Source organism: Typopeltis vanoorti, chromosome 24 (assembly GCF_054136105.1).
Source record: "Typopeltis vanoorti isolate ZY-2024b chromosome 24, IOZ_Tvanoo_1.0, whole genome shotgun sequence".
In the NCBI taxonomy this organism is placed as follows: Eukaryota; Metazoa; Arthropoda; class Arachnida; order Uropygi; family Thelyphonidae; genus Typopeltis; species Typopeltis vanoorti.
In genome coordinates, this window is record NC_143572.1 from 77,498,920 (window position 1) to 77,787,277 (window position 288,358).

The 288,358-nt window shown below is 38.7% G+C and overlaps 3 protein-coding genes and 1 long non-coding RNA gene across 5 annotated transcripts; 1 reads left to right on the plus strand and 3 right to left on the minus strand.

Annotated features, from left to right (window-relative positions):
* Window positions 1–14,003: 14,003 nt before the first annotated feature.
* LOC150093420 (neuroligin-4, X-linked-like) lies at window positions 14,004–151,670 on the minus strand. 2 transcript variants are annotated; one of them, XM_090413560.1, is made up of 8 exons: window positions 150,905–151,670; window positions 31,822–31,971; window positions 30,208–30,393; window positions 29,323–30,112; window positions 24,914–25,023; window positions 24,305–24,831; window positions 22,374–22,663; window positions 14,004–14,559 (listed from the first exon to the last, which is right to left on the minus strand). In XM_090413560.1, exons 1-8 carry the CDS (start codon window positions 151,338–151,340, stop codon window positions 14,481–14,483), a joined length of 2,568 nt encoding a protein of 855 aa, XP_090269686.1. In that variant the 5' UTR covers window positions 151,341–151,670; the 3' UTR covers window positions 14,004–14,480. The 2 variants fall into 2 exon arrangements, with proteins under 2 accessions (XP_090269686.1, XP_090269687.1); XM_090413561.1 differs by lacking the exon at window positions 31,822–31,971.
* Window positions 151,671–164,452: 12,782 nt separating this feature from the next.
* LOC150093421 (uncharacterized) lies at window positions 164,453–187,360 on the minus strand. The gene is made up of 2 exons (XR_016550432.1): window positions 187,280–187,360; window positions 164,453–172,799 (listed from the first exon to the last, which is right to left on the minus strand). It is a non-coding gene; the product is annotated as an uncharacterized LOC150093421 (long non-coding RNA).
* Window positions 187,361–258,271: 70,911 nt separating this feature from the next.
* Window positions 258,272–269,606, minus strand: LOC150093422 (uncharacterized). The gene is made up of 4 exons (XM_090414056.1): window positions 269,393–269,606; window positions 259,462–259,518; window positions 259,320–259,373; window positions 258,272–258,549 (listed from the first exon to the last, which is right to left on the minus strand). Exons 1-4 carry the CDS (start codon window positions 269,465–269,467, stop codon window positions 258,334–258,336), a joined length of 402 nt encoding a protein of 133 aa, XP_090270182.1. The 5' UTR covers window positions 269,468–269,606; the 3' UTR covers window positions 258,272–258,333.
* Window positions 269,607–277,008: 7,402 nt separating this feature from the next.
* LOC150093423 (uncharacterized) lies at window positions 277,009–279,964 on the plus strand. The gene is made up of 2 exons (XM_090414038.1): window positions 277,009–277,607; window positions 279,908–279,964. Exons 1-2 carry the CDS (start codon window positions 277,073–277,075, stop codon window positions 279,943–279,945), a joined length of 573 nt encoding a protein of 190 aa, XP_090270164.1. The 5' UTR covers window positions 277,009–277,072; the 3' UTR covers window positions 279,946–279,964.
* The last annotated feature ends 8,394 nt before the right edge of the window (window positions 279,965–288,358 follow it).

Genomic DNA, 288,358 nt, shown 5'->3' on the forward strand with positions numbered 1-288,358 from the left:
CGTCTACGTTGAGTTCTCAGCGCGGCAGATGACAGGCGATGTTCCTAATGCTAACTAGTATTGAGCTGTAGGTCGATTTTCTAACTTTTACGATTAAAATTCTCGTCTTTCCACTCGAGTAAAATATCTGTCGATTATGCAGACTAATTACCACAAACATTTCTTTTGTTTAAATTGAATCAAATAAAATTCTGCAATCCCGACAATAATTTCTGAGGAACGCCAATTATTGTTTCGGTTGGTTTGATTTTGAAGAACTATTCGGATTGTCCTTTTCAAAAATTCCAGTGGATTTCTTTACAAGATTGGTGCCGGGTGAGGTGGCGCCATCCCAGCAACGCACTTCTGTCTTTAGCTCTGATTCCATTGGACTTAATAAACTTATTAATAATATCTATTGTTTGGAATTACGGCTATTTGGAAGGAAGGCTTTCGAGTTCGTGTGCTACGGGTGTTAACGGCGTGGATTCTCCTGCGGATGAAAAATCGGAGGGGAAAAACCCTTCTGCTCCCTCCTGAGTCCGCCTAACTCACCTTCACTCGAAAAGCATTTCTGAAAGGTTAATCTCATCGTAGGTGATGAAAACCAGAGAGAGAGAGAGAGAGAGAGAGTGATTGATTCAAAAATAAATAAAAAAACACTAACCACAGTCTGCTTCATTTTGAAAGCAAATCTAAACACAGAACATAAACGCCAATATTTAATGTTCGCAGCTCATTTCCATTTAGTTTTTTAGTCATCTTTTTACCAACAACTTTGCGGTTGGCGTTGGTTTAAAGCCCTCGTGGCGATTTACCAAAAGGATGTCTCCAACACGCAAATAAAGATTTCCCATAAGAGAAAAGACGGAAATTCTTGAGGGAGAGTCGTGCATTGAGACAGCCGAACTGTGATCGCATCACACCCAGGCTTACGCTCGAACCCTTCCTCGCCGTCAAAAAATAAAGACAAACACCGTGATTAGTTTCCGGGCGCGAGCAACTACGAACAGCCTAACTCGGGGTCAGAAACTCTGGGGCTCACTGAAAATAACCACCGGAAAAAATAGCGAAAGAATCGGCGACGGTTTACACACTTTTACAAGAAAGTATTGGGAACACACACGCCGTTGTTTTATCGGCGAGATCAAATAACGCCGAGTGGACGCAGGTGTGCCGTAGGAGCACTCGCTCAGAAAAACTGCATGTCGTTATAATGGACGGCAGTGTCTACCGAGAGAAACGTCCCTGTCACGAGCGCATCTGTCACTCGCGAATCACTCAACCGGTTGCACTGTCGTGACTGACAGCTGAACGTCTTTCGACGGGGAAACTTAACCTTGACGGCACTCCCAACCAAGGGCGAACACCCTCCCAGATATTCGCACGAAGAGAGATGGATTTTTTTTTATTTTCGAGTCACGAGAAGATTGGAAGTTTAAATAAAAAAAAAAAATAAAAAAAAATTAAGGACAGCAAAAGGAGTCTACAGCGTGGATATCTTAAACTCCCCCAGGGGGTGGGGGTCCGACCTGACATTTCCTTCCGCAGAGAGCATTTCCTTTCTTGCTAACCCGAAGTTGGGGGACTTCAACCACGAACTTCATAAATCCGCAGGCAACGACTGCGCCGAAGGGGTTGTCAATGCAAACGCGTCCCCGGAGGCGACGACTTCGCAGTTTTATGTGGCGTAATTAAAGGCTGCTGTGCGTGTGTTAAACGAACCCTCCTGGCGAGAGTTGGCAGCTCGCCAGGAAGTCAATTTCGCGTGCAGAATATCTCACCCACGACGGACTTCGCCGAGGTTCGCCATCTCCACCACTGGGAGATTTTGGGTTTCGGTACACGGCAGTTAACCCATCCTCTCTCTCCTCCCATTCATTCGAATGCACCCTAACCCCCCTCATAATGACCTCGATGACATGGCGACAACCCACGTTCTCTTTCGTCTCATAATTCTCGTAACCTGCAGGTCTCACAGATAAGGGACGTTCCCCGCCAGGGGAGAAGTTACCGAAAAAGTTGGGAAGTCTCCCCCAATTCAAAAGCAGTTCTCGTCCCTCTACGATAACTTTTTGCTCGAAATATTCTCAACTGTTTTGCCAAAGCGCGCAAGTTTTTTTTTTTTTTTTTTTTTTTTTAAAGCGTGCACGCTCAGCCGGCAATTTATGACATCCGTAGAAGACAGAAAACTCTACGGAGGAATCACTTCTGAGCGCGTGCTGTTCGCAAATCACGTTTTATTAGCAATTTTATTTGCAACTCCGCGACTTCAGCTTCAAGCATAAGCAAACAGGAACGAGGGCCATTTGGGGCAAAGTAATGGGGGGAGGGGGTGGCACCCTCTATAAGTCTCGATAAAAAGCAGCTGACAATAAGCGCTGCCCCCATGAAGCAAAAAAAAAAAAAAAAAAAACGAACCATATTACGGCCGTTTGGTGGAAAATAAAATTCATCCGGAGACCGCTTTTACGGCTGGCGGCACAGGCGGAACACTCAATGGAGTCTCCTCGCTATAAATTGTCTCGTCCGGAAGCTACTCTGGCGAACACGACACTGATTTCGTGCGGAGACGGACGATTCCTCCCTTCCTCTTCCCCCTTCCTCCGATTCTTGGCTTTTTTATTACGCACGCCCGTAATATTACCTTTGACATGCAGCATTCCGTCAGTTTTCTTTACCACTTAAAGGTGGCCGGACTCGTAGAAACGAGAATTCTTCTTCCCCCCCGCCGAACTGCCTTATTCGATTTTCATATTCCGACGACGCAGTTACGACCTGCTGGAAAATTGCCCGAAAGGAATCAACGGAGAAACTGCCTTGCTCGGGATTGGCTCGTTGCACACGAACACTGCCCTCTCCCATCCTCTCCCCTCGGAAACCTTTTTTTTGTAAAAATTTCATCGTGAAAAGTGGAAGGGAATTCCGAAAAGAAGAACGAGTGGTGCGACGACGGCGTGCGGAGAGACAACCGCTAGACCTTTTTCGGAATGAAGCCTTCAGCGGGTTGGCAAAGGAATGACCTTCGAACTTCAAAGGCAAGAATGGGGTCAAAAGACAAGAACGTAAGTCCCCGAGAACCACCGTAGGATTGTTAGGAGAGTCCTCACGAGCGCACTGGAACTTTACGAGCGATTTTCGGACGAAGGGGAGTTAGTTGGTGTCATCATACGGGCCACAGGGTTTCTCTTCCCACAAAACGCATCAGCTGGGGGGGGGAGAGAAGGGACATACGCACGCAATTAACAGACAGCACCCACACTGTCTCGTGGCTTCGGTTACCACGGACGTGATTCCAATCAACCAGCGAGGATTTCTCAAGTTAAAATCCTGCAAGAGAGCAATTTTTTAAGGCGTCTGTCACCTCCTTAAGAATTAGCACTAAGCTGTCGGTCGCAACCTCACTTAAGATTAACCTCCGTTCATTTCAAAACATCTTTTGTTATGCGTTTCCTGGAAAGATGCGAAAAACGTCCTCTTCGTCCAACTCCGCCATCCCCTTAACAGACTTCGTATTGAATCTCGACCTTGTCTCTAAGGTGGAAGGACGAGGCGCATCCAAGTCTTTTCTTCCTAAGCGATCACCCCTTCCGGGTATCAATGGGGGAGCTCACCCCCCCCCCCCTAACAATTTCCTCTGTTTGTCAGGCCCAAATATTAATTCACAAAATGAGGCGAACTACTGCTTAGTGCAAGCGAATGTGTTTTGGAACTCGTGCAACTTTTGCACGCCTTTCGGCCTTCGAAATCTTCGCTGCAGTCGAATTTTCCCTCCACCGTTTCAATTTTCTCACCTCCGAGTTCATCCTTGCCCGAATAGTGGGCTTTCTTCGACTCCTGCTGTCCAAATAGATTTATTATTTGCAGCCATTTTTATTACGCGCAGCAGTCAGCTGATTTTCGAGCAGGTTTGCGTCGCTTTTTCCACTCCAAAATATAAAACCAGTTCGAAGTTTGTTGATTTTCCTTTTTCAGTAAGAAATTGGACCACTTCTGCGTCCGTGCGGTAGCTGAACTATTGGGGAAAACCCATGAAATAATAATAATAAGGTCACAAGTTGCGGTTTCTCCGATTAGTCTCCTTTTTTGTCTTTCCTGTGAACGCGAAGAAGGTTCGAAACCAATTTTACGTTAATGCCGTGTAAGAGTAAAGAGAAGATACGCCTTTCTCAAGTCAGCTCAAATCCCCAATAAGCAATTGAATTGCTATTAAATCAGATGCTGTTTGAAGTTACGGCCCAAGCAAACTAAGGCTACGAGGCCGATGTCTATTAATTTCCTGTGTTCTTCGGCTAGTTTGCCTGCTTTGTGGGATGAAACCAGAGGTTTCTTGAACAAAAAAAAAACTCTTCCGTGTGACAACAACAAACTCTTGTTCAGTTGAATAGCCCTTATAAAGGGTCTTCATATCCTAGAAGGGACTCGAACCCACGGTTTTGCAACCCCCCAAAGGCATCGATCGTCGAGTCGATACCGATGCTGTATTGGACGGCTGACCGAAATCTAAATGGACCATCTTAAAAGTATCTCGTGCATCCAGTTGACATATCATTTAAACCCCTTTTGCCGTTCAAACCTCATACGAATTTCTCCAGCGAATCCGATGGGAAACGTGGATGATAAGCGGGGTGCTTATTTTTATTGGCTTTTATCTCGTCCGTCCTCTACAGAAAGAAAAGAAAGGAAAATAAATTTAAAAAAAAAAAATCCGGTCTTCTTGTATCAATCACAAGATTGATACAAGAAGACCGGGAGGGGGGTGGCGAGTTAATTAAAATTCATTGTTGCCGAACAGGGAGGTTCATAATGCGCAGCTCGATGACTCAATCATTATTTACTGCTAACTTTATCTCTCGGCGAGGCGCGTGCTAATGTGGAAGATAAACTTACTCGTTTGGCCGTCCAGAATTTGCCGAGCGACCTTTGACATGAAAAAGACGACTTTTTCCCCCCCCTCCTTTGTCTCCCTCCGAGCAGATAATGGAATAAATGAAGTTCGTTCTAATTACGCTTTATTAAGCAAGATTTGTGTGTGATGGGGGGGGAGGAGTGAAGCTCCCCCTAGCGGTGATGGCGTGATTTGCACGATGTCGGGTGATTAATCGCTCGAGTATCGAATATTTGCTGCAAAGAACGCATTAATTAGTCGCGAGGCCACGGATTCCGAAACACCATTTTTCACTCGGGTTACCATAACAACAAGCTAATTATAAAGACCAGCAGATAACAGCGGGAAAGATACGACGGGGTCAAATTGTCCGGAAATGTTTAATTTCGTTCTGTTGCTCAATATTGAATGCCGCAGAGAATTAGCGCGCGTATCGCACCAGAGCAAATAACGAAGCAAACGCACGTGCCAATCACGTATCGCTCTCTCGGCAACCCTCCGATCATCCGGCGAACAAATGCGAGTGCGATACATCCGACTACTGTTTGAAGTGAAAGATTTGCCATTGTGGTTGCCAGTGCTGCTACCTCGCGGTGGATTTCCTAATCCACGTACACGCACCGAGAGTCCGACGTGAGGGGCTCATCTCGTCCACCAAGGTTAAAAACGAACGAGCATTGTGAGCATGCAGAGAAAGGCTGTCCCGCCAGGACAGAACTTGACAGCCGGAAGTTACTATTCACAGCAGCGGCATCAGACGAACAGACACATCGACGAAGAAGAAGAAATGGCAATCAAAGGACGCTAAACGAACCCCACACAGGGGAAGAGACAGTCCCCACCATTCACACGAAGAGTGCAGGGAAAGTGGACACAAAAGAAGGCAAGGAACACAACAACTGGAGTTATTTTGTTCGTGTTTTAATGCTTAAAAAATATGAATTTTGATGATTTGTTGGATCTTTTTTCTCCACTCAGGTGAAAAAAAAAAACGAATTTCAGGTTTTAAAAAAATGCAAAATAGAAAAATAAATTCGCCTCGCGTACAGCCGCAAGTATGTCTAGAATCAATATTATGAAGACAGTTTCAAGTACTATAGAAATCTGATGCACCATAAATTAAAAGAAAGTAAAAACGAGCACTACAGAAATGAATTCCTAAAATGCCAAGGAAACCCGAGAAAACGATGGAAGTTTGTGAATAAATTAATCGGCAAAGATATACGCAAGCAAACTCTCCCCATACTTAATGATATCGATAGGAATAGCGAAAATGGAGACGGTGGATTATCTGAAGAATTCAATAACCATTTTGCCACAGTCAGTGAAAGCATTCTGAAAAATGCTAAACCCACCCCCCTCAGAATTGCACTCCGAAGAGACTTAATAAGTCCATACATCCTTTCCCCACTTGCGAAAACGAAATCAAAAGTGTTATAGCTAGCCTAGAAACAACCAGAACCTCAGGATACGATGGTACTAACACAAGCATTGCGAAAGAATGCCAAATGTACATCACGGAACCCCTAATGTACACTTTTAACTTACCGCTGATGACAGGCACGTTTACATCAGATTTTAAGAAAGCCGTAGTTGTACCGATTTACAAAAATAACTTGAAAAATTACAGACCGACCTACCTTCTACTGATCTTTTCGAAAATATTAGAGAAATTGGTAAAAATTGAACTCTTCTTTTCAAAGCATCAATTTCGGTTCAGGCAAAAGTTTAGCACAGAACATACTTTACTGAACTTCACAAACACAGCTTACACCTCCCTTGACGAACATAAACTAACATTAGCAGTATTTCTAGATATATACACAAAAGTTTCGACACTGCATCACATGAAATTTTAATAAAAAAAAATAGAAGTCATAGGAATACGAGGTACTTCCCTAAACTGGTTCAAAAATTACTCAAATGGCAGATCACAAATTGTAAAAAAAGACAACAGCTCCAAAACAGTAGACTGCGGTGTACCACAAGGATCTGTCTTGGGACCAATTTTGTTTAATATTTATATCAATGACTTCTGCAAGCTTAAACTAAACAGTAAAATAAATACTGTTGCAGATGATACAGTACTCATTTTCTCTACGGACACAGCCGAACAAATGACAACCATCGTGAATGCGGAACTTTTCAAAAATTGGCTCCACTCAAACAAACTCAGTCTGAAAGTCTCAAAAACTAAATACGTAAAGTTTAACTTGCGAAATACAACTGGAAAAATGAACTTGGCTGCGCAATTAATTTCGCATGATTGGAATTGCAGGACAAATTCAAATTGCAACTGCGAGAAAATAGAAAAAGTCAGCGCAATAACTTACTTGGGATTAATTTCATTAATTAATTGATTAATATAATTAATTTAATTAATTCAATTAATTAATTTACTTCATCGAGGAAATTCAATTAATTAAGAATTATGTTAAACATACTTTACTACCTAAAAAGATTCTTAAATTTGAATATGCTAAAAATATTATATTCTTTCTGGATTCAAAGCACACTACAATATGGTATGTTAAGTTGGGGAGGAATCTATCGCACTGCGCTGAAACCTTTAGTCTCGACTCGGAATAAAGGAATTCAAACCTTAACTTGAAACAAATATAAGGATACTGCAATGTGGAATAAATACACCATACTAAACATACTATCCCTTAGATAGTTATATCAAATAATATCTTCTTTGATAATAAATATCAAACAAGATGCTTTCCTTAGTAGACATAAGGGCCTAAAATATTTAGTTCCGAAAGTAAATAAAGAAGCAACACACAAAGATTACACTTATTTAGCGCCAAAAATATTCAGCACACTTCCTTTTTAACAATACGAAATGAAAGTAACCCAAACAAATGCAAAACTCTGATCAAAGAATATTTATTTTCCCACAGAAATGAGGAAGCTCTGTTCGAAATAATTGTATAAATGATTGGTTTTAGCATATTTGTATTCAAAGTTCCAGTCTCATGTGTAAAACGTAAAATTTAAATGCTATTTAACTGCTTGGTTTTATTTTGTTTCTAGTTAATGTTATGCAACTTTCTCTGTACATATTAGCATGTCTCGTGTGATTTTATTGTTATTATATTATAATAATGCATAATGATGAGCATTACAAAATATTTGGTAGCTTTATGCATATCGTAACCTGGACGAACTGTTGCTCTTAGGTTACACATGTCAAAATTAGGTTATTAAATGTGTGTTACTGCAATACTAGTAAGGACAAAGTACGTAACCATGGTAAGAGGTGGAAGCCGACCAAAGGAGCATATGGACGGACGAAATGTATCCATCAAGCCTTCAGACGGAACCGCATTGCCTCTTACAAATGGATAAACCATTGCAATGGTCCACGTATTGCAACAGACGATGGACGGATCAACGTTTAGTGCCACCTAGCGAGGAATCCTCGCAATTAACCCATCATCCATCCGTTGCTTCAGCCGTCAGTGCACGGTAGGATGCAACGCACCAAAACACATCGCAGCGGAGCCCTAATTGATGTTAGGAGGTTTGCGAAATTAGTGCATCAGAAGAACGTCCCTCACTCACTCGTTATGTGTAATTGCCGTGTTTTGTGAGCGGGACCCTCCAGAGAATGGCATCGATATTAATCAGATTATTATTTCGGGGCCACTTAATAATAATTAGATTATTGGCAAATTATTTTAGTTGCTGACTTGCCTAATTAATAAAGACACAATCTTCGGGCGGTTCCCTTAACTGCAACCTAATTACACGCGAGTTTTAATTAAAATTTCATCAAAGATTGCCATCGTCCCAATTAATTGCTAACTTTTTTTCACTTTCTGTCTCTCCATTCCGAAGCTCTGCAGCCTCTTCAAAACCTGCCAGGTGAGGGAGGAAATACCGAACTTGCTAGCGGGCATAAATGCATCCCATTGTCGGGAACAGGGGTGCACTACGCATGCTTACAAGTCGGTCATATCTCACGATGGCCGTTGCGTTTTTCTTTTAATTCTCTTCATCTTGCCACTGGAGGGCGTAAACACACATTCTGTTGTCAGCAAGAGTTATTGCATTTCCCTCTGCACACGTCATTAAGGTATTTAAGTTGCCTTGTTTTGATTTTCTAGAAAAAAAAAAGGAACTCCTGAAAAAACGCCACCTACAAGTAAAGGAGAGAACCAGCATGACCGAACTTGTAACAGGATATTTTGCGTAGAGAAAAAACTACCGCCATCTACCGGTAAAGTTCAATTAATATTTGATCTTTAATAATCTGTATAATAAAAAAGAAAACTTGGTCAAAAAAAACCAGAGCGCCATCTACCTGCCAGTTACTGAACTATCGTCATGCCTATGAATCCATCGCATTGTCAGAAATTCTTCTGCATCACTGCGCATGCGTGTGACGTCCTTCCGCCTCATAATGGCATTCATGATGTTTTCCTTAGTTCTTCAATTAAACCGTTCGGTTTTGCTTTCATGGGATGCAAGCAAGCAAGATTCGTTATTTTTTTTAAAAAAAAGAATGTGATTTACCCAATTTTCATCTTTTTATTCAGATTGAAATTGAATTTTCTGTCGTATTTATGTTTGTCTGCGAAGCGTTAGCACTAACCATGTTCCCCATTGTTCCATGTTGCGCGCGTAACGCCTCGATGCAAACAAAAGGTTGGACTCGTTTCGAGCCCAAATATGCCACTAATTAAAATAATTACTCAGCCCAAAGTGCTGGGAGTTTTGTGAAAGAACCAAAGAGTGCAATTTAATTTATTAGACCGAGAAAAAAAAAAGGCCTTTTGAGAAACGCTTAATTAAAGCAAGGAGAAAGTCGAATTGAAAAGGTTTTTGTGGGTGACAATTAATAACCGAACTTTTTTGTGCGTGTAGAGGAAAGGGAGAGGGCAGTTGTCTCGAAATTAAGACGAATCTTGTGAATTGATCCTGCAGATGCAGGCAGCTATTACGTAAGGAGAGGCAATCACTCGAACACCTGGGCCGGTTGTCACACGAACTTCAACAATGGCTGATAAATTAATTTTCTCTTTAGCGAAAGAGAAAAAAGGGCCCCGCAAAGATTAAAATGTCGCCAAATGAATTGAAAAAATCAGAATGTGAGAAGCGTCCAACTTCGTTTGCTACTCTTTTAATTACCGACTTATTTGAATGCCCCGAACGAACTATTTGAATGCAGCAATCCGAACGAAAAAAAAAAAAAAAAATCCATTTCTGAAACTGCCATCGGATCGGAAGCACCAAGAGGGTAGGCAGCAAACTATGCGATACTCAGGGCAAAAGATAATTCTAGCGCCTTTAATATATTTTTTTTTCTTTTTTGCTAAACGACACCGACATACTTTGGAGTTGCAATAAGCAATTGAGTCATTGGGGGAAAATCAAAAGGGCAAAGAAGGTGTTGTAGAAAATGTTCTTTGGTTCTTGATGACGTAATCTCCTCGTATTTCACTCGCGCATATATTTTAAAAGGTGGCCCACAGAAACGTTCAATTTTTTTGGCCTTGAACGTGCTCGGCCAGTCACGAACCTCCTTGTCACTGTGTGGAGCAATTGCCTTAATAAAACCAGACTGGGAACACGCGGAACGTTTTGCCACCAAGAGACGAATAAAAACTTGGCCGAACACGAATTTCCTTTTATGAGCAATTAAATGGAAGTCGCTTCCCCAGGCGCGCGTTTTAGGACAACAAAGCGAGATAAAAGCAGATGCTCTCTGTCGATAGACTCGGTGGCAAATTTAAGTCCACAAGGACGTCGCTTTATCAACTTTTCAAAGCCATTTTACGATCTTTTTTTAATGCAAAACTGCATTCCCACTCAAGAGAGAGATAATAATACGTATTAGAACCTCTTTTTTTATCCTGACGACACTCCACGATAACGAAACTACCTTTTTATGTGGCTTCCAGTGATGGGAAGAACGATCTTAATTACACACACAAGCAAGTCGTGTGTGTACCAAGCCAGATGGAAGTTATTTCGTCGTCATTCGAATTACCAGTCACGAAAGGGGTCACACAAAAACAAAAAAAAAAAAAAAAAAAAAAAATTACGTCATAGTTCGTCGACTTAGAACTCTGCTTTGGTCTTCGTAAAACACCCGAACAACTGTCGTCGGAAAAAATAAAGGAAAAAGAAATTAAGGCAAATTATCATTGCTGGTTCAACGTACCTATTACACGCAAGGTGGCGCTGCATGTTGTTCTTCTCGATGACCTTCAACAGTGAGTTTCCAATCCCGCTAACGGATTGCAGAGCTTGCTTAAACACGTGCGTCAGTGCGAATGTTTGTGGCCAATGAACTCCGATAACGGAATTAAATTTTGCTGTGTTGTGCCAAAAACTGTCATCGAAGCATCGCCTAAGCAGAGCCCTTTAATCTCGTTAGATGCTATCGCGGACGAATTCCCAAAATGAATGCAAGCTCTTGTTTGGGTGTAAATACGAGTACAAGAAAAACATCTTGACGTGCTCGGGGGAGAAGAAAAAAAGGCAGCGTCGTACGTGCCATCTAATAAGAAAATTGAATTAACACAGGATCCGCTTAATTGGTGTCGTGTTGGGATGGCGAAGGGCTTTTGATCCGAAATCTGTTTCTTTGTTGCGTTCTGGAAAATATCAAAAGTTCATAACCTGCGTTACGTCGAAGTATATTTTGGTGTCGGACTGCGTCAAAATGCAAATATGAGTGGGGTTCTGAACACTAGTAATAAACACTCGGAAAGGTAATGGTTCTAAAATTGCCGACAGGTGGCAGTGTCAATACCGCAAATGTTAACGCAGTTCAATTCCTACGAAGCACCTTCCTGTGCTTCTGTGGGTGGCGACTTATTTATTCAAAGGGCCTTAAAAATAAGGGGGTGAGGTTGCTTATTAATAAGTTTTATCGCAAAATTCAATTCACTTTGCGAATCGAATAACTTTGTTTACTAATCAAGTGCCGATGGGATAAATTATTGATTTCGTGGTATTAAAAAGGCAAATAATAATAATGGATTTTTCTGTGGATGCAGCTGTCCTATTCCATTAATAGGACACCTGAACATTTTCCGATTTAAAACAGGCGCTGCTAAAGTTTAAGATCTCTGGGGAGAACCACCTTCTTACGGAAGGTGGTTCTCTCCAGAGACGATCTCCAACTGAATCCTAATTTATTACGATAAAGCTGAAATTGGTATGCAGAGGGGAGGGGACTCATAGATTGTTGTGGCGTCTTCGGGTATCCACTTCTTCGGTCGATGGAAAGCGCATAAAATGCCGTAATTCGCTTTCTATGGAGTCGCGATGCTGCATGAAGATTTGCGGGATGTTTCGTCCCTTTCGTTAGGATTAAGATGATCACATTTCTTCCCATAAACGAATATCTTTATTCATCGATTCTTGACAAGAGAATTACTGGCTTACTTTTTATGAGGTATGATCGAAAATTTTTCAGATTGACCACCAGATGGCTCTGCTGCACTACCATCTGGAAGATCATTATTAGTATGTGACACCTCCAAAGACTTTCCGTGCGAGGGCACCGTACACAACTCGCTGTCTCTACTACTATTACCGCGTAACACCAACAGTATTTTTCGTTTGTCAATTGCGTGTGTTCTCTGGTCGATTTGCTTGTATGCGGGATGAAAATCCTGAGTTGCTGGGGAATAGAAAAAATAATCCTTGCTATCTCGACATGCGATTTGCTGTCACCTTCAAATGAAAACTCCCTTACAAAGATTCGATTCCTCTCGTGATGACGAGAATCGAACTCGAGTATTTTTCCAGTCGAAAGGCTTTTCCAGTCTTGTTGTGTATCATTCGCCGTCATTTCAGCGTTGTGCGAATTCTACCGATAACAAATTGCACAATTCAAGAAGAGTCCACATTTGCTGACTTCCGTTTTAAACTGGAAGTAAAAAAACGAACAGACTGGAGATATTTTAGTTTCTCAAGAGATCGAAAACGGCAAAATGTCTGAAGATATTTCTTCGAGATATTCATGGGATTTTGTATTGCACACCTCTGACTTATTCCTTCTGGTCTTTAGATGAGTGGGAATAGTGAGATGTGATTAAGAAACTGTACTTTTATTCCTGCAGAAGATCTATACCTGAAAAAAAAAAAAAATCAAATTATATAGTAGTCTTCGTGGGGCCGGGGGGCGGGAGGAAATAGGATCGAAATCAGTAATTTCGTAGATGCCGTTTTGTGTCATTAATTTCGCTGAAGGTTCACTGAAACCAGTCCGATTTCCTTTTTGGTTTCCCTGTCCTTATATTAAAACCATTTCTTCGTGTGTTATCTTCAAATTGCTGGAAGGCTTTTTCTTCCTTGAAAGGCAAGAATGCGAAGGGAACACAATTTCGACGAAGAAGAATTAAAACGGAGCTGGTGTTGTGGAGAATCTCAGAGCGATCAATAATCCGTGCAGTCAGTTATTTAAATAAGAGTCGCTTATGCCAGCGGGGAACTCTTTCAAATTAATCCGCATATGAAACCGATCAGAAAATTCATCGAACTTTAAGTGAAAGTCGGAAAGGTCATCGTTCGCCAGATCAGCGTGGACGAAACTGAGGATAAGTTCAACACTTGAGTTTTGTGGCTTGTGTGGATAATCCCCCCCCCCCGCAGTGCTCACAATAATGAAAATAGGACTCAAATACGCCAGCGAGAACTTAGTGAGCTTATCCTTAAGGTAAAATCGTAAAAGTTGCGATAAAAGTGTGCTTTTCTTGGTTTCCTCCGTCTTTTCAGTGCGGCCTAATTAACCAAGGTCAACCACAGCACATCTGGGGTTGTCACCAGCCGGTAATATTACGTTACAGAAACAGAGGAAATATTAAGAAAAGCCCACTTTTAAGGGAAATGAGAACCCTCAGAAGAGGATGCTCTTTCGGAGGGTTACTAGTTGTCTAAGAGCAGACGCTCTGAGAAGAATCTCCAAACGTCTTCCTTGTGAGGCAGCATTAGCTCTTAAATGATTGCAGTCCCTAGTGGGTGTGGTGTTTGCGCGAGAAACGAGTCAAAATTTATTGAAGTGATTGAATTTTTATTTACCAACAAAAAATAATCAAAAAATGGATTCGTCGCCCTAATTCGTGTGCAGTCTTGCCTTTTAACGTAGTTCTGGATTCAGTCTCGTCTTACTGTTCCCCTCATCCCCTGGACGGGAACAGGATCCACAGCCGTCTCGAGGGAACTTCAAGTTGCATCCCGTCTCCGAGGATGAGTTTGATTGACTAACTGGACAAAGTTTGGTTGTTCCACCAGTGCGACAGGGGGAGAGGGGATGTGTGTGAGTGCTATAAGGGAAGGTGGAGGTGGGGTTGGAGTTCTAAATTCCGAAAGCTCACAGAAACCTAAAAAAATATCCTTCCAGGAAAGTTGACCCTCAAGAGAGGAAATGCTCAGCCGTCGTCGCCCACACTCTCCCTCCTCCTCCTCATCCGGGATGTCTGGAGGTGCAGTGGGCATGCAATGTTCGGGTGTTTTGCGCGGCGAAGCCCCGGGCCATTTTCTTCATCCCCAGTCCGAGAGGAATGACGTGCAAATGGGGGAGTCCTCCTCGGCCGGAAAAGCTGCTTGACGTAGCTAGAAGAGGTTAGACGTCCAAGTACGGGATGAGTCAGAGCCACACGGCGTCTTTGTCGCCGTCACTGCCTTCAGGGGCCCAACGCACCTTAGTTGGGTGGCATCCGTTATTCCTGCAAAGAGACGGAAACTGGTTAAAAGGGGTGCGGAAAAACACTCAAAAATTGAATTAAAAAGGAAAATCTGTGAATGGAAAAAATTACGATTCGTGGTATTACAAGAGGTTGTTTCAAGAGTGAGGTACAGAGGATCGCAACCAGCGCTAATTACTCGTCAGTAAGGTCAAAGGTCACACGTTAGTGGAGATGATGGGATTCTCAGGGACAAGTAGGAGGATGGACGAGTTTTGAATATACGCACGTGATGATCAAAACAAAATGGCTGAACTACTTTAGAGCTGGGCAAGGTCGATCCAAGTTGTTTATGACAATACACACACTGAATATTTTCTTTCGGCTGAAGGAATACGCGTATGTAGAGCCACCCGCACAATATATACGCATCCCTTCAGTATATTCTGTAAAAATAAGCAGTTTCTGCTGAGAGGGTGTTAGCGAAACCAGCATCCGAAAACAACGTCATAACATAGTTCGACCACCACCAACTGCAGCACAGAATATTTTTTGCATGTACCTGTGCTGCAGTCACACACACACACACACGCGCGCGCGCACATACACACAAAGTGTTATTTTATTTTTATATGAATCGTGAGATGTTACAAGTCCTCTGTTATTCGGCAGTGTTCACAGTACCCCTTCATACCATCGGCTACATCGGTTCAAATTCGCCTTCCTGCATCCTTCTCGTTTACCACTTCTGTAATCCGAGCTTGGAGGAGGATTGAAAGAAGTGAATTGCCATTCACTCCTTAACATCAATTGAAACTTGCTTTTATGAAACTTATCGAACTATCATTCCCGAAAATCTTCCAAAGAGATAGAATGCGCATGCCCAGAGTGACGAATGACACAAAGCTGACTTTTAGTCGTTGTTTTTATGATTTGGATTAATAAAGAATTGTTTTTCTTAGTTATTAAGATTGTTCTGAAACATACTCGGCATAATTCTAATCAGTCGTTAAACTGTGGGATTTTTGATATCTTCGTTCCTTGACTTTCTTTAAATAAAAATACATTCTTCTTTCCTTCCTTTGCGTTACTTCCGCTTCCTGCAATGGTAGAGCTAAACCTGACCGTTATTTACCACGCAACAACTGCATTCACAGTTCGTAAAAAAAACTGCAGGTTAGCAGGTGGCACAACAGTTTTAATTCCATTCTGGAGTGGTTTTGAGACTTTAGAGTGTCTTGGAAACAGAAGAATTCAAGCTGACTTTCTTTATTGGGGTTCGTTAGCAAACAGTGGGTATTGAGAATGGAATGGCTCTCCTCTCGCTATTACAAGACCACTTCACGAGCCACTCGGGGGTGAAGACACGCTCGCACACTTCAACTACCGCAGACGAAGCAAGAAAAATAAGAACCAAATAAAGAAAACGCTGAAAGGAGTGATTTTCCAGCAGAAACCTCCGCTGCCCGTGTGTCTGCATCGATTGTAGGGTAGTGTAGCTGTTTTGCCTGCAATGAAGGGCGTAAACAGCCCTAATTAATCTCCGATTACACATGCTGAGGCTGGACATTAACTACATCTAATGCTAATAGTTCGAGGGGAGTTTATCCACACCATCCGATGCCCGATAGATGGATGCAACAACGGTGCATCTATCAATCTCACAGCGGCCAGAAACACGCCATAAACCCCCAAAGGAGAAACGAATGGAATTAATCACCTGTCAAAGAGACAAGGGGAACGTGTAAAAATGAAGTAGCGAAAAACGATCGCTCAAAACCAGCAAGCCCACGAAGCAAATGCCAATAATTCTAATGCGAGCACGTCCTACACCGAGATGGCAAAAGTTGAGAAATATCACAATGACGACCGCCGTTAGCATGTTTTACTTTGTCAGGAGAAATTCGCATAAAAATTGTCGAGTTCCTCACCTCAGCTTATCCGTAACCATGGGGAAGCGAGTTAGAACGGGCGAGCAACAACGTCTGCAGAATTTCACAGTGCGGACTTGATTAATATGGAAACGAGACCGTCTTCATTTGCGCATACTCGACACGGTTGTTTACGCATTTCCAGCTGCGAGGGGAGGCAGAATGAGATGCCGAATGCACCGTACCAACCTCCGTTCGTTTCTTGAATAAAGTTGGAGAATGAAGAAAAGTAATCACGCATCCCCCTGGGGGGATCCTGCAAAAATAACTCCGGCGATGGAGTTCTTGAAAGCCACAGAAGATGCCTTCGGAGAATGCGGGGGGGGGGGGGGGGGTCATGCAAGAAAACGAAGTTTGGATCCAAAGAGATTTCAGTCGCCTCTCCTGAACACGGGGGAGGGGAGAAGCAACTGAATTCATTTTTATTAACCACGCATGCGAAATAATCTCGAATGGACTTCACATCCAAGACCTTTTAGAACTCTCTCGTCAATTTTTTCTTCTTTCGTTCGTTTTATTATCAAAACGATAGGTCTTTCTGTGTTGTTGTTGTAGTTTTGGAATGGAGAGACAGAAGAAGAGGGTTGAGAAGTTCCTCGAAGCACTTTTTTTTATCTCCATTAAGTTTTTACTGGTTTCCAAGGCGGAAAGAACCATCACGAGGACACCATTTGTAGTTCAGCCAATCCTCGTTGGAAATGAGAACGAAAGTAGAAAGGGAATCTCAGAGAGACTGCTAGAAAGTAGAGAAATAAACTCTTTCTGGAGTGAAATTCGCATTCAAATATGTTTTACACTACAAAATAAAGTACTGTTTGTCTCTGTGTAGAGTTTTGGTTTTCTTATGAAAACCAAATCTCAGTCCATCGTTCAAATGATGATGTTTGCAGTAAGATTTTGCATTGTATAAAATAAATATCCCATTTTTAATTTGTACAACTAATCCTTTTATATTCCACATATCAAATATTCATGCATGCATTGAATGAACAAAAATAACTTAAAATAAATTAGCTATTTTAAAATATTTTTAATAAATTCTAAACATCATTCTAACACCTTTTTGAAATTAGCATAACATAAAATGATATAGCAGTCAAAATCGTAGCAAGTACCAATGGAACAAGCGCAAATCCCTCCCCCCTCTGCAAGCAGAACAGCACCTTGCATACACAGATGCTGACAAAGCCAAAGCTATAGCAAGAAACCTAGAGAAACAATGCAGTCCTTCATATGAGAAACTAAACATCAGCCACTATACAAGATCCATTGTAAAGTCAGGTTCACAGTAAATCGTCCCGATGACAATCCAAGTCCTATAATGCCCACCTCACCTACCGAAATAATCGGCATCAACCATCTCAAGATCAAGAAAGCCCCAGGTCCTGGCGGCATCACTAACCAAGTCATCAAGGCACTACCACGCAAAGCCATAGCACATCTGGCAAACATCATAAACTCCATCCTCAAATGGTAGCACTTCCCCCAGTCATGGAAAATAGCTGACATCATCCCAATTCACAAACCAGGCAAAGACCCACACCTACCTGTAAAATTACCGTCCAATCAGCCTACTATCCAATTTAGGGAAAATAGCTGAGAAAATCATCGTCATCAGACTCCAAGATCATGTAAACCAACTAAATATCATTCCAGAAGAACAATTTGGCTTCCATCAAAATCACAGCACCACCCATCAAATCCATAGACTGGTAGAATACATCACTACAGGATTTAATTGGAATCAACACACTGGAGCTGTCTTCCTAGACATCTCAAAGGCCTTCGATAAGATCTGGCACCAAGGCCTCCTCTACAAACTTATCATCGCTAACCTTCCACTAAACATGATACACCTGATCAAATCATACCTCTCCAACAGGAGGATGCAAGTCAAAATCAATGAAACAGTCTCAACCCAACGGAAAATCCTCGCTGGAATTCCTCAAGGATCACTGCTAGCCCCGATCCTGTTCAACATCTATATGGCAGACATCCCTCAAAATCCTCTCACATCCACCATCGCCCTTTATGCTGATGACACGACTATTCTAGCCAGATCTCGTCAACCACTTCTCGTCACCAAAAAACTACAAGACACCATCCTGAATCTAGAAAAATGGTTTAAAGACTGGCGACTACAATTAAACCCCCAGAAAAGCACAACGATACTCTTCACAAGAAGACGAGCATCCCCGAAAGGAGACATCACCCTGTTCAACTCTAAAATTCCCTGGAAAACTGAAGCAAAATACCTCGGAATACTTCTCGATAAGCGATTATCCTTCAACAGCCACATCAAGAGCACATGCACCAAAGCTTCAAAAGTTATCGCCCAGCTATATCCCGCTACAAAGACTACAGAACAAATGCCTGCGAATGATTCTGGACGCCCCGTGGTTCATCAGGAACGCCCAGATCCACCGAGACATAAATATCCCCTACATCTCTCCACTACTACGCTCCCTAGCAGAAAAATTCTTTATGAAGACATCTACGCATCCAAACCAACTAATACAGCAAGCCGGAAACTATGACGGTAATGACCACTGGAAACATAAAAGACCGAAAGCCATTCTAACACCCAACGACGATTAACCACCTCTGCCCACTCAGGGCGAGCTAAAATAGCTCACGAATCTCTCCCATCACTGCTCCCGAAACAGACAACAGGGAATAAAAGCGTCAAGCGTCACCCTCTGCGCCATATTTGTTCTGCGTCCTGCGTCCTGCGTCCTCCTGCGTCCAGCAAGTACCAAATTTTGAAATAATATAGTCAAGGAGCTTCTGGAATTTCCAATTGAAATACAAAGTATTCTTCCCATGACCAGTTACATTGTACATCAGTCGAACACGCACAAGAAGATAGCTGAACTTCCTGACTGGTTGGGCTTTGTTTGCATTGCAGTCGATACAGCCAAAAGGCTGTGCAGCCAGTGTGCTCTGTGAGCTAACTGAAGATGTTCTCCGCTCTGAGAATACATTTCGACGCCACTTCATAAGACAGACTAACTCACGTTCGATTGAATATTCATTGTAAAGATTCCTCATGTTCTAGACGGGAATCGAACCCACGTCTTTTGAAATATCGCGACACTCTCTCCAACTTTCCCGCATGTTAGGTCCCTCTTACTTGAGCCTGCACGATGCGATGTCTCAATGACATGAACATTCCTTCTTCCCTGGAGCTCGGATGGATTCGGAAAAATAATTGTGCCATTTTAAAATTTATTTTGATATAAATGAGCAACACGTCGGCAGCAAGGAACCGATGCGGGTCTAGGGTGGAATCATGTGATGTTAAAACATTTAAATTTCGCTGTGAAACTCTCCAATTTTTTGGCAAAACGAGAACAAAAAATTTGGTGCTCGCGATTTTGCGATAGGAAGACCCAAAGAGGAGTTTAAGAAGAAAGTGCCAGAGAGGAAATGGAAGAATATTACAGCATTTGTAAGGAGAACCACTTAAAAAGGAGTTGCTTAACAAACGAGGTGAATCGAAGAAAATATTTAAGAGGAATTGGAAAAAGGAAAACCGAAGATGGAAGGTATTATTTCTGGGAAATTCCCATGTTACTCCTCTGAGATAAACTATTATTTTAATGGCTAATATAGCCTACTCTCGTTTAGAGTGCCCCTTTTTTATAATGTCATTGGCGTTTTACTCAAAATCTTAGGGCATTACATGGTGGGTTATAAGATTAATATATGAAGAATAATATAGGAGGAATTTGGACTTACCTTTTTTGGATAAGAAGACAGCCAACAACATCCAAAAAGGTATGTCTGTTTATCCTCCTATATTATTCTTCATATCATCTAATGCCCGAAGACGATAGCTTAATTGGTAGAGGGGGGGAGGGCTAAAGAGGAAATATTCAATTAAAACATTTCCTTGTTCAATTCGTTTAACACTTTCATTGCCAAGCTGAAAATTGGAATTTCGTGTGGTGGCCAAATTTTTTTTATTTTTTTATTTAGTTAACGAGGTCCACGTGAAAACGCGTGATCGGCCGTTTGGTGAGAACTCGCACCGCGCGATATCGCCTGATTGTCAATGAACGTGTTAAACAGGTTGACAACTTCACTTGTCTCAATTTCCTTTTAACCGTCGACTCTTTTAAGAAATTTTCCATTTCTCCTTAAGGAGAGTCACTTTGTTACGATACCCCACTTTCAGCCTTTGATTCACTTAAAACGTGTGCAATACTTAAAGCATTACGAAACCAACAAGTGGAGGAACCCTACATCAGAACCATCAAATCAGCATACACCAATGCCACAGCACCAATTCATTTCAATGGAAACATCTCTGCTGTGGGAATACAGAGAGGTATAAGACAGCGTGACACAATATCTCCAAAATTATTCACAGCGTGCCTAGAAGAAATATTCAAACTTCTTGATTGGGAAGGGAAAGGTCTGAAGATAAATGGAAGATATTTAAGCCATTTACGCTTTGCAGATGACATAGTTATCTTTACTTCAACTGCGCGTGAATTACAGATTCGTATCCATGGACTCCAAGTTGCTAGCAAAACAGCTGGCCTATAAAGAAGACCCAAGTTATGTTCAATAGCTATGTCCAACCAGAAATACTAAAAATCAATAATGAGGAAATTCAGCAAGTAGATCATTACATATACTTAGGACAACAGATATCAATGGAACAAAATAGCATGGATGAAATTAAAAGGCATGCGATGTTTGGGTGGAAAGCATTTGGAAAATTACATTCAATATTCAAAAGCCAACTACCATTATGCCTGAAGAGAAAGGTTTTTAACCAGTGTATTTTTCCTATACTGACATATGGCTGTGAAACATGGCCACTGAATGCAAAGGAAGTTCAAAAATTAAGAACAACACAATTTAGTATGGAAAGAAGTATGCTTGGTATCACAAGAGTGGATCACAAAAGGAATACGTGAATAAGAAACCAAACCAAAGTCTCTGACATCATAGGAAGAGTGAAACATCTGAAGTGGCAATGGGCTGGGCATATTGCCCGAAGACAAGATCAGCGATAGACAAAAGAGGTACTGGATTGGATTCCACGAGAGGATAAACGACCACGACACTGATCTAAATCACGGTGGATGGATGATAAGAATCAGATTTGAAGGAGTGACATGGAAAAGGAGAGCCATGGACAGAGAGTGCAAGAGTAATCTTGGAAAGACCTTCATCCAGCAGTGTTGAAAAGCAGCCTTAAAATGCTTTAAAGAGAGTTGAGTGGAATTTAAAGAGAATTGGTTGTACGATATGTCTTCGAAATATTGTACGACCGGAGGAGTTTCGGGAGAAAGTTCACTGGAATTGAAAGAAGAAGCTGTTCTGATGTCCTCTTTTAAATAATTCAAGATTTACGATTAAAGGAATATCTTGAAATCGAGAATTTGCCCTTAGAGAGTTAAGTGTGTGTGTGTGGGTGGGTGGGTGTGTATCAGAGGATGTGAAATTTGCATGTAAGGAGGGGATGCTTTTAAGGACGAAACTTGAATTTAGGGACTAATTAAGCAGGAACTTGGTATTGGAAGAAGGCAGTGCGCGCTGTGAGGACCACGCACAAGAATTGAATGCCCACAAAATAGTAATCAACTACTTTCGATTTTCTAACTACTTCCCTTCCTCCTCTTATGTGGAAAGTTTCATCTTTCAACGCCGTTTGGACTCCCTTCGCAGTGACGGTTGGAAGATGAAACTGCTAAAGCCGGGAGATCTTGAAGGAGGGAATTCATTTGAACATTTGGGAGGAGGAGGAGGAGGGGAATTTCGCCACTGTAAAGGAGAAATGAATTCTATCTCGCCGAAAATATACCTTCCCTCTTTTTCTCTCTCTCTCTCAGTCTTTCTCTCGAGGGAAAAAATCCCACCCACACACGCACAGACGGACACAAAGTGTCTTAAGGAAGTCCTACTCACAAGGCACCCTCGAGTGCTCCTGGAGTACCTGCAGCTAGTTGCCTGGCCCTTCCGGACATCAGCAGCGGTTGGCTCTCGCGCAGGAAGTTCTCCTGGAGGGGAATCACGCTGGCACCCAGTGCGAGGCCCGGAGGAATGTTGTTGAGCGCGTGCATGGGGAGCGGCGGAGGAGGAATGAACTCTGGCGGTGGCATGCAGTGGCCTACGGGAGAAGGCGGCGGTGCCCTTATCGACGTCCCTTTCTTCTGCAGCAGAGACGGGATCGCTTCTCCTTCCATCGGTTCACGAACCTGAGGTGAAAGTAAACAAAGCAATTAGTTGACCTCTCCCCGTGGGGCGCAGTTTTCGTACACACCTAATTGGACCGGCGGACGTGATCACCTCGATAAACACTCGGATAACATTGCTCGGAAACAATATCAAGAACGGCTTTGTTTTATGCATTAGACCGTCGGTTCCCAACCGGTGGTACGCGTACCCCCGAGGGCACGTGCTGGGCCGTTCAGGGGTACACGGAAAATGATCAGTAATGGCGGAAAAACCTCATTTTCACTATTTTACATTCAGATAGGCACTGAACAAAAGAGTCAGTATTTAAGAACAGCTATTTTAAAAACAAAGGGCACAATTTATAGAAATGGGTTTAAAAGGGGTACACAAGTGGGAAAAGGTTGGGAACCACGGCATCACACGATCAATAAATCGACGTCTGCTGTCGAAAATCCGTGTTTGATTTCAGAAACGAATTTTTCTAGTGGTAAAGTTTTCTGACAGTCAAAGCTGTCTGTTAAACAAAATTAGTATTCAAATTAGCGCCATTTTAGTGTTAGATTGATCACAGTTATTGCATAAATTTTAGGAGAGTTTAGCGTAATTGTGATAACGTTTCAAAGGAACACCAAAACTCGTTACTTAAAACTAATTTTAATATTTTCTCCACCTTTGCAACGAGTTGCCCGAGTTTGTATTACGTTCTAGGACTACTTGCATTAGCTCACGCTAGTATTCGCCGATACTTTTATAGTTTTTTATACTATATTCGGCATGGAACTCTCTGATTCCAATCTTTGAGTTTCTTATTCGGTTTTTAAACAATGTGGGATCTAATATCCCCTTAATTTAATTAATTTTAATTAATAAGAAGTAATTATAAGATATAAAACAGCAGCAATACTATAAAGTACATGTAAACACACTAATATCTCATTTCAAGAAAAAAGAAGAATGAAAGAAGGAAAAAAGAGGGAGGGGGAAAGAGAGGGGAGGGAGGGAGAGAGAGAGAGAGTTAGGGGAAGGAAATCTTATATAAAAAGAAGGATGCTGAACCCTTGTTTAGAAAGGCTGGCGATTGGTCAGATAACAGTTCTCTGAGGGAGTGCTGGAGCAGACTTTGTGCAAGACGGCACATTGGGATGCGACGGGAGGTCCTTAAGCGTCGCTAAACATCGATGGCCCTCTGAAGCATTTGCTGGCCAGCTCGGAGTTCATTGATCTCATCAAACTTAAGATCGATTCCGTACAGAGCTGAAGCAGCTAGAGTTAAACAACGATTGAGCACGTGGCCCTTCTTCGATCCTATCAGTAATACAGTCTTCTGTCTCTTCCACGATGACGTTATCAAGAAAAACCTTCAATCTCTTTCTCAGAAAAGCTTCTTGATGCGAGGAAATCAAGAAAAAATTATCAGCAGGCATTTGCTGACAGTGGATTACGTACATCATTTAAACTGAAGAAATTAATATAATGGAAGGGGAAAAATATTTTATTCTTTGTATATTTGCAAAAGAAAAACAAGACTCCTTCTTGTAACTAATTATACGAATGTTTAATAAGAAGGCCTCTTCTTAGAAGCGAGCGAAATACATCATTCTAATGACGTCCAATTGGACATTCTACTCTAAAAACACTCAACAGATGTCAGCACCACCTACCTTATAGTTCCTCTTCTGAAGCATCGCTTCCATCTTGGTCTTGTCCCTTTGGTAATAGACGCCAGCGAATATGAGGATGTTGAGGATGAGGAGAGAACAGCCGACAGCGATGGTCACGCTCAGGGCGGTCGAATAAGTGCTCCTTTGCATAAACACGGCCATCGAGTCCGTCAGGTTTCTTCCCTCGGCCAATCCTGACTCCGTGTGGTGCTGTACGGAAGAGACGGTGGTGACATCTGGTGTCGTTAGCACCACCGACGGTGACAAGTTCAGTCTCACTATCGACGAGACCGTAGGAATAGGACTGCTGATGACAGCTTTCGTGGGGATCACCGATGACGAGGTAGGCGACGACAACGGCACCTGTCGGACAATACCGTCATAGGTATCGGGATTCTCGTGGTCTTCCAGTAGATGGTGCTGCGGTGCGATGCTGGACGAACCCGCCCTGTGCAGCTTTGGGATGAGCTTCAGCCAGAAAGAGAGCCGGTGGGCGTGGTAGTGATCCCGAACCTTGGGTTTCGTACCTGCAACACACACAGCGGCATTCAGAATCGAGAAATGGACTCAGAGGAGAAAAAAAAAGCTTAAAGGGGTTGGAATACTCACCGATGAGGAGATATTTCTGCTGGATGTCTTCGTACGGAGGCCAAAAGGACTTTTCGAATTTTCCTCTTCCCTTTTCTCCCACTTCGTCAAACGGCGATATATTGGGGTCTCTGGAATAGATGAGAAAAGCCAAGATGAAGATCTTTCTTCAGGGATAATGATCACACAAATAATAATTAGGAGAATTATAAATGCGCTTGACGGATTTCTTGCTCGTGTTCTTGGATAAAGTGGTTCAGGTCCACACGTAGCCACGACAAAGAATTAAAAGACACGTACTGAACCAATAGTTTCCTCGCGCAAGTAAACTATAAAAATAAAATAAAAAAACGTGTCTTTCTCTCTTACTTCGTGATTTATTTATTCATTTCATGGAATTTGCATAATTTCATTCTCCAAAAGAAGTAATGGAACTATTTTAGCCCTAATTTTTTTTTTTTTTTTTTTTTTGTAAATTGGCAGGCAATCGGCTCCTCCCAATTTGCAAATTTACGAGTGACGATAATATGATGCCGACCGTTGTCGCCATCACTTGTTCCTAATCCCAAGTGGTATCATTATCCGTTGTAGTGCGAGTTCTCGGGATATAGCAGTCTATTATTTCTAAGAGGCTGAAAAGCAAAATGTAAGGAAGATAAATCTACTTGTCTGCGCTAAACATCAACTAACCGTTAGATGTGCTGAAAAACCCAAAAGTTCCTTTAGCTGACGATCATGTGATTGTCTCTTTTTTTAGCTATCTAGTTTCTTTGACGTTATCAGGAGTTAAAAATCCTTGCAGTTAAAAATGCATATGTTTAGAATCAATTCAACTTAAAAAGTATGTTTTCATACCGTATTTACTCGAATATAACTCACCCCCGCCTATATCTCGCACCCCTAATTTTACTTTACGAAAAAAAGAAAATTAAAAACTTTAAAACTAAGAAATAGTGAGTGAATGTTGTTATGGCAGTTTCCGATATTTTGGGATTCATTTCAACTCAACAGTCGTCGGCTTGCCTTTGTTGTTGGGTTGCGCGATCTTTTTTTAATCCAATCGTATGCATGGAGACGGAAGCAACCAGTATCAATGTAAATAACGTTGATAATTAAAATTAAAATGCATCAATTTTATAAATAATGTGGGCAATTATAAATTATAATGAATACTAATTATAGTTTTCTCCTGAAAAACTTTAGTTTCCGAAAATCCCTTCATTAACTCGCACTGCGATTTTTTAGCTTCACTTTTGGGGAAAATAGTGCGAGTTATGTTCAGATAAATACGGTATTTAGAAAACAAAAATTAAAAATTGCTTATATTTTTTATTAAAATTGAAATAATTATTTTCTTAGCCATCCTGTGCATGTGTAATGTATATAATCTGCCAACACGTTTTATTCTCCAAAAGGAGTAAGCCAGTTTAACCGTAACTAATTTTTGAAGACTACTGAGCAGCTTTCTCCACTGTAAATGCCAGAATAGCTGGCTCATGACTATCAGTGATTTTAATTGAAATCTGGGGAGGAGAGTATGACAGACAATTGCTGCCATCTCGTGGTCCCTAACATTATATATTACTGTCTGAAATGGTGTGAGTTCAACGGTTTCTTGAGCTTACAGTATGAAAAACCCGAGCTTCTGGGAGAAAAAGACCCCTAACAGAAGAATTGTTTTTTCTTTCTTTCTTTTTTTTTTTTGTTTACTCCCCTTCCGAAACTTATTTAAACAGAAACAAATCTTCACTAAATTTAAAATGTGTTTTAAAAATTTTCTATTAATCTTTAGTTACATCTCGAGCATTTCTTGTGCACTGTACTGATTTCGTGTGCTGCATTTACTGCAATGCATTTTATGTTATAATGGAACACTTCGTACATCCTCCCCCCCTTCCCCCAATACAAAAAAACTTCTGCAACTCATTTTAGGAATTCTCGTCTTCAATGCTGAAGCCGAAACTACGGCTTCATTTGTTGCTGTTTAGCCTGTCCGATCGTATGTTTCACAGAATAGGAGATGGACGAATTTTCATAAAATTTAGTATTTAGGATCTTTATTACAATACATCGATATTTTTGTTTAACGTTCACTCCATAAAAAGAAAATTAGACCAAAGAAAGTCAACTCATAATTATCGAGTACTTCATTGATCTGTACCGCTAACCCCAGAAGTTTAAAACCAGACTAGCTGATTGCGTGCTAAACCGGTGGCTGCGAGACGAACTTTCTATTGCATTTGCTGGCAGTGCGTGTTTCTAGGCGTTTAGGCTTGCAAATGGAAAAGCGAGAAAAAAATGGACCTTTGGTTTTGTAATTCCTTACTTTAATCACGTTTGATTACGTCATCAAATTTAGTATATGAGCAATATTTATTATATAAACAACGCCAGTTACTTACTTCAAAAGAAATTAATCCGGCTATTAGTCGTATGCAAAAAATGTGGCAAATGCGGATAGTTGACGGGAGCGCGTGGGGAAGCCAAGAAATCATTTAAAAATATGAGATGAGTAGTAAAGCCAGGGAAGGCTCCTTTCTAGTCTTAAGTATCACAAGTTGGAATTGCAGACTTCAGAAATCCTCAGTTGCGTTAGGGAGAAAACCTTTCTCAGCGAGTACGTCAATGTCGCATTTCTTTTAGAAAGAAGCACTTTTTTTTTTTTTTAAATCCCAGATGGATGCGATTTTAGATACGGCAAACAGAATCTTTACAGAAGCCATCCAGCAGTTTTCTTTCTTTTTCTTTGTGTAGTTCCAAGTTGTATTGCCGAAATCGATACGGTTGTGGCGATACCTTAATGCGGGGATCAAAAGAAGACAGGGGAGCTGCAGTTCTTTGGCTTTACGGCAAGAGTGTCAACTAAATTAGAATTCCAATCTTTCACAGATATATTAAACAGTTCTCGAAGTGTGTGTGTGTGTGTGTGTGTGTGTGTGTGTGTGTGTGTGTGTGTGTGTGTGTGTGTGTGTGTGTGTGTGTGTGTGTGTGTGTGTGTGTGTGTGTGTGTGTGTGTGTGTGTGTGTGCGTGCGAACAGAAGTCATCATAAGCCAATACTCCAGCGATCTTGGGAATTCATGTTACCATAGTTACGTAGCTATCTGTGTGTCTCCTTTCATGACACTGTCAACATACGCAAGAGGGCGCAGAAATCTTTGTAACGTCTTCCAAATAGTCTCGGTCAGAGGCAAATCCTCTCCAGGAATGTATTTCCGTATTTCCTCTTCTTCTTTGGTTTTTTGATAAAATAATGTTTGCCAAGTAAAAATAACCAAAGGCAAATGACGATCCGCTTCTAACTACACTTAGTGTCGCTCTCTCAAAGTCTTTTTATTTGGCTAATATGCAGTTTCTAAATACAAAAACTTGTTGAGTGGTCGCAGTCGAACAGAAAACAACGTGTTAAAAGGGAATTCGCCTTTCATGTATTCTGTCAGCATAAAGATCGCCAATATTGGCAGATTTGTCAAAGGCACTTTTGCGGTCCCATATAATGTCAGTAGCTATATAATACAGTTTCCGATTCGTGTAAAATTTTAGCCTTCTCGTGGTACATTCTGTTATTAGGTATCCAGTTGGATAAAAAGAAATACGCTAAGAGTTTGGGACTGAGCCCGCCAAATTACATTCAGTATTGGCTTAAGCCAAAAGAGAAAATTATTATGGTACAACAAGACGAAATGTTTTGCCAGCTTGGGTATCAGTCTGGTAAACAAGGTCCCAACAGCTTTTGACAGGATGAACGGGGGAAAGTCGCTACTGGAATGAACTCTAACTCAAGATCGTACAATTCAAGTAGACACGCACACACGCACACACCACTTACGTCAGATGTATCAACGGAAGAGAAGGAAAACTGGCAGAAGTATTACAGAAGTACAAATCGACATAATTAGCGTGACTGAAACACACACAAAAATAAAAATCAGATGAGATTCTTCTGAAAAAATATCAAAATTGGGAAATTGAACAATTTGTATTTGCGGTCCCATAGAAGATTCGGCTAATGAAGAAGGGGGTAATTTTTTGAATTTATAGAAAAGACATCTGGAGAAAAAATTTGGAGAAAAGAGCAAAGCTAATAATAATGGCAAATACCTGTTGGATTTCTGCTCAGGACATGGACTGGTTATTACTAACACCATGTTCCAACATAAAAATGTGCACAAATTCACATGGAGAGAAGAGGCAAGGAATAAGAAAAGTCCCATTGACTATTTTATTGTTGATAGTGATGTCTTCACTCTGTCAGAACTGAAGAGTATCGAGGGGATTTACAAGAGGAAGTGATCGTCATCATTTACTTCTAAATTCCTTACTTGTCATTCTGTTCTCACACTGTGGTAATTCGTGGCTCAACTTGTTAATTTCATTAATTTGAGTGGTTCAGTTCTAATTCATTTTACTGACTTTCCAGAAATCCACTTACCCAACCTTCGCGAAGTTGCTCCAGTAGGTGATCATCGCCTCCGACAAGCCTATCTCCGATCGACTGAAGTTTCGGGTGAAGTGGGCCAAACCTCCAACCAAAGGAGCACCAAAAATATAAGGCAGATCTTCTCCGTGAATACACCCCACGCGTTGGGAATAGTCCCCGACGTCGGTCTGGTAGTTGAACACGTAGAAGTAAGTTTTGTAATGCACTGACGAGTGGAAACTCCCTGTTCGGACAGCGGGCGCCACCACCAGAGCGTCGCTGAGAGCGTCCGTGGTGCTATCCAGGATGTTCACAGGGTGCTGAACGGGACGGGTCCAGTCCGTGTACTCGTTCACCACCGTCAGGAAGATCTCCTGCAGGTGGTAAGTGAACAGGTTACGCACCAGTGTCCGAAGCAGTCGGTCCCGGCGTTCGGCTTCGATGCCGTAGCGTTCCTCGTTGGCACTGTACTGGAAGTAAGATTCTGTCCGCGTGACGCCGAAGAGGAGGTCGTGGTGCCCGTGGAATTCGGAGTACCTTCCTAAGATGACCGCCGGTTCTTCGGGGATCACGATGCCATCGACGGTAGGGCCGAACGAAGTGTGATGCTCCGGAACCATCAGCTGAACTCGCATGATGTCCGTGATGGGACGCTGACGCATGCACTGCACCAGGGCGGCGTTCTCTTGGATCGGACATCCCAGCACCCTCGCTAAATGACGCGTGTAGGTCATGGCCTCTCTGGCGACGGCCCACGGGCTCAGGGCGGATCCACTCTGCATGATGGCTCGCTGGAAAAGTCCTAAAAGAAAGAAAGAAAAGAAAAGAGCGATCAGCGAAGATTCTCAATTGGAGCTTCGGCTTTAAATGAACTAAATTAATTCGAATGAGATTTACCCTTTGCCATCGGAGACATCATCAGCAGATTAACGCAGGCAGCTCCGTGGCCGTACCCGAACAGAGTGATGTTCCTTGGGTCTCCCCAGAACTGGGCGATGTTCTCCTGCACCCAGTGCAGCGAAGCGATCTGATCCAGAAGGCCGTAATTTCCTCGTGCGGACCCCTCGATGGCTGGAAGGAAACCTGAAAAGATCAGTCGGGGGATCATCAAAGAAAGGCAACGAACACAAACACAATCAAAGAGTATTTTTCAGGGATGAAAGAAGAATCGATTTAGATTTCTTATAATCCCATTTATTACCTTTTTCGCTGCTGTCGAGTCGGCGTGAATGAATTCTCGGGAAGAGAATCAAGTTTGTAAATGAACTGCCCTCCAGAAAGTAAATTCTATTAAAGTGGAAGTGAAAACCGCGCTCGCTCATTAGGGATGGATCCCACGCGACCGCCGTGGCAATTGGAGATGTGATTAACCACCTCTAGACACGCTAGCGGAGTGTGTGCTCGCCCAATTTCGACATTCAACCAAGGAAACCCTCCTCATTGGTTCGGTTTTAAAGCGCCAATTAATCAATTGCAGAAAGTGCTCCAAGCGAGAACGATTATCATCCGGAAAATCACTGCAAAGCCGTTAATCTGATGCGTCCATCCCAGATGGGAGGGCAAAGGTAATCCTTTTATAAAAGCAGTTGCTATGGCAACAAGCGTTCCATTGAGCAGATCGAACCTTGCACGGCGCAGGGACATCTGAACTATTTAATGCCCCTTCTTTTATACATCTTATGTTTGTCTCGGTTGATTTTATTGACATCGAGTGAATTCTTCGGATGGCGCAGACGGCATTCGATCGCAATGCATCATGGGAATGTCGTCTTACTTAGCAATGGCAAACAGAGACACTCCTCCCATCCAACAGAGCTCTCGTAATATGATTTCCTGTTTCGTTATGCCCTCCCTGCCCTGCCCCTGTTCTTTCTTTTACATCCGGGAACCGAGGTGAATCCGAAATACCTCTTGAAGGGACGCGTAGGCAGGCTGTAATTTAATTATCGATTCTGTTTCCGATAAAAGCAACAAGCACCAAATTCCAGAGCACCAAAGTGACTCGCCTGGGAAGATACTTCTGTACACACACGAGAAGGGAGGGTTCCAATCGAAGAGGAGACAAAAAAAAAGAGGAAAAACAAAGGTTGATTTGTTGTGCAAGCAGCTCGCGTGTGGGGGGGGGAGGGGGGGGGTATGGTAGATGCTTATCGGATACAAGGGAGGGAACTTATATTTCACTTGGGGGAAAATACAATATCTGAACAGAGCACACCGAAGAACGACGACTGAAATAGCAAAGAAAATCGTTTTGGGGCTTTTAAGGGGACCCTTTCTAGATATTCATTATTTTCTCCGTATTTTTAGCCTTCTAAAATTCAGTTGGAGTATTTAAAATTGTATTTATTGCTTTCTATTGGCGAATCAGAAAACCAAGTTCGACTTTTTGACTTAATATTACTTTGGTTTTTCACTTATTTATTTATTACGTTTTGATCATTAACCGATATCATTTTTTTTCTTTCTTTTCTTTCTGTTTAAAACCGTGGCAAATAAAACGGAAAGACTCACCTAGAACACCCAACCTGTAATTCATCGTGACGACGACCACTTTCCCGTAGCTAGCGAGGACACTCCCGTCATAGGGATTCCCAGAATTCCACTCGTAGGACTCGCCATGGATGAACACCATCACGGGTAGGCCAGCAGAGTCCCTTCCAGCTGAAAGAACGAAGGGGGAAAGCTTCAGAGAAAATTTCAATTCGCCCTTCCTACAAGACCTCTCGCCCAGAGAATAGAAAAAAAAGTTAAAAGGATATTGGGGGGTTGGGAACAAAATTTGAGGGGGAAATTGTAAACATTTAATTGTACACATATTGATAAAGTCAAAATATCCTATTCGTTTAACTGAGGAACCACTCAAAATATTAAGAGGAAAGAACTCCGTGTGGTCTCGCTTTTCCATTGGACGAAAACAACTTCACTGTTAAATTTAGCAACTGCTGTCAAAAGTGTGCTTCCCTTCCAAAAAAAAAAAAAAAATTGTGCACGTAGCTGGCACAGACACATCGATGCCCTATCAGATTGTTCACAGACTGCATACCAAACTTGATGATGTCATTGTGCTCACCAAACCTCGTTAACAGAAGACATTAAGACGCTTGAAACTTGGTCTGTACAACACTCGCGTCTGCAGACATGACAGAAATATGTTGAACAAGTCTCTACTTTAGGGGTGGCGGTGATGGTGTACTAATTGCACTTATCAAGAGTCACAGCAGTGACTCCGAAGACAAGTCCTGCACTAACTATTCTTAACACAGGAAAACGTTCGAGCGGTTAGAACTCCGATTCTAATTTGAACGTAGTTGGTTCGCCGCAGAACACGCTTGCCAAGTCTGAAGGATGAAGTCCAACTGGCAATAATATTTTCGTTGCAAACTATTGAAGTCGAAGGATTAGTTTAATCCTGTAGTTTTATAGCTTTATTTAAGTTACCCATCAACGAAAAGAAACGTGCATATTTCTGTCATGTCTGCAGACGTCACAGAAATATGCACGTTTCTTTTCGTTGATGGGTAACTTAAATATGTTACCTTCTGAAATTCGTTCAGAAGGTAACACATCCTTCCAAGGCTTGTTAATCGTAGACCATCCATTCTTGGAGCCAAATTAACTGCAGGATGACGCAAACAGCCAAATATTATTTTGCAGGTATTATTTAGGGCGTAATTCATCATTAAAGATGTGTCGAAGAAATTTCATTCTTTATGCGTAATTATTATGAGTAACTTACCTGTAAGACGACGATGGTGCCAACATTAAGAGGGTCATGTACGCACAATAACATAAGCCTTTTATTTCACTTCTTTTGGAAGGATGTGGCTATCTTGGCACACTTGTAGTCGCAAACATATTTCCTGCAAATGGAATTATGTGTTGTTGGTTACTGATGGTGCGAGCGAGGGCTCTAATTCTGAACTAGTCTTCGGATGCCTGAAGAACTTAGCTCTGCACCAACACGAGGTACTTATTCACATTCCCTAGGCCGTGTTTCCACTTTTGTTTTTATCCTAGAACAGTTTTCCGATATTTTAGGGTCTAATTCAGATCGTACCTGGGAATCCGTGGTGCACATCTAGGCGTATCCAGAACACCACCCCTATATCGATCCAATATAGCAATATTGACCTGACAAGAACGTTGAGAGAGTTGTTCTCGACAAGCGAATGCATCACGCCTGTGAAATATTTTTCCTGGAGAGTTTGTCTCTTTTGAGGGACGAACAACTCGAGTGTCCGGGAGAGAAACAAAATCTCTCCCACCCCGATGCTCTTGTCTGACTTTATTGTGTTCTAGGGAGAAGTTTCTGGAATGAAAAATCAGACTTATCCGGGAGGAAAGACTCATCCATTCCAGATGACACAAGCTATCTGACCTTTGGTCGAAGGGCCTTCGATGAATTCTACCTACAGTTTCAGTCTTCTACTTAACTAACTGCGAAGCTACTTGTAGAGCTCTTTGAACTGCGTTAAATGAAATACATTTGAGTCTCTCTTCCAGAAGAGTGCGCGTGCGTGCGTGCTTTTCATGTTATATTACATAGTTGCAACTACGATGAAGGGCGTTAACGCATTCCTTTCCGATCATCCTTAGCGAGTCACATTCAGTTTACTGTGAAACATTTCATTGAAATAACCGAGTTAAAATGATCTTCAACTGAATCCTTAATCAGGGGAAAAAAGTGAAAGCAACGTCGGAGATAAATTAGTTGTGTACAAAGCAATAAACAAACGTAGCTGGAACGAAAAAGACAACCTCACAAATCCACTCACAAAATAGAATCGCAGGCTTTGTGGTTATTTTTACAGAGGTTGAATTCCAAGTCTTCTACAACGCCCTCTATACTTATTTTCGCGAACGTCGTATATTTCTGGTGCTAAAGTGATTGCCTTTTGTGTTTCTTTCGAAATTTCAAGTTTCGCTTCGTAGGCGCGTGTGTTTTCTCTTTGCTCGTGTTCAAGGTATGAAGTCAATGATGGAAGGCTCTCTGTGGGCACCGACACGCTTAGGAAGTGGAGTTTACGTTTCTCGACACGAAGATGTGGACAGACAGACATGACAATCTCTAAGCCTTCTTTCCTCGTGGAAAGTAAGAAGAATTAATTTTTCTCTCGCTTGATAAACTCACAATGAAAGCCGCAAAGCTTTCCAATTCACTCCTCCTACAAGCGGTAATTGCAAAAGCCCCGATTGCAGCTCGCATCTGAACGCAGATCGAGAGTAAATCAGCGCAATTAAGGAGATCGGATTGCGCATCGAAGGAAGTTCGTAGTTAAGCAATCGATATTTCTTATTCTTAGATTTCTCTCGTGCATTAAAAAGCAAACATCTTAGAAAACAAGAACGCAGGAAACGAGCACACAATCTGATGAAATAAAGAGCAATAAAATCTTCCGAAGGATCGATCCGCGGAGGGCGCTCATGCATAACAACAACATAACATTGCCTAGCAACCGTTACTCGTATCATTTGCAGCTTCACTAACAGGACGATTGAACTCTTCAGAAACAAAACGCAACAAAGAAGCGAGCAGCCAAATTAACTATCGATCCCCCGCTGCCTCCTTCCGCAAAAAAAAAACGGAGACAAACCTCGATAGTAAATAATTACATCGCAGTGCGCAAACTGAAATCGAATATGCACAGTTCCTTCCGATTGCTATTGATAAAATTCCATTTCCGCGCACAACCCAAGAACTGCCCTTCAGGGAAAGAAAAATAAAGAAAAAAAAACCCTCAACATTGCTTAGTAGGAAGTAGTTTCAACAACATTCGGCTCGTGATATGCACTCGCAGGAATCGGATATAAGTAAGATGTCACGTGGTATTAATCCAGGCCTTACACTTAAATTGAGAGACTGGACCCAAAATCAAAACTATAAAGTGTTCAGTCAGCGAACATCTTCTCCAAGTGTTCAACATTTGGACCACAAAATAGCTCAAAAAGTGGGACTATTTTGAACAGCACATTCGCTCTCTTTTTCTCTGTCTGTCCTTGTCTCTCTATCGCTTGGAACAGACTCCTTACACTCTTCCCATTTCTGGGATCCTAATTATCCGACCTCTTCTAAAAGTGCAAATATCTAACATCTCTCTTTCTATCTTGCAGACGGTGGTTAAATTCTAAACGAATAAACTCCGAAGCCCTCTTCAGAAACTACACACAAACTAGCATCACAAACTCGTTTTGTATTATCAGTCTCATCCGAGCTATTTCGTTTAAAGAAGGTACCAACTACTCATCCATAGTCGAAATAGCTGGCCTACATAAACCTATTAAACGATTTTCTTTGTGCTTCTCACAATCACGAGCTCTGATAAACAACTACTAATCTGCTGTTGGTTACTGACTGTTGCTGACAGTGTTTTCAACCCGAAAAGACGAAATATCGCTACGAGTCTGTCAAAATTCCGCTGCAATAATGTTTTCTTGTCAATCGCTGCAAGATAACGCATTACAGGAAGTTCCAAACCTCCCCGTCCCTTTCATCATGCGTTCATAATCAGGCGACTTTTGATATTGGCTTTATATACAAGTTCAAAACTGTAAGCAGTTGTTGAATAATAACACAATCATGTAGGCATAATTACCGTAAAGGGAGAAAACTCACAAAACAAAAAATGCTCCGGATTCGTGTCCTGGATGAATTTAACCACTGCTTGCAGAGATGTCTGGTTTTCGCATCTATTTATTGAGAGGATGTTCTGAAAGAGAGGAAGCTAATTGCGCACAGGATTACTCTCAAAAGGAGGAGTATTGGAATAATATTAATAAAGAGACACAGCAAGAATAATGAATCAATGAGACACAGCTTTCCATTTTATCGTTCTAAATCTGCATTTTAGGGCATATTGAACGAGAGAATTTCGTAGCAGACACTCCTTACGTAGCTATTATTATCTTGGAGTTAATCACCCAAGACTAACTGGAATAATGCACCAAAATAATGACACCGATCTCCCACAGTTGTCTTCTTTCTAATCGTGATCATCGGGTGCTTAATGAGGACCACGTGATTATGATTTGGGGCATAATTATCTGGCGCTTAACGAGTGTGTCGAAAGAATAGCACGACCTTCAAGCGCTCGTCTCATTTTGAAATTTCAGTCACATCGTTGAGTATATTGACTCTGGTGGCGCGGCCTTTCTCTATTGTTCTTATTTTCGTAGACTTGTTGAGAAACACTAGAAATATCAGTGAGGCTAATCACACAGACTTCCCCTTGTTTTCCAGATCACATAAAGTATGCTAATCAGTTTCTCTTACTAGTATACCAACTGACTTTTTTTTAAAGAAAACTCTAATTGTCGCTATGCGGAACAATTCTTTTCCAGTTTTCATTAAAACTGGTACATTACTATCGTTCTATCGAGGTTAATCAATTGGCACTTGAGATTTCACGATCACAAACACCGCAGACTTGCTGCACAGGAATTACTGCTGCTTTTGTGAAATTGCGAACATCTGGAAGAAGATCAAAGAATTTCCGATCAAAGATTCGTTATGCTTGGAATTAGCTATTCAGGTACAAGACTGCCCACGAGACGTGATGCAACTCTTAAATCAGACGTCGGTACTGGAGATTTGATTAAGGCAACTTGAATTAATAATGGCAGCAAATTGCGACATAAACAAAGCAGACGACGGATGTCTGGAATGCATCTCTAACAGACAAAGGTGTCGAAGCAAAAATCTGAAAGCGAATCCATTCCTTACACGACAACACTTGCAGCCAGATTAAAGACACACACGCTGCTGCTGACTCCGCTTTCGAAAGCCTTCCCCGCCAGCCAGCAACAGAACTGTTATGGAACTGTCTTGTCTGCCTTTCCTTTGTTCTAGTCAGTACTTTGCAGGTTTCGTTGAGTCTTTAGAATGTTTGGAGTCTCGATGTTCGCACTCGTATAACTGGACGAAGTCGTTTTACATTTAATCGATGTTCCGACGACTAAATTATTCTTTTTCCTTTCGCAAAAAAAAAAAAAAAAAACAGCAGACGTTCTTAAAGAATTATGAAGTGAGCATCTCAACAAATGAAGATTTTAGGAAATCGAAGATCCAATATTTGAACCCTAAAACCCCGATCGTTATTTAGGAGTTGATTGATCCCCTCCCCGGCGAATTATCAGAATTCAATCGGGGCGTGTGTAAATAAGCTTCGGTAATGACATCGATTGCAAAGTAGAGCAGTGGCTACAAGCAGCTTTCTATTAGAGTAATTTGCTAATGAGCGTCCGTTAACGATAACACACACACACAATCCTTCCTGATGACAAACGCGTTCCAGTTGCACGAAATAATTTATTATCTTCGGCCCCGTTTCTGGCGTCAAATGATTTATCATCCGCTTCACTTTCGCCATCCATTGAATGATTCACACGCACACACACACACACACACACACCGACTGTAAATAATAAAAACAGACCCTCTTTAAGCCAGCTCGAGACGAAGGAGGTGGCATCTGGAAATTAAGGAACATCGCCGAGGTGAAGTGCTCGATGCTCGTTTGAGGGGTGGAGCACTCGCGAGAAAAACGGGGAAATTTTCGGTACATCGCAGAGGCGAGGGAGCGCGTGTTCGAGACAAGGCGCCGATAAAATATCGTCGGTAGTATGGCCTTTGTTATTTCTTACTGCTGAGAATTGTAAAGGATGACGCAGCGCTAAGTGAAAGTGAGGGATGCCATCGATCGCGCGCCTGTCCGTGTTGATTTCTCCGCACATTCAACTCTTCGTACCTGCGAGGACTTTAAGAAACTTTTTTTTTTTTTTTATCTTAAAGCCCGGCTCGTTTTCGGGATTTTATTGTGTCATTTATCACATGCAACTTGGCTCTTCTCCGTGTTTAGTTTCGTATCAGCGACTCCTAGCGGTTATTTATGAATTAATAGGCAAGGCTGCGCGAGGCAGAGCAGTAATAGGCACGCGACAATAAATACTGGCACTGGTAAGTTGCAACCTGACTTCGAAACCTATAAAAGTGGCAAAGTGACATCATAAAACACGACACCTTCCACTCCGAGGGAGGGACTGAGCTCGCGGGATATTTCGAGATGAAGCAGTTGGGTGGAAAAAAAATAAATAAAAGCCAACCTTCAAACAAGGCGGTTGGCGGATCGACTCATTTTTACGACAACTTTAAGCAGGCAGTTATTTTTCGGATAAACGTTAACTGTGGTTTGATTGTCGGACTGCTGTAATGTCTGCAGACGTATTCGCTCCAGACTCGCGAGAGATGCATTTGAGTTTATTCTTTTTTATCGTATCGGCTAAAACTGTCAAGGCAAGAATTATGTGAGGATGTCGCTTTCTTGGGTCGGATGATCCTGCGATTGATTGTTTAGAGATCTCCCGGTGGGAATGTTGGCTTTGTATAAACTGAAAAAGATGATAAATCATTCGAAAGATGGGCGATTAATGCATCTGGGAAGGCTGGCCATTTATTTGACTATCCTTCTATTGAGAAGTGCATTTTAGGATGTTGGCTGTCCAAATGTAATACGAATGCACTTGTAAGGACCATGAGCCAAATCATCCCTAAAAGGTACAGCCAGACGACTGGTTGAGTAAATCTATGAGAAGTGCTTTATTCTCTGTGTTCTGTTGAGAGCTTAAGGGTAGATGCAGGGTCGGGAACTTAATAGTCTCATCTATTCTTTGCATATATTTTCCCTTTCCGTGTAAAGTAATCTTCATGCATGATGAATTTGAATAATTTGCACATGAGGAGGAGGAAGAGAGAGACTTTAAAGAATTTGCTGCCCATTAGTAGAATCACTTGTTCTCTCACAGTTTCCTCTCCCTTATAAAAAATTATCTTCCTTTTAAACTTCTATTTAAAACCTCATCCTTAACAGTTCAGACATCATGATTAGCTTTGATATCACAACAGATACCACGGATTCGATCAACCCCCCCCCCCCCAACATACATTACTTGAATTTGCCTTTATTTAGGAAATATATGGAGCACTTGGAGAACAAAGAACTCGACAGACCTACATTGAAACCTGTTGTGGATGCACTGTGTAGATGATGTACGCATCACCTGAATATATTAGATTTAGATCAAGTGTATTTAAATAGTCCGCATCATAAAATGCAATTCAGTGTACAAAAAGAATCCAATAACTGTCTTCTCTTCCTAGCCACACTACTGCCAGATCTTTCAGATATTTTTTCCATATAGAAAGAGAGCACAAAGTGGAAGATGCATAAGTAATCACTCCGTCTTCCATCCCAACAATATGGCGCCCGTACAATACTAACTCATAGAATCAGAGTTGTCTGTTTTAATGATGTATCCCTAAAGAACTCAATTACATTCGCAACGGAGGGTACAACCCTCATGAAGTAGATAAAATACTACATGCCCAAAACATAACTATTCTTACCCCATATATTTGGAGTACGTCAGAGACGATAGAAAAACGACAAAATGAATGAAATCCCCAGATCACATTTAAGCCACACAACTAGCTAGCAACCCTCTCGTGCATTTTTGACCAACCTCACCATTAAAGTAGCAACCACCATCCGTTTATCTAAACGGATCACATCCATCCTCTGTTACATCAAGGAACGTTATGAAGTGTCCTGAAGTGCTTGTTTATTTCTCTTTCTGTTGTTTTCATTCCAGCAAAAGCTTTCTGATAAAAAGATTACCAATTTAATCTGGCAAAGCATTGTGTCTCTCACCGCATCTTCTACGATCATCTCTTTCCTGCTCCAAACATGACAGCCAACCGCATGGAAATCCGCGCATAGAGACGGTGTTGTTTTTCTCAGGTGCCTTAATAAATCCAGCTGACCCGAAGCAAACTGAATGGTAACATTCGTTGTCGACACATCATTAGCACGGTAGTCATAAGGGAAAGACAAACTTCAGAGTTTCCTAAAATCGCCCCAAGAGAATCGTCGGTGCCTCGAGGTCATTCTCACTGCGAGAGCGTTGCGAGTACTCGCAGTGCTTCAGCGGAGTGACGTACAAGCAGGAAATAAGCCGAAATTAAAAGGCGCTGATTTGCTTTATTATCACAGCAGGGGGGGGGGGGTTCTCTGCTAGTGAAGCGGTCGCATCTATTGTGATTTTCCGTTCGCTTTTATTCGTGTGCCGACTTCAGATTCATGTGGCAGCATCCAAACTTTACGGAAAGAAAATTCGCCATTTTGATGAGCGATCAGCATGGGCAAGATTCGACAGCACCTTTTATTTAATTATCAGTAACTACGATTGATCACGTAAAAGATTTTTACGCCCAAATTCTTTTTGATGATAGTTTACTAAATAAAGAATGAAATCTGTAGAAGGATTCTTTTAACCCGATCATTAATAGAATAACGTGTTTATTCATTGCAATCCATTCAATTCTTGTTCGTCCTTAGACCAACTGAAACCCCTAATGAGGGGTTTTAGCCCATTTAATGCACCCATTCTTCCTCCTCCTCCTCTACTGCATTCTTCCAGGGGTATTTTGTTTTTCCTGTTTTGAGGGATGAGAAACGTGTTTCTGACAGAAAAACCCTCCACCTCCCTGAACGTTTTTGAAGTGGGAAGCAGCTGGTTTTTAACTTTAACATTAACCGCCACTGACAGTGAGCTCAGGGTTAGCGATGATTTTGAAGAATAGGGGTGAGAGTACTGCTCATTGTCAGCTCATGTTTCTGATCAAAATTAATTGAAATCTTTTGAAATCTTTGTAGAAAGGCTACTAAACAGCCCCTCATTAGGCTACTAGAGATCGAACATTGCGGAACAGGAAACTTTGCTACACAACACCTTAAGGGAAAGAAACCTAACAAAAGACAATTCGTAACAATAGTTATTCAAATTCCCAATTTAAAAAAAAAAACTTCTGATAACCAGGTTAGCACCCCGAAATAAAAATAAACTCCTTCAAATCGTTCACGTTACTCTTGGTGTTAACCTGTTATTCTGTGTAATGCAGTAGGAAGGCTACTTTTATTTCGGAACTGTCTGCTAGGACACGCGGTTTGTTTGCACAGAAGTAACTCGTGCGAAAGTGTGCTTGCTTGTAGCAGTTCTCGTTTTTATTCAGGAGAGACGTTTTCTTGCCGCGTGCACTGTTAGTAGACTGTTAGTATGAAGGATCAAAAAAACGGAAAACAAAACACAAAGGACAAGAAGGTGAGTGGAAAAGTTGAGAAAATGGGAAGAAGGGGAGATGTTAAGGGCGCAATCTTAGGAAAGGTGGATCCTACCTTTTCGTGTATAACAACGTCTTGGGACTGATGTCAATAAAAAAAAAGGAAAAGATTGTTGTAGTCACGTATTTTTTGCACAAAATGACAATAAGGGGAGTACCAAGTGGAGTAAAAATCGGAGAATATCTACATGAAACACTACACACACACACACGCGCGCGCGCGCCCATCATATACGATGAGGACCTCTTGCGGGCTACAGAGATCAGGTAATGGCGCATCCTTGATCCTTGTTATTTACAGTCAGAGATCGAATGTGCCCGGACGCTAAGTGGTCGAAGTTGGAAGTCTGATGTATTTCTTTATATTTCACTAGGGATGAGTTCTTTGTCTTTAAGTTTGTTTTGTTCTTTGTTGCTAGAGACTTCGAAGGAGAGGAGTTGAAGCGATGTGTGTGTGTGTGTGTGTGTGTGTGTGTGTGTGTGTGTGTGTGTGTGTGTGTGTGTGTGTGTGTGTGTGTGTGTGTGTGTGTGTGTGTGTGTGTGTGTGTGTGTGTGTGTGTGTGTGTGTGTGTGTGTGTGTGTGTGTGTGTTTTCGTTTTCCTCCCAATAGTAACCCCACCAGGAGGGTAATTTATTCCTAGTTGCTCCATTGCATAACAATATTTATATTACACGTACGTACCATGTACTGATTAACATTTACTTTTCCAATTTTGTATCAATATTCATATTTACATTTTTACATCTATCTGTACATATTCCGACCTTTACATCCATATTTATATTTACACTATACAATTCATGCAATATCAGTAATTTATGTTACTTTACAACGACTGGATGCTGATCTTATTGGCAAATTTAATTAATTCTGAGTAATACTTTTCCATAAGTCTCTGTTTTGACACTGGCCACTTGTCTCCAGAAGTAATGACGTGTTGCATTAGGGGCATCCAGATGGAGTCCAATAGCTGATAGTCCTAAAGTATGTGGTCAACAGTCTGTTGAAGATGTGGACTACAAATGCGTGATGGTGATTCCAGGATATGGAATCTGTGTAAGCAGTGTCTTAGTTTTCCGTGTCCTGTTAGTAGTGTTGTTAAACCTGGAGAAATGGCGTGTTTTTTCGGCTGGAGAGTCTGCTTCTGATGCTAGGAGAGAATTCTTTTGTTATTGATCCGTTTTTTTATGTTGTTCTTCCGATTTTGTTGTTGATGTTTTGTGTGTGCGTGTGTGTGAGTACGTGTGTGTGATGTGAAACACTATTTTCGAATGTTTCCTCGTATGTTGTTTCTAAGTTGCTTAGTGAACTGAAAGCATGTTATTTGTTGTGGTTGGGTTGCGTGTGGGTTTTTCGGGTTTGGCTCGTATTGATGTTGTCCTCTATAAGTGAGGTGAGGTACCGCGAATTAGAAACCGATCAGTTTACAGCAGGATTTGTTGATGAATTGTTGTTGATGTTGCACTGGGGGATGTGCAAGTGTAGATGCTTAGCTGACTGTTGGAGCATCAAGTTTTTAATGTAGAGGAAAGAATGAATAAGGATCAAAAATTTTTCCATTGGATAAGATGAATGACCTCCATTGAAGTTTGCAAACAGATTATTGCTACGCGCTGCTCTAACGAAGAAAGTATCGTCCACATGCCTTCTGTAGTAGGCGTTATCCTCGGGGATAAGTCTGAGAGGGTTTCGGGTTGGTTGTTTTAGGATTTATAACCAAAGGAAAAGGTCAGTGTATTATGTCTGTTAATTGTGTGTGGGTTCTCTTTCCGAAAACCCGAGTTGCCGGGAAGATGAATCCCCTCCACCTCCGAATGAAACCGGATAACTCACCTTCAGTTGAAAAGTCCTAATAAAGGTTCTTCGCGTCCTACATGGAATTCGTAGCCAGGCCTTTGTTTGGAAAGATCTGAATTCGAATTCCGTCTACAACCTTTATAAGAGCTTTTGAACTCTCTAATGAGCCAAGGAGGCTCCTAGACGGATTTGAACCCGGGTATTTCTATCCAAATGGCATAATCGAAACCGACTGAAGTTCATAATCTCCTAGTGTATGGTATGTAGGTGTTCGCGATGTGAATGACGTTTTGGAATGCAGTCGAATGAATTTCGTGAGGAGGGGGAGGATCACGTGACCTATTGGTGACGATTTTTAAGTAGTTGAATGGTTTCCTTTTCTGGAAGAGGGATTTGCTTTCGTACTGCAGTGCTCTGCTCGGGTGATTCAGGTTTGACCTTTAAAATTAAAATCAACGTTAGGGAGTACGCAAAAGTTCATCAAGAATATGCGAACTGCTTGTATTCTTTGTAATTAGAGAGTTTCATGAACAACACAACCTGGCTATGCCTTGAAAGACGTTCTGGCGTTTACGAATTCTTCGAACACCATTCGGAACGTGGCTTCGATGAGGATTACTGAGGCTGCCGTGAAGGTTTTCTTGTTTCTTCGGGTGGTAACAAAGGTTACCACCAAGGCAGGTGAATTTAAGAATATTTCGTGCGATTTTGTTCGAAATTGTTCCACTGAATTTGATTTAAAGACTGTCGGACGCACCACGATTCGCTCCGACTTTCCTTCTATTCCTTTACGGCATTCCATAAGAAAAACGCAGTTTTACCAAGATATCTTCAGCTTTCCGAGAACTATTTTTACTGTTTTTCCATATTTACTCCCCGCCAAGTGTTTCTTAGAAACGGTTTTAGTGATTCCGCATCACAATGTCGCAAGTGCTTCAGAGTTCTAACGCCATCGCTTCTTCTTTCTCCTTCGATCTTTCGAGGACATCTGAACTGTTCGCTCCCGGATACATCCTGGGAAGGATTAGCGTAACCATGCCAACTGAATAGGATCCTACAACAAGGAAAGTACAAGAGCAAAGATCTCCTTCCGGTTGACCGTCGGAATGATGAGCAGAGGCCTCCTGATTCTTACTCTAATTTCAGAAATTCGATTCTTACCCTAATTTCAGCTACATTTGTTACAAAAAATTTCTGCCACCAAACTCGCTGCTTTCACGTACAAAAATACTTCACAGAAGCAAATAATGAACATAATAAGGCTTGAGTGGGCAATCCCGTTACTAGAAAAGAAAAATTTTACTTTCTCGCCACCAAAGAAAGCACCCCTTAGGAAGTGTATTTCAGTGTCATTGTAAAGTTCGAACCCCCCCCCCCCAAAAAAAAAGAGAAAATCACCATTGCTTCTGCAATCACACGGATAGATTTTAGTTGCATTCGGACACAGCAGGACCGCAAAGGGAGCAGACGTAAGGACCCCCTCACTGAGAAACGGCTCCGAGAGCAGGGGAACTAACAAAAGTAACGCTGTGAAATGTTCCTTCCGATACTTCAATCCTTCGGATGAATATTAGAAAACGAGGATCAGTTGGAAAACTGGAAAAATGCAAAAATGCTGTCAGCAATCACAACCAAGCCCGAGTTTGACACATCAGAAGTTTTCGTAGACAAGCGCATTTCGCTAACAGTGACGCACTCACTTCACATCATAAAGGTGTTGCACAGTGACCAAAGGGGTCGTAGTGGGAAGAAATATCCCTATATTTCTCCGTAGGAAAAGCTGCTGTCAATTTATCTTAAAATACTGCTAAGAAAACAAACCAGAGGAATAGAAAAATAATTACAGCAAGGAACTAAGGAAAATATTATAACTGACCCCTCAACCAACCTCAGAATGGGAAAAGCAAAACAATCACAGAAGGATTTAGCAGTTCTAGTGGAAAACTCCCCCAAACACAACAGAATAGCCAGTTTATTGTTGCAGGATGCAACAATGATGCTGGAGATATTGTAAATATCTCCTGCATCAGGGATGACCACGAGAACATCACGCAGAGGCTTCCCAAACAGGGGCAAATCATTAATCCAGTCTTCTGCAAACTCAGAACTTTAAGAAAGCGCAAAAACTTCCAAATGTGGACAGAAATCTTCCGATTGACACACCAAATAAGAATAAAAAGTGCTCGAAAGAGTGAAGAAGCCAAAGCGAACTTCTTTATAAATAAGGATTCCGTACGAAATTGCGTACTCAATTTATCAACAGCCCTCAAATATCGCACTGCAGACCTACATTGAAAATTGAAGCACCAAAAGAGTAGAGAAGAGGTCATCAGGGCCAAAGGGGGATGCACTAAGGGTTTGTTGATCTATACCAACATCAGTTACTATAAAACCCAACATGCATCATATCCCTAAATGCACGAAGACGTCCCTCTGATAAACGAGATAAGCTGCTTCTTGAGCAAGCGCGACGCCATTTATGCAAACGTAATCTTCCTTCAAGGAACTAACAACGCTTTTACGTCTAAACTTTCGGCAAGATGGGCGAAATATCTCTATGAACGGCACACTCCTCAACTCAAGATCATGGCGCAGGGGGTCAGCCTCAGTTCCGCATACTCGGGTCGATTGCAGAAGCACTACGCTACGCCCTGTAGGTTCATCTAGAAATACAAATTCACAACATTCTTTCTTGAGTGTTTATATCACAGAAAATTCTGTGAATTTATACTGCAGCACCACCTTTCGGCAGGTGACTTTGAGTACGTCATTATAGCTGATGATTTCATAACATAGGGAGAGATCGACTAACTCGAGACGGTAGTAAGCCAGGTATTGATGAGCAACAACGAACTCGTTGATATCTTTGAAAACCAACGTGCAGAGAGGTATCGCCGCCTCACGGCGATGATGCGCATAACAGCTGGAAGACCTCAATACCAGGCTTGACTGGACAGGTGCTTCGTTCCTCAAATACACTGTCTGTTTTGTTAGAGGCATCTCTCTGGGGTGAAGTTCGAGCAGCAGTTGCTTGTTCTGTTTTCTACGGAGTTTCCGAATGTACTCTTTTTTGCCCTCGTACTAATAAATATCTTTTTAATCTACGAAATTGATGGCCCGGGTAATGGAGATTGGTTTAAAGTGGAGGCCTTTAAGTATTCAGATAAAAAGATTCTGTGGAAATCCTTTTTTTTTTTATTTGCCGTTTGATCGGGGTTGTTTTTTACTTTTACGTTTTTACAATCTTTATGTGTTTAGTGTAATTTTGAAATGAACAAGCTGTTTGTGTTTTCAAAAAGAAATTCTGAACATTGACGACTTCGCGTCACAGTGAATGCAGTCCAACTGCATATTTTCTCTGCAACCACAGCGACTGGCAAAAGCCCGATATTCTCGTGGGTTTGATAACCTAGATAGTGCCGCCATAGCGCAGTTAGTATGGACGAGCCTTTTGGTTAAAAAGACCCAGATTCGAAAGCTGTCTGACGGGAGGGACTTTTAGCAAGCGTTTCAAATCAAATGGTGAGTGAACCGGTCTCATACGGGGGTAGAAGGTTTTTTCTTCTGGAAACTCAGAGTTTTTGTCCCTCAGAACAGGCGCGCTGGCTCCGTGAACACACACCGATCTACAGTCACAAAATGCTTACTCCTAGAGGGACGCAGAAGAGGAACGGCAAGCCGACTGCATTAAACTGCCCAAAGCCCTTAATCATGGTACTCAACCCATCTTGAACGGATGAAAATTGGGGAATGGAAAAGCCAGATAAAAACGCAACAGTCTTCTATATGTATATCATGTGCACGAGCATTCGCGGCTTCTACAAATGTTGCCATAGCAACTAGCAAGCCTTATATCATATTCAGTGGAAAGATACTCCCATCACTTAATGTGTATTGGATTCCAGTTACGCGTCAAAGATGCTCACGTCGTTTTTAACCTACGTCGTAAGACTTGCGAGAACCGAACAGGAAACATAAATTTCGTGGAATTCTTTTGAACTAAAAGAAAGAAAAAACTCGAGCACTACGCAACCTGGGCGCTAACAAATGATGCGTTTGAAATTTTTTGCCGAATGCGTTTCTGGAATAGTTACGATGATGTATTATGGGTACGGGATCAGCTCCTGTACGACACGTTTCTCTTCCCTTAAACATACTTTGCGTTTCACAAAATCCTTGGATTTTATCCGACATCCGAGTATACGGCAAAATTTTGTTTCTCTTTCTTGTAACAAACAAAAAATATTAATAAGTCCGTTATTCTGTAAAGTTGGCTCCAGTCGACGACATACGAAGATACCAACACCAAATCGGTAGCGCTTGTTACATCCCACACGCAGACTCCTGTGGTATATCCTGTTTACTCAGAAAGCATCAGAGAACTTAATCTCCTCAATCCCCTCGTGAGCAACTAAAAAGTCCATTTTCACTTCTCTTATGGAGGTTTTTTTTGTTTCGCCGTTGGGAGTTGCACAAACATCTCTTAAATCACCCTCGGATTCCTTCGTCGGCAGTTGGAAGTACAAGAAAAAATAAATCCTTGACGGGGTGATTATGAGGTGGGGTGAACGAGGATGGGGTGGGACTAAGCCTTCCCGTCAACAGAAAGCGGTCGGTGATTTGTCAATATCATCTCTTTGCCCAGATAAGTTTTCCTGAGAGTGAGATCTCGTGCTGGAGAAAGTGGACACGATTTGTTCAAGTCGTCCATTAGAAAGAACATCAGCGGACTCTTTGAAACCTATCGCCAATCCCGAGGGACAATCTCGGTAAGTTTTAGGATCGCTCAGACAACGTGTGCGTGTCTTCCAGCTACGTATAAAGAAAATTGCGTTTTCTTTCATTATCAAATTTCTTCATTCCGATTTTGACATTCTGTTACGCCATCCAAAGCCTTTTAGAGAAAACTCGACCTTCATCAAATGCAATTCTTTGGCAATTCAAACTGGCAATAAAAGGAAGGAAATCTGAGTGTTTGGGTCTTCTAGTTGATTGTACTTTGGGATCGTCGCACGCATCGCCGAAAATTCAAGTCGATGGCTTAAGCAGCTGACCATAAAAAACAAACGAATTAAAAGATTCTGTTTTATTGCAGGAAATAAAACCATGCAGCATAAACATCGTAATGAAGACTGCAGTACACTTTAGGTCACGTGTTTTGTTTTTTTTTTCTATGAAGCTTTTTTTTAATCAAAATGTCCGATGAATTCTACTTAGGAAGAAAATAAACCAAACAACCCACTACGTAGACACGCAAACTGAGACAGATATGACAATGCATAATTTTGCTACGCTATGATCCCAATATCGGCATAATCAAACCCTCACTTGTCGTTGTGTGGCCCCTTTGAAAAAAATGTTCCGTGTAACTAAAGCAATGACGCAAAAAACATCAAATTCTTACCCGGTGTTATATACAAATTGTTCTCTGTTGCTAAATGTAAGAAATCACGACGGCATGTTAATGTGGAAAATATTTCATTCCAAAGAACTACGCACTTAAGCCTAATGTGCGGTCACAAAATAAGAAAAATTCACCATTAGGACTCCGAGTGCAAAGAGTAAGAGATGAAATACGACACACACACTAGAACACATCAAACTCGTACATATCAGAATCCAAACAGCAGTCAAAACAGTGAACAGAAGCCGATTGTTCAGGGCCAAAGTAGACAAAGTCGGTTCCATCAGCAGGAAAGGTCATGGCATCGGTGTTTTGGGATGCTAAAAGCATTTTGTTTATTAATGATCTTGAAAAGGATAAAACAATAACCGAGGAATGTTATCTCGATCTTTTAACCAGATTAGACGAAAACATTCGTGAGAAAAGACCCGGTTTGCAGAAGGAAAAAACCATCTCTCATCAGGACAATGCACCTGCCCACAAAGGTGTTTTGGCAATGAGAAAATTAAGGGATCCGCACTATGAATTGTTGGAATATCCACCCTATTCCCCAGATTTGGCTTCCTCTGACTTCTGTCTCTTCCCAAAACTAAAATTTTTCCTCGCTGGTCAGAGTTTTTAATCGAATTAAGAGGTGATTGCAGCTGTAGAGGGGTATTTTGCAAATCTTACTGAGAGACAATACTGGGACGGGATAATGGCGCTGGAGCATCGCTGGAATAAATGTATTAGTCGTAAGGGAGATTATGTTGAAAAATAAAAAATAATTTTGAAATTATGAATTCGTTTTTGCATTGTTAGGCCGAGAACTTTTCAGACCACCCTCATAATTCTGCTACTTTCTCAGCCAGACCTTCTTTCCTTTTCTGTCATTTTCTCTGACAAGTTAGTTTAGTCCTTTTCCCTTCCTTCCTTGAAGGATCCTTCTCAAAGCTACCCTTGAAATCACGCCTCTGTCCTTGCTCGGAACGTATTCAATCCATTTTCGTCGGAATTTAATTTCCCTGGTGATATTTTTTCTTGCTCTGTCCGTTTATAAATTCATCATTTGCCGTGTGTAGGAGCAGAATATTTTAAATATTTTACGCAACCCTATTTGAAATCTATTCAATTTAACTTCCTGTTGGTTGTTCCTTGAGTCGAGTGTTTCTTGGAGTGTGCGCACCGCGATCGATGGTCGGTGTTAAAAATGTCGCTAAATGCATAAATATATTCCGAAACCAACCGATGCCTTTGTGTATGTTCAAATAAACATTGCGAAGAGTATAAAAATAAAATCGTATGATCTATATTTTAAAATTTAGTTATATACAACGAAATCGATTAATACACTGAAAAAAAAATTGTATTGGACGACTCCTCCTGAATATAAAAGGATTTGTAAAATGCTAAAACAAGGGATGCCTCATTACAATGATGAAGGAAGCCTAATAAACTCTGAGAGGCGGTTAAAGCTGGTTAGTAATGCTCACATGTGGGAACAATGTCACCCTCAGCAGGAAAGAGTGTGTGAGATGGTTGTGACGTATGCGGAGCTGTGCAAGAGCTACCACCTCCGTACGTAGACGGCACTGCTAAAGTTTAATTACAGACTTAATCCACACGGTTTGTCCTCTCTGTTGCGTGGTTTGCCCGTGGGATATTAATTTTTGTCTTATAATCTCTCTGCAAGTGGTGTAGGGGGACAGATGATGCCATCTTAAGGGACAAGCTGACCTAGATACAAAGTTTGCAGCCCCGTTGTCTTTAATCCTGATGTGGTTTGGGATCCAACACAGAAGCCTTCAAATTTCATATGAGAGATGTTGGATACGAGAAAGCATCAGATGTGTGTGTGTGTGTGTGTGTGTGTGTGTGTGTGTGTGTGTGTGTGTGTGTGTGTGTGTGTGTGTGTGTGTGTGTGTGTGTGTGTGTGTGTGTGTGTGTGTGTGTGTGTGTGTGTGTGTGTGTGTGTGTGTGTGTGTGTGTGTGTGTGTGTGTGGCATATCAGACTTCCTGAAGCCTTTCAAGAGTTTAATGAGCGTGTCTAAATGATGCAGGTTCGGTGTGTTTCATCTTCCTCTTATGTGATGGAATCTCTATGGCATGTAGCTTGACAGTGTAATTCCCACATACGCATGCGATCTGAATGGATGCTATTCTGCCTGTAAATCAGATATTATGATGTTGCTTCACAATCGGTGTCTCTAGAGACTCTGATTTTGACTTCTCTGTGTTGATCGGTTCAAACTCGAAGTATTCTGCTCTGAACGCTCATTAATCCTCATCTGAGGAAGGAGTGGAGCGTATCCCTAACAGAGAAGCTATGTGAACGGATGCAATGTTCGGAGACATTTGTGTAATATTGTCTGCAGTGATGTCTGGAGTTTGAGTTTTTCGTGTGCAGTACAAAGGATTTACTGAAATCAAGAGATTTCAGTTGTGTTCAATATCGCAGGCGTTTGTTGTCAACGAAAAGAGAACGATGGGTCGTATAAGTGAGATGTAAAACTCGGAAAGTGCGATATACGTTTAGAATGCTCCAACTGCGTTTCTGATTGTTTAATGGTAGGTAGGATTCGGCTACCATAGCGTACTGTCCCGGACAGAAGCATACGCTTGGACACACAACCCAGTCTTGAACGATAAGCACTCTGAAAAGACAGACAGCGAACATCGGCCAGTTGAGGAGGATGTTCATTTATCTCCGACACTTATTCTGTAACTGACGTTTGTGGATAGAAGTTTTAGAGTGCATTTCAAATCAAACGTAAGTACCAGGAGCAGTGTTTCTGTCGCTATCCGGACCTGGAGTCGCCTCCTGACTGGAGGTCAAGATGGCGACTGCGTTTGACTGAAGAAAGCAAAAATGCGCACAAATGCTTTTCTGTGGAGAAAACTCACAAATCGGAGGTGACAAGATGGTCGATGGCGTGCTGCAATGCTCTTTTTATATACCTCATATTGAAGAAATGAAAAAGATGGAAAAACGTTTTCATCGTCTAGAGGGATTAGATACTGTAGGAGGTTGTTCTTCTGCAGTTTAGTTCAACAGCAAATACGTAACGTTTAAAGTTGAAGTTTGCGGACCTCCCTTTTCTTGTAGAAACGATGATCGGTATGTTTCACCATCTCGTTTCTTCTGGGCTCGGTTTGGGCCTACAAGGATGGCAATTACGCCTTGGAAGGTCCGTCCCCACCTCCCAGCCTGTCTTTGCGCATCAGAAGTATGATGTAATGTAGAATCCTCAGCAAGTTTCAACTACGTCTCGTGCAGACAGAGACACATTAAGTCATGTTCCTGCAAGACCTTGATATCATACATGTTTTTATGGAATCTGCAATGATTACATAGGAATTTGTTAGTTATTTATGTTAGGTGTATTTGAATCCTTTTTGTGAAGATCTGCTTTTATCGGTCTTGTGTTTTTATTTTTTAGAGAATTGTGGAAACCAGAATCCATCTCTTCCTTCTCACGAAAAATATCCAAGACGTCAATTTCCACTCCGAAATTAGGCATTTTTATGCTTTTATTTTCCAGTTGGGGAGGTGTCAAAACATCCATCCACCTGTTAATGGGTTTTGAGGCATGTCGTTTGTTCTTTGAGGTGTACATTCTATTATTTTTGTAACTAGCGGGTTAAGAAGATTTTGATGTAGCGGTTTTCAGTAGCGAGGCCACGTTCATTTTTTCTATGATTCGCTCTGTGAAGATCGCAAACAACTAATACGACTCAGGGATGACATAATTGTAACAGGGTGGGAGAGATGAACGTGCTAATGTTCCCATTGACATTTGCAGTGCTGTGTTCTATTTCTGATATTTGAAAGAGTGCAAAGGGTTCCTAATGTGGAACCTAAAGGGCAGCCAAAATATCCTGCTTTCACTGTTGGAGCTTTTGATGTGTTAAACGCAAGGATGATATTCCTTTCGGTGCCAAGATATCATCCTTTTTATAAGGCTGTCACTTCTTGATCTTTAAATTTGAAGCAAATATCTTTGTCAGAGATGGCGAGAATGAAAATTCTAATTTAAAGAATTTAAAGAAAGTTCAGTAGAATTACCGTGATTGAATGATGTTTCAACTAGGAGGTATTTTGAAGGTTTCTACATGAACGAAGTTTCTTGACAGCTTTCGGGATCATGCCAACCCTTATAAACCCTATCGGATACTGAAGGGTGATGTGTTCCCAAACTGACGTTAAGCTCTCGAGTTTATAATCAGAAAAAAAATTGTGTGCACCTTCCTGGTTGATCCTGTGAATAGTGTATCAAGCTATGGTGAATGCACGTTTGTAATTTTCTTTAGATGAGAGATGAATTTCTTCACCAGCCAAGATATTGGAAGAATGAAATGGTTCGAAAATAGTCCCATGATTGCTATATAGAGCAGAGTTTCTCGACTACATAAACAATAAATTGTAAATAAAATGAAACTTTTTGGACAGAGGGTGCAAAATTAACAAAAGTAGAAAACATTCTGTAGACCCCCCCCCACGGTATGGATGTACTGTAGGTTTACCTCCTTTACTGAGGTGTAGTCACAATGAAAACGAGTCATTTATTCTGCTAAGGATGAAGGACATTCTCAAAAGGAGAGAAAATTAAGCAGCAGTGACTCCCACCTCAACCTGAACGAATTGCTCAGTTGGGAAGCGGAACACCAGGATTAACGTGGATTCCATATTAGTGCCATAGCAAGACCGGACCATGCGGAAGGAGATTTACTACAACCATTGTTGATCCGTGGAGACAAACCCAGTATATGATTCGTCCTTCTCGGAACCTCCTGGACTGCCCGTCTTGCCGAAGCAGACATTAAAGTAATGCAAGACAAACCATGATCTCCCTTTACAGATATTGACGAGGTGAATCCCAGTGATGGTGGTCTGGAAGAGGAGAGTCAAAAAGGCTAAAGAAAAGTAAAGCACAGAATATGGGAATGAAAGAAATTAGCCAGCAATTGCCGAAAAGTCCCCTCTACCACAAGCTGGGATGTCCCACGTAGAGATGAAAGAAATGTTCGAATACAATGGCATTCAGAGAAACGGTGATTAATTCAAGAGAAACGCTGATCGCTTTTTCTGAAACGCGAAGGGGTTGTGCATCAGGAATTTTTTCCGAAGCCAAAATGAAAAAAATTGGTCTTCGGCATCCTGGTCCTTCCAGGAACCTGTGAGTATCTTCTAGCTCAGTGGGATTCCCGACTACTTCTTCCTTTTCTCCAAGTGAAATCATTTCAAGACATCATGGAAGTAATCGGTCACTTTTTGAAGCGAACACGACACGACAGAGCCACAATCCAAGCTGCGATCCTTCCACTGAACAATCGCTGCATGCTATTAGGATGATCGCACTTCAAAGGAGAGAAGTCGAATTAGTTCAAAGAGCTTGCTTTACTTGTGGGTGTGCCTGTATGGGTACATAATTCTAATAATGGCAATGACAACTATTGTAATAATAGATTTGTTCTTTCAAAGTGAACCTTGTTCACCTCGGATAGCAACTGCAGAAGAGTCCGTCGAGTTGTGCTTTAAAATTACTCGATTCTACACTATTTCGGTTCATAATTTCGCACTTTTCTGTCTCCGTTTGTCATCCGTTAGGTGTTGAAAGTTATTCGGTTTATAAAAAAAATTGAAATGGCTCGACACACTTTAGCAAAGAAATGGATTGTCAAATTTCAACAAAATCCATTTAATCACAGCGGTTTCAAAATTACGATTCCTACAGCTGTTCGCATTTCTGCTGGAAGAGAATTTCATTTGGGTTTCGGAAGTTAATTCCTAAAATACAATTTTGAAAAATTCGACAACATTTCAATAATCAGAAGTACGTGGACGCCGATGTGCTTCAGGGTGTAGATTCGAAGTAGGATTGACGATGATTGCTTGAGCATGGTATCGGATTCAAAGAGGAACTCATTCAAGGCCGGATACAAGTCCCATCTTTCTGCGAGGATCACCGAACCGTACTTACAATCCGTATTATCAACAGGGTCGTCAAACTTTTTACCCAGTGCATGTCAGAATTTCCACGTCTTCAACACAAAGCTATTTTGTTGCGACGTAATTGGAGGAGTCGGTGCTGGCTCAAAGCCATCAAAGCATCAGATTAATAAAGCTTTAAATCTCCAACCACATAGCGAGAGAGACGCTATGGGTTCGAATTCCATTCAAAAATTGGAAAACCTGTTTAAAAGAGCTTTTCAATTGGATGAATTAGCCGGACTGATGCTGTAATCTCAGAATTTGTTTATGCTGCAAAAACAGGCAAAACCAGCCTGAGAATGGACATAAATGCCGACTTCAAGTTCGATTTCTTAGTTGCTTCGGATGCAATTCAAATCAGAAACTAAATGTTCGACTGAATGATTGTTCTCGGTTACTACAGAACACTCCTTCGCAAACTCTGGGAATATGTTGCATGCACTCCATTGCAGAGTCGAGTAAAAGAATACAGCTTGACGACTCAACCGCTAAAGCTGTTGGGATGCAGAGTGGAGGGGATCTATGAAGTTCTGAGGCTCTTTAAAGAGTGAAAGAATCAATCCTTTGTTACATTTTATAAAACTAAATCTAGCATCAAAAAGCTCAAAACCTCTTAATGACACCAGATGAACGAAATTAGTCAAACTACAATTAGCTTCTTTAGTTCAGAAAAACGACTACGATTAGGATGATATATGACGAGGTCAACTGATCGGGAAACGAGTGGAGATTGGGTTGCCATTTTTTTAAAGAAATGAAAATAATTTCGGCTGGAGAATACCAAAGAAAGCCTTCAAAACGAAGGCTTTGAAGGCTATATTTGATTAGCAACCTTCGAGTCGAATGCAGTGACATCGAAGATTGACCTTTCTACTCTTCCAGGAAACGGTTTCGACAACCTGTGAACATTTCGTATTCGTTTCATGACAGGAATGTCAGAATCGGACTCATCTCTGAATTAGGTGCTGCTTCTGTCAAGTTGACGGAAGGGGAAAATGATTAGGCAGCCCCTCGGAAAAGATTACGGGGAGTTAATTATATCAAATTGAAATGGCGATCCGAATCGTAATAATAGTAATTTATGGACTTGCCACGGCTAGGTCAATCTCCCGATCCAGAATGTCATACTTGCAAGTATTAACCTCCGTTAATACTTGCAAGGTCAATTAAAACAAGCGTTATGAAGCTAATGTCTGTTATGCCCCTCTTAACTGCTTGTCCTTTAGTGGGTTTTTCTGTTTTGCAAGATGGATAGCTCGCACTTTCGCCTCTCCATGAGACCAACTAACTCAGTTGCAGTTAAAAGTCTTTACAAAGATTCTTGGCGTGTTATACGGGATTCAAAGTCAGGTGTTTCTATCCAACGGGCATCGCCAAGTACAGAAAAGGACAGGAAATAGTTTTAAGTGGTTCCAATGCGTTCATGTAGCTACAGAGAGAGAGAGAGAGAGAGAAAGAGAGAGAGAGATTGGCTAAAATAGTCATCGTATTGGTCCAACAGACGAGTTTGTTATATTATACAAACCAAGATTCTTGATAAGACAAGGAAGTGAAGATAAAGTCTTAAACTACCAAGATATTCCTCTTCGCCATTTGTTCCTCAAATTGCAAACACCATCTCACCTTCAGGAATAAACAAACTTTACTGGAAGTTCGCCTTTGTTTTGCATGAGAACATTCATCGCAGAAGACCTCATCACACTCCGCACTAAAGGAAACAAATCCGTCGTGAGAAAGCGTTCCAGGAGCAAACAGAACCCATTCTGCAACTCCGTTCCTTACAAGCATTCGACGAGTGAGGAACTGATAGCAGAGGGTCGTTAAAATGGGGGATTTCGCAATGCCATTCTCGTATCGTAACGCCATCATCACAAGAAACGACCTTTAAAACGAGAAATTGTAATCGTTATCCTAATTGGAAGTTTCATCCCAATTTCGTGAAGTAAAGGGGGGATTATCATTTGGAATCGATTTACCAATTAAAACAGAATTATTCAAAAGGGCCTCAAATGGTGTTGAACTCAGAAGAGGTTTGATCAGAAAAGGAAACTTAATGCCCAGCAGTGAGGAAACACAACTAAACCATAAGTTTGCTGTTATAATAATCACACTCTGGTCGTTTAAAATTGTAACCAAGAACTATCACGATGTTTGCGACAAATGACAACTGTTCACATCGTTCGAAGGTCTTTATCGACTGAGGAGGCTTTTGCAAAACTGGAAGCATCAAAACTGATAGCTCGATTTTTCTTTTCCTAGTTTTGTTAAAACAAATAGTTCGACTGAAACCAGGATTGAAACGAAAAATTTTTTTATAGATCCAAAATACTAGATTCAATCAACCATCGCAGATTCATTAATATAACTTTGAGTGTCTGCAAAATTTCGCCAATAAAAACGATCCACTTAAAACCAAATTGGATAAACCATTCACACGTTTTCTTGAGTAAACTTGAAATTTTATTAAATATTGCACGCAGCCAAAGCGAATTTATTGTAGTTCACAATTTCGAAACGTTCTGCCCATTGCTGTCCGTGCAATCGATCGAAATGAAAATCGGAACTAGGCAAGTTTCTGAATGGGTTTCAAATATCAAACTGCAGTAAAATCAGTTCGATCAGAATCCCAAAATGTATTGCGTACGATCGTAGCAAAAAAAAAGAAATCTGGTAAGTGTTCAATCAGTTCACAAAATGCACCTAAAAGAAGCTCTGAACAAACAGGATTGCTTCGCTACCACATGTAAGGCGAAGCAATACAGCGATAGCTCATAATTACACCGGAGTGGACTACCTCGCTCTGAAGATCAAAATCACAAACCGGTGTGTTCAAAATTGCTTTATAATCCCATAATTCTGTGGTAGGATTTTCTGGGCACGCCAAATGAAATTAACACGTGAACCACCGTTCCAATCAACAGCGCGATCTCTGGCTACACTCAAGCGATACTTAATTCAGTAAAAGAAAAAAATAAATAAAAGGAATTAACGCTAATAACAAAAAAACGAACACTTGTCAGCTACAATTAAGTCTCTAAGAATCCATACTTAATTCTTGAGATGCGTCAAAAACAAGAGGGTCTGTCTCTCTTGAAATTTATGAAGAAACATTTCACAAGAGTGATCTAAAGAAATATTTCACGTAACATTTGTCGAGAATGTAATTACGCAGTCAGGGTTTTCAAGTTTGCTTCTTCTTGAAGTATTAAACTACAGTTTCACTAAGTGAAATTCATAGTTTTACATTTAGTAAAAATGCTAAGCTTTAATGTAGCATCTCATTAAATTATAGTGGGATTACTATAATCAATTCAATGTACAGTATTATACAATACAGTTCAAGTTTTACTATCATTTTCTGTTGGTACTTACACTTATTTTTGGCTATTATTTTGTTGCAGTTCATAAATATTTCCTTATGTATACAAATAGAGAAAATACATTTCGGATAGTTTCCGTAGTTTATAAGTTACTGGTTTTAGTGATAAAGTAAGTTAGTTTGTGTATTTATGTATAACCAAGGGCCCTAGCCATACTGGTTACTAGAGAAATAATTAGCTCGAAAGAGTCCAGTGACCGCATCTATGAGGGTCACCTTACACGGGTTTGATTTGATGTACATGTTAATATATTAGTCTCCTAAGTGAATGAACTAGTTAGTATATTGGTACCTTAATTGGATATGATATGTGGGTTATATTGATCCCCTTATACGATACGTTTAAAGTAATTGTCAACATTGTTTAGGCCCATGAGGTAGTCTCTCAATCTTTTTCTGAATGCATAAGCTGAGGTTATAGATTTTGATTTCATTTGGGAGTTTATTGTAGCTGCTTGTCGCTAGGTGTTCGAAGGATTTATGAAAAAATTCTTCGTTTGCCTGGGATACTTCCAGCATGTTCCGGCCGCATCGTAATCCATAGTAACCTCTTAGAAAAGCTCTCTCTAGCATGTATCTAATCCATTCACAAAGATGAATTAGGTTTCCAGGTAGTAAATAACACGAAATGCCTAAAAATATCGGTTTGCATATGGAAAAAGTATTTCTGTTGCAATTAAACGCATCTTACTGTTTACAGGACACCAAGTATCTACATCGAAAAATTAACTTTAAAACTACGTACACGAAACATCCATCCCCCGACAGACACGTGCATAATGACTTATGAGGGACCGATGAATACACAGACATCGTAAATAAATGCTGTTGTCAGGACAGATGCAATATTGCTTGCATGGAAACATACGTTGTGATGAATTTTTTATGTGGTTCCAATCCACAGGTTGATTTTCAAACCTAGAATACATTACACCTGTACCGTGGGTGAGCTAAGGATTTTTTATATTTTTATCAATACTATTGATACATATTTTGAGGGAGTTTGTGTAGCTCAGTAGAAGTGGCGTTAACACACCACGGTGCTTGACCGCACGAAGAGAGGATTTGATAGTTCAAATCTAGTCGGCGACCACAGGAAATTTTTCTAAGCCTTTTCTCGATAGATTCCCGAGTTAGTCTATCTCTGGCACGGGAAAGCGGGCTTTTTCTCTCGGAAACTCGGGTTTTTCGTACCGTAAACTCAAGAAAGTCGACCGTAGAACCCATAATATTTTGAGACATTAAATATATTGTGTTAGGATTAGGAACCACGAGATGGCGGCACTTGTTGAGCAGTCTCTTCACTGCGTGCCGCATAATTAGTGATAGCCTTGGGCCAGCTATCTCTGAACGGTACCAGTGGAGATTGAACTGTCTACTCAGTCTCCAAAAGTTAGGACTAAAACGGCCTCGCCTACTCCCTATACGGGAACAAAAACGCGTTAGCTGATATATATATTTTGTACTTTTAACTTACTTTTTACATCGGCCGAAAACCCTGCTCTAGGGACCCAACATGGAACTTTTTCAATCCACTTCAGGCCTCCAATAAGCGCCAAGGCCTCTCACACCAGGCGATGAAATTCATCGCCCTCCGAAAAAGAACCATGACCATCCATGTCCACTGCGGGATTCGAACTCCGACCTGTTTGTTGGGGAGAGGGTACTCCAATCACTCAGCCAACCAGGCCGGCGTTGTAATAGTTGCTACATTCGCTAACCTAATGACCCGAAAGGAAGAGGAACCCCTGGACAACCGGGAACAAACGCAGCACTGAAACGGCAACTCTTGCGGCCACATTGAAGTATGTCCACCAAAATAAACACAAATTTGGCTGATTTGGGGGAAAAAGATGGCAGCAGGTGTTACTCCGAAGTCTTCGCCATCGGAGTAGAATTCAGCGCGTGCCTCGACGAGATTGAGATTTCTTCATCTATCTGAGATTAACACGGATGCTCGAGAGCTCTGGATGGAAAAGTTCCATCCAGAGCCCTTAAGCCGCGCCAGCACTCATCCACAAGTCCCACACTTTTATTTCTTATTTTTACTAATCTCCGCACCACTGAAACCAAGAAATCGGCTCAGACTGGCGGAATACTTAAACGAATCAAACGCTGTTGCATTTGTAGGTGACAGAAGTAAGCAACACGAATGCAGTTGATGAAAAGCGTCGTGTTTCAATTGTAATGTGTTTTAAAGCATCAGAAATTGCTTTGAACTTAATGATGCCAGAGAATCGAAGTTGCTTCTGTTGTACCCATATTTCATCGACTATTTTATTTTGTAGAAGAAACGTTGATAAAATTCTTCTTTCCCGTCATTATCACCTGAAACCGGAAGTGCATAACAAAACAGTCGGTGGTTTGTTCGATGTCATTCGGAGCACGAGCTCCAATATTTAGACAACCGCGGCAGCTAAACATCTACGAGCACAGATGAACCTTCAATCCTTAATAAGGTGCTCATTTTTGCATTTAGTTTCATTGAGAAGTTTTCAGCGATGACAAGAATAACACAGGAAAATATTACCGCACACGAGATTGCAATCTACAGTGAGAGAAGCATATTTCTTGAAATCGCCGGTAGATGGAGTATCTGTTTCAGATTCTTTTCTTTCTTCTATTTTAGGATTCAAGATCAGTTATTGTCTCGAATGAAGAAGTCATATTAGTTATACGAGTTTCCAAAAAGGTGTCTCACCTTATTATTAAATTACTCTGGATTAGAGAGAAAGATCGTGGAAGTTTATTTTTCACTTGGTTAGACTATAATAAATTTAGTTGAATCCTTTATCCAAGTGTAAGCAAACAAAGTCTGCGCCTGAAGTATCTTCAGGACTGAGGCAACTCGTGGTAAAGGTGGAGCAAGCTCTCATCACTCCTTGTCTCAGTATCTCCCATAATGCAAAGCACATCTCCTTGCAGATCTTGATATCGCCACCTACGGGTCTGGCTCCCATTGACGAGACCTCAATAAAGGTCGAACTCGGTTCTGAGTAGTGGCCATGCAAGGAGATGTGCTTTGCATTATAGGAGATACTGAGACTAGGAGTGATGAGAGCTTGGTCCACCATTACAACGAGTTGCCTCAGTCTTGAAGATACTTCAGGCGCAAACTTTGTTTGCTCGCACTTAGATAAAGGATTAAACTAAATTTATTATAGTCTAACCAAGTGGAAAAACTTTCAACATTTTTCTCAAAATGATTGTTTAAAATGAAGTGAACTTATGTGGATTAACCTTTCTTTACATGCAATTATTGTTATACTAACATCGCGTAGTTCTTGGAGGAGATTTCTCTCTCGCAAATTCAAAGGTCCGAATATTTCTTTGAGAGAAAGCAGAGATTTGTGTGTAAATGCATAAAACGCGTGCAAGGGATTAAAAATTCGCAAACAAACCCGCAAACGTATCTTTCGATGAGATGAGATCTTTTTTGAGATAAGTAACCATCTGTTCCCTCCAAAAACTCGGAATGCGCTACCAGATGGGACCGGGCTGATTCATGCATTCTGTCTATTTAAGCCGCTTCGCGTCTGGCGGAGATGAAATATGTAACTCGAAGTGACAGCTCCTCTTCGCTCTCTCTCTCTCTCTCTCTCTCTCTCTCACACACACACACACACAAACACGCGCGTTCTCTTTCTCAGATAGTTAAGGGGATGAGCAATTGCTTAAACGTTACAAAAGTCCGTAAAGCGATTATAAAGTTCGAATAGGGCGCATCTGGACTGCAATTACCCGAGCACACTTCCACTCGTATGCTAATCCAACTAACAATTCTCTCAACACTAACCACATGGGCAGCGACGCCCACTCCGTCTAGACACTATAATAGGCACTGGGTTATATTATGCTACACGAGGCCTGTTAAGTTCGTAATAAGATTAATAATTGCCAAGAAGACACGTTCGTAGCAGCCAAATGTATACAGTAATTCATATGGGACGTGGGAAAGTGCAAATAATGGGCCACTCGATCAAATGGCGAACAGACACCCCATTTAGGCAAACGGGAATATCGACAGAACCCCACATTACAAATAGCTCTCCCGATAACAAGTCCGTCTGCCTCCCTTAGCGAACTCTTGAGAGCTTGTCTTCAATTTCAAATGCCGCTGAGCTCCGCAACAAAATTAAAAACCCACCTCTCCAGACTGCTCATATATCTAAGGAAACAAAATTGCCAGCGCTGATCGAAGCAAATAAATCATTGCCGAAACTGCTACAGTGGAAACAGCGAAGATAAGAATAGAATACGTGTGTTCGTCCAAGTACTCAGAGATATGGCAAAAATGTAACAAGCTGCCATCCTCTTCTGGGCGAGATCTTCAACTGCAGTAAAATGCTAACACTGGAGTTACAATTTGCGAAGACAGAGAGATCTCATCTAATGTCGTAACACAAATATTACATATTTATTCTTTCAAAGTATGTTGGAACGAGTGTCGGCACTGAATCCAATTTGCAGCGGTTAAGAACATAATGTCCGCTTTAAATTTATTAATCTTTTGATTTTTGATTTCGTAAATTTCACAAATTGAAAGAGCCATAAGTAGTGAATTGAGTGAACAACAGAAAGGCTTCAGAAGAGGAATGGGAACCATTAATGCTATCCTGGAACTAAAAATGCTAATAGAAAGATCACTTGAAAGAAACAGAAACATTTACATATGCTTCATAGACTTTCAGAAGGCTTTTGACCGGGTAATAAAATAATAAAATGGTCAATATATTAGATAAATTAGACATAGAAGATCATGTACTTAAGATTATAAAAATGATTTACACCAAACAGAAAATCCAGCTGTTTAACTCTGAGGCTTTTGTAGTGAAAACAAAAAGTGAAGTTAGACGGGGTTGTATCCTTTCACCAAATCTGTTTAATATCTATAGTACAGGGGCGAATGCTGGTCTTGAAATTCACGCTTGCTCTTGTTATCAGGGAGTGAGAGGTGGGATTGAAGTCTGATTAGCGGAATAACGAATTACTGACCATTTAAAACTATATATTTAGAAATTTATGTAATTATACAAATCCAACATTTATTTCACAAATGATTATTCTATCTTTTTCAATTTAGCTACTTGAATACAAATTCTATCCTCCGGTTCTTCTTTATGAACTGGTCAATAACTTGGTCAAAACGTTTTTTTAAGTTACTTTAATAAAAAGTAACTTAATTTTTCAAGCAACACGCACACTTGTAAAGGTTGATTGAAGCTCACTGGCTAGAGCAGTGGGTCTTAACCTTTTTAGTGATCGGCATCCCCCTTGAATCTAAAAATAAGTTCTCGCACCCCCTTGAAAAATGTGTTTCTATTTCTTTATTTAGGAAATTACATCTATTGCAAGATAATTTATTTATTGAAAAATAAACACATACATTTACATATACATACAAAACAATATCTCAAATGTTAATGGCTATGTTGTTGTTAATAATACTTTTGAAGCGAGGCTGCCTTTTTGAAAGAGCCACGCATAAATCATCAATTGAAGCAATTTCTGGCTTTTGTTTTTATGTGCAAAATTGATGAAAATCCCATTTCATAGAGGTAGGTGGTGGCGAAAAGTAAAAGTATCTGCAATGCTGCTTTTGCCAGCTGTGGATAAGGTTCTAGCTGTGTACATCAGAATTGTTCTAAGTCCAGTTTTTCAAATTCCATTTGAATGCGTGCATTGGTTCGTATTTCACAAATGATTAAGATCGTCTTTTATTAAATAGCTGTCGTCCATCGAATTTCGATCAAAATTTAGAAACTTCTCTCGCACCCCCAGGGGTGCACACACCCCAGGTTAAGAACCACTGGGCTAAAGCTACTTTCACTGTGTATGAGCTGTGTTTAAGACAACATGAAGGGAGCGGAAATGGCTATGCGCGCGCATGAAATCACATATGGAAGTGAAACCTAGATATTTAAGAAGAGAGTAAGGCAACAGATAATGGCCTTTGAAAGGTGGCGCTAGGAAAAATTATGGAAAAGGATCAAGAGGTAAAAAACGAAGGACATGGTTTGAAGATATACGATCATGGACGGGATCACATGACTATGCAGAAACCAAAAGGAAAGTCACCAACAGAAAGAACTGGAAGGAATTGGTGCTGCACCCTCTCACTGAGGAAGCTACATGAAGAAGAAGAATATGGCTCATAAAACTATGTTTTTGTGTCCAAAACACTTCCAAATGCAAGGAAAAACTCCGAACAAACACCTGATAAATAATGCACTTCTCTACACTGAAATTTCATCCAAGTACGTGCGTCAATATGTAGATTTACACGTGGATATAAAAGTGCGTGAATGTAAAAGCGTGAATCTCCAATGAATTCCAAAGAAGAATAAACAACCACGTGACCATCGCATCGCGCAAATTGTGTGCATAAGTCACAAAAAGTAACTTTCGCTATCCATTGTAATAAAGTGAATTGCAGTTGGTTAAAAAAGAAAAACACTTCGATGTTTTAAAAGTTTCTGCGCGTCTTATTTTAAACTCAAACATTTCTGCAGAAAACCAAATGGAGACTCTTTATCTTGGATCCCTTATACTTTGTTTGCAAGCCATGCTTTGTCTGCACAGAAAGTTTTACGCCCTTCAAGTCATGAAAAATGTATAAATACCGTCGCTTTTAACGCACACGTCCCCTAAGATTCGGTGCGAAAACGGGGTATATCTGGGGTTGCTGGCAGTCAACAAAAGCTTGACACAAATAAAATCGACTCTGGTGCCCGAAGTCGTGTTTGTTTTGAAAATATAAGGAGCACCACTGGGGGAGGTGCGCGCTCACAGAAAGAGAAGCAAACACGTTAGGGTGTAGATTCATCTCCAAGACGCCTCCTGTCTTAGGTATTCTTCCCACACACCTTAGGTGTCCGTAGCTTATATTTACCTAACTTCTTTTGCTGACAAGAACGCAATGAATCGTTCTACTCACACACACACACACACATACACGGGTCCCTTGGGCGAATGTAAAGCGATCCAAAAGTGAAGAGCGACTGATCGGACAAAGACAGGAAGGATATTTATAAAAAACAGCTCGTCAGATTATGAATGCAGGGACGTGCGGCAGCCATTTGTCTCTTCGCAACAAGAAAACTTGCTGGAAAGTGTTGACAGGAAATATATGAAATAGGGAGAGGCATTTCCGTGGTCGGATGTGTACGGAAAACGATTTGTCTGTGGACAATGGATTGGAATCTGCTGTCGAGGGACGAACAGCCGAAAAATTGATGGCCTCGTTCTGTTTATAAATGCGTCTTCAATTCCCCACAGCCAACCAGGCGGCGCTTTCCGTCTGTGCAGCTCGTCCAGTGCCGGGCAACAAATCCAATTAAACTGCATATTCCCAGTTCTCTCTATTTCTCTCATTCCGCTTAATTGGGGCGATCTTGTAGCTCCGTTTTCTGTGGTGGTAATATGAAGACGCCGTTAAAGTCACTCCTAATAAGGAGTTCATGTTAATGAAAGGCGAGGAGGGAAAAGAAAATACTAAAAATCTTTCTCGGGGAAAAAAAAGTTTTGGAAGGCAAGTGTTGGAAGGTAGGACGATTAATTACGGAGTCTTTCTTAGCACATCCCTTCCGGCAATGATGTCAGACATTACGTATCAACAGCGTCAGTGGGACGAGCCGTGCATGCCCTACAGGTAGCACTCGATGAGCTTCCACCAACTCGGAGAAGAGCAATTAACAAACGCAGATCCTCGCGCTGACATTAACACCCTCTCCGTTCGCTTCACTCTCAAACGATCTCGGGATGGCATCTGTTCGATCCGTCCACGTGCAGGAATGACCTAGTCTGCTGAGCGAACTGTCACGCTCATTTATGAGAGACAGCGGCACACTCCGTCGATGTTCTTTTAACCTTGTTGATCAATGATGTGCTGCAACACTCAATTCATCAAATGTTTATCGAGCAAAGCCACCTTCCCTTCGTATCAGGAGCTCTGACAATCCTTCTCCACCCGTATCATCTCTCTCAATACGGCAAGTTTCTTTTCCGTAAAAAATGTTTGCAATATTACGTTGGCATTCTCTGCATCAGACTACACGCACTCTCATCTTTTCCGCTATCAAAGATTATTTCGGTATGTGGCAGGTCCGATGATAGTCTACAGTTTCGCTTAGAAGAACTCATCAGTCTGCATTCACAAACAATTAAAACTTTCCTTTTATCAAAAAAAAAAAAATCTTTGATTCTTTCTCTATTTAGAGAGAACATCAGAATCCATGGGCAAAAAAATTAAGAACCAATGTTATGTAAACTCTGCCTCAAAAGAGGCAATCAGAGTGCATATCCAAATGCTCAAATGAACTGCTGTCTGTCAGAAAAATAAATCTGTCTTGTTGTACGGACTAATTCCGCTTGTATCAAAAACACATTCTGTTAACACGAGGGACGTCCAGAAAGAAAGTTTCGATAGGCTTCCAGAGAAACAAAAATATACTTACAAAAAGCACTTTATTGGAAATTAAAGTAGACATCTTTCACTACCTAGGAGCCTGTGTAGCTCAGTGGATGTGGCGTTTGCACACCACAGCGCTTGGCCGCACGACGGAAGTCGGCGACTAGAGGAAATTTTTCTAAGCCTTTTTTCGACCGGTTCCCGAATTAGTCGATCTCTGGCACGGGCAAGCGGGTTTTTCCTCCCGGAAACTCGGGGTTTTTCGTCCCGTAAACTCAAGAAAATCGACCGTAGAACCCACATTATTTCAGACATTAAATATATTGTGTTAGGGTTAGGGACCACGAGATGGCGGCACATTTGAGCCGTCTCTCTTCACTGAGTACCGCTTAATTAGTGATAGCCTTGGGCCATCTATCTCTGATTGGTACCAGTGGAGATTGAACTGCCCACTCAGTCTCCAAAAGTTAGATTGGGCTAAATGGCCTCGCTTACTCCCTTATACGGGAATAAAAAGGCGTTAGCTGATTTTTTTTTATCTTTCACTACTTTTCTGCATAATTTCCGCCATTGTTCAGGCACTTATCATAACGGGGCACCAAGAGTTGTATACCTTCGTCGTAGAAGGTTGCCACCTGTGACGCAAACCACGTATTGACTGCTTCTTTGACCTCGTCGTCGTCTGGAAATCGCCTGTCACCAAGGAAAGATTTCAGAAGTTTGAACAGATGCAAGTCGCTTGAGGCTTTTCCATCATCCCTATATGAGGGATGATGGAAATGTTCCCAGCCGAAGGTGGTGAGAAGTTGTTGTGTTAAGCCGGCCGTGTGTGGGCGGGCGTTAGTCCAAATCGTCAATCACTAAAGATGGCCACCCGCTCTGTTCATCATCGTGCACACCTGTCCTTTATTATTATTATTATTATTATTATTATTATTATTATTATTATGTGACACCTCCAGGGAGTCCAAAGACTCATCGAGGGAGAGTGCGCCAACAGCATCGAAAGATTGAACCTCTTCCAACTACTAACCGCGCTCTAACTTGCTTAACTTTTTCGTGAGCTATTAGTAGCAGAGGCCTACCAATCGACTCTTTCATTAAAAAGTCTTACCCATCGATTTTGCATGCGGCGGGAGATTCGATTTTCTTAGACATTATAAACACACAGCAAGAAGCGTACGCACTGCGAGAATGTCTGAAAATGGCACGCCTCGCTGACGAATCGACAAACTCAGCGCGCATGCGCGCCATTCGGACCGCAGCGCTGCAGTGAAAATATTTAAAAACGGAACTTACTTTCTGGACGTCCCTCGTACTTTACTGTGAACAGTTTCGCTGAAACATATGCAGAGAAACCTAATTGCAGTTTCCTCAAAAACTAGATTTGTAATTTTGATGCTGTTATACAAGCATTTTCAAGTCAAACCAGCTGTTAAAATAAATAAGCGGATTTTTTCCCTCTTCTTAACCATACAACTGTGCTATTGCACAGTTGTATGGTTAAGAATCTCTGCAAATATGCGATTACTGTATAAAAAATTAATAAAATAATACGCAAAAAATAATCCACCAAATGATTTTGCAGTTTCGCCAAACAGCTTCAAAATGCACGCAATAAAGTCTAGTGAATTATTTAACGTGAAAAAAAATTTCATTCTGTTCCATTTCCTTTATTTTTAGCTCACTAATTAACAACACTTCACCCTCCCCCCGACAAACTCAAGTACAAATCGATAATTTGTGTTTATTAAACATCCATCAAGAATTCCAGCGGATGTCACCTCCTACTCGCTCGCTGCATGTCGCCAAACAACGATGTCGTAAATCAGACGCCGTGGGCGATCTCACCCAAACACACAAAGCGTTCATTACCCTCCTCCGAAAACCATTCTTTTTCTGAATTATTCCGTGACGACTCCCACTCGAAGCCCATCCCTTCGTTTCCTTTGCAAACGCCACCCTTCGCGCGAGGACACGAGCGCCCCACACAAAGCAACTGCTGATAGCCGCATGACATTTCTAGCGACAAGCGAACACTCTCTCCCCTCGCGCGAATCTCTTTTCGCTTTGAATGGCGTTCCTTGCTCTTTGTCGTGTACAATGGCTTACAGCTGTACACTTTTTAATTAAGACAAACGACCGATATCCACCTTCCACAAAGTGGGGGGGGGGGGGAGAAGCATTCTGACTTCTGAATAAAAAGAAAAGTTGTAAGGAAGTGTTTAAAGCGAGAGTAGCTTCCAAATTAATGACAGTCCCGGCAGACGTGGATTAAAATATCTCCTTTGTAGGAGCACTTCCTAAAAGCACTTCCTCGGTGATATTGAAGATTTCGCTGATAGACGACAGTAAATGATGGTCGCTTGTGGCAGTAGTCAACGCGTACACACCTCTCAAAACGTGTTAGACACTTTTCGCTTTAAATATACTTTCATACTTAAGCCAAGCGACAGTAAAATTACGTCGCTTTTTATAATAAAAAAAGGTATTCATCACAAAAAAATCTATAAACAGCATTTATGAACACAGCTGGATAAATTTTCCCTCGATAGGAAATGAAGGTACGCACTTTAGAAATTAAATGCAACTATAAGCGTGTGTTTTAAAAATATACATATTGAATTAAATTATAAAAACACATCATATGTGTTGTCACTTAAAAAAAACTGGAATATAGCTGCAATGGCGAAATTTTTCTTGCTAATATACCAAAATCACAAATATAAAAGAAACAGTGCGAAAATAACGAATTAAAAATGAGCATGGATTAATATTACGATTAACGGAAGTTGTTTAATCCAATTTGTTATCTATCTACATATTTTAAGATGATAGCAAAATTTATTTCATTATAATTAATTATTAAAATTATTTTGCTATAATTAAATTAAAACTATAAACTAGAATTTTATTTAAAATTCTTTATATATATATATATATATATATATATATATATATATATATATCAATTTCTTGTATATTTTTTGAATCCATATTTAGCATGTACTTTTTTTTTTTTTTTACCAGCTTACTTTTGTAAGCGAATATCGCAGACGATAGTTGCGGACTTATCGAACATTTAGTACCCCTGGTGGATGACTTGAGAACTAGATTACTAGAAAAATAATAATAGCGCTGTGTAAATAAACACAATAATTGGTTTTATCATAAATTATTTATTTACATTCGGACTGTTCTACGCCTATGAATAACGCGCCAAACAGATATATTATCGCGTGCCTCTTCGAACACGTGACGCACATTCGTCATCAAACTTATATGGTAATCAATTAATTTTCATATAATTGAACTGTGTAATGCTATTATTTATTGAAATTATTTCGTAAGTAATCTCTATACCAAAATTAATTTGAAAGAATATAAAAAAGCTCATGAATAGTTTATGCTAATAAAAGAAGAAGTTGCATTTGAAAGAACCATACGTTTATTATTTATGCGTTTATTTACAGAAATGGGTTGGTATGGATTTTTGCAGTTCTGCGGTGAAAGCAATCTGCATTTTTGTTCTGTGAAATTCCAAGTCAGTGGTCTAAAGATGGAGATCTACATGACAGTCGAGGGTCTTAAAAATTTAACAGTAAAATTACGATGTTACTAGAAATATGCAAAGCTATTTGCGAACCAGAAATATTTTAATGTCTGTAGAGTAGAATTTCCTTAATGATAATCCTAAAGCAGATTTTAGTATCGTCGTTGGGCTACGTGTTAGCTATTCCGGAATTCCACAATATCCCGTAGATTTCTGTTACGATTTCTGGTATTGAATTTGGAGTTAATTCGATTATGTGCAAGGATCCGAAGAGTTGTCTGACCTTGAAAAAGATTCTTGTTTCGTTCCGTGTGTTTCATTACAGTATTATTCGTGCTATTGCTGCGAATAACTTTTGTATCCATTAGATTCTCTCTCATCGTACGCATGAAGCGCATTTCGAATTCATGTTCCACCAAATAAAGGGGAATGTTTCCCGTCTGACTGGCAGCATAGCAGACAGCGCAGCACCTCTCCGGCAAAGATGGCATGTCCGAATCCCAAACTGAACGTTGATATTCGTGGTTATCCTCAGGTGGGGGATGAATTTGATCGTTTGGCGTGAGACCCCCCACCCCCTTCAACAGACTGTTTGAAATGGCTTGAAAAAGTTCCGTGTTGGTTTTTAGATGCTCTTCAACTCTGCTGGTACATTCCTTTCCAGATTGTAACAATTGCTTCTTAGGACCTTAGTATAGTAGGGTAGGCACTAATAACCAGATCAAGATAAGATAAGGAATCGTGACGTGATTGGTTGTTCATCTGATGACGTCTTTGCGTGTGTGACGTCATGGGTTTGGAATGTTTGGAATTTCCCTGGGGTATATGTGTCAATGCTTTCAGTTTTTGTGTTTTGGTTCGCATATGGAATTATGGGTGATGGTAGAGATAATGAATCGTGTCGTAATTGGTGGGACACTTCTGACCAGATCAAGATCAAGATAAGATAAGGAATCGTGACATGGATGTGTTGTTATCAGATGAATATAAGTGACATAATTTGTTAGTTGTAAATAAGTGACGTTTTTGTTTTGTATGAAAAGGAAGATATATTAGCGATAAGGAATCGTGTCGTGATTGGTGAGACACATCTAACCAGATCAAGATCAAGATAAGATAAGGAATCATGGATGAGTGTTATTATCAGATGAAGATAAGTGACGTAATTGTTAGTTATAAATAAGTGACGTTATTGTTTTGAATGGAAAAGGGAGATATATTAGTGGATAAGCATTCGTGTCGTGATTGGTGGGACACTATGAACCAAATAGGGGTAGGGTGAAAGGGGAAGCGACGTCAGTGTCCTGGATGTGTGTTGTTATGAATTGCAGATAAGTGAATGGTTTGCATATGGCATTATGGGTGATGGTTAGTGATAAGATAAATTTTGGAATGTTTAGAACTTCGCTGGGTCCCCCTTCTGTCAGGGACATCACGTGGTGTGTTGGGTTCGCGTAATGCAATGCGGGTGCGTTTACAGATAAGCAATCGTGACGTTATGTGTTTGGAAATTTCTGGGGAACATATGTCTCTCTGTGATATCACATGGTGTTTAGATTTGCCTATGGAATTGTGGGCGATGTTTCGAGATAAGATATCTTGGAATTTTCCCAGAGTGACACACATTCATCATTGTCGTCATGTTTTGTCTTTGGTTGACTATAGATGGCTGAACTAATTTTCCAATACAATTGGGGTATTTCTTTCCTGCTAAAGGGTGGGAATTCTTAGAGTAGAGTCGTGATGCCAGCAGTGTTTAGGCTTTTCTGAATAATTTAATTATATGTGGGTGTCCCTCAAACACAGACACACACACACATTAGACATGAAAAGTCGTTAATGTACCCATGTTGATACTCTAATATGTACCCTATGATTATTCTTATGGAAAAAAAACTATTCAGCATTAGAATTACGCTTACCAAAACACATAAGCAGTGATTATTGAAATGATAATTATCAATTGCTATGTTTAAGTTAAAAAAAAAACATTAACTTATTTTTATTTCAAGAATGGGAACATCTTGGTACTATCTAGGTTTTCAGAATATTAAAAATTGTTGATTTGTAACATATATTCACAGCACAGAACACAAACACAAGTCTGAAAATGCAGTTGACTTTTCATTATAACTTACTAGGGGTAACATATATTCACACCATAAAAACACACAAAACATAGGAGTTGAAAGATATTTCTGTAAATAACCAGAAAATCTAGTTGACTACTTAATTTAGATTACTATCCGATTGGTTCTCAGCATTAATTCCTTCCCACAGTTGCTCATGCTATGTTTTCCCAAGTTTAGTGGGAAAGTCTATGTGCCGTTTTGTATAGGGTAGTGTTATTTCCTGTTTCGAATTCAGAGTGCTGTTAGAGTATGGAATTCTGACAAGTGAAATGATTTTTTTTTCAAATTATTGTTATTTTCTCTATTTTATTTTTAAAATTCAGTTTAACTACATATTCTAACAGAATAACTGAGCAAAATTAATAAATAAATAAAATGTATGTGAATTTATTTTCCAACACTGTAGATTTCTCATTAAGTCTTATTTTAAAGATATCTCCCTCATCGGTCGCCAATTTTGTTGTACGTAGGTGAAAAATTGTGTTTAGGTTGGAACTGTTTGTTCCCGTGGGAAATTATTGCTGTAGTAAATTAATGCTTAGATTTATTTTTTTTAAAACCAATATGACTATTAATTTTACCTTTAATTCCTTGTGCTCTTAACCTATTTCTGTAACTGAAATTTATTTTTTTTTTTTTTCTTTACCATTAGTAATTCAAGTAACGGATATGAGATAAACAAGGCTTTAAACTCTCCATAGCGTTTTCTTTTAAAAACTTCTTTTTCCAGCATAACAAATAAATAGTTATTTCTTATTATTTCAAATGTAAATTAGCTCTGTAATATATACTTTGTTGATTTCTATGTTACCTTTTATTTGACTCTAATATTATTAACAAATTGTGTTTATTGAGCCTAACATACAGAAATTAAATAAAGTGAAAAAGACAGTATTTTTTTTCTTATTCTTCTGATTTAACATTCGCACTGATGTTCATAGTGTATAATTTGCCACTGGTGTTGACGTGTAATTCATGTGATTTTTCTCCACGTTACATTTCAAAACAAGTTGAACTATGGTTTTTACATAGTTCAACTATGTAAAACTCATTTCTGTTAGTCCCAATTAACTGTTGTCCTCTCAGTCCGACATTTATTTCACAGTATGGATATTTATATATATATATATATATATATATATATATATATATATATATATATATATATATATATATATATATATATATATATATATATATATATATATATATATTAACACAATTATTATATTAGATATTCTTTCCAATACAAATAAATAATTATTTATTCTTATTTCAAATGAAAATTAGCTCAGAAATAAAAAAAGAAAGAAAGAAAAATGGTAAAGAAAAAAAATGTTTACCCTCAAATAAATATTTATGATCACAGCAAACAAGAAATTCATCAGCTTTTTCAATGCTTTGAGATTCATGTACACATTGTTTTCATCATTTGGTATCATTTAAATGAAGAACGGGTCTGGCTATTAAGTTCGTTAATTAATGTTTTTCGATTTTTCTCTTCCAATGGCAAGTATTTTTTGATATATGCATGATGATTCACTTGTTATCTGCATGCCACGATACCTTTTTATTTTTTGTCACTTTTCAGGTGAAATATTCTCCACTAAAATTCTGCCTATTAATTTAATATCCATTTCCTTTTGCTTCCAAGAGTTGACACAGTTTCAATGAGTGGATTTTCAAAAAAATGCATTTTATTTTTTTTCTCCAAAGTTATCAGTATCAGTTGAAGGTGAGATCACTAAAAGATATCTGCAAATGATGAGTTCGCTCATCTCCACTAACCTGAGCAGACATCTTCTGGAGGAGAGGAGGGGGAAAGGGGGATGAGGGGATGGGATGGGGAACATTGCAGGGAAGCCCTCTGTCACCCTCTTGACTACCTTTTCACTTCCACCATCTAATGCTATTTTTTCCCCATCCCAACAATTTCGGAGATATGAGTGGGAGAACTAGTCACATGGTCTAACATCAAAAACACTTTTTGAGGATAAAATACTTAACATAATAAGGACAAATAATATAGAATACCCTTCGAGCCACAGAGATAAGATTTGTCCTATGATGTCTCAAAGTAAGATAATCTAACATCAATATCATATCCAACAGCATGTAGAAAGATGTCTGTTAATCATCTGCATGAAAGTTTCATTTTGGAAGGAATGGTCAGGGTTAAGGGTCAGGTAAACACTACTTTAAGGAAAAACAAATGAGTTAAGTGTCTTCGCAGTTACAGCAATTCGTTCATCCCGTGCAGCTATCATATTGTGTTGTGTCCAGTAAAGTAAAGTAAGCCACAAAACTCTTTGAAATTTTCTTTCTTCAGGAAAATAGCACGAGATGAAACTCTTCACATAGCTCTAAAAGGATGGAAACCGATTATTATTTTAGAAGACATGTACATTGTGATGTATTCATCCAGGACCACTTGGGAAAAGTTATGCAGGAAGTAGTCTGATATCCTTGGCTACTTGCATAGAAGAGTTGACTACGAAATGGATCTCGGTGACTGTTATAATCTGAAATGCCAAGATGGGGAATTAATGCTCAGTGATACAGGAGCTGGTGGATGTAAAGTTTTCTCCATTAGTTGTGAAGAAGCTGAGAGATTTTCACCAAAAATGTATGATATTGATAATCATTTACTATTTTTGGAAACTGAATTATCAGCAATTCGTATCATGGGGAATATTATCACAAATCATCTAAATTCATCAATGGTAAAATTAGACCTTCAAAATTTTATCAAATTCGATAAAGATTATTTATTTTGGGACATTTACGAACATTTTATGAAAATGGTTTGTGTATATTTGCTGACAAAAGAATACACAGAAAGTTTAGGGAGGCATGGTGTCATTTCCAGACTGACACAATATCAAATGTATGGATCTCTGCTTACCATGGTATCTGTTCTAAAAACTCCTTTGCATATAAACTCTTTTGCTATTTTGATGTAATTCAACCAAGAAACAGTGAGTAATGAAAGTGTTCTTTATTGAACTCTTTGAAAAATGTTAAGAGTGTAAACTAAATATTGTGAAATATTTTTAGGTAATTACATGTTTCGATTTTTTTCTCTGTGAATATACTTGTAAATAGTAATTCAGCAAAACAAAATATGCATTTGTAAACTAAAATGAACAAAGATGTGTGCTTTTGTTGTGTTTTTCCACAGTGAATTTTTTACTCTGTTATTCTGATTAGAATTTGATATTTAAATCCATAACTTTATACCTTAATGCATTCTGTTTAATTATTGTAAAAAATCACTACTGTGAAATTAATGCCAGGAATGGGGGAAAAGTGTTGAAAACTGATATCCATGTAATTGATTATTTTAGAAATTGTCTAATGCTACCTATTGACATTGTTTGAGTTATCTGAAAACAATTTGTTCACACAATCGAAAAAATCCGAACTGTTAGAATTTGGTTGTTTTACAGAGTGAGAGCAGATAATTAACCCAAAAAAAATGACTTAAACACTTAAGAGTTTGGTATAGAAAAAATATTTGTACTCTCCAGATAACACAAATACTAATTTTACCATTTTACCTTTTCCCACACAAAGTAAGATAAAAACACACCAACAGTATATCCAACAGAATGCAAAAACATGTCATTGAGTCATCTGCACAAAAGGTTCATTTTCGAAGGAATGGTCAGGGTAGGGCAGGGTAAGTGTAAACAGTACTATAAGAATAAACCATAGAGACGAGTGACTTTGGATTTAAGGTAATCGTTCATCCACTGCAGCTGCTGTTTTTTGTTGTAGTGTTTTGTGTTCGGTAATGTAAAAATAATGGGTGAGCCACAAAATTCTTTGAAAGTTTCTTTGTGAAAAGTTCTAATTGTTTAGAATTTTGTAACAGAAAGTTAACAAAATATAAGATCAGAACTAATAATCAGTGAAATAATAATAATAAATAACTATTTATTTGTGGTGCCATATGAAGTAATCTAAGAAGAAGAAGAAGAATGAAGGAAAAGGAATATGCAAAATCTTCTGTGGGTGAAAAATACGAATTTTCGGTTATCATTGGTATAATTGAAGTATAATTTCTTTTGAATAAGACTTCAAATTTATTTCCTAAAGAAATTTGTATTTCTGATGGAATTAGTGTAAGATATGCAGTGACAAAATCACCTTGTAGTTGGAAAGAATTACCTGAAAGAGTTAAAAAACAGAATTCTTGGTAAATAAAATATAACCATCAGCTGAAGTGGGAAATTGGGTCACTAGCTTTGGACAAACTAAGAAATTGGATCACACAATCAACATGCAAAAGATCAAATATTACTCGCCAAAGGAAGACAAAAATCAAAAACATTAACGAAGTTAATAGGGAGGCCTGTTCTCGATTTAAATGAAATCGGATGCCCAAAACCTGAAAACATAATGTGTACTTTCAAATGCTTTTGGAAACATAACGAAAGATTCTGTGCTTTTAATAATGCTCAGAAATATATGTATTGGTTTCAAAAAAAATAAATATGCAACCCTTAATTTTACTACAGTAATAAATTCCCAACAATCACGAAATGAAAATTAACTTTCAGATGAGAGTACATTGTCAAAAACCACATGATGGCAATTCCACAAGCATGGGAAGAACCTTTGAACAACAGTGCAAATTTAATAATAAGAAGATTAAGGGGGGAAAATAGATTGTATTTTTCACTTTATTTATTTTCTGTATGTTAGATTCAGTAAATACAATTTATAAATAATATTTCACTCAAATAAAATGTGTAAATTTAAATGAACAAATTGGGTGTCGTTGATGTGTTATACAAATTTAAGTAAGAAAATAACATTTTTTCTCCTTGTGAAATTTCATGCCACAAAATAATCAGAGACTTTTTTTTTTGAAAAATCCACTCAATGGAACTGTGTCAACTCTTGGAAGCAAAATCAAATCGGTATTAAATTAATAGACAGAATTTTAGTGGAGAATATTTCACCTGAAAAGTGACTGAAAAATAAAAAGGTATCTTAGCATGCAGATAACAAGTGAATCAACATGCATATATCAAAAAATACTCGCCGTTGCAAGAGAAAAATCAAAAAACATTAACGAACTTAATAGCCAGACCCATTCTTCATTTAAATTATACCAAATGATGAAAACAATATGTGCATGAATTTCAAAACTTTGAAAAAGCTGATGAATTTCTTGTTTGCTGTGATCTTAAATATTTATTTGAGGGTAAACATTTTTTTTTTTTTACAATTTTTCTTTATTTCTTTCTTCCTTTCTGAGCTAATATTCATTTGAAATAAGAATAAATAATTATTTGTATTGGAAAAAATATCTAATATAACAATTGTGTTAAAATATATATATAAATATCCCTACTATGAAATAAATGTCGTGCTGAGAGAACAACAGTCAATTGGGACTAATGGAAATGAGTTTCACATAGTTGAACTATGTAAAAACCATAGTTCAACTTGTTCTGAAAGGTCACATGGAGAAAAATCACATGAATTACACGTAAACACCAGTGGCAAATTATACACTATGAACATCAGTACAAATGTTAAATCAGAATAATAAGGAAAAAAATACTGTCTTTTTCACTTCATTTAATTTCTGTATGTTAGATTCGATAAATACAATTTGTTAATAATATTAGAGTCAAATAAAACATAACATAGAAATTAACAAAGTATATATTACAGAGCTAATATTCATTTGAAATAATAAGAAATAATTATTTATTTCTTATGCTGGAAAAAGAAGTTTGTAAAAGAAAACTCTACGGCGAGTTCTAAACCTTGTTTGTGTCATATCCGTTACTTGAATTACTAATGGTAAATAAAGAAATAAAAAAATAAAAATAAATTTCAGTTACAGAAATAGGTTAAGAGCACAAGGAATTAAAGGTAAAATTAATAGTCAATATTGATTTTAAAAAAATAAATGGAAGGATTAATTTACTACATCAATAATTTCCCATGGGAAGGAAGAATTCCAACCTAAACACACAATTTCTCACCTAAGTACAACAAAATTGGCAACCGGATAAGAGAGATATCTTTAAGATAAGACTTAGTGAGAAATTTACAGTGTTGGAAAATAAATTCACATACATTTTATTTATTTATTAATTTTGCTCAGTTAGTCTGTTAGAATATGTAGTTAAACTGAATTTTAAAAGTAAAATAGAGAAAATAACAATCAGTTTGGAAAAAAAATCATTCCACTTCTCAGAATTCCATACTCTAACGGCACTCTGAATTCGAAACAGGAAATAAAACTTACTCTAAACAAAACGGCACATAGACTTTCTCACCAAGCTTGGGAAAACATAGCATGAGCAACTGTGGGAAGGAATTAATACAGAGAACTAATCGGATAGTAATCTAAATTAAGCAGTCAACTCGCCTTTCTGGTTATTTACAGAAATATCTTTCAACTCCTATGTTTTGTGTGTTTTTGTGCTGTGAATATATGTTAAATATCAACAATTTGGAATATTCTGAAAAGCTAGATAGTACCAAGATGTTCCCATTCTTGAAAGAAATGTAAGTTAATGCTTTTTTTAACTTAAACATAACAATTGATAATTGTAATTTCAATAACCAATGCTCGTATGTTTTGGTAAACATAATTCTAATACTGAGTAGTTTTTTCCCCATAAGAATAATCATAGGGTACATATTACAGTATCAACATGGATACATTAGCGACTTTTCACGTCTAATGTGTGTGTGAGTGTTTGTATGTTTGAGGAACACCAGCATATAATTAAATTATTCAGAAAAGCCTAAACACTGCCGGCATCACGACTCTACTCCAAGAATTTCCACCCTTTAACAGGAAAGAAATACTCCAAAATGTATTGGAAAATTAGTACAGCCAAATAGACAAAAATAGACAACCAAAGACAAAACATGATGACAATGATGAATGTGTGTCACTCTGGGAAAATTCCAAGATATCTTATCTCGAAACATCGCCCACAATTCCATAGGCAAACCTAAACACCATGTGATATCACAGAGAGACATATGTTCCCCAGAAATTTCCAAACACATAACGTCACGATTGCTTATCTCTAAATATTACCCGCATTTTATTACGCGAGCCCAACACACCACGTGATGTCCCTGACAGAAGGGGGACCCAGCGAAGTTCTAAATATTCCAAAATTTATCTTTTCACTAACCATCAACCATAATGCCATACGCAAACCATTTACTTATCTACAATTCATAACAACACACATCCAGGACACTGACGTCGCTTCCCCTTTCACCCTACCCCTATTTGGTTCATAGTGTCCCACCAATCACGACACGAATGCTTATCCACTAATATATCTCCCTTTTCCATTCAAAACAATAATGTCACTTTTTTACAACTAACAAATGACGTCACTTATTTTCAACTAGCAAATTATGTCACTTATCTACATCTGATAACAACACACACCCACGACACGATTCCTTATCTTATCTTGATCTCGATCTGGTCATTAGTGTCCCACCAAGCATGACACGATTCATTATCTCTACCATCACCCATTATTCCATATGCGAACCAAACCACAAGAAATGAAGCCATTGACACATATACCCCTAGGGAAATTCCAAACATTCCAAACCAATGACGTCACACATAGAATGACGTCATCTGATGAACAACCAATTACGTCACGATTCCTTATCTTGATCTTGATCTGGTTATTAGTGCCTACCCTACTACTGACCTTTTAGTTTTCTGATGAGTGTAAATCGTAGCTGGATATGAGGGGGAGAGGGGTGCATTAACTAGAGATTCTCTGAAACAGCCAAAGATTTCTACAGGGGAAAGCAAGTGGAAAAAACAAATCCCTTTCTTCTACTGTCAATTTCACGTTGCAGTAATTACAAACTGATATTTCGCCATCATATAAGGTGTTGGCATCTGCACGGCACTTCTTATTTAAATAAGACTGACAGTTTAGAGAATTTACTGATTTGTACACTTCATGCTACTCGCCCAAAATGTGCAGGAAATTTGATTATATAGTTTCAATGTTTGTTAGGCAACAATCCGTTTTTTTTTTTTTGCTGCTTTCTAAGATTTAAAGAAGTGAGCCTGTAAAGCTCAGCGGATGTGGCGTTTGCATACCACGGCGCTTGGCCGCACGAAGGAAGACTTGGTTTCGAGTCTAGTCGGCGACTAGAGGAACTTTTTCTAATTCTTTTTTCGACCGGATCCCAAGTTAGTCGATCTCTGGCACGGGCGAGCGGGTTTTTCCTCCCAGAAACTCGGGTTTTTCGTCCTGTAAACTCAAGGAAATCGACCGTAGAACCCACATTATTTCAGACATTAAATATATTGTGTTAGGGTTAGGGACCACGAGATGGCGGCACATTTGAGCCGTCTCTCTTCACTGCGTACTGCTTAATTAGTGATAGCCTTAGGCCATCTATCTCTGATTGGGGACCAGTGGAGATTGAACTGCCCACTCAGTCTCCATAAGTTAGATAGGGATAAATGGCCTCGCCTACTCCCGTATACGGGAATAAAAAAAGGCATTAGCTGATTTTTTTTCATAATGTTTTCGTGAGTGGGTGAAGATAATTGAAGATTTAATATCGTCAAGTACCCATAGCATTCAATTGCAGAACAAAACGTTAAAATGCATAGTTGTGTATCTAATGTATCCAGACTAATTAAAATAAAGTGTCACATTGGGTTTATTTGGGGTTATGGCTGAAGCGACTAACCCTAACGAGACCAGTGTACGATGTCTGTAAATTGCGTGTGGATGATTTTCCTGTTTTATGGGATGAACATCCTGTCACCTCCCAGTCGGGAACTACTTGGGTATCCGTTTGCTCGTTAAAAACGCATTTTTTTCATAACTGCATTGTAGGATAACATTTTTGTTTGTAAATTTCCCAATATAACCCCCTTTAAGCGATCCTTAACCAAATTATTCTCATAATAATTGGGTGCGAAGATTGCTAAAATAAGAAATCAAAAGAGCATCTTTGGTATGCTTATCTAGTAGTTCTCCATTGTAGCAATCAGGATTTCATCATTGTTGCAAGGCATCACAATTGCACTAACATCGTTCTCTGAAGATCTACTACCACAGCTGAAAATTTATAATACCACGCGACATTATTAATGCTTCAATTTATTAAAGCCATTCAAGATTGTCGTGCACTGGAGCAGGGGATCTAAGAAGAAACAAGATGAAAAGAAGAGTAGAAGAGGTGCAGACAGTCCCGGAAAAGAGTGTACAAAGGGATAGTGACAGAGAAATTAAGTTGAATTATTGTACGCGAAAATGGAAAGTGAACTGAATTTATTGCGAGAGGAAGCACCGCCGAATCTTGGTTGCCAACAGATCTGTAGCAACAGTGGTGATTTGATGGTTTTCCAGTAAAAGCACGTGGAATACGCGGTGGAAAATAATACTTATTGAAGTACGGTTTGAGAAATATTTTACAAACAAAAGTATATTTTTAAGATATTTTGGAAGAAGTTTCTTGCATGTTTTCTCTTGATTTCTAGAAAGTTATGGCAATAAAAGAAGTAGGATGGTTGATCTCGTACTCAAGTAATTAAGAAAAGTCATATCAATCAGGGAAGGCGCTGTTTTAATGCGAAACTCTTCACGGGTTATTTTAAGGTTTTGCCGCAAGTAACTTGGGCTGATTTTCGTTGAGGAGCGAGCAAGCGAAGTGGATTCTCTCCACAGCGTGAATGACTGGCGCATAAATTCAAACACGGGTTTAAATTTCGCTGAATAAGCTTGAACGAATACACACTCGAAGAGTAACACTTTTTTCAAGGCAGTGGATTTGTTTTTAAATTATAAAACAAGCTCATCTTCCACCTGTATGGATTTCCCATTACGCGTATCTCGATAGGCATCGCAAGGAAATGAATTTATGTTAACACTCGCTGCAGTGTTTGTGTGTGGAGATGTTTTCGCATCCGAGTTCGTCACTCGCCGACGATGGGGAGGTGTTGTGCTCTGTTCGGTTCAGTAACGGTAGGGAGAGGGTGGGTTGGAGGAGAGGGGAGGAAAATTGCGTGTCATCGCGAGAATGGAGACGTTTTCGATAAGGAGACACTTCGGATAACAAATAAGAACCTGAAACGTGGCATAACAGCCTACGACAACCCCCATTTACACTCCAAGGACGCGGCTCAAGAAAACAATGCACGCTCGCTAAACTCGGGAGCGAGAAGAAGCAAGAGAGAGAGAGAGAGAGAGAGAGAGAGAGAGAGAGTTGCTTGCGAGGGAATAATGAAGAGGGACAATCGGGAAGGAAGGTCCGTATTGATCGCGGCGTTCGTTTTAAGTTATCACCGCAAGGACAGCTACTCATCATCATCATCGCCGCTTTTACTCCTCGCACTACAAACAAGCAGTTATTGACTGGGCTCGTCTGGAGAGGCATTTCTTTAAGACGGTGGACAATCTGAGGAAGGAATTTATCAGCTGCCTTCATTTACAGGATCGTCAGCATTAATTGCTCCTCCTCCTCCTCCTTCGGGAGTGAAAGAAAAAATAAATAAAAAACACACCCTCCGACGGAGATCAGTGTAATGACAAAAAATGCACGATACTTCACAGTTCAAGATTTTAAATACAATCAATAAGTTCCCATGCTTTCTTGAGGCTATGCTGATAGCAATGTTATTTTTTTCTCAGAAGGTGGGGCTAACTAAAACGTGCCTGCCTGTCTTTAAATATGCCATATGAAACTTTCTATGGCATATTCTATCCAGATGCGATGCGGTGGACACAAAATTCAAAATCCCATATTTACGATTGTTCGTGTTAATGTGATTTACAACAGCAGGTATTTTAATCTTTGCAAAAGAAATATGACTCTGTAGATTTACTAGAAAATCAAAAATGCCGAAGTCAGAGGTCGTTTCGTTATTTAAAAAAAAAAAAAAAAACACTGGCAAGCAATGTGATCATAAAATATACGACAAGTATGCACAGTAGTGTAGTCTGTTCTCAAGATACTTTCGGAACGTATGTACCGTAATAGGGGCTGTCCCCAAAAACAAATATCGCTACATTCTAAATTGCAATACTGCTAAAACGACACCGTATGTTATACTCCGTCGTAATGTGCGGGGTCATAAAGGTAAATACGTTTATTTTATGTGACAAAAATGATAATGTTTTATTCACCTGTTTTTAGTAAAACAAATTCCCCAGTTCAGAAATATCCCGCCAAGTTCAAGCCAACAACAGACGAAAAGAATATTGGAAATAACAGAAAAGTTAAATGGACAACAATACTCTATACATGTGATTAATGGGATACTATGATTAATAATTAAAGTTCCTTGAATTCAGTCTAATTTAGAAATTTTATTACAAAAGAAAATTGCAGGATTAATTAAACTGATTAATTTTCAAGGTTTGATCAAGTTCTTTTGCAATAAAATAACTTTGAAAATTCACGATTTTAAAATTATGCGGAAGAAGATCCTTTGATTTCAAATACATAAAAGTTGAGTTTAGGGAATAGGCCTCCCTCTTTTTAATAGAAATTCCACCCACAAAATAGTAAAACTATAGCAATAATGTTCTATAGATGGATGAGGTTGTTGCACACTGGAGTAACGAATTCATCTGCCACCTGAAAATATTCACAGAAATCTAAGCTGGAGGTGGCACAGTCGGCCAACGGAACTCGGAGTAATATGGAGAAATGTTCGCTGGGTTAAAAGGTGAGGTTTGCCTAGGGGATAAATGAGAGCTGTGTTGTTTTTTTTTATCTTTAATGGTTGTGGGAGTTATTTCTCGTCAGGCAAATTCCGTGAATTTGATTTCCTGTTAAGTGGAATCAGGAATAACAGAAAAACAAAGTCGAACAGTTTGTTAAGCAAGGAAGTGATCCATATATACACTATCTCATCAAAAGTATCCGGACACCTACTCGAAACTGTAATCAAAATTTCCAGGTGACACACTTTCCAGTAGTGGACATTAATACGGAGTGGATCCACCCTTTGCTTCTATGACAGCCCGAACTCTGCCGGGGAGACTTTCTATGAGGAGTCGGAACGTGTCTGGAGGAATGGCAGCTGATTCTTCCTGAAGAGCTGTAGCCAAAGCAGTTCGTGATGTGGGAGGTTGGGGTCTGGAGCGAAGTCGCCGTCCTAATTCATCCCAAAAGTGTTCTACGGGATTTAGATCAAGGCGCTGGGCTGGCCGTCCATTTCTGGAACGTTATTGTCCAAAAACGGTTCCCTCACAGACCTTGCTTTATGGCAGATAACACTGTCATGCTGATACAGACAACAGTCATCACCGAATTGATCTTTTACTGTAGACAGTACGCAGCGGGTCAAAATGTCCTTACACTCTTCCGCATTTCGATTTCCCTGTACTGTTACGAGAAGGCCAAGTCCATTCCTTGAAAAACATTCCCACTCTGTAACGCCACCTCCTCCAAATCTCACTGCTAGCAATACACACGCTTGCAGGAATCGTTCTTCAAGCATTCGCCAGACCCTCCCATCGGACTGCCACCTGGTAAAGCGTGATTCATCACTCCAAATCGCACGTTTCCAGTTGTCCACAATCCAGTGGCGTCGCTCATTACACCACTGCAGGCGTCGCTTAGCGTTCACAGGAGAAATATTTAGTTTATGGGCATCTGCTCGACCATGGAACCCCATTCCTCTTAACTCTTGACGCACAGTCATAGTGCTGGCTGGACAGTTCGTAGCACTGCGGAACTCCAGGGTGTTTGCTTCACTCGATATCTGGCGATTTCCAGAACCACCACCTTCAACGCTAGACGGTCATCGTCTGTCATTAAACGCAGCCTACCCGACCGTGGTTTTGTTGTGGTAGTGCATTTACGTTTCCACTTCACGTCACCAGCTGTTGACTTGGGCAACTTGAGGAGGGTTGAAATGTCTCTGATGGATTTCTTACTGCTGCGACAACAAAAACTAGTCCACGTTGGAAGTCACTGAGCCACCTTGCCCTACCCATTCTGTTCGTACTTCTTATCAATCTTTGAAACACACAGCTCCATGCCTCTTTCTATACCAGTAAGTTATGGCGTTGACATCTAGACGTCAGTTTACGAATTACAGAGGGGTGCCCGGATAGTTTTGTTCAGATAGTGTATATGTAAACTAATCGACTGACGTAACTGGTTATGGCAAACATTTTCACAGCACGTTTCTCGTTCTGACCAGAGCAATCTCTGTAATAAACGTTTTTAATATTTACCAAAAATTCTATTGCTTTTCTGGCATTGTAAATTATAGATCCGGTCAAGATCGCCATGAAGTTGAGTCACTTCGAGTGTGGCGAAAACTTTCTGCGAGTGATTCGGAGGATTTTTATCAACAGTTCTCATCGGTAACTTTTCTTTTCCCCACGAAATTCATCTTTGAGAATTCCCAGATGTATCAAGGAGTAAACACTACCCTCGATCGAACGGCATGTCTCCAGAGTTCAGGATATTTATGACGCGATCCATATTTTCTCCTAGCTGCATCGGAGACTTCTCTTAAAACAACGCTAGCGTTAGTTTTCGAGAAATTCCACAATTGCAGGCATCATCTTGATAGCGCACATTTTAAGATGGCGCAAAAAAAAGGCATTCACAAGATCCTTCCTTAGTGAAGTCCCTGTCGTTATTTCAACCAAGTCTGAAAGCTACAAATTTATTGATCTTCGTCGAAGATCGTATTGGAATAACCTCCTGTTTAGTATTTGTTTCCCAATCGATTTCTTTGTCGGTACTTTGCCGCAGAATATAAATCTCATTTCCATAATAACATTAATGCGATATGGCTATTAGCTAACTTCTTTAAAAACTAGAGCCTCGGCGCGCGTATCGCTCTACCAACGAACGATCAAACCATTAATATGTTATGATGACCACAAATAATGCATTTCCATTGTTTGTGGTCATCATTTTAGGATTTCTTTTTTTTCTCATAGAATTTTCAAATGCCTTCAAAAAGTGTACGTACAAAACAGAATGCGGAAAAGAGAGAAAATTGTGGTCGAACTTCTGCAATTTCGTCGGAAGCTAAATAGCAATAGTTTGTTGTCCTCTTTTAACTGAACCGTGTGTGGGAAATGTTTATTTTTATATTGCTTTGATTCGTTTTTAAATGTGTTTGATCGCTCAAGAAAAAAGGCCTCTACTTTTAAATGCCTTATCATAATATTAATAAAATATTTCAGTAATTCAGTAATCGTGCTGAGAGAATTAATTTCATTTAAAGATTAAGGGGGGGGGGGAATCTCAATCTGTAATTAATACTCGGGTGTCAAAAGACTCAAAATGTCAACTTCGGGTTTTTAGAAACTCTGGATCGCAATTGCTTTTTAAGGCTTCAGACGAAAAAAGTGAAAACATTTACCAAATAAGTAGAGGAATTCTTTATTTTATTTTCTTTCCTTTGCAACACAGAAAAGGTTTAAAAATCTGTTTCTTTCCAAAACCAAAGGAAGTGGATCATTTCTTATTCCTACTGGTAGCATTTCTGAAGCGCATCCCCATTACTCAAAGTGGTTTTTTGTGTATTTACACAAGAATCGTAACCGTTTTCTTTTTTATATATAAAGGTTTGTTTTGGGTTTAGCACAAAGTTTACAGTCGTATATTCTGTCCATCTTTGCTTTGCGTTTTCGAAACTTCAGTTGAAATTCAAATTGAAATTTGGGTACACGCACGTAAAAAAAAGATGAGTAACCTGAACATTGTAATCTTTGGAACAAAAACAGGGTGGGGCTTGTAAATTCCGTCAAAATCATATTTCTCCGAGATTCTACAAAATACCGTGAGATAGCAAGTGGAAGGAGAGAAAAAGGAAATATCAAATCAGAGAGGTTTTTCAATCCGAATCGTGCACGAACACTTTGCAGAACAGCGAAAATCTGGCAATAAGACTATAAAACAAAAAACGTCCAAAACTCAGATAAAGTGCGTGCATCTGATTCAAACAACGAACATTCACTGCAATTTTCACAACAGCAGCAGCAGCAGGCTGCTTGTTACGGATCCAATGTTTCCATTTGAATGAAAACAGCAAAGTTTATCTCTGTAGAAAATCCACTCTTCCAGAGTCCAATTTCTGTGAGCTCTGTGCCATTATAGTCACTAAAACATCGCGCTAAACATATGTTTTAATGGTTTCGTTTCGCTTCTCGAGGCCTTTGTCTTTCATTCGTCGAACGTGCTTCCTGTGCATTAAACCCTCCCCCAATTCCCCCCAAGCACAATGTCGCATTATTACACTCGAAACAGCCGAGCGTCACCTTTCACTGCAAATGAATGGCACGCACTGTGAAGTATTTCGCCACTACTAATTTCCTTTTATTACATCATTACTGGAGTGCATGCCGCGTGTACTTATACTGACATGACCCAATATTCCTGGAATGACCTACGAATTAGCCACTCCATCCATATTAATCAGGTTTTATTCTGCAGCTACAGATGCGCCATCTTGACTGCCAAAAAGAAGCCAACATTCAAATGTCGGCAGAAGAGGAAAAAGCTTGAATTCGCATCATAAACTGCGCCAGTATCCAAAATATAAGACGAATTTTCAATCTACTGTCCAATAGAACAGGAAAACTCAACCAAGCACAACATAAAAAACGGCAACTCTTTCACACACCCTCATGGAATCAATCTTACTGTATAAGGTAGACAGGGTATTTGAAAACAGTAAAATGATGAGAGGGCTCATTATTTTAAATGGTAATAATAATTAAAACACAACAGAAGAGCTCACATATATGAATGTGGTCTCAAAAGTTCTCGAAATGAAAAAACGAATTCATAATTTCAAAATAATTTTTCAACATAATCTCCCTTAAGACTAATGCATTTCTTCCAGCGATGCTCCAGCGCCATTGTACCTTCCCAGTATTGGTTCTCGGTAAGATCTGCCAAATACCCCTCTACAGCTGCAATCACCTCTTGTTCGAAGAAAAACTGACCAGGGAGAAAGAATTTTGGTTTTGGGAAGAGATGGAAGTCAGAGGGAGCCAAATCTGAGGAATAGGGTGGATGTTCCAAAAATTCATAGTGCAGATCCCTTAATTTTCCCACTGCCAAAACACCTTTGTGGGCAGGTGCCTTGCCCTGATGAAAGATGATTTTTTTCTTCTGCAAACCGGGTCTTTTTTCACGACTTTTTTCGTCTAGTCTGGTTAAAAGATTGAAATAATATTCCCCGGTTATTGGTTTACCCCCTCTTCAAGATAATTAATATAAAAAATGCCTTTAGCATCCCAAAACACCTGACCTTTCCTGCTGATGGAACCGAGTTTGGCTTCTTTGGCGCTGAACAACCGGCTTCTGTCTACTGTTTTGACTGCTGTTTGGATTCTGGTGTGTAATACTGAATCCAAGTCTCATCCATAGAAATACATTGACGCACAAAATCAGTTTTATTCTTGTTAAAACATTCCAGGCACTGTTCAGAGATTTTCATGCGAGTGCGTTTTTGATCTGCTGTGAGCAAGCGTGGCTGCCATCTTACGCAAAGCTTTTTCATTTGCAATTCTTTATGCAAAATATATCCAACACGTTCTTTTGAAATGCCTAGCTCAACAATTTCACGCACGCACTTTGTGGATCATCTTCAAGGCTGGAACTGCCATGTTTAAACTTGGAAGCCCATTTCGTAATTGTCGAAAACGAAGGAGAAGAGTGCCCATACACTTATATAAACTTCGAATGAATTTCTATTGGCGTTAAACCTTCTTTTACAAAGAATGTTTTAACCGCACGATACTCCATTTTATCCATTTCATGGGATGCAGACAATACTTTTGCTTCAGACAGCTGTATAAAACAAACTACTTCATAGAATTCAAGACCGAGAACTTTCAAACTACCCACGTAGGCATGCCATCATCCCTCAATTGGAAGGAGTGTAAGATGACCATGGAGCAGAGTCTCCACCATATATTCATTTATGGCCTCCCTTGGGTTAGTCTATTATTCTCTCTACATGATGTGTGGCACTACGATAATAATCTTTGTTTTATAATTTGCCTGTAGTTTGTGTCAGGAACAAACAGATGATATCTTGGGAAAGAAGTTCATTTAATTGCAGTGTCTGCAGCTTCGCTTACTCACGTGACTTGGGAATCCAACACAAGCAAATTTCAAAGCGAAGTCCCCAGAGGGAAGAGTTGTTGGATCCGAGAAAAGACGGGCGTCACTGGTATAGTAGACCTTTCAAAGCCTGCAAGGAATTGAATGAATCAGTGGAAATAATACACGTTTGGTAATGTTTTATATTATGTAGCGTAAGCTCAATGCTGAACTGCCTGTCAGTAGGCACGCAGTTCTGTAGTATAACTGATACATTCCAGTGGGAACCTGTCGATATTATGCTGTCTGGGACGAGGGATGTCCAGCACTTGTATCAGTTCTTTTATGAGCAGTACAAAGCGGCAAATGGCAGTCTGCTGTGTGTTGCATTCATTTACCCATTCGTCTGAAATCGTTTTGTTATCGTATTATTATTACGTGCAAACTTCAAGGAGTTCAAGGACTCATCACGAGAGGGCGCTCTATTCCAATCCGCTACGCAGTCATCCTTCATTTCTTTGGCCAAAATCGAAAGAGGTCCCAATTTTTTCTACTTTTGTTCTTTCTTCTCCAACCTGCGCATTACAATCTGAGCTAATCCCATTCTCATTTCGAATAATTCAAGTTGAATAACAACTCATGCCACATTCATTGGTAATTAATCAGTTAGCACTGCATCAAACTGTCTCTTGCAATTATGAGTACAATAATTCAGATCAACAAGTAACAACTAATTCATTGATAGATATGCTAATTAATTCTATTAATCTTTAATTTCGGTCAAATAGATTTATAAGTGTATGAAATACACCCTTATCAACCAAGTTAATTTGTAATTACCCATTAGTCATTCAGAGATTATTTCACGTTGTTTACCACAATCAACCCTTCCCCCCAACCATCCATCCCACTTGTTTAATTATAGCTACTTAAATGTATCGTTCAGGAACCTGTTAGAAGTCATTCCATCTATCTATCCGCTCTTAACTTCTTTCTTCATTAACTGCCTTCTAGTAAGACTCGATCAGCCAAGTTTCATAATATTCCGCCATCTACGTTATGTAATCCATGACCTCAACTTCAATTAAGTCTTGTCTTATTCTTTTATCAGTTATTGCATTATTCTAGAATTTAACTGGTACCCAACTCAGTGTCGCAGTCATGTCATAACAAGGTTTGTCCCCGAAGCAGAATCGAGGCTTCAGAGACGACCCAATCAAAATCCGGATGAGAAATTTGGAAATCGAAATCCAATGCTGGAAAGGCTATTTTTATAAGGATATTACAACGTCTCTTCAGTTGTAGTCAGTTTATGACCTTTACTGGTTGTATTTAACGACCTTCTAAGACGTCTTTTTATTCGTTTGTGTCAGTCTAAATCTGTCTTCTTACAAAATCTCATATTCCTTACCTTTCTCGTCATTAAAAGTTATTTCCTCTCCAGTTTTCTGGTTGTAAGAATTCAAAAATTTTAAGATCATCCTGAAGAGTTCTTAGAAGAGCCTTCGTACCTCAGTTGGTATAGACAAAACCCTTCGGTCGGAAAGACCTGGGCTCGATTCCCGTCCGAGTTGTGAGGAACCTTTATCTGGTCTCTTTCGACTAAAGGTGAGTTAGCCGGTCTCATATCAGATTTTTGCACCCGGAAACGCTGGTTTTTCGTCCCCTAGAACAGGTAAATCTGCCTCGCGAACATCAGCATCTATAGACATGGGATACTCCTAGAATAGGAGTGAGTGACCCATTCCACGGGATTTCCGGTTTCGAATTGATAACAGGCCACTTGGCCTAATACGCAAAAGAAGAAGATAACATATGGTAGAATTGCAAAAAAAAAAGCAGAAAACAAATAACCCAAACACCTGCCGAAAAATTAAAACTACACTGTTAAAATGACGCCTGTGTAGTTCAGGGGAAGTGGTGTGTACACCCCTCAGCGCTAAACCGCCCGAAGAAAGAGCGTCACAAGTTCGATTCTAGTCGCCGACTGGAGGAACGTTTTCTAACCCATTTTTCGACAGGTTCCCGAGTTTCGATGTGTAGCATGGGCGGGGCTTCTTTCTCCCGAAAACTTGGGTTTTTCGTCCCGTAAGCTCAAGAAAATCGACCGTGGAACCCGCACTATTTTTAACTTCCTAATATACGGAAAAGGAGGAAGAGCACTCAGGGGACCGAGGTACCCGACTTTATTGCCCAGTGTCATGTGCTCTTCCTTGATACTTGAACTTGAATCAAGATTGATTTAAGCAAACAACGATGGTATTAAGGAGGATTCTGAAGAACCAAACTCTGAGCTTCTAACCATCCTACTTGTAGAAGTCTCCTCCTCCTCCTCCTATGAATACTGCTTCTCTCGGGAAATGTTTTTCAATCCGTATTAAATTCAGAAAGCCGATGTTCAAAGTTCTCCCTTTTCCAACTCTTTTTGTTCTATCTATCGATTCGTTTCACTGTTCATTTTTATGGCTATTCACGAGAGTCTACTTCAGCGTCATTTACATTTATTCCTCTTGGGTCGGAGTGTGAGGTTTTCCTGAGGCTGGTTGCGCTATCACCCGAAAGCTAACATGTCGTTACCTTTCGCTATCTCTCGAATTTTCAGACCTTCTCTTGAAATTCTAAAACAGTCTTAATAGATAGCACGTCGTGTATAGTTTATTGTCCTCGATAATTATTTTATCATTTCCACTGTTTTTTATACGCATCCATTTATAATTTTAAAAGAAACATTTGTGCTTATTTTTAAACTTCTATTTTCTCCTGACTCTTATTTGTAGCCACCCCATCTAACACGAACATCCTGGCGTTTGAATGTTTTTTATGTTTTGCATGGACAGCTTTTTGTCCATTCTCCATCTCTACATGCTATGTATACATCCCTCATTCATCCCTCATAAGCACAAAAAATTGACAAAGAATCCTTTCAGTCAAAGACTCCAATTTTGTACTACAGATTTCTATAGCATTCATTTCTTAAATATATTTCAGACGAAAACAGAACGTCTTGTATAAATGAAGAAAAAAAGAAAAAGAGTCGATTTTAGTCTTGATGAATCAAGCAGATGCGATGTCTTTTTTTTAATTCGATCTATTCTACTGTTAACGTCTCTAATACAGCATCCCCGTCTCTTTTGCGGTCTTGGAAATTGTCAGTTGAATTATTCATTTTTATAAATAAATAATTGAGATAAATATTTAATCTGAGTTTCGGCTGCAACGTATTCTTCGAGGTTTGATTTAGTTAAAAAAAAGCCAACAGGAGCGTCCACTCCTTGTTCAGTTGATAGCTGGAGAAACCTTCTTGGCACTCCGAGTAAAAAAAAACTGCTTATCGCATTTACAGCACGAACTGCGATACTTTATTAATTCGATGTGGGCAAAGAAATGTTTGCCAAATAATTCTGATGTCTTTCTTCGCGAGATAAGCAAGTGATTTTGCTACTTTCGCCCGTGCAACGCAAGACCCTTCCGGATAAAAACCAACTGGCTGAAGTTAATGTTTTGTCTCGCCAATGCAGGCTCTTCCATGTCTTCATCCCCCACTGCGGAAAACAAGTTCCGGTGCCGTGGAAGCGTCTGGTAACAGTTTTAAAATGACGCGTGAAGAATTGGGAATTAAAGATTTATTCTTCCGCTGTTCTTTCTTTTGGAAAACCCTGTTTTCATTTCTTCCAACTACGACCAAAATACAAAGTGCGAACTCCTTCGCATTTTCTTGTTTTCTGTGAAATGTCAGAGCATCATTTGAATGCTTCAACGTGAATTAAACATTTTACTTCCCCGAGTATGGTGACGAGTTTATTTTTAACCTTTCCTTTTTATTATTTTTTTGGAAACAGTAAGCTAACATTACTGTATCTTAAACCTCCACAGAGGAAAACTTTGCGAGGAGTGAGGGAAAATTTTAGAATAGTTAATATTTTAAAAATTGCCAAAGTAAATAAAGAATGTTCATTTTCAGCATTTTCGACATTGCCACCCACTAATAAATTTTCGTTCAAAATGCCTTCGCCAGACATTCTGACAACAATTATCCGAATGTATGGGGCATACTATAACTGCAAAGATCAAGTGGATATTGAATCCAGCATTATTTCAAAGCCACATGTAGAAACTATAACAGTTTCGTAAAGTAAGTTGACCGAAGAGCTTATGGAATACACTCGCCGGAATTCACGACTTGTCCTAGCGCGGACCACTTAGAAGACATGATCGCTTGTGCAAGCGTTCATATATTCGCCTTTTATTGGTCCATCTTGATAAGGTTTCACTGGCCTGACAGCTGTTTCGAACTGGCTAGTTCTCCTCAGAGACCAGGCAACTATTTAAGTAAAGGCCTCTCTAAAAATTTGGCGTTCCCCCAGACCACTCCCTGCGAGTGACCGAAAGATCTTTCCACTGAGTGACAGGCTCACCCCACCACTGAGCAGACCGCTCATATTCCAGGGAAACGCACCCACCGACACATCCCCAATAGAGGCCCTGCCGGAAAAGGCCAATCCCCAGAGACTCAAATTGCTCTCTCAAGACAAAACTCCTCCGAAATCTTAAGCCCCTCAGCGAGACAAGACCCGGAAGAAACCTTAAAAGAGCCAAAACTCTCGTTCAGTACTAAAGAACTCGAAGTTGGAGAGATATTATTTTCGTAAGCGAACTGTGAGTCTCTGAGGAGAACAAACCAGTTCGAAACAGCTGTCAGAACAGTTAAGCCTTATCAAGATGGGCCAATAAAAGGCGAATATATGGACGCTTGAGCAAGCGATCATGTCTTCCATGAGGTCCGAGCTAGGGCGACTTAAATGCTGGCGAGTGTATTCCCGTAAATTCTCTGGTCAAATTTCGTACGAAACTTTCATAGTTTCTCCATTAGGCTTTGAAATAATGCTGGATTTAATTTTCACTTGATTTATACAATTTGGTATCGCCGACCTGAAGCCCTTTGGCTCTTTATTTTAATAAATAATATAACTGGTTTGCTGCTTTTGGTTTAAAGTACCAAGTCGATAAATCAGAACTTGTCCATATACCCCATGTAATATCTTGCTTCAGAACATGAAGCCCTATTTTGGTTCGCTTCACAAAACTTCCTTACCTTATCCTGGAGAGGTGTATTGGTAGGGAGTTAAGCTCCAGGAAGGGCCATCCTAGCCAGACTGATCCAAGTGTAGTCCCCCACACACACGCACACAAACAAATACGCTCACTCACAAATTAGATTGGGTTCACCGGGGCAGAGAGCAAATCCAATACTCTTTCATTAATATTGGTAATCAAATGTCTCATCGCATCATCATCAGTGGCCCTTGCTTAAAATGTTTTTGCAAAAAATTCAAAAATCTTCGTCGCAATTGTAAATGCGAGAACGCTCATAACAGATGATGGATTGTAAGAGACAAGTCAGGCGCTGGAAACAGTGAAATTGCAAATAACTCGTCTCAAGAGTGGAAACCTGTTTTATCATACTGGAGAAACCCAGGGCCAATGTGAAGCGATAGTCTTAATCAAATAGAGATGGACTAAACATAAAAGAGCTTAACGAAGAGTCAGTACGAGTTGCTTTCGAAAATTAGAACACCGGAAGGTGAAATAAGCTCTCGTGGGGGTACCGAAATCGAGAAGGTCTACAACGCAATACGTTACAATTTTAAATGAGGGGATTCTCGTTCTAATCATGGTTCGGGGAAAGGAATCACCGTCTCAATAGGCAAAATGAAGAGATCCACTGAACAAAATATGGTTTCGGATCTCGAAAGTTGGTTATATTCCGCCCTAGGTAAATCCGCTGTGACATATTCCTTGTTCAAGAGGAATCCCTAAAAGCGCATGCGCATGGTACTCTCCAAACAATCAAACAGTTGACCAAGAGGAGAGACCGGTTCAGAACATACAGAGAGAGTAAAATCACTTTCATGCAGATCACTGACAAGTTAGAAGTAATGTTCCAACGTGGCCCAAAAACAAAATATAGATTTTTTAAAAATATGGTCCAAATGTATTATTCAGGAACATTAATAAAGAACTATCTAAATCACAGGGAATTAAAGAATACATCTTTGGAAACAAATGCCAGCATGCTTCGAAGCCTTATGAAAACAAGTTTAAAGCCGCGAGTAAAGTAATCATTAATTCGAAGAAAAAAAGCAAAAATTATCAGCAAAGATACCAAAAAACAAGCTACCAGTAAAAAGAGAAGTTTCGTTCAAGAGCAGGAAGGACTCACTGACAATCAAATGGAAGAAGATGAACTCAACAAACTCGTCAGAATGAAGAGGAGAAAGGAAATGTGGAATACTTCAAAATGGCAGCATCATAATAGCAAACGTTGGGATGTTTACTGTCAAGAGGCGGATGAACTGATTAAGTTCATCCACCTCTTGACATCAAACAATAAAACAATAAAATCAAACAATAAAAACGGCAAGCAAGTTCTAAAAGAAACTGTATTCTAACTCCAAATTCTTAGCGCAAGTTATCGGAGGTCGTTCCAGATAGCAGGTAGAGAACAGAAACGTAGGAGATGCGAAAGAGCAATGGAAACAATTTTTGGAATTTTGAGGAACCACAAAAATTGTCTTCACTCGCTTTCTACTCCTGCGACGTTTGTAGGAAGAGAATGGAAGATGAAAAAGGAGGAGGGTCCTTCGACAATCCCGAATGGACAGCGGGAATTCTGCAACCTTCCTGGTAGTTATTAATCAGTCACTATGCACCGACGTTGACGGCATAGGTTGATCCATATATGTCCGCTTATGGTTACGGCAGATTAACTATTTTTAATCTAATTGATGGAATCCGCTCTTCGGTGTGAGACAAAGTAAGTGAAAAACTGTCCTTCATGAGCAGATGCATTCCCCACCATAATCCGACTTTTCCTTTTTGATTTGATCCGTTTATGTATTTATTATTCTGACTATCAGTTCGTTGTTTGTGTTTGAAGAACTTTTTATGCCTGCGTTTCTGTTCAGTTGTCGAAAGAATAATAAATTTATTTCGTGTTCTCATGAAGAGAAAGGTTGTCATAGAAAAGCTATAGAGTAACCTTTTCTTTGTATGGAAAAAAATGTGTAAAATACATATTACGAAGATTCATGATTCAAAGTATGGCCACGACCTGCGGACCACACACCTGCGTTTCTCCCCATTTCCAGTTAAAACTGTTTCACGCTTTTTTTTCGTCGAAAACGCCTTCACTAAAACGACACACCGGCCCCGGGAGAGATGGTTCGCTTTAGTGCAGTCACGAGGGTTGTGGTTCGTGCAGGAAGGCAGTCAAGCTATTCCGGTATTTCTCAGTTTCAAGTCTTGCTGCGATTGTCAAAGAACATGAAGATCTCCGTTAAAGTCACAAGGAAGAACCACCTTACTGCGCACTGTGTTCACCCTACGGAACAACATGCTGGAAGGCTCAGCGCTTGTTCGTTGTTTTGGATCTTATTAGCAAATCGAAGGGTACGAAGCCATAATGCGCTTCCGCACCCAAGATTAAAGCGCTGCGGAGGTAATGGAAAGATTTTTTAAAAAGTTAAATAAGATTAAGAAGGGGAGGACTGTATGAATGAAGAAACATCCGTGGCTAGCTGCTGTGTGCAATGCGTCTGCAAATTTTGAGGTTTCTTCTTCTTCTTTGATCAGAATTTGGTCTTCCTGATAAGCAGAAAGTAAAATGCAGCATTAATGGATTCCATCTCTCTCTCTCTCTCTCTCTCTCTCTCTCTCTCCGTTAGCGGTACCCAACGTATTTCCAAATACTCTTCAGATTATCACAAAATGAAGATAAACTTCTGCTTTCTTTTGTTATAAGTAAAAACAACGGACTACGCGGAATGCAAGAAGAATCGTAATGGCAGAAAATGGGAAATTCGGATGGAAGCTTCAAGAATCCGATTACATTTTAAAAGAAAGCATGCAAACAGAAAGCAAATCAACTAATGGAAGCGTAAAAGAAAGTCAGGTGACTGATGGAATCAGTAAGGATGAAACTGGAAAGAAATTGAAGGAAAAAAACTGAAGGGAAATCTTTCGACGTTATAAACGATTTAAAGCGAATAATTCCCACAGAAAATGTCTTAATTAATCCGATTAGCGAGCTCAGGATTCACACAAACCGAGTGCATGCGTATTGTACAGCCACGTAGAATATCGGAAAGAAAAACTGGAAGATCTTCAACAGGAAGAAAGACATGAGCAGCTCACAGTGACATTACGGGTCACTCAATTGTTTAATGTTTTTGAAAAAAAAAAAAATGCCATAACAGCTATCACGATCAATTTCTCTGACTCCGCACATGACCACCGATCTCACTTATGAATTTCGGTTAAAAAAATGAGAAGAGCCTCCGTAACTCAGTCATTATAGACTAGGGGTCGCCAAACTTCTTTGACTCGACTCCTTCAAGAGTTTCTTGACTTTTTATCGACCCCCTCTATTTTACTATTACGTAATTATAATAGGATAAGCAAAAAAGACGCTTGTTGGTAAATACGTCATTTTGGCCTCCGTAACTATTTTCATGACATTCCTCCATCTTACAGGTCCTATTCATGTCGCTCTTCCCACGATTCACTCTTAATTGCGTTGTCATTCAGGATGGAGGTAATCCAAGTTAACCGAATTAAATATTACCCGTACAATGATGTCTTATATATTTCTATCGACCCCTGGAGGTCGATATCGACCAGTTTGGTGACCACTGGTATAGACAAAACCCGTAGGTCAAAAATACCTGGGTTCGATTCCCGTCTATGACGTGAGAAACCTTTATCTGGTCTCTTTCGACTCAGGGTGAGTTAACCAGTCTCATACGGAAGTTGAGGGGGGAGTTTACCCGGAAACTGGGATTTTTCGTCCCCCAGAACAGGCAACCGTGAACACACATGGATTACAGTCATGAATACGTTCCAGTCATATGCTGTCCCCAGCCCGGATAAAACTGGGGGGTTGGAGAAAGCAGTGGTGATCTACGCTGTAAAAAATCTCACCAGCACAACTTTGAGGCAATGCCTACAAAGCCGCCTACGGTCAGAAACGACTGAAAGCGAAAAACCAGGCAAAAAAGGATATTTATTAAAATTCACAGCGGACACACGTTTCGCACACAAATTACATCGGGAATTGTTGTGAGGTGCCATCTCCAGCGCTAGTTGACTTATGCAACTTAAAAGCCGCAATTAACCTGTGACGTCTTCACATCAACTTGGCTTGGACGTTAAGGCGCAGTACAAAATTCTTTTACCGATCAAAAATCTCCCGGTATTCCGAATAATTATCAACACCCAGAGCGATATAGAAAAGTATCAACATAATATTGTAGCATTGTGAAAAAAAAACAAAAAACCTTGGTAAATATTAATGGAAGGAACAGATGGCTTCAATGGATTTATTAAAACAACCGAATACTTGCTTGTTTTCGAGATAACAAACCAAATAGTTTTAATTACAAACATGCAACGCTGAGATATAAAACTTAACAGCATGATCACTGTCTTGTAGAGAGCCTTGGTAGAGTTGGGGGGGGGGGGGGTCATAACCAGTTAAACTACCTCACGATAGAGTTGTTCCGCCCACAGTCCCTTACATCTAGCTGGAAAACGAAACAAAAGAAATGCAAGATGTAAAACGTTATCCGAGACAGACACGCCACGCGCTATCGAAGAAGCAGACACTGCGGATGCGTTTATTAGATCTCTCTCAAGCCGAAGATGATCCATCCACTGTTTCATCTTAACAGATGGGCTGAAAAGACAATCAACTCACGCCTCGGCGAGCACTTCTGCCGGCACGCATTAAATGAAATGAGGGACGAAAAAGGCTTTTCTGTTGGCAAAGCGATCTGCGGAGACTGTTGGTGATGAAGCGTTATTTGCAAATGCTTGCGACAAACGGAACTCGCTCGATTCGATCCTCCGAGCGGTAATCACTACGACTTCGCATTAAAGAAAGGAAACGTTCGTAGACTTAAAGAAGAAATCCGATCTTGCGAATTAGGACATCAACTCGAAGTCACGCAGTGTTTTCGAATCCGGAAAACAAAAAGACGATTCCTTTGATTTCAGAAATAAAATACGCGCGAGGCACTTAACAAGACTACGAAAGGAGTTTCGGGGAACATTTCTCTAACCAAACAACATCGGTGGTGACTCTGCGTCAACGTATTCGCAGCGAAACTTGACACCGCATTTGCCATTACGGGTCCGAAAATGGAGCGGATGAACTACAGCGAGAGAGACTTAACTGACGACGTTATCTTTGGGAAGGCATCGCATTTTATCAAACATGAAACAAGACGTTAAAGTAAAAAAACAAAAAAGTGCCCAACCAAACATAAAAGCCTCTTCGACTGACTGTCTTCAGTGCCATAGAATACTTGAATGGTGTGTGCGATGTGATCTTCATTCATCGTCCACTTAATGTCTGTTATTGTTAACACTGCTTTTTCTTTGCTGGTGAGTATTGAGAAAGTGATGTGCAGCCTTTCTGATTTACGGAAAAATGAACGTGAAGAATCCGGTAGCGTAAGCGTTTAACGCAGTTACAAATATTGAATTAAAACAGAATTTCTCTGACCTCGTTATTTAAAAATTGCAAAACTCTAGAATACAAATAGTTAATGAAATATTCGTCGTATTCATAAAAATGTACACTAGGTTTCCAAAATTATTGGCACCTTAGTATATACACGAAATGCAAATATATATTATCTCAGTTATTTTAGAGATTTTGTCTTCTGTTTATTCCATCAGGTGGCGATTGCTTCGAAAGCACTGTTTTTATTGTCATTATTCATTTGCCGCTGCCATTTCCATGCAAGGGTCGTCAGTCTTCAATGGTTTTTATTGATAGGAAATAATGAAGTGTTGAGCTTTCCTTCATCATTTTCCAAAACTATCAGGATGCATGTTTTTAAAAAATCCGTATTATCAAAACGCGTCAATTCTTTCTTTCAGGCCTCCACTGAAGATTTCCTTTAGGAACATTCGAATAAGAACAGAGTGTGACAGACTGTAGACAACTAGAACGGGATGATGGAAGTACTTGCACACTCAACACGGTCCAGGAAAGATATTAAAACCTACTCGATGCATGCAGCAAAGTCGAATGATGAATTCATTAGGAGAGGTACAGGAAACCGTGGTGAGACATACTGTAGCACATTTTAGAAAAACAGTGTTATTTGTTTTGAAAAATATATGCAACATTTTTTTTAAAAAAAAGGACCAAATGCCTTAAAAGCACAACGCAAATTATAATAAGCAAATGAATTAACAACCCTCATCCGATGGTGTATATAAGTAAAAAACAAAACAGCAAATGTCGATAATATCACGCGACAGGTGGATGATGGATTATAAACAGTTCCTATATTTATTAGTTTATTTATATTTGCTTGTAATATTTAATTTTATCATCAACAATCCTATACAATTCTCTTATTTTGTATAAAAAATAATAAAAATCCATCTTGGTGCACTTAAGAGAACGAACGAAGCTAGCAGCACTGTGTTTACGATAGTGTCATATTGTAACGCGCGCAAGCATATGCATGCGTCGTAGTGAAATACGAGCTATTAGCGTAATGCGGCACTGTCCGTCGCGCAGTTCCACTGTTGTTTATATGCAGTGTGCGCCAGTAGAGTGTTCGTAGTGCTTATCGTGTTTACTCCGTCTCTTTAAATATTTGGACATCACAATTAAAGACATAACATTTGTTATTGTTTTTGTTTTAGAACATTATTGGGGTTATGATAATTGATTTTATTTTTAAATAATTTTTGAATTATACTAAATTGTATAATTTTATCGATAATAAACAATATTTTTTCATGTTTAATTTTTTTTTTTAATTTTTACCATAATTTTGATATTTTATCCAAACACGTCTACACTGTACTTGCAGTGTGTATGTATATTTCGAAAGTTGCAGCACCCCACGATTTCAAGCCACGAGCCGCCAGGCAACAAAATTTGAAGGAACAAATACAACAGAAATAAACTGAGGAAATTTTAGTTAGGGGGGAAAAATCGGAAGGTAAATAATATATGGTAAAGTTGAAAGAAAAATCAGACAGCAAGCATCCCTAATACCAGCCGAAAAAAATAAAACCAAACTGCACTATTAAAATGATGAAGTCTCCGTAGCTCAGTCGATATAGACGAGCCCTTCGGTTGGAAAAGCTGTATGTGGGGGGGGGGGGGGAGATTCGAATCCCGTCGATATGACGTGAGGAATCTTATTAGCAAAACGGTCAGTTTTCCGGTCTCGTGCAGTGGGGTTTTTCATCCCTCAGAACAAACAAACCGACACCGTAAACACACAGTTCTACAGACATAACATATTTACATATGAACGATGCAGAAACATTACCCGAATCATTAGAATACCTGAGAGCCTGCACGTGTTCAAAAAAGACAACGGACATGGTCGTCACAAAAAGAGAGAGCAAACACCGTAGAAAACCTTCAGGAAATTCTCAAACAAACCTCCCAAAAGAACAATTAAATGTCATTCTTCGGTAGGATATCCAGAGAAGCATTGCCGGATGTCCCACCGAATAAGAAACTTCATCTATTGAAACAAATGTTGGCAGTTTTCTAAAATAAATAATATTCACATTCAAATAAATTGTTGAAGCCATTTCAGATTTCTATACAAATGCTAAAATAAAAATAAATAATACTAAGAATAATTCTAAATGTTAATAAAAAATTTGTTAAAGATAATGTTAACAATTTTCATAATAATTGTGACAATCCATAATAATAAGTGAATATATTCAAAGTTGTATAAATTATTCAAATTTGTACAACTTTGAATAATATATAAATTATAACGACAGTTATAATTTATATATTAACTGTGGTTATAATTAACTGTGGTTATAATATAACCACAGTTATATATATAAATAAATAAATTATAACCACAGTAAATTTCTTCATTTCATCGAAATCTGGGCTCACACACAGTTTGAATTTTGATGCGACTCCGCAAGCTCTCCCATCAACATCGCAAAACTGTGATCTCCAGGAATCCATAAAAGAGAAACATGGCCGATGGCCAGTACACTTTGATCTCGTTCATTTCTAAATTTACATTTTTTTCCTTTCGAAGAATGGAGAAACTGTGACGTCATTTCCGAGGGTTTGTCAAACCGACTTGTCAGATAGGAGTAGTTGATTTCCACTATAGTTCTAGTTTCCCAGTGAAAAGTCTTAATCGTCTTAATTGGGGACCCTTGACCTCCTTGCCTATGGTTACCGCATGCGAATAATTAGCCATCACACAAATGGAGTGTTCCTTACTGTAAGCGGGGAAGCCACATTTCTTTCACCCGAGCCACTCCCTGCTTTACGAAGGATGAGCAGCTGTCCAAGGAAAGAGAAGTAGGTCAGTGAGTTTTATGCTCGTATCACAAATAAAAAGATAAAGTATTGTCATCTTTTCTGGAATTTCGTAATACCGCGTCGCCAAATACAAAGAAGACGCCTGAATAACCAAAGTCACTTTTCTGGAAAATAAAGTTCCGCTTGCCCCGTCAGAATTTATCCCCAGCGCCACTCACAAAGAGAAATGACTGTGTGGATGCATTGCCGCCACTGCTCACAAGCACACAAAGTGCTGCGAAATGGTGTTTTGCGTACCGCCCCCGAACAGCCCCAAACGAATCAGCACCAACTAAACGGTAATGGCGTGCGTGACTCTTGATATTCCTTATCATCTTCCAATATGAATATTAAGAAAATTCGGCTTAGTTACAGGGAAAGACTGTTGCGTAGTAAACCAGCTCTTTCTAAGACGAGCACTTAACGCACCTTAACGCACACAACGACGCACCAAACAACCCACCCAGAGAGAAACAGTCTCTGCTTATTCCTTTCTTCACTGTTTCGTGAAGGCATTCACAAACGATTAGGAATCTCTATGCTACCACCCAAGACGTGCCAGAATACCCAGGGAATGAAAGTTGATAAGAAAATCCACATTCCTTAAAGTGCAAAAAAATGACCTATTGATTCTCCCACGAGACTCGAAAATAGAAATCTGCAAATCCTTTCCTTCATGGTTACACTGTGATCAGCATTCATTATACAAATAAAATATTTATATAATGAATGCTTCAATGAATGAATGAAACAATTATTGTGTTAGAGTAAAACTTCAGTTTAATATAAACCATAATACTCACTCGACGGTTTGACCTTCACGTTTAGGTCATCATCTGGAGTACACACATATATAAAAAGAATCAAGCTGCATTACAGTCTACATGGTTTGCTAAAGTCACAGTAATTTGGTCAACCGGCAGAACTACTGACCTGACCTCTGGTGAAAAAACAAAAACTCTTACTACATCAAAGCTAGAGCCTTTTTGGATGGGGGATGGGGATGGCGGCATCCACAACAGTATGAATGTTGACATAACAATCCTAAGAATCTGGATGGTACACATTCAGCGCAGTTAAATTCTTCAGTTTTCCTCAAAACCCTGACTTTGGGACTCTAAGCAATAATTTCAGCGCTTTTTTTGGTCACCATCCACACTAATTTATATGAGTACTTATATCAGTGTGTGTGTGTGTGTGTGTGTGTGTGTGTGTGTGTGTGTGTGTGTGTGTGTGTGTGTGTGTGTGTGTGTGTGTGTGTGTGTGTGTGTGTGTGTGTGTGTGTGTGTGTGTGTGGTATTTGCGAAGCGATAAAAAAAACAGGATAAGATAGCAATAACGTGTAAATCGCAGCTGCCGTCCCCAAGAAAGACATTAGAAACACTTCCAGCTAGTCATAAACCGAAAACTTAGAAAGTTTTGCTCACGCACCAAGCCTGGAAGACCAGTTGAAACTTCCCACTCTGAGACATCCTTAAGAGCCATACAACTTTCGTTTTTCGCATAAGAAAACGAAGCTTTCTCATAAACTCCGAAATTTACTACAATGATCCAGAGCCTCCGTATTGTAGTAGCGAAGTTAATGAGACATTTTCTTTTTCTTTTTTTTTTTATTAGGAACACCGCGTGGTTTACATCCCGTGTCTAGGAACTATTAGAAGGGCTTCACAAGTGAAGGTAATTCGGTAGCAGCTTTATCCTGTGAAGCGAAATTGCCTTTTCACTGTCAGACAGTTATATGTATAAGAACACTGAATAAAGCAGAGCACCGAGCGGATATATTGCCCAGTCATACCTATACGCGCTACACGTACTACAGGGTTACAAACAGAGAACAGAAGAGATTTCATCCTTCTACAAGATGGTGGCATCAGCTCACAATCCAAACCAAGAATATGATGGAAAGAAATACATTAAACTTCACTTTTATGTACGGACGTACAGGGTACTCTGACAAATAATGGATTCATATAAGCCACTCTTGCTGCAGTTGACCTAGAAATGATAATTCCGGAATTTAACTGCACTCATCTCTCTCTCCTTTCCCAAAATGAAGCTTCCAATGAGCCAAATATCGCACTGAAGCCTGTTAGGATCCCACATCAATCAACAACCCTCAAGCATTTGTTAATACCGATGATCAATGAGAGTTCGCCACCAATATTGGGAGAAAACTCCGCACCTGGAGAGCAACTAGTTCAGCCCTCTATCAGAAGGGTAAGGCATCGTTTATTCATATTAAAAGTACGCCCTTTATTGTGCCGACTCATACAAGTTAGGAAATGTTTACTGCCGTTCACAAACACCAATCACCACGCTAAAAATATCACAATGCAGCAGTGAGTAGCCACGTTTGAGCAAAATACGGAATCAGCGTTCTTATTTCACTGAGTCACAATAACGTTGAAGAACCACACAACAATGTCAAAGAGTTCAGCGGATGAAATTCGAAGGAAACTCTTTTGGCCATTACGAAAACTGAATTCCACAAATATTTTCATCAGTGTCCATCCGAAACGATGGACAAAGTTTTCTCCTACACAAAGAAATTTACTCTGTAAGGAGTGAACTAAGAATGTAATTAGACCAGTTCAGATATTCAAATTAAGTGGATATTGAATCCAACATTATTTCAAAGCCGAATAGAGAAACTACAAGAGTTTCGTGCCGAATATATAGAAACTATAAACGTTTCGGCAGATCCAAGCGTAAGCAAACCCTTCATGACAGGGGAAACTCGTAGTAAAGGTGGAGTAGGCTCCGATCGCTATCCTTAGAATTTTCCATAATGTAAAACACATCTCCTAGCGGACATGTATGATGTTATATATTATGGGGGGGGGGTCACTACCCAGACTGGTTTCGACCTTTTTTGAGGTCTCATCAGTGGAAGCTAGACCCAGATGTAATTGTAAATACTCAGGTTGAAGTGATGCAGAACTTATACTTTACCATACGAGTTGCTAAACAAGGTGTCACATCACAAAAGGCGCCAAAAATTACTGAAAAAGAGAGCCCAAAGGCTTCACTTCTCTTTTGTGATGTGACACCTTGTTTAGCAACTCGTATGGTAAAGTATAAGTTCTGCATCACTTCAACCTGAGTATTTACAATTACATCTGGGTCTAGCTCCCACTGATGAGACCTCAAAAAAGGTCGAAACCAGGCTGCGTAGTGCCCCCTCCCCCCATAATGTATAACATCATACATGTCCACTAGGAGATGTGTTTTACATTATGGGAAAATACTAAGGATAGTGATCGGAGACTACTCCACCTTTACTACGAGTTGCCGCTGTCATGAAAGGTTTGCTTACGCTTGGATCTGCCGAAATGTTTATAGTTTCTATATATTCGGCACGAAACTCTTCTAGTTTCTCTATTGGGCTTTGAAATAATGTGCACTTAATTTGAATAATTTTGCATCGCCGAAACGAAGCCTTTTTGGTTCTCTTTTTCAGAAGTTCAGATATTTTTGAAGAGATAAGAGACGTGCCGACGAAAAGGCTTTTAGTCTAAAACATTTTCTATTTAAAGAGCTTTGGATGTGAGATGCTATTAACCCCGGAGAGACGGGAACTAACAGTAAAACTGAACTCTCCATTAAAAATGCGATCCTTTTTATACTGCTTGAAATGCTAATTAATAGACTTGTAATCCAAACTCTGATATGAATATATTAATCAGAAACAGGGCGAGGATGAGATGCAACCGGAGCAGACAGAACAACTCATTACTCGCTTAATAAATGCGTGCATTAATCTTCGTTGTGTTGGTTCCAGATAAACACTCAGATGCTGCAGTATGGTAATATAATAAACATTCATGCGAATTCCTGTCTCTTGCAAAAACTTAAATTTAATACTTACAACAAAAAATGTGATATAATAAACCAGTTTTTTTCAAGAAAGTGACAAAAACTGAAAATGAACTAAACGAGAAAAAAAAAGTAATGCCCCTTCGTAACACGCTTCTCTGCAATACAGTTGACGCATACAGAGAAAGCCGTGTGGGTACAATCTAGATAAGCAAAATCCTTGCTTACTTTGTAATTCAAGAACATTATTTTAATCCCCATTTTTTCAAATGCAATCCGTTAATTTGTTTTGTGTTATGAACATTAAAGAAACTGTAATAATGGAAATGCAATCTTTTTAATCATCCTTTGATGAAAAGTATAAAAAAACACCGTTTTATGGTATGTTCTAATTAGAATGACTTAAAAAAGATAACAAAAAAAGGACTGAACTCGCACATAATGCCAGACACGAATGAAAGGGAAATAATCTTGAAGGGGAAATAATGTTTCATTTTCATAGTAATAAAGTTATTCGTAGTACCGAATGTTGTTTGAAGTTTTGACGAGTTTGTTGTAAAGGCAGAAAATTAAGCCACCATTAGCGAGGAAAAAATACTGCGCGTGAGAAGTGAAGTAATGGTATTCGGTCCTTTAGCATCACTAATCTCTGAACTGCGTCACAGACTGCGTTGCGTGGTAATGCATGAACGCATATGACGGAATCCGTCACGTGACTTCTGATCGGTATTCAATGGAATTCTGCAGCGAGCACACGGCCGAACCGGTATCTAGCTGCCCGAGTTCGCATTTCGTCTCGTTTCAACATCACCAGTTGGGATGAAATGATCATCGTTAGCCATCTATTACCGACCTAAAAAAAACTCGGCGATCACGAACACAGGCTTCAGTGTCGAACTGACAAGCGCGTACTGAACGGCCTGTCCGGAGAGGCCGAAAATAAACAAACGGCTCCATAGAAAGATGTGTTTACACGAGATTCTGTTCGCAAACAACACAAACACCACCCTTTTGACGTTAACCGACAGACCAGCACAAAGTAGAACAAACACCTCCCGGGAAAAAAAAAAAAAAGGTGGAACGAAGAGAAACTCAGCAGCCGAACAAAAACGAGTGCAGGGACAAACAATAAAGTACAATAAAGGAGATGGGACGAGGGAAAGGTCTGAGTTTGCTACAGTCAACAGAAATAATAAGAAGAAGAAGATGAAGATGAAGAAGAAGAGGGATACAAACCTAAACCTCAATCTACATTCTGAATTTTCAGAATGTAGAATCCCCCCCCCACCCCCCCACACACAAGATGTTTTATTTATTCAAAAACATCTTCACTCTCTTCGGAAGAAGGAGGCGAATAAGATCTCAAAAAAGAAAGAATGACTTAAGAAATTAACGAAGAATTGTGAAGAACGTTAAATAAGTCTGATTAGGTGAGAACAAAATCTGCGAATTTATTGTTTCCCTGCGTGTTTTCAACAATATGAGACAAGAAAGGGGTCATCGCAAAGTACGATGAGTCGAAATACTTCACACTTTTTTTTTTTTTTTTTGCTGATATTTTCAAATGAATTTTGAACCGCGAATATCCGCACACTCTTCGCAATGAAATTGCTTACGGGGGTGTGCATCATTGCAGCCGATAAATGGAAACTGGAGCTCATCATGCATTTCGCAAAATGCACCTGTCGGATCCGTTGGTGTGCGTCCGTCTCCTAGCCGGAATGATGAACTAGACGGAGTTTATTGACGCTCGGTATTTCGAATCGTTTACAAAACTATGCTGAGCCGTCACAAATTTTGTTTCTACCCATTTGCAGGAACACAAGCGGGCAATGGGGAGAGCGAACACGTCAATTATAAACTGCAAACTATGCTTTGCCACGAAGGGATTTCGAGAAGACACACGCGCAAGAAGATGTTCATCCGATGCATTTCGACCGCGCATTTTATTGACAAAACGATTTCATTTGATGTTAGTAATTTCTCAATTGATATTTATAATCTCTTCAGATTTGTCAAGCAGTTGCAATTTTGCTTTCATCGGATCATTCTTAGTGGGAAAATCAGGCGCAATCAAATAAAATTATACACTCGCAGCCCAGAACAATCACGACGTCACAAACATCGCAAATGTTCTCTGGGAAACGCAAATTGGATCCCAGTTGAGCGTCTTCTTTGTGTGTGTGTGTGTGTGTGTGTGAGTGTGTGTGTGTATGTGTGTGTGTGTGTGTCGATAAAAAAGGAAATGTTGACAATCGATAATTGAACTCTGAACCACTTCCAAGTGCACTGCACAAGAATAATGTTGAGATGACGTCATTATAAAGTCTACGTAACCGAGTGAATACACCGCACCAGTGGCGCCTGGTGGCTTGAAATCGTGGGGTGCTGCAATTTTCGAAATATACATACACACTGTAAGTACAGTGTATACGTGTTTGGATAAAATATCAAAATTATGGTAAAATTTAAAAAAAAAAAAAAAAAAAATTAAACATGATAAAATATTGTTTATTATCGATAAAATTATACAGTTTAGTATAATTCAAAATTACTTAAAAATAAAATCCATTATCATAACCCCAATAATGTTATAAAATAAAACTAAAACAAATGTCACGTCTTTAATTGTAATGTCCAAATATTTAAAGAGACGGAGTAAACACGATAAGCACTACGAACACTCTATTATTGGCGCGAACTGCATATAAACAACAGTGGAACTGCGCGACGGACAGTGCCACATCAAGCTAATAGCTCGCATCTCACTATGACGTGCATATGCTTGCGCGCGTAGCAATATGACACTCTGCTGCTAGCGCCCTCCTAAGTGCAACGAGATGGATTTTTATTATTTTTTATACAAAATAAGAGAATTGCATGGGATTGTTGATGATAAAAGTAAATATTACAAGCAAATATAAATAAATTCATAAATATATTTATATATCGAGAAAAATTGTGGGGGGGGGAGGGGGCTGCAGTTCCGCAGTGCCTATGCACGACCCGCCCTTGCACCGCTCTGAATTTATGTTGTCAAACCGGTTTCTAGCTGGATGGGAGATTTGTTGTAGACAAAACAATTTGATGCGAGAATTTTCGGCTAATTGGACCGTTTCGCTAACAAAAACAAAACATTTGGATCAGCCAAGAGCGGTTCAGCGGTCCTGATAAAGAATGGCGTCACTACATAAGAATGCGATCAAGAAACGCCCTTTCTTTTAATGATCCTCAGTAATCTTTTCCTTACTTCTTCCCAATGTTTAAGGGTTGTCAACTGGCGGCTAATTTTATTCCTTTGCTCTGCCGCTCCGTTTATTCATAGTGAAAGGCGGCACTTCCACCTCCGTGTGCGAACTTCTGAAATCGGATCTTTCCCACGGTGGGATTCGTTTAACGTTTTCAACAAACACAAACGAAAGAAGAGTCTGCATTAAGGGATGCGTTTCTCGTCGTTCAACGCAAAAGGACCATTCTGAAGACGATACCGAATTTAATCCAACAACGGAAACGCACCAAAACTGTGAGGAGGGAGTTACATCGATCCAGCCTCGTGATGTTAGCGCTTTTCTTCCCCGAAACAGCCAAATTAGACGAAAAAAACAAACATGGTCTGTCGGTTGGCCTCATAACCTTAATTGAGTCAGCCGTAATATCAGTGCAACCAACCCCGACCGTAGATTTTGCAAGTGCAGAAGGAATTAGTGATAGTCAAGTCAAATAAATACGTCATCTTCACAATGGATCAACAGAAATGTCCTTTACATTCTCCTCCGGCCATATCCGAATATTAAGGGCTACAGAGAGAGAGAGAGAGAGAGAGTACGGAAGAAAATAAAAACAATTAAAAGAGTGATTTTGAATTCCTTAACATGTTCCCACTTCAAGGAGACGTTCTTGTAATACACCCTCTGTCCAAAAAGAAACCGAACTTTTCGAAAATAGAAGAAACTAGTGGCGCCACCTGTTTTATATTTTTGTTGTCGAAAGCGGCAACCTCCCTTAGTGTTGTGTCAACCGTTTATGACATTTGTTTCATTAGCAGCCAAGTTAAAGTGCCAAGAGCGACCGTTTGTTTTAACAAACGGTCGGTCATCATGATATTCATGCCGTATGCGACGAATTCTCGCTATCAATCGCTTCAAAGCTTCGAGATAAAACTCCCTATTGACCGTTTCTCCAGGCGTAACGAATTCTTTCTGGATAATGCCCTCGGAATCGTAGAAAAAAATCAGCATTGTCTTTACTTTTGACTTCTCCAAGCGACTTTTTTTTCGGATGCCCCTCTTCTGGTGGTCTCCACTCAGCACTCTGTTTCGGACTCATATTCAAAACACCACGCTTCGTCACCAGTAACGATCATTTCAAGGAAGTTACGAGCGGTTTTAATGAGGCCCTTGCAGTATTCAGTTCGATATATATTTTTGGTCATCGGTCAACTTGTGGGAAACGAATCGCGAATTCAATTTACGAAGGCCCAAACTCTCGGTCAAAATTTTCTGCACAATTGATTTTGGAATCCCCAATTCATCTTCAATCAATCTCACGGACGATTTCGGGTTTTCTGTGATGAAATCACGCATTTTTTTTTTTATGTTAATTTCGCTCAGTCCAGTTTTTGGAGGGCCCGGCTTTTCGTCGTCCTCGAGCATCTCACGACCACTTTGAAATCGCTTAAACCACTTGTAAATTTGAGTACGGGATACGCATTCATCACCGTAGGCATTTTGAAGCATTTGATGCGTTTCGGTAAAACTTTTACCAAGTTTAACACAAACGTCAATCGCAGCTCTCTGTTTGAAACTCATTTTCCGACCGTTCGTGAAAACACACTGTCACTCTCGACATATGTTTCTAATGAAACAAATGTCATAAATAGTTGACACAACAGTAATGAAGGTTGCCGCTTTCGACAACAAAAAAAGATAGAACAGGTGGCGCCACTAGTTTCTTCTCTTTTCGAAAAGTTCGATTTCTTTTTGGACAGAGGGTGTATTTCGTGTATGCCACAAGAGAGAAAAACGGATGATCGGTGATAATCTTCTAGGCGAGCGATTCTGTTTTGATGCGGAACAAAGAACAGGAAGTTACGCACTGTTAATAAAATACGACCAATGAAATCCCTTATAAATTTACCATTTCCCCCCCTCCTTGTAGCCTTCAACTTCTAGAATTCGATAACCACTTAATCGAAGACTTTTCCTCCTAAATGTCATTTATAAATTAATTGAGAGGAGCCTTCGTAGCGCACTTGGTATAGACGAACGCTTTAGTTGGAAAAACTCGAGTTCGAACCCCTTCTATGACGAGAGGAGCGGGTGTGTTCAATGAAATGGTGAGTTAGCCGGGCTCACACGGGGTGGAGGTTTTTATTCCTCAAAACAAGCAAACCATCCCCGTGAACACGTTTTCTAGACATTGGATACTCACTACGAGACGAAAGGGATTAGAGCTTCTCTATCCTATCCTTCTACCCACATGATAGATCTCAGGTAGAGATCAATAATAACCAACCTTCATCATGGAGATGACAGGACAATGCGGTGCAAACAAGCGACAGTTTTGAAGACATTTAGCAGGCGATTGGGCTAACATGGGGCTACTGTCCAACTCTGTTCTGGTAGAAGTCTTGTTAGTATTAAATTCTCATCTCATCTTCTTTATACTCTCTTTTACCTTGCGGTGTCGAGGGTTTATTAATCATCGGACCTCAAACCGTCTGTGCGATGAAAACCCCGGATAAACTGGGTAAAAAATCCTATTGTCCACGGCCAAGACCGGCTAACTTGCCTATGGCTGAGGAAGATTCTTCTGCTCCTCACGTCATCCACGGGAATCGAACCTGGGACACTCGTTCCCCAGGTATGATTGCGAAGCGCATAGCCACCAGGCTAACCGCGAGGATTAGTATTAAAATGAAACAAATCTAAATTGATTTAAAATTTAAAACATTAAAACTAATCAACATATCGCGAACGTTCTTCCGGAATCTGTCGTACGGTAAACGAAGTGATCATCCCCGAGGTCAAAACAGTACTCTTCTGATAACGTATGAATCACCAACACTGACAGAAAAGCTGGCTCAATGGATAGCGCTTCAACTATCCAATCAATACACAGACTGTGGATTAGAAACCCATCTTCTACTTAAAAAGATGCGCAACATATCCAAGTAGAAGATGGGTTTCGTCACCCGGTATGGGACCAGAGATCCTCTTATTAGAGAGTTCGTTTCTGGATCATCCAAATCCTTAGTCCATTCATCTAACCCTTAGCCCATCCACAGTACTAATGTACTCCAGCATGGTTTATCGCTTTTCATGGAAAGGATTCACATAAATGTAAAAGTATTTTAAATATTATTCAAATCCTTTCATGGGTAATCAATGCCCACCGACTTATCGTCTCGTTGGGAAAACGAACATGCAAAGCTAGAACCTCAAAGCTACCGTTGCGTGCAGTCTGCATAGTTTGCAGACTGTTGCATAAGCTGACGATCAATAACCAACGGGGGTCCTTCGCTCTGTTAGTGATCTCCGAAGAAACAATGACAACCGCAGTATTGTACAGTCCTTTCCTCCCATCCCACACCACGAAAAACAAAGGAGGAATTAATTGAACCAAGACAGCAGCAAAGAAATTAAAATTACTTCTAATAACTTATTACACGCGTATCACATTATTAGAATTAATTAAAGCAAAGCATTAAACTACAAAAACGTAACAAAGAAATGGAAGTGTGTGTTGAGAAATGAATAAAACACGGCAGGGCCAACACGATAACAATCTGTTAATTTCTTTCCCAAATCAATCAAAAAAAAAAGTTCCAGTTTAATGAACACAAGTCGGAAACAAAACAGCCTTTGTGTTCACTGTTCGCCATAAAAATTAACCGATGAATACAAAAGAGCGTCATAAAAATAATAAACGACCAAATTAAATGTTTAATTTAATTACTGAAGAAAAGAGTTCCGCTCGAATTGCATCATTTACTGGTGGTGGTGGTAGTGGTGGGGGGGGGGGGGGAAATAAATGTGTTCTTCTTCTTCAGAATAATAGATTTAATTAAGAGGCAAAAATTAAACTCTCGAATCGCCTTAATATCCTTCAAAAAAAGTATAAACAATGCACTCATGCTGTTGAGTTTGCGATTGGATTGGAATTTCCGTTTTGGAATGGAAATTCCAATCTAGCCGTTCCCCCACGTGTGGAAAAGTATTCTTCCAGAACCTTTCTAAAGTCTTCCACAAACCTCACTGCTCTTGAGATAAACCTTCCACGGCAATACATTGACTTCCCAAATTCTCATCCGTCTACTGTTCCTGATAGGCCCATCTATGATTTTTGTACTTTCTCGAAAGCAAGTTTTCGCGGATCCCTTGAAAACGTTGTCCTCCAGGGCCTTTACGGGGTCAACTGAAGCTACCATTCCCAGAATGGCAGAACAGACATCGAGCTTCACTCCATTGATCACACATCAACCTCATTAGGATAAACATTGCTTAAGCCTTCGTCGCATCATCAGGGTATGGTATTAAACCTTTGCCCTCTATCGGTTCGCAAGAGCAATCTGAACTTCACGCTGTCTCAGTCCTAATTAAACAAATTTCAATCCTCAGGAGCAACAACATTTGCGGTTCAGACGGAAGAATGATTTCTGGAATGAGGAAGAGACCGATCTACTGTGGCCGAAGAAATACCAACTACTAACGTATTCGAACGATGATATCAGCAACCAGTAAGGGGAAATGTGAAAAATTGCACCGCTACCCGACATGCTTTCCTGCCCCCTCCAAACTAGTCGTAAAACGAAATTCTCCGAGAACATCGAAATTTTTGGTGTTTGAAATCGTTGATCCACCGATATAAGAAGAGTCTTATCGCAAAATAAATAAAAAGAAATTAAATAAAAAATAAATATTCATAAAAATATAATAAATAAATAAAGCAGTCACTATTCGTGGTCAAGGGAAATTTCAACAACCCCAAAATACGGGAGTTTGCTGTCCGGTCCATAAATGGCAGGCGTTTTCTGCACAGGGATTTCCGTTATTATAGAGGACACAGCATTGAAATGCTGAGGCAGCGAATCAAGTTACGCAATGGCACAAACAACTCAGTAATTACTTTGTTTCCAGACAGCAAACTAAATTTTAAAAATCATCGTTTACGAACTGCTATTTCGGTCACAGGAGAAACATGCACTGATTACTAGCCACTTGCATAACCTTACTGTTACCAAGGCAACATGACGTCACACGTGTAATAAAATGTAACTTATGGTTAAAAAGACAAAAACTGTCGATGAATGGTAGATGGCGTTGTGCAGAGTACGGTGTATGAATCTTGACGGTGTATGACGATGTTGGACAACATCGTCATACACCTTCAAGATTCTTCAAGATAATAATAATAATAATAACAACAGTTATTATTATTATAATAACAGTTGCCAAAAAAAAATTACTTCGCACTTGATGTAGTAAAGAAATATAATTTTTGTATAAAAGACATGAAGGATAAACGGTTGAATGTGCGGCAATTCTCTAAGATACATCCTGAAAACATTTTTACATCTGAGAATATTAAGTCCTTTTGCTCCTTCTTCTCCCCATCCGAGATGAAAGCATTCACAAGATCCGTTCTGTAAGTTGCCTAATTGTGAAATGATGGAAAAACAGCTCAATGACTCCAAGTCCTCTTCGCCATGTGCAGGTAACAATTTTCTCTCCGTTAGTGCACGTAGTTTTCTAAGTGGCGACCCCCCTCCGCGGAGAGAAAACTCAGTTTACTATCTCCAATAACACCCGGAGTCTTGGGATCGCTTTAAAAGCGCCTTCTTTTAATCTGCATCATTAATTACGTTGCTGCAAAAGTGGCTTTTCGTGTATCTTCGCGGATAATTCGTTATCTCCAAAAGTTCAGATTATAAAAGGTCACAAGCGACAGTTTAAAATGCACGTTCCGGATGATTTAAACTTCACTTTCGCCAACAAAAGTTCACGTCAATTAAGTCCCCCCCCCCAGTTGTAAACACGATACTTGATTTTAAAAGAGGCTGTTCTCAAAAGAAAGCCAACTTAAAAGAAAGAAAATCCTCGTCTTCGAATGCGTTTGATGGTCTTCCCTCCGAAGATACTTTCGATGCCGGACGGATTTCTTTTTTTGTTGAGCTGACCGCAAACGAACGTTAAGATGCGCTGCTCAGGTATACTTCCGGTTCCTTCCCTAATGCGGGATCCCTTCGAGGGCTGCGCCATCACTCGCATTTCGTAAGCAGCAGTTGCTTTCATGTCTCGTGTGCCGATACAACCAAACGCGATAAGTGAAGGCTTTGCATTTGTCTTCCTCGCTGTGTCTTTAATTAATATATAAATATTCATAAAAACGGCAAAAAATAAATTAACAGCCCTCGAAAACAGGGATTAGTTTTCAAATACTCTTTGATTACTTTTTTTTTGTCTTTTGTGTGTTTCTTTGTCGCTGCATATCTGCACGCGACAAGAATGGCATGTCACTTTAATACTCGGAGATTTAAGCACAATCCTCAGTCATCGGCAAATCCCTCGAAAGAGTTCTTTTCCCCTTCTTACGGTCTTAAGAAGTCCTGCACCGTGATTAATGGGACTCCCAAATTCGCCAAGGATTTGTGCTGTCGCAAAGGAAATGGCACAGATAACTCTTAATTTCTTCGCAAAATCCTCACGTGCGTTTCTTTCTTTCTTTCGTTTTTTTTTTCTAAACTAACATCACGGCTGAAATATAAAGCAGAATTACAAAGAGCATCTTTTATTTATAATTCACCTCCGAGAAAGAAGGGAAGCCTGTGCAGCTGTTCGTTTTGTAATTGCATTAGGCCAAGATATACAGACCAATAAAGAGCCACATGTTATTAAACATAATGCAGTGCGCAGGCGCGTCTGCTCTTTCTCATTCCCTTGATAACAGCCAGAGATGGGCGATGGTTGAGAAATGCTGGGAACACGAAGAGATGGTATTCCGGGAATAAACTCGCTTTACTTCTTTCGTTTTTTCAAATTTTAGTAATTGGAAAGAGGAAACGAAAGGGCTATTTCCAGAAAGATAAACCAAAGAAAAATATTATTGCCAGTGCATTAATGAAGAAGTCTGTGTATTTGTGGAATCCGGTGAATGGTTTTAGTACGAAATGTGGCTTAGAGAAGATTTAGGAGCGGTCCGGTAATGCACTGAAATTTCCTATCATCGCCCAATGCGATTCAAAATAGCCTGGCGGAGAACCAATCTAAGCAATGGCAGGAAAGAACGGAACGCACTGCATCCTTAACGTGCTTCGTACGATCAACCTTTGACCTTTGCACCCTATGATGAAGAAGAGCATTTTGGAGAAGAGTATAAGAAATACGAGGGCAGCCATTTCTAGCCGGTAAAAGAACTCGCCAGATATCGACTTAAGTCAAAGGCCATTTAAGAATGAGAATTTCTCTAAAATTAAAACAAAATTTGTTTTACAAAGAAAAAAGTACCAAAATAAAAAAATGGAGGGCAGAGGTTAACATATTTCTCCGCACTGACTGGGATCTGTCTAGGAAGTAAAAGATGGGCCTTCGGCTGAAAAACCCTTTAACAAGAAAAGCAAGCGAGTTGGGGAACAGTTAAGGCTTTTCATGCAAATTGACCAGAAGAACGAGTTGCGTGTTACGTCAACGAATGCAGAACAACTAAAAAATGATAAAGCGGTCCTTTGGGAGAAGAGTGAGATGATCGCTGAAATGTGATCATCTCTGATAGTGAAAAGCTTTGTTCCTCTTGCAAATTCCATCGGATAGATAGATCGGGTTCTTCAGCAAAACGTGCTAATTAAATAAGCCACTCAGACCTCGTAGAAAAGCACAAAAATAAAAATAAAATTCCCGGCGAACTACTGAAAACCCCACGAATCGCAAAGCGAATTCAAATCAAATGAGAGAAACTCGGCACTCGCAGCCAGACGGGAAAGCCTTTGTCTCACTTAAGCCATCTCGTAATTATGCACGGCTTTGCTTCTGAATAACGGAGTCGTCCCTGCGGCAAATTTCTTTAGGAGGCTCAAAGACAGCTGCACGGTGGATCTCACTGTTCACAGAAAGGTCACTTATCTACTGACTAAGGTAGTGTGATAAAAACAAAAAAGAAACCAGTCAACTTGTTTCTTAAAAGGCAAGAATGAAGTTCAAATGTGTACTCGCTAAGCATAACGTAAAGAACTGCAGTATGTACCAGAATGAGAAAGCAGGGACAGCAATTTTTGTCTCTCGAGGACACAGTAAATCTCCAAGCTCATATGAGAGACCTTACACAAGAAGTGCAGCCAATGAATTTCAAAATGACCCTGAAGCCGGGAGTAGCGTATGCCTCACTACTGAGTCTCAAAGAGAAATACGAAGCGACTTGATTTCGGTGTCGACTGCATCGTAGATGAAGTTATTTCGTTTTGGCATTGTAGTGTCGCGTTTTGTTTCTTGCACTGCACCATCATTTGAATAAACGATGGATTTATGGTCTCAAGTCAGCTTTATATTGAACTTTCTTTACTGAAAGAAGATATTGATCGCATTATTACTGACTTAACTGAATATTTAAGGCGATGAGATCGAATATGTTAAAAAGCCAGCATGGTTTATTCAAAACACACCATAAAACTCTATAAAAAGGCGATGAGTCACAATACATGATAATTTTCGTCATTTTTCATTACACAAAAAGAACGATTTCATTACATATTGAAGCAAACAGTAATTGCGTGGCAATTTACAGATTGAAAAACTGCCACAAAGCTACACCTACAAACTACACAAGACAGCAGAAGTCTGCCTGAGTATTATTAAGACCTCTATTTTTTACTAAGGTTTTAAATAACAATTAAATATTTATTGGAGTACTTGATAATGACGATGTTAATATTCCAGGGTTTGTAAGAAACTTTAAGTACGTTGGGTGGGCTAAAGAGTAGTAATCCTGAAAAGAGAGGACCATGCGGGAAGTTTCGTCAAGTCACTTCAAGCCTCCAAGAAGCAGAGCGATGTTGCAGTAAAAGTTATTTCCAACACAACTCACGGACTTCAACAAATATGTGTAACCAAAGTGGAATTGGAACCAGCTTGTTGGTTGAAGAGCAGGCAAGCGTCCAACTAGGCAGGAGAATATGCGATTTCTTGTTTTGTGATCTTTTAGCCCTGGAGAGTAATTTGAGTGTTTTATTTCTTTGATTGGAGTACATTTGCCTCCAAAATAATCATTGCACAGGACCATTTTTCATAGATTTTGTTTACTTTGTGATGTGAACAGGTTCCAACGAAAACTTACTGCAGAAAGAATTGAAATACGTCCACAAATACCTGGCAGTGATTAGCCATTCTTTTCAGTGCAGCAGTGAAATTGGTTTCAAGCCAATTCTAGCCACAGAGACGTTACTGCTGCTGTCCATCTAGAAAACGTTGGTTTGGTTTTAAAATAGTGCAGCACTCGCTATGGTTATAATCGACTAGTCCATGATTAAAATATAACTGGAAAATATTTGCGTATTGTAAAAGGATGAAAAGCGTCCGTGGCTGCAGCATCTCAGCCTCGTGATGAGCCTGAGATGTTGTTTTTGATTTAACAAGGTAAATGGCCAGACAGAGGCCTCTTATCTGATGTAGCAGCTATCGCATCCAAGTGAGAGAGAAGTAGATGTTGATATACTACACTTCTTAGTGCTTGCGGAGAACTCAGTCCATCACCATAAATAATGCATTCTTGCGTAATTCATTTTAAGGCTCTCTGAGCAACTGTGCAATACAGTTGCTACATTCCTTTGAGATCTGGTTGGATGTTTTGCCATCTGGGAAGATCCGCCGATATTCTCGCAGGGATTTTGTTTTACCCGTGTAATACGAAGGCAACTCCTTTGCATAATAGTACCTGAAACGAAATTGATTGTGCATTCGCCTCGACGTAAAGTCCTGGTTGTAGATAGTATCGTACTATCCCATCAAAACGTACTGTTTGGCGAATACTACGCATATCCGTGAAACTCATAACCAGATACTCGTTGGACAGATATCTGAGGAGCAAAGAACATCAGTGTGAACCCTATGAAGTGGAAAAGAGGGTGCAAATGATGTTCCGTGCTCTCAGGAACTTAATTCTGGGCTAATATAAGTGAGATACAAAAAATAGTCTTTTTGTAATCAAATACGAATTTGAAGACCCTACCTCCGAGGAAAAAACTAGAACGGTCGTTTGTCTTAGTTCTGTGTTAGGATGCAGACTGTGCAACAGTGGATTCTGCAATGTATGACACGATCTTTGTTGGATTTAAATATCAAAAATTATTTTCGTTTTGTGACTGTACTATTTGCAGCAACGTAGAATCGAGTATTTTTACAAGTTTTTGCCTTCCCTACCTCCGCTTGAAATTATATGCAAGCTGCCCTCATTCCAAATACTCTGAAACCGGAAAACAGCCTTCAAGATTTAAAAGGGTTTTGAAACTGGCTTCCCACAACTCATGAGTTGCCCATCTCTGCAACTAGACCATTGATTCTGTCCAGTTCCTCAACGACCTGTCTTGCCGAGCAGGGCTATACTCATGGACATCTGCTTTCCAGATATCTACGGGTCGTGTCGCACAGCAAATGTATCGGCACTGCACTCCAGTAATGGAGCTCTGTCTTCCATTAATGGCATGCCTCTCATTGGGACGTTTGCCGAGATCCAGCTTCTCCTGATAACCCTATCTTTTTCAACTACTCCTGCAAGACAGAGTGAAGAAAGTTCTGGAGAACCAGAGAGAAGAAGATAATTGGGAAGAGAAAGTATATAGAAAAAAGGATGGAATAGAAAAGAGCCATCAGAGAGAAATTCTCTCAGCCACGAAGAGGTGCTACACATGAAGAAGTCATCTGCAGAGTCTCAGGAAAAGGTATCACTAACATCAAGAGGTTTGATATCTCCGTGTTTTCCCGTGTGTCTCGTATATCTTGCTGCCTATTATTACTGGTTATGAAAAACATTTCTGTATCTTTAATGTTTTTCGGCGTGGTGGTGTTCAAGTTTACGGCGCTGCAGCTCAATCGGGTCCATACTCACTTAGCAGCATAAGGTGAATGAAATGTAAATCTGATGATTAACATTCTGACGCAGTTGGTTTGGAATGCATTTTGCTTATCCTGAATGAATCTGCTTTCTTTGTGTAATTAATCAGTCGCATCTTTAACCCATTCAGAAGGGAACGGTTCTCTGAGGATATCAAATGAAGACTTTGTTCTTTCCAGTGTCGAAAGAGCACGTTTCTCATTAGAACAGTCACAATGAACATGAACCATCCGGAACTACTTACTTGGCATGTGAGATTTAAAAAATTTAAAAAATAAAGTTAATCCCCGAACCTTACGCTTTTCAGGGTCCTCTTGAATGTTGCTGATGAGCAAGGGTGTTCGTCTCTTCATTTCTGGCAAGAGGCCAAGTGGTGCTGAAACATTGGAGCACGGAAATACGGGGGTAGTTAAAAGTCTTGCTTTGTTTAATAACTGAAAGGACATTCATTTTTCTAGATTATGGAAGTAGGGAAAATAATGACAAATCAATATTATAAGAAATATTTCATTCGAACTTCAGATCTATAGCGAAGAAAAAAAGCACCAGTCGAGCAAAGCCAATGTATCATACTCGAGTTGTTGGTCTCGAGCCAGATAACTGTAGGGCTGGGGGAAAAAATCTGAAATTTCGACCCATGCAGATAACGGAATCCTTTCTTATGCGCCTGCAGCTGCTGGGAGTGTGAATGAAATTTCAATAACGCATATCTAAATATTGAAATACCACGAAGAAATCTTCCAGCAATGGCAGATATTTGAAAAAAAGCACCAACAAAAATGATAAAATAGCCTACGATGGTAGCAGTTCAGAATTAATTAAGTAGGATATTCCTTTTCATTTAATTGGTACGTAAACAATAATTTGTAATTGAAACTTTATAAAATGTAATCGAGTATAATCTCGTTCAATACAAGTTGCCTGTTATTGTACTGCTTAAAAGACACGGGCTTAGCCAAAGAGCCGTTATGTTCGCCTTTTATCATTGGCTTGACATTTATTTTTAACTGTTAGTTAATGTCAGAGACTAGACAAATCCAAAGAGGGTAAAAACATTCAAAACATGCCAAAATAACTAACCCTTGTTTGAAAGTACTGTACTCATCAGTGGTATGCTCAATCCCAGTCGGGCGTGAATAAATCACAATTATTGGAGAAGCAAAAAGGTGCACGCTCTTGTCTAAAACTATGAACGAAAAGATAATAAATATTCATAGAATTTTCCAAGTTCAAAATGAATTCATGGCTGCAACATAATGACTATTTATTCTCATATTATGTAATGGTTTCTGATGTCAAGGCGCAGTTTTGAGGTCCTTTTCTTCAAGAATTACAATCTCCACGTGTTCCCTTTAAACGATGCATCCCGACCTAGAAACAGAAATCATCTGATAGTGGAATGAATATCAGAGAGGAATGCATGTAGACGTATCCATTAAACAGGACATGTGACAAAGACGATGCTTTCAACTCTCTGGAAACAGCGGAAGTCGTTGCACAATCTTCGCAGATCTGCGTTTCAGTCGAAATCTATCACGTGCTAAGCACAAAGTCGCCCAAGGAAACTAAAACTGCGATGTTCAGAAACGTATGTGTAGCAGCTACGAAAATATCACAACCCACTCCTAATATCACAATTTTTAATATTTAGTCGAGTCTACAAGACATCCTTTCAGAAAGCGACACTTAACAAGTGGAGATGAAATCTGCGAATTTAAATTACTCAGAGAATTGGGCAAAGATAGAAGCGCGGGCCGGAAATGAAATGCTTGCGAGCTGTCGACGGAAAACAAGACTGGATATAATAAGAGTTTAGTAAAGCCAAACAAGAGCGGAAGATGGCCAAAAAATAATTAAATATAACGTAAAAGGGAATGAGATAATAGAATGAAGTTAGGCTTAATCAAAACTTGCACACTAGTCTAAAGAAAAACGAAAAAGGAAAGAAAGAAATTGTTCACCTCGTGCTTCTTGTAGAGGAAGTATTACTCTAAAAATGTGTGTCGGTTAAGAGTTATCAAAATCGAAAACTAAAGTGTGTGCAGGGGAAATGGATTCTCATTTTCAGCAGACTGATTTTGGAAGGGAGGAGAAGCGCTTGGTTCAGTTGGCCGAACTAAATTCTTTCTGAAAAGATTGATTCCTAGCATACTACAATTTGTTTTTCTCAAGAAACAAACATCTTTGGATCAGTCTGAAAATTTTCAAGATAGTAACACAAAGGTTATAGACAGAGTCTGCTGTTCTTTGTGAGTTTCGTATAATCTTTGTAAGAGTTTTATCAAAGTCAGCGAACCTATTTTTATGGTCTTTAAGGATAAGAGTTGTGAGTCCGAAAAATAACTGACTTAAACGTGTGTACAAACTTTTCGGCAAAACGATATCGTTCGTTGATGACACAGCATTGATATACACTGGAATGACCCTTGATATTCTAAAAATTGGATCAACTACGGCATGTTGAAACTAAACAAGTGGTTTCGCAATAATGGTCTTAAAATTAATATCCATAAAACTAAATATATACACTTCGCGTTAACAGATAAACTACATTTCGATATAACCATAAAATGCCATGAAACGAAATGTAGTGATATCCAAAATTGTAACTGTTACTTAGTAAAAAACAAGAAAGAAAACCACTCAAGTATTTGGGCCTCCACATCGCTAGCAAGTGGAACTCCCACATCACAAGTTGAGGTACATAATTAACAGAATATTTTATGTTGAAAAATTTGTAATTGCAGCATTCGTAAGATGCTTATACTATTCCTGGGTAAATTTCTCACTGCAATATGGCATCACCCGTTGGGATGGAGATTGCTACAACAATCTGCTTCCAACAAATGAAAAATGGAATAATCAAAGCTACAGCAGTTATTATTTGTTCGCATATTCAACTAATTTGCCATTCGTAATATTTTGACATTACAGAAACTCTATCTATATAATTTTGGCTCCACCAAAACTTGCTGGTGGAGCCAAAGGCAAACAAAGAAATGTTTCCCAAATCATTTGAATGCTTAGCAACAAGCAGCTACAATAAATGCCAGTTGATCTATTTTTAGGAATGCAAAAAACGTTCTCTTAGCTGTAAACTATAACAACGGACAATTCTTGTAATGAATGTTATATCATCGTTTTATTTTGGTACACCATGACGGAATTCTGAAAATATTGGAGGCTCGACAGATTACAGATTACTTTCAAAGAAAACTGTCAACCAGAAGTTTGTAATGACGTAATCAGTTCATAGTACTATCATAATATCCTGTACACCTTCCCGAAGATACACATCGGAAATTTGAGGTTGTTGACGAACGAATTTCGAATTTAAAGTTCATCAACAAAAAATCAGTGTCTGATTTGGAAATATTTTTATTGCTGTGTTGTTCAGCCTCTACCTTATCAGAGATATCTTTTACAAAATAATCGACACACCACATAAAGTTTGCGTAGAACAGTACGCAGTACCAGGAAATATTACTCAACCAAACTGTGGGTTCGAATCCACAGTTTGGTTGAATTGGCATCGACAGTTGGGAATATCTTCAGTAAGTGAATGATCTCCACTGCCAGACAATCACAAAACCTGAAATGGCTTAGAAACGTATCATATTTGGTGTCTAGAGCAGGGTTTCCTCCTCGGATAATCTAAATTTCTCATAGTACGGAATGCCGTATACATTCACAATCTTTCGTGGGTGGATGGGGGAGGGAGTTCTTCACTCAATACGAATTAATAGTGTTTATTAACGTCATTCCACATTCAGCTGCACAATTCGTGCGAACAGCGCAAACATCATAACTTAACGTCATGCATTAAACGCTCCAGTGGTTGCTCGAACTCATCAAGAAGGTTCCAACATTGTCGCCAATTCACTCGCCCATTTCCAATGAAGTATCAAAGGGAAAGAAAAAAAAAGAAACTCTTCTTCGTACACCTTGTCCCCCAGCATCTGCTCATCCCTAACGGCCACTTAATGACTGCACGTCTCAAAGTTTGCCACCAGCTAAAGTAATCAGACCACGATAAAGACACGCTGCTATTAATCAGGTGGTCGTACAGAAATTACCCTCCTTGGCGGCAATTAATCAATGTCTTTGTGTTGGGACGCCGCTAACTCTCACTTAAGTGCACGGCGCGTACTGTTAAAAAATTTACACACTCTTCTCTTGTTTGTGGCCAAACTAATCGCTCATGTATGAACTTTCCTCTTCACTAACCAAGGTTATTTATTATTTACAAAAAACGACAGGCAGCCATCCTTTTTTTTGGCCAGCAAGTGTTGCTGATTTATATTCTTCTGTCTCCGTACGGGGGTGTTAAAATAACCTGTCATTTTTCACCGGGCTCAGTCCATTCTTGTTGGTTCTTTTCGCGCAGAAACCATTCTAAGTTTGTGTCAGGTTTCTTTAACAGGATAATTTTCTCCCTTTTTTTTTCTTTCAGTTTTTTCTTTTTTAACTTTTTCTTTGATGAGTTCTTGTGGAATGATCTATGCCGAGGTGGCCAAACTTCATTAAGGCATTCTCATCTTTATTTTAATATGGCGTTAAGAGACAGCATTCCCTTGTGAGATTATCCAAATAAGGATACTTGTATAAGTGCTGTTGCACTTACAACCCAATCGGGAATGGTTGGTTGGATTTTTATTGGTGTATGGGCAGCTGCAGCTATATAATGCCTGGCCGAAGCAGTGTATAAGGTAAAAATATATATAAAGAGTTAAATAAAAGATCGTGCTTAGCAAATAAAAGATACTGTTTTTTTCTACTTGAGTTGAAAACATCTAGAAATGGAATTGATCTCACTATTTCCACTTCCCTTCGTAGATGTTCTCATCGCAGTAGAAACCTAATCTTCCATTTGAAGTGTGCAGAAGAAAGATCGATACTGGAAGATATCGTCATGGTACGTCCATCATTATATGCAGAAATTATTTTAAATTATACACAAGTAAAACAAAAATATTTAACAAGCAAACGAAGCAAACAATTGAAAAAAAAAAGAAAAGAAATTCTCTACTTGAATAATATTAGCTAATAATCCACGCTAATAATATTAGCGTGGATTATTAGAGGATGGCTGACTGACAGATGTCAAAAAGTGGTATACGGGGGATTAGAGTCTGCAGACATACAGCTATTTGCCGATGACGTAAAGATAGGTAGGGTAATCAGGAATGCTGCTGATATGCATTACTTGCAGAATGATTTGAATAGACTGGAATTGGGAGCATGGGAAGATGGATGTCAGTTTGATGTTAGTAAGTGTAAAGTTATGCACTTTGGCGTGATTAGGTATCCAATGTCGTATCACATTGCTGGGATTAGGCTTAAAGAAACTGATGAGTCTAGAGATCATGGAGTGCTAGTAGATTGGAAATTGAAGTTCAGGGATCACGTGGCAAAGATTGCAAATATAACTCAAACGATAATTGCAATGCTGAAACGAACGTTCATATATAAAGATAAGAATGTTATTTTGCCTCTTGACAAGGCCTTGATAAGCCCTCACTTGGACTATTGTGCGCAGGTCTGGTCTCCTGGTTTCCGTTGTGATTCTGATGCAGTGTTGAAAGTGCAAAGGAGAGTGCTAAAAATGATATCAGGATTGTGGAATGTTAAGTATGAAGACAGATTGAAATTTGTAGACTGCAGACTAGCAAACAGAAGAAAGAGGGTGATATGATTGACACTTACAAACAGGATTTCAATTGATGGAAGTTTTCAATTAATGGAGGGTGGCGAAAGAACAAGAAGGCATCCTTGGAAACTGAGAATGAAGGCCGCTAAGAAAGGGGTGAGGGCTAGATTTTTCTCTCAGAGGGTGGTGCGTAATTGGAATGGATTGTCTTTGGATGTTATGAGTGCAAGCAGTGTGGATGAATTCAAGAATAAGTATGATAGCTGGTGTGTTTAGTGTGTGGCCTTCCTCGATGAGTCTCTGTCTCCCTGGAGATCTCTTAATAATTTTCTTTTAATCTTGGATGAGATGTAATTTATCAGCTTTCATCCTCGAAGCTTATTTTAGGATGACACCAGTTAGTTATTATTTATTAGTTTGTTTGCTGTGTTGGAAAGTTACTAAATCAAACCTAAGTTTAATAGGTTTGATTTCCACTGCAGCCGTTGATGAGAAATTCGCGCACACACACACACACACACACATACATACATACAATAACTTGGGATGTATTGATGCGTCGCTGAACTGGAAGCCTGAACGAATATGTTGTGTTTCATTAAGTTTGTATGGTATTTTGGGTGCGTGTTTCTTGCTCGTAGTATGGCCTTAGAGCTCTTTTCAGGCTATTGTAGTTTGTGAAGTTTCTGCATTCGAAAGGTAATTTGTTGATCATGTCTGGGATGTAGACGTTTCATGTGGCTTTTCCGAAGTGATTATTGAATTTATATGTGATATAATTAGCCTGAGGTCTTGTTGTATGAGATCTTGTTATATGTATATCTGACTGTCCTGTAGTTGGCATCGAAATAATGTTTTAGCAAAGCTATAGTGACATAAATGTTTTGCTGTCAGTATTTTGTGTTCTGACATTGCAATGTTTATAAGGTCGTTATTTTCTTATTGTTCCCAAAATGTCAGTTTTATCATTTGTACTGTAGCGACATTAATCTATTTAATTTGTAGGGTGGACAGAAAGCAAACGTTGTTATAGCGTATCTTAGTATATTTTGGCATATTGCTTTGTATATTAGTGTTTTTAGGCGTATGGGAACAATGTCTTTTAACCTGTAGAGTTTGCCACTTATTGTTCGGAGTTTGTTGTGTAGATGGTTTATGTGACTATTCCAGTTTATATCTGCATCGAAGTAAATTCCAAGGTATCGTATTGTTTCAACCTGAGTGGTTTTGCTGTTCTGTGTGTTTTTTATGTTGGAAAATGGATGTTGGATGGTTATATATTTGTTATTAACTGGTCGAGTCAGTGGATTTCTGAATATCATTAATTTTGTCCTTTCTGAGTTTAGTGAGCTAGTCTGTTATCAGATTTATGTTATGTTGCATATTTGTTTGGGCTATAATAATAATAGTAATAATAAAAGACAATAATCTATCATTCTTATAGTACTTAATTCATTGCCAAAAAAAAAAAAAATCACGCTTGTTGTCTATTTTAAGTTCGATCTGAGGGAGGCTATTAGTCTCAACCGGATTAACAGAATTAGTAAATAACAAATCCGTTAATGAATATGGTGACATCACTGCGTCGGAATATGAACACTGGTTAGACCAGTGTTGTGATTCCTCCGCGTAGGATAGGAAAGGGTATCCGGACCTCAGCAAGAAAGAATATGTAATACGATTGTGACCTATGCGGGGCCCACCAAGAACAAAGTCCTCTGCCTAGCTCTTACGTAGACTGGACTGCCAACATTTAATATTAGGCTCTATCTCGTGTAATTTATTCATGGAGTCTCCTGGCTCTAGGAGTGCCAAACAAGTAATTGAAAAAGACGTGAGCTCACCTAGCGGGAGTATCTGAAATCTCGTTTCCCTCAATTGCAATGTGGCTGCAGACTCGGCACCAAGAAACATCTGGGAAAAAATAACTTTTTTGGATAAAATAAATAATTGCATCCGACAGGGCTGGATGTGGATTGAAAAACAAGAGAATGCTCTGTAAGGAGCTCGGAAATTCGGTGTGAGCGATAGATCTTTGGTAGCGTTTTTCTTTGTTGTCTTATAAATGCAAAATCTGCAGTGCGGTAAGACAAGCAGTTCCGAGTTTAGTGCATCGAAGTAAATGAAGTTGCCTACGTTAATGTTTAACAATGTGTTTTCTTTAGTGGACAACAAGGCCCAGAATGTACGTTCCCAATCACATAAAGAAGCAATATTAAATGCCATTTACTTTGGGCAAATAAATAAATAAATAATAAGAAATGAAATCAATCCTAATAAATGCAAGAATCCCAAAAGAGGAAAGGTTGTTTAAAATAATTATTCTATTTTGATTTTTATTTATTCCGAGGCAATTCTTTACTGTTTTGTCGAGGCACTAATGATGTACACTGCTGTGTCACTTTTTTATGCTTTCTTTTATAACCTACACGTTCATAGGTTACAAATAAGAATTTTCCCAAATTGTTTTTGTTGTTTTCGTTTATCGTAACACATTAGCAATCTTTGGTCATAATGGACCAAATCAATGTTTACGTTAGTGAAAATAACAAAAAATAACATATAAAATGTCCGTTCATTTAAAGATCATGTAAATTAATGTCGTAAACATTTAAAAATCTCTTGCAGATTGGTGAAAAAGAAAATCGTCCCCTCATTAAAAACCAAGAGGGCATTCTCCTACATTGCAAATAGTTAACTCGAGGGCGAATTGGCAAACAAAACAGATCCGGAAATTACTTGAGAACAGCCTACGAATCTGTAAGGTTATATATTTTGAAATATATCTTTTTAAAAGTTACTTTTATGAATCCAGTTCATTAAGAACATCTTTGTGGACCTCCTTCCACTGCATATATGATTAGACAGTGGAGAAAGCAGGAAGAACAACTGAAGATGCCAACAAAGAAGAGAACCTTAAGAAGAAACCAGCAAAATGGCCAAACTTGGAGCAGAGGCTTCAGACTTGGATTATGGGATTTGTGTGTCAACGAAGTTTATTCAATGCGAGGCAAAAAGGTTTGCAAGAGAAATGAACATCGTTGATTTCACAGGAAAGGCAAAATGGTGCTTCAACTTCACGAGGAGAGAAGGGCTGGCCATGAGAACCACGTTAGCCCAGAAAATGCATCTTAGTATGTATCTTTAAAAAATACTTAATTACTAAATATTTAAAAATATATATCAAATCTGTTCTGTTTTATGTTTCAAATATTGATTTCTTAATTTTGGGTTCGAAAAAGTAGGGTTCGTCTCATACATGAGGCCTTATACGCGGAAAACTGCGATACATGGTGACTTCGCATAGCAAGATATTTTTATGTCACTCTCACTCCACCAAATGTTTTAAACTTATAATACATTAATAGTACTGTGGAAGGGCTGAAATACGTTTTTTATCATCATCATCATCATTAATTTCCTGATATTATCCTAACGGGTGTTCAGGTTACTATGACAGCTCTACGTGATTATATTTACATTATTACTAATCTTCTGATTCACAATTTTCCTCCCAAATTCTGTATTACTTATCAGCACAATTGTCTAACATTATTTTTATTATATATTTTACTATCTAGAATAAAATGCTTATAAAAAGCAATAAAAATAGAATTTAAAATATAATATCTTCTTTCTATTTTTACTTCGTCCGGAAACCCTGCTTTAGACTAAACGTGGAACTTTTTCCAGCAACTTAAGGCCTCGAATAAGCAGACTGGAGGTCTCACACGGAGCGATTTAGTTCATCTCCTACCTAAAGATAATTCACCTCCTACCTACAGAAACATCCATGCTGAGATTCGAACCAGTAGTCTTCGGTTAGAGAGCAGATAAGGTAACTACTCCACCAACCAGACCATCAAATTGTTAGTAAATTTATACAAATATAATTGAACTAAAGGGCCAAAGGGCTTCACTTCGGCGATGTTAAAATTATTTAAATATAATATAATTAAATTAATATAATTAAATATCTAAATATATACAAATATTATATATATTCATACATTCTTTTAAAATATTAATGCATAGAATGTATTTTTGGAAGAAAAAAACCTCTTCGATAATACTTTCCTAAGAAAAACCTTCTTATTTGGTTTACAGAATAATTTTCTTCATGGCCTCAGTTAGCACGAACATTCACGTTCAAGATGTGATGGCTTACGTAAGACAATTTCCCTTGTTAGAATGTATTTCAGTCTTGAGAAAGATCTCTAACGGGATACCTGGGGGGGGGGGGTGACGAGGTTAACATATAATAAGAGGCTGAAATACATCCTCTGTCCAAAAAGAAACCGAACTTTTCGGAAATAGAAGAAACTAGTGGCGCCACCTGTTTTATCTTTTTGTTGTCGAAATGGGCAACCTCCCTTAGTATTGTGTCAACTGTTTATGACATTTTTTTCATTAGAAGCCGAGTTCTAGTGCCAAGAGTGACAGTGTGTTTTGACGAACGGTCGGTTCAAGATATTCATGCCGTACGCGAAGAATTCTCGCTATCAATCGCTTCAAAACTACGAGATAAAACTCATCATTGACCGTTTGGCCAGACGGAACGAATTCTTTGTGGATGATTCCCTTCGAATCGTAGAAACAAATCAGCATTGTCTTTACTTTTGACTTCTCCAAGCGACGTTTTTTCGGCTGCCCCTCTTCTGGTGATCAGCACTCTGGTGCTTGTTTCGGGCTCAGACTCAAAACACCACGTTTCGTCACCAGTAACGATCATTTCAAAAACGTTTGAGTCCTTACGAGCGGTTTTAATGGGGCCCTTGCAGTGTTCAGTTCGATACATTTTTTGGTCGTCGGTCAACTTGTGGGGAACAAATCGCGAACTCAATTTACGAAGGCCCAAACTCTCGGTCTAAATGTTGTGCACAGTTGATTTTGGAATCCCCAATTCATCTTCAATCAATCTCTCGAACGATTTCGGGTTTTCTTTGATGAAATCACGCACTTTTTGGATGTTAACTTCGCTCAGTCCAGTTTTTGGACAGCCCGCCCTTTCGTTGTCCAGAAGCCTCTTACGACCACTTTGAAATCGCTTAATCCACTCGTAAACTTGAGTACGGGATAAGCATTCATCACCGTATGCTTTTTGAAGCATTTGATGCGTTTCTGTAAAACGTTTACCATGTTTAACACAAAAGTCAATCGCAGCTCTCTGTTTGAAACTCATTTTCCGACGGTTCGTCAAAACACACTGTCACTCTTGGCACTATAACTCGGCTTCTAATGAAACAAATGTCATAAGCAGTTGACACAACACTAAGGGAGGTTGCCGCTTTCGACAACAAAGAGATACAACAGGTGGCGCCACTAGTTTCTTCTATTTTCGAAAAGTTCGGTCTCTTTTTGGACATAGGGTGTCTTGTGTGCAAATCAAATTTAGGTCAACCATCGTAACTGCACGGCAGGCAGATTTTTAACAGACTTTTCACAGCAGTAACGAGTCTCATCGTTGTTTCCATCCATGTCGATATTTCTCGATAATTCCATCTCCGGTAATATTTTCACCAACTGGAACCAATTTCTCCGGGAATTTTTTCGTTTGAATTCCGTTTTATTCATGTTTAAAATCTTTTTCAAGAACCATAATCGACTTTCCTTATATCTTAAGATTTTATTTCACAAATTGTTTAATCTATTATTAATGCTGATTGCCTCGAATGAAACTTACAAAAACAATTTCGATTTTCTTGTTTTGGGCATCGGAAATAAATATTCGTTTTTGCATTCATGATCGTTACGTTCGTCTGCGGATGAGGATAACCATGCGACAAAAAAAAAAAAAAAAAAAAACACGTTCGAGTTACCAGGGTTTGAATTTAAGAGCTCCTCTTTAAATTTCTACGTGGAAATATTGGGACGTTGTGAAGTTAAAGGAATTGCTGATTAACATCGGATGCATATCCTACATTCTCATTTGTTATTGATGCTGATACAAATCTTTCTGGTGCAGCACACATTTACATTTGATTATGCAAATATATCAAAATGCGTTTCTTTCTACATCAACATTTCCCTGCAGTGACATTTAGGGATGACTAGTTAATGGCATTCAGTGGCGTAAGGAACCTTCATCTGGCCTCTTTCGACCAAAGGTGAGTTAGCCGGTCTCCTGCGGTGGTAGGAATTTTTCTCACCGGGAAACTCGGTTTTTTATTCCTCAGAACAGGCAAACCGGCCCGTGAACACACGCATCTACAGACATAGGACACATTGGGAGGCATGGGGCTAACCCCCATATCTTCGAGTCGGTCGCGGTTCCAAATCATAATAGGCCACGCCTAATACGAGCCACTGGGCTTAATATACGTAAGAGGAGGAGGAGGAGTTGATCGCATTTCTCATTGAAGTGTCGCGCGACGGTAAAGTGGTTTGCTTAAAATAAAGCTCTTATTCGGCTTTGACGTAATTTTCATTTTAACTTGGCCCAACCATCTTGCAGTTTCCTTTGTGACATTTTTATGTGTATATTGTTAAGCACTAGCACTGTTCAACCCACTTTAACACTAGCATATAATAACAGTCACAACTCTGTTTAGCACAAATCCAACTAGTTACAAAGTAAATAAATGAATGCCGAACACATGGACTGCTGATAAACACAAGTCTGAGTAGTGGGATGCGACGTTACACGCGTTGCCGTGGGCGCTGTTAATAAGCACGTTCCAGACATTATCATATGTGTATTTCGCCGCATCTGTCGCACGCGATTGAGGAGCATTTTTATTTACGATGGTATTCTCCGAATAAAAATATTATTGTTATTATTATTATTAAAGAAATTATTAAGAGAGACCTCCAGGGAGTCAGGAACTCTTCAAGGGAGGCCAAACTATTCTCACCAGCTATCATTCCTGTTCTTGAATTCATTAACGCTACTTGCACCCACAACATCCAACGGCAATCCATTCGAATCACGCACCACCCTATGAGAGAAAAATAGCCATGGAAGGATTTAAAGAAAATAATAACAACAATAAAAACACCATGGCAGATATTTAGGCCTATCCGCATAACGACCCACTGGGAAATTCGTGGTAGCCCTCCGGGACAGTGACCCATGCGCTAGTTCTTGCACGTAACCAGGCAATTGTCGAGCAAGAACAATTGTCTGGTTACGGTCCTGGGACATTAATTTTTATAATTTGTCTGTAATTCTCGTAGGAAACATGCAGAGGATGATATCCAGGGGGAAGAGATGATCTAGATGCAACGTCTGCAGCCGCGTTTCCTTTGGTCACGATGTTCCTTGGAATACAACACATCTGAACGTTCAAGTGGAGCATTCTTACTTGAATGATGTTGGTATACCAGACTTTTAAGTGCCGCCTGAAGATAGAACCCTCTTCAGTCCAGATACATAATGTGCCTTTGGTAGCGTTTCAGTCTTATGAAATTCAATGCAGCATACAACCCGTCGATATAGTTGGTACATCCTGGTGAGATCGTATTATGCATCGAGAGTGCTACCTGGAAAGGTAACAGACCGCACTAAAGACTGATTCTCAGCCTCTGTAAAATCTCAGTATTCTGTTCTGTGAAGTTTATACAGCTGCTGCTAGACGACCGAAGGTGTGGAATGTTTGACTCATCTACACAAAGAAAAGCTGCGTAATGATACGCAGGAATGCCACAGAGGTAGTGTATGTATTTAGTGGCGATCCCGCGATGTTTTTGTTTTCAATGTAGGACTTTAGAGGTCCCTGAATTTCGAAACCAAAATGTCGTGTGGCAGTTCGATCAGCAATGTACCAATTTTCCACCTTGAACAAAAATAATTAGCCTTGTGGGCTGGTCTGGAGAGGATTTTGTTTTAGCCATGTATGATAAGGACAACTGTTTACATTGAAGCGAATTTGTTCCAGTTGAAATTCTGATTACTTCACGGTAGAAAGGATCCAACACCATCGCTGGATACCATCTGCGATTAAAGCACAAACTTGAGATTCATAATCGAATCTTGGTCTGATAAGTGCTCCATATAAGCCAGCAATGACTCTTCCATGTCAAGAGATGGAAGGAGGGCACAAAGGATGAGCACAATTTAAAAGTTAAAAGATGGTCAACGGTTTTGCTACAACTGATCTGCATGACTCACTCTGCACAAAACAGTAAAGGTATCCATGTAGAGGGCATTGCTTACAGCGAGAGGAAATTATTATTTGCTTAACAAAGAGCTGTGTGAGATTCCCTTCTTTTGTAGAAAGGGTCGAGAGAGTCGATCCCATTCTAATTTGGAGGATTCCGTTATACATAAAGTTTCTAGTGAATTTAGTGAGTTTTTCTGAGACCAAAGTTGTGGAAGTATTTCAGTATGCTAAAGCACCAAGCTGATCGTACACTATTACATGTAAAAAATAAAAAAAAAGCCAACTGCACATTTTTAATGGATGTTTCCAGTCAGATTAAATTTTTATGACTCCGACCCACAAAAGTTTGTATTTTTTTTTACGTATATGTAGAGCAATTGATCCATGGTGGATGGTAACATATATTAGGTCGCATGATCTGCCCTGTAACTAGATATTAGCCAGCAGCAGTTGACTAGAGATTATATTGAAAATTCCATAAAAGGTTTTAGCCAGTTTTTATTTACGGATAAGACAAAAAAATGTCAGTTACGAATATATTGATAATAATAATAATAATAATAACAATAATAATAATAATAATAATAATATTAATAATAATAATAATAATAATAATAAGTGGTTGGTTGTAGTTATTTGAATGTACGGCCGAAGCAAGTAAGGCTAAGAGACGAGTGTTTGCTTCTGTCTGTGAATTTCGTTAACAACTAAAAATGAATTAAATGTGATAAAAAAAAAGCATTAACATTAAAGACGCACAACCGTTTGATCGCCCAAAGGATGATTCATTTCCCAATGGCAAGCACTATGCATAGCAAATGGTATTTTAATGCATAACTGAGTTCAAAGTGCCCTCTAAATGGAGCGTCTTCCTTTAGCGAACTGAATGATGCATTCGCCAGCTCATTATCATCTGCTATTTGCTAAACGTCGAGAAAAATATTGAATGTAATTAAGCAGAACAGCATTTGATTATAATCGTGCTTTCTGTTCAGAATACGAAGGTATTAATGTGTGATTATCCTTGTTGCTTAAGTTGCTCTACTGGGTTTTAAAAAGAATCAAACTGTTACTGTTAATACGATGGGCTTTAAAAATTTCTGAAAAGAAACAAGACTGGTGAATTGCACATCGGTTCTGATGTTCAATCTACAAATTACCAGAAGGGCTGCTTAAGAAACTATCTCGGCTGTCGATTACCACGGCATTCCATGGATCGTAGCATTTCCGGTGTGAAAGCGTCTATTCGAGCTTCGGTACCTCAGTGGATGTAGACGATGTCCTTTGGTTGGGAAGACCTAGGTTCGGACCTCGAGGACGCCAAGTATCAGAGCTTGTCTATTGAAGGTGAGTTCGTCGGTCTCGTACGGAGGTGGCAGGGTTTTCCTTACCCGGAAACTCGGGTTCTTCGTCTCCCTCAGAACAGGCAAATTGACCAGTGGAACTCACGCTGCATAGAAACAAAGAATGCTTATAAGCTTAGGGTTAACGCCTTAGAATCGAATTAGTTGCGAAAAGTGTCTGTCAGAGCCACTAAAATGATGATGAGAAGCATGTTTGCTAAAAAAGTGAACAGAAAATATTATTTGTCACAAGACTAGCAAGAAACGAAACAGTTCATCTGGCACTTAAGAATTTCAAAAACCATCATTGCTTCGGAAGATGCTTTTAACTCGAAGTAACTGGCAACACCTTCAGCAATGATAGACTGACAATGGAAAATAGGTTCTGATCATGGAACTGGTGATTATTTTCTTCTGAAAGAGAAGTCCATCATCGATGACAATATCTAGTGAATGAAAAAATCATTCCCTGACTTGCAAAGGTGCCGAGCAGTTTACTCCAAACATGAGTGGCACTGACAACCATTCGTTATTTACAGAACACCACACAAGATAAATATGCTTACTATTTGAATCAAACAATAAATGATGGATCAGAACTTAGAACTCACAAAATTGAAGAAAAAAATTATTATTCATCTGTAAATATGCTAAGCAGAACGTGGTTTGTAATACCATTCACCAGCTGTGTCGAATTAAGCGAGTCTCTCTTCTGTCCCTCTCCATCAAATACATGGGAAAATCTAATTGATACTGAAATAGTCGATCTGAGGTCAGACAATGAAGAGGTTATTGACTTAGTATCAGATAACGAACCTGAAAATGGTGTGTCTCGAAGGTAAAATGCTATCAGCGTGCTTGCAGTAGCTGGAACTAGTTGTGATCTCTGCAGATTGTGTTCGCTCCTGTTGGAAGTAGCGCTGCCATTTCTCCTGTTTCTTCAGTTTCATTTGACGGGCATTTTTATTTCTGCTTTCAGTGGACAGATCGTGTTTCTTCAAATAAAATATCAAAAGTAGGAACTGAGGCGACTGGAATATCAATGAATATTGCATGACTTCTTACCTCCTTCGCTTTCAAAATTTATTCAATCAGGTAATCAGTTATTTTTCTATTTTACAGGAATTAAAATAAATTCGGTTAGCTCTCGGTATCTCTGCATGAGAATTCTCCATTAATTTGCGTTTTATACATCCGCGAGTATTACCGTTAAGCACATATTAGACCGCATCCAGACGAAAAATAATTCGCTACACGAATGATTAACCATTGATGTGGTAGTGGTTACCGTAATTAATATTTGAAATGATGTTCGAAGAAATATCAAAAAGCGCACTGCGTCATTTGAATCATTTCTAAAAAAAAGAAAGACTTTGTAGAAATTTTAAATAAATATAATATATTCATGGCTTCGCATTGTTTCTGGATAAGTGGGATTAAGTAGAAAAAGAATCGAGACAAACGAGGGCTTTAATCCTTCAAAGTATAGAAATTATGCTAAATACTTGAATGTGAAATTTAATTATTAAAATTCTGCTCTCTCTGTTAGATACTTTTGACTACAGAATACCAAATGCCGGGTAGCAACTGAAGCAATTCGAATATCAATTAATATTGCATGACGTCAGGAAACAGATCTGTCTCATAGACCACAAACACCATGACTTGGTGCGAAGTGTTCTGGAAAAAAAGCTTTTTTTTATTTTATGTTAGGATATCACAAAGATGGAAGGATATATTTCCATTTTTGAATATGTTCTACCACTTACTCCCTGTTGTTAAAATAAATGCTTAAAAACTTTTAAAGATAATCGCTCAAAAATAAAAAAAGGACTGAGAACCAAACTATTTCAGGCAATACATATGTGTTAGGGAACACGAAATGGCAGCATTTGTTTTTGCCTCTTAGCTGGATCCCGCTTCAAGTTAGTGGAAGTAAGTCTCAGATCGTCTATCTCTGATTGGCTACCGGTGAAGACTAAACCACCCCTTAAGTCAGGTGTCCCCAACCCTGTGCCCGTGGGCACCATGGCGCACTCGACCAATTTGTGTGTGCGTGCCGCTGTTCAACCGTGTGCCGTATAGTTTGAAATAATCACGTGCACATCACGGAACAATTCATGGCACGCTATATGACGCATGCGTTAATGACACATGACGAGTATCAAACGCATACAATGGATAAAGTAGACGCGCATTCGAAGTTGTTCATTATCTGTTGCTAGTTAGATGCGCATGATTTTAACGGTGTCTTGTACTTAAACGTTTGAAATATTTTGATTTTTAATCCTAAAATAAGTGAATCAAGTAAAAGACAACGAACCTATAATTTTAACACTGACTGGGAGGAAACATTTGTTTCTTTAATTTTAAAGATAATTGTGTTGGTTTGTTGTGCAACAGTAGCGTTGCAATTCGAAAAAAACATGTTGAACGTCACTTCCAGACAATGCATGCCACTTTTAATACGAATTATCCACTTAAATCTGAAATAAGAACGAAAAATATAAATCAACTAAAACCGAACCTGTCTGCCCAAAACATATTTAAATTTTTATATAACGTAAACGTTTAAGTAATAAAATTTTTAATTATAATGTAAACTTTGTGTGTATTCATTTAACAAACGAATTCAAAAAATTTGCTTGAAAAAAAAAATGGTGCCCGTCGCCCTATCGGTATTTTAGAATGTGCTCTAGGAAACAAAAAGGTTGGGAACCCCTGCCTTAAGTCTTCATAACTTAAATAGGGCTCAAAAGTCGGCCTCGCCTACGTCCTTATTATACTGACATCGTACATTAATAGTTCTTTTCACAGTTCCAATTATTTTCTGTTGATACTTCTTACATTCATGATGTCCGATCTTAAATTCCTCTAACACTGAGTTGGAGTTTGTTGTAGTAGCTAACTTTTCACCGTTTACCCTGGTTCTCTGAAGAAAAAAGCATTATATTATTTTGTACCATCTTTTTCTCTTGGTTTAAGCCAATATGTAGAATATAATTTGGTCGGCTAAACTCCAAACAAGTACCAGTTTAGAGTTCCAGACAGACCATCCTCATTCGTTCAGTATCCAGGTAGATACCTACTAAACAGACGCCCTATGATCATTGGACATTAAGTGAAAAATCCCAGTTTAGTTCTCTGCATTCCTAAAAAGTCTATGTAAAGGTCTTCTGGTATCAAACTTCGACCCTTACGCAATTCCATCGACAATATTATTAACAGTAATCCCCATCCTAATACTCTTTCTCATCTTTTAACCATTGATGTGGTAGTGGTTACCGCAGGCCTGGATTTAGACTTGCTGAGGTCCTAAGCTATACAAAACCCAGAGGCCCCCTACTGTTTTAAATTACATCAGCTGGTCTTTTTGTTTTTTTTATTTGAGGCCCCGGCAGATTGCGAGGCCCTAAGCTGTAGCTTTTTTTATACGTAAATCCGGCTCTGGGTTACAGGAATATATATATATATATATATCGAGCTATTCTAAAATTACTAAATTTAATAATTTCTTTCCTAAAATTTACATCAGAATGAGAAAAGATAAATCGATAAACTAAATAAATTTAACCCCTACAAAACCAAATCATTATATGAGTATTAAGATTGAGCATAAACCTTCTAACATAGAAAATTATTTACACTTGCCAGCATACTTGGAATATAAAAATTCATCGCATCTCATCACAGCTTGTCAATGCTTAAATTATTCCTTGTGGACCGCAATATTTAAAATTGGCGCCTCAAGCACACTTTTCGAAATCGACAATCTTCACAACAATTAACTGATTATGCGCTCTTTTCAGCAAAGAAATCGCCCAACCTCGGTTCGCTGTATTCCATACTTTCAAAATAGTTAAAATTTACAAATATTTGTAAAGCCATCAAACATAAATATTCTGATTCCAACGCCGCCTTTAAAATTAAATAAACTTTGCAGAATCTCCTCAAAAGCAAACTTATATTAGCATTAGTATTTCCTGAACATGCGATATTAACATAATTCAAAATTAATCAGTATAACGTTTTGTAGCCTGTTTCTTTAACCAAACGGTATCATAACTGTGATATTCTTGTTCCCCTAAGAAAAACAACCAAAATGTTATCCGACCACAGAAATAGCTTCAAATGGAAAGTAGCATCCACATGTTCGGATTACAAATACGGCTAATTTTGAAAATAAATAAATAAAAAAAATCCGCGAATGTTTTTTTTTTTTTTTTTTTTTTTTTTCCCACTGGCGAGGCCGTTTAGCCGTAGCTAACTTCTGGAAACTGGGAGATAGCTAATTTCCGCTCTTACCCAATCACAGACACCTGGCTGAGGACTGTCAGTGATTGAAATTAGCCAGGGAAGGAATCACAGCAAACCATTACTTTAATAGATTTCCAATTTTCGATCTCATTGTCTAATAAGATCAAAGTACGATTTTCAGAAACTCTTGCAATTAGAATAAATACGAACGCACTAAACTCTCATCCCATTTCATAATTTCCTACTTGACATTTAAAGAAATTAAACTGCTGTTCCGTCTTCCAACCAATCGAAACACAATCTCGTTGATGGCGTACAAGAAGAGCAAAATTCCCTGATGAAATCTTTCGCTTCCTTCTCTTCGCATCTGAGAATCACCGAAATGACCTACCTGCTCTCATGGGATCCCGAGCTATTTTAGAATATTAATAATCTGATTGATATTTTGCCATTTAGTTCGAGAGAGATCTGGATCTGCATTCCTTTTTAAGTTCTAACCCGATTTTAGTTTTAAAATTATATATCATGGTCCAAGTTAACGTCAATTCAACATTTATTCTTTTATTTCGAGTATACCATATTTACTTCCTATTCGAAATATTTCGAGAGAAAATGTTTAAATTTCTAAAGAAAAAAAATGACCATACGTCATCTAGCAGTGCAAAATGTGAATAACTAATAACTAAATCTAATTTTGAGAGTTAGCGATTAATAGACTGATCCATACATTTTAAGATTAGCTAATTGCTTATCAATAAGTACAGCGAGGCTTCATAAACAGGTTGTGCAAAATTTCCAGCTGCGCAGTTCGTCTTCTGAGGATGCTGAGATGACAGGCAAGTCGTTATGAAAGGTCAAATTCATAAAAATACACTTTCATCCACACATTGCACACAAACAATGTTGTCCCACAATCTCTAATCAGTTTGTCAGACAGAAAATGACGCCACACAGCATCTACTATTATGATCCAGTATTGGCAATACCATTTAGTTGGAAAGACCTAGGGTTCGAATCCCGTACAGAATGCAAATTTTAACAAGTGCTCTCTAACAAATATTGGATCAGGAGGAGCACTGGTTGTTGTTGATATGCCATCTTGTATGCGCCTATATAGATAGGTCTAACCACCTTATCTTCGAGGTGGTCGCGGTTTCAAATCGTAATAGGACATGCTAATACGAACGTAACAGGACACTAGGCCTAATATACGTAGCAGGAAGAGGAGAACGTGCCTAGATAGAATAAACAGTCCACTTTTGGTAGCGTGTGTCCACTGTGGAAAAAATAATACTGGTTGGTGACATGGAATGGTGCGATAGGATTTTATTCTGGTTGTATTAAAATAAGTATTGCTGACGTCGTGGCAAACGTGCTTCATTTTGCTCCCTGTAATTACGAAAAATGTGTGATGTTCGAAATGATTTTGTTGCAATTCTAATGGCAGATTGATTCGGCCATCGAAGTACGCTTCTCTTGAAGAAGCACAGACTTAAGATCCACAATCAAGTCTCGGTTTGATGCTCCATGTAAGCGGAGCAGTGAACAACCGTCTGCACTCCAAGAGGTTAAAAGATATAGTAATTATGCATATTCGTTTTTCTTTCTTCGACGTTTACCTCGCAAATGGCATATACAAAGTAGAGATGTCTTTTTTTTTTCTTCTTCTTCGAATAAGAGCTCCAAGAACCTTGTTCTGCTTCTGTGGCAACTAGATAACCATTTGCCCTGTCTTATTTCTCGTATTAGGGATAAAAATGCACGCACAATGTTTAAAAGCGCACAGTTTAAAAGGTAGTCAAATGCTTGTTACAGCTTTGTCTCTCTCTCTCTCTTTCTCTCTCTCTCTCTTTCTTTCGCTCTCTATCTCATGAATCATGTTTCAAGAAATAAAAGAGACGGTCAAGTCATCCACACAGAGGGCATTACTTACAGTTATGAGTTGTTTTGTCACTGAGCATACTTTCAAAGTACACAGCGATGATCTTGGGGACTCCATATTCTTGGAGAAAAGGTCAATCCAAAGACGTGGGACATTCTGTTAGATCAAATCAAAATGATGTATGAAAGTATCTTTAACGGATATTTCGAGTCAAGAGCATCAAATGCGATCTTTATGCCTCTTTGAGGGGAAAAATAGCTGTTGCTTTCTAGACACAATAAAAGTGGCAGAGTTAAACATTTTTCCAGGTGTTGCACAAGAAGCTAGTCAGAGCAATTAGCTAGTAATTTGGTAAGTATTTTTGCCTTGTTTGTCTTTGGAAAGGAATAATAATTACCTTTTGGAAGATTGCGGAAGTTTATTCTTAAGAAAATTTTGTTGAATAAGTAGAACCGTTGATCCATGGACAATGGCGACAGATGTTTAACTATCTCGTAATGGATGCCATCTGGTCCTACAGCAGTTGTTTGTCATTAAAACAGTGAAGTGCTTAGTTCTTTTTCTTGATCGGCCTGTTGTATTCTTCCAACCGTTCGAAGTGAACATAATTTAGTGTATTTCTGTATTGCTTTTTTGAGGTCAAGAATTATGGCGAATAAGACGAAGTTTGGAACGTTGTGGTTGAGATCTCCGCTAGTATAATTACAATTGTGCACCAACCTTGTTTCAAATTAGAAAAAAGTGAAAGGAATAGCTACTCTTCATTTTCTGCAATTTTGATCACCTTAATATTTGTTGATCCGACGGTAGAAGAAATGAATTCGATTTAGGAGTGGGTTTGACTCTGAAAGAAAACATACCATGCTGGGGCAGGAGCATCTCGGAATGAAATTAAGTTTTGTGTGTCTGTAGAAGCACAAAGCTTTGATTTAGATTTTCTTGGCTGCTGTATAATCTGAATGCCACTATACTTTTAAAAAAAAGGCAGTAACTGAACGATCTTTTGAGTACTGCATTTATCGCAGCTTGTATTATACACTTTTTGACGTAATATCAGTTTCCATCGAGCTATCCATAATGGAATGTATCGCTGTCCATGTAACAGCGTCAATATCACAATAAAATGATCATTCCCATAGGAACCCCATAGAAACACCCATTTAAACAGAGGGAAAAGGGACAATAAATAAACCGTAAGCTCAACAACAGCGAATGATTAGCAGGCATTTGGAAAAAAGGTGTTATTTCTAGTGTTTAGGGGGGGAGAAGTTATTGTTATCTAGCATTCACTTCACAGCTCTTCCATTCCTTGTTGGCAGACAGACAGACGCAGCATTTTGTAATAATAAATCCCGCTGAGAGGCGATTGATATCTACTTGTATGTCAGTATTAAGTGGAACTTCTTGGAAAAAATTATGATTGCCCACAAGGATGGCAACTCCTTCATGAGCAGGTCCATCTACGTTTCTCCTTCTGGATGATAGAAGTATACGCACCGTATGATTGTTACTGGATTTTAAATGCACCTCTTGCAGAAAGAAACACAATCACATATACTCCTGCAAGAGGATCTCCATATCATGCAGGTTTTAGCGAATTCTGCGACAGTTCCAATTACAGGAAGTTGTTAGTTATTTATGCTTGGTGGATGCATCTGGTTTCCTGGTTTGTGAGGATATGTTTTTGTCAGTCTAAGATTTTATTTTGTCAATTGCGGATGGCATCGGCTCTTTTTTTCTTTCTTAGAAAAAAAATATTCAAGACGTCAACAAATTCTACTCCATCCAAGACAGTAGGTATTTTAATGGTTTATTTTCCTCTGGGGGGGGGGGACAAAGAAATTCATTACATCTATTAATGAATCTGGAGACATATCCTTCATTTTTCGGAGTGCAAGTTCCATTATTCTTGACTAGCTTGATATGAAGCATGAAGTAATTTTTGATGCCCTTTCAGGAGGGAGGTCGTATTAATTCGGTCAAAGGGCAAGTAAGTCACACCCTCACAGGGGTGATGCAATTCTTGAATGTGGAACAAGCATGAGTTAATTTTCATTTTGAAGCCTTCTTTGCTGTTGCCTTCTCAGCGAAGAGGAGTTTCCGATAGGTAGTGTTCTAGTGGTACAGTTTTGATAGTTGAATCACCTTTCCATTCGTCCATTTTTGTCATGCTCGTATTTCTGACAATGAAGTCATCATGGTTTCAGTGCCGTAGGAGCTGGGATCAGGATGTTAAATATAAGCATGCTATTCCTGGTGAGGATTAGGATACCATTCCCTACGTATCAGATTTCCTTAAGTTGCCATTCCTTGATCTAAAAAAAAACATCAAGGGAAGACTCATCGCAAATCTCCCAGATGGGAACGTTGAAATCCTCCAGTGAAGTTCTGTTTTAGTGACTGGCATTTCGTCAAGTGAATTTGCAAGGAGTTGCTCCGATTACTTCTGGTAGGATGATTCCAAGATTTTGGCTTCTGAATGGAGTTTTTTTTTTTTTTATTGAGTGTGTTTTTGTCACCCCTTCTGGATAAAGCAGGGCAAGACATTTCCCAAATTGGATGTTTACCTGTCGAATGTATAATCAAGAATGATGTTGTATTTGTAGGTATGTATATTTTTTGCTTTTTCTGTCTGTTGGGATGGAAATGGATTCTGCACTGGACTGCGCTTGTGAAGGGGGGGGGGGGCTCTGATAAATTTGAGGATACAAAACCTATTCTCAAAAGGAAAGAACGTTCAGTGTCAAAGCTTCACTTAGGTAACCATCACAGAGCCATAGATGGAATTCCACTTTCATGTGTTAACAATTTTGCAGTAAATCGACTTCCCCGTCGTCTGGGAAAAGACCCAACGTTTGTTGTGGCGCCATCATGTTATAGTTGTAGCCCTTGCGTTCCACTTTGAACCCCGACATTGCTTGCCGGATAGTAGATCAATCGATTAGTTGGCATAATTCTGGTTGGGCCATCCGAAACTACCCGTAGTACAGAAACATGGATGAAATTAGTGCTAAACTACCACAATCGGTATGTACACGGGTAGTGCTGCACAGAAACAAGTTGGGTCTAATAGATGGTTGTCTGGGAAATAGGACAGGAAAAAGACTCGGTGGAAGTTGAGCGAAAACAAATGCAGATAAGGTGAAAACTGAAAATACTCGGTACCATCACTGGGAGGTGCTTTCCACCACAAACAGGTCTCCATATGGAGGGGCCTAATTAAGATCAAAAAGCTGTTGCCTTAAGCTCGTCTTTTGAAATGTAAATTCCGTTTGTTCCTTTAGCTGGTTTCATGGACGAAAACCCGCGTTTCCGGAAGGAGAAACCCTCCACCTCTGTATGAGATCGGACGCACGTGCAACTGAAATCCCTAAAGGTTCTTGGCGTTCTAAATGGGATTCGAACTCAGGTCTTTTCATTGTCGAAACGGTGGCTGTGGAATAATAAAATTTAATCTTTTTCTAAAATTTTGGATGACGGTGAAACTGAAACTGCAGATTTGGATAACGTCATCCAGTTATCCTAATCTGCAATCGAAACAACAAAAAAAAAAACTTAGGTTTGTTTCTTGGATTACAAATTTGGATTTTGCATTCCGAAATGCATTTAGGACCACTTAAATTTTAGTTACGAAATAACATTTTTTTTTTCAGTGTAGAAAACCTTTCTGAAGTGAATCAGAGATTTTTATTGAAAATAATTTTGTATCAATGAAAATAAAATTGCACGAAAAAATAATAATTTCATTAAACCGAATTTGCAAGATTAAAAATGCAAAGAATCCGAGACACAATCCTTGGGCTGTTCTAGATTTTTATAGTAAGCATGTCCGGGACTTATATTAAACATAATTATTTTAATTTTAATTAAAATGTAATTATATAAGAATATTTAATAATATTTAATTATTATTTTAATTTATCCATCCATTCAATGGGTGGATAAATTAAAATTATGCGAGGGGAAAAATTCTAAACCAGATCGATCTCTAAAATAAAAATTAAAAAAAAAGCTAAAAACTCCGTCAGACAACCGCTCGAGTGTGGTCGCTGAATTTTTCATAATTTTAATGATCATAGTAATTCAAGGTCGGCATCTTCATTCCTCACCGAAAAAAACATCGCGTGAAGTTAGACAGTGAAAAGCATCTTAAAAAATGCACAAAAGTCAAAAGAAACGATCCCTGGATTATGAAGAAGGAAGCAGTAAGAGGTGCTTAAGGAAAATGATCCTCTTGTTTTTTTCATTAATACGGAATACTTAATGAGAATTATAAACAGCGAAGAACCGCAAAGTCTTGCGGTTCTTCGTTGGATTTCTTTTATAAGACATCAAACATCAGTCCATAAAAGACTCGCATTCAGCTTTATTAATTGGCAACGATAAAACCGATTTGATTGAATTAATCGCTATTGTGCGGTTTCTATTAATCACTATAGCGGTTTCTATAAGCTCAGTTGGTTTCCACTGATACCTTGGTTAGAAAGATCTGGGGTTCAAATCCCTCCAGGAAACTCAGGTGTTTGGTCCCTCAGAACAGACAACCCGACTCGGCCCAGTAAACATATATCGACAGACGTAGAATACTGTTGGACCAGAGAGTCAACGGGAAACTTCCTTGTTGTGCAATAATTCCCTCCTTAAGCAGTTGTGCTACCCGTCAACCATTAGGTTGAGGGATGGGGAGGGCGTATAATAACCGGTCATAGGGCCGAGAGTAGAGCAAAGATTTTCTTCCTTTCTCATGAAGTCGTGGTTTTATGCCGTCCGTTACCGATGACAACAGGCTTTCTATGATTACACGTGTTATATTTTCAGTTTTGTCCCTTTTCAACTTGACCCATCTCAGAAACGCTTCTAAAATTTGATGGAAACATTTTTTCCGCTAAAGACGTAAACGATTGTTTTCATGATACGGACAATGCATAGTAGTTGGTTCGTGAATGTCCACTCGACCAACTAGATCCTTCTGTTAAATACTGAATTATTAAAATTGTCTGTAGTTAAAAATCAGGAAAAAAACATTAAGCATGAAATTTTCAAAAAAAAAAAAAGAAAAAAGAAAAAAGACTAGATTGACTGCAAAAAATATCTTTCTATTGCACACCATTAAAAACGATCTCAGAGAAAGAAAAACGAATTGGATAACATAATGGATGGTCACTTTGAAATAAATGTCGTGGTGGAGCTGAATGGCCATCGTGTTATGCAGAATCGTGCAGTTTATTATTTAGTAGAATGCTTTCAGTTTATTGGGAACATCGGATGTTGGTTACTCAAGATAATAAACTCAGAGCAATGTATAATGTATAAGTTTGTAGAAATTTATTGAAGAAAAAGACATCCACAACATCTTTATCATCAATGTAATCGAGTCAAAACGATGAATTTAATAAAAATAGCGGAAAAAAGCCAAAGTATCTTTAAGTTAAAAATGCATGGTTCGGATTATTCGCTGTCATGCAAAACTCGGCTTATTTTGCTAAGTGCGTTAATTAATTCTGTTTTCATTCCCCACTACACACACACACACACACACACACACACACACACACACACACACACACACACACACACACACACACACACACACACCTATCCACTTCTTGTGTTGGCACGTACGGTTTCAGAAGTCAGAATATACAGCAAAGAAAATTTCAGTTCACCCCAAAAATCAATTCCTTTCATCTTTCTCTCCTTCCGTATGGATTTCCAGTAAAACATATTGATCGTCCTTTGCATATCTGCGACTCCAATATTTCCTGTTCTGCAGCTCTCCATTGCTGACTTCCACTACCACTGAATATCGAAGAGATAGCGTGGAATTCTTCGTGGAGAGCAGGCACATCATGATCTTCGACGTCTCTGTATTGCGAGAAGTAATAGCGAAAGTCAAATATGTGGTTTAAGAAAAAAAAAAAAAAAGAAAGAGGCAAATAAAAGAAAAAAAGATTCCTTGTGATTCCCGAAATCTAGTAGAAAGAACTCAAAATTCATTCAGTTGGAATTTATTTCTCTGGGATTCTAAATGAGAAAGTATCAACGGGAATCTGAACTTCGCTTCCTAATCAGAAGGTAGCGCTGTGGGCTGTTTAGAGGAATTTTACCACGTGTGGAAGAAGCCGAAACGACACCAGAAAGGCATTAAAGCAAATACAGGAGATGAAGTATCGGACAAGGATCATTACGGTATGGGAGTTGGTCAGTTGTTAACCCCTAAAGTGATTAAGGACAGCGGTTCATCCTCTTGGTTAGAGAGTGTTCAGTAGTTGCGCATCTGATCTTCTCTCACATCCTTCATCAGACAAACTAACCGGTTTAATTATCTGAGGTAGTTCGGCGAACACGGAAAGTCGTTCTCGAAAAACCAAACATGAGTGGAAACGCAGTTCTACAGGTTTCGCTAATTAGTCTGCGTGAGAGTTAAAACAGGGTTCGGATCGCATACAACGGAACAGATCAATGACGAACATGCACGTCTTGATTGATGACACTCAAGATACTGCAGAATAGTAACGCACTACAGCTGGAGCTTCCCAGATACATCACAATTCCGTCACTTCGACGCACTTTCTGGGCCTGTTCGCGATTGTTTGGCTGCCCTTGTTTTTCAGTGTTAACGAGTTACGTTCGGATTAAGATCCACTACAATCACATCGATCCGTTTCCAGAACAGAAACGTCACATGTCGGTATCCTGGCTCCATCTGTCGTGCGGAGTTAAACGCTAACAGAGAAAGACATCCAAGCAAGACAGAGCACTCTTCGCCTGTTCTGTCACGCTCAGAGCGACTGCAACACGGTGTACCGTTGTCTCTCCATATTTCGCTAATTTCATGGAATTAATTAAAAAAGAATTTTGTCCCAATTGTTACTCTGATTTGGTGCTAACAATAAACCCCAGCTGGAACCAGAAACATTCTATTATTTAAAATGAAGTTAAATAATATTATTTCTTAATATGATTCTTAAATGCTTAAGATGGTTTGGACCTCTCCAAAGAATGTGCTCTCAGAGACCAAATATAGCCTTGAACGGAATTATTGAAAGGAAGGAAGGAAGAGGCGATCAGACCAAAAACAAACTTGGTTACAGAAAAGAACACAATTATCGAACTTCAGACAAGGACAGAATTGGACAGATAGCAAAGTTTCTTCATAGGGGACTCAACCCGCCATCTGACAGATGAAAAGAAAGAAGAAGAAGAATTAATCTCTCTACCCGTACATAAAAAACTAAGAATGCATTGGTTACACTGTATTTTGCTATTGTAAATTATAAATAGAGGCGAGTACATAATTTTTAACCACTAGGAGTAAAGATAAGCTGGTAACCTTACTTTGCAGACTCAAGAATTTTTTATGCTTGCGTTCTCCGATTAGAGAACGTCTGATGACGTTACACTACCAGCTTCCTCTTATGAGGGTATATGTGTGTGTGTAAGGGGGGAGGGGGTTCTGCATGGATGGAACCTGAAAAGCTATTGGTATTATTTGTATCTATGTTATTAAAGCATAGGCATAATTCCAGTTTTTGTTTCGTGTACTTGAACACCACTGGATTCTATTAGAGAACGATACTGGATAAAGAAAATCCTTTACTATCTAGCAATCATTCGTGATTTCATTATAGTTATATTTTAACTCCATCATTTATTTTTGTATATAAATATCAGAAAACGCCCTTTGTATGTGCAATGAAACAAGCGCACTTTTACGATTATTATTTTATTATTTATTTATTTTTTGCATATTCCCACAATAAGTATTCATATCAGTCATCCTAGCGGACAAAACTGCAACAGTACGTAGAACTTTGATGACCAAAAGATCCTAACGAATTCTTTATTTTCAAAACCAATTTTTTTTAACTAAAATTTTTCTCCATATGGGAGAACATGCAAAAAGAATATTTCTTAGGCAAAGTGGATATTAGATCCGATATTTCTTATTACTGTTTGACGAAAATGCGATAATAATAATAAAAATCGGAAGTGTGCGTTTAAATCATTAAGAATAAAATTCGTATTGTTTATTCACATAAGCAACACTCGCGCACCCTGGTAGTAAAAATAATATTACTCATAAATTGTATTGTTTGTTACTGAAATTTCAGGTCTAATTTGTGCCTCGTCTTAGGATAGAAATTAGAGCTGAAAAGATTTATTTTGTATTGCGTCTTACTCTCTTTTCACAAGCTGCAAAAGATATGTTCATAATACTTACCCACCAAACATAACTGTGATTTTTCAGATATTTACCCAATCCCTTTGCAGTGCTGTATAAGAACTGTTTGGTTTGTTTTTTGTAACAAAAATAACCTCATTCCTCGGTATGTTTTAGTCAAAGGTCGACAACCTCTACAGCAGCGTGAGCTACTGGCGGATATGATACCGTCTAAAGATCTAAGTGGAGTAATATAATACAAAATGGCATGTCTATCCGTCAATTTCACGGGCCACGAAACAAACACACATAACGGAGGCATCATCCACGGTTGAAAACAAAAAGCACGGTTGAAGCAAGAGCAGAAGATGGATGTGCAGCGAAATACATAAAAGCGTTTCATATTTTCCATTTTTTTTAAAATGAGTAAATAAAAAAAAAAACTCCCAGTACTCATAAAATTTTCTTCAACAAAAATGACTTCACTATTTTTTTGAATGGTGCATTCGCGACATAATTATTTGCTAATTGCAGTTTGAATTTAAAGTTGGCACAGCAAGGAATTTCATTATATATATATATATATATATTTTTTTTTTTTTTCATTCCATTAAACAAGACGGCTTGTTTAATGGAATGAATTTTTGGAAAGATATCATTGTATACGAACGAATGCATGCATTTAATGAAACAAATGGTATTTTTAGTGGAATCGTTTTTTTTTCTTTAATTAATGAATCCGGAAGCTATCATCAATGATAGATTATTAGAAAGATCACAAAGCAAGAGCATTTGTACAAAAAAAAAAAAAAAAAGATTTTTTTCTTCTTTTTTGTGTGCAGGGAGAAAAGTTGTCGATCGTGAAGTGTTTTGATTTCGCCACAATTCCAGACGAGCAGGATTCGTTTCCAACAGAATTGTGACCACTTTCTTGTACGGCTGGCTACAAAAATTTCGGCTTTTTTTTTTCTTGTCGCATGCAAACAGAAATGAGGAACGCAACTTACCGACAGTGGGGGAGTAGATGTTCAGGTAGAGACAGTCTTCGCTTTCGTTCCTCAAGAACGGCAGCAGACGACGCAGGTATTCCAGTCGTCCCGCAGGCATCCGACGAAGAGCCTCAGTCTCGTTTTTTATGTCCGGGTACCTCTGCGGACAGACGGGTCCATAGCGGTCGGCCATGCGGACACCACGCCAGTGCGAGGGCGACACGGGGGGCATGAAGCGTAACGACCCCACGGGAGCACTGGCGTAAGGCACACCCAGGAACACTTCGACGGCTTGCAGCTGCCGGCTGCCGAAGGCCGCCACAAAACCGCGCAACGCTCCGTACTTGGTGGTCACGACCCGCGACATCCCTCGAGCGTCGGTGGCCAACGCGGGAACACACGACGTGAGCAGCAGCACCAGGAGGAGCGTCTCTGCGGCGTTCGGAAGCGGCATCGCCACCGCTTTACTGGAGACAATCCCGAAGCAGGTTCACGGCAGAATACGAAAGGCCCATTCTTCCGTCAAATATTGAAGCAGCACTTGACGACGCATCACTCGGAGCACGGAACGTCATCGGCGTTGGCGATAAGTCGTCATCAGAGCTCGGGTCGTAGCAGCATCCGAGCGAGGTCCGCTCCCATCGGTTCCGTCAAGCATTCCTTGGCCGCTTTCATCGCCGCACGCGACCACGTTCTGTTCAGGTGAGAAGGGCGGGCGAGGTAAATAAGCATCTTCTACCGTTGGGAAGGCCGTCGCGCCATCTTCAGGGATGCCAACCCCGCAGAGCCCGTCGGACTCACGCTGCTAGAAACAGGCGGCAATCAATACGCCGATCAGAGCACTGCTTAGTGATTATCGGTCCACGATTCCGTGCCGTCCTTCGGAGAACGCTTCGGACCGTAATCCTCTCTCAGCCTTCTCTGCGCTGATCCGGATTATCCTTTTGCTCGATTTTTTTCTTTTTTTTTTGGCGAGAAAAGTCGGAAGTAACGAAGTTGTCGACCGCCTACGGCTTACATAAAGGACAGTTTAAACAATTCTTGTCGGGTCGCTGCAGCATCGTCTGACACAATCGACAGAGCAGCCAGCGCACAAAACGGGTGTTCATCAATACTCGCTGCATGCACTCGCGTGCAGCCTGCGTGGATATCGACGGTGTGCGAGCGTGTGCTTTATCGCAGTGAATGGCTCGGGAGCATGCGCATTCGGAACAGGCAGAGCCCACTGCATATGGAGGATGCATACGGAAACACGAACATCCGTCCGTAATACAAATGAAGATCGCCAACATCTTGAAAGTTTTCCGTGAAAGTTCAAAACGAAGACGGGAAATTAGCGTGCCATCGATGCCTACAACCTTCAACTCTGTCAGAGTTTCGCGTGAGCTTTGCTGGGAAAAACTGCAACTTCCCCATCCGTCTAGAATTTAATATCGGGGCTCAAATGTTTGCTGCATTTTTGCTGATTCCGTAAAAAAGAGGAAAAAATTCTTCGCAATCCTGAGATTTGTTTCTCGTCAAATTTTGATATCCGCTACCAACATTATTACAGAAAAAAAACATAAAAATAAACCAAAATCGAACCAGAACCATTACTCATTCCTCTTTCCTCGTTGCATATACATTTTTCGAAGAAGAAGAGCGGGGATTCTTCTTCTTCACACACACTCGGACAATAAGAGCGCATCGTTAGATAAAAGCCACAAAAAAACACACGCAGTTGAATACACGCAGAACCAGGGAGGCCACACAAAGATGGACCTTTCACTGGAATGTTGCCAGACAGACTATGAATAGAGGGGTTATTTTTTAACCTACCCCGGCATCAATTTTATATCATCAGGTTCCTTTTTTATATATACAGGGTTATCCCCCCTCCCCAAAAAAGGAACCCATTTACAATTATTTTTAAAAATAAATATTTAATTATTTATTCTCTGTTGTGTTTTCTGGCTTTGTAGCTACTTCCGGTGTGGATTGTTCAATAATTTGAACTCTTTTGTTTTGTGCGGCGTTTCTAACTAATAAAGTGCCCTCTAAGGGTGCTTTATTAGTAATCGAATGACAGTTCAAGATAATCTGGGAGACCCTCCCCCCAACAAAAAAAAAAGCGAACGGAAGCAGTTGTCAAAATGTGGAATACACACCGAAAATGGTTCGTTACAAAGAAGAAGTCGCTTGGAATTGCGAGAGAAAAGATCAGGAGGACTAATGTTGAAGATCTCAAGAAGTACCCATACCGTATGCAATCCAAGCAAAAACTCTCTAATGAAGATGAACTAACAAGAAAGACAATGACTAAAAAGCTGCTTGCTCAACTTGACAATTCAAAATGTTGAAGAAAGATCTTTTCGTTTAGAAAAATGAATCGTTTGGGTAGTAGTTCCCTCAAGAGGTCCAGCTGGTTTATTGTCTTTAAAGATGGGTCCAACTAGACGGACTTGGAAGGAATCTCATCATCCAAAAGGAGCATGTGCTTGTGTTCGAGATATTGTGGAATAACTTTATCCCTCAGCTTTGGGTAAATTTTGTTTCCAGTAGGATGGTGCTCCACCTCGCATATTTATAAAGGACTCTGTGTTCGACAACAAGCTTGCAAACTTGCAAACATCGTACAGCTAAAAGAAACGGCCAGAGATTAAATCAAATCCAAGGACTGCCTACAAGTAGGTGTTGCAAAACTTTACCAGGAACTCAAAAAAAAAAAAAGACATCTAATATAACGAAACAGGGGTTATCTTGAACATGTCCTCTTTTTCCTAAAGTATTAGATGGCATAATTTTCAAAAGGTTGTAGATGACATTTATTTTTATATTTTACATGTTTGTTTTTTTTTAGGATGGAGGATATGACAACTCATTTTCGTTTCACTATAGCTTCTAGAAAAATACATGGAATTAGAGTGTTTCATTGTTCACAAATAGATGGAGGATCGTGGCTCAATATGTAAGATGACTGCGATCTATATGGAGAATTAGCAAGTACAACTTCCTCTCTGCTTGTTCTGCATAGGCTTGACTGTCCGTACTTTATTTTGGCTTAATCTGATACCATTTATGCATTAGTGTTCCCTGGCATTAAGGAATGTTAAAGCCACGATGACATCCGTGATTAATTAGCTATGTTCTAATCAACTGTCTCTAATCCGTGTAAGGAACTGACAAACAGTACATGGAGAAAGTACGGGTTGAGTTAAGAGGTCCATCTGCAGTTTCATTCCCCTTGATCTAAATTTTGCTGGGAATTCAGCCTACTCGAACATCAAAATGAAGGTTTTGATGTTCAAGTACGCTGAATTTGATAGAATAATTGTAGAGCATCATAAAGCCCAGGATGTGGATTGTACACAAGAGAGGAAATGGGCTCAGTGCTTCCAACTCCGTTGGTTGATTGCTTAGGATGTGTGGCTTGCTGCGCAAAGTCAGCAAAGGTTATACTGCAGCAGTATAACCTTTGCTGACCTGTACAAAGGGTACGTCACTACAGAAGAAAAGAAAAAAAAAAACTACCTAAATAATTAAACATCTTATGTACAAGAAAACAAATTTCAAAAAATGGAGCAATGCCTATCTGCATATAAATTCGCTAACGCCTTTTATTCCCCGAAGAGTGTAGGCTAAGCCGTTTAGCAGTGAGTAACTTTTGAAATGTGTGGGCAGCCAATCAGAAAAAGTTGGCCTAAGGCCTTCAGTGATTTTAAAAGGCATCCAGGAGGAGAGCACCGCATACAACTGCTGCCGTCTCATAGTCCCTAATCCTAACACTATGTAAGTTGCATTTATGACCGAATGAGGTTGTGTAAATTAATTTTTTAGAAACTTAAGAGTTTCGGGTAATTTCTCTGGAACTGATTAAGAACTGTTTGAGTGTATGTGGCTCAGCCACATTAGTAGAAACTGTTCTCACTCTCTCTCTCTCTCATGTGGGATTTTTTATTTATTTTTTAAGTTGGACCCATACATGAAAGGTTGATTGATCAACATATTGTACGTTAGTACCGCGTATGGGAAGAGATTTGGGAAGGAGGAACTTGTTCATATTCGATTTACGTTGTGTTCCTTTGGGGGACGGGAGGCTGTTCCCAGAGCAAAGCAGCAGTAGCTTGAAGGAGATGGAAGAGAAATTTGTTCTGTGAGTTTGTAGGACTATGGAGGAAGGGAGTGTTGTGTGGTAGCTGCACGTGTTTCATTGGATTTGTAGAAAGGGGGACATTATGGATGACAATTCTGATGTAACTCACCACGGAACTATTTATAAAAGATGCATACAATAGATACTTAAGGCTTGTGCGAGAGTATTTGGTGAGTTGTTAAGATATGAGTCGTAAATCAGTCTGAATGCTCTCTTCTTTCACTTTGTGCATTTAGGGGAGCTCTGAGGTGGTACCCAAAAGAGCCCGAAATCCGCCCGAAATCTGCCCATCCATCGAATGCTGCTCACAGCACTCGATGGATGGGCAGATTTGTGATTTGTATGGAGAGTTAAGAGATGTTCGGAAGTAAAGTAATGCCTTGAGAAAAAAGAAAATCCTAATTTCGGGGATGCTGAGGAAGCAACGGTCGTGACGTGTTTATGCCAAGAGTGTCTTCGTGTAAACTTAATGCGAAGGAGAGAAGTCTCATCTTGCACTCCACTGGAACATGGCGTAAGGTAAGGTGCGTTGCATTGTTCACATTTAGGTAGGTCATCAGCCCTCAGTAGACAGGAATGTAAAAGATGACTTTGACTGATGTGGAGCTCAGTAAAATAACTTCCTCTCTTCTGTCTCTGCGCAGATTAGTTTGACAATACTTCATTTTAGGCTTAATCTCATGCCATTTATTTGGTATTACTTGCTATTAGAATTATTTTCATTGTGTAATCGACCGAAATGATCTGACCTGTCCTATATATCAGCATTTCTCAAAGTGTGAGCTGCCGATAGAATTTTTTTAGTAAGTAAATATAATTCTTTTTTAAATCTTAGTTTGCAAATTTTCAGATTCAGTTTAGACTACGATATTTATTTTATATCCCATAAGTCAAATGGATATTGGATCCGGCGTTATTTCAAAGCCAAATGTAGAAACTATGAAAGTTTCGTAAGTTGACCAGAGAGCTTACCTGAATAAACACCCCTGTATTCACGAGTTACCTTCTTGTAGACCACTTAAAAGACTTCGCCACCCCAGCTTCTATATATTCGCCTTTTATTAGTCTATTTTGATAATATTTCACTGCCTGACAGCTCTTTCAAACTGATTGGTTCTCTTCAGAGACCAGGAAGAAATCTTAAAAGAGCAAAAATTCTCGTTCGGTACTAAGGAACTTGAAATGTCAGAGAGATGTATTTTTCATAAGCGAACTCTCGGTCGGTGCGTAAAAGAAAATTACTAAAATAAACAGCCAAAAGGCGACCGACGCTTTAGGCCAAAACACTTGGGCGGCGCCTTAAATAGTCCATACTAAGGCAACTCGTGAATGCATGGGAGTGTATTCCCGTCTCTGGTCAACTTACTTTACGAAACTTTCATACTTTCTACATTCGGCTTTGAAATATAATGTTGGATCTAATATCCACTTTGCTTATGTACACCCTCTGTCCAAATAGAAACCAATCTTTTCGAAAATAGAAGAAAGTACTGGCGCCACCTGTTGTATCTTTTGTTGTCGAAAGCGGCAACCTTCATTAGTGTTGTGTCAACTGATTGTGATATTTGTTTCATTAGAAGTCGAGTTATAGTGCCAAAAATGACAGTGTGTTTTGACGAGCGGTCGGTCGTCACGATATTCATGCCGTACGAGACGAATTCTCGCTATCAATTGCTTCAAAACTTCGAGATAAAACTCACCATTGACCGTTTGGCCAGGCGGAACGAATTCTTTGTAGACAATGCCATCGGAATCGTAGAAACAAATCAGCATTGTCTTTACTTTTGACTTCTCCAAGCGATTTCTTTTCGGATACCCCTCTTCTGGTGGTCTCCACTCAGCACTCTGTTTCGGGCTCATACTCAAAACACTGCGTTTCGTCACCGGTAACGATCGTTTCAAAAAAGTTTGAGTCCTTACGAGCGGTTTTAATGAAGTCCTTGCAGTGTTCAATTTGATACATTTTTTGATCGTCGGTCAACTTGTGGGGAACAAATCGCGAATTCAATTTACGAAGGCCCAAACTCTCTGTCAAAATGTTGTGCACAGTTGATTTTGGAATCCCCAATTCATCTTCAATCAATCTCACGGGTTTTCTTTGATGAAATTACCCTCTTTTTGGGTGTTAACTTCGCTCAGCCCAGATTTTTGGACTACCTGGCTTTTCATCGTCCTGAAGAACCTCACGACCACTTTGAAATCGCTCAAACCACTCATATACTTGAGTACGGGATAAGCATTCATCAATGTATGCTTTTTGAAACATTTGATGCGTTTTGGTAAAACGTTTACCAAGTTTAACACAAAAGTTAATCGCAGCTCTGTTTGAAACTCATTTTCCGGCTGTTCATCAAAACACACTGTCACTCTTAGCGCTATAACTTGACTTCTAATGAAACAAATATCATAAACAGTTGACACAACACTAAGGATGTTTTCGACAACAAAAAGATACAACAGGTAGCGCCACTAGCTTCTTCTATTTTAGAAACGTTCGATTTCCTTTTGGACAGATGGTGGATGATGCTCGTGATTTTGCATCGCCGAAGTGAAGACTTTTGTCTCTTTTAGTATTAAAAATCCTATATACAGTATAATGTTCCAATGCATTTTTCGTGATGCTGTGATAAAAAAGAACACTCCTTAGTTCAAGTTTATAGATGTCATTAACATGCCTTACCGCCAGGATGTGTCAAAAGTTTTTCCATGTTAATTAAAGGAAACTGAAACGAGATGTTTCAAGAATGCATCTCTGATAGATATTTCTAAATAGGCAAAGTTTTCCACCAACAGTTCGTGTCTATGAAAGCCACAATGGGTATTGGAAAAGAGGTCATTGTGTGCTAAACACCACAGAAGCCGAGCCTTAATAATTTTTCCATTATCTTATAAAGACGGCTGGTTATAGTAATAGGACAGTAATTGTTTGTTTTGGACCTTTTGCTTGCTTCCAGATTCACAGCATAAGGCAATGACATGGTTCTTATACCATAAATCCAGAATCTGTTCCATCGTAAAGCAAGGACAGGTGATTCAGAGGATCGGAGATGTTTTATTATCTCATGACAAAACATCTCCAATCGTCAAAGTTTACCGACTGTTTCTCTTACTATCTTTCGAAATCAAAATTTCAGGGAAATAAAAAGCTGCTGCTGAGATTCCAGCAAAGCTTTCTGCTAAAGTATCTCCAGCTGTTGCCTTTCGGTTCAGCAACAACAGATCCATTAAGTTCAATGTAAACGAATGGTGTGCGCTATATATCTACCTTTCAGTTTCCATATTTCATCGCAATACAACTGGTTGCATAATTAATAACTAATCTAAACTCGAACTAATATCGTTTTTGATTCTGACGTTTAATGGAAAATGCTTTGGGTCGAGCACATTTACAAGCTATAAAATGTGATGTATCTTCTAAATATATCTCGTGCTCTGTCCTCATTTTTTTTTGTTGCTCGGCACAAAAAGGTCCACAGTGGCTTGGACAGAGGGGAAAGAGATGTTTAGAATCAGTTGTTGCACCTACTGCAAGCACCGTTGTTGCATATACGAGTATCACTGCTTCATTCATAGGAGTTTGGCTGCTTGCTTCAGCCAAACGCTTATCAATTCAACGTCCTGCTTGCCTCGCTGAATATGAGTATGGTTGCTTACGCGGGTAGCAACAACAGTCTCCAAGAGCATATCGATCTTCAGTTCTATTGTCATCAATAATAATTAAATGCTTTAAGGTAACTTACGTCTATAAAGATGATTTCATGAATATCCAATGCAGTTTCACTTTTAAGAATTTCGCTATTCTTTTGGGTTTTGAGACATTCGATTTCAGAGAAGTTTATTTGAACGACTTTTTTCTTTTTTTCTTGAATTTAGGGACATGTTGACGGTCAATGTTTATCTGTCGCTCTGTAACAATGCACCATCTGATATGTCTGCATCAGCGATGGTTTTTAATTTATATTCAGTGGATATCAGACTATTTTTTCTGTGTAGGTACATTTTATTAAGTAATGTCCTTGCAATAATTGCTCATTTAGTGGAATCGCTTCCCAACTTGTTCAATGAGTGAGTCTAATGGGGTGAGCGACTAAAGGACTTCGGGGAAACCATCCACAGTCAAAGTTGAGGTCTGCTAAAATTATTACATAGGTGATTGACACGTGGGTTTGGATTGAATTTGATATTTTCCTTACTGACACTTTTTCAGAAAAGGTGTTGTTTGAGGTACCTTCCTGTCCACTTCCTAATATGAGACATACTGTTCAGTTTTTATCATTTGTATTTCTTTTTTCATCCTTCCATATGGGATGTAGACTGGATGGCTTCCTACACATTTAAGTTTCTTTGTACGTAGAATGCGATTTCTTATATTTACTACCACCTCGGAAACAGATAGCAAAACCGCTACAAGCAGTTTGAGCGTGCCCATATTTCTAAAATTTAAATCTTGGTAGATTACGGCTGTAGAGCCTAACAGGATATCTTCCACTCTACCGCTGTTCGAGATTTGCGTGTGTCAAAAGTAAGGATGATATTTCTGGTCTGAAGTGGACAACTATCTCAACGACTGAGATGAGTCTCACTCCCCTCATTCCTTGCCATTTAATCCGTGAGCATATCTCCTCATTTGGAATATCAAAGACCAAATAGAATAGGTGAATGTATGAGGTATTACCGTAATTGGTATTCTCTCAATGACATTGCTGACAGTCCTTTTGCTAACATCGTAGTTCAATACGAATTTCTCCAAACAGTCTTCTTTTTTCCTTTTAACTCTTCTAGAAATTATGCCATGTCTTCTAAACACTTTTGAATAAACGGTGATATATTTTCATTGGTGTTTTCCATGTGGCATCGATAATGAGAAACAATGGTATGTGTGTCAGATGTCTTTTGTTTCTTATTTCTATTTCACATAATACGCACACACACGCACCGGACACTGAATTAGAAACTATGCAGATATGCATCACTTACGCAGCGTATATATGCAAAAACTTCGTCACATGTGCTCCAGGCAACTATTTAAGAATGCTGCTCATTAATAATCGCAGATAGTGCTGAGATCACAATGGGAAAAAATAAATCTTTCGGATTTCGATAAAGGGTTTATTGTGGGTGTCCATCTGGCTAGAGTCACGATTTTGAAAACAGGGCTGACTGGTTTCTTAAAAGATGAGATGTCCAAGTGTTTAATCAGTGAAAAAATAACTCTCATATTGCTTGTCTAAAAGGCGTAACTGTGGCCCGAAGACACTGTCATGAACGAGATCGAGGTCGTTTGAGAAGGCTTCTACAGACAAAACAGGACTTTCTGTGTGCAACAGTTGACCAAAGCATTTAATGAAGGCCACCCATATCTCACCAAATTATGTGCATGGAATTGTAAGGGATCATTATTGGCAGTCACATGCCTATACAGAAACCACTGATTTCTGCGAAGAACCGGATAGTTCTCAACCGTGGTGTCAGGAACAACGCGACTGAACACTGCAAAACCGCAATGTGGTCTGAGGAGTCGCTATACACCTTGTTCTGCACGGCCTGTAGGCAGAGAGTTTAGCAGGAGCTCCATAAAGAAATGAACCCCGCTTACCTTGTAAAGATAAGGTGCATGTTCTTTTGGTACAGAACAGATCCACAGATATTGCTGGAGGGTCACCAAAGAATATCTGAATAGAGCTGCTGATCAAGTCCATCCTGCAATGTTGACTTTTTATCCAGGAGGTTACGACTGTTTCTTGGGCGACAATGCTCCTCTCAATTGCGCAAGTATTGTTCAGCGAGCATGGAAGCGACTTCAAATCTTTCCTCGCCACCACAGATCTTGAAAAAAAGCTCCTCTTCTGTTGAATCTCAGCCAGTTAAAGGATCATCTTTTAAACTCCTGACATATCCAGAAGGTTACGACTGTTTCATGGGCGACAATGCTCCTCTCAATTGCGCAAGTATTGTTCAGCGAGCATGGAAGCGACTTAAAATCTTTCCTCGCCACCACAGATCTTGAAAAAAAGCTCCTCTTCTGTTGAATCTCAGCCAGTTAAAGGATTGTCTTTTAAACTCCTGACATATTGTAAGCGTAGATGCAATCTAACACTTTTGGGGATCCATTCCAAATGCATGTGCTGTAATTCGGGTTGAGAGAGATCCAATACGACATTACGTTTCTAATTCAGTGGCCAGTATGTGTATATCTATACTTGGTAAGGCCATATCAGAGTCTAGAAAACTTGGAACGATTCATGCTCCAGCGGATTTTTGGTTAAGCTCCAAGGATCCCATCTACCATGGAGCGATTCACATCTATCAAGCAATTAAGGTGCATGAAGGAACAGGGTTGCTCTCGAACGCTATACCAGCACGGCAGCAGTTCCAGGAAGAGTTTCTTTGCTGAAAGGCTTCCTCCCCATGCTTATTACATGCCCACCAATTTATTCTGGTTAGGTCATCCAGGACCACCTGTCTTGCTAACCTTGGCATCAAAGTAACACGGATCTAAAAATTTCAGGACTTATGAAAAAGCTTTCCATAAAAACAGGAAAATTTCTTCTGAGACAGATAATAGGTTTTTAATGTCATACCTCATGTTTAATTTATTAATTTAATGTTTTACCTCTAGCAATCATCTGATTTTCTGAATATCGAGTTCGAAAACATCAGGAGATATTTAATACAGTATATACTGCGAAATGTAAAAATCCAGTTTCGGTTTTCTTTGAAAATGGAAAATTCTCATATCATAAGCTCTCTGAAATGTCATGAAAGACAATTTTCTTGCATTTCGGAATGAGTGATAGATGTTTCTAAAATGGACCAAGTAGTTAAAAGGTAAAATGGTGTCCACCAATGCCATATTCGGTGTTAGAAAAGAAAGTCTTAGTTTTGGATAGAATGAAAACCGAGATGATTTTGAAATTTCAGTTGTATGTACAGTACAATCTGTTATGCACACCTTGCTTCCCTGATGGTGTGCATCTAACTGCATGGGCATTAATTTTTTTAGGATAAAAAATGTATTCAATCATCCTTTAACTTGCTGTGTGGCGTTCATATAAAAAATGTATTCAATCATCCTTCAACTTGCTGCGTGGCGTTCATATAGGAGAACGTGGTTCCTTTGATAGTATGGAAAAAAGATTTCACCTTGTCCATGGGCAAGGTGCAACCTTTTCGCTGTGCTATATGCATATCCTTGCCACATGGCCTGAATGCTCTGAAGATCTTTAACAAAAATTCTAGTTTCTAATTTGCTTTAGAAAGCGAAAACAGCTTCCACTTTCTAGATACTTTGATTACACACCAACCTAACGGATCCTTGGCGTTCTTACTTCGTAAAAAACCCACACCCAGGAAGAAGTCAGTTCTGAGAATACCATCACCCATGGATTTTACCACATTCATTACACCTCATTAGCTGATGGCTACAAGCCCCTAAAACCACAACAAAACCATCTAGAGGGAAATTTTGTAGGATAAATCTTTAATTTATTGGGTGTTTGCTGTCCTGCATGCTTGGACACGACAGTAAATTTACAACTGTAAACAGCACAATTGCCGACACACAAGGACGAGTTCTATCCAGCCACTCATGATTTGATCATGCTTTTGACAACCATCACTGCAGAATGCACTGGAAAAGCCATCTTACTCCACCGTAGCAAACAAATACGAAAATATTCCTATAATCTTCCTCAGCCTAAAGGGACTACCTCAAATGCTGTTGCATGAAATTGTTCTGAGAATGTGCTTCCTCGAATGTGGGAAGCACATTCTTAGGTCAGCCCAATAATCAAGAACACCCGTTCTGTCCCGCTAGTGGATATTTGGTTCTGATAACTGTCTCTCCGTATGGTGTCAACATACACCCATCAGTTTTTATATTTTTTTTCTGATGGCAAATCCGATTTCGTCGACATTAAATTTACTGTATTTTTGCTTCAAGTTTTTCGAGATGTGAACTAAGTTTTGTGAAGTCCAACATTTCATCTGTATGTACGAGTATATGTAGGGAAAATCAAGATTTAACTTTCTCTTCAGACATTTTTCGTTAATGAATCGTTAACCTAAGTTTTCCCTAGAAACATTCATCTGGGTGGTGTTTTCATAAGCGTAACCTACTTTGGTGGGGGAAGGCTTGCACATCAAGTAAAAAAAATACCTTTCATGAATTTCTAATACAAGGAATAGCAATACATTTTTTTTTTTTTAAGACTCCGTCATTCTCGGTACAGTAAGTTCGTTAGCTTAGCTAAAGACGACACATGCCTGTTTTTTTTTTTTACTAATGACAGTTTTCTCGGGAGAAAGATGAATACAAAACTTTTTTTTTAAAGTAAATGCAGGTATTGTATTAAAATAATAACTGAATAGAACTGTGGCTCAATTCTTCACTATATAGGTTTGTTATGTTAAAAGAGGAATTTATTTGTGATCTAGCGCCGTACTCAACGAGTACAGCAATTTGAAATTTGTGTTCATTGTGAGAGATTCTTTTCCTTCTTCGTTTGCACTTTAAACACGAATTCATAGAAAAAATGTGTTTTTTAGAATGGAAGGCATCCTGGTCCCAGCATCAGACGAGTGGGCAATCAACAAATGATCACAAGAGAAGCCTTGTGCAATGAAATTAAGCACACATTTTTTTCTTCGATATCTATTTATTTATTTTTTAACCTAGACTGTTCATGCATTGTCTCCAACTACACAGAACGCCACCATCTACTCATAATGGGACCTACTGCCCACCACCAGTAAATACCAGTGCTGTTCTCATGGCCAATGTCGTTCTTCAAATTGTTCTGAATGTTCATGATCACTGTATCCAGAAAATCAGGAAGTTAACTTACTGGTGCTTGTAGTCTTAAAATAATTTAATATTGCGTCACTAAAAAAATTTATTGCTTGTTCATTCCTTTTTATATGAAAAAGGAAGAAATTGCGATTTTATTATAAGTACTAATATATATTTTTTTTCTCTTCATAAAGATGAGATCAATGGAGTATCCCAGAAGAATAAAATTACTATTAAATTTTATACATTAACAGATTTAAGGTGATTTTCTTTCTCTAAACAATTTTGAATTGCATGCATCCCACCCTCAATATTTTAAGTTTTAGGTTGTGTGTGGTAAACTTCAACATTTAAAACATGTTGAAATAAATCAATGTTACATAACTATATTAAATTTAAAATTTCCACCGTTGTATAAAGAACAAAAATGTAAGAAGTTGTGAATGGAAAATCACAACTAGTTTACGATGAATTCTGGAGTGAAAAGAGGTGATTTCGAGTTTTAGAATGCAAAAGTAAAATCTGCATTTAAAAGAATATATTTGCACTTTGAGACAAATTTGGCACAAAAAAAAAATAATACAATATTCTCCCGCATTATACTCACATACAGGCAAAATGTTTCAAAATAAAATGAAAAAAATATGCACCAATTATCTTTATTGAAAAGCATACATTTTACATTTGAACTAAAAACCCACACAAATGAGTGCGGAGCAATATAAGACTTTACATAACTGGAGACAGTGGCGCACTCTGGACTTAATCTTGAAGGGAGCCGAATTGAAAGGATAAAACTATTTTTAATGCAAATTCAATAAAATTCATTAGGTGATTATAAAAATTAAAGAATAAAATCCAGTTCTTTTTACGAAGCTCTTGAATTACTTCAGTCGTGGTTGTATTAATCTCGGTGTATACATAGCAAAGCCAGTCCGTTCAATCGTGATTGTGTCATGGTAGATCTTAAATAGCTTTTTAAAAGGCGCAAGGTAGAAAATGACCTTTCAATGACGCATGTTGTTACCGGAAGTGTTGTGCTCACAGCGGCCGTGCTTCTCAAGAGCTAGGATATTCCCAGTGGTGAACTATGGAAATTTTAACAAAGGGCTCGCATCATCGAGCAAAAAAAAAAAGCCGTATTTCACACAAAAACTTAATACAGCTTGTGTACAAATGCCAAGCAAAGTATATAAAGGGACAATCAACCTGTAAAGGCTATCATTTTTAAACAAATATTTCATGATCTAAACATGAAATATTTGCACACAATCATCTGTGTTAACATATCTTAAGAAAAACATTTAACTATCAAAATATAATAAGAATAAAATATTTTATAATCGCACATGCAATAGTCCGCATTTTTTTTTTTTTATAAACAAATTTGTTTTGTTTGCGATAGAAGTTATGACAAACAATCTATGAATAACAAATATTATCTAAACACAATATTGAAATACAGTAATCCCCCGATTAGTGCGCCTATATACATCTTAAAAATAAATGTTACAGATTTTAAATTTTTTTTTATCTATGCATTTTTATGGCTAACTATTTTAAAAAATCACTCACTAGAATGAAATAATTTAGTTACTGATTTAAAACATTTTACAAAGTTATTTTTAATGGCCTACTACACTACTTCCATGTACACTATGTTCCAAAATTTACCGCCAATATTTATGTCGTCTGCTATAGTACGGCCACAGATTCGAGACCCTTCGACACATGTCGCAAAAAGGAGAATCCATTCCGACAATATGGTAATCAATCCTATAATAAATAAACCTACAATAATAAACCACTTTTGGGATGAGTGGTTTATTATTTACACGTCGGAAAATTAACTTTTCTTTTATGATCATTGTAGTTTTTAAAGTGGTAACTATTTTGCTTATATAACAGTTGGGATCTATAAAGCACGTGATTTCGCGTGTTGGCGACCAATTCGTAGGTTCATTTTTTTTTTCTTCTCCCCTTCAGCATGAATCGACTATTCTCGGCACCAAGACAAGCGAAGCTGTACGAAAGTGTGGGCGTACTATAATTACATAGCGCTTTGATGATCGTATCTCGTGCCTCCTTTGCAATGTTATATGAGTGTTTTCCTTACTTTTTTTATTTTAAAGTATTTTCCCAAGCTTTAATCATGATTAAAAACAATTAGTGAGCAAAAAAGTGGATGTGTGGAAAAGATTCGATAATGAAGAGAGAAGCAGTAAAATTTGCAGAAGAGGCAATAGGGCCATACCGTCGGTTGTATGAAAAAAAGAAACAAAATGCCCGCCAAACTACGTTAGCTCAATTCTTTGTTAAGAAGCAGAATAATAAAATTTACATTCTGAATGTTTTATTGTCTTTCAGCTTAACGGTTTTCCTTTGACTAGGCCCTGAGACAATTCTTTTATAAAAAAAAATTAAGATATAAGATTCAAAAAAGAAATCTGAAGAACGAATTATACTGTTTCCCCATAGGTTATTATGTAAAATATATTTGATTAGTGCGTTTTCGATTAATGCGCCTGTTTTAAAGAATGCATTAGGCGCAGTAATCGAAGGATCGCTGTACGTTATATTTCTCTTTTGTTTTTATACTTCAAGTGATAATCAAGATAATCAGGAGAGAGGCATGAAAATTAACCGGGAGAAGACTGAATATATGTCAACGGGGAGTGACGAGAATATGATCATACGACTTCAGGGCGAAAGGCTAATTTCAGGGAAGAAATTCAAGTACCTTGGGTCGGTCGTCAAGAGGAATGGTGACCTGGATGATGAAATACAGCACCGAATAACATGCGGCTGGATGAACTAGAGAAAGATGAGCGGGGTCCTGTGCGACAAGAGAGTGAGTTGTAAGAGGAAAGGAAAGCTGTATAAGATGGTGGTGAGGCCGACGATTCTTCATGGCGCGGAGAAGTGGCCTATAACAAAAGGCACAGGAGAGGAAGATAGAGGTAGCGGAGATGCGGATGTTGAGATGGATGAGTGGTGTGACAAAGAAGGTCAGGATAAGGAATGACTACATCAGTGGGTCGGTTAAGGTGGGACCAATTGGCAAGAAGATACAAGAAAGTAGGCTGAGGTGTTTCGGACATGTAGAGAGGAAGGGTGAGGAGTATGTTGGTAAACGAGTGGAGTATATGGAGTTGGAGGGAAGGAGGAAAAGAGGCAGGCCCAAGTTCAGGTGGAGGGATAAGGTGACAGGATCTCACGGAGAAAGGATGGAGTCCGAAGGACGCCCTGGACCGGAGAACTTGGAAGAGGAAGGTTAAAGATCGATGCGCCGACTCCGTTTAACATGGGATAAGGCATAGTGAAAGAAGAAATGATAATCAACGGTTTTACCATACGACTGGCTACCAAAAGGGAGAAGGGTAAAGATAGCGCATGCGCTTATTTTATTTTGCGGCTTGGGCACATTCGTCATAGAGGAGTTGAAACAATAATTCAACATAATCTATACACTGCAGAATAGACTAATGTTTGTTAGGTTACCGTATGAGTTTGTCGCTTAATATATTTCAAAAAATTGCGATTTTTTTCAAAAAAAAACAAAAAAACGAGTAAACAAGAGGCTCGCAAATTTCAGAAAAATGTAACAAAGGAGCCCCTTATAGCTCACCACTGGGCATTCCCACTTCAGTGGCACACCCGGGGGGGTCTGAACCCCCAAAAAAAGGAAAAAACACTAGAAAATTTTCCAAAAATCTTTTCCAAATTAAAATTATTTTTTTTTATTTATGTTGTGTCATGTCTTCTATTTCTTATGAATTAGCGATCACATACGGTGGGAATACCCTAGAGCTCTCGGGAATTACGGCCGCTGGGAACGCAAGGCGCACGAAGTAGTGCTCGGGCTGACCGAGCGCTACTTCGTTTGCCCGAGCCGGGCCAGGGGAGATCATGGGTTTCGGGTATTGGCAATCACTGCAGATGCTCAGTCACACGTCGTATGCGATGCGTAGTGTATTCTCAAATAGTCTACTCAACTCGTCCTCCCCCTCCCCCCAAGATTAAATCTTGAGTGCACCGCTATTTCAAAAAGTAGTGTAGAAATAAAACAAATGACACAAATAAATGAATTTTAATTAGGAAAAGATTTTTGGAAATTTTTCTAGTATCTTTTTTCCTTTTTCTTTGGGGTTGTCAGGGCCCCTGCTCCCCCCCCCCCCGTCTGGGTGCGTCACTGACTGGAGACTGCATTCAAGACTGTTACTGTCCTTTATAACAGCAAATGGTGAACACTTCATAAAACTACAATATTTACCAAGAAATTACATCATTTAAAGCACCAGGTTCAAACCGTAATTTGACTGCCACACTACATTTTTTCAGACTGTAGACTATTTCATAAGGCGAAATACACGAGTACCAGATTTACTCACCAAATGACAAATGTGTGAATAAAGAAGAAAATGCCCTCAAGTTTTATTCTTTCATCAGAAATGAATGGATCCAGATACCCCTCTATCTTTTCAGTCTCCTCAAGTCCTGAAGATCTGGGAGAGAGTAAGACTTCTCATTCACCTCGCTTAGAAGTGAATGGGATGTATTAATGCACTACAAGATTCCAACCATATTTTAGAATGAATTGCATTCATCACATACAAAAAACTTCTCTGAAGAGGGGGAAAAAAAAAATTAGCACTTTCAACAGCGATTGCTTGATGAAAAAATAGAAAATTGCTTTAAGCATGTTACTGACCCTCAACACCTAAAAAGGTTGCATTTCAAGACTATATTTCAGAAACATTCAGCGATGGCAACAGAAAGGACATCCCAAGAATGGGTCCTATTCCTTGGAGACACAGGCCAAGGCCATAAAATGACCAAATTTATTTTGAGAAGTTATTTGCAAATATTACTGAGCAGATGGAGGTAAGGACATACACATACTCAGAATGGTCCTCTATTACCTGGATAGACAAGCTGAAGCCAAAAAACAGGTCTTCATTAATTTAGTGTTGTACCTATACAAACTACTAGACCCTATTTTGAAGATAGTCAATCATGCAAAGATGTTTTATAATAAACATCCCTTTGCTGAATCATAAGACCTTACAAGTCCATTTTCTTCAATAGATGTGTATAATATCCATTTTAGATAGGAGTTCAATTAAAAACTAATGCATACTGAAAAAACGCTGATCTGACATTCAAATGAGCAAACCTTCAATTAACCAACTCTTCAATGGCATATGATTTCTAGTATAATATGCCATGTAATAGTACCTTCAGTTATTCAACCTTTACTTATCTGAATGCCAAACTGCCCTCCTGCTGTAGCTGAATTGAGAATGCTGTGAAATAATTCATGGAAAGAGTAAAAGCTATCAACACCAATACAGCCATTGACAACAATGGCATCATTAAGAAGAAAAAAAAATCCAAAGAAATAGCAGTTTAATAGCTTCTTTCATAAAGCCTAACTTTTCTTGCCTGAACTACAGATAAGCTTCATCTCCATTGCTAATTATGTGCTTAGCACATCTGAATGTCCATTTGCCAAACTTGTTTTAACTTTTCACAGAATTTTCCAGAAACATTTAGTTTCACATCTTTGTGATCATTCACCATTAATAGAAAACTGTAGGATAAATTTACCAATATTTTTCCTTTTAACATTTTTATATCCCGAAAAACAGTCCAAGTTTATACACACCATGTAACTACACTGGTTCCACCAACTATGGCCACTCAGGACTTATTGACCATGCCTTAGAAACATGCAATAGGATATTGGGGGGGGGACCATTCTAAAAACATTCAATTATATTTTTAATTCTTTTCCAATTTAACACAAATAGCCTAATTTTTAAAGTATGTTGATTATCAGAACATAGCATCACATCCTAATGCTCAGTTAATCCTCACTTGTCAGAAAATTCAATATGTGATCTTTGCTTTCTCTGAGAGAAAGCAAAGAATGGATTACTAATTGGGAAACACAGCAGTAATGATCAACTTTTGTTGATCATTACTGCTGTCTGTACTAATAAAGTTGACTCAGAAAATGCCATTTGTCAAAAATTTAACACCTAACAATTTATTCACTTGCAAGCTCAATAAGTTGGAAGATGAAACAATCAATGCCAGTCCACTGTTATCAGTGGACTGGCTTTTATGTTTTTTACTCCCACTTCAGTGGGAGTAAAAAACATCAAAGCAGTAAAAGACAGAAGTTACACTATCACAAAACCAGTGATTAATTTAGAAACACTGAATGTAGTTACAAAAAAGCAAGCTTACTGCAAAAATTTCCATTACATTTTAATATCTATCCTTCAGTTTTTTTTTAGCATGGCCATAGCAAGCAGCAATGATTCACAGCCAGCCACCATCTGCCATAGCTCAACAGGAATCTAGGCCTTAGACCACAGAAAAATCTGTCACAGTCCTACCCAAAGCAATGGACAAAGGCCAGTAATTTTTTGATGCTAGTATTGCAGCAAATAAACAACCCTACATGAATTTCTTATTAAAAATGATTATGCATACATTCACATTTCCTGAAACAATGGAAGTCATTTTGCAATCAAAAATACTCCACTAAAGCAATATTTAGTTCTGAATTTTGCTCCACTAGAGAAACATTCAGAACAGCATGTCCCACCAAAAAATATTACATTTCAAGAGTTTCTGAAAATGTGCAGGTGTATTTCAACAATGCACTGTGGTCCAAGATGTTAACTGAAAAAAAAAAGTATAAAACGCTGGTGTATGATGCGAGTATTCTGATAATTGCACTTGTTCCTTCAAAAGTAACCATTACAAATTTCCACTGAAAACTAAGCTGCCAAATGCTCCATAGTATCAAAATATGGCAATAGTCATGGGAAAAATCTGAGTGTCTACCTCAGAATATTTTAGAACATGGGCTTCGATGCACTTGGGAAACGAATTTGCTCCACACTGAAAATGCAGAGCAGTCACTTAAATTAGTAGCCATTTAATGTTTTTAATACCACAAAGGACATCATGTTGACATTTTCAAGAATGAGAAGCCAGGTGACAATACATTCTCAGACCAGAAAAATCTAATAGAGCATCCAAGAAATTGCTAACCTATGAAGTGCAAACATTTTACCTTGTACCTAGGATTCAAGGTCAAATAGTGATGAAATATTGCCTTTAGAACCCCTTCCTATTACCATCTAAAGTGAGAAACAAAGGCACATGAGAAAGAAACCAAGAGGAACAAAATAGCATGACGAATGTAGAAAAGGTCACCTACCAACCAAAACTATCAGAGTGGCATTAGAGAATCTTTGTCTACAAAGCATACCATAATTTTCTTAAGTGTATTCTCATTCAATGGGATCATTTTAGTTGTTTCAGAAGTGAGAATAGGTTGGGGTGATCATTGCATTTCAGAGAAAAGTAATCATAAACATAATACAGATACTGATCTGTTCATCTCATTTTCAATCTAATATCCTTGAAGTTATCCAGCCTTCTCTTCCCAACTGGTTTATATTTAATTAATTGTTTAGGATATTGGCTATTCAGTTTACATGTTCTATTGTTTATTTTTTCTGTTGATTTAGTTTAAAATATCTTAAAGATAGATTATTTAAAAAATATCATATGCAGTTGAGGTACTTTATGATCCACCATCCAACAACTTCAGGTATGCTGAGCTTGTCAAATGGTGGAAATGATGTGTTGTGTTAAACATCTTACCATCTTCTTAGTATAAGATTTCAAGACAGATGTGGCTAGCATTTTCATCCTGATATGAGTTTATCTTGCATCTCTTCATTTTTCCACCTTTGGAATGCATGGAAGTAGGCTAGATGGAGTTTCTCACAGTTGATACATATACTGTTTTTATGCCAAGAAAGATTTATGCTCCTTACTACCACATTAGGCACAAAATAAGCAATTTGGATATGCCCATATTTCTGACATTTAAAGCATCTTAGTGGATTAGGGATGTATACAGCCTAACAAGACAGCTGAAATATCCTGATTTCACCAACACTGGAGGTTTGAGTGTTTCAAGATCACAGTACTGGGTTTCAGACAATCATTATGTCACACTGCCTCATACCTGTCACCGATCCTGACAAGATCAATGCCTCATCAGGAATATCAAGGTGATCGCATTCTGATATCACACCTCTAGAACAGTTTAGTATTTTATGAGGTTTTACTGTAATTGGTACTCCCACTAATATTGCTCAGCTCTGAGTATTGCTGACATGTTTCAACACAAATATCACCAGAATGTAGGATTTTTTAATGTTTTGGGAGCTAGTCAAACTGCACCATAGTTTTTTTCCCTTAGATCTGACTCACAAAAGGATGCAAGACCTATAAGCATAATCAGTGCTATGTGTGGGTAAGAGGAAAGGAGGAATCCATTTACATTTTTTTGAACAGCTGAAGGTTGTATTCTTTGGCAAGATCTCCCCAGAACAGAAGTAGATGGAATGGAGAAATGGTAGTATTCTTCAGGCTGGTTTGCCTATTTCTAGATGATACTTTCCTGGAGTAAAAACAGCCACCTTGATAGGAAACAGCTATCTGACAGTGGACTAAACAGTAAGTTTCAATACTACAGATTATAACATTACATTACTTAGCCCAATGTAATGTGAAATAATACTTTAAAAGTTTCAGATAATTGTTCATGATATTCAGTTAGGAAAATTACTGAAGTCTTGTTCTGGATATTGGATTTTTAATGACTTCAAACTGCACTACTATGATCAAATCTCAATCACTGCAATTAAATTGGCAAGCTGAAATTTTTTTTAGACAGCACTATAATTTTCATGACCCTATAAAGAAAAAAAATGTGCATGTTCAGCATCAATATCTGGAGGTGCAAATTTTCTTGCAATCACTTATTTTACTTTCATATGCAAATCAAAGTTATGGCTTTAGTTTTCTTATCCACTGGTGGTTTTGAAATTTATCTAGGACTGATTGTGTCAATGAATGCAAGACTGCTTTTCTCAGAAGTCACCATTTGATTACTGAAACAGAAAAAAGTTTAAATTAATTTTGATTAAGATCCATAAAATGCAAAAAATTATGAAAAACTAATCAGAAAATTCAGTTAAAAATGACTAATTTTTTTAAAAATTTATCCAATTTTTTAAAACTTACCTGCCGTCTCTATATGAACTTCAGGTGAGCTAGCTTTAGGCAAAAACTGCATATGCAATACAATTGATTTGGCACATCAGCAGTTATGACTACTATATCAGAATTGGATGCGATGGAAAAATGAGCAGGTAAATGATTATATTTAAAACTGCTCAAAAAGATATATTTGCATTTTTCAATATTTATACCAGTTACAAGTATAAGCACATAGAATAGATCTAATGATTCAAATAGCTATGACAGACTATACCAGAGGACAATTTGTTTCAAAAATTCACTGGTAATTCAGCTGGTAGACAGCAGTTGTCCAAGAGACCAAGTCTTAGGAAACTTCTGGTTGGCAGAATGATTCCTAGTTTCCATCATTGTAACTTGGTGTTTGCATATGCATTAATCCAGGAGATCCTAAAGATAGTCTGGATGGCCAAGTCATTCTAGAGTTGGGGGGGGGGGGGGGAATAGAATACAGGTAGTTATATGAATAAGCCAAGAACACAATGGACTCCTTTACAAGGGTCAATTCTGCCTATTTTCTGTTCATTTTGTAGATTTCTGACCTTCCAAGGACAATGTCTAGAAAATTTGCATATGCTAATCTATACATCACATCCCAACACCAGAATTTCTGTACTATAGGACACATAGTAAGTGACCTAGAGAAGCTAGGTCACTTCTTTGAGGTGGTCAGAGTTCTGACCATATCTGGCATCAAGGCTTGCTAAATAAATTGCGATGCTTTGGTCTACCTACCACCCTCTGCAAGTGGCCTGCTAGCTTCCTATCTGTTCAGTCATTAGGTGTCATAGCAGGTAGCTTCCTCTCTTCGATCTTCACTACTAATGCAGGAGTACCTCAGCTCTTCTTATCACCTACTTTCTCGGTAACACAAATGACCTACTCCCAATTACCACTAATCTTATTTATAGCTTTGCAGACCATAGTACTCTCCATTCATTCTACTCATTTGACAAACCATGAAGTGCAAACACCAAGGATAATTTTCTAAATTACATCCAACCAGCTATTAACTTTTTACAAATCCAAAATCACCTACCCTTAGAATACTGTGCACATGTTTGGGGTGGTGCACCTAACACTTTGCTAAAAATTCTTTGTCCACAGAAGACTAATTTGAACTTATAGATGATCCCTCTTACAGATTCACTTCATCCTATTTTCTCCTAGCTCAAGTTTCTAAATCTTCCATTCCACTGACTTCTGTTCATGACATATCATATTAGGCAAATCTGGTTGATTTGCCTAAATTCCTGTTGCTCGTGAATCAATTTTTTTATACCATAATGCAGAGTTTTTTGGATGAACTGTAACTATCCCATTTTAATCTACCATTCTTAAAATGGGAGAGTATGCATGTCCTTTCAGCATATATACTGCCATGCATTATGTAAGGTCACTATTCAGACTAGTTTGGGATCTTTAATGAAATCAAGGTCTCATCTCATTTTATTACTTGAATATAGAAAATGATTCCTATATTGATTTAACTTCAGTATCTTCCTAGGTCTAGATCCCACTGATGAGACCACAAGAGGTTAAAACTGGTCTAGTGACCTTTCCCCATAATGTACAGTAATCTACATGTCTTGAAGGAAGTATTATGAGATATTGAGGCAATGGATGTAAACCAGCTGTAAAGATGCTTCACATGCAAACTGTTTGCTTATGCTATGATAAAATTATATTTTATCCTTCAGGTAAAGGATACAATATAATTTGTCTAGTATGAATAATGTTCTTTTAAATAACAATAATTTTCAGGAGAAGTTTAGTTACCTAACCTATAGTCACAACATTTATTTATAAAATTATGCATATGCCTCATCCCCAAGGTAGATTAGAATGAGATAGGGACAATTCATCAAAAGCTCTGCATCATGTAAAATGCAATGAGTCGGTGATTTGTGAGTAACAAGAATTTGGGCAAATCAATCAGATTTGCCTAATGTGATCTACATCCCAGTATCATGAAAAGTTAGATACCACAGTGGAATGGAGAATTTGGAAAATTAAGGTAAATGAAAGGAATGTCCCTACAAAGACAAAGTGGCAAGCAAGTTCCTGTTTCTAAATCACAGCCAACCTCAGTCTTAGTACTTGGCCGATTCTTTTCTTTAAATCATGAGATGCTTCTTTATGAAGCACGTTTTTTAGATTATAGATAGAACAGTCAAAGAATAATTGGTCTAAAACTGATGAAATGAAACTTAAAGCACTGCACTGTGCATTTGACTCTCATTTATAATCCCTTCATTTTGTTCCAAATGTACAGAAATTATAGGATTTTAAACAATGTAAAAAGCAACATATTCCCAATCTGGTATAAATTAGCTGAATGTGATCTAGAGATAACCAACTGTACACTCCATTTCCTCCCCAGTTTAGCTTAATCAGGCTAAAAAATGTCTGACCTGCAGCAATGCAAAACACTTCCATTGTAGTGTGTAAATTCCAAGTTTAGTCTATCAATTAAACAATATATTGGATGACAGTGCTCGGGTTCTATTAACTGAATTTAACATTAAACTCGATAAAGACCTCCACTCAATAAAAGTAGAAGGCTAAAAATATTAAATTTTACAGTAGCTAAAATTTCATTGCAATAAGTCACTGACTTATTTCAATGCTAGCAATAAGTCATTGACTACAGTAACTTTTAAATAAAGTTGCTAACAACTTAAAGAAATTGAAAATGTTGAAATTTAAATTAAGTACATAGGCTACCCATTTTACAGACAAGCTAGTTAGAAGAGGGACATTTTCTGACAAAAAATGTCCAATCTTATATTTCACCATGTTTACATGGTGAAATGTAAATTGGATGCAAGCTATATAAAGAATGAAGTGGTTCATATATCAAAGTAAATATTACATGAATTATTATCTGAGACCTCCAGGGAGTCAAGGACTCATCCAGGGAAGCTGTAAATTGCCTAGCCCAGCTATCATACCTTCCCTTAAATTCATTTACACTAGATGCACTCACTACTCCTAGGGCAAATTATTCGACTCTCTCTGCTCTATGGGAGAAAAACCTAGCTTTTACCCCTTTCACTGAGAACCACCTTAACTTCCATGAATGCCCCTGTGTTTTCTCTGCCTTCCATATAACAAAAAATTTCATCATTTGAAATGATGTAACACCCATTCAAAAGTTTATAGACCTCTATCATATCACCCCTCTTTCTCCTGTTAAACCAGAGTCTGCAATCCACATACTTGCAATCTGTCATCATAATCTAAATCCCATAATCCAGATATAATCTGGACTCTTCTTTATCTCCATAGAACCTGGAAGACCAAATCTGCACAGTAATCCAGGTGGTCTTATAAAGAGCAAAATGACTTATCCTTACATGTCAAGGTTCGCTTCAACATTGCAATTATCCTCCAAGTTGTATTTGCAACTTTTGCTATGTGACCTTTGAACTTTAAATTCTTATCCACCAATACACCAAGATCCCTTGCCTCTTCAGTTTCTTATAGCATAAACCTGCTAATATAATGTGCTGGAACCCTAATCATGCCAAAGTTCATAACTTTACACTTACAAACATTAAACTGACAGTCATTTTCATTTGCCCAGATTTCCAGTCTATTCAAATCATTTTGTAATTGCTGAATATCAGTAGCATCCCTGATTGCCCTGCCTATCTTCACATCATGAGCAAACAATTGCACATCTGATGTGCAATTGTTTGCTGATGACCCTGCTTGATGTCATTAATGTATAGATTAAGCAATAATGGCCCAAGGACTGAACCCCTAGGTACACCACTGGTTACCTTAAATCTAGCAGATTCACATCCACTGTATACCACTTTTTGATATCTGTGTCAACCATCCCCTAATCCAAATCAATAGATTATATTCATCCCATATTCTCCAGTTTACACAACAGCCTGTCATGTGGTATCCTATCAAATCACTTAGAAAAATCCAACATCAGTGTATTCATTCCCTTTATCCAACTTGGCTGTAACACTGTTATAAAATATGAGCAAATTGCTAAAACATGACCTTTTAGTAAACCCTGCTGTTCCCTGCAGAGTAGAGAATACTTGTTTACCCACTTCTCTATGCAAGTTCTTACCAACTCCTCTAAAATCTTCACTACCACACCAGATACTAATAGGTCGGTAATAATTAGACATCAGTTTTTTCACCACCTTTGTGCAAAGGAACTATCATATATTCCTTCCATTTCTGTGGTATCGTTCCCAAGCTAAGACTCAAAGTTATACAAATGTGTGAAAGGGCTAGCCAATTCAGTTGAACATTCCTTTAGCAAACATGCTGATATTCCATCTATCCCTATTGGCAAAATCTTATCCAGGTTATGCAAGAGCTCTTCAACCTCATTTTCATGAACCTCTAACTCTTCATCCAATGCAGTAGTAGCACTATGCACCATGTTACATACACCTGGCTGATATATCTTGGCAAAGTGAGCACTTGTTAACTGAACAATCTCCTTAGCTTCCGACACTCGTGTACCATCTGCATTCAATAAAGTTATTCTTCCACATTCATTCTTTCTTTTGCTTGCAGCAAAATGATAAAATTCTTTGATTTTAGCTTGCATGGTCAATTTCTTTTCATACTCAGTTTTAGCTTTTCTCACAATACTCTTTACTTTTCTGGCCTGAGCTTTATATATTTCATAACTCCTCTCATTCTTATAATATTCTTTCCACATCATCATCTTGTGGATCTCTTGCTTAATAAAGCTGCACATCCATTTCACTTCCAACCTATTTATTCTTTGAACACTAGGGATACATTGAGATACTGCCTCATTCAAGCACTTTTTCAAAGATTCCCATGCATTGCTAACATTTTTCCCCATTCAGTAACTGATATCATGGGACCAAAGATAGTATTCTTCTAAGTTGATCATAATTTCCTGTTTTGTAGTTCAGCATGTAACCTGTTTTAATCAGAACTTCAATACAAGTAGATACTTCCCAAGAAAGAACTGCATGATCACTGTCACCACTTGGTGGTAAAATAGCCATATTCTTGACAGAGATCCCTTCTGACGCTATGAGCAAATCCAACACTCTTTGACCTTGAGTTTCTTCTTTCACATGCTGCTTGAGAAAGTTGCCTCTCAACAATTCAATAAATTCCTGTTCTTTATCATGAGATTTCTCTTCTACCCAATCAAAGTTGCCCATAATGATCATTTGCTTGGTACCCATAAGGCTAAATTGATGATGCATTTCTTCGTCCCCTACAACTGAGCTGCCAGGTCTGTAGCAACACTCCACCATATTTCATTCTATCAACTTCCACTTCACCAGATAGACTCAAACTCATTGCTACATGAGATATTGTTACCATCATTGTTTTCTTGTATTTCTACCCTAACTGGACTCAAGTCATTTGATATCGTTAGTAGCACTCCTCCTCCTCTCCTATCTCTTCTATCATTCCTAAAAATAGTATATCTGTTACACTTGATCCCACTTACCATATCTGATTCTGATAGTCAGGTTTCACTAATGCCAATAATCTTAGGCCACATCGTATTCAATAAAGTAACAAACTCAACCCCTTTGTTTATAAGGCTCCTGGCATTTGTGTATAGACATAAATTATGACCTAGCCTATTGTTATAATTAGATATGCAATCCATTTGGTCTTGTTCTAGAATTTTCACTTTTCCCTCCCCAGACATACTTAAAAGGTCCAAACCCAAAGCATATTTTTCCACTCCTTTGCCACATACATAACTGTGTTCAAAGGCATTCATGTCTTTATTACATTTGTATACTGCTCAACTTTCATATACATTTTTCCTATTCCTCCCTTGATAATCTAGTTTCCCTAACTCTCTGCATTGGTTCTCATACCAAGAAGAATTAATCAAGAGATACCAAGCAGTAATTCTGAAAATGTTAAGTCCTCATGGCAAGGGTCATCACAAATATATCTATTCAGCTATGCATGAATCTATCCCCATAAGAACTTGACACTGTCACAATATTTGTTACTGTTGCATCTTAATTTTTCCAGTGAATATTTGCATTTAAAATACTGCCATGTTTTTTTGGAAACTTTCAAAATGAAACACTGTACACACACAAGGAATCAACTATATAATTACACCACAATGGTGCAAAGAACCTAGATTACATATAAAGCATTGAAAGTCTGCAATACAAAACAAAATCATGCTGAAACCCTTTTCCAATTAGATGGGCAAGTGCCTGGGAAATGATTATGCCCTAATGCATTGTCCAACTGTGACGAATGGTGGACAAGGTATTATGGTCTAGAGTTTCTCCTGACCAACACAAAGGATAAATGCCAATAGATATGCAACACTTCTGAATAATGCAGTGTACTGGATAAGAAGTTTTACAAAACAAACAGACTTGTCGACATAATGCACTGTATCATGCCAGCTGGTTGGTTAAGTACACAGCATCTTTGATATTCAATCAACAGGCTGTGGCATAAATGTGCAAAAATCTAGATGGTTTACAATCTTCTGAGTGCCATTCAAGTTCACTATACTGAAAATATGTCTGGTCTGAAGTAAGAAACTAAATGACTTAATCCACCCACTCCATCCACCATAGTAAAGAAAATTCACATAAAAGGTCATACTGCAGGTACTAATGCAAGTTTGATGAAAACTGTTGTGAAACTTGGTCTGCAAAGAGTTCCAATCTTAACTCTAAAGACTTTTGCCTTTTATAAGATCTAAAGAATTCAATGAGTCAGCACTCCTATATCAAGGGAGTGTCTGAACTGAAATGCCAGAATATTCAGCTTTCAAAAAAACCAGTGCTTAAACTCTTTGCAATCCTGTTGCAACTCATCTTTTTTGCAACCTGTAGTCAACACCATACTTTCAGTCTTGCATACAATAGTCAGATAGGCCTAGTCAGGTGAAAAAAAAAACATGAAATTACTACATGGGCATCTCCAAGGAATCAGAACACTTATTCACAATGAGCACTCAACCACTTCGTGCAATCAATACTAGCAATTTACCTCTATTCAAGCAAAATATGTAGTCCTCATATCCTTACTAACTACTCTTAACTTAGAGGGGAAGTTTTCTTTATCTACTTATGTATTCAAAAATTTCTTTTGCATGTTTACATCAGTTTTACAAATTCCCTTTAGTAAGCAACTTTCTATCATGCACCTTCCTGCATGTCAATTAAACTTTCCAACTATACTCATAACAATTCAAAAAGATCTGTTACAACCTTAGAAAATAAATTTTGCCCCAATTTGAAAATGAATTGGATTTAAGTGTAAGCAAAATGTTGAGAAATAGCAATGAAAATTCATTCAAATGAAAAAACAATATGAACGAAATATAGCAAAAATCTAGTAGATATTAAGTTTATTATAAATACAATCAGTCCTCAACTTGCAGCCATCCTGTTCACTGAATATAAACTTAATCCAGCAACCCATAAACCAGGGTGTTATTGCTGCCTTTAAAGCAAGTTACTTAAATATTTTTGCTCAGTCTATTGCTGATTTGAGGATGGGAAAAAAAAAAAAAAAAAAATATTTAGGAGTATATCTTGTATTATACAAAGAATTTTGATTGAGTATGGAGCAAGGCAACAGCAGAACATATGAATTGAGTCTGGAAGAAGCTGCTGAAAATGTATTCATACATTTGAAGAATTTAACAAAGCTGTAAGAGACACTGCACATAAATGCTGCTAGCTAGAGAACTGGAGGTTGATAATGAAGATGTAGAACATTTGTTAGAAACTATGCAAGGAGAGCATGTCTCAAAAAAACACCTTATAAAGCTAGAAGCAGAAAGTTATAGAAGAGAAAAAATAATATTTACATGACACCTCCAGGGAATCCAAAGACTCATCTGGGGCAGACACTGTCTCCACCAACTACAAAACTGCAACTACACAATCACCATCTACTGCCCACCACCATTACTAGTATTTTCACAGACAATCACAAACATCCATGCCCATGGCAGGATTTGAACCTGCAGCCTTTTGGCTGAAGAGTGGGTATGCTAACCACTCTGCAATGAAAAGTGGCAGAGGCATTTGCCTTTTAATAAGGCAGTTCAGTTATGAGGAAATAGATACCAACATGGGGATTTAGCAAAGCAGATGAGCCTAGACCTTCCACAAATTATGCATCTTGTAAACCATCCTCAGAATGTGCTTTGTTGCAGTTGATGAATTTGAATATGTTGAAACCTAACCTCTCCTGCATGCACTGATGGATTGTCCAATTGATAAAGCAGCAGCTATGAAGAATTACTCTGGCATGTTTCCAGCTGATTTACTCATATGTAAAAAACTGTTAAAGTAAATGTACAATTTATCTTAAAATTACCATTGCATTACTGTGCTATAGAGTAAATTAGTTAATATAACAAAATAGACCTACATTTTAGCCTTCTGGCATGTTAATTTTTAACATATGTTTTATATAATGATTTCAATTTGATTTCCAACTAACAGATCCTTTGTGTAATCAGAATGAAACCTTGTAATAAGGACTGAGTGTACTGACATTTTGAAACAGATCTTTTAGTAGTAACAAAATTTAGTTAAGATAAAAAGCCAAATGGCCAGTTTTCTGGCACCTTAATACAGAAAATAAGGGGATAAACATCCTTTGTTGTTTTATAGCCAGTAAGCGAAACTAAAGATCGATAACTATGATCTATAAGTATCAGCGAAGGCAATTCGAAGTAAAGGTGGAGCAAGCTCCCTCACTATTCTTGATATTTTCTCATCATGTAAAACAGCTCCTAGGAGATGTAATACTGTCATTACATTATGAGGAGAGGTCACTATCACTACCCAGACTGGTTTCAACCTTTTTTGAGGTCTTACTGGCTATAAAACAAAGGATGTTTACCCCCTTATTTTCAGTAACAAAATTTCAAAATAAATATGAGTTTATAATCTCAATTTCTACAGGTTTCTTGAAATTCTGCAAGCTAGTATTGGAGATTTGATTTGTTGACTGTTATAATTACTACATCTGCATATATGATGTGCGATTGGTCTCCGCTGATTTACTCTTGTCAAAGACAATGTTTTCATGAATTTCTGGATAAAAATGTTAAGGCATGGGAGTAGATGTCCTTGCATACCTCCTCATTTGATTAAGTTTTTTAATTGATATTGAACTACTGCATCTGTATTCTGATAAGTTTGAAACAAATCTTAGCAGTTCGGAGTATGTTCTTTGTTAATATCTGGAAAAAGTTTAACAGAATCAAATGCTTGTTTAAATTCCACAAAACAGAAATAAAAGGTCCCATTGTGATTTCAGCCAGTGAATAGTAACAATAAGGCCAATTATTGACCCGTTTTTCCTAATTTCACGAAATGTTTTGTATGAGTAGCAAACAGTAATTGGTCTCTAATTACAACACTGTTTTGTATAAGCAAGATTTTGCCAATTTCCCAGTCCAAGTGAAACAAATATTACTGAAAAGCTTGGTTAAGTTGTTTAATTAAATCAGATTAGATAGAACTCAATTCTATGTGCTTCTGATTTCATTTGATCAAGTGACAGGATTACTTCCTTTAGGATTATGGATGCTATATCTTTCTCACTTGTTGGTATGTGGGTGAAAGTTCTCTTCATTAAAAATATTAGAGAAGTATTGTACCAGATGTGCTACATTTCACTAATATTTCAGGTTACTTTATTATGAGAATTTGTCACGAGGAATGTTAATCTTTGGTAATCTAACTGTACAGAAATTTGGAGTCATGACATTGGCTGAATGATAAAGCAAACAAATATACAAAGCCTATATATTTTTGCATTTAAGCAAATCCAGTCTAGCTGGTTTTGTAGGCTTCTGTAATATATTCTGTTTTGTCATTCTATAGTCCATTCAGATGGCCTTTAGCATGTCTTTTCTGCTACCATAAATCTCATCTCAGGTGTTATCTAGCAATTCTGTTTTAATGTTTTTCCTAAGAATTTGTCAGCTGGGCTGGTTACAATATTCTTCAAAAAGTTCCATTCATTTTCAACATTAACTTCTTACTTGCTTTGTTTTTCCTTTATACATCAACTGATCTCATTTTGATATGCCGTTAAAGTAGCATTGAAGTGAAATTTTTTCCACTCAGTTTGAAGGCCAAATACTTGCCTGGTAAATCCCATACTGGCTCATCCATCCCCCCAGCATAAAAAGGGATGTGTTCTGGACTTAGGCAGAGGGTCCAGGTCGAAAAATGTGCTATATTCTCCACCATCTTTACTCATCTCGAGACCATCTACAATGAACAATGACAGAAAGATATCAATAGGAAGATAACTGCAGATCTCTCTCTGGGATGAAGGTAGATTGGAAGAACTGATGAAGGAATTGGACCATATAAAATGGGACATTGTGGACCTATCAGAGATAAGGAAAGAAGAAACTCATGCAATTAAAAGATGGACTTCTATTCTACCACAGTGAACGTGAAAGAAACTCAACTGGAGATGTAGGATTCCTAATAAATAAAACTCAAGGACAATGTCCTGTTTATTATAAAACGGCTTTATCAAGAAAATAAACCAAAAATGGACATGGGGAAGTTCAAATGGACAAACCTATAATGAAATAGACCTTATCCTCTCCAACAAAAGACAATAAATAATACCCAAGTACTCAATAGATTCAATACAGGAAGTGACCACAGATTAATTAGAGCAAAAGAAAGGATCAACAAAAAATGAGAACAGAATAAGCTTAAAAGAAAGTTCAATTCAGTGAATCTACAAAACCTCTATCACAATAAAAGCCTTTATAGAGAATCACTCAAAAATAAACCAAAGTTAACACAGCCACTACCATCAATGATGCTAATGAACCATAACAAAAATCTCTTGAGATGTGCACTAGAAATAGGAGGTATAAAAAGGTGCCAAAGAAAGGAATAACTAAAACAGGAAACTTTAGATCTGATGAAGAAAAAGATTTGAATTGAACCAATAAAATTTGTAAAACTACACAAAACAATGAAAAATGAAATTAGATTGTCTAATGCTAGAAAAATTAAAGAAATCATAAAAAAATAGCATTACAAAAATCCTATGAACATTATCAGTTGAAACAAAAAAAGGAAATAGCTGCTGTAAGAAAGGGAAAAAATGGTGAACTTATAAAAAACAAAGCAATAATCAAAAGAATTCAAAAATTTTATACTGAACTTTATGAAGACAAGGAATGAGACATCCAAGAATCAACTATGGATAACTTGAGTGAGGAAGAATACAATACCCCTGAGATCTTACAAGGTAAAGCAGAAATGGCATTGCAGGAAATGAAGAATGGAAAGGACCCAGGAGAAGATGGAATTATGGCAGACTTCTTAAAACTGGGAGGAAGTCCAGTCAAACAGTTGAACAAACTCTTTAATAAATGCCTAAAACAGAAAAAATTCCAAAAAATTGGAACAATTCACTTCTAATATTAATTTTTAAAAAGGCAATAAGGAAGAAATCTTTTTAATATCTACTTAAATGAAATAATAATAGAATGGAATAAAAATTTACATCAAGGAATTAAACTTTCTCCTATAGTGAACTTAAACACTCTCCTCTTTGCCGATGACCAAATAATAATTACAAATTCTGAAGATAACTTACAGAAAGCTATTTTAGATCTAAATGATATATCCAAAAGATTATGGTATGATAATATCAAGAGAAAAATCAAAAACTATGGCCTTTAAAGGACAAGATCCAGCAAGAACTAAAATAGTAATAGATAACAAGATCTAGAATAGGTGAATTCATTTAACTACCTAGGATGTACGATCATATATGAAAATGAAAAATGTAAAAATTGCAAAATATTTAAAAAATAATAGGTGTAATTAACTCTATATTTAAACCAAACCTAGTTCAAAAACAAAACCAGACTAAAAGTATACAATACATTAGCCCTACCAGTCTTAATGTATGGAAGCAAAATCTGGACAATAAAACAAAGACAAAACAGGAGGTTAATAACAGCAGAAATGAAGTTTGAGAAAAACTGCAAAGTATACCTTATCTGATCACAAAAGAAACAAAGAAATTATGAAAGAATTAAACCAAGAACCAGTAATATAAAAAATTAAAAAATATAAACATAAATGGATGGAACACGTTCAAAGAATGAAAACAGAAAGATTACCAAAACAAGCCTTAAAGTACAAGCCATTAGGAAAAAGAAAACCAGGACGTCCCCTTAAACGATGATTTCTAAGGCTGGAACAGGCCATGCTAGGCCTAAATCCTTGATATGCATGATGAATAAGGAAGAAATTAAAAATTACAGACCTATAAGCCTATTCCCCGCCATATATAAAGTCTTCACAAAAATTATAAATAGAATAAAATCTAAACTTGATAGAATGCAATCCTGTGAAAAAGCTGGATTTAGGAAAAATTACAATACTTTGGACAATAATAACACATTAAGACAACTTATTGAAAAATCAAATGAATACAACAAACCCTTATGTCTGGCCTACATAGATTACGAAAAAAAGCATTTGATTCAGTTAAAACATCTGCAATATTAAAAGCTCTCGAAACTCAAGGAACTGAGAAACCATATATTGAAACACTAAAATATACTTACAATAATGCAACTTCTGTAATTAAATTATATGAAAACAGTGAAAGTTTCCAATACAAAAAAAAGGCATCTGGCAAGGCAATCCCATATCTCCCAAATTATTTACAGCTGCATTAGAGGAAATCTTCTTTGGAAACCTTGATTGAGAAACAAAAGGAATAAACATAAATGGAGAAAGGCTGCATCATCTGAAATTTCAGATGGTGTCCTAATAGCAGATAATCATGAAAATCTGGAAGAAACGCTAAATTAGCTAAATGAAGCCTCCAGAGTAATTGGACTAAAAATAGAGAAAAAACAAAAATAACGATGAATAAATACATAAATCAAAGAACTCTCAACTCAAAGTTGAAAACCATGAAATAGAACAAGTTACCTCATATCAGCCGATATCTTTTGAGGACTGCCAAAGAAAGGAGAGTGAATGAAGAATTGACCTTTGATGGATGGCTTATGGGAAAATGACATCCCTATGAGTCTAAGAAGGATAGCTTACAGCCAGTGCAAACTGCCTTTCCTAACATATAGAGAAGAAACATGGACTTTAATAGAAGTCCTAAACAAAAAAGGGAAAACAACACAACATCAAGTGTAGAGAAGTATGCTAAAAATAACATTAAGAGATAACAAGACAAATACTTACATAAGATCTCAAACAGGTGTCACAGATATAGAGTGGCCAATGATGGAGCAAGAAGAGGAAGACAGAAGATGGAGGAATGAATTGGAACAAGTTATAGGAGTGCGATGGAAGAGACTTTCATCCAGCAGTGGACAGAACCAAAAAACTAAGTTTGAAGTGCTCTTTTTTTTTTTTTTTTTTTTTGCAAAATTTTTAATTTGATGATGGCAGATAAAAGGCCATAAACTGTATTCATTTCAGCACTACAAAGGGTTTTAACATTCAAGAATGTTGCTGTGTTGCAAATCAGGAAGCAACTATGCAGTTTTTAGTATCCAGTATGGTGAAATCCAGATGTATTTGTGGGATAGGTCTATGGCAAAATGTATCTGCAGATTTTTCTCTACAGAAATCAAGGAGGTACTCGCCTTTCATTTCTTGTATCTGTTCCAAATTTACCCACTACATTATGCATGTCATTCGAATATTGTCCAACATTGGCATTAAAGTGACCCATAATTATTAGCAGGTCCTTTTTGTATGCTCTGTTAATTTTCTCTTCTTGTTGTTGATAGAATTCGACATGATCTACTAGATGTGTCAGGAGCATATGTTTGTATTATTTCAATAAGTTTTTCTTTCTTTTGCTTGTAGTCTAATGGTTATGATTTTGGATGAAATAGGCTTAACTTCAACACTATGCGAGTGATTTATGGACCAACAGCTACTCCTCTCTGTGCCAAATCATAATCATTCCTGCCAGAATAATTTAACATTGAATGTCTTAAATTTATATGATCTTGTCCAGTTCAGTGTGTTTCTGAAGACTACAGTACAGTGACAACCAAAACAATTCAGATCCATTATCATGCTGAGCGGTGTTGTTGACGAATATACGATAATAATTATGCCAACTTTACCTTTACGTAATTTTATTTTACTTGCTAACGTCAAATACTTTATTGTAGTCAACATAAATAAAACAAGTATCTGACGTAAAACTTCATGAACATGCTCCGTAATAATATAATCATAACAAAGGCCCTTGAGAGAACACCTCAGAAATTTGATGACGATAATAAACCAGTACAACCACATTTACTTACCGTAAGAAATAAAACGCCAACTACTAAACAAGAATTACATAATAACTAATGTCGTCAAGCGAGATCACAACTAAACCCTAATTTCTATTCTTATATACACTCAGAGCAAACTACAACCTAGTGGTCAATACGCTCTTTCAACTCTGCCATCTAGTGTCGCTAAATATCACGGAATTACGACAACCATTTTCGTCTATTAAAGTCAGATAGAGAAAGTGACCGGGTAACCGGAGAGCAGTTTTTTTTTTTTTTTAAGAAAGAAAGAAAGAAAAGAGAGAGATACTCCGGAATCCCAAAACATGTATAATTCTTCAAGAAATACTCGTGCATACTCGACTAACAACGCCAGCAGAAAGCTTGTTTCATCTCCCTTTATTATTTTTATAAATGCTTGCTTGTCCTCACATCCCGTTTTAGGCGTTCTTTGCCAGCAAATCTGGCGTTGCGAGAACACTTTTAATACGGCTGGCGTTGGGAACGTCTTTTAATTGGAATGCCAAAAATGGCAGCATGGAATCCTAATCACACAAAGGATCTGTACAGGATCTGTAATCACCAAAGGCCCCATACTTCGTAAGTATGTTTAGTAATTAAATGATATGGGTAATGAAAAAAAAATACATATATATATATATATATATATATATATATATATATATATATATATATATATATATATATATATATATATATATATATATATATATATATATATATATATAGTGATTTTTTTCCATGCACATCTACAGAAGAGAACAAAAACTTTCCTTTGCCAAAATTAAAGAAACAAATAAATGATATAAATATTTTAAAAGACTAAGATAAAGCAAAATCTGAACTATAAACACCTTAAGTAGCGTCAAATGTTTATGTCCCCAGAGCAAGTTTTCGGACTGTTATTATTATTATTAGTAGTAGTAGTATCAGAGACTCTTTGTGAAAGACCATACACCAATTTCAGCAGCCATAACTTCTCTTAAACTCATTCACACTAAATGCACACATCACTTTTAATACGCAAACTGCTCCACTCACACACTACCCTGTGACGGGAAAATCTCGCTCTCAAGCTTTCTTTAACTGCACACAAGCTCAATATTGGCAGAAGCCTCCTTGTCCTCCCCTTACCTTCCATATGACAAAAACTTTCATCAGCGAATATCCTATTAATAGCTAGCTAACGCCTTTTATTCCCTTATAGCGAGTAGACGAAGCCTTTAAACCCTAGCTAGCTTTTGGCGACTGAGTGGGCAGTTCAATCTGCACCGGTAGCCAATCAGAGATAGCTGTCCCATCTCTATCACTAATTATAGGCAACCACTGATGAAGAGATTGGCAAACAAGTGCTACCATCTGCTGGTATGTAACCCTAACAGGATATATTATTGTCTGCAATAATGTGGGTTCTAGGATCGATTTTCTTAAGTTTATGGGATGAAAAACCAGAGTTTCTGGGAGAAAAAGCCCTTGCCCATGACTCGGGAATTAACTAACTCGGTAACCGGTCGAAGAAAGGCTTAGATAAAGTTCCTCCAGTCGGCGACTAGAGTCGAACTAAAAGTCATCTTCGTGCAGCCTAGTGCAGACGATGCAATCACCACTTCCACTGAGCTCCACAGGCACTTAAAAAAATCAGCTAATGCCTTTTTATTCCCATATATAGGGAGTAGGCGAGACCGTTTTTAGCCCTATCTAACTTTTGGAGACTGAGTGGGCTGTTTAATCTCCACTGGTACCCAATCAGAGATAGCCAGCCCAAGGCTATCACTAATTAAGCGGCATGCAGTGAAGAGAGGCGGTTCAACAAATGCTGCCATCTCGTGGTCGCTAACCCTAACACTCGTATTTAATGTCTGAAATAATGTGGGTTATACGATCGATTTTCTTCAGTTTACGGGACGAAAAACCCGAGTTTCCTGGAGTAAAAACCCACTTGCCGGTGCCAAAGATCGACTAACTCGGAAACCTGTCGAAAAAAGGGTTAGAAAAATTTCTTCTAGTCACCAACTAGATTCGAAATCAAGAAGTCTTCCTTTGTGCTGTCAAGCACCGTGGTGTGCAAACGCCACATCCACTGAGCTACACAGGCCTATGCCACAGGCACTTAGCCTATTATTATTATTATTATTATTATTATTATTATTATTATTATTATTATTATTATTATTATTATTATTAAATCTCAGAGATGTAGTTTTAAAGTTAGGCCATGCAATTGACATCCCCCAACAGCATAATGATATTCAAACCATAAATCGGATTCCCAGGAAGAACAAAAAACAAGGCTCGCCACGACCTGCACCAGTCATAGTTCATCTGACAAGCAAGGCTACAAGAGACAATCTCATAAAAGCCAGCAGACTGAAAAAACATGTTGTAAAGGACTTAAACGCAACACAAGATAATACACTTCTCTTTCTATCTGAGTATTTAACACCTTTCAATCGGAATCTGTTGCACCAAGCAAGGAAAGCAAAAACAGAAAAAAATTATCAATTTTTGTGGATCAAAGAGGGCAAGATACTCCTGAGAAAGTCCAAACTTCAAAGTCTATACAAATAAAAAGCTCGGAAGACATAGATAGGCTGCCAGAATGAAACAAAAGACTCCAATTCAGTCCAAAAAGAAAACCCAACACAACAAAAATGAATGTGAACCATCAGATAGATGTAATTACACCAGAATACATCCGTAATTGCACTTTCGAATCGCTCGATGCATGGAAACAACACACAGTACAAGCGAGAGGTCTCTCAATCTTGCATATTAACATCAGAAGCATCTGAAAACATTGGTCATTGTTACAGGCTTATCTGAGGAATTACACTGATATTATTGATATATAGATTCTTACAGAAGTATCCCACAACTAATGACGAAGCGACTGCTTTCCAAATTCCAGGCTTCCAACAACATAGATCATGCCGCCAAACAAAAAGAGGGGGGTGAAATATTAATATTTATCGAACATAAATTAATACAAAAGAAACTGCCTATCAATTTCAGCATGCTGAAACTCTTTGTCTCGAAATCACTAATACCACAAATAAACAGCATCTCATAATATTAAATGCTATTTACAGGCCACCAAACTTAAACATGATAAAATTCTTGCACGAACTCAATTGCTGGCTTTCAAGCCAAGAAATATGCTCAACCGAATACCTAATGATAATCGGCGATATAAACATAAATGTTGCAAACGAAAACCAGAACAACACTGTACAATACCTAGACACGCTATCCATGTATAATCTAATACCAACAATAACATCATGTGCTAGAGAAGAAATATTCAGAAATACTATCACTGCTTCCTGCCTAGATCATATAAACGTCCGAGCACCACCAAACAGATACACTGCATCAGTCATAAAATGCAAAGTAGCAGATCGTTACTTCATGGCTTTAAACCTGCACACTAAGACAATATCCATGCAATGCTCCACATATGAAAAGCAACACAAAACAATAATAGACGAAGTAGTCAACCACGAAATAAGAAAAAACCAACTTGGAACAGATGGCATCAGATTCAGCAGATATCTTATACAGTAACATTAAACTCACACTGGAGGACATATATAAGAAAGCTGCAAAGAAAATCAGAATTCACTCAAAAACAAACCAAAATCCTTCGAAAACACAAAACTTAATCCTAGAAATACACAGAAAGGACGCTCTATGGAAAGAATTAAAGCGATATCCAAATAACACAGCTTTAAAAACTGGCTATAAGATAACAAGGAATCGTCTTACAACACAAATAAGAAATACAAAAAGAAACTACTACAGAGAGAAATTAACCTCTGCACAAAACAACATGAAACAAACCTGGCATCTGATCAACAAGATGCTAGACTGTGCTCCCAACACCACCACCTTCGAAACCATAAAACACAGCTTCATGAAAGACGCAAAACCTATCCAACAACTAGCAAATGATTTTAACCAATACTTTGCAAACTCAATACAAGAACTACACAGAAATTCCCTCAATCACAAAACGAGACCCTCTCCTTGAACCACAATCAAAACAGACGTTATGGTTCCCAACCATAAAAGAAGCATAACTTCTCTCTGTAATACATCAAATCAAACCAAACTAAGGCCCAGGAATTGATGGTAAAAGACCTAAGGATATCAAGCAACATGTAACTAGCTTAGGTCCTATCCTACTAAAATTAATAAATAAAATATTTAAAAGAGGACAGATACCAAGTATGCTAAAAACCGCCATAATTACACCCATACACAGGATGTCCCAAAATTCACGCAAGAAGTAATTTTGATAGAAAATACAGGTTTTTAATTAAAAATTGTAATTTCTTATTGATTCATAAAGTATACAGTATAGGGTTATGCATGGAATAGAATATCGGGTAAATGGCCTCCATGGCTTTCCTGGCACATACGCACTCTTTGTCGAAATTTTCCATGACCGTTTTGCATAAATGTGGCTGAATTTCGTTGATACAGCTGTCAATTTCCTCCTTCAAGTCGTGGGTGGTCGTGGGCTTGTTGACATAAACCTTAGACTTCAAAAAACCCCAAAGAAAAAAGTCCAACGGCGTTGAGTCACATGATCTGGGCGGCCAATTCTGATCACCAAAACGGGAAATTACAGGACCAGGAAATGACTCATGCAGTAATTGAATTGTTTCTCGGGCTGTATGGCATGTGGCACCGTCTTGTTGAAACCACATGTCGTCCACATCCATATATTGCAATTTAGGCAAAAAAAAATGGATTATCATGTCGCGATAGCGAGCACCATTAACTGTTATTGCCTTACCAGCCGCATTTTCGAAGAAGAATGGACCGATGATGCCTCCAGCCCAAACTCCGCACTAAACAGTGACACGTTGTGGATGCATTTGTTTCTCAACAATCACTCGTGGATTTTCTGAACCCCAAAAGCGACAATTTTGTCGATTAACGAAGCCATCAAGGTGAAAATGAGCCTCATCGCTGAAGATGATTTTGCTACCAAACCTTTATTATTTTTAAAATATTGCTCAACAATGAAAATGCGTTGTTCTTTCGTGTAGCGCTCCATTTTTAATAACCCTGAACTGTCAGCTATCACGCTGTCTTTTTTTTCTCGTTGGCAACACTTTACCGCACAAATTGCGCTAAATTTAAATCTTGCATGAATTTTGGGACACCCTGTACAAACATGGAAAAAGAAATTTAATCAGCAATTACAGACCCATAGCAACATTACCAATTATCAATCAAATTATGGAGCGGATCGTACTGAAAAAACTCACAGCATATACAGAGACCATTCATATTATCCCCAAAACACAATATGGTTTTCAGAAAAATAAGGGAACAACATTTCTCTGGGAAGACTTTACAGACATAATTAATACCGCCTTAGACAAAAACAAAATTGCCATGGTAGTCTTTATTGATCTAACTAAAGCCTTCGATACACTCACACATCAAAACTTGTTAGAAAAGCTGAGCCATGTTGGAATAGACTGGCCTCTGCACAGGTGGTTTACAAACTACCTCGAAAATAGAAAACATATCACTCGTATCGGATCAAACCGAAGCAGAGAGCTACCAGTAACCTGTGGAGTGCCACAGGGAGCTGTACTCTCCCCAACTCTATTCAACATTTACACGCACGATATTAATCAGCTACCACTCAAAGGTAAGATATTCCAGTACGCAGACGATGCAGCAATAATATCCATCCATAATAACGCAAGCATAGCCCAAACAAATATGCAACATGACATAAATCTGATCATACTGGCTCACGAAAAACTCCATACACCTAAACTCAGAAGAGACAAAATTAATGATATTCAGAAATCCACTGACTCGACCAGTTGATAACAAATACATAACCATCCAACATCCACTTTGCAACCTAAAAAAAAACACAGAAAACCACTACAGTCACTCGGATTGAAACAATACGATACCTTGGAATTTACCTCAATGCAGATATGAACTGGAATAGCCACATAAATCATCTACACAACAAACTCCGAACAATAACTGGCAAACTCTACAGGTTAAAAGACATAGTTCCCATAAGCCTAAAAACACTAATATACAATGCACTATGCCAAAATATACTAAGATATGGCATAACAACGTATGCTTTCTGTGCACCCTACAAAGTAAATAGATTAATTTCGCTACAGTACAAAATGATAAAACTGATCTTTTGGGAACAAAGAGAAAATAACGACTTGATATACACTGCAAAGTCAGAACACAAAATATTGACAGCAAAACATTTATGTCACTATGCAGCTTTGCTAAAACATTATTTCGATGCCAACTACAGGACAGTTAGAAATACATACCGTATAACAAGACCTCAGATTACTAATTATATCACATATTACTATTATTATTATTACTATTATTACGGGCAACTCCAGGGAGTCATTAGACTCATCGAGGGAGGCCCCAAATCATATTCATCACAACTATCTGACATTCATACAGTATCTATCATACCTCGCCTTAAACTCATTCACTGTCACAGCATCCACTACAGACTCAGGGAGCGCATTCCACTCATTCACTACTCTAAAAGTAAAGAACCCAGCTCTAACACCTTTACTAACCACACTTTTGCCCAGTTTCCATGGATGTCCCCTAGTCCTCCCACAACCAGCCCTGTTCTCAAAAATATCTTCTGAATTAATTTTATAGAAACCCTTCAGTAATTTGAATGTCTCAATCATATCTCCCCTCCTCCGCCTATCAACCAATTTTTGCAACCCACAAATCCTCAACCTGTTCTCATACGGTTCATTCCACAGACCTGATATCATCTTGGTCACTCGCCTCTGGATCCTCTCCACCTCCTCCCCATCAAGAAGAAACCTAGGTGACCAAATCTGAGCACAGTAGTCTAGATGGGGTCTTATCAAGGCTCGATAGAGAGGAACAATAACCTGCTTGTCAACGTATTCTTCAGCAACCAAGTGATTTGATGAGCTATTTTGGTCACTTTTGCAATGTGTCCCCTAAATTTCAATTCCTTATCCACCAACACTCCTAAATCTCGTGCCTCATCAATTTCCTGGAGCAGGGTTCCACCAATGCAGTAAACTGCCGCCAATCTTTTCATCCCAAAATGCATAACCTTACATTTTGCCACATTAAACTGACATCCATTCTCCTTAGCCCAGACCTCCAATCTATCCAAATCATCCTGCAAAATTTTGACGTCATCTGCATTCACTATTGCCCTACCCAACTTCGCATCATCCGCAAACAAATGTACTGTTCCTCTCAGATCATTACAATATAAATACAATAATCACTACGGAAAGGCCACGCGAAACTTCTACATCCGAGACTTGATAAACAAATTATTTTGATATAGAAACCTTACAAACTACAATAGCCTGAAAAGAGCTCTAAGGAACAAGAAACACGTACCCAAAATAACATACAAAGTTAATGAAACACGATATATTCGTTCAGGCTTCCAGTTCAGCGAGGCATCAATGCATTCCAAGTTATTGTATGTATGTATGTGTGTGTGCGCGAGAGAGAATTTCTCAATCATAGATCTCGTAGCTTCCCAACACAGCAAACAAATCAATAAATAAATAAATAATAACCAACTGGTGTCATCCTCAGATAAGCTTACACATAAGCTTCGAGGATGAAAGCTGAGAAATTACTTCTCATCCATCATATGTAATCAAAGGTATGTAATAACTGTAACAAATGTATGTAATGTAATAAAGAAAATTTAAAAAATGAAAAAAATATATAAATAATGAGTTTATACTGTATGTTTGTGAGAATTAGGAAATATAATATTTTGATTGCGTATGTGTAAATACTCTTCTATAATCACACCTTTTCAAACTTTGAAAAAAAAAGTAAGCTATAACATGTAATATTATATAACTTATGTAACTCTGAACAATATAATTGTAAATTATTACTGTGATTGTTATTTTTTAAAAAAAATCTGTTATCATCATTACTATTCAAATCTCATTATATGTAGCACAAAGTGCGGAACCTTGTAAAATAATATACTGAATAGATGATCATTGTACATATGTAAATATTAGCGAGAACAATAATAATAAATAAATAAAAATTAAAAAATTATTGTTATTATTTTTATTATTGTTATTATTATTATTATTATTATTATTATTATTATTATTATTATTATTATTATTATTAATAACAAAACAAAATCCATGGATAACAGACAACATACTAACAGACATACAAAGAAAAGATGCCCTATGGAAACAACTTAAGAAGTCGCCAAACAATATCGCTTTAAAAGCTGAATACAAAAGAAAACGGAATCTCCTAACAACCCAGATTAGAATGGCAAAAAGAAACTATTACAGCAACAAATTAACAACAGCGCAGAATGACATAAAGGAAACCTGGCACCTGATTAATGAAATGCTGGACAATATACACAGAACCACTGCCTCAGAAACAATAAAACACAGCTTTGCCTGCGACCCCAAATCCCTCAAACAGTTGGCAAACAACTTTAATCAGCACTTCGTGAACTCTGTCCAAAAGCTACAAGAAACAACCTTTCCTCACACAAACGAACAATATCCACTAGGTCCACGAACAACCCAGTCGATGTGGTTCCCCACAGTAACAAAAGAAGAACTATCACTGGCAATTCAACAAATTAATCCTAACAAAGGACCGGGGATAGACGGAATCAGACCAAAAGACATCAAGAAACACTCAACCGACCTACTTCCAGTTATACAAAAACTGTTAAATAAAATCTTCGAAACGGGACACATACCTGAAACACTGAAGACTGCATTAATCACACCCATACACAAACAGGGAAAAAGAAACATAATAAGTAATTACAGACCTATCGCCACGCTGCCTGTAATCAACCAAATCATGGAGCGCATTGTACATCAGAAACTCTCCACATACGTTGAAAAATTTCAAATCATACCCAAAACACAATATGGCTTTCAAAAAAATAAAGGAACAGCAACACTCCTGGAAGATTTCACAGATCTAATAAACGCTGCATTGGATAAAAACAGAATAACATTAGTGGTCTTCATTGACCTAACAAAAGCATTTGACACACTAACATATAAAACCTTGTTAACGAAACTTACCCATATCGGAATTGGAGGTCGTCTACTCCAGTGGTTTAAAGCATACACGAAAAACAGAAAGCACATCAGACGTATAGGATCAGCACACAGCAAAGAGGTACATGTAACCTGTGGAGTACTGCAAGGAGCTGTCCTATCTCCCATTCTATTTAACATATACACACACGACATAAGCCAACTCCCCTAAAAAGTAAAATCTTCCAGTATGCAGACGACACGGCCATAGTATCCATTCACCACAATGCAAATATCGCTTACAAAAATATGCAACACGACATCAATCAAATCACTAACTGGTTCACCGAAAACGGCATATATATAAACCCTGGAAAAACAAAGCTAATGATATTAAAAAAAACCCAAACCCTGCCCATAGAAACTAAATATCTCACTATCAAACATTCATCCTCCTATACACAAAGTGCAGAACCTAAACTCACAACCATCACACAGGTGAAAATAACACGTTATCTTGGACTTCACTTCGATGCTGATCAAAGTTGGAATAGCCATACAAACTACCTACATACCAAGCTTAGGATAATAGCAAACAAACTATACAGATTAAAAGACATTGCCCCAACCCACATAAAAATACTAATCTATAAAGCATTATGTGAACACATTTTAAGATATGCAATCACATCATACGCATTCTGCACAGACTACAGACTTAACAGGCTACAATGGTTGCAAGATAAAATGATAAAACTTAAGTATAAAGAGCTAATAAGCTTCATTTCGGCAATGAAAACATTACTAAAATTAAGGGGGTATTAAATCCCACATAGTTTTAAAACCGAATAAGAAACTCAAAGATAGGAATCAGAGAGTTTCTTGCCGAATATAGTAAACTATAAAGTATCGGCGAACACTAGCGTTAGCCAATGCAAGTGATCCTAGTACGTGGTACAATCTCGGGCAACTCGTTGCAAAGGTGAGTAAAGTTCAGATCGCTATTCTTAGGTATTTTCCATAATGTAAAAACACATTTCCTAGGAAATGTATGCTGTTATTACATTATGGAGGGAGGTCACTACCCAGACCGGTTTCAGCCTTTTTGGAGGCTTCATCAGTGAGTAGCTAGACCTAATACCGAAGTGTATAGCGAAAAGAACTTATATACTCTGCGAACGAGTTTTCCAAGTAGGTGCAACCATTAAGTTACTTAAGTATAAAGAGCTAATAAGCTTCATTTCGGCAATGAAAACATTACTAAAATTATTTACTAAAATTTTAGTAATGAAAACATTACTAAAATTATTCGGTTTTAAAACTATGTGGGATTTAATATCCCCTTATTTTAGTAATGTTTTCATTGCCGAAATGAAGCTTATTGCTGCCGTTCGACAACAGAAACCTAGGAACATACAGAGAGCTGAAACAGGCACTATATAAATATTATAGCGAGAATGAAAATTAGAGCAATTCCTGTCTCTCTCTTCCCCACCACACACGCACACACACACACAAACCTATGACAACCCCCCCCTCTCAAAAACTATCACTACAAGAACACAAAGAAACAAACACACCACGTCTAAATCCAACCCTACTTGCACAAAAATAAAAAAAAAAATTAAAAAAAAGTTAAACTGTAATAGCAGTCGGAGTCTTTCAAGCACGTACCAACAAACAGTAAAATCAACACCTGGCTTGTGACCAGTATAGGAACACAACCATGAAACCACCACCCTCTGTCATCTATTATCTTCCTCAGATAAGCTCTGCTAAGCTTCGAGGAAGAAAATTACTAACTTGCAAGAATCTGTTATACACACTTGTAATGCGTTATAAATATTATATATATATATATATATATATATATAATTACTACAGCAACTATGTATGCAATTCATCTGAGACATAAAAAAAAAAAAAAAAAAAAATTCTGTATAATCCTTATAGTAAGTACTGTAAAAATTATCATTGTATGTAACTTATACTGAGACATAATAAAGTGTTTTTTTTTTTTTAATAAAAAAAGAAAAAAAAATTATTACTATTATACTCAAGATAACTATTGTATATATGTATATGTAAATATTTTAGCAGTGAAAAAAATACTATTTATTTTAAAAAAAAATTATTATAATTTAAACATATTAATAACTCGCCAGTATTTGTTATTCACAATTGTAATGTATTATAAATATTATGTATATATATATATATATATATATATATATATATACGTGTATATAAAACTATTGTTGTATCTATGTATGTAATTTATCTGAGATAATAAAATGTTTAAAAAAATAAATAAATAAATAAATAAATTATTATGTGATACCGCCATTGAGTCTAAGAATTAATGAGAAAGCGCACTTGACTCCACATAACTAGCCGACTTCATCACTTAATCCTCCATCGGCAGACTCAGTCGTTTATCACTCAACAAAGCTATTTTGATCTGTTAAATGTGTGTGCTCTCTGGTCTGTTTGTCTGCATGCAGACATGATGAACTCGAATTCCTAGGAGAAAAATCTCTTCTGTTTCTGAATGAGATTGGCTAACTCAGCTTCATTTAAAAAAAAGTCCATTTAAAGATTTTACTCATCGTGATGTGAATTAAATTCAGCTTTCTCCAGTAGAAGGTCTCTCGTTGTCCTTTTGCTCTTCCAGGGGCAAATTGGAAAGCTAACAAGCACTTATCGAAGACTTTAACCCGCCCCAGATACAATTGCGCGCTATACATTTACGACTACTTTTAATTGCTATGCTTGTATACAATGTAAAAGCTTTCTTTATTAAATCAATTGATATTTTTATTTTTTTGTTGATAATTTCTTCTTCTTCCTTTTTTCGTATTAAGCTTATTGGCCTGTTTCGGAGCATAAAATATCATAATAATCATATTTATATCGCATCATTATTTGTGCTTCTAAATGAGAAAAAATCACACTAAGAGTGAGAAAAGGTTTGCAATTTTGCTAGCTTTGAACAGTCAAGCCCGTGCAGAGATGGTAGGGATTTTTCCTTTCCGAAATTCCGAATTTTTCCTAGCCAAACCAGTCGATTCACCAACTGATACATTATTAGTCAGCCTAGTTAGGTGATTGGATAGTGCGCTAATCAAGACTGCAGTTCCAGTCATACCATGGATGCTTGTGAATGTTGTGAAGTGGTCCATGAATTTCATTGTCTGGCAAAATGAATCGACTTGAAACGTTTCCATCTTTGGTGGATAGAATATGGGAACTGGATTATTTAACATTTATTTAGCCCCTCTACATTATTAATGTACTATAGGTAAAAGAAGGATTATCAACAGGATCGTGATTTACTACAGGGTCAATCATCTCAAAAGGCATGTTGATATATGCCAAGGGATCAAATTGGGTAAATTATATAAATAAAATAATAATTTTAAAAAATCCGAAAAATCCGCTAAGACCAGTCTTCGCTGATAGCTGTTCAGATTATCAAGATCCAAAAAGCATCAGAAATAATAGTATAATATACTTCTGCTGCCATCTTGTGATCTGTAACCCTATATACTGTTGTCTGAAATAATGTGAGTTCCATGATCAAGTTTTTTTAGTTGAGACGTTAAAATCTGAGTTACTGGAAGCAGAAAAAAAAACCACCTTGCTAGCGCCAAAGATTGACTGACTCAAAAATTGAAAAAAAAAAAAATAATTAGGGGGAAATTCCTGCTGTAGCTGGCAACCAGAATCAAACTCCGAACAGTAATTCTTAGAATAACCTAGCACTGCACAGACAAACGTCATTTACCCAGGGATATATATAAATAATACAACGATTTGTTTTAATGTTACTCCCACTGAGATAAGAATGTAAACCTTAAGTACATTAACACAATGAGGATGAAATAAACAATTTTTTTTTTATTAATTTTATATTATTTCTATGTATTTTAAAACTATAAAAACCCCATTCCAGAGTAAAGATGGATTTTTTAAGCAATTTCAAGTCTCCAATAAGTGCAGCAGTGGGCTCACACTTACCAATGAAATTCCTCTACTAACTAAAAACAATAAGATCTGTACCCATGGATCTTTCAACTATTGCAAACTGGGGAAGGAAACCCATCAATACTTTTAACTAATCACTGGCAGCTGATCCGAAGTAAAATCATTGATTGTTTTGGATTTTGGTCATGGAAAAGCAAGTACAAGGTGTGTTACCCAATAGTTCAGGGATTTGAATAGCGCGTGAGAACAGGTTGTAGTACGGCCTTCTGCCGCTATAAGGAGCGAGCAGTACCTCTTGTGAATTAGTATGCCAACAGCCGGCAAGCTGAGAAGACATGTTCTTGGGTTAGGTGGATTCATTAAATGTCGTGTTTTAGTGGGTTGACGATTTTTCTTCTCCAACTGGAATGAATCCATCTCCACAGTCATAACGATTCTAAATCATGCATATACAGTTATGATCTGAGAAAAAGAGCATTACTCAGAGTGGTGGGTCTCCAAATACAACGTAGATCATGTATTTAGCGACTTCGCAGCAATGCCAAATTAATGTTGATCATGTTTTTTTGACAGTTTGAACATGGGGGGGGGGAGAGACATTTCGTTTGGACATGTCCTAAAGAAATGTCTCCCCACATAGTCAACCTGTCAATGACAAGCTTTACTATTAGGTTTTGAAGCATAGGACAAACATGCGCGCACACACGCACACAGACGAATATCTGGGAATGTGATGATGCATTACTGAATTGTAAGCCTTACTAGCAATGAGGATTTCTCTTTCGCAATATAACCTTTGGGCTCTAAGGTTATTATACTGCGAAAGAGAAGTTATACTGCACTTTGCAAGGTTGCTGTTTTCAGTGGCAGTGACACTTTGTTTAACATATCTGGAATATAAAACTTCCGGTGGATTTTCCGTAATGAGTGTTGTATTTATGTAATATACTTAGTTGGCTGAGATCTTGCTACAAACAAAGTGGTTCTAGTTATTCTAAGTTAGCGTGAAAGTAATAGTTTAGCATACGTGCATAAAGCTGTTGATTATAATCATTTATGTTATATAAATAATTATTTATGTGTTGTCTTTGCAGTGAAGAGAAAGTTGACGTCTTTTTTTTTTTTTTTTTGCTCCCAGGCGATCAGCTTTATCATTTTATATTGCAGCGATATTAATCTGGGTACAGTCTGCACAGAATGCAAACATTGCTATCCTAATCATGTGGCTTCCTCTCTTTGAGAGGGTTGCAGCTGATTGCTAGACACAAGATGGTTTTTCGTTGCCTCCCTTGACGTGAGTATTTATGACTGTAGCCGTGTGTGTTCACGGGACCGGTTTGTCTGTTTTGAGAGATGAAAATCCTCCAACTCCGTACGAGACCGGTTAACTCAACTTTAGTCGAAAGAGACCAGATAAAGGTTCCTCACGTCATGGACGGAAAACGAACCAAGGTCTTTCCGACTAAATGCTTCGTCTATACCGACCGAGCTACGGAGGCTCGTGCATTGTTATAGCATATCGTAACATAATGCCTTGCACATAAATGCTTTCATGTATGGAGGAGCTAAATCGTTCGGTCTTTATACACCCTCTGTCCAAAAAGAAACTGAACTTTTCGAAAATAAAAGAAACTAGTGGCGCCACCTGTTTTATCTTTTTGTTGTCGAAAGCAGCAACCTTCCTTAGTGTGGTGTCAACTATTAATGACATTTGTATCATTAACAGCCTAGTTATAATGTCAAGAGTTTGACGATGTGTTTTGACGAACGGTCGGTCGTCACGATATTCATGCCGTACGCGACGAATTCTCGCTATCAATCGTTTCAAAACTTCGAGATAAAACTCACTATTGACCGTTTCACCAGCCTTAACGAATTCTTTCTGGATAATGCCCTTGGAATCGTAGAAACAAATCGCATTGTGTTTACTTTTGACTTTTCCAAGCGACTTTTTTTTCGGATGCCCCTCTTCTGGTGGTCTCCACTCAGCACTCTGGAGCTTTGTTTCGGGCTCAGACTCAAAACACCACGTTTCGTCACCAGTAACGATCGTTTCAAGGAAGTTTGAGTCCTGACGAGGGGTTTTAATGAGGTCCTTGCAGTGCTCGATTCGATACATTTTTTGGTCGTCGGTCAGCTTGTGGAGAACAAATCGCGAATTCAATTTACGAAGGCCCAAACTCTCGGTCAAAATGTTGTGCACAGTTGATTTTGGAATCCCTAATTCGTCTTCAATCAATCTCACGAACGATTTCGGGTTTTCTTTGATGAAATCACGCACGTTTTGGATGTTAACTTTGCTCAGTCCAGTTTTTGGTTGGCCTGGCTTTTCGTCGTCCCCAAGCATCTCACGACCACTTTGAAATCGCTTAAAACACTCGTACGGGTAAGCATTCATCAATGTATGCTTTTTGAAGCAGTTGATGTGTTTCGGTAAAACTTTTACCAAGTTTAACACAAAAGTCAATCGCAGCTCTCTGTTTGAAACTCATTTTCCGATTGTTCGTCAAAACACACGGTCACTCTTGGCACTATAATTCGGCTACTAATGAAAGAAATGTAATAAATGGTTGACACAACACTAAGGAAGGTTGTCGCTTTCGACAACAAAAAGATATAACAATTGGCACCACTAGTTTCTTCTATTTTCGAAAAGTTCGGTTTCTTTTTGGACAGAGGGTGTAGTTTATTATCCTTAGCTTGTATTATCATGATTTTTAAATGTTTTATGCAGCTATTCCAGCCCAATATCTGCATCAAAGCATACTCCAAGATGTCGCATTGTTTCAACCTGCGTAATGGTGATTGTTTTACTGATGCATTTGTCTTGTATGCAGGAAGGCAGATGCTCGATTGCTAGTAGTTATTGTCAACTGACTAGCTGAGTGAGTTTCTGAATATCATTGATTTTATCTTGTTGACATTTACGTGGATAGAGTTTACGGTGAGCGAGATTATGGTCAGATTTATGTCGTATTGCATGTTTGCTTAGCTGTGCTAACGTCAGCACGAATAGATAGCACAGTCCTGTCATCTGCATATTCGAAATTCTTGTGTTATTGGTTTTCTGTTTAGGAAGGAATTTCTAAACCACGTGTACAGAGACCCACCGATTCCAATACGTCTTAGTTTTTCTAGAAGAGTTTTATGTTTGAGTGCATCAAATGCTTTCGACAGGTCAATAAATAGTGCTATGGAAATTTGTTTTTATCTAAGGGAACGTTGATTACACGTGCAATCAAAAACCCTTCAACAGATGATGTTCATTTACTCTTCTGGAATCCGTATTGTATTTCTGGAATGACATGAATTTTTTTTTTTTTTTCTAAATATGTAGGAAAGGTGTTAAGAACGATCCGCTCAGTAATTTAGCTTGCAAACCGGGGATTGTGGGTTGGATGCTAAATAAATTGCTTTCCCTTGTTTGCGTATATGGTCTTTAACAAGTTGAGTGTATGTCCACTTTCAAACATCATTCTGCTTGTTATTTTTAGTGTGATTGGACCTGCGTGTTGTTTAATAGCATTGGAGATGATGCCATCAGTGCTTGAGCGTTGGCTTGGATTGATTTAACTGCAGAGAAAAGTTTCGCTTCTCGTAAGGCCAAATTCACGCTTTGTGAACAGAGGGAACTTTTCCTGTAGCTCCAGGATGGAGTTTATTGGTTAAGTTGTTTCTAACTGTTAAGAGTTTTGGTCCTCCTTCATGAAGATGTATTTTATTCTTCCCGAGACAGTTTCTTTGGAATTAAAATCCAGCAACTCGTTAACTAAAGGCTAAGTTTGTTTTAGAGTATTTTGTTCAGAAGTCAATTTATGTCTATAGTGGTTTTTTTATGTGCGTAGTAAGGTTGTTTCTTGTTCTCTGGTATTTAGCATTTAAAGCTGCTTACTTGGAGTATCGCTTTGTTGTCCCCATAGAAAAAGCAATGCCGTTGTACAGCGTTATATAAATTTATTTTAAAGACATTGAAGTATTCAAAGTCCTTGTCACACTTTTATGTTATTAAAATATAGGAATTTTTGGAAGGGATATATTATTAGGATCTTTAGAAAAACTGGATGCTATCAATTTCTTTTTTAAAAAAATGCTTGAACGTATTTTATCCCCCAAAGGGGATAGGCAAAGTTCCTTTAGCCGTACTGAACATTTTGAAGACAAGTAAGCAGTCTATCTCCGCCTTTTTTTGCCTACTAATAACTCTCGCTATCGACGAATTAAACCTTTCCACGAGAGTATAGCAGACAATTCTCTCCATCTCGTTGCCTTAAATCCTAACACTCGTGTTTGGTTTGTAATAGTCCGATGGTCGATTTTTTGTGGTAACTTTTAGAGACTGAGTGGGAAGTTCAGTCTCCACTGGTAGCCAATCAAAGATAGCTAACCAATGACTGTCACTAATTATAATCGGCAACCAATGGAGAGAGAGAGAGAGAGAAAGTGTGTGTGTGTGTGTGTGTGTGTGTGTGTGTGTGTGTGTGTGTGTGTGTGTGTGTGTGTGTGTGTGTGTGTGTGTGTGTGTGTGTGTGTGTGTGTGTGTGTGTTCGTTCGTTCGTTCGTTCGTTCGTTCACGGGAACGGTTTGCCTGTCTTGAGGGACGAAAAACCCGAGTTTCCTGGAGAAAAAACCCGCTTAGCCATGCCAGTGATTGCCTAACTCTGGAACTGGTCGAAGATAGGTTTATAAAAAGTTCCTCCAGTCGACGACTAGATTTGAATCTAAGTTCTATATTCGAGCGACCTAGCACAGAGGATGCAAGCGCCACTTCCACTGAGCTACACAGACCTTCGATGATTTCTTTTAAAGGCGTAATTTGCAGCAGCGCGATAGCAAACGATAACTTGAAATGCTCACTTTCTCCTCTGCGCGAATTTTTAAGTGTCTATTTTGCCGGTGATGTTACATCGATGAATGCAGCCGAGAATTACTCTTACTGATATTTGAAGCTGTGAAGTAGCTTCGATTTGGAACGACAGCGTTTGGAATGACTGTTAATGAGCCCACACTTCCAAAACTCCCACTCGGTTTATCTGCTTAAAGTAAGCAATCAAACATTTCAAGTTGCTAATTGGAAGCTGCTGGTGTTGCATTTAAATGCGCTCAGACACACAGAGAACTGTTTTCGGCGAAATGCAATTAAAATTAACATCGTGCACGACTGTTTGCTTTATAACGCTAATGACGAGCAGCTTTTATCGCGATTATTCGCATTTCGACTATTTAAATAAATGGATTGGCGAAACTGAAAGTTAAACACAAGCCATTCACGCAGTAAAAGACCATTCTCGAAATCAATCTCTCCGGATTGCATTTATGGGTTCCTCTTTAGCATGTTGTTTGTTTACGAAGAATTTAAAATCAATAAAATATCTCCATATCCCCCACTCGTACAATTTAGTCATTTTAGGCCCGTACAATATCGCCCAGTCACCACTCAGTATACAACTTCAAACATGTAACTCTCAGGGGAATCAAATCCTTTCCGAGTATAATGCTGGTGAGCTTCCGTTAGCTTCCTCTCCTGCTTCGCTGAACGCCAGAGCTAAGATGATTTGCAAAGGTAACATGATAAGCAACTTCAAGGTAGAATGGGTTTTTTTTTTGGGGGGGGGGGGTATTTGTACACTACACTTTGCCATTGTCCCACCAGTGTCTGCTCTAGGCTATAAAAAGCAGGTGGAAGATGCAGATGGATAATGTGCCCTTGAGAATGCAACGTGATAACAGCTCGACCTAAGTCACTTTGAACGTTGCCGGATAGTCAGCATCAGCTGCCGGTACACGTGTCCAGAGTATACCGAGAGTAGCCAATGTATTTTTATATACACTTTAGAATAATTTTCACGTGTTATGTCAGAAACACCTTAAACATATACTTACTATAACACGATATATATTGTTGTTCGTCAATTTAAAAATATCAAAAATGGCATAGAACAGACATAGAACAGACGAGCACAAACTAAAGTTGTGCCAAGTGCTGCTTCATTTATTATTCGACCATTGAAGAGCCTCCCAAGGATAGGAAAAAAATAAAGCATGTAAAACACAGAAGCAATTTATCATTTGATGATGTCGTCACCATTGCTCGAACTATGAGAGCTCCCAGGTTAGCAGGGACAGCAGAAGAAATTCTTGGAACTTGCCAGTCTGTTGGCTGTAAAATGCCATCCACGTGATGTGATAGATAACATTAATAATGCAGAACTTGAAGTTCCAGATGAATGAAAATAAATAAAAAAAAATCATCTAACGCCTTTTTATTCCCCGTATATGGGGAGTAGGCGAGGCCATTTAGCCCTATCTAACTTTTTGGAGACTGAGTGGGCAGTTCAATCTCCACTGGTACCAATCAGAGATAGATGGCCCAAGGCTATCACTAATTAAGCGGTACTCAGTGAAGAGAGACGACTCAAATGTGCCGCCATCTCGTGGTCCCTAGCCTTAACACAATATATTTAATGTCTGAAATAATGTGGGTTCTACGGTCGATTTTCTTGAGTTTACAGGACGAAAAACCCGAGTTTCCGGAAGGAAAAACCTGCTTGCCCGTGCCAGAGATCGACTAACTCGGGAACCGGTCGAAAAAAGACTTAGAAAAATTTCCTCTAGTCGCCGACTAGACTCGAAACCAAGTCTTCCTTCGTGCGGCCAAGCGCGGTGGTTGGCAAACGCCACATCCATCGAGCTACACAGGCTCTGAATGAAAATACTAAAATAAAATTCAGTAATTTAAAAAATATATTATTATTATTATTATTATTATTATTATCATTATTATTATTATTATTATTATTATTATGTGACTGCATTAATCACTCCCATACATAAACATGGAAAAAGAAACATTATAAGTCATTACAGACCGATCGCCACATTTTCTGTAATCAACCAAATATGGAGCGTATTGTGTATGCAAACTCTCCACATTGTGTTTTGGGGATGATTTGGAAAAATTCCAAATCATCCCCAAAACACAATGTGGCTTTCAAAAAAATAAAATAAAGCAACACTCCTGGAAGATTTCACAGACACCTAATAAACGCTGCATTAGATAAAAACAGAATAGTATTAGTCATTTTTATTGATCTAACAGAAGCGTTTGACACAATAACACACAAACCTTGTTGAACAAACTAACTCATATTGGAATCGGAGGTCGTCTACTCCACTGGTTCAAAGTTCATTCACAACGACGCAAATGTAACTTATACAAATATGCAACACGGCATCAATCAAATCGCTAACTGGCTAACTGAAAACGACATACAGTATATATAAACCCTGAAAAAACAAAGCTAATGATATTCAAAAATCCCCAACCCTATCCATTGAAACCAAATATCTCACTAAGCGACATTCATCCTCCTGTACACAAAGCTCTGATCTTAAAACCACAACCATCACACAGGCGAAAACAACACGCTATCTCGGACTTCACTTCGTTGCTAATGAGGGTTGGAATAGCCATAGAAATTATCTTCACAACAAACTCAGGATAATGGCAAGCAAACTATATTGATTAAAAGACATTGCTCCGACACACATAAAAATACTAATCTATAAAGCATTATGTGAAAACATTGGTTGCAAAATAAAATGGTAAAACTGATATTCTGGGATTGTCCGTGGGATCTTCTTTCTTGAGATCTTACCATCCGTATTTCCCAAGCACACCGCAAGAACAACAAAAGGTTAGCAACAAATAAAAGTTGGTCTTGTGTTTTTTATATTATTTTTTTTTACCAGACCGTATTTTTTTCTTTAACAGATTTAAGTTAATGAGTGATATTTTTAAATCCGAACTCTCAATGTTTTTTAAGTTCATATAATTTCCGAAGAGGCTCCTTGTGGTTGATTTTTTCTGTTTTTTTTTTTTTTTTTGAACTTCGATAAGAAAAAAAAAAAAAAACTGCCCTAATCATTCCGATATTGACAGCAAGCAAGAATTGGACAGCGTCCTGTTCATCAAGGATGATGTTACAAGTTTTATTTTCTGATTATCGATTTTTCACTTTTTATGCATCCCACTAGCGATACCGGGCGATTTTTCTTTTCTTTCTTTTATTCCTCTCTCTCTCTCTCTCTCCCCTTTTACAATTACTCATGTGAGTCAATAAATTTGCTTCACCGGATAACACTCGTTTTTGGAAAGCAGTTAAATTGAGGTCAGCGTTTAACCAACCGAAAAGTGGAGGTTTGTTTTAAGGAAAATATAAAAAAGGGATTCTCATCACGAAATTCTATCAGCAAAAACAAAACAAAAAAGTTGAAAATAATGACTAACAGAAAATGACCGCTTAAGACATCTAAAAATAACAACTATAATAACAGAAATTGTGTCTGGAAGAATGCCTTAAAAATAGGACTCTTAATCCTTGAAAATACCGAAGAATTTGGGCAAAGAAAAAACATTCAATACTAGAAGCAATGACCCGAACATTGCAGAGAGAGAGAGAGAAGAGAGGGTCTGTTAATAATTGGATTTAAAAGCATCGTCTTCGTTGTCCAACAAAAATGCCAAAAAATTAAATAAAATTTTTAGCTATTATTTAATTTTTTTTCCATCTCAAAAAATGATAGAAATAGACGCTACGATCAAAAAATTTCGTGTGGCTGGAAATGAAGAATAATCCCAACACAGGAATGTTGTGGATGTTTTCAATTATGGCCGAAGCAACAAACAACAAATATCATAAATATACAAAGGACCCAAGGTAATCTGTTATAACTGTTGTGGTTATAGCTTTTCGGTTTTTTAAGGGAAGTTGTATACGACACCATCCAGCGGAAATGACTATGCGCATTTCCAATTGTCTTCCTTGCCGCATTATATCCTAAAAATCCCAGATAAATTGGAAAAATAAAAAACCTACAGTCTACGCCCAAGACTCGCTAACTTGGCTATGGCTGAGAAAGATCCTTAATCTCCTCACGTCGTCAACGGGAATCGAACCTAGGACACTCCTTTATCAGGCATAGGGTTGCGAAGCGCAAACCCACTTGCTAACCGCGCGAATTTCGGCATTACGCACCGTGTTTGATTAGCAAGAATGAGAGCAAAATTAATTCTGTGTGTCGACATCTATTCCATCGCATGGACTTTCTTAGATGCACTCACAAGTTTCAGTTACTATAATTCCTTCTCGAAGCAATTACTAATGAACAATTAAAGAAAAAGAAAGAAAAAAAAGAAGAGAATAAAACACTTTTCTCCTTGCCGTTTAATTGAGGAAGCAAATCATTACTAAGGTTTTGCTAAAAGGATTGCCTTAATTTTATGCAGTGCTTCTTCAGAAAGGACCGGTACATTCATATACGAGGGTGGTCAGAAACGTTCTCGGCTTCGACCATAGATGGCAACACTATCGGCAACATTTTTGTTAAGTTGGTACATCTGTCATAAGCATCGATGTGAAATTGCAAGTCATTCTATCATGTAGTTTGTTTTGCACAGCAGTCTGAAGCAAAGATGTTGTCTGTATCTCTTGAAATGGATAAAATTGAGTATCGTGCGGTTATAAAATTCTTTGTAAAAGAAGGTTTAAATCCAAACGAAATCCATAAACGTTCATGGGCATTCTTCTCCTTCGTTTTCGACAATTAAGAAATAGGATGCCGAGTTTAAACATGGCCATGTCAGCCTTGAAAATGATCCACGTGAAGGACGTTCAAAAAGTGTAACAACACAAGAAATCATTGATCAAGTGCACGATATGGTATTGGATGACCGGCAGGTCAAAGTGCGAAATTGCAGAGACTGTAAACATTTCAAAAGAACGTGTAGGATATATTTTGCATAAAGAATTACAAATGAAAAAGCTTTGCGCAAGCTGGGAGCCGCGCTTGCTCACAGCAGATCAAAAACGTACTTGCATGAAAGTCTCTGAACAGTACTTGGAACGTTTTAACAAGAATAAAACTGATTTTGTGCGTCTATTTATTACTATGGATGAGACTTGGATTCACCATTACACACCAGAATCCAAACAGCAGTAAAAACAGTGGACAGAAGCCATTGTTCAGCGCATAAAGAATACAAAGTCGGTTTTCCATCGGCAGGAAAGGTCATGGCATCGGTGTTTTGGGATGCTAAAGGCATTTTGTTTATTAGTTATCTTGAAAAAGGTAAAACAATAACCGGGGAATATTATTCCGATCTTTTAACCAGACTAGACGAAAAGAACCGGTTTGCAGAAGAAAAAAATCATCTTTCATCACGACAATGCACCGCCTCACAAATGTGTTTTGGCGATGGGAAAATTAAGAAATCTGCACTATGAATTGTTGGAACATCCACCCTATTCCCCAGATTTGGCTCCCTCTGACTTCTGTCTCTTCCAAAAACTAAAACTCTTCCTCGCTGGTCAGCGTTTTTCTTCGAATTATGAGGTGATTTCAGCTGTAGAGGGGTATTTTGCAGATCGTACTGAGAACCACTACAAGGACGGGATAATGGTGCTGGAGCATCGCTGGAAGAAATGTATTAGTCTTAAGAGAGATTATGTTGAAAAATAAGAATAATTGTGAAATTATGAATTCGTTTCTTCATTGTTAGGCTGAAAACTTTTCAGACCCACCCTATGTGTGTGTGTGTGTGTGTGTGTGTGTGTGTGTGTGTAGAAAGTTTTTTACCTTGGGTATATACCATGTTAAAGATACCAAGCAATTTTATAAGCTAGGTTTTAATCCTTTTTCCCAAGTAAGCAAGCAAACAAGTATGTCAAGTTTGTGCCTGAACATAGATCAAGTCTGTGGCAACTCGTGGTAAAGGTGGAGTAAGATCTGATCACTTTCCTTAGTATTTTCTCTAATGCAAAGCACATCCCCTTGCGGAGATGTATGATACTGTACATTAAAGGCAAGGGCCACTACCCAGACCGGTTCGACCTTTATTGAGGTCTCGTCAGTGGGAGCCAGACCCAAAAATGCCAAGGTTGAAGTAATGCAGAGCTCATATATTTTACCTAAATAAGTTGCCACAAGGTGCTTTGACCTTATTAAAAAAAAAATCTCCGGATGAGAGTAAGATGTGGAAATTTTTTTTTTAACTTGGGTATACTATGTTAAAGATACCAAGCAATTTTATAAGATAAGTTTAATCCTTTTTCCCAAGTAAGCAAACATATATATATATATATATATATATATATATATATATATATATATATATATATTAAAGATACCAAGCTATTTTAAACCTGGTTTTACTCCATTTCCCAAGTAAGCAAACAGACAAATAAGTCAAGTTTGCGCCTGCAAGTGTTGCAAGTCTAGCTGACCCTGCACGTAGTGCAAGACCAAGGCAACTCGTGGTAAAAGTAGAATAAGCTCTGATCACTAATCTTAATATTTATCCATAATGCAAAGCACATCTCCTGGAGGAGATGTATGATGCTTTGTATTAAAGGCAAGGGGCCACTACCCAGACCGGTTTCGACCTTTATTGAGGTGTATTTAAGTAAAGACCTCTCTAAAAATTAGGACGATCCCTAGACCACTCCATAGTGGCCGAAAGACCGTCCAACTCAGCGTTGTTCCACTCAGTGACAGGCTCATCCCGTCACCGAGAAGAACTTCTCAGCGTTGGCTCTACCCAGTGGTAGGCTCACCCCACCACCCACCAAAGCCATAATCTCAGCGGTGGCCATACTCAGAGACAGGCAAAAACCTATCCCCAAGCCGAGCCTCTCAAAGCCAGCCCCCATCAGTGGGAGCCAGGCTAGCAATACCAAGATTTTAGTAATACAGAGCTTATAAGAATTTTACCAGAACAAGTTACCATAAGGTGTTTTAACCTTATTAAATAAAAATCTCAGGAGGAGATATAAATGTAGAAAGTATTTTACCTTCGGTATAATAAATGTTAAAGATACCAAGCTATTTTAAACCTGGTTTTACTCCATTTCCCAAGTAAGCAAACAGACAAATAAGTCAAATTTGCCGCCGCACGTAATGCAGGTCTAGCTGACCCTGCAGGTAGTACAAGACCAAGATAAGTCATGGTAAAAGTAGAATAAGTGGCCCCTTGCCTTTAATACAAAGCATCATACATCTCCTCCAGGAGATGTGTTTTGCATTAAGGGTAAATATTAAGATTAGTGATCAGAGCTTATTCTACTTTTACCACGAGTTGCCTTGGTCTTGCACTACGTGCAGGATCAGCTAGACTTGCAACACTTGCAGGCGCAAACTTGACTTATTTGTCTGTTTGCTTACTTGGGAAACGGAGTAAAACCAGGTTTAAAATAGCTTGGTATCTTTAACATTTATTATATCCAAGGTAAAATACTTTATACATATATATATATATATATTTTTTTTTTTTTTTTAATAACTATCGAAAACTCTAGCGGATGGCTAACATTAAACAGAACAAAGTTTGTCATTAAATTTGCATCGAAGAGTAACAGAAAATAAACGTCGAAATTACGAAACTAGAGGTAGCCTAAATGCAATGTTTAGTGCGTTGTTCTGCGCAACTCGAGAAAGCGGATCGTCTGCTTCAGATCTGTACTCAACCGCGTTGAGTGTTCGCGTTGTTTCCACGGCGACGAAATGATATTCTGTATAATTATCCATTCCCGATGTTCATTTTAATCGTATTAGTCATAAACATTACTACCTGAATCAGTGGCGCACTCAAGATTTAATCTTGTGGGGGGGGGGGGGGAGTTGAGTAGACGATTTGGGAATACACGCTACGCATTGCATACGAGCTATGACTGAGCAACTGCAGTGATTGCCAATACATGATACTCGTGATCTCCTCTGGCCCAGCTCGGGCAAACGAAGTAGCTCCCGAGCACTACTTCATTCGCTTTGCGTTCACAGCGGCCAGGATTCCCGAGTGCTATAGGGTATTCCCACCTTACGTGATCGCTAATTCATAAGTAGCATAGAAATAGAAGATAACATAATTTTTTTTTAAATAATAATTTTAATTAGGAAAATATTTTTAGAAAAATTTCTAGTGTTTTTTCCTTTTTCTTTTTTGGGGGCCAGGGCCCCTTGGCCCCCCCCCCTTCCCTGGGTGCGCCAATGACATGAATTGCAAAGACTTAAAAAAAAAAAGTAAAGTTTCACCTCCATGGAAAAACGCGCTCGGCGAATCACTAAAATCGACACATCCAGAAGTTCGACCTTCGAATTGTTGGTGAAGGTCAACATTCGTATTCCATTACTATGAAAATAAAACACTTTACAAATATTCACTAAATATTATAAAAAGAGTTTAAAAGATCAGAGTTCTTCATCTACCTAACAGAGGTAGATGAAGTGAAGAAAAAGCTGAGGTGCTGGAGCAATAAGTTTGAAGCTGAACTGTGAATGGATTTTGACAAGGAGCTACTTATTATTATTATTATTATTATTATTATTATTATTATTATTAAAATGATTACATTTTTATTATTAAATCAAATTATTATTAAATTAAATATATAAATATAAAATTATCTCATAAAATATATCATCATCAGCAGCAGCAGCCATTATCGATTCACTGCTGGATGAAGGTCTTTCCAAGATTACTCTTGCACTCTCTGTCCATGGCTCTCCTTTTCCGTGTCACTCCTGCAAATCTGATATCATCAATCCACCGTGATTTCGGTCGGCGTAGTGGTCGTTTATCCTCTAGTGGAATCCAGTCCAGTACGTCTTTTGTCCATCGCTGATCTTGGCTTCGGGCAACATGCCCAGCCCATTGCCACTTCAGATGTTTCACTCTTCCTATGATGTCAGAGACTTTGGTTTGGTTTCTTATTCACGTATTCCTTTTTTGATCCACTCTTGTGATACCAAGCATACTTCTTTCCATACTAAATTGTGTTGTTCTTAATTTTTGAATTTCCTTTGCATTCAGTGGCCATGTTTCACAGCCATATGTCAGTATAAGAAGAATACACTGGTTGAAAACCTCTCTCTTCAGGCATAGTGGTAGTTGGCTTTTGAATATTAAATGTAATTTTCCAAATGCTTTCCACACAAGCATCGCATGCCTTTTAATTTTGTCCATGATATTTTGTTCCATTGATATCTGTTGTCCTAAGTATATGTAATGATCTGCTTGCTGAAGTTCCTCATTATTGATTTTTATTATTTCTGATTGGACATAACTATTGAGCATAACTTGGGTCTTCTCTAGGTTTATCTTTAGGCCTGCTGTTGTGCTAGCAATTTGGAGCTCATGGATACGAGTCTGTAATTCATGTGCAGTTGAAGTAAAGATAACTATGTCATCTGCAAATCATAAATGGCTTAAATATCTTCCATTTAACTTCAGACCTTTCCCTTCCCAATCAAGAAGTTTGAATATTTCTTCTAGGCACGCTGTGAATAATTTTGGAGATATTGTGTCACGCTGTCTTATACCTCTCTGTATTCCCACAGCAGAGATGTTTCCATTGAAATGAATTGCTTCTGTGGCATTGGTGTATGCTGATTTGATGGTTCTGATGTAGGGTTCCTCCACTTGTTGGTTTCGTAATGCTTTAAGTATTGCACAAGTTTTAAGTGAATCAAAGGCTTTCTCATAGTCAATAAAACCAAGACATAGTGGTAATTGATATTCATTACACCGTTCAATAATCTGCTGTACAACTTGAATATGGTCCATTGTACTAAAGCCCCTTCGAAAGCCTGCCTGTTCTTTTGGTTGTGCTAGGTCCAGAGTCGCACAAAGTCTATGAGCTAAGAATTTTGTAAACAATTTGTAGACCACTGATAGTAGACTGATAGGTCGATAGTTCGTCAAGTCTTCTATCTCACCTTTTTTTATGTATCAGAATTAGGGTAGCCTTCTTCCATGTTGTTGGTACGTCATTTTTCTTCAGGCATAAAGTAAATAGTTTTGCTAAGAGTTCGTAGATTATTTCTCCACCTGTTTTTAGAAGTTCAGCTATAACTCCATCCTCACCTGCAGCTTTCCCATTTTGGAAGCTTTGCATAACTTCTGCTGGTAGAATCTGTGGTACTTCAGCTGTGTCGTAGTTGTCTTCTTCTTCATTTAATTCATCATCCTGGTATAATGTGGAGTAGAATTCTTCAATTCTTCTCAATATCATACCAGGATTTTATACCATAAAATATATAAAGTTATAAAATTATATAAAATTAAATATTATATGCATTATTAAATGAAGTTATATTAAATTATTAAATTATTAAAAATGTAGTAAAATGTAGTATTGTTTAAATTTTACGGAGTATATGCAGGTAATTACAAGTAATTTATTTCAGAAATTATTATTAGTTTAAAAAAGTATTAAGTACGTGTACGTACTACCAGTATACACGTTTGTGCGCATGTCTAGATTGCAAAAAACTTATGGCTATTTTATTCCACATATCAATTCTATTTATTGCAACAAACGTTTGTATTACAGTGTCAAGTTTTGTTTATCTACTTTTGTGTATTTCTTTGAAAGAGAATAAAAATGTTATTATTATTAACGGTGAGAAGTATAATGTTCGGAACGCAAAAAGGATACTGCACCTTTTGAAGGCTGTAGAGATTCTAGATGGGATATGTTTGTGTCAGGAAAGGTTGGAGATGCGAGTTCAGGAAGACAAATCTAATCATATACGGGAATCCATCAGATGTGAGAAGAAATAAAGTAAGATTTTCTTATGATAAATAAAGGGAAGGGTGCGGTTTGGTAGCATTAAGATCACAAGTTTGTTCCTAGTCTCATTGTAGAGTGGGAAGAGCTCGTCGTTCAAGACCACGTTTATGGAATATCTTTAGAAGGTTAGCGAACCATGTGAAATGGAGAAGAGGACTGAGTGCGCTGCCACCAGCGAAACTGTGGACAAGAAACTTCAGCATGTGTGTGGGGAAATCTCAGGAAAACAAGTCATCCACCAGAAGATGATGAAAGACCAGAGAGAGAAAAGTGGCCATCCAATTTCGTGGAGCAGTCGCCAGTTTCTTCAGCGGTTGTTTTGGGGAAAGATAATAAAGATCATAATAAGTAAATAAGTAGGTAGGCCTGAATGCTGGATTCAATCAGGTGTCTTGGAAATGTCAAAGTAACCATAGCAGTTTCCAAACACAAAAATTATCTTCGACACAAACTGCGAAATCTGGTGTGAATTGAGAACAGCTTAATCCATATTGTAGAGCCTTAATTAGTTGGCTTAAAATAAGTAAAAACATTATTTTCAAGAGAAATCAGGTGATGACAATGGGAATAGCTGCATAGCTTGCTTTTATATCACTGCTTTGCAATGAACTGGTAATGGCTTGCTTCTGTGTTGTAGAACAATAGATGACAGATGTGTGTGTGTGTGTGTGTGTGTGTGTGTGTGTGTGTGTGTGTGTGTGTGTGTGTGTGTGTGTGTGTGTGTGTGTGTGTGTGTGATGGACTGTAAGGATAAATGATGAGTGTTATTTCTGGAAACACGACTTCTGAGCACAGTTAAAGGGATACTTTAACTGTGTCCAGGATTCTTCCTGGTTTAATGAAAGAGATCGGGGGGGGGGGGAATGTAGTGAATTGTCCTGGTGCAGCCGGAGACGGTTTATTTTGGCCGGATAGATAACAGCCGGGAAACAAAATTATGTCAGGAGATCATCCTCATCTTCGGGGATGATATAATTGTTCCATGTGGATGGGAATGAAACGGAAGCAAAGAAGTTCAGCCCAATAGGCTCAACGAGTCTAATTATTTAGAAACCTTTTCCTAGACATATTTAAATCTCTGGCTGACATCCGCGTTCTCTTTCTTTTCGGGCTCTGACTAAATAGTCGGAGAAATGGAAATTTTATTCCGGTAACAAGATCCACCTCCTTCTGGAGGGCATAAAACTTGACGGTCATTTGAGAACACGTTTCTTGCAGAAAATGCTCGGGACTCACTGCATATTTCTGCCTTTTAGCAGTTAAAAGTCGGATTTGGATTGATATTGTGGAGCTATTGCCAGCTGCATTATAGGTTAAGTGGGAAAGTGGAATTAAGTCAATTGTGATATGTCGAATCTCTTTAATGAACTTGGGCATTTCTTGCAGAAAGAATGCGTCAATAGTCATGGGGAATTTTGAATGAAATGGGAGATGAAGGCCATAATTATTAAAGGAATTGTTTGGGTTATTCGAAAACTGTAAGTAGACAATTGAAAACAATCACAGAAATCCCCGAGGTCATCCAATTTATCACCATTCTAGTGACACTGAAGTTGGCTATCTGAAGGATGTTCGTGCGGCCGGAGACGTATAAGCTAGCAAGCTACGGTTTAGGGCCTCACATCACTACAAGGGGTCTTCGGCATTCAAAGCCTTTGGCTCTTTATTTTAGTAAGTACTTTACCCACCGACCGAGAGTTCGCTTATGGAAAATACACCTCTCCGACGCTTCGAGTTCCTTAGCACCGAGAGTTTTTGGTTTCTGCCTAGTCTCCGGGTTCGATCGGGCTGCTCTCTGTAAAAAATGCATTAACTGTAAGAAGCTCGTTTCGAAGTGCCGTCCTTGCCAAATAATCCCTGAATATTAAAATAAACAGTGTGTGACTCCAATCTAAAAGATAGTATTAAAAAGTTATGCACAGTATTTAAATGCATTATTAATTCAAATGTCGTGCATGTACTAGATTCTTCTTCTTAACTACACTCTGCAGCCTGTCGGCTTCTTTCAGATTTGATCTGCATCGCAGTTTATTTATGTTGACCATGTGCCTGGCGAACCTCTCTTTCAGCCAATTATTTAGAAACCTTTTCCTAGACATATTTAAATCTCCGGCTGACATTCGCCTTCTCTTTCTCTTCGGGCTCTGACTAAATAGTCGGAGAAATGGAAATTTTATTCCGGTAACAAGATGCACCTCCTTCTGAAAGCTTGCATTTTCCATGTGCACGAAATGCGGTATAAACAAACACACTCTCCATAATACGCATAACAAACAGCATTGATAATATACTTCATATCACTGCATGAAGAAGAGCGCCTCCAGGCGGCAGTTTATCGAATGCAAACGACCAGTGCAAGACAGCTGTTACTGGTCACAAAACTTTCTTTAGACTGGAATTTTAATAATTACTGCATGTCAAAATAACCACGAAGCTCTGCGCTTTACTGTCGATATTAGTGAGCTCTACAATAGTGCCATCTTGCGATAAATAAGAAAACTAATTTTAATCAAAATGACAAATTATTATGTCCTACAATACACTTCGCGAAAACTTCTAACTAGACTCTCGGTTAATTACAATCTACTTTATTTATCAAATATATAATATTCTTTTTAATGGATTTTAAAACAATACTCGTTTCTCTATGGAATATATTTAAGAAGAATGGTGTTCACTGATATCAGAGCTGACAGATTCGAACTTCTCTGCATTGTCAGCTTTCGTCACATTGTGTAATATTCATATTCATTTATATTCAAATATAAATGCATAAATATTTTATAACTATTGCATAAATGCAAAAAACATGTTAGGTGTCCCATCTACGAATAAATCGATATTGCGTGCATTTTTCCATGAAAATATCTCCACTTGCGTGCGAGACTGGATTACCCAACTTTATTTGGAAAGCAGACGTCGCGCCCCCTAGACGCGATTGCCCCTGTAGTGACCGAAGCGCAAGTGTTGTAGAATCTTCCCAAAATTCTTAGAGATGCTACTGGTAGTGATAATTCTTCTCGTTGGCTAAAATTTCATGCAATTTAGTGTTTACGATCCGTACTGAAATTTCTCGCGTCGTTTCAATTTTGATTTCAATCCTACCATTTGGAGTGGCAAAATTACTCCTCTTTCTTTTGTAGTAGCGATAAATCATGTGATATTCCCTGTATAAGCAAAAAAGTGGTCGAAGTGTCATAAACCAAGCTCAGAGTTGTGAAACTTATAAAATAAATAAATAAATAAATAATATTTTTTACAGCAATTAAACATCAACAAAGTCACCCCATATGACCTACAAAAAACCCCACTACTTGGATCCGTCCATATTTACGACGCTACCTGACGGACTATTCTTAGATTCTTGGGTAGAATCTGAATTGTTCTATCACCAGTCAAATTGTTTAAATAATGTTGTTTAAATCTTGTTTTGGCTGTGTATCAATTGTGAATAATATTAATAATAATAATTTTATCACTATTATTATTATTATTATTATTATTATATTCGAACCCCGTACAACATCCTAATAGAAGACATTAACATAAATTAACATTAACTCCTGACCAGGTTTTTTTAACCACTAACACATATCTTGATATACTAAGTCAGTACAACATAAACCCTACCATTAACACCCGTATATTGATATTGTTCATATCAACATACGGGCTCCCATCCATACATATACATCATCAAAAACTCTACCATGCGCGCAATTAGTGGGACAGTGAGAAGAACCCCACTCTCCTGGCTGCTTGTCCTATCTAACATTGCTACACCAAACATATGGAGAAGACAAGCCTCGATTAAAGAATTTAATAAAGCAATGAGCAACTCACTTCTGCCCCTGCACCAGACTCATAAATCCACATAGTCTTCGCCTAAAATCTAGAAAGCCTTTCTGGTCCATGGACGAACTCTCTTCAGCTGCCCTCCCATCAACACCTGATATGTGGAGAGAATACTTTTCCAACAATCTCCCAACAAACGGCTTCCTCATAGAAGATCCCTGTGCTCTGCAGCCTGGTTTTGCTCTTCCTAGGAAGATTTGGTTATCAATCAACAGGGTCAGAACTAACCAAGGCAGATGTGGCTACCTACTACATAAATGGGGACTGTTAAAGCACCCTCATTGTGATTATTCTCCCGTAGCTCAGAGGATTAGTCATATTGTGAACGACTGCCCAAGACGCTAATTTCACGGTGGTAGTCTACAGGACATCCACAAGGTGACAAATGAGGCCTTCGATTGGCTTTCCAGACTGAACACTGACCTGTAGCTGTTCTGTATTTCTTTTGCCAAGAATAAATAAATAAAAAAACCTCAAAATTGCCGATCACTACTTTGTCTCAACTTCGTTTTATTACGTTATTTACCCCCCCCTCTCACCACCACAAAAGTCAACAAAACTCGATCATATTAAAGAGCACTGACGAGAACCTCGTAAAAAACACAGACTGGAATTGCCTACTTAAAATAAATGATCCTGTAACATTATACGAGAATTTCCAACTAAAGTACACAGAATTATACAAAAAAGCAACAAAGTCTACACAAACGGGGCGACAAACAGACAATAATCCATGCATAAATGGCGATATACTAAATAGCATTACTGTAAAACAAAATCTATGGAAAAAACTAAAAATAGTCACCCACATTTACAAACATTATATAAAAACACAAGAAATCAACTAACAACAAAAATTCGTGGAGCAAAAAGACACTACTACTTCCAAAAATTCATGGAATATAACGAAAACATGAAGCAGACATGGGCTACACTCAACGAATTAGTAACTCGAAAAAAGAAAACTTCAGCACAAGATTTTATTGCAAAACGTTTCGTTCAGGAATCAGGATACAAACCAAGAGGAACTAGCAGACTCATTCAACCATACCTTCACAAACAATATCACACAACTCAAAAAAGACAATCTACCAACGATTAAAACTACCGACACAAAGTCAACAACAAACGATGTATTTTCCACCCGTAACAAAACAGGAACTGAAAGAAGCACTCTTACAGCTAAAACCAAAGACCACTCCAGGAATAGACAAAATAAGACTCAGAGACCTTGTAACACACTTTGAACAAATAAATCCAATACTTTTCAGACTCATGAACATAATATTCGACACTGTCGTTATTCCACAACAACTAAAATCTGCAATAATTACGCCAATTTACAAACACGGCAAAAAAAACGATACTCAGACCTACTGACCAATAGCTATCCTACCAGTCATTTCAAAAGTTCTAGAAAAACTAACACACACACACCAGACTACAGAACTATTTACAGAAGTACAACATCATCTCACAAAACCAATACGGCTTTCAGAAAACAAAAAGCACCATCACATTATTAGAAGACATCGCCGACACAATGAACAAAACCCTCGATAAAAACAAGTACGCTGTCCTTATACTGGTTGACTTAACCAAAGCATTTGATACACTTGAACATGACATACTACTCACCAAACTATACTCAATAGGTATAAGAGGAACACTGCATACCTGGTTCAGGAACTATTTCTCAAACAGAACACAAGTAGCAAAAATAGGTGCATGTCACAGCCGGGGTATACAAATAAAACACGGTGTCCCTCAAGGCGCCATATTATCACCCACTCTATTCAACATATACGTTAACGATGTTCATAACATGGCCATATGAAGTCAAATATTTCGGTACGCAGATGACACCGCACTACTAGCAATCCACACAGACATCAACACGGCTCTCTCCAAAGCACAAGACCTAAATAAAATCACAACATACTTCTACCAAAACGCAATTGTAATCAACGGCACCAAAACACAGATGTTGAAAATACACAACCCAAGAATCATACGCCCCGCATCACTGTCGATACACTGTCCCACATACCGCTGCATTAACAACAAAGAAACCTGCCAATGTTCCGAAATCAAACCTGTAACACATGCAAAATACCTTGGATATATGAAAGTAAAACACAATTTAATACAATGGAATTTTATATAAATGCAGCTGTAAATTACAATACAGTTACAAATTAGTTTTTTTATTATATAAAAATTCTGTGTAATCTTCACTGTTAATATTAGAACAAAATGTCTTGGTAAGTACATAATATATGAGTAAAAATATTATTAAAAAGTTATGAAATCTAATGTGGAAAATGAACCACAATCTGCAGCACTTCGTTGCTTAACTTTGTAAAATAATATATTGGAATGTCACCCAAAATGATTATTGTATATATATGGAAATATTTTAGAGATCAATAAAAAATATTATTAAAAAAAAACGGAAACTTCCAGGGAGTCAGGGACTCACTGAGATAGCCCACATATTACCCACACAGGTGTCATACTTTTCTTGACCCTTCATACTATCTGCACTCAAACTTCCAAGCCGAATCCATTCCAGTCATGCACTGCTCTATGAAAGAAAAATCCGGATCTAGCCCTTCCTTAAATGTATTCATTCTCGGCTTCGATGGATGGCTTTTCGTCCTCTCCCTCCATAAAAAAATTGCATCTGTTGGTATCGTATATGACCCTTTCAAAAGGCCTCTATAACCACCCCCAAGGCCTCCATAGCTCGGTCGGTACAGACGAAGCTCTTTGTTTGGAAGGACCCGGGTTCGAATCTCGTCTTGAACGTGAAGAACTTTTATCTGGGCTTTTTAACCGAAGGTGAGTGAACAGGTCTCATACGGGTGGTAGGATTTTTCCTCTTGAAAACTCGGGTTCTTCTTTCTGCAGTCAGGCAAACTGGAACAAATCAGAAACCAGGAAACCAAACCAGTGGGTAATGGTCGAAATAAGGTTGCATCAAAGCCTTGTAAAAAGGCAAAATAACATCCTTATCTTTATGTGTGAATGGTCGTTTCAGCATTGCAATTTTCCTCTGAATTGTATTTACAAGCTTTGCTATATGGCCCTTGAATTTCAACTTCTTATCTGCCAAAAAGCAAAGATTCCTGGCTTCATCAGTTTCTTCTAGCATAATCCCAAGAACATAATAGACAACTGGATATCTCCTCACACAAAGTGGTAACTTTTTATTTACTAACACTGTTTAATAGCTATTTTCACATATTCACAATTCCAACTTATTCAAATCATTCTGCAAGTACAGGTAACCCTTGTATAACGCGGTACTTATACGCGGTTTACGATAAAAACACGGTCTACAAACTGTAATACCCCTTTATCTTTTCATATATTTTTCACCGAGCGACTTAAAAATAAATTTTATCTTCGTTAAATTTGTGTCTGCCCGTATTCCGCATGTAATTATAAGTAGCGAATTTATATTAGGGAAAATACCCGTTAGCACGCATGTACTTTAATTGTTTATCGTATAAAACGTTTATTGTTGAAAATTGTCCTCGTTTCTGCCAGGAAAGTGCATTAAAAATCATAAGTGTGTTCATCTCAAGCTGAGCACTTTATTTTCTGGTGAGTTACATACAATATGTAATACTTTTTATGTAAAAAATGTATTTTTATAGTAGAGGACTTAGAGGACTTTCGCAATATGGATGAAAACGAAATTAGTGAATTAATTGATGCGGGAATAGATTTAAATGAGGAGGAACTGACACGATTAATAGATGACGTCGAACCAAATGGCGGGGAAAGTTCTGCCGAAGATTGTGATGAATCCGTTAAAGAATTCAGTTTAAAGAAATTAGCAGAAGGATTGGACTTCGCAAGAAAGGTATTTTATGGATAATCTCTCAATGGAGCGCTCGGGAAAATTCACGAGACAGTTGGATATTTGTTTAGCGCCATATTATGAACTTAATTAAAAATTGCAGCACAGTGGTAAGCGAGGTCTTATTACTGACTTCTTGATAACTAAACCAGCCGAAGTATGCAATGAGAATTATACAAATGATGTCCAAGAGATTTCAAGTAATGACGACGTAAATAAAGAACATCTACGCCAGTGTTTCTCAATCTTTTTTGGATCATGCCCCACCTCAACGTCTCAAAGATTTTGATGCCCCCCCCCCCTCTAGCGAAACACTGATGTACGTTTTTTAGTTTTGAAGATAAAATATGCACTTTATTTTATTTTGCCAAAAACATTTATGCGTTATGTGTGATGAAGTTTACGTATAATTTGTAATTTTTATAAGTTTATACTGTAATATGTATTTGTTTCATAGTTTATGTTTTCTTAACTTACATGAATTACCTAAATTAAATAAAAATATTTTTTGTTGGATATGTCGTTGTTTATATAATTAAAAGAAAAAAAAAAGATTTCGGTACCCAACCCTATTTTTTCTATGTGATCTGGGTCTCGTATAACGCGATTTATATAACGTTTCTATGGAACCTAACGAGGGTTACCTACTGCATATCAGCAGCATTCCTGACTACCCTACCTATCTTTGCATCATCAGCAAATGGCTGCATGTCGCCTATCAAATCCTTCCTCAAGGACATTAATTAATGTAAAGACCGAATAACAATGAACTAAGGACTGACCCTGTGATACACCACTGGTTGCCTTACATCATGTAGACTCACATTTCCCCCTACACCACTTTTTGACGTCAAAACCGTGTAAAAATGAATAAAAAGATTACAAAATATATATAAAATTAATTAAAAAATATAAACAATTCTCAGCCCACCCAGATACAAATGTACTGCAGGTTTACTAATAGCCCTTCGTGGGTGATAACCGCATGAAGAAAAGAACACGTGGTGACACACGAGACCAAGTATTTTTCATATACGCTGTGCAAGGACGCTTTGTGCACTTCAATCCTACAGCCTTCAACTTACGCAGCAGCCTAACATGCTACGTCCTGTCAAAATAACGGGAATGGAGGTGAACCAACCTGCTGGCGAATATCCGGTTGCAATTAGTTGAACTGTATGGTGTTTTGTTATCTGCTGCAGTCTCCGTAGTAAAGTTGGTTTCGACAAGTTAAAACAAGTGGTTTCGAATGAAAGATGGGAGATGCGATAGTCCCCACGTGTTTTTGCTACATGAATATTTCCGAATATGATTCCCTATTCATACACGAAGAGATCTGCTGCTGATGATGGCAACCTCAATAAGCTAACCCACAATGGATCCACTCAACATTATCTAATGATGGCAGCAATACCAAGTGGTGATTTATCGCGTTTTTTTTTTATTTATTTTTAGTTGTGGGGATAAAAACTCGCGACTCCGGTAAAAAGTAAATACATGCCTGTGACAAAAATCAATTCGCTCGGGACCGGCTAAAATAGCTTGTAAAAAGTCCACGAGAATCCAACCTATAGTGTTTCTTGTGCAATAATTGTTGCTCAAGGTTACACAAACGCCCGTTTAAATTACTGAAAACTAAAATTCCCATAGCAGTGTGCTAAAATTTCCAACTGTACTGTAATTTTAAAGGCTTATCGCACTTTCTGAAACTTAATTTTTACCAATGCAGAAAGAATCACCATTGAAAGAGTGTGTCACGGCAACTACTAAATTATTGAGTTGAAAGCTTCAGTTTGGCATAAGAAAGATATCAAAAGGTGGGATAACGTGGACCATCCGTGTTTCATAAGCAAATATAGAAAGTAATTTAAAAGTTCTTCCGAAAGATCATGAAAATACACTGCTAGGAAATAAGAAAACAGATACCACAGTGTGATGAACAAACAGCCTTGGCACCCACCTTAATACGTTTTAGGACTGCCTTTCGCTGCAATGACTGCGGCAGTCCTACGGGGCATACTTTCCACAACGGCACGATAGCAATCGATGAGAATTTTGGACCATTCTTCCTGTAGGCATGTAATGAGGTCCTGGACTGTTGTGGGACGGACGTCCCTTGACCGCACGCGACGCTCCAGTTCACCCCACCGACAGGATTAAGATCGGGGCTTTGCACCGGCCAGTAAAGTGGGGTGATGTTCGTGTCCACAAACCACGTAGTTACATCAGCAGCCTTGTGTGCGTTGTCTCGCTGAAAGACAATGGTCAGTTCTGCAGGAACGTTACAAAGTAGAAAGCATTGAATTGTCCAGAATATTCAGATACCTCTCGGAGTTTAATATTTGTGGCACCACAAACAGAGATCCAGGGCCAAACCAGGACCATGCCATCACACCGTCACCTACGAATTTCATAGTTGGGGTAACACAATCTGGTAAGAGACGTTTTCATGGCCTCTTCTACACCCGTACACGTTCTTCTGCTTGGCAGAGGGTGATTCGTTGCTCCATAACACAGCTTTCCAAGCTTCCGCGTCCCACTGTACATGCTCTTTGCGCGAATAAAGACAACCCTGCATGTTGGTTTTGGGAAATGTGGGGCTTGCATATTGTGGTTCTACCATGGAAACCCATGTTTTAATCCTCAGTTCTGAATGTTTTTGTCCCGATTCGTATTCCAGTCAATGCCCGGAACTCCGCATTCAATGTGTCGGCCGACAGATGGCGGATTTTTCATATTATCCTTCATAGCGCCCTACAGTCATATTCGGTAAATGTGGTGGATCGTCCACTTCGGGATAGCGCTTGTACTTCTATCTCAGCATGGTATCACTGATTGTTGACCTGAAATGATCCACTTTGTTAACAATTTGCCGAACAGATAGGCCTGCAATATGGGCTCCTATCAAAAAGCCTCTTTCACATTCGGTCAGTTCCCTTTTTTCAGCGATTTCAGCCGAAAACAGTCGTGCTGACTTGGGAGCATCATGTTCCTCCAATTTATACCGGCTACAAACACGTGACTCGTTACATGCACACGCTGCACCTTGCCCATGGGGTGTCCGCTGATTTCTTTCAAGCAGTGTATATATTCAGCATCAGATTTGTCTTCATCTGCATATACCGAGAGTTCGCTTATGATAAGCATAACTTTCTGACTTTTTTTTTTAAAGTACTAATAAAAGACGAACATAAAGTCTCGCGTGCAGAGCTCGTGTCTTTTAAATAATGCCTACTAAGGCAACTCCATTGCCGAAGATATTCTCATAACGGCCCAGTTTCATTTCGAAACTTTCGGTTTCTTTCTATATTTGGCTATAAAATATGGAAGGATCTATAATAGAGTGACAACCGGTAACTGCTCGTTACTTGCTGTCACTGTATTAAAAGGATTTGTTCATTCACTTGAAACCAAGAAAAGAAACGTTATTTTCTTCTTTTTTGTTTCTCGGTGCACAATTATTGTCATCCCATTCGAAAAATGAACAATAAATAAATAAATAAGTGGCATTCAAGAAAGGAGATAATAAAGGTTTGTCGAAAATATATTAATTTACTAGGATTGCAACAAATAACGAATCATTTTCTGTTTGTTATAAAAGTATGATTGTACAATAAAACAACCTCCTCCATTTATTATATTCAAATTCTACTTAAAGATTTCTTCACTAGACTGCATTTAAAATCAAGTTGCCACTTTCGAATATTCCCGAAAGCAAATAATAATAATAATCTACCCTATTATATAAAATGATAAGCCTTTTTTGTAACGTTTTGGAACTCAGGGGCTTCACTGAATGTCGAGTCTTCAAAATTCGAGTCATCAGAATTCAAGGAGAACAGGCCTACCAGTCCGGAACTCAGGCGGTTGGGCGCCGTAGGCGCTAAGGGGGGAGAGACTCCCCCTTCTTCGAGTCTTCAAAATTCAAGGAGAACCGGCCTACCCGTGGTACTCGGGGGGGCGTCAGGAGGAGAAGCCCCCCTAATGTGTGTGTGTATATATATATATATATATATATATATGTGTGTGTGTGTGTGTAGAAAGTTTTTTACCTTGGGTATACTATACGTTGAAGATACCAAGGAATTTTATAAACTTGGTTTTAATCCTTTTTCCCAAGTAAGCAAACAAGCAGGTAAGTCAAGTTTGCGCCTGAAGTATTTTCAGGTGTGAGGTAACTCGTGGTAAAGGTGAAGTAAGCTCTAATCACTTTCCTTAGTATCTCCCATAATGCAAAGCACATACGCTTGCGGAATGCTATGCATTAATGGAAGGGCCACTACCCAGACCGGTTTCGGGTGAGAAAGTAAAGATGCCATCATCGGCCTATTGAAAATAAAGGGGATCAGAGTGCCCCCAAAGAGATGAAAAAGAAGGATAAGGAAGTGACAGAGAGGTTGAGGTGGGGTGCTGGGGGGGGGGGAATAGAGGAAAGGGAATAGGATGGGATGGGCAGTAGGGAAGAAGAAGAAAAATAGGCCTCAGCCCATAATGCTTATCCTGCTAGCTCAATGCTATCTAGATGTTCACCCGAACCAGATGTCTGTCCCATAAGATCAAAGGGACCACAGAGGTAACCAGTGCCCAGGTGATCCGCCCCTTCAGGGCAGACCGCCTCGAGTAGGACTGCGCTGCCTGGGTTCTTCCTCCGGGTTACCCCGTGGGAGACCAAGGAACAAAGTAGATCTCATAGGGGACGCAAAGATCAGAAGAATGGCTAGAAGTGGAGATGCTGCTGCAGATGGAGATATTAAAGCAGCAGCAAACAGAACTTGGTGTTTTTTCTGTTAGTGCACAGGATGGGAGATGTACACCACTGGATATTAAATCTGGTGTCAACCAAAGCTTCTTTCTCTCTCTCTCTCTCTAGATGTAGAAACCTCCTCAAGGAGCTATGAAACTTGTAGAGGACGATTCGAGAGAGTTGCAACAGACTGGAAGGGGGTTGGCACGGTTAGAAGATTTCTTCCTTACCTTCCATAAGTGGTATTTAATCTCATTAATGATGAATACCAGTAACTTCTGCTTGTCGATGGCTGGTGGGGCAAATTGCAGGTGGATGATTTGTTCCTGAAGTAGGAGAGGGGTGCAGAGCACGTCGCGTAACCTCCTCCAGATGATGTTGGATAGATTATACTCGTAGAAGGCGTGCTCTATGGTGACCAAGCCCCGGCAGATGTCACAGAAGGGGTTCCTGGTGTTGTGGAAACTCCAGATGTTAAGGTTAACTGAAAGGTGGTCATAGGCTATCCTCCATGCCAGGTCCTTTCTCGACGGGTAGCCTCGATGTTTGGAGAGGTGTCCAAAGAGGATGTTGTTGTCAATTCCTAGAACCGGAACTTCGGTACGGAGGATGTTGAAGAAGTGTTCGTACCAAGTCTTGCTGTTCCTGATCCCGGTGGTGTTAACATCCGACGAACGGAGTTGTTATACTAGCTGGCAAAGTCTGTTTTAGTTTTCTGGGACAATATCCGCCTTGAGACTGTGGTGGATTGTGATCCCAAACAGGGGAAGCAGCTGCAAGTATGGTTGGTTTGCAGTATCCTGCTGAGATGGAATGCAGTATTACTTAGGTATCTGATGTTAAGGACGGGAAGGCCGAAGGGTCCCAGCTTCTGCGGAAGTTGAAGGATCTTAATGTCAACTTCTTGGCATACATTTCCCCAGAAGAACTTCAGGGGTTTCCTGTAGAGCTGAATTTCCTGATCCTCGCTGATGTTGGTAATATTGACGACGTGCTGGTAGGCAGAGCATACGATGGTCTTGATCACAGTCGCCCTGGAGAAGAGTCACAGCTGTCCATTTGACCAGTCCTTGAGGATCTCGACTGTAGGGGTTTATAAGATGTTGAATGTCGAGTACGAGCTGTGCAGCAAAGTGGACCCCCAGGATGCTGAGGGGGTGTTCTGTAGGGACGAGACCATTGGGGATGTTATTTAGGTCCCAGGCTCCATACACCTTGATCTTAGTTTTGTCGGAGTTTGATGTTAGCTCCGACACTTTGAACTTCTCTGAGGCGTTGAAGAAGTTTCGTATGTTGTCGTTGTCCCTGAGGGTGTCCACCACGCCGTCCGTAAGCTATTACTTTGGAGTCATCGGTGGTGAGCGGTAATGGAATCCCTCTGATGGCACGCGAGTTGTTAACTGCCTGTAGGAACGGCTCAAGGGCTAGTGCTAAAAGCAGCGGACTAAGAAGACAACCTTATTTGACCCCTTTCTGGATGTTGGTGGGGTCGGATAAATGTCTGTTGATGAAGAGACAGGTGGAGCTGTTGTTGTAGCCTCCCCTAATGATGGAAAGTAGTCCACTGCTGACCCCGACTTTCTGCAGGATGTTGAACAGAAAGGAGTGCCAGACGCTGTCGAATGCTCGGTTGTGATCGATGGATAGCAATGCCATGGAATACTTTTTGATGTTAACCAGACGGAGCAGTTCTCAGATGAGGATGAGATGAACTCCATCGATCGGATAGGAACACTATACACCTGCGTGCGCTTGATGACATACTTCATCCCGACCTTCAGTCTGTCGTTTAGAACACAGGCGAGGATCTTGTAATCCGTGTTCGACAGACTGATGGGTTTCCAGTTTTTTATGTTGGCTGCATCTCTGTTGGGTTTCGGAATGAAGACAGTATGGCATTCCAATAATTCTCACGGCACGTTTCCGATGTTAAGGAAGTTGTTGAAGAGTGCCACGAGAATGGGAAGTATGAAATCCCAGGCATCACGATAGAATTCTGGGCCTAGTCCGTCTGGCCCAGGTGCTTTCTTCGTTCGGCATTGCTGAAGGCTGATGTTACTTCGGCTGCTGTAATTGGTGCATCCAACCCTGCTTGGATGTGAGCAGGGAAGGGGTCAATGTTCCAACAGGAAAGCGTGGGGGGAACTGTTGTCTTGATAGAGTTGACTGTAGTACCCTCAGGCGTTCAGGATGTCAGGTGTTGCAGTCTATGTACACCCTCCATCAATGAAGGAGGATGTACATAGATGGTGGTGATGGTTCGCTCCTGTCGAAAATTGACGTAGCGCCTGTTGCAGAAAGCAGCCGATTGCCTGTCTTCCGAGCATAGGTGGAGTCTGATCTTCATGTTCTTTTCTTCCGCCTGTTTCTGTCTCTCCATTTCGATGTCTAGATTAATGTTACGGATGGCACTGTGACATGGAAAGACTTGCATTGGCTGGCCACGAACCAGTTTCGCTCCTTGTAGAATCACGAAGCAGAGATCTTCGATGGAAGGCACGTTCTTGGGCCCCATTTGATCATATATTCTTTAATGGAGGTTTTGAGTTGTGCCCACGTGTCCCAGTCCCAGCTAGCAGTGCTCCAAATGGAGCACAGTGGAAGAAGCTTAGCCGAGAGCATGGATGGAAAGACTGGTGGTAACTTCCAGGGGCCCGGACCAATTTCTATTGTTTCTAGATGTTGGTACGTGAGTACAACTAATTTATGGTCCGAGATGGAAGAACGGATGTTAGCGTGCCTTATTGTCTCGATTCTGGAAACAAGGGATGATAACAGATAGAAGGTGTCGAGCCTTGTGCCGATACCTCGGCTTCCACGTGTAATCCCGACAGTAGGGATTGTGAGCCCTCCAGATGTCTGAGCTGGAGATTCCTGAGGTGGATTTCCAGTTACCTGTAGCCAGCAGTGCCTAAGTTGGAATTTCCCCTTATTTCGTCATAGGCCGGGTCTACCACGCAGTTAAAGTCCCCCATTATAATGACATGCTGGGCGCCATACAAGTAGTTGTAAAGCGACTGGAAGAATGTTGATCTTGATGGTGGATCTACCTGGGCGTAGATGTTGAGAACTCTCCCTTCTGCGTCCCTCTAAATGTTATGGAAGGCTCCGAGGATGGGGGGCTAGAATAAGTACCCCTACCCCGGCGCTGTGTCTATCGCCGTAGCTCGAGAACGATGTTAAGGGGTATGGTATTTTTGGCTCAGTTCTTGCATATCACTGTAGGGAAAAAGTGTGTTCTTGCAGGAACAAGAGCTGGATGTTAAAAGTTAGCATTAGCTTCCACACCTCCTCTTGTTTAGATGGCGAACGGAGTCCTCTGATGTTGAGTGAAGCGACACAGAAGGGAGATGGCGGCATTTTGAGGCGTTAAGATGTTATACCTGGCCTAAGTCCTTAATTTGAAGCCGTTTGACATACTTGATTAAGAATTCGATCTGTTGGGGGAAGGCAGAGTATCCATCCCCCTGCAAACTGGCCGCCAGTTTCGTACACAAGCTCGACAGGACCTCGAACTGGTGTTGACTGTTTTTTATTATGAAGTTGGTGATCTTATTTTCAGATTTTTGTAGTCATATCCATTAAACTGGAAGTCAGTGTATTTGCTTATTTTAGCGTTAACACTTTCTTTTCGTTGGGGAGGGGTTTCCACCTCCATTTCGGACTTGGATGTTGTGTCCGTGCTTCTCCTAGAGTGGCTTCTGTGCTTTTTTCTTTTTTTGGAGAAGCTTCCTCCTTCCCTTTCTTAGGTGGTTTATTGGGGTGGAAGTTGTCGTTGTTCCCCCTCCTCCATCTGCATTTCTTGTGCAGAGGGAAGGCTGCCTACTACAGGGGAGGTCTTGGGAGCGTCGACAGATGAAGCCTCCTCTGATGTTGTTGAGGGGATGGTAGCTGATAGAACGCTAACCTTGTCTTCATCTGTACCCTCAGTTGTTGGCTGTTCTTCCATCGTTGGTGGTGGTAAAGTGGAAGTAAGTGAGGGGGAAGAACTGTTTCTTCAGTGGATGTTGTTACTGGGGGGGGGGACGGTTTCTTCTGCTGTTGTTGCTAGAGGGCGCTTTTTAATTTTACCCAAGACTGTCTGGGCAAATGTTTTCTCCCCGCTGGTGTTAGCAAGTTCTGGAAATTCTGTGGCGTCTGTTGTAGGTTGCCGGCTAAGTGGTTCAATAGGTGCCCCTGCCTGCTCTGCAAATGTGCGCAGAGGACACGATGTTATTTTATGCTCCGTGCTGGGGTACTTTCGGCAAGGGTGTGAGCACTGGCTGGAGATGTGGCCCACGCCGACGCAGTTGAAGCACTTGGTTTGGGGGTCAATCACTGCCCAGATGTTCCACCGAGCCGCACCGCAAACACTGTCTCTGCACTCCGGGATAATTTTCCATGACACGCAACGTGCCGATGGTGACGAGGTTAGACTCTGGTTGTCGCATGTCCATAATAAAAGTCACTTCTCCAGAGTACCAAGCGGGGTCCTCCTTGGAGACGCTCTTCTTTATGTTGCTCACTTTCCCCCACTTGCTAAAAGTTTGGACGAGCACGTCGTCTCCGGCTTCTAAGTACTCCATGGAGGAAGCACTCGTTTTTAAGTTGTCGCACTTGTGTGATCCCGCCATGGTTAGGACCACCTGCTTTCCCTGGACAGGGAAACCATTCTTGACTACAATCAAATATCGTCTTCCTCCGTAGAGGGTAAAGGAGTAGATATTGTTAACTGCTTGATTGTTTTCGAAAGGACTCTGGGATCGCCCATACCTGAGCTCTCCACTCCTGAGGTCCTGGTCCTGGGGGGGAGGGGGTGATCATCTTACTCAGCATTACCAGCAGGTTAGTAGTTAGTAATAACAAGCAAGAAAAACGCAATATAAAAACGTTAAGTAATTAAACTAGCAAATCAAAGGCAAAAATCCTCTCGCAATCCAAAAGCGTCAGTGGGAGTTAGACCCTGAGATGCCAAGGTTGAAATAATGCAGAACTTATAAATTTTACCTATAAAAGTTGCCACGTGATCAGAACTTACTTCACCTTTACCACGAGTTGCCTCGGACCTGAAAATACTTCAGACGCAAAGTTGACTTACCTGCTTGTTTGCTTACTTGGGAAAAAGGATTAATGCCAAGTTTATAAAATTCCTTGGTATCTTTAATAAATATATATATGTGATAAATAAATAATAATAATAATAATAAATAAATAAAGATGCAGTATTTAAAACTCACCAACTGTCGTCTGACACTTTTAATGCCGAGACGAGAGGGCGCTAGTTCTGTTTGGCGGCGCATTATTTCCGAGTTTTCTTTCTGTTCCACTGAGCATTTGCAGACTGCTGTTAACCCTGGTAAGTGAAGCGGTCGAGGTGTAAGATGACCATAATAAGTTTAGTGGATGTCATTTCTGGTAGAATGAGGCCACTAATTGGATGGTTTTATATCCTTTCTTGAGCAAAGAGTGAGGGGCATGTTGCACAATCATTCCGAAAACTATTTATATCTCCCGACATAGCTCGGTAGCTTCAGGATAGGATATTACGGCTCTCGACGAGTGCTCGTCATTACGACAGCAGGAATTCTTTCCGGATAGTTGGTGGTGAAGTGCAAACGCTCGCTGATGAGATGTCGTTAGGGACATGCGCAGTTAACGTCCACCAAGTATGCACTCTTGCATACCACTTGCTGCTTGTCCCCTTCAACTTTCCCCTCTCTGCAGATAACGTAACGAGATTATTCCGTAGTTTCGGTCAACTTTAAACGAGGCTATGAAGAAATTAAATAAGCGCTCGAGTTTGTTCTTCATAGTAACAAAACAATTTGAGGAGACCGTATAGCAAATAAGCAGAGCCGTTAGTGTGGCCACGCACGTGGAAGAAAGGCCCATCACATTACTCTGATGAAAGCTCATTTCGCCAGGAATCAAGTCCGTCGCTACGAATATTTCGTGGCCGTGCAGCTGTTGCATCATTGCATGCCGCGCGCATTTCCGCAGAAAACAGATTGGTTGGCACATCGATGGTCTCAGTAATCAGTACTTTGTTTTTCTATTAAAAACAATCGTAGCGATGGACGAAGTCACACTGGCTCTAGCTTGATAAAAATATCCAGAAGAATCTCATTAGATTTAAGTAAAGAAAATCTCTTAATTCTGACGAAGTAACGGCTGTTACTTTATTGGAAGAAAAAGACAAGCCCTCACATGACTTTAATAATGAGTTTGTAGGCCGTTGTATTGAGCTTGTAATTGTAATTAACTATTCATACAGATGGGAACATTCATCTCTCCTTTTTCGGGAACAGTTATGATTTTCGTATTCGCAATGCATTAATAACAATTAATGTTAGAAAGAGGAAGCAGCAAGCTGAACAAGGCTGTCAATAAGCTGAGTAGAAAATTAATTGCATTCTCGAAAGCTTGTAAAATAGTGGTTCATTTAAATTTGTACCGCCACGAAATTATTCCAATTTGCATCTGTACATTTGTTGTTCACTTTACTCATTTATTTATTTATATTGCTAGGAATGGGCGCCTATTAATTTATTGAACGACTAGACTGCTATTAAGAGAAATGCTAGTTAACAGAGCTTATAAATCAACGTAATTTCGAGCAAGTCTTCGAAATGACAAAATCGAAATTTCAACTGCAGTTAAAAATAAATAAATACCTGAAATGTGATGAGCGTTTTCAGTTTGAATTGTTATTTCCCTAAGGGTCATTCCTGCATTTACGAGAATAAATAAAATAAATGCTAGCAGACGAAAAACAAAAGAAAACAGCGCGCGAGTGCTATCATTCACGAACTTCTTTATAAACACGAGTGAAGCGAAGAAGCGACACCTTTAGGATTCGTAAAAAAAGTGTTCGGGAACATTAAAGACAACATTAAATTTATTAACTCAGAAATCCGAAGAAAGAACGATGGCTCACATTACGGAGAAATTTTATTGCGAATTTCAATAAACTGAGTTCGGACATAAAAGTTTTGTTTTCTGCTATTTTTCATTTCAACACTACGCAAGCGCGTAAATTTGGAATGACACGTGATTAATTGGTACTACGTCTGTACCGACTGCTTTAAGCAAAGCTGCCTGTTGCAAACTAAATAAAATATCGTTATTGTCTCGGATTATATTTTTGTATTGACATTAGCCTTTATTCTGACGTGCATGAGGACAAAAAATATTGAAAAAAGAAAAAAAAAAAAACGAAATAAAAATTCAAAATTCAGACAGTTAAAAGTGTTACGGGAATACACAATTATTTAATTAAACAACGAAACTATATTTTATACAAATAAATAAGGACATGTAATTACAGTAAGTTAAATTTTTCTCTTTATCTTGTTCTTGCTTAACAGAAAGAACAAGATTTTTTTAATATTCGTTTATAGCAGTCCGATACGAGCCATTATTAGTGTTATGTTAGGAAATTCTGTTGAATTCCATAAAAAAAAAAAAAAAAGAAACTCAGCAAGAAACATCTTTCGCAGTTTGTTCATTTTGATATTGCAGAATGGTTTTATATTCCATTGACATTTCTGCCAGATCCTGTCGGAACTTGTACTAATAAAATACAGCAGCGCAAATGACCTAATCAGGGAGCTTCAGTTACGACGGACTGGCTTGGAATTTTAGAAACTTTTGCAGCAGAAAAAATAAATAAAAATAAAATAGTATGATTCACAGCAACATTTACTACTGCGACAAGGCTAGCGTTTAAATTAAATGATTATCTTTCAGCAAAATACAGTCTTCAACAGTGGCTGCTCGTGGCTTGAAATCGTGAGGGTCTGCAACTTTCGAAATATAAATACACACTGTAAGTACGTGTTTGGATGAAATATCAAAATTATGATAAAAATTTTAAAAAAAAATTAAACATGAAAAAATATTGTTTATTATCGATAAAATTACACAGCTTAATATACTTCAAAATTACTTAAGATTATTTTTAATTTTAAGTAATAAAATAAAATTAAAATGGATTTTAATATAGGACCTGTGTAGTTCAGTGGAAGTGGCGCTTGCGTCCTCTGGCTTGGCCACTCGAAGTTAGACTTAGGTTCAAGTCTAGTCGCCGGCTGAAGGAACTTTTTCTAAGCCTATCTTCGACCGGTTCCAGAGTTATTCGATCTCTAGTACAGGCAAGTGGGTTTTCCTCCCAGAAACTCGGGTTTTTCGTCCCATAAACTCAAGAAAATCGACCGTAGTACCCACATTATTTCAGACAATAACATATCCTGTTAGGGTTAGGCACCAAGAGATGGCAGCACTTGGTTGCTAGTCTCTTCATCAGTAGCCGCCTATAATTAGTGATAGACATGGGCCAGCTATCTCTAATTGGCTACCAATAGAGATTGAACTGCCCACTCAGTCTCCAAAAGCTAGAGAGGGTATAAAGGCCTCGCCTATTCCCTAGTAGGGAATAAAAGGCGTTAGCTGATTTTTTTTTTTTTTTGGATTTTAATAAAATCCATTATCATAATCCCAATAATGTTCCAAAATAAAAACTATAACAAATGTTATGTCTATAATTGTAATGTCCGAATATTTAAAGAGACGGAGTAAACACGATAAGCACTATGAACACTACTACTGGCGCAAACTGCATATAAACAACAGTGGAACTGCGCGATGGACAGTGCCGCATTAGCTAATAGCTCGCATCTCACTATGACGTGCATATGCTTGCTAGCAACACTGTGGCGAACACAGTGCTGCTTGCATCCTTTGCCCTCCTAAGTGCTACAAGATGCATTTTTATTATTTTTTATACAAAATAAGAGAAATGTATATGATTGTTGATGCTAAAATTAAATATTACAAGCAAATATAAATAAATTAATCAATATATTTATATATCGAGAAAAATTGGGGTTACTGCAGTTCTGCAGTGCCTATGCATGAGCCGCCCCTAGTTGTGGTGTAGAGGACACTCCTTGTACTCTTTCCAGCCTTTCTACTCTCCAGCCAATAGGCGTAGGTTCGAATCCCAACGTAAGCATGGATGGATTTCATCGGCTAGTGCGAGACTAGCTCTCTCTACCTATTGGAGGCCTTGAAAAAGTTCTGTTTGGTCTTTAAAGGAGAGTTGCTACCAAGAAGAAAGTGAACATAAAAATATAAAAAAATAATAATTAATTTGTGTGGTATTCAAATGATTAACACAAATAGGAGAAACTCCTTAGTCCAGCATTCAAGAAGATAATGTGTTATTGGCTTACAATCGTGGGTAGTAAGTCAATAATATACAAACCTTACAACCCTCCATGGATGGGAAACAGTTGTAGTTTGATTTTGTGTCACGCAAACACACCAAAGCATCGATGAGGGAAGAAAGTAATAATAGGATTTCATATTCGAAGAACAGAACTCCGAAACACCCCTCCATTAAACAAATTCACAGGCAAAATGTACTATTAATGGCGGTAGATGGCGTTGTGTGTAGTTGGATTGTCGATCAATGTCAATTCTTGAAAAAAGCGGGTTCATCTGTTTTCATACGGAGGTTGCCGAGCAGTGACATGCGATCTGAACCTATTACCTCTTGCCGATAATCAATGGCTGTCACTCAAATTATAAAAATAAATAAGTGGAACCTTCAGTTAAAAGTTTGAAAAGCAAATATCTTCATCTTTGCAAAAGTAAATGCATTTGGAGAAAAAATGATAAAAAAAATCTCCATCGGGATGTCTTATCTCATTTCTTCATCTTTCCGAGTCGGATGGAAATGAAAGGTGAATATAAATAGTTAAGCACACAGGTCAATTACAGCGCGCCTCTCATGCATGTCAACTTATGTCTAAGACACAAGTTTGACAGAAGTAAAAGAATAAATGAAAAGTCGTGTGTGCAGAAAATATTTTACTTCCACTTCTCATTAGGCTCTCATCATTCAAATAAGTCCAATTTTTCCCCTTCTGTGTGCAGTCTCTTCAATTTATTGATCACGCTTTCTGATTTTTGAATACAAATATGAAGAATAAGAAAATGCAATTTCGTTTGTTTTTTTTTTTTGTTCTAGTAAGTTCTTGTTTGAATAAAATTACAGTTTTTCAAAAAATAATGAAAACTGAACTCAGAGGCATTCTATGACAAAAGTTTAAGAAATGTCTTTAGATTTGTTAAGGCAGAAACTGCAGAAGGACAAACATGCAAAATTTGCTTTTAGATGATGTTGGGATATTACTCTCTGGATGGCAGAGGCGAAAGTAAGTTAGGCAAAAGTTACGACCTTCATCGTGGCTAATAACTAGAAAGCGTGCATCATTCCACTTGGCACATTATCGGACCAAAGGCTGGGAGTAACTTTTTCGTCTAAATTACCTGGTGGAAGAATGAAATCCAGAGCACATCACTACCTATGGAACAGATGAAGCCTATTTGGAGAGTGCTAATGATTATTTAGAATCCTGATAAGTAAATTAGCAACTGCAGCTTAGTCGTTGCTTACAGTATGCGCCTTCCTGTTGATCATCGAAACTGTGAAAAAGAAAAGCAGTTGAAGTCACAAGAGAAGATGATAAACACTGAAGTCGCAAGAGAAGATGACCTCACTGCTCCTGTTGAAGTGCATGTACCGGCCACTGAATCCGAAACCTTTATAAAGATGTACGTAATTGTCGCGTGCGCAGCGTATATGCAAAATACTTGGTCCCGTGTGTCACCACGTGTTCTAGACAACTATTTAAGAATGATACTGGTCAAGAAACATCAACGGTGTTGATCACAATAGTAAAAACAAAAGATCTTTCGGAGTTCGATAATGGGCTTATCGTGGGTGCCTTTCTGGCTGGAGCCACGACTTTGAAAACAGCAAAGCCTGCTGGTTTCTCAAAAAGTGAGATATCTCGGGTGTTTAATCAGTGGGAAAATAACCCACCTTGCTTGTCTAAGAGGCATAACTGTGGCCTAAGACAGTCTGTCAGGAATGAGATCGCCGTCGTCTGGCAAGACTTGTACAAAAAAAAAAAAAAAAAAAAAAAAAAAAAAAAAAAAAAAAAAAAAAAACTTCCTCTCTGTGATAAATTGACCGAAGCATTTAATAAACGCTGTTCTCGATCCATATCTCACCGAACTATGCTCACTTCCAATGCCGGTCCTGCAATAAGAGGACCGGCATTGGAAGTCGTATGCCAATACGTAGAATAAGTTTCAAATTCGGTGGTCGGTATGTGTAGTTGAACTGTGAATGAATTTAACAGAATAGAGAAAAGAAGTTGCGATCAAAAAAGAAGCCTGTCAGGAAAATTTGCCATCGAATTATTGTGATAGGTTGAGACTCCTTTAGGAATTAATTAAGAGTAATTAATTCCTTACACACACACATACTAAAAGCGGTTACAAAGCCTACAGCACATTAGTTGCTTGTCGAAGCCGGTGGCGGCTTGTACATAAGCACTGCGACACTGCAGCACCCCCAAGGAAAAAAAAAAAAACGAAAAAAAAAATTAAAATTTGTTTGTGTTTATAAATAATAACAATGCTTACAACGTTATATAAATGCAATACTAAATGCTTTGTTAAAGGTTACAGCTTATATTTCGACATTGATTGAATAGTTAATAATTGGAATTGTTCGATTAACGCTTTAGATTACGAAACAAATGCACTGCGATCTAATGCAGTGTCTGAATTATCACGTTCGGTCAGTTGCGGCTAGACTCGCCGATATTTGCACTTGTCACTACACGTAAAAAATGAATCCGACACTGCTCGTTGAGCAGTGTCGCTACAGATTACTGTGAAATACGAAACTTTTATTATTGGTGTGTGTTCGTGGTGAGGGTGAAATATTTTAAGCAAAAATATTAATTTTTTAAATATTTTATTTATATTTATATTAATATTTTTTACTAAAAATATTTCACCCTCACTACGAACACACACTAAAAGTTTCGTATCTCACAGAAATAACGCGCGCATGCATACAATTTATGTGTAGCGACACTGCTCAACGAGCAGTGTTGGATTCACTTGTTACGTGCAGTGACGAGTGCAAACGAATATTGGCGAGACTCAAAGTTCTCTAAGTATGTAAATTTACATATTCCCGAATATGTAAATTTATTTAATAATAAATTAGTTACTGATCAAGAATTTTTTTTTTTTTTTTTTTTTGTATGTGCAGCACCCACTCTCGAAATTTTTACCGGCCACCACTGGGCGAAGCCAACATAAGGATGAACGTATTTCTAAAAAACACACGGAGAAGAGAGTCTTAGACACACTCATATTTGTAGGCAAGTTAATTATCATGATCACGTGACGCCTCCAAGGATTCAAGTTTTGGCGGAGGACACGCTCTGCCAAAATTCAGCGTCGACACTAATTAATCCTGCATGTACACCACATCGCACTCCGCCATCTACCGCCCAATAACAGCATTTCTGTGTGTTCTCTCTTCACGGATAACAATACCCACATTTCGAAATTACAAGGAGAATAGCGAGATTCCGATGCTTTTTGAATTCTTAACATGAAACTTTTAGATACAATAAATAATAATAAAATCTTTCTAAATAATACCTTCGTGATTAATCAGAACGCATAAAACTGCTAAATTATTCTGTAAAGTTTTAATTTTCTCTATTTTGGAAAGTACTTGATTCCTCAAAACTTTAAAGAGAAAAAAATATTAATTATTATTAATAAACTGCAAACATAATTTGTGAGGACACTTACGAGTATCTGTTGAGTTCAAAAACGTTATCAAATTTGCTTAGTTGCATTTTTTTAAACACTTGCGCCAATTTTTATTTCCATTTACTTAAATATTATCGTACAAGGCTTTTTTTTCCCCTGTCCAACTGCGAGAAACAAGTTTTGACATATTTTGGATATTTAACAGTAGCGATTACCAATAAATAGAGGGCGCATTTTTATCTCTATTTCATAAATACAAATGGGAAAGTTTTCGCTTTCGTTTGTGCAAACGACACGAACAGAATCATTCGTCCAATGGCAATGTCGCTTCTGTCTGTTAACTTGCAGTAAAACAGCTCGTTTGGTGATAAATTTATTTTCCATAGCCGTTGGAAGTTTATTTTATTCATTCTGGGAAGGGTGATAAACACTCAAGTTTTCGGATATAAAAACTGCATTTGTCATTTTTTTTTTTTTTTATAGATTAAACTTTCGATTATTTCAAAGCTTTCCATTTTGCTACTATTTTGAAAGGAAAAAAAAAACGCATTAAATTTTAGTGACGTGGAAATATTGATGAAATATTCCGTGTGATTGCTGTTTTGACAAATGTTAATGGAGTTTTAGACTGGAAATTCAACAACTTCTACCTCATTTTCTCATAAGACTTGCCATTTTCATTCGATAACGTTTTACCTCGGCGATATATCATGGAATGGCGTCATTTTATGACCAACATCGTTTGCATCTTTGAAGACGTCGGGAAAAAAAATTGGTTAAGGTTCTGCCGCTTTCTCCAAACTTATAAGTACACTTCTACAGTTTATTGAGCTTTTTCTCGCTGCCGTAGACTGTCTAACCAAAATTTAGGGAAATCAGATATTTCGTAGTGCTGCGTTCTGCGAATATTTAAAGCTGCCAAAAGCAAACAATATTTCATTCTAAATTGTAGATTTTTCTTGCTTCTAACTGAACATTAAAAACAAAATTCATCAAATTAAAGCCTAAAAACGTTTTCATCTCATAAATCTTTGTTTAATGTTTATCTCAATGAGTAGCGCATGATTTTTTTCTTCTTTCTTTTAGGTTTTTCAAGCTTAGTTAATGTAATGTCTCCGGCTACTCGGGGTACTCATTCAAATCCTTTTTTATACCTTCCCAAACATTACTTTTTTTATTTCAAATGCATAAAAACATAATTTTAATCTCACGGCGACAGGGATGTTACCAATGAAATGTAAACAGCGAAAAGCTTTTCTATGTTTCGAAAAAAAAAGTTTTTTGTTTTTCCCCCTCTTGTCTCGTAAAGGAAGCGAAGGTTAATTTGAAATTGCGAATGGGGAGAGAGAAACGCAGGCACGTGCGTGTGGCGAAGGTTCTGCGTAAACCAAGGGTCTGAGATTATAATTTCAAATTTGCCACAATTGTTTCTTTTTCTTCGTCCAAGCACTTGAATTTACATTTGGAAATATATATACACACGAATTCATGTTTAAACATTAGCACTTCTGTAACAGGGGTGCTTTGCCAAGCGAGGGTACGTTCGGAATAACTGAAGAAATACTTCGACGCAGTTTCTTTGCTACCATCGACGTTATTTCTTGCGTAAAACTTTTGGAAACGCTCGTGGGGTAATATCTTAAAAGTAATGGTGTCTCGCTGTTTTCTTTGCCTTTGTAAAATATGAAGTAAGAAACACAACTGTCATAAAAGTTAAGACAGCGAGTGTTAGTTCCTTAAGCATTCTCAACATATGCGGAATCCCGTATGCAACAGTCTTTTTTTTTTTTTTCTCTTCCTCGACAGCTGCTTGAGATTTCATAATAAATATTGGTTCCTATTCGATACACAATGCGTAATAAATGGCGGAAATTTTCAATTTGAAACTTGTTTTGAATTTGGGGAACTTTTTCCGTTATTTTAGACTAGATGAGTCATTTTTTTTTTTAATTAACAAATAAAATAACATAAAATGTAATGAAAAATAAATAAAATAAAAGTTAATTAATTAAATGGAAAATAAATTTAATTAAATTAAAAATAAACACTTGCCGAGTGCTTGCATATCCGCTCTCCAACAAACAGGCTGAGGGTCAGAATTCCGCCACGAGCATCGATGATTGTAATTGTTTTTCCATGCTTGCTGCGCAAGCTCATTACTTGAAACAGAAGTAATATTTATTGGTTAATAAATGCATGCATTTGTAAGCATTCCATTTAGGCTTTTATTTTTGTAGACAGAAGACGTCTTAAGCTCGCGCGGCAATAATTGAGCTTTGCGCTGTGTATCGAAGGTCGATGCTTGCTCTTCTAGTCAAAGCTATCTTGGCTTGCTCGGTTGTAGGAGCTTCTAGGTCCTCTTGTAGCGCTGTGATTTCATGCGCGCGCATAGCCATTTCCGCTTCCTTCACGTCGTCTTAAACACAGGCCACACGAAGTCAAAGTAGCTCAGTAGTAGGACGGGCACTCTGAACCAGATCAAGATAAGATAAGGAATCGTGACGTGATTGGTTGTTCAGCTGATGACGTCATTGTGAGTGACGTCATGCGATTGGAATGTTTGAAATTTTTCTGGGGAACGTGTGTGTGTGTGACTTCACATTGTTAGTTTGGTTCGCGTATGGAATTGTGGGTGTAATTGAGTTCATTTCGGAAATTAGGTCTGTCCGAATACTTTCTCTCTTTCGGTTTTGTTTTGTTTTTCCAATAATTCAAGTTCTGATTTTTTATTATTATATCTCTTTTCGGAAAATGTCACTGGAAATTCTCATGCTTTTTTTTTATATTTAATTACCGTTCTTTCTAGCGAGCCCTCAAATAAAATATGATAGGGGGAAATATAATTCCCAAGAAGCGAAGGATTGCGAAAAGTGTTCAGCAGAAAGCAATCAATTCTATTAGGCTAAGCCTAATTTGCATTGCAGCACTTTCTCAAAGTCAGAAGACGAACTTAAGATGGCGAATACTTTCCGATTTACAGTCATTCGTTTAAGGCTAAACAAGTTCCTTTCGGTAAACACATTTATAATGCGGAAGATGGTTGAAACGCTTAAGTGTGTTCTAAAGTTAAGCCATATTTTAAATTACGGCTCATTTTCGGGATGACAGTTGAGTGCTTCGGAAGTTTCCGCAGTTGTATCAAAAGAATCGCCGAAAAGATAACGAAAGGGAGGCCCATTAAGATGCCGCGGAGGGGAAATTAGGCCATTTTTAAAAGGCCATCTGCGTGAGGTTAACATCTCACCAATTTCCTCGAGTAACTGCCAACACGAGACTTAAATGACCTCCCAAATACGCGTTGCGTTATTGGTGCTGACAGAGAAGATGGTTCGCGCTGCAATCAAGTGAGTTCGTGGCACAAAAGTAAGGAAGCCGTCCCTCAAAGTTCCCAAATGGGGGGAATAAAAGCTTGGGGGAGAATGATGGCACGAGGAAACTTTATGAGAGTTCTAAGCTGCCAATCGGAAACTTAAAAGCAGGCGGCAGAAAAGTGAGTTACGTCGCTGTAAAAGAAACATATACTACCTGATCAAAAGTATCCGGACACTCACTGTAATTCTTATTCCGACGTCTAGATGTCACTACGACCTCACTTACTGGTATGTAAGGAGACAAGGAGCTGTGTGTTGTTCGGTGATAAGAAGTACCGAGCAGAATGGGTAGGTCAAGGGAGCTCAGTGACTTCGAAAGTGGACTAGTAATTGGTTGTCACAGCAGTAAGAAATCTGTCGGAGACATTTCACCCCTCCTCAAGCTGCCCAAGTCAACAGTTGGTGACGTGATTGTGAAGTGGAAATGTGAAGGCAAAACCACGGTCGGCTAGGCGGCGTCCCTTGAGCGTTGAAGAAGGTGGTTCGCCAGACATCGAGCGAAACCATCACCCGGGAGTTCCGCAGTGCTACTAACTGTCCACGCGTCGAGAGTTAAGAGGAATGGGGTTCCATGGTCGAGCAGCTGCCCATAAACCAAACATTTCTCCTGTGAACGCGCAGCGACGCCTGCAGTGGTGTAAAGAGCGACGCCACTGGATTGTGGACAACTGGAAACGTGCGATTTGGAGTGATGAATCACGCTTTACCACGTGGCAGTCCGATGGGGGGAGGGGGGTCTGGCGATTGCCCGGAGAACGATTCCTCCAAGCGTGTGTAGTGCTAACAGTGAAATTTGGAGGAGGTGGCGTTACAGTGTGGGGGTGTTTTTCAGGGAATGGACTTGGTCCTCTCGTAACAGTACAGGGAAATCGAAATGCGGAAGAGTGTAAGGACATTTTGACCCGCTGCGTACTGTCTACAGTAAAAGATCAATTCGGTGGATGACTGTTGTCTGTATCATCATGACAGTGCTATTTGCCATAAAGCAAGGTCTGTGAGGGAACCGTTTTTGGACAATAACGTTCCAGAAATGGACTTGCCGACTCAGAGCCCTGACCTGAATCCCACTGAACACCTTTGAGAACGCCGACTTCACTCCAGACCCCAATGACCCCCCATCACGAACTGCTCTGGCTACAGCTCTTCAGGAAGAATCGGCTGCCATTCCTCCAGAGACGTTGCGACTCCTCATAGAAAGTCTTCCCGGCAGAGTTCGAGCCGTCATAGAAGCAAAGGGTGGATCCACCCCGCATTAATGTCCACTACTGGAAAATGTGTCACCGGGAAAGTCAGATTACAGTTTCGAGTAGGTGTCCCATACTTTTAATCAGATAGTGTAGTTGGGATTAAAATGTTTAACAGAAATGGTCGTAGGCAATCATAAAAAGGTGTTGTCTGTCTGTGATAGCATTTCTCGTATAATTGTGCACCATTAATTATGATGTTGGGCCGATTTTAGCACATGCGCAGACTTTCGGTGATCTTGTGAACATAGGCTCTCCATCTGTTTTTTTTTTTTTCCCACCCGGCCGGAAACTCGAGTTTTTCGTCCCCCAGAACAGGCCCCGTGAACACACATGGATTACAGCCATATGCCGGTCCCTAGCCCTGATAAAACTGGGGGGGGGGGGGGGATTAGGGAAAGCAATGGTGAACTACCTTGTAAAAATCTCACCAGGAATATTTTGTGCCTACAAGGTCACCTTCGGTAGGAAAATCTTAAAAAGATTTTTTAGCAAAACTCTTTGAATGTCATCCAGTTTTGATTACGAGAATTAGATGCTCAGGTATGCACACTGCTCTCGTCATATCCCTAGGGCTATTAAGTTCAATATAGTGAAAAGTTTCATAGTCGATAAAACAGGCGAATTCCTCTTGTTCTTTCCATAATCCCTCTCGTGCTCGATATGTTCCTAGTTTTATCCATAATCCTAATCCTCCTCCTAAAATCCGCCTTACTCACGTATTTCCAACATAACTTGCATTTGAAATAGAGGCAATGGTTGTTCTGTAATTTTCACATCCTCTGGGATTCGGCTTTTCCTTTACGGATGTTTCCCAATTCTATCGGCCACAATATTTTCTTTCAAATCTGTTGACATAATTGTTAATACATATTCGCTGCTTCATCCCCAGCTGCTCTCGACAATCCCCCTGACACTTCATCAGCTGCAGGAGCTTTTCCCTTTGGCAGGGGTTCCATTTATCCCCCACTTTTCATCATCGCAGGTTGCCTCAACAAATTATCGCCTTTCAAATTCGCATTCAACGAAAACGTCTTTCTTGCGTGTAAATCCTCCGCAATTTTTTTTTCATTTTTTATTCCACCATCAAATTCTTTCTCGAATTACTTTTTACTACTCCCAATCTAGGGATGAACTTCCCTGTAACTTCATTTATCTTTCTAAACAGACTTCTTGTTATGTTACTTTCTTCAATTTCCTTGCGTCTTTAGTTGAGATCTTTTTCTTTATCTATCGGAGCGTGTCTCTGCACTCAACTGTCTCTCTACCTCTTTCTTTGTCGCCCTAATGTTTCATTTTTCTTCTGCTATTTGGATAGCCTCTTCTGACAGCCGTTTACTAGCTTTCTTTTTCGTTGTTTTAATCAGTTTCTTCTTTGCTTCTTCTATTACTGCATCTTTGGTTTCTTCCACAGTTCTAAAATCTCTTTCAGTTGTTATCCGAACTTTTTATATAAAAATTTTCCCGAATACTCCTTTGGATCGACTGTTATTCTCCTGCTCAGGTAAACAGAAGCAGGTGCAGTTTAAAGAGTGAGGAAAAAAAGAAAGAATTATTAAATCGCGTAAACAGAGTTGGTAGCAAAGATAATTTCCTGGTTCTGCACACTAATTGGCTCTCTGAAGATGTTCGAAGTCGTGAAAAACGTAAAACCCTTTTTGACCAAAACTAAAATTCCTGGCTTTGATATCACTGTGAACAGACGCTGCACTACTATAAATTGTCTTCGTCAAAATAGCGCAGTATAAGCGACAGAATGCGTATTCTCTATTAGCATCAATAGTTTTTTGGTGCGTGGTTTTGATGCTGAAGTGGATTTGATCGCTGCTATGAAAAACAAAAATAAATCATTAAGAGAACCGTGTAAACAAACTAAGGGGGGGATTATTTTGTTTACTTTTGAACAAAAAAAATATTTGCGTTCAACGTACGTACAAGAATATTTTTAAGGGGTTTAATCTTTCTCTGATTTTTTTATTTTATTTATTTTATTTTTTTATTTTTGACAAAAAAAAATATTTGACAATCGACAATGGCGTTCTTCGCCAATCATCCGCCACACACGCGGGCCTGACGAGCACATCATCCGAGGCGAGGTTGGTCTTCCAGCACACTGTTTACAACAATTAGCGTCGTGTGTGGGGTGCGTTTACTCAGGACAGCACGCGTTCGCATCGTGGATGTTGCACCTGAGCGCTCAGGAATGCGGCCTTTCCAGCTGCCGTCCAGGGAAGCGATTTTCGCAGGGGTCGCCTGGATTTTTATTGGCCGTGAAGTCTGTTCAGCGACGTCGCACTTCGCTCGCCTTTAACATCATTCCGGACCCGAACAGTCGCGATGTCGTGGCAGGCACTTCGTTCCCTCTCACGCGATGCACCCGCTGCGTTGTAATTGTTTGCTAACTCCGATCCGACCGTGCGTACAAATTAAACGGCGACACGGAAAAGGTGTCTTCCCTCTTCGCAGGTGCCGCCGGAAAATGAGATTACACCTGCAGAATGACACGTGCACGCGCTACGGGGGGGAGTAATAAAGGGCGGTCGCGTTGCCTAAACATGCGCGCCCGGTAATAGGCTTCCCGGGGACGCTTTAATTTTCTTGAAGTTCGTCGCGCCGATCCTCCACGCGAGAAATGGAAACGCGTTATGGGGGCGAGTTATGGAAACGCAAGCGGGCGTTCACGAAAGGCGAGGTGCACTCGCGCAAAACAGCCGAGTTAAAAACGTTGACGAGAAGTGCGAAACTTTGAAGAGTTGGTCCAGTGACGTCATCACATGCAGTCCTAGTTCAGCGCGTGCTTTCTTTACACATAAAAGTGCCCGGAGCTCCCCACGGTTGAAGATCAGCCTTGGAGGTAAAGTGCTCGTGATGCCTCATGGGTGGAAATACAGGTTTCGAATCCTGTGAACGATGCCAAGACTCTTTCAAAGGGTCTTTTCAACTGAGGGTGATTGAACCAGCCTCATATCGTGGTGGGAGATATTTTTTTTTTTTTTTGCATCCCGCAAAACAGGCCAATCGGTCATAGAACATACGCATGCAAGATCAGACATCATATACTGTCCTCAAGCCTTAAGTTGCTTCGGGCCCAGTTTAAACAATAATATAATCACTCCCTTAGCCCTACAAATTAAAGATGCCAAGAAATTCTATTCTCGGTTTAATCTTCGATAAAGTTTACACTTCATCCAAGTGTAAACAAAGTTTGCGCATAAAGTATTTTCAGGACTGGGGCACCCGCGGCAAAGGTGGACTGAGTTCTCATCACTTGCTTTAGCATCCCATAATGCAAAGCACATCTCTTTGCGGACATGTATAATGCTATGCATTACGGGAGGAGTCACTACCCAGACCGGTTGCAATCTTTATTGAGGTCTCACCAGTGAGAGCCAGATCCAGAGGTGATACCAAGGTTGAAATAATGCAGAAGTCATATTTTCATATACGGGTTGCCAAAAGGTTGGCAACCCGTACATGAAATATAAGGTTTTGGCAACTCGTAGTTGCTAAAACCTTATTATTAAATTACCCTGGATTAGAGATAGATAGATAGTTGTTGAAGGTTTTTCCACTTGGTTATACTATAAATTAAAGATCAAGTTTAATCCTTGATCCAAGTGTCAGCAAACAAAGTTTGCGCCTTAAGTATCTTCAGGACTGGGGCAACTCGTAGTATGACTTCACATCACTGCATTAGTATCCCATAATGCAAAGCGCATATCATTAGCTGTATAATGCATAGCATTACACATGTCCGTAAGGCTTTGTTTTGTTTGCTTGTTGATTAAACCTTTATCCAAGTGATAAAGGTTTAATCCTTTATCACTTGGATAAAGGATTAAACCACGAATTTAATTTCTTGGTATCTTCAATTTATAGTAATAACCAAGCCGAAAAACTTCCAACTCCCTTGGTCCTATTAAGATATTTCCTGCATTCAGGAATTTAGCGCAAAACATAGTTATCGATTATTATTATTCAGGCCAAGTGGTCATTAGCTCTCCAACCAACAAGTCACGGGTTGGAATCCCACCTTCAGCATGGATGTTTATGACCGTCTTTAGGTGTGAAACGAAATTCATCGGCCGGTGTGAGGCCCCCCCCAGCTTAATTGGAGGCTTGGAAAGCTTCATGTTTGGTTTCCGGACCAAATTTAAAAAATACAAAAAATGTGTAAAACTGATTTAAAAATAGAAAAATAAATCCTTAGCCCACCCACTACACGTTTGTAAATAAAGTTTCGCGGATGGAAGCAAAATAAAAAAAAAATGAATATTCGGAGTAGAAATAAGCAGGTGGATTTGACGCTCACCAAGACAGTCCCGTAGACGAAGCGGTTCTCATTCAAACAGAGGACTCAATCCGGCTTCCAGCAGTCCCACCAAAATGTCCAAATGAGCCTCGTGTTTCCAATCCGTTTTGAACCTTCAGTAGTGGAAGTTCGTATGAGTTGGCGTTGCTCAAATTACCGTTTTGTCCTAAAAATTGCTCGCGAAAAAGGAAGAGAACGCTCGGCGCTGTTTAATTCTAAACAGCGCCGAGCGTTAGAAATGCAGGTAGCGCTGCATATCTAACTTCATTAGATATGCAGCGCTACCTGCTTTCCAACTGCTAAACTAACAACGCAGACGAAACAACTGGACGCTTATATTTTTCCTGATGAAAAATGCAAGAAACACGCGAGCGCACGTGTGCTGCTTTAAATGCAACAAAGTTTCAGCAGATTATTTATTAGCGCCCCCTTTCGAGTTTACGACTGTTTGAATTTTTAAATGCAGACTAGGAGACAAGTTGAGAAACACATGACACCAAACTGAAGGTTGGGTGGCCTCTCTAATACGAAATAAGCCACGTGGAAGGGGGGGGGGGCTTTAAAAATTACACTGAGGACAGGTTAAAGGCATTGGGGAATATATATTTGCTGAGTGGTTAGCGTAGCCACTGTCCAACCAACAGGCTTTGTATTTGAATTCTGCCATGGACACGGATATTTGTGATTGTCTTTAGGTGGGAGATGAACTTCATCGCCCGGTGTGAGCCAACCTCCCCGCTTATTGGAGGACTGAAGTGGCTTGAAAAAGGTCCACGTTTAGTCCTTTGAGCAGGGTTTTCGGACTATGTAAAAATAGATTAAAATTAAAAAGCACAAAAATATAAAATTGATAAAAATATAAAAATCCTTAGCCTATCCCCTGGTACAAAAACTGTACAATAGGATTGCAAATAACCTTTTGTGGGTGGGTGCAACCTAAAGAAAAATTACGTTAGTCACTGATCGTATTTGCGGCGGGTGTTTCCTTTTTGTCTGGCAGGGAGGGCAACATTTCCATGAGGTTTGGTTTTTCATGCGACTCCAACCTACGATAGCTTAAGAGGGGGTCACATAAAAATACAAATCAATCTTATTATATGAAGAAGACATCGCATGCCTTCTCCGAGTTTTCATCAAAAAGCCATCAGAAGAATCCTTGACAGCTTGAAAACATCGTTACCCAATCCAGCTGAACCACCCTCCTAATTATACTCTTACTTTGCACACCGGAATTAACATCCACAATACAAGCTGCCAAACACCTCTCGCATCAACCCAAGAGCACGGAAGTATCCAGTCCGTTCGAACAGAAACCTCAGTCATCCAACCACCATTCCTTTGCCTTCCACTTAATCCTCCCGAAAATAACGTTGATCAGCAGCAACCAGCTTCTTCCCTCGGCAATCCACCATTTATCGAGCAATTACCAACGTGGATTCAACTACTCTCGTTTCCAAAGCAGATTTTTGGGCCAATCTTGATCCACTTTTATACACAAACCTTGAAACGATTTGGAAGAACTCGTGTGGGCGCTCTTGGTATCGTATGGTCTTGCATCCGTTCTTTGCAACTGGACTGCTCATTTCCTCTTCGCTCATTCACCGCAAGTGAGTCTCCACATTTCCCGATCCTTTCTCTTCCTTCTACGCATTAATAATCTTCTCTTGGACTTCCACACTCCACTGGTGTTCTTCATCTGAGAAATGTGTACGGTTCCAACGATTCCAATCCAAAGATCTTCCATCGCCATAAAAACTGCTTCTCTTTCCATTCTCCAAAGGCAGAAGGATAATCTCGTGAACTCCACTACTGACACAACACAGTTCTCTTTTATGATCTTTTTCTTGACCACTAATATTAATAAATTAAAGACTTAATTGCGTATGTTAGTCAAGTACATAATAGTTTAATATCCGACGTTTCACTGACTGATATCTGTCAGCATTTTCAAGGATACACTGGTAAGCAATAGAAAGTAACAAACTAGGAAACTAACCCACAATTCTAAAAATTATATAAAGTTATCACTGTGCGTAATAACAATACGACACGTGATACAATACGCGTGTCACAAGTACAACATTTTATTTGTTGAGATATTTATTGCAATTTTCATGAAAGTTCATTTCTTTTTGGTTAAATGATCTCAACAGAGTTTTTCATATATCTGGCATGATTAGGCCTTGATTCTTATTTAAGTTACCTGTTGAACGGGCGACTATAGCAGCTTCTTTTTTACAGTTCTCTTTTGTTTCTTGTAAGAAAGATCGCATTGAGATTCACGTCAACTTCTGCTCAAGACGTGCAACTTCTGTGCAATTCAAATGCCAAATTCGTCCAATTGCAGAATTTTTTTCTCACATTTGCGATGGTGCATCTAAACCACCCGAAGAATTCTCTCCAGAAGAAGGCAATCTCCTTAACATCCCCATCACACAGCTCTATTTCCGCAGTCTGTTTCTGTAGGTCATTTCTCGGTGCCGTTCTACTGACCTTTCATTCTTCCGTTTTCTTTTACTCATGGTAGAGCTAAAGTAGCCGCTCATCAACACGCTGTCCCGCTCAAACTTTCTCCTCTTTCGAACGCCTTCTACCCTTCTGTTTTCCCACGGACGAACGGGGCTCTGAAATGGAATATCAATATTATACTTTCATATTCAAATTTTGCCGTCGTGGGGGGCCGATTCCTTTTTGGTTAAAGTTAAAAAAATAACTGACCAATAAGAAACAACTATTAAATGGGAATTGTATAAGTAACGACTTTTCTTATTGGTGCAGTGAAATTTTAACTTTAATCTAAAAAACGTTACAGAATTTCTATCGTGTTTTTTAAAGGGGGGATAAAATCTCACACAGGGCCCATGAAAAGCTAGTTATAGTACTGATTGTATTATACGCTTTGTGATCTCCTTCAAGAATTCATTTTTACTCCGTTGGAATATTATGAAAAAGCTTTAATGACTGATACCGAGAGATAAAAAGATGACAAGATATATTTTTTGAAAAGATACTACTAGTACACTAGTTTCGTTGAATTGATCAACATCTTCAGGTATCACAATCAAAGAAGTATATAAAGAATTACAGAGACTTAAAATTGTAATAACAGAACAAGTACAAAAAGACAGTAGCGTGTTTGAAAACAAAAAGCGAGCTTGAGTTCCAAACAAACGTATGCTATGCGCTGTCGCGAGTGCGCCAATACTGAACAGAGGCAACGTGTGCGTCAGAGAGATTGTAACTCAGGCTGTTGTTGATATGAGAGGAATCTAGAGAAATTTCCCTGCATTCGACAATCTTTCTCTCGAGTTCATCATAGCACACACGGATGCTAGAAGTTTGAGTCCAGTTCACAATGTGTTGGCGGCCTTCGTCTGAGTTAACTGAAAAGAGAACGTGGCTAGAGAGAGCACTGGATCTGGTCCTGTTATAGGAGATATCTCTAACGTGTTCTTCCAAACGTAGAAGGATGGATTTAGCAGTCTGGCCATAGTATGGCTTTCCACAATCACATAAAATCTTGTACACTCCTGGAAACTGAGTTTGGAAAATGTTTCTCTTTAGGTTTACTAAGTATTGATCGACGTTTTGGGAGTGTAGTGAAGCAAGTTTTGAAGTTAAACTTCTTGAGAAACTTGGCCAGTTTTGGTGAAAGAGAGCTGATGTAAGGCAAAGAGATGAAGGCGCTGGGGGAAGAGGGATCTACAGAAGTAGTTGGGTGACTGGGGAAAGAAATTTGTCAATTTTCTTAGGAGAGACACCATTATTAATAAAAGTTTTTTTTTTTTATTATTAAGAAAAAGGAGTTCATTTTCAATTTCTGTTTCTTCTGTAAGTGAAGATTTTGCTAGGTGAGCTAAGGTGAAAATAATACCAAATTTTTGTGGGGGATAGTGATGGGAGGAAGCATGAACGTTTCTATCAGTATGAGTAGGCTTTCTAAAAATTGAGATTTTAATACTCGCAGCACATCTGGTAAGTGTCAGGTCTAAAAAGGGGAGACAGTCATCGGATTCCAGTTCGAAGGTAAAAGAGATTTTTTCACTACACTTGTGTACTAGTAGTATCTTTTCAAATATGTCATCTTTTTATCTCTCGGTATCAGTCATTAAAGCTTGTTTATATATATATATATATATATATATATATACATACATACACACACACACACACACAGTGGCGCACTCAGGATTTAATCTTGGGGTGGGCCGAGTATTCACGATTTAATCTCGGGGGGAGGGGAAGGCCGAGTTGAGTAGACGATTTACGAATACACACTACGCATCGCATACGACCTATGACTGAGCATCTGCAGTGATCGCCAATACATTATACCCGTGATCTCTGGCCCGGCTTGGGCAAACGAAGTAGCGCTTGGTCAGCCCGAGCACTACCTCGTTCGCCTTGCGTTCACACCGGCCCTGACACTAGAAGATTTTTGGAAAATTTTCTAGTGTTTTTTTTTTCCTTTTTGGGGGGGATCAGGCCCCCCCGGTGCGCCACTGTGTGTGTGTGCATATATATATAATCCTGAACACCATTCATGGTTTTTTTTTTCTGTGGTTTATTTATAATAAACCCCCAGTAAGTCGTATCGTAGGTAGGCAAAGGATTTTACGAATGTTTCATTGATTTTATTTCACATAAGCAGAATGGAAATTAGATCGATCATCATTTTAGTAATCGCATTTCATTTTATTTATTTTTACACAGTCCATAAACTGTGCTCTAGTGATGGAACTCTTTCTAGTCACTTCAGACCTCCAATGAGGGGGAGGTGGTCTCACACCGGTCAATGAAATTCATCTCCCACCTAAAGTCCATTACAAGCGTCCAACCAGTCGGAATTCAGGTCCGCAGCCCGTTGGTTGGTGAGCGGACAGGTCTTTATTTTAAAAGGAGAGAGAGAAAAAAAAAAAATTGTTATTTTCCGACTTCCGTTCAGCTGTAAACGGACCTTTTCCGTCCAAATTGCCGTAGCAAAGAGCTAATATTTGAGATCGCACACTAATGATTTTTTTTTTCAAATGCGATCAATAGATGGCGCTGATTATGTATTGCACATCTTTTTTCTCCCACCCCCATCTCTGCATCGTCAAGAAGAGTTGAGTGGTTGCACGTGCGTATCGAGTTTATCAGAACGACGCAGCACGGCAGCAACTCGCAGAAGAATGCGTCCCCTGGTGATATTATGTTAAGACATTTTTCCTCCTGGCTTGATAACAAGTGGGGGAGAAAAAAAAAATTCTCGCTTTTAATGATGTATTTTTTTTTTTTTTTTTTTTTTTATCGACTGCTTAAAACATTTTTCTAGAAAATGTATCAACAGAATTTTTGTGTCACCGTATGGGTCATTACTTTAAACCTGTTAAGGGGAAGGAGGAGGAGGGGGGGGGGAGATATGAACGTGACATTTTGATTAAGCGCGGAAAACTTTAAATGACTTGCCACCGTGTAGCCTCGCAGCCATTCAAACTTCATTTTGTTGCTTCCGTTTTAAAACGTGACAGATTGACTTTGAGCGCGAGCTTATTAGCCGGATAATAAAGATCTTTATGGCTGTTTATACAGTCGAGGGGGGAAGGGGAGAGCCGCCCACCTTTAATGGGAAGAAAACGATTTGCGTACATGCCGCAATTTACTCGGTAAAAATAGAAACGTTGTTAACAATTACGGCACCATCCGCGTTACAAGTGGCACGTTCGGGGGAAAATAATACGAAGCGGCGGAGAAACAATTATAGCGTTTGTTAGACGCATTCTACGGGATGTTAGTTCGCTCCGGAAATTAGCGAAAGCACTCGTACTGGCTGGAATACAATTAGAAATTATATTAAGTTAAAAATAGAACAGTTCCACAATTACAACTTCAAACAAGCGACACGTTCGTACTTCTGTTGTCATAACAACGAATGGCGCAGTGCAAAATTAACAATGCAGTAAAAAAGAAAAAGCTTTATATGTTCGTGCGTTGGAAATGAAGAAAATTTAAAATATCCATTTACTTACGAAAAAAAAATGAATAAATTCCCTAGAGTGAAATGTTAATTTTAATTTATTGCATTAATTTGCTGTGTGCAAAGTTGTGTCGTGTTCTAGAATTTTTTTTGATTCGTAGCCATATTTAAAATTTTGCGTGTTTTGCTTCTTTTTTTTTTTGAAGAAATATTAAATTTTAAGTTAGTTTGCGAAGCGAGCAACTTGAAATACGATTTAGCAGTCGAAGGTGCATTTCATCAAGACCTTTTTATCAAAGACACATTCCGCCATCTACTGGCAAAACAAGACTTTAAACAAGTCATAACTGTAATATTTGTATCTCACCGTAGCACGGAACACAAAGTTCTTAATACATATACTGGGACTTTTTTTTTTCTAGATTTTTTCAAATTAAAAAACTAATGGAAATTCGTTCTCACAATCATGACTGCTTAACATACAGACGAGTAATTTTTTTAAAATTAATTTTTGTAGACTGGAGTCTTAATTCGGCTTCTAAGAAAAAGTTATTATTATTTTTTTTTTTTTTATACAGATACTGGTCGGACAGTAATCTGAAGATGCAAAAGGCATGTAAAACAACTGAAATTTTCTAGCAATTCCTGAAATGCGGACCCTTTTATTTAATATTTAATTTGGCAACGAGGTTTTATCATCGTAAACATACGAGAACAACAGAAAGAATAAATTTGTGCGCATATAGTTAAAACGTGAGTATTCAAATGTTCAAAAAGGTGTTGCTCAAAGCCCACCACGTTAAAAAATGGCCAAATATATTTTAACGGGCAAATTCAAGAACAAAATACCTGTATTGGAAATCGACAATACTTGTCCACCAATCATGAAAAAATAGCCACATCACGTGATATATCAAACTCGGTCAACGTGTGGTTCTTTGGTACTTTATGATGTACGGCGTTGGGAACTGCAAAGCACACCGGGATTCAATGGCGATTTGGAGGGGCGTATCTAAGAGGGCCGATTGGGAATTAACACAGTTGCGGGGGAAAAAAGTGTTTATTAATTGGACAAAGTTCGCTAATGTAAAAATGATTTTTGAATCCACACGAAGCTTTGGTAGGCTCTTTGAGACATGAAGATTTCAGTCCAGCTTTCGTTGGAGGCCTATTCCCCCCCTCCTTCTAGCACACAATGGGATTCGCGGAAATATCCTGCAATTCTACCTATAGAGACAGACATGGCTTATAATTTAAATTTAGAAGGGCTTGTGAATAGTTTCATTGTGCGATATTCCCGTGGAGCAAACATTTAATTAATATTATTATGGAATCGTTTTGCGTTAATGTTTCTCTTGTAATAAAAACAAAATAGGAATTGGAGATTGTCTTATAATCCATGAGGGGCGACATCTAATTGTTTGCCTCAGGGAGCGATCTAATCAGGCGACGACCCTGCAATTCATGAATACAAGGCCATTCTTTAACGATGAAGACGTAGGAATGCAAAAGGATCCTTCCTCGATTGATCCCTTGGACCTAGAGGTGACTATATCATTAAAAAAAAAAAATTAAACCGTTTTTTCGACTAAATACACACTTCAAAAGATTTTGAAAAAAAAAAAAAAATTCTCCAAAATACTTCTTAAAAAATGGGGGGGGGGGTTAAAAGTTATCGGGTGGACATTAATGGCTGCAATGATTGACGCTCTTAAAATAAAACGACATTTATCGGAAATAACACTTCCAGAAGATCTATGACTCGTGTGGGGGGGGGAGAAATTATGATATCACCCCCGAAAATAGCGAGGTACTAAGTTCATTGGCCAGGCCTTTTTCCTGTTGTCCCCTCGACTACAGAAAGATTATCATCTGGCAGGAGGGCGAATTGTTTTCTTTATACTTTTGTTAATACAAAACGTGGTTTGCCAGTGTAACATACTCGTGTTTAGCGCATGCTCTTCTAGTGTTACTCGGTTTTTGTTGAGATTGGGGGGGGGGGGAGAACTACCGCCATTTGGTTAGTGAACTCCCAAGTAGATCAAGGTACAACATTAGAGATATTCAAGACACAGCTTTGTAATGTCTTTGAAAATATTCTCAGAGTTCCTCGAATCCTTGAGTAGAAATCCTAAAATTGGCCAAGTTACGAGTAAATTTATTGCAATTCTTAAAGTGGTGGAATACCTCGTGTCCCCCTCTATTCAGGAAGTTTCACATAATAGTTCTGTTAAGTATCTTGGTTTCCTTCCAGTCGCGTCGTAATATTTCATCGGCAAGAAGGGGATTTTCAAATGACTCAACAAAGCGAAACAAAAAAAACAAACACTTTTATTTACACTTTACAACACACACACACAGTGAAGACATTTTCACAACGAAAACGAGGGGAAGAGAACTTCCACGTGTCGGCGCAAGAGCTCCAGGCTGTTGACGATCAACACTTGGCGCCGCAAGTCTTCCGTGTCTCTTCGCTTGGAGGAAGGTTCTCCGGTGTGCAGCCGCTGAAGTTTCTGCTGAGACAGTTCCAGAAGGTCGTGGTACCAGCCGTGCACATCCAGCAACGTCCTCTGGACGGGAGCCAAACTCTGAAAGAGAGACGACGCACTGCTCGTGATCTCGGGTTCAAATTACGATCTCAACAAGAAGAAACGGTGAAGATACTTTCTCCTGGCATCAAGCCAGGTCACATTATCCAATTAAGCACCCACCTATCAGTTAGCCATTCTTTAACAGTAGGAAGAATCCCTTCAGCGCTGAAGTTAATACCGTAATCACCTCATCAAGGAGTCTCCATAGTTCAGTAGGTAAGGGCAATGCTTTATTCTTTTTTTTTTTTGGGGGGGGGGGGTCAGAAAGTCCTAGGTTAAAATATCGTTTAAGACGCGAAAAATTTTCATAAGCGCACCCACGGGACGAATTTACATTTCGTGGATATAGTACATGGTACGGTATGAATGCATGCGCATTTATCCTTACCGTACCACGTAGGCTTTCGAAACTAGATCCGAAGAAATAGGGTGGTAAACCCTTATTCCCGCACTCTTATGCGTGTGTTCTTCTGACCAATTTACTGATTTACCGTCAGTTGAGAAGCCCTGATAAAGTTCTTCGCGTCCTAGGCTTGTCAAACAAAGGGCAACGTCGAAAGCGACTGAACTACGAAGGCTCTCGGGAGTCGTGAAATAAAAATTTACCTCCGAGAGGCGGTCAGGGTAGAACATGTGCGCGTGCATCAAAACTGGGAATCTCCCAATTCTCAAACCATAAGAAACAGAAGAATTCAGGATATTTTTTGCTAAGTCTACGGCACTGAGAGCCACCTAACGAGAAAAAAAAAAAAAAGAAACGAACTTACCGCCTGTTGGGAATAGTCCGTGCAAACTGGTTCAAATTTCATATCATCTATGACCTGAAAGAAAAAAAAAAAAAATGATGCAGTCACTTTTAAAAGCGAGTTAGGAGTTTAAATCAAAAGGAAGAAGTTGCGTCTTTCTTACCTGATTTGTGAAGGCAAATTTGTAGCTGGGCACTGCGGTCACGCACTCTGCAATAACCTAACGGGAAAATGGAAAAGTGTGTCGGTTAGCTGGTCGTTCAGGCACGTCCGCAGGCTATTAAATAACAAATATCAATGAAGAATAAGAAAGCCGGAGGTCATTCAACAATACGCGGCGTTTATAAGCGACATAAAAAAATCTGCATCAATTCTGTCACGATTGAAAGCGTGAGAATTACGATTACGTGAATCGGATCGACTTTATCTGAAAAAGCTCGTTCTGGCTTCAAAACGGCCGAAGCAACTAAGGCAACGGGGGGGGGGATTATATTACGCCTTGGCCGAGTTCCTCTGGCCAGACTGCCTATTTCTTGTTAAAACCCCGAGTTTCGGGAAGGAAAACCTACCTTCGTGCGAGACCGGCTAACTCACCTTCAACTGAAAATCCCGATTAAAGATTCTTCACTGCATGTTCGACAGGATTCGAACCAGCTCTTCCTAACCAAGGACGAAAGATATTTGCTTTCTGATTACAGAGGATGGCCAAAATTAAAGAATCCTGTTTAAGGCCTTGGTGGTGCGCCACCCAGTGATCCAAATGCTGCGAAACTTTGCAGGAACACACTGTTCGTCATACGGAAGCAAATGTTATTATTAAGAAAGACCTCCAGGGAGTCAGGGACTCATCGAGGGAGACACATACTACACGCACCAGCTATCATACTTATTGTTGAATTCGTTCACACTGCTTGCACTCAACATCCAATGGCAACTCATTCCAATCACTCACCACCCTCTGAGAGAAAAATCTCGCCCTCACCCCCTTCTTGGCGGCCTTCATTCTCAGCTTCCAAGGCTGCCCTCTCGTCCTTCCCCCACCCATCCATAAATTCCATCAACTGAAATCCTGTATGAACCTTTCAGAAGTTTGTAAGTCTCAATCATATCACCCCCTCTTTCTCCTGTTTATCTGCAGATTCTCAATCTGCCTTTATAATCAGTATTCCACAATCCTGATATTATTTATAAACACTCTCCACTATCAGAATCATGAGATCTAACCTGTGCTCAATAGTCCAAGCGAGGCCTTATGAAGACCTCGTAAAGGGGAAAAACGACATCCTTCTCTTTGCATGTGAACGTTCGTTTCAGCATTGCAATTATGTTTTGAGTTGTATTTTCAATCTTTGCCACTTGGCCCCTAAACTTCAACTTCCTATCTACTAACACTCCAAGATCCCTAGCTCAGTTTCTTCTAGACTAATCCACCAATATAATATGACACTGGATATCTAATCACGCCGAAGTGAATTACTTTACATTTATTGACATTGAACCGATATCCATTTTCAAATGCCCACAATTCCAGCCTATTCAAATCATTCTGCAAGTACTGTATATCAGCAGCATTTCTTATTACCCTGTCTATCTTTGCATCATCAGCAAATAGCTGCATGCCACTTGTTAAATCTTTCCCAATATCATTAATGTTCAGCTTGAATAACAGTAGACCAAGCACTGATCCTTCAGGCACACCACTGGCTTTCTTGAATCTTGCAGATTCACAGCTCCCCATACACCACTTTTTGATATCTGTCAATCAGCCATCTCTTTTCCATGCTAATATTTTATAATCCAACCCCATATTCTCGAATTTATGCAGCAGTTTTCCATGCTGTATTCTGTCAAAAGCCTTAGCAACATCCACAAGCATCATTGGTGTATCCATTCCCCTTGTCTAGTTCAATGCTAATATTGTTATAGAATGTGAGCAGGTTGCTAAAACATGACCTTCCCTTAGTAAACCCACGTTGTTCATTGCAAAGTAGAGATTCGCTGTCAATCCACCTTTTCTTCACCACCGCCACTCCCGATACACATTAGTCGACAGTTGGATACATCGGTCATGCACCACCTTTGTGCAATGATTGCCACACATTCTTTAGAGATTAAAAAAAGTAGTTCGAAAATTCATCATCGGGATGTGGTAAATACCGATTGCATGGAATTTGTAGCAACTCGGCGAGTGCCAGATTAACAAGGTAAGCAGGCGATGCGTCGCATTGGGGCCCTTCATGAGGGGCGCTGAAGGGAGTGGAAAAAATAAAATATAAACTCATTTTAATATTAGCGTTTATTAATTGTGGATATGCACAAAATGTATTCCAATAAATACCGAGACTTTCAACAATACCATTTTGCAAAAACTGCAATTGTTTTTCGATATGAGTGTAGGTATACAGCTGGTGGAAGCACTACGCAAGCCGAGCGTTCGCCCGGGTCGTCCCGTTATAGGAGGGCGCCTTACACCAGCGCTTCACAAACTGTGGGCCGTGAAATAATTAAAAATATTTAAAATGTTTTAAGACTAAGTAAATTTTTTTATTTTAAAAGAAACGTATTTAACTTTTATTATTTATTATTTCTTTTTTGTTATATGTTAATATCAAGAACTGTTGATATGACTTTATATACATATCAAAACTCGTTTTATATTATCACTGTCATCCGAGCTAGTTTTCTGTTACCAATAAAAGTTTCGCATACACTTCACACATGAAATAAAGCTTAAACAAGTTCATGTGGGGGGGATAGTAACTCCTTGCAGTGGTAAACAACAGCCCTCCCTTAACAGCCACTATACTGCGGAGTCAATAAAAACGAGTACTTTTATTATGCCAGTGAATAAGGTATGAGGAGACTGTGTAATATATTTCTCAACAAATAGTGCAATTAGAGACAACTGGGATAAAAACACACTAATTAATGAATCACATGTCCCCTCATACAGAAACTGTGCTGTATAGACTGAAACAAAACCATATGTTGCATGGGCAAACACGGTATCTAACTAAAAACTATTGTTATTAATTAGATGCGAGTTCGATTTCGCAAGCAGCAATAAAATTCAACCGAACGTGCTAAAATTCGTAAAAGTGTTAAAACTAAGTAATATATATATATATATATATATATATATATATATATATATATAATGAATGTTATGGCAGTTTCACATATGGAAATCGGTTGAAGAGAGTTAGCATTTCAACTCAATTGTCAGCTATGCTTTTATCTTTCGGTTGCGCGATCTTTTGTTGATACCGCACCAATCATGCACGTTTTAATAACCTGCCTTTGCTGTCTGTTTAGCGTTAGGCTTAATTGCCGTAGAGGGAGAAAAGTCACAAAAGAGAAAAATGTTCCTGGTCCGGGGATTCCCTTATTCAGGTAATATTCACTAATTTCATGTTATCAGTCTGTGGTGTGCCAGTATCGGTAAGTGGTGATATTATTTGATCTATTCTACGTTAAAAAATTTAACCCTGAGATGGATAAGTGGCTGATAAAAAATAAAAAAAAAATCCTGCAAACAATGAGAAGAAGCAGAAACAGACTAAAAAAAAAAAAAAAGAGAGAGTATTTCATATTTTACCAGAACAGCCCGCATCGTCTTCAGAACCAAACGGTAAGAGGCAAAAAATGTAATATATGCATTTGATTTTCGCAATATTCGCTGTGTATGTTTTGTATTGAATATAAATACAATAAATTTTATAATAATATATCTCTCTATTATGATTTTTTTTGAGGGGGGGCAGTGAAATATTTTAATTTTTGCAAAGGGGGCCCTGACATCCAGAAGTTTGGGAAGCACTGCCTTACACTACCGACTTTTTTTTTTTTTTTTTGATTTTTTACATGAATCGCGCATTCGATACGTACACGTGCGCGGACGTGTACCCGGCTTAAATTATTACGAACTGATATTTGGACATTGTAAATCCTCGAATAGTCGATTGCTAAACACACGGTGAACGTGCAGTTAATTCCCACAGAGGTAATTAGATTCAAAATTTAATCTAAGGCTTTACAAATGAAAGAAAAAAATGCACGCATTTCTTCAAGTATTTATTTACATTTTACCAAAATTTTGGTTCAATGAATTTTTTTTATTTCAGAAAGTTACTCCTGGAACTGAATTATAAATAACCAAATCTGTTTAATTTTCTACTGCTTTCAAAGTTTCCAGAGACAGTATTCGATATCCATTACTTCATTTTACCGTTTGACTTCCAATCCGGACTATTTCTTTGCACTCTACAATCATTTGTTGACATTATTCTAAGTTTTAGAAATTCTATTCTATATTTTCACCATTTAGGACCTTTTATGCAACAAAAAGAGTTCAATGGAGTTTGTTTTTTTTCCTTAAAATTTCCAAATATGACGACTTTTACTGCTGTCTGGAAGTGACGTTTGTCTTAACAAGAATCTCAGCAGGGGTAAAAGCTTAGATTACTCTCAATACTACTGCGAAAGAAAGACCCCTTTCTTAGAAGGGGCACTAGAGAGCCTCAAGCAGTAGTGCGTCATATGTCAGCAGTCTTGTTTTGTTTTCAATTCTTTCCTAAATAGAAATTTCGAGATTTCTTTTACAGTCCGATGCAATATTATGTCAAAATAATTTATTTATAATATTCACAATTTCGCTTTTATTGTCGAAAATTTACAAATCATTTGATGGAGTTATTTAAGAAAGAAATATTTGAATGAATAAATTAAAAAAAAAAAAAAAGAGGTGCATCTGTTGCAGAAGCGTTCAGCTTATATTTGGGGAGAGGAGGGGGAAGATGACCCACTTATTCATCCTGCTGATGTCTGAAAAGAATATTTTCAAAACCGTTCACAAGACAATTGTTACAAGCGTAAATCACTTGGGGAGCATCTCGTACATTTCAGGGTAAAATAAAAGTATAACTATTTTGCCACCTGTCTAAACTAGCGGTAAAAAAGTGTTTTTTCCAAATATGCGGTGACTTCTTCTTTGTATTAAAAGAAAATGCCAGATAATGATGATAATAATAAGAGAAAAAAAAACGTAGTATTTTCTTTTTCATTGAGTGCAGATTTTAGAATGAAGTGCGATTGATAATGTACTTTGTGTTTTTTTTTTTTTTTTTAAAGAAGACGCACGTGATTATTTTTCTTACTATTTAAGTCAAATGAACTTCGGAAATGATGAAATGACCAACTGTAGTGATTTCGTAACACCTTGACTTATAAGAGTGAACCTGCGTTAGCTGGAGTTTCCTCCATTGAGAAATTCCAAGTCAATATTTTGGTTGGTTCCAAGATATAAATATGCGCGTGTATGTATATATCATTAAATTATCTGAGACATGCCCCATACGGAACTGATTATAATTTTGTTTTTTTGAAGTATTTTACCCCCCCCCCCCCTCCCGTTCATAGTAAATTATCAACACCCGACCACCATGGAGTCAAAGACTCGTCCTGGAAGGTACTCACTATTGCATACAATGCTCATCCAACGGCATCTTAAACTGATTCAATGTGTCCACATCTACAACACGCTCAGGCAATGCATTCCACTCACCAACCACCCTCCATGCAAAGAACCTGCTTCTCACTCCTTTGCTCATACCCTCCCTATACAGTTTCCAGCAATGGTCTCTCGTTCTACTTCCTTCCACTTCTATGAAAAATCTCTTCCATGTCCACTTGATAACAACCCCCGACCAGTTTATGTCTCGATCATATCCCCCCCCCCCCTCTTCCTCCTATTCACGAGGCTCTGCAACTCACATTCCCTTATTCTGTTCTCGTACTCCACATTCCAAAGACCACCTTTGTGAATTTTCTCTGTACGCTTCCCAACATATCCTCATCACCACGAAAACCTGGCAACCAAATCTGTGCACAATAATCCATATGAGGCCTAATCAAACCTTATACAATAGAATAATAACCTCTCTATTTCTACAAGTTATGATTAAACATTTTCACATTATTATCTGTAAAGCAAAGCCGTGAAAGTGTCAAACATCTACGAAATTTGATTTTGAACAAAAATAAAACTAACATAATCTGGACGTCGACAGCCCGTTTTTTTTTTTTTCTTTAAAATATTTCAAATAATCATCTTGAATTAATCGAGAACAAATAAAATTGTAATGTCGACTAGGCGATTAGACAACATTAGCTCAAAAATAAAAAAAATTACGTAAAAATTAAATTAAAAATTTCTTCGCATTCTCCAAGGTAACGCAATGTTTAAGTGAATAAAGTATGCAAGGATCTCTCGTTTTGTCCTGACATTAAAATTTGTACAATAAAAGGAGAAAACAAAAAATAGTTTCTATATTTTTAGTCAATCCAATATCACTAAAAGTCCAGTTACCCAGCATGGAACAAAGAACTTGTTTCTTGTTAAGGCAACTGAGACAGCTATAATCGGGAGATAATCTGATTAAGTCTCCTCAGTGTGAAGAATTATCGCACCTTCTAATGGACATGAAGGCCAAATTTATCCACCTTCTTTCAACAGATGACATGCATCGTGTCTACATTTCGATTTACGTATATAGACATCCTGGCCAGGTGAAGGGTAATGCTCTATTTTTCCAAGTTTGCATAAAAATATATGCGTGTTGATTTTTCAACCTATACGTTTCCAGTAGGTTAAAAAAAAGTAAGGGCCGCTCAACTTAAAATTGATTCTCGAAGCAGGATCCCTAGAGACGGTATTACAGACCAATGCTGTTGCTGCGCTTCGCGAATTTCGTCGACTGGACAAATATCGACGAGGTCCATAATCTCCATGCACTCAGCAACGAATGATTAGTTGTTTTGAAGAAACGGGATCGTTGGGAGTTAGACCTGGCAGATGTCGCAAACCAATCAGTCTACAACGGTGAAGTTGCTACTGCTGTTGTGGAACAGGCCATGAATAACAGCGTTGGTTCCTGCAGCGAACGTGCTGAATCAAAAACACGTGGATGTGCCCTACACAACTGTCTGGAAAATTCCACTGAAGATTCTGCATTTCTACCCATTCAAGATAATCCACACACAGGAGTTGTGCCCGCAGGACTTCGAAAGTCGACTCGCATTCGCTTTGACGTTCCTTGCCCGAGTGGACGCTGCGGATGATTTGTGGGAAGATGAGGCTCACTTTCCCCTGAAGGGAGCCGTCAATACCCACAGTTGGCGGGCGTTGGTTACGCAAAAAAAACCCGCATGCAATCCAACAAATTTCTTGCATTCACCCATACACAGTGTGGTGCGGGTTTACAACTTCGTTCATCATTGGATCTTTGAGGACATTTTCCAATCGGATCCTGTGACCTGCTCGATTGCTGCGATATGATAAACAATTTTGTTGTGCCACAGCAGCGCCCTATGCATGGATTCAGTCATTTTCATGCAGGACGGGGCCTCCTGCACACATCGGTAGCTCCGTACAGGAGCTTCTTCCGTGAAGTGTTCTCGAAGAACATTTCACGGAAGCCAGAGTTGATCATCAGCCGTGCGTTTCCCACTGCATCACCGCCTCGTTCACCTGATCTGACGCCCTGTAACTTCTGGATCTGGGGATTTCTCAAAGACACGGTCTATTGGGATCATCCCGATAACGTGCCAGCGCGAAAAGACAATATCACGCAGTATGTGCGCAACATCAGATCCGACCAGCTGCGTCCTGTCGTTGCACATCCACAGTGCAAAAAGGATGAAGTTTGTAGCATACCGGGAAGGGCATCACAGTGAACAGTACAGCCCGTGAATGGAAATGAATAAAAATGTGTTATTTATGCTCGTGTCCTTTTTGCACTGTGGAAAAATTGTGAAAAAACAGAAAAATTACCACATTTACATTCGGTAGATCACACAGCGCCCATGGTGGTGTAGTTTGGAACTACTGTTTTTTTTTTTTCTCTCTCTCAGATATCGCTAGAGATTCATAAGGATATTTTAATTTTGATCACCCTGTACAAAAAAACTGACATAATACACTAACAAAAGCTAAGTTAGCTTGGGATCCTTTTATCGACTATATTTGGGGTAGGAGAGTTATTTGGGGATTATTTTGCCTAAATCAACTTTTTACGCTTGGAAATGGTATTAAGAGACTTCTTTTTTTTCTTTTTTTTTTGGGGGGGGGGGTATGTTTTAGAGTTTCATAGAAATGCAGTCAGCGAGAAACAGTTGTTAAGGAATAGGAGAATCACTTATTTTGTCTTCCACTGTTTTCTCAGCAATCTTTTGTTGCGTCTTCGTTTTCTTACTTCAACCCCTTCCCTCCAGTAAGGAATCCTTCGCGAACAACAAAAACTGGGAAGCCTTTACCGTTGTATATTAAGTACGTCCTTTAAATTAAAAAAAGTCAGGCAAGCCACTCTGAAAAGCCCTGGAAGCTTAACAAAAGGTCCGAGTAAAGAAGTTTTTTTTTTTTTTTTTTTTTCTTAGCGCAGGAAGGAAATGCTTGCTCGACTAGGTGCTCCATCACAACGTATTCAAGGCAAGGTTTAATAGTTATTGCAGTCTGTGCGTGAGGCTTCTGCAAGGAAGATTGAAAATAGTACTGAAAAATCCTCATTATTACACTGTGAATGAAAAAAGAATGGAGTCTTAAAATCTCCTTAAGCAATTGTGTAACGAGATTTATACAGAAGCAGTTTTCTAAGAAGTGTCTGGTGTTGCCCTGTGAAAATGGCGTTCGCTTCTAAAGCGACAGACCGCCTGCTGAAATGCCTTTGCAGGTTCGCTTCTATTGCAGCACGGGAACTTCTTTAAACGAGTTCTTGAGTTAGTCGATCTTTAACAGAAGCTCTTTGGGTTTTCCCCTCCCTACAACTCAAAAGCAAACGACTATTGAACTCGCGCTGTTCTTCAATTAATATAATAATTTGCCTGTTAAGAATTTAAGACCCCGAGATGGCGGCAATTGTCTGCCGTACTCTCGTTCGCGATGCACACACACAAACCATGTATGTATAGCCAATGGGGTGTTGTGACAGTTTACCTTCACGCCAGATCAAGTAAAAACATCTTTTGATTGATTTGTTTCTGGTATTCTCGCTCCACAGAATGAAAATTTCACAAATCAGGGAAGAATCTCAATTGGATATCACTAAATGATCAGCGCATCTAATCTTACAAAAAAAAAGGTACGGTTAGCAAGTGCTTATTTATCACACCCTTCGCATATAGTCCTGTCATTAGTGGCATCGTAACCCACGAACTAGGCGGCAAAGTTGTATCTTAAACATATTTTCTTGGATTTAGGGCAGCATATACTCGAGCTACAGTCCTGCCTGACATACGTTGAATGAGATTTCTGCTGACACAGTAACGAGAAAGGGGGTACTGAAAAGAATACTGGACGTTCTCAAACGATGGGCATAAATGATAGTGTAGACTGGAATTTACGAAGACCCCTAAATATATTTTCTTAAATGTTTCGAAACGAAGTCACAGTATTAACTTATTATAAGTTGAATCCCCCCCACCACCACTTTCAAGGAATACAAGTTCAGTACACTTAATTATTAGTCCTAGCCCCTGGTGTTTAAAGAAAATGGGTTGTTCACCGTTAGTTTGTGTGCACACACACAAATAAATATGCAGTAAACGTGTCGAGAAGATCATATTTATATACGAACTAAATTTATGTAAAAACTAATAGAGTTCAAATTTTGTAATTAATGCTGATTTTTTTTTTTTTTTTTTTTTTGTACAAACGTATTCTTTTTAGAGTGCTTTGTAACTTTCTGAGAGGTAAATCGTTTAACTATTCATATTTCAGTATCAAAGTCTTGACGGCTGTTCTGCCGAAGTCGTCAAATTATAAAACTTGCAGTTAACGCCTTAATAAGTCTGCACATGCAACTAATGTTTTCATTTCCTCTTACCCTATAAATTTCATGTCCTGTTATTTGTGGAATATTCACAGGCATTTAAAAAGAAAAAGTACTTAATTTGATCCAGAAAGATTTCGTTTACATCAATAAAAGTATGCACTGCTTATTTATTATAAATAACCAAAGTGTATTTATGTATTAGATCTGTTCAAAAAAAAAAAAACATTAAATTAAATATATTTAAGCAAAATATCTAAACAGACTTACCTTGCCTGCGAAATTTGGCTCATCGCATGCAGAATCTATTTGTAAACAAGTAGCAAACGAAACACAGCAGCCCATGACGTCAAAAAGTTGAAATCATTTGCACGAGAACAAACGAAAGCTTGCGAGCCGCGAAGTTGATCACATCTCACAATTAAGTAAAAATGAAAGCTGAGGGAAAGGCACACAACTGCTTCATTAATATACCGCCAGGTATCTCGATAATCCTTCCCCTACGCCCCCCCACACAGTTCGCAATACTACAAACCCAGGTCATGATACTATGCGGGATTTATTTTCGAACTTGTTATGACTAACCATTCACTTGTTTAATAATTTTGTTATTGCGCCATTCATTTAAAATGGACTCTTAAAGCACAAATGCACTCTTGCGCATGTGCGTTTTCATTGTAGCTAAATATGTTTATGTTACTTTGCTTTGTTAATTATTCTTCGAAAAATTTTAGAAACAAACGAACAACAACAACAACAAAAAAGTCAACTTAAGCTTTCTTGAACTTTGACCGTCTTTACGTTGGACAAAAAGGTGACGTCACCAGCGAAAATATTAATTGGAATTCGTTACTTTTCCCAAAGCGATAAGCGAAGACAGCGCCACTGAATGCGATTAAGTGAAGCAAAATGGTTTGGATATTTTTTCAATGAACTGGGAAACAAGGGTAGCATTTTCAGAATTTTATAATTCCTCAGGATTTAAACAACGATAAGATCTGATGGAACTTACGCGTTTTTATGGATGAAAGCAAACTAAAATGATGATCACATTTCAAAAATACGGCTAAAGGTAACCAGCACTTTCAATGTGCAGACGAATTTAATGTTCGAAATTTCTGGCTTTGATTTAGCGCTTGCTATTAGCATTACGCGATTTATTTTATTGAGGCAAGGAGCAGTCAAACTGGAACATTTTGCGAGTGCTGGTTAATTTGAGGATAATGAGATTAATTATGCAAATACTTAAAAAACGTTACAGCATTATTAATGAATAATTATTGCTGTGAGGACTACAATGGACATAATCGCACACAACGAATACGAAGGATTTTATTTTGAAAGTGTTAGCAAAAGCTTCTTCAATTAAAGATATGAAAAGTGATGTCTTTCTCAACTATGCCTGTCCAGAGAGGTATACCTTGACATAGTGGGAAGGTCGGTCTTCGATTTTTCCGTTACACTATTAACCTGTGTCTTTTGTGCGATGCCAACTGCTGAGCAGCGAACTCGTAAATGAGAAGAAAGTGATGATCGAGGTAATTGGTGATGCATCAAATATTGTCAATTTAAAATTCAGAAACCACTTGCGGATTTAGTTTTCTTTTTTGAGGGGGGGAGAGAAGTGATTGAGATTTTTAAGTATGTGAATAACATGTATTATTAAGGGTTTTTCTAAGACATTAAATTTTCAAATATCTTTAGGTAATTTTGTTAGCCTATTTAATCTGAGATCTGGGGGAACTGGACGTTTCTAGTCTGTACAGGAGAGGGGAGGGTCCGCATTATGTCCCTCTTCATTGAGCCTATAAAAATGCTGAAGGTTTGAACGGACTTATACCGTTAAAAAAAAAAAAAAAAAAAAAGGAGAAATGACTCAGACTAGTATTAAGGTGATCAATTACTGCAGCAGTCGAGCTGGTAGAGAAATTATTATGAGTGGTTGGGCAATGAATAAAAAAAAAATCCTTCATCATCAATCTAAGATAGAATATTTCTGTCAATTCTGATGCAAATTATTGCGCCAATCACGCACGTGACCAAATACGCTTTGCTGTTAGCACTTTAAAAACTACAATGATCATAAAAGAGGAGTTAATTTTCCAACGTGTAATAAACAGCTCGTCCCACAAAACGGATTGATTACCCAATTATCGGAATGGATTCTCCTTCTTTTGACATGCGCAGAAGTGTCGAAGAGTCTCGCATCTGTGGGCGTGCTATAAGAGTCGAACTTTCAATTTTTCTTATTTCCTTCGTTTTTGCAAAAACTATCATGAGGTTCGAAAAAAAAAATTGTCATCCAAACAGTGGGTCAAAAGTTAGTGTCATTTATGAAACTTCAGTCAGTTTGGGACTTTTTTGGGACCTAATTTGCACACTGTGGGTAGTCCGATTAAGACCAAAACTCAAACAGAAACCGCAAAGACCGAAATCAAGCAAGAGCGGAATTATTGCAACGCAGTTTCAAAATGTTTACGTCACCCCCCCCTCAACCAACTTTTATTAATTTCAAACACCGAATTTAAGAAAAGCTTTTCACGGATAATCCAGGAATAACTTGCGTACGGCCAGACAAAAATCTAACTGATACTTAAGCCATTTGTGAACCTTGCCTGCAAAGGAGACTGCGCAATCTCTTGCATGAATTTTACAGAATAGATGGAGACGAGGGGGGGGGGAGAGAGAGAGAGAGAGAGGCGGGTTTCCAGCGGAGTATTTTTTCGAGCGACTATCGCCTTGCTGCACTAACGCGAGATTAAAAATCAGGAGTAAAACTGTAAACAATTAGTGTCTCTTTCATGCAACCAACAACGAAGAAGCCTTTTTTTTTATAAACGGGCACATAAATTTCACTTCATTTTAAACTAAACGTGACGCTTACCTCCCACTAAAATATACATTTGAACAAAAGACCAGGAATTGAATTCATCAAAGTCTGTTGTGTAGTTTACAAGATGAGAGGCACGAAGCGATGCTTCTGTGACCAGTAGAGGGACAGGCAATCCCCTCAGGAAGAATTTTGTGACTTTTATTCTTATTACTTCAATAATAATTCCGCCATCCTAACCGTCTAAGGGAGGAAACGGCACATTCTCCGCGAATCCCCAACTTTAGTTACTGCCTGCGTAATTATAACGTGTAACATCCAACTAGATGTATTAAAGGTCGTTTTCATGTTTAAATAGAAATTAAATCCTCTAACACCAGCGCCGGTTCTAGGGATCATGGCATCCCGATGCAGTTTTAAGATGAGCGTCCCTTAACTTTCATTTTTTAAAAATGTCCTTAAAATTTAAAGTTTTTTTTTTTTTTAAATCAAAGCATATATTTTTATGTAAAATTGTGTGCTTTGAAAAATACATATATTACCCTCCCAACTGGCCAGGACATCTATATACGTCTAGCTAAATCTGGATACGATGCATGCTATCTGTTGAAAGAACATGGATAAGAAGTGCAATTTGGCCGTCATATCCAATTGAAGGTGCGATAATCCTTCACACTGAAGAAGGCTAAAATAATTACCTTCAAATAAGAATGTAATGCAGTTTTAACATTATTATTATTACGTGACGCCTCCAGGGAAACCATAGACTCGTTGAGGGAGGGCACTTCTTCTACAACTCTCTTCTCCACCACTCAATCCATCTACTACAATGAAAAGCAACGCCATCTGCTGCCCATCACCACTAGTATTTTCACAGACAATCATGAACATCCATAACCACAGCGAGATTCGAACTCGTAGCTTTTTGGTTGGACAGCTTATTTATTGATGTTCAAACCTTATTAATCGCAATAAATTTTGCTTGATAGCATTTTTTTTTCAGAATATTTTAAAACAGTTGTTTAACACAAGCGCGGAAATTAACACAAAAATAATATGCACATTATTTTTTATGATACATCTTCCAAAATACGCGTATATATCTTGGAAACAACCTTAATATTGACTTGGAATTTCTTAATGGAGGAAACTCGTGGAAACACAGATTCACTCGAAGTCAAGAGGTCATACACCTTACAAATCCGCTACAGTTAGTCATTCTCATTATTTCCGAAGTTCAGTTGACAAAAATAGCAAGAAAGATAATCACGTGCCCTTTCTTCTCCAAAACACACACACAAAGAAGGCATTATCGATCACACTTCATTCTGAAATTCGCTCATTGAAAAAGAAAACACTTCCTATTTTCTTCTTATTATTATGCTTATCAGCATTGTCTTTTAGATCAAAGAAGAAATCACCGCAGATTTGGAAAATATATTTACCGCTAGCTTAGACAGGTGGCAAAATAACTAATAATTTTACCCTGAAATGTATGAGTATGCTCCCCAAGTGATTTACATTTGTATGAATTATCTTCTAAAAGGTTTTGAAAATCAATTATTTCAAACAGTAGTGGGTGAAGAGGTGGGTCCTGTCCTTCCCCAACCCCCCCTCCCAAAAAAAAAGGCTGAAGGCCTATGCAACACATATGCACCTATTTTTTTTTTTAAATTCAAATATTTCTTTCTTTCTTAAATAACTGCATCAAATAATTTATAAGTTTTCGATAATAAAATTGAAATTGTGATTATTATAAATTAAGATATTATTTTGATACGAATATTGTATCAGACTGTAAAAGAAATCTCGCTGTTGCTATTTAGGATATAACTGAAAACAAAGCAAGACATTGCTGTTGTATTATTCAAACAAGACATGATGTAGTAGGGCCTCGAGCAGTAGTGCTTGAGGCACTTTAGTGTCACTTCTAAAGAAGTGGTCTTTCTTTCTCAGTAGCTTTTGGCTTTTACCTGCAGCTGAGGAGATTATGTTAAGACAAAAGTTATTTCCAGCAGCAGTAAAAATCGTCCTATTTGGATTTTTTTAAGAAAAAATAAACTAACATTACTGAACTTTGTTTTCGTTGCATATATGTAAATGGTTTTTAAATGGTGAAAATATAGAATAGAATTTCTAAAACTTAGAATAATGTGAACAAATGATTGTAGAGTGCAAAGAAATAGTCCGGAACTGGAAGTATCTGCTTCGGCGGGTATACAATACTCCTGGCTTACTTCTTTTATCAAACTGTAAAATGAAGTAATAAATATTGAATACTGTGTGTGAAAACTTTTAAACGAGTAGAAAATTAGATACAGATTAGTAGTTATTTATAATTCAGTTCCAGGTGTAACTTTCTGAGATAAAAAATTTATTGAACCAAAAATTTGGTAAGACAAAAATAAATATAAATAAAAAAAATTAAAAACTTAAAGAAATGCGTAAATTTGATTTCTAAAGCCTTAGGTTAAATTTTGAATCTACTTCATTGTGAATCAACTACACATTCACTGTGTGTTTAGCAATCAACAATTCGAGGATTTACAAATATAGCGTTTTTAGCCGGGTACACGTGCGCGCCTCACGTCCTGACCGGCGAATCCGCGCCGCATATAGATCATGTCTGAAACTGTTACTCTGTCAGCCTGTGCCACATGTCGACTAACTAGATACAGTAGTTAGTCGGCCTTTTTTAAAATTCCCTGAAGTAAATTACACTTTCTATGATTGGCCAGCCAGTCTTCTGTGATTCGATCACAGAAAGCTGGTCCAAGACTATCAGTGATTTTAATGGTATCCAGGGCAGAGAGTCCAGACAACTGCTGCCATCTCATGATCCGTAACCCTAATACTGTACACTGTTGTCTGAGACAGTGTGATTTCTACGGTCGATTTTCCTGACTTTATGGAAAGCAAGAAACCTTACAGGCACGTGACATTTATGTTTCAGTCAAAGGTAGAACATAAAACGGAGAGAAATTCGCACGACAGCCTGGGGCCAACTCAGTGATACATCAATAAATAAGCAAAGCAAGTGAGCGTTTATAATCGAGTAATCACCACTATCACGAACCTAACACGCGTAACTGTATTCACTACCCCAATGTGTCCGTTGTGTGCGTCTTATTCACCTTCGTAGCTAAACTTTAAGTCGCTTCCTGTATCACTTTTTTTTTCTATGCGTAAAAATACTGTAAAGATCAAAACGATGTTTTCAATTAGGAAATAAATGCATTTAATCCATATTTACTATCCGCTCGTAAAAACTCCGTTTTGATTTCTTCGAAACTGGCCCGTGCAACTGAGATACGAAAAATAAAATCGCTGCTGGAAAATGAAAACATCCCCTTTTGAAACGTCCACGTGTTCGTGTGCGCTTCCAATATCAAGACGGTTCGGCCACCCACGTTGTTAACGGCAAGCTTTCGTAAACTGTTTGCAGTTCGTTTCTCGTGCAGGCAGAAAAATGTTTTCTTTTATGCCAGAAATGAGATCATCGAAGGCTTAACGCGAGAGTTCGGCGACTCGCGCGTAAGCAGACGATAGGATGTTGTTCAAAACGCTAAGCCGCGACTTGCCGCGAGAGATACAGTTCGCTTAATTTAAAATTTAGCGTGCCGGTGATGGGACAGAATGAGGGAGGGTCGTGGATGGGCAAACCCGATTTCCCAAGGGAAACGAGTTGATGGAATTTTAGACCAATTTTAGACAAACTGTTAAGCAGACTTGGAAAGTTCCACAGCGAATTTCCTTCCGATAATCTCGCTCTCGTGCTACACAAAATAAACTATTTATTAGACTTCTTTTGTTATTATTTGTAGAATCCTCTTTCGATGAAAGCTTTCCTTTAAGTTCGCAGTTCATTGTGTTCTTTCTTTAAATTTACAATATCACCGAGAATGCACTTTCGAGTTCACGTGCCCCAAAACAGAACGAACAAATCAATTTAACTGATCTCTAAACTGTCAACCTCAATTAAATTGCTTTTAATTAAGACGTTCTGGTCTATACGTAATGAAATTGTTTTGTTTGTGACGGTATGCTTCTGTTTCCATGGCAACGATACATTGTGTTTGCGTCTACTAGATGGCAGGGTAATCGAATAAGAAATATACATTCACTTCCATCTTCTAAACGTTCTGTTTCAGTTCAGTGTATGTTATAAATGTTCAGACTCTACTAACAGGCAACATTTTAGCATAAGTAATATGGGCATAGCCTCGTATGCCCATGCGTAAGATGTAGACCATCTTACGCATGGGCATACGAGGCCTACGAAAATGAAACTATTAATTATTATTAGTATTAGCGAGGCCTTCAGGACACACGCAATTTACAGACAAAAAAATACTAGTAGTGGTGATGGGCAGTGGATGGCGTTCGTATAGATCAGGGGTGTTCAACCCGTCGATCACGGCGCGATTTTTCGTCAATCTCTTTTGTATTCCTCCTTACTTACAAATTTAATGAAAACTGAAAACATAATATTTTATTTATCATTATTTTTGTATCATTTTTAATTCGCTGTAAGTGTATTGCTATTGTTTATTTATTTTTCGTTAAAATTGTCAAATCAGTAATTTTCTTAATAAGTCCGGGTAAATGAATTAATTTGGATCAGTGGAAGTCAAACAGCGAGCCGAGTGAATACGATTATAAACAAAGTGTAAAAACTCGATTGTAGCTTAAATATTTCAAAGCACATTACATCGATTTTTTACTTAGGTTAAGTCCCATGTGAATATTGTAAAAAAATAAACTTTGTTTATCTCGGTATAGTTTGTATTAGATGTTTTTGTAAATAACTCTTTTGAAGCTAACCGAATGTATACTGCTTTAATAAGAACATGTTAGAGTGTTAAAAACAAAGGCAATGTTTTTGTAGCCGAAGCTGTACTTGGCGGCATTGGAAAGATTATTATTGAAACTTTTATGTATGAGAAAGGCTTGCAGGCCCTGAGTGTAAACATCTCCGAAGTCAGTCAGAAAGAGTTCAAACAACTTTCCGATGGCCGGCAACTTACAATCAAAAGAAAGCGGAGGAGAACAAAAGGCGTGCCGAACTTGAAACTTAAGATGAAAGACTCATACCGATTCTTTGGGAGTTGCCAAACTTCATGCAAGGTCTCAGAGGAGGCCTAATAAAAAGGGACTGGAGCAAGCAGAAGGGATCCCGGTTCCAGAATTGCTGTCAGAGAGCAAGTCGCCCTATCCAGAGTCGCAGTCAGAGAGACTGCCCGGATCCACGTTGCTTGAGAGAGGAGTTTCCCGCTTCCAGAAAGGAGCTTCTCGGTTCGAGACGTCACTGGAGAGAGACTACTTCTAGGCCACAGACAAGGTTTCAAATTGCCGAAAGGAAGAGTTCCAATTGCCGGAGAAAAGTTTCCAGGCCAGACATTCACCAGTGTGTTGCGTTTTCATTACAATTTGATGAATCAAACGACTTCACTGATATTGTTCAGTTAATGATATTTATTCGCATGGTAATTCAAGATTATTCAAGTAAAGAAGAACTTTTGAAAATTATACCATTATTGGGAAGGACTAAGGGAGAAGACATTTTTTCGGCATTTGATGAATTTGTGAAACAACACAAACTTCCGCTTTTTAAACTTGTGTCTATTACTACTGATGGTGCTCCTGCAACGACAGGTAATAAATCAGGCTTCATTTCATTATGTAAAAACGATGACAAATATTCAGGTTTTTTAACATACCACTGTATTATCCACCAACCAGGTGAATTACAGGCAGATGATGATAGGCAACTTCTGTTGTACAATAATGTTCGCTGACTCAGCAGAAGTCAATTTTTAGAAAGATTTCTTGTATTAATTAACGATATAAAAATTTTTTCTTGATGAAAAAAGAGATATTTATCCACAATTGAGTGATAAAAGATGGTTGTTACACTTATTCAATCTTATTTTAGTAGATTTCTGTATGAAATTAAGCTATTTAAATTTAGAGTTGCAAGAAAACATTTCAAGAAAACTCGAACATCACAGAAATTTCAAATAAAATTAGGGGCTGTTTGATATAAACCAAGCTGAAGTAGAACTTGAGATAACAAACATTCAGAATAGTTTACATTTAAAATCAATAAACAATGCAGTCATTTGGAAGTATGCACATGAAAAATTCCCAAAATTAACTGATATTGCGCGAAAAATTGTGTCGTGTTTCGGATCGACATGCTTGTCAGAATCCGCTTTTTCAGATATGACCGTTATAAAAAATCAATTAAGAAACCAAATTACAAATGATAATTTGGATGATTGTCTGCGATTGGCCACTTCTTCATATGAACTCGACTATGAAAATATTGCGAGGTCCAAACAATGCCAAATTTCACATTCACTTTTTTTTTTTTAATCAACCAGCATTTCCTGTAACTTGTGAGTTTGTAATCATTCTGTTGTTTTTTCTGACTTTGGTTTTCCAAAATAGAGAAATAAATATTTTATTCCAATATATTTGTTTTTATTTGTTGTATTAAAATAATTAAAAGTGATAAAAAAAATGTTCAATACACAAAGTTTTTAGTTGTGTATTTTTTTTTTTAGTTGTTTATTTTTAGTTGTTTATTTGTGCGTAATCAGATATCAGGTTGCGGGGGGGGGGGACATGTCTATATAAGAGAGTAGATGCCGAATAACTTTTTATAGAAAAGTAGCTCGCGTAGTAAAAAAAGGTTGACCACCACTGGTATAGATGATCCGAATACGATTAATACGAAAATGGCTTGTTTTAATAAATCCAGCTGAACGTAAATGTTTAAACTAATATTAAACTGTTAAGTAACTAGCTAATAATGCAAATATCCTTCTTGATATTTCTAGAACAATTTTTGCTTCATTTTATTATTTATTTAAGTTAGCCGGTCTTGGGCGCGGGCAGTAGGGTTTTTTCTGCCAATTTATCTGGCGTTTTTCATCCCGCCAGCAGGCAAACCGGCCCCGTGCCTGAACATACGCCTCTACAGCCAAAAACATTTCCCTCCCCCCTCCCCCCTCCCCCAGCGGCAGACTAGGCGACAGGTCGGTTGGGAGTGGTACTAACAGGTAATCGCATCTAAGTAACACGCGGACTCTGCATAGGAAGCGGGAATACCGCGTAGCGAAAGAAAGATTATTTATTTATGAGCGGTTATTTATTATTATTTTCCATCCATCTTCAAGGCCCACCTTTCCTAATTGGGTTGTGGGGGCAGCAGCTGCAAAAGTTTCAAACTTCCAATAGTCACGAACCTCCGCCACCAAGATCAGGTGTTCTGGTGGTATTATTATTATTATTATTATTATTATTATTATTATTATTATTATTACGTGACAACTCCAGGGAGTCGAAGGACTCATCGTGCGAGGGCACACTACTGTACTTCGCTAAATACATCTCATCCACTGCACTGCTACTTAATTCTCCTACTACGACACTACCACCATCAACGCCATCTATCGCCCACCATTACCAACAACAGTATTTTTTGTCTGCAAATTGTGTGTGTTCTCAAGGTCAATTTATCTGTATGTAGGATGAAAATCCCGAGCTTCGGGGAGGGAAAAAAAAAAAAACACTGCTGCCACCGTGTGAGATCGGCTAGCTCACCTTCAACTGAAAAAGCCCATATAAGGATTTTCTTGTTATGACGAGAATCGAGCCCAGGTGTTTTCCAATCAAAGGCCACATGTTCCGCTATTCTTCCAATTGCACTACAGCTGCTAAATTTCTTTCCAAACACATCTATCATATATAATTATGGACAATCGTCATTTTAGTCCTTTATCTTTTCAACGTGAATTTCACGTTGAAAAGCATTCAACGTGAAATTTTTATGTATTTCAATTTGTTAAAAGTAATTTTATTAGTTGGGGGAAAAAAAGAACATTTTGGTTTGTTTTTGAACGAATTCTGATTTTCTTTACAGGTTTCTTATATATTTCATCTTATAGATTTCCACCAAATTTCTCTGGAATGCTGTAGAGCGTGACGTCAGATCCATGTATCTGGGACCGACATCTAAGGTGCAGTTGTGGACAATGCTGCAACAGGCATGGCTGGAATTATCTCTGGCAATCATCTGGCGGAATCAGTGCCTTGGAGAGTACAGGCTAATGTTTGCGCTACTGAGGGGGGGGGGCGACATGCTATTCGGTAGGTATCTCTAATGTTTTGTATGTTTAGTGTATGTTGAGGCTAAAACTATTTTTAATATATCATGCAAACACTTTATTTCGAAACTATTTAATTTAGCTTTCTGTTTCTTTGTTAATTCCATGTCTCTGAAGGGTTTCAAAAGTAGTCCCCAGTCCTTATCTCAAACCTCCCTTCTGATGTTGCTTGCTGTGCAATAACATAAATCTTTTTTTTTATTATTCTCACATATTTATCAGGAAATTGATAGCTCCTAATAATTACCCATATTGTCTCTGTATCAGTACTCTCAAAAGCTTTTGAAAAATCGAAAAATGTTGGACGTAAGGTGGTTCGAAATTCTATGTTTTGTTTAGTGACATTCCTTCAAGTTAACATGTGATGTATCTTCTCTCCACCTGTTCTTAAACCAATGTGCCTATGCCTGAAATATGTTTTCAATCTCACTTTTAATTCTATTTATCCAAATTTTAGAGAAACATTTTTGTAGGTATTGACAGTAGACTAATTCCCCTCCAAATTTTTACATTTTGTGAAGTCTTCTTTCCTTGAAATTATGGTATTCATTGTTTGGGTATATTTTCAGTCTCTATCACATTATTAAAGATTATTTGCAATTTCTCAGCAGCAATTTTTTTTTTAAAGTTGTTCTAAATATTTATATTGATATGTTATCATTGCCATATGACAGGGGTGTTCGTGACGACTGACCTTTCGTCAAAACACACTTTCACTCTTGGCATTATAACTCGGCTTCTAATGAAACAAATGTCATAAACAGTTGACACAACACGAATGAAGGTTGCCGCTTTCGACAACAAAAAGATACAACAGGTGGCGCCACTAGTTTCTTCTATTTTCGAAAAGTTCGGTTTCTTTTTTGACAGAGGGTGTACTCATGATAAGGTTGTTTGTAAGCATGATTTCGATATATTTCTTGGTTTTCTATCTACTCTCAGTTGCGTTTAAACTAAAATTTTACACCTCACTTCATTTGCAACTCTATTATTATTATTATTATTTTTTTATTGGAAATAGCATTAGAATTCTACAATTTTAAATTCTTTTGCATTGCCAATATCCGATTTAAAAAGCTGAGAGCGTTTATGTGTAATAGAGAGACATGCAAGGAAGCTTAGAATTTTAAAAATCCGCCTACTCCCGTATACGGGAATAAAAAGGCGTTAGCTGATTTTTTTTTTAAAAAAAAAAAAAGCCTGTGTAGCTCAGTGGATGTGGCGTTTGCACACCACGGCGCTTGGCTGCACGAAGGAAGACTTGGTGTCGAGTCTAGTCGGCAACTAGAGGAAATTTTTCTAAGCCTTTTTTCGACCGGTTCCCGAGTTAGTCGATCTCTGGCACGGGCAAGCGGGTTTTTCCTCCAGGAAACTCGGGTTTTTCGTCCCGTAAACTCAAGAAAATCGACCGCAGTACCCACATTATTTCAGACATTAAATATATTGTGTTAGGGACCACGGGATGGCGGCACATTTGAGCCGTCTCTCTTCAATGTGTACCGCTTAATTAGTGATAGTCTTGGGCCATCTGTCTCTGATTGGTTCCAGTGGAGATTGAACTGCCCACTCAGTCTCCAAAAGTTAAATAGGGCTAAATGGCCTCGCCTACTCCCCGTGTACGGGAATAAAAAGGCGTTAGCTGATTTTTTTTTTTATCACTTGTTACATCTCACCGATACGCCTTTCGCGTCCGGTTATGAAAAATAAATAAATCTTAAGCAACACAATGCACCATGTCATAAGTCTGATGCTGTAACTGCATGGTTTGTGGATATGAACGTCACCACACTTGAGTAACCTCCACAAAATCCTGATCTCAACCTTATCTCAACCTATTAAACATCTGTGGGGTGAACTGGAGCATCGGGTGAAGTCAAGGGACATCCTCCCTACAACAGCCCAGGGCTTCATTACATGAAGAATGGTTTAAAATCTCAACTGATCGCTATTGTAAGCTTGTGTAAATCATGCTCCCGTAGGATTGCCGCTGTCACTGCAGCGAAAGATCATACATCTTATTAAGTTGGGGGCCATGGCTGCTTGTTCCTCACATTATGGTGTCCGTTGACTTCTTTTCCAGCAATATATGTATAAAAGTTCACAAGGGAGTAAACCCGAATAAGATAAATATTTTAATCAAACTCTTCATTTCATCATTAATTTTACATAACTGAGAGCTGAAAGAAACCACACGATGATATTACGAAATAATTATTACAATAATAAAGGAATACACAGAAATTTAGCTGGGTTATACAATTTTGATGGATAGTTTTCTTCTAGCTACGAATCCTCTGATGTAACAGTTTGACATGCATTTATTTCACATATAAAATTTGCCCCACCTAAAAGCATTAGGATACACGTTTCTTTCCTCTTGTTCCAATTTCTCTAGCTAAAGGTTGAAATGTTGCTCAATGTATAGATTCATCAACATTATTTGGATCTCTAAGTACAGACACCTCTTGGCTCCCACGTCGTTTGCCATTATTTGCCTTTGAATGGCTCCTTTCGATCTGAGGCATTTCTTTTCCACCACAACTGTATCTGCAGATTAGAGAAAGTTATTAATCATAATAAATTGATTAAATTTAAGAGGAATTAGTATCAGAAAGTTTTTTCATTTGGTTACAAAATAAATTAGATTATTGTATTAATCCTTTACCTAAGGAAAACAAGTAAAGCCGTGAAGTATCTTCATGACAACACTACTTGTATATAAAGACTTCACACCAATTGCCTTATTGTCAAACATCGCAATCAAGGAGCTTCGAACACGCAGCCAGGAGACTGCGGGTTCGAAGTCAACCAAGCCGGCCTTGTGACCACAAGAAGCCAATCAGGATGACTTGTAGTGGTCAAAGACTTCTTTACTATTTACGTATTTTCTTAGTCCAAGTTAAACTACCTAGTCACTTGCCAGAGTTGGATGCAGGATATTTTAACAACTGCCATAACATAAGAAACACATCACCATCTAACGCGAGAATTCATGATTACTCTGCCAATTAATTAATGTAATACTATCACACATTACACGTTTGTTCTTTATTCTATGATTATTATTATAACGGGGCACCTCCAATTCTCAAAAGAGATCCCACATCTTATTAACGTAGGCGCCATGGCTGTTTGTTCCTCACATTACCAGTCCATTTACTTCTTTACAATCAGTATAATAAGTTCTTGCTATGAAAAGTGTGGTATTTTTGACATAATACAGGAAGGAAAACGATTTTTTTTTCTGTACCGTAGTGTATTGCTCAAACTGACAGTTTCTTTTGCTATTAATTTATGTTCGGTCAATATTAATATTCCACTCCCCTCTTTTTGTTCGGCGATAGAATCTGTGTTGTTAAAAACCTGAATTGGGAAAGCAGTTGCTTCATCATTAGTAACGAATACTTCTGTCATTACCAATATATCAATAACACCGGTGTAATTCTTCAGATAAGCCTGTAACGTTAACCAATGTTTGCGAATGCTTCTGCTATTAATATGCAAGATGGAGGGTCCTCTCGTTTGATCTGTGCGTTGTTTCCATGCGTCGAGCGAGTCAAAAGTACAATTGCTGGTATATTCTGGTATTATCATAATGATTTGTCACGGATTCCAAATGAACCGGAGATACTGAGGGCAATTATGAACAGTAGTGTTTTCATTCAAGTTTTTCCTCTTCGCTATTTTCTGTTTTTGTTATTGTTCTCACGTGATTAATCTATTTGTAACAATTTCATTTCACACTTTTCACTCCACAACCTTCACTTCTAAACGGAAGTAGCCGCGTCTTCCTTTGCAAATTGGGGGAGGTTTTTTTTTTTTTTTTTTTTTTTTTTTTTACCTAACCTAATGAGGTCAAGGTATTCTTTACTGTTAGTTACATATTTTCCCCTGCCCATATGCTAGTTTACAGTGGGAGGGAGGTATTTTTCCAAACTCCTTAAGCCCAACTTTTTCTTACTCATTATCACTGTGAAGTTGAAGACATTTTAAAGACACAAAAGGCCACGTTCTCAGTTTTCTTTCCATATAATAATTGACCTGTTCACCGATTTGTTGTCACTGTAATTCTGTTGTTTTGAAAGCATGTCAAATTATGTATTAATACAACATAACCATATCGTCAAGAGCTCCCACAATGTTATATTGTTTATTTTTAACGAATCGTTCTATGATTTGAAATATGTTGTCTCCATACCCGAATTTAAACGAAAATACAAAGTCTCTACTACTGATATTGATAAGAACCTTTTATTTGAGTTGTTTTCTTAAATATTTTGTGATCAATAAAGTGCATGCTTAAGGAAACACGAAACTAGTCATAAGTAAACGATTGCAATCATAATGTAAGGGGAAAATATGTTTAAAAAACAGATGAGCGAGTTGCATAAAAATTATTTATGCTATTATTATTATTATTATTATTATTATTATTATTATTATTATTTCAAAAATGACGAATAACATTTCAAATATATGTCTCAGTTAACATGCGTCAATACACAGTTTTATTTATTTATTTATTACTTCATTATTTGTGGACAAAATTGTCAACAAATGAACTGCTTTGATTTGAAACACGACCAAAAACAACACACACAAACGCTTTGTGTGTTTTTGGTCGTGCTTTTGTCAGCGTGCTTACGAAATCTCTCCAACATGGCAAAAACAAACAAGAACAAAAAAACCTCTCCGAACAAAGCAAGATCAGGAAATATTCCTCCGCCACCGAGATCTTCTTCCCCTGAAGGGAGTAGAAGGAAACCATTCATCGGTGATCCTGCTATACGACGTCACAGCGGGAGCAAGAGAATTCAGGACCATGTCTATGACGCTTTTCGAAGAGAAATTTTTCTGTCTGTGTCAGATCTGCTGAAATACTCCGTTGCTGTAACGGAATGCGCAAAACGGGCCACCGTGAGGGTCGAAGGTGTCCAGATGGCGCTTAAAGCATCGAACAAGGTCATCTATGGAGTGTAAACCCACGAGTACTTCACCGAATCCCTTCCTGTTCTCAAAATTCCACGTGTAATCCAATGATCACCTCACAAAATCAGTTTCTGTTTTAAAAGCGAGTATTTGATGTGTAATTTAAATTATTGAAATTTAACTAAATGATCTTGGAACTGACTCGTTTGGGCATTTATTGCTAAACCAGATTCATTCTTCTTAGATTGAATTCTAGTCAATTAAATATTCCCTTTGTGTGGAAGCATACAATATTTGCAAACGATTCATGAACATGTAGTTCATAAGGTTAAATCATTCAAACATTTATCGATATATCAGTTGCATCACATGGCTTTCGATGGTTCAGAATCTCATGTAACAGGGCTGTTTAACCCGTCGATCGCAGAGCGATTTTTGGTCGATCTCTTGTGTATTCCTCCCTACAAATTTAATGAAAACTGAAAACATAATATTTTATTTATCATTATTTTGCATGATTTTTAATCCACTTTAAGTGTATTGCTATTGTTTATTTATTTTTCGTTAAAATTGTCAAATCAGTAATTTTCTTAATAAGTCCGGTTAAATGAATTAATTTGGATCAGTGGAAGTCAAACAGCGAGCCGAGTGAATACGATTATAAACAAAGTGTAAAAACTCGATTGTAGCTTAAATATTAAATGTTCCAAAGCACATTTACATCGATTTTTTACTTAGGTTAAGTCCCATGTGAATATTGTAAAAATAAACTTTGTTTGTCTCGGTATAGTGTGTATTAGATGTTTTTGTAAATAACTCTTTTGAAGCTAACCGAATGTATACTGCTTTAATAAGAACATGTTAGAGTGTTAAAAACAAAGGCAATGTTTTTGTAGCCGAAGCTGTACATGGCGGCATTAGAAAGATTGTTTTTGAAACTTGTATGTATGAGAAAGGCTTGCAGGCCCTGAGTGTAAACATCTCCGAAGTCAGTCAGAAAGAGTTCAAACAACTTTCCGATGGCCGGCAACTTACAATCAAAAGAAAGCGAAGGAGAACAAAAGGCTTGCCGAACTTGAAACTTAAGATGAAGACTCATACCGATTCTTTGGGGGTTGCAAACTTCATGCGAGGTCTCAGAGGAGGCCTAATAAAAAGGGACTGAAGCAAGCAGAAGGGGGTCCCGGTTCCAGAATTGCTGTCAGAGAGCAGGACGCTCTATCCAGAGTCGCAGTCAGAGAGACTGCCCAGATCCACGTTGCTTGAGAGGAGAGTTTCCCGCTTCCAGAAAGGAGTTTCTCGGTTCGAGACGGGGCTAGAGAGAGACTACTTCTAGGCTGCAGACAAGGTTTCAAATTGCCGAAAGGAAGAGTTCCAGTTGCCAGAGAAAAGTTCTCAGGCCAGGTTAATGCCAGACATTTACCAGTGTGTTGCGTTTTCATTACAATTTGATGAATCAAACGACTTCACTGATATTGCTCAGTTAATGGTGTTGTGTCCTGAATAATCAAAAATTGAAAATAAAAAAATTTAAAGTATTCAGGAACAACTACCTTCAATTGTCGGCAGAGAATGTTGTGTTTTGGCATGGAAATTGAAATGTACATTAAAATTTAAGGCAAAACTGAAGAAATATCTAGTCTAAGAAATGTGTGACTTAACCCGTTTGGTACAGAGTCAAATGAAGGAATTTATTTAAGGTTATTATTTAATTAGAGTATCCCATTCTATGTTGTGTAAAAGCAAGTAGAGTGTAAGCTAAAGTCCAAGGGTCACACTTTAACCGTCCAGTACAACGTATGGCCTGAGGGAAGGAGAATTTATAAGGAAAGCGAAGCTAGGACACATTCTCGGAAGAACGCCACGCGCAAGTGAATGAGTGCCATGCGGTAATCAACGTAATTAAGTGCGAGAATCTCCGAGAAAGAGAAGGGTCCGTGAGAGTGAGAGACTGAGGAGAGATCTTGGCTTTTGATCAGACATAGTAGATAGTATATGTTATAGTCGAATAGGATATAGTATAGGTTATAGTATACAGATTGTGTGAACTAAATTGGTGATCAGTGCATCTGCAAGTGGATTGATTAGGATCGTCTTCAACGAAACAACTAAAGAAAGTGCATGAAAGAAAATCCGGACATTGTAAGTAAATTTTCTGTTTACTATTACCCATCCACTACCCACTAACAGTAGCACATTGGCAGAAGCAAATGGAGGAACTAACATTAGCAAACTTTAATTATGACCAACTAATAACACTCTTCAGGAAGATAGGTTCAGAACTATAAATCAGATATCCGGGCACTGTACCCCTCATACAATCAGCACCAAACGACGAAGCAATTCATGGCCCCACCGACTTAGAAGTTGAACATCCAGAACCCTCCCCCACAAGAACACTACACTAACTCAGAAGACAAGACTGAAGATTTCGAAGTAATCAACAGAAACAAACGACGAAAGGTCACAGACACAGTAGAACAGGAAACACCAATGGACGCATCAAATAACACAAAAAAAGAACGCATCCCTCCAGTTATCCCCCGATCGAAGGAAAAATGGTCGGAGACACCAAATATCATGAAACACAGCCAAATCAAGTTCTCTACAGCAAGAAATACAGCAGAGGGGATACGAATACAACCCGAAACAGTAACAGACTTCAGAAACCTCACTAAAAAACTAGACGACTCACTGATCCCTTACCATACGTTCGCATTAAAAAGCGAGAAAAACTCAAAAGTTGCAATAAGAGGAGTAGTAGAATCAATCACAACAGATGAAGTTAAAGCAGACCTAACAAGACAGGGCTTTGCACCCATAAAAGTCTCGAGAATGCACAGGGGAGACAAAACTCCGATGCCGCTAATCCTAATAGAGATCGAAAAAGACAAACACGACATATACAATCTAAGAACAGTGTGCGACCTCATCATCCGAATGGAACCACTTCGAAGGAGGGCATCAACCGGACAGTGCCACCGATGCCAAAAGTACGGACACGCCCAGAGCCGATGCAAGGCAGAGTTCAGATGCCTGAAGTGTGGAGACAAACACCCCACAGCTTCCTGCACTAAACCCCGTACAACTCCAGCAAAATGTGCAAACTGTGACGGCCCGCACCCTGCAAATTATAAGGGATGTCCTAAACACCCAACCAACGAAGTGACAACACGGAAAGCAAGAGATCCAAGCTCCACAACAGATACAAACAAACACACGCCACCCACATCAAAACCAGTAACTCCCACGACTACTCGCGTAAACACAACATATGCCGATATAATAAGAACAAACCAAGAA

Bases quoted from the DNA above. Each gene is read 5' to 3' on its own strand.
- LOC150093420 (XM_090413560.1), bottom strand. From the start codon at position 151,340: ATGCCGCTTCCGAACGCCGCAGAGACGCTCCTCCTGGTGCTGCTGCTC. The intron at 25,024-29,322 runs GTAAGTGGATTT...CATCTATTCCAG, and splicing joins AGCAACTTCGCGAAGGTTGG to AGACCCCAATATATCGCCGT. The intron at 22,664-24,304 runs GTAGGTGGTGCT...CTTTCACCTCAG, and splicing joins TTCAGAAGAGGAACTATAAG to GTTCGTGAACCGATGGAAGG.
- LOC150093422 (XM_090414056.1), bottom strand. From the start codon at position 269,467: ATGGGCTGCTGTGTTTCGTTTGCTACTTGTTTACAAATAGATTCTGCA. The intron at 259,519-269,392 runs GTAAGTCTGTTT...TTTTCCCGTTAG, and splicing joins AGCCAAATTTCGCAGGCAAG to GTTATTGCAGAGTGCGTGAC. The intron at 258,550-259,319 runs GTAAGTTCGTTT...TCTCTCTTTCAG, and splicing joins CGGACTATTCCCAACAGGCG to AGTTTGGCTCCCGTCCAGAG.
- LOC150093423 (XM_090414038.1), top strand. From the start codon at position 277,073: ATGCAAGGTCTCAGAGGAGGCCTAATAAAAAGGGACTGGAGCAAGCAG. The intron at 277,608-279,907 runs GTAATAAATCAG...TTCATCTTATAG, and splicing joins TGGTGCTCCTGCAACGACAG to ATTTCCACCAAATTTCTCTG.